Source organism: Phocoena phocoena, chromosome 14, assembly GCF_963924675.1.
Source record: "Phocoena phocoena chromosome 14, mPhoPho1.1, whole genome shotgun sequence".
Taxonomy (NCBI): Eukaryota; Metazoa; Chordata; class Mammalia; order Artiodactyla; family Phocoenidae; genus Phocoena; species Phocoena phocoena.
Genome location: NC_089232.1, coordinates 50,623,782 through 50,912,139, shown reverse-complemented (window position 1 = coordinate 50,912,139; position 288,358 = coordinate 50,623,782). Strand labels below are relative to the sequence as shown.

The 288,358-nt window shown below is 39.6% G+C and overlaps 2 protein-coding genes and 2 pseudogenes across 10 annotated transcripts; 1 reads left to right on the top strand and 3 right to left on the bottom strand.

Annotated features, from left to right (window-relative positions):
- LOC136133899 (archaemetzincin-2-like) overlaps positions 1-1,023 on the bottom strand; it is a 1,864-nt pseudogene extending 841 nt beyond the window's left edge.
- A 56,928-nt stretch (positions 1,024-57,951) lies between these two features.
- On the top strand, positions 57,952-75,740 carry MSH6 (mutS homolog 6). Of its 9 annotated transcripts, none has more exons than XM_065891251.1 (10): positions 57,952-58,211; positions 64,963-65,162; positions 67,612-67,781; positions 69,043-71,587; positions 72,790-73,055; positions 74,115-74,232; positions 74,529-74,618; positions 75,026-75,180; positions 75,260-75,459; positions 75,578-75,740. In XM_065891251.1, exons 1-10 carry the CDS (start codon positions 57,952-57,954, stop codon positions 75,657-75,659), a joined length of 4,086 nt encoding a protein of 1,361 aa, XP_065747323.1. In that variant the 3' UTR covers positions 75,660-75,740. The 9 variants fall into 9 exon arrangements, with proteins under 9 accessions (XP_065747323.1, XP_065747330.1, XP_065747329.1 ...); XM_065891258.1 differs by having other exon boundaries at positions 71,098-71,587; positions 75,578-75,659; XM_065891257.1 differs by having other exon boundaries at positions 69,043-70,021; positions 75,578-75,659.
- Positions 75,715-176,148, bottom strand: FBXO11 (F-box protein 11). Its single transcript, XM_065891259.1, has 23 exons — positions 175,911-176,148; positions 101,693-101,820; positions 101,468-101,552; positions 100,901-101,045; positions 98,635-98,764; positions 97,712-97,795; positions 97,493-97,625; positions 96,248-96,354; positions 96,050-96,161; positions 95,861-95,967; positions 95,644-95,781; positions 86,865-87,082; positions 85,331-85,416; positions 84,403-84,497; positions 83,348-83,470; positions 83,180-83,265; positions 82,464-82,540; positions 82,227-82,370; positions 79,102-79,212; positions 78,245-78,352; positions 77,812-77,920; positions 77,133-77,231; positions 75,715-77,044 (listed from the first exon to the last, which is right to left on the bottom strand). Exons 1-23 carry the CDS (start codon positions 176,146-176,148, stop codon positions 76,915-76,917), a joined length of 2,793 nt encoding a protein of 930 aa, XP_065747331.1. The 3' UTR covers positions 75,715-76,914.
- A 48,769-nt stretch (positions 176,149-224,917) lies between these two features.
- LOC136133580 (small ribosomal subunit protein uS15-like) lies at positions 224,918-225,357 on the bottom strand (annotated as a pseudogene).
- Positions 225,358-288,358: the final 63,001 nt, after the last annotated feature.

Sequence of the window (288,358 nt, the reverse complement as noted above, 5' to 3'; positions counted from 1 at the left end):
GAAGCAGCTAGGCCTGCGAGCCACAACTACTGAGCCCACGCACCACAACTACTGAAGCCCGTGTGCCTAGAGCCCATGCTTCACAACAAGAGAAGCCACCGCAATGAGAAACCCGCGTACCGCAATGAAGAGTAGCCCCCGCTGGCCACAACTAGAGAAAGCCCATGCACAGCAACAAAGACCCAGCACAGCCAAAAATAAAATAAAATAAATACATTTAAAAGAAAAAAAAGCAGCCTGTCCAAAGACAAAATTCCAGGAGTCTCTTGGGTAAAAATCAACCAATCGTTACCTCCACAGCACAGAAGGCATCTTCAGGTCCCTTCTCTTTTAAGAACTTCAGGATGTGTCCTGCATGACTTGTAGGTTTTGTGTGTTCTTATTGACTCTAAAGGAACACCTCATTTCAGAGATAGGAACTGGTTCTAGGAGCTTTACTGTCAAGCCGTAGAAAAATGCTTTACTGGGCTTCCCTGGTGGCACAGTGGTTGAAAGTCCACCTGCCGATGCAGGGGACACGGGTTTGTGCCCCGGTCCGGGGCGGCTGGGACCGTGAGCCATGGCCGCTGAGCCTGTGCGTCCGGAGCCTGTGCTCCTCAACGGGAGAGGCCACAACAGTGAGAGGCCCACGTACCGCAAAAAAAAAAAAAAAAGGAAAAAGAAAGAAAAATGTTTTACAGTAGCCCTTGAGCTATTTAATATATTCTTCACTGAAAACTCTGGTGTTTCCTAGAGATCCAATGCAGTGTAAATAAATGCTGCATTTCTCAGGAGATGGTATCTTTCTGTAAGGGTCATTGGAAAAACTCTTGAAAGTCTTGGGGAGCCTCAGGATGGGAAGTGATCCAATCTGATTTCAAATGCAAAGTAATGGGTCCAAAGAGATCACTGTCTGGCTAGAAGTCTTCTTGCATCAAATGCTGTTACACCAGCATCTAACTTCTACTACTGTGACACAAGTGCTGGGTTCTTTGAGATGAGAGCTGTTTTTAGTGTCTGTTCAGAGTGCTGTACTGTTTGCATCTTTAGGGAGGAAGGCTCACACTGAAGTTTTTACCTTTCAAGGACAGGCATGTCTGGGCCTGGTTGGAAAACAATTGTGTGGGGTGTCTTCACCTCTCACCCTCGGCATCAACCACAGCCTGTCTCCCGTGGCAGCCCCCGAGCCTGTGCACATAAACTCTTAGAACAGAGCCTAACATAGTTTGTTATTCTGAGGGGAAGGATGGTGCAGAAGGTAAGAGCATGGACTTTGGAGCCATGTTGCCTGGCCTTGAATCTCAGCTCTGTCACTGTGTGATCTTGGGTATATTACTTAACCTCTCTGGTCCTCAGTTTCTTCACCTATAAAGTAGAAAGTATACTTCATAGGGTGTTAAGTTATTTTTAAAAATGAATGTATGTAAAGCACTTCAAACGGGACCAGGAGTACAGGACACTTTGTGTAAGTTTTAGCCACTTGCGTTATCCTGGGCTCAGGGAAGGGAAAGTAAGCCAGCAGCAGTGACAGGTTGACAGATCTTCTCTGGCTGAAATCAGTGGTTAGGATGAAGCCCCCTGCTGTGAGTCAGGATCCCTAAATGTATTCCCACCCACTGTGCAGGATGACCTTGAGCCGTCCCTCTATCTCCCTGGTCTCGTTTCCCCTTCTGTAAAGTGTGACGGCTGGATGTGGAGGTCTCAGAGGTGCGCCCCTCGCATTCAACGAGTGGGACAGTAGCAGAGGCATGGACTAACATGACAAAGCAGACATCCAGGGTGATCTTTTGGAGCACCTGAAGGTGGACCAGTGAGCAGGAATACTGCTGACCTGGGGGCAGCCACCTATTCACACTGCAGGGGAAGGTTGGGTGCTCAGGTGAGGGACCTAATTTCTGCTTGGATTGGAAGAAATGAGAAACCCCATCCTCTCGCATCACCTGCCCACCCCAAACTCCTTGCCAGCATGCAGCAGTGTGGCACCGACCACTTCTTCTTGATCTAACACTCTAGTTTACTGCAGAAGTATAAAATATTCATGCTGAGAAAGGCCTGGGAAGCTTCAGGAAATGCTTCCCAAGGTTTATCTGCGCCAGGGGCTGGAATTCAGGGAGAAAATGAACTGCCTCTCCCTCCTGGGAGCAATGTTGGGAGGAGCAGGAAACGGCTCTCGAGAGGACATGATGCCTCGAGAGGGCAGTGGGTGGTGGTTCTCCAAAGGAGGGGCTTGGGGAAACCCGACAGAGGGTCACAGAGAGGGGCTGTGGCCCCTGGGAGAGGGGTCTTCTGAGCCCACATATCCATGCTGACCCCGAGGATCCAGGAGATGAGAGGGAGGTCTCGGCTGCCTCTGAAGGGATTAACCTGCCAGCTGAACGAGGAGGAGGCGAGGATTAAGGGTCGGGGGTCACCAGCTTTCTTTGCTGGTGACCCCTTTGGGGACGGGTCTTGGGCCAGGCCTTCCTAGGAGCAACCCTGTGGAATGGAATCTAGTTCATGACTTTTACAACATGCCAAGGACAGGGCCAGGTGCTGGATATAAAACGCAAACTAAAATGCAGCCCCTGCCCTTTCCTCCGTTGAAAACATGGACCCAGACTATTGAAATACAGATTAGCTCAGTGGTGAAAGACAACAAACCACACCAAACTAAAACATCCAGCTAGGGAGGAACATCCATATGGAGGAACACCAAGCAACTGTTGGAAAACGAGGCACTGCCTCATTTACTCATCTGCAGAGATGTACAAGGACCATGAAGTGGAAAAAGCATTGGACACAACAGTTTGTAGAGCAGAGTCCCATCATGTAAAACCAAAAAAATATGCATGTGGTGTGTGTGTGTGTGTGTGCGCGTACATGCACATACTTGCCTATGCATACATATTTCTTGGAAAAATACTCAAGAAAATTAAAATGTCTATCTCTGGGATGGCATTTGGCTGGTGAGGGAAGAGGAGTAGTATTACTTTTCACTTGTACCCTTTTTCATTGCTTGGATATTTTAATTATATACATATTATCTTAGTCTGAGCTGCTATAAGAGAACACCCTAGACTGGATGGCTTATAAACAACAGAAATTTATTTCTCACCATTCTGGAGGCTGGGAAGTCCAAGATGAAGGCACCAACAGATTTGGTGTCTGGTGAAAGCCTGCTTCCCGGTTCATAAATGACTGTCTTCTCGGTGTGCCTTCACATGGCAGAAGGGGGAAGTCAGCCCCCTGTGATCTCTTTTATTAAGGGCACTAATCCCATTCATGAAGGCTCCACCCTCATGACATAATTACCTCCTAAAGACCCCACCTCCTAATGCCATCACACTGGAGGTTAAGATTTCTACATGGGAATTTTGAGGGGACACATTCAGTCTATAACACATGTATTACTTTAATAATTTAAAAATAGTTTAAAAAGTTAAAGGAATGTAAATACAATCACAGAAATATACAGAGAGCACATTTTGGGGGTGCAGAAGTGGGATGTAGAGAAAGTACGAAGCTTTAGAAGAATTTTTCTATGAAATTGAAGGGGTTGGGTGAGAGCTTAAGGTGAAGAAGTTTTGTGGGGGTTTTCTATGATGTTGAAGAGGTCGGGCAGGCAATGAAGTTTTAAGAAGTCAGGGGAGGGGAGATGGAATAGGTAACCAACCCCATCAAGTAAAAGAATTCTTGAAGGCCCCTAAAGCCACAACTGAATGAGGGCAGCAGGTATTTGTAGAAGCATCAGTATGCTGGGTTACAGTTAGAGTCATAGGTGAGGACCTGGAATGCTAGGGCTTTTCCCTTTAATCCTTACAACAGCCCTTAGAGATAGGTAGCACTTTTTTTTTTTTTTTAACAGATGAGAAAACTGAGGCACAGATAAGTAATTTGCCGGTGGACGGTAAAACTGAGTACCCCACTCAAATATGACTTCAAAACACGTGCTTTTCCCAAAAAGCTCTACAGAAATGCATTGGAACCCTTCCTCTGACCATATATATGCACAAATCCCCAATAAACAGTGACCTAGCCTCTGCTTCACCACCAGCACTACGTGTTCAGGCAGAAGTTCTGATGCACAGAGAATTCTTCCTAATGTCTCTTCTGACACCTGTGCCGCTGTCCTTTCCTTTCTTGCCTTAGTTCTACCTTCTGAAGCAGCTGCCCTTCAGTATGAAACATACCCATTGTAACCTGCCTGTATCTTCTCCAGAAAAATATCTCTACTTCTTTAAAATTTTGATATGACATCATTTTCAAATGCTTCATCACCCTGGTCTCTCGTACACAGTGTTCAACACACAACAAAATATTATTAGACATTCAAAGAAGGAAAATGTGAACCATAATTCAGAGAAAAATCAGTCAATAGAAATAAACCTCTAGGTGACAGAGATGATGGAATTATTAAATGGACAAACCAAGGGTCCAATCAGGAGACAGAAAGCACAGTCATTTGAACAGAAAATGTTTCATGTAAAGAATTATTAACTATAACAGGAGAGTAACTATAAAGGAAAAAACGTTGGGTAGCACTCTAAAGAATACCCTAAGGCCGAGGGAGAAGGACCAAGGAAGAAACAACTTAGGAGGGAGATCTCTTCCCAAGATAGAGATCCAGGCCTAATTTCAACCCACTCAACAGTAGAAGAGTTCTCTGGGTTGCCCAGGTCAGAGCTGGTCTACAGTTGGTGGGAAAGTAGAAAACACTTGCTTCCAGGGTAGAAGTGGGCCAAAGTTTGATGGGTGGGGATGCAGAGGGAGTCAAGGCATCAGGAGCCAACTTAGCAGCAGGGCAGTGTGAGGCCTGGGTTGTATGGTGTCCATGTCAAGAGGGCAACCACCTGGGGTACAGGGCTGAGGCCAGTAGGTGGGTGCACAAGGGAGTTGGGGTGCTGGGAGCCAGTTGCTGGTAGGGTGGCCTCAGGCCTGGGATTCATGTTGTCCACATCAGGAAGACTATTGTGAAGAGTTACTTGGCTGGGGCCAGTCCTGCAAGCTTGCCGAGGAACTGTGTGCTTTGGACATGAGGTTGGCAGACATGCAACAAGAGCAAACAAACAAAAACAGAAGCACTGGAACCAGGAGAAAACTCCCTCCTCCTGCAAAGTCCCTCCAGCTTCCTCTACTGGAGGAACTGATTTTTGACAAAGGATCCAAAGAAATTCAATAAGGAAAGGAAACTTTTTCAACATATTGTACTGAAACAACTGGATAAATATATGGGGGAGAATAAATTTACCACCACACACAAAAATTAATTTGAGCTGGTTTATGGTCCTAAAAAGAAAAGGTTAAAATACAAAGCTTCAAGAAGAAAGTATAGGAGGACTTCCCTGGTGGAGCAGTGGTTAAGAATCCACCTGCCAATGCAGGGAACACAGCTTCGAGCCCTGGTCTGGGGAGATCCCACATGCCACGGAGCAACTAAGCCTGTGTGCCACAACTACTGAGCCCACATGCCACAACTACTGAAGCCCACGCCCTAGAGCCCATGCTCTGTGACAAGAGAAGCCACTGCAATGAGAAGCCTGCGCACTGCAGCGAAGAGTAACCCCCGCTCGCCCCAACTAGAGAAAGTCCGCGCGCAGCAACAAAGACCCAATGCAGCCAATAAATAAATAAATAAATAAACAAATAAAGTTATAAAAGAAAGAAGAAAGCACAGGAGAAACTCTTCATGATCTTGAGCTAGGCAAAGATTTTTTAGACTGGACTCAGAAAGCAATAACCATAAAGATTGATAAATTGGACTTCATCAAAATTTAAAACACCTGTTTATCAGAAGACACCATTAAGAAAATGAAAAGGCGGAACTTCCCTGGTGGTCCAGTGGTTAGTACTCTGAGCTCCCAATGCTGGGAGTGTGGGTTCAATTAATGGTCGAGGAATTAGGACTCCGCGTGCCACACAGCACAGCCAGAAAACAAAAAAAGAAAAGAAAATGAAAAGGCAAGCCATGGGCTAGGATATGTCTAGATCCTACTCTATGTTTGTAACTCATATTCCACAAAGGATTTGTATCCAGATTATATAAAAATGTACACATCAATTAAAAAACAATAAATAGTGAAAGAACTTGAACTAACACTTCACAAAGAGAGATATACAAATGGCCATAAGCACATGAAAAGCTATGTTGCGTCATTAATCATCAGAGAAATGCAAATTAAAACCAAATGATGTCTATCATTTCACCACTAGAATGACTAAAACTTAAAAGACTGACAGTAACACTTGTTAGCAAAGATGTAGAGCAACTGGAATTCTCATAACGGCTCATGGGAATGTAAAATGGTATAACCACTTTGGAAAACATCTTGGAAGTTTCTCATACAGTTAAACATATACCTACTCTATGATCCAACAATTCCACTCCTAGGGATTTACCCAAGATAAATGAAATTTATTTATTTGTTTATTTATTTATTTAGCTGTGCCAGGTCTTAGTTGCAGCACGTGGGATCTTCATTGCCGCATGTGGGATCTTCATTGTGACATGCAGGATCTTCAGTTGCAGCATGTGGGCTCTTAGTTGCAGCATACAGGATCTAGTTCCCTGACCAGGGATTGAACCCAGGCTCCCTGCTTTGGGAGCACGGAGTCTTAACTACTGAACCACCAGGGAAGTCCTTATTTATCCAGACTTGTGACCAAATGTTCATAGCTACTTTATTCCTATGAGCTAAAATCTGGAAACAACCAGCTGTCCTCCAACAGATAAACATTAAAAAAAAAAAAACTGTGGCATGTCCATAAAATGGAATATTATTTAACATTAAAAAGGAACAAAATGTTAATTCAAGCGACAACATGGATAAATCTCAGAAATATTATGTTGAGTAAAAGAAGTTAGAGACAAAAGAGGACATATTGCACGATTCCATTTCTATGAAAGTCTAAAAGAGGCAAAACTAAGCCAGATGATTGAAATCATATCAGTAATTACCTGGAGGGAGTGGTCATAGATTGACCACAAAGAGGCAGGGAATAACTTTCCAGGGTGATAAAGTTCTCTACCTTGATTGGGGTAGTGATGACATGGGACTATGCATTTATCAAAATTCAATGAGTTATATACTTTAAATGCCCATTTCATTTGTAAATTACACCAGAATAAATTTGATTTTATAAAGAGATTTATTGAGCATCTACTAGATGCCAGGTTTGTGAACTGTGAAGAAAGAGTGAACATAAAATAAGTTTTATAGAAAAAAAAAAGAATGAACAAAGGGGAAGTAGTTGAAGATATACAAGAAAAGGAATAACAGAGAGGGTCCTTAAGGAGAAAGAGGGAAACTTAGAGCCCAGCTGGCTGTGGTCAGCATGGTGGACACTGAGACACAAGAAGGAGGACAATGGAAGGAAGAACTGGTGAGAAACAAGTGGAAGGACTGTGAGGCCATGCCATTGTCCCAGCTGAGCCTGGGAATCTCAAATCTCTGATCTCCCCAAGGGTAGGATTTCTCCAGCATTGCTGGGTAACCTAGTGGAAGGGGCAGGGAGACGGTACAAATTTGGGGGTGTTTAAGAGCACGTGACATGGAAGGGGAAAATGATAAGAGTTGGAGGCATTAAGTAGTTGAAATGATACCCAGGGGCTAAGCTGGGAGGGGAAGGAAGTGAAGCCAGGAGGGGAGCAGTTGGAGAAAATTGAAGACTTGAGGGGCAGGTGGAACAGGTTAAGAGGGCTAGAGGCAGTAGGTCAGGGTCAGGCTGGGACTGGAGCTGACGATTTCTGGTCTGCTCCTTTCCTACAGAAAAAACACTTAGGATTTCTTTGGCACTCATCATTTCAGTGAATTCCGCACTTTTATTGAAAACCTATTGTATAGTAGTCCAAACTGTCATGAAAAGGAAGGTGTGTGTAGGTTGTCTCCACCTAGGAGAAGACACATTCTCCTGAGGCTGTGTTCCTACAGAGCTCTGTCTGCCCACCTCGGCAGCATACCGCACACTGTATTTTTAAATGGAGAGCGTAAATATCTATCCAACATTAAATTTCTCATACCCTTTAGCCAGCAATTTCACTTCTAAGAATTTATTCTTACTGGTGTGCCTGGACACGCAAAGCCTATTTGTTTTAATGCCATTTGTAACGCCATTTGCAACTGTAGGAGGAATAAGGTCACCAGGAGGCTGGTTAGATGAACAAGAGTACTTCCGTGTAATGAAATACCATTGCATCCATTACAAGAAAAAGAAAGTTCTTTCAGTATCAATATGAACTGGTTTCAAATATGTATTGTTTAAAGTGAAAATGAAAATAAGGTACTGAACAGTGCGTATGATGTTTTATCATGTGTGTAAAAATAAAAGCACACGTACATCTAGAAACTGGACACAAGTCACTCCTGGAACAATTCTGCAGCTTAAGGATGGGAGGAGGACTTACTTTTTACTGTACACCCTTTGTTCCTTTATGATTTTGTGGTATTTTACCTTTAGAATTTTGAGCATAAGAGAGAAAGAGAGATTGAGAAATGGAGAGAGAGAGAGAGGGAGAGAGAGGGGGGACAGGGAGAGAAATGAGAATATGAATGAATTACTTGTTAGTGTCTGGAGGACAGAGGGAAAGCTCAACATAAAAATGAAGCCCTAATGATGGACTTTTAGGACTTGACGGCCCAGGGCCCCTCAGTAGTCACTGTGCTGCCGACCTTTCAAGCACCGCCCCCAGCTCCAAACAACTGCACTTCAGAGGGCTGGCCTCCGGAAATGGGATCCACCGCTTACCTCTGTACAGACACCTCTCCATTACTAAGCTACCTGGCAACCTCACCTGCCCAGAGCACAGCTAAGAAACAGAACATTTTTTTAAATGTCTCTGAAGTGTCACCATAGATGTCACTAAAGCTCATACATTTTGTTGATCCTCACTTAGAGCCCATTTCCCTTTGTAGGGACCCACTCAGCCCCCCAGAGTTGGCTGAGGGGAAGGCAGAAACATCTGTATATATATATATATATATATATATATATATATCTCCTCAAAGAAGTGCAGGTCATTTGCCACTTCACGTGACTTGATGTCATGAGGGCATCTGGAGTTATCCCACAGCTCAGCCACTGGTGTCTGTAATCAAGGCCCTTGTTTTATCACAAAGAGATAAATTCTTGTTGGGGTTCTCCGATGGAGAAGACAGACAAGAGCAGTGCATGTCAGGAAGATTTCTATATAAACCTTTTAATACTCTCTGAGGGTTAAAGGGATAGACTCCATCACCTAGACATCTTGGCTTTTACAGAATGACTCATTCCCCCAAGGCTTCACTTCAGAGCAATGGGAGGGGGCAGGGGGAAGGTACGTTCAATGTTTAGAAGATTATAAAACCACAGAATTCAAATAGACAAAGGAAAAGCAACAGCAGCTTGCCTCCGTGGGGCTCTTGAATGAGCCCATTAGGGGAGGAGTCTGTCCTGCCCAAGAGGCAGAGGGGCTCAAAAACAGGATCCAAATTCTCGCTCTGCAAAAACCTCTAGATAAACACAGTCACTTAACTCTCTGAGCCTCTGTTTTATCTTCTGTACAATGGGAATAACAATCTCTAAGCTCCCAGTATTACCAAATCATTGTGATGATTTAATTCAACTCAACTCATTTCAACAAGCATCTGTTGAGAATCTACTACACGCTCCGGCTGGTGCTAGGTAAGCCCTGTAGGGAACAGAAAAATGAATAAAACATAGTCTTTAACTTCAAAGAGCTTGTGATCTGGCAGGTCCAAATTAACTAACATATGGTGTGAGATAACAGAAAATATATGCTGGTCTCTGTTCCCCATTTTTGACACAGAGCTCCTGAAACTCTTGTAATTTCCTGAGTGATAGCAGTGAACTGTGTTCTAATGAGGAGACCCTGCTGGGTGGACTCCTACATGGCTCCTGGATGGAAGGACCAAACCATTATTAGAAGCTTGGAATTTTCAGCCCTGCCTCCCATTCTCTTAAGGGAGAAGGGCTGAAAATGGAGTTATTGGTGGATCATTCAGATGTGATGAAACCTCCATAAAAATCCCAACTGTATGGTATTTGGATCACTTCCGGGTTGGTGAACCCATGCAGATTGGGGAAGAGAGAAGAACCTGGAGAGGGCATGGAAGCTCCACATCTTTTCCCTGTATCTTGCATTATTCATCTCTTCCATGTGTCTGTTCCTGAGTTATATTCTTTCATAATAAACCAGTAATCTAGTAAGTAAAATGCTTCTCTGAGTTCTGTAAGCCTCTCTAGCAAATTATTAAACCCAAGGAGAGGGTCGTGGAACCTCTGATTTATAGCCAGTCAGTCAGATGTACAGGTAACAACTGATGTCCGAAGTCCAAGGAGGTGGTCATTGGAACCTCCAATCTATAGCCAGTCGGTCAGTAACACTGGTGATAATCTGGGCATGCGGGTGGGGAGTGAGGGGGGGCAGTCTTGTGGGCCTGTGGGATCTGATGCCATCTCTAGGTAGATAGTGTCAGAATTGAAGTTGAATTGTAGGACATGCAGGTGGTGTCTCAAGAACTGCTTGTTGGTGTGGAAAGACACCCCTCTCCACACATCGAAAATTGGGTCCCGGAACATAATTTACATAGGAAAGTGCTTCAGAAAGGAAACCCTCGTTCACAAAAGACAAGTGTCAATACTTTTTCTGGAAGCTTGGAGTTTGTGGTGACACTCTTAGTAAAGGAGCAGCATAGCATAAAACCAAGTTTAGCAAACAGAGGCCTGGGGGCAGCACCCTGTCCAAGCTCCACCACCCAAGAATCCATCTTTCTTGTAAACCTTTCCAAGGAAGAGATGCAAGTCCACCCTCCAAACCAAGAGACCACTTGGTCCTGCTGATCTATCCTCTTAAAGCCTCCGGAATCAGCCCCCTGGCAAAACTGGTGTCCTGCTCACAAGTTGTTCCTATGGATAAGGTCTTAGTGGAACACAGCTATGCCCATTCACATTGTCTGTGGCTGCTTCACACTTTTAACAGCAGGACTGAGTAGTTGGTAAGAGACTGTATGGCGCAAAGAGCCAAAACCATTTTCTCTCTGGCCCTTTACAGTGTGGAAATAAACAAGAGTTAGCCGCTATCACCTGTGGTTGGCAGAGACATAAAGGCAGGATGGGAAAAGTTTATGGCGGAAAAGGTACAGGCTTCAGGTGTGTCCTGACTGGAGGCTGCTGGCCTGGGGAAGCTGAAGATGAGAGGCTAGCAGCCGGGGGACCTATGTGACTACTTAGAGGCCCATATTGGCTTCCTCTGCTTGGTCCTAAGTTGGAAGCAGGGACAAAAATTAGGGAAACTGTCAGTTATTAATCAAACCCTAGTTGTTTGGGGCCAGTTGTTGCCAGGGTTATTTTTTGGCTCCCTGAGCTGGTGGCTATGACAGATGATGGTCTGACGTCCTGCAAGGCTTAAAGATAGCAAGCTGGCTTCCAGGGCTGGTTACTGTAGATAATGGATTGGTTTCCTGGAGTGAATGCTGTAGATTATGTGTCTGGGTCCTGTTTTTATACAGGGTCTGTCCATTTGCCATTTGTATATTCAGTCTCTCAACAGAAGTTTGCTTATTCCAGTGGTGATCATTTTGTAATGTATAAAGATATCAAATAACTATGTTGTATACCTGAAACTAATATAAATTTGTAAGTCAATTATGCTTCAATAAAAATAAATATGTATTTATATATCTTAAAGTTTGCCTATTCTACTATTTAAGGTGAAGTGTTTTATTTTATTTTTTCATTTTAACATCTTTATTGGAGTATAATTGCTTTACAATAGTGTGTTAATTTCAGCTTCACAACAAAGTGAATCAGTTATACATAAACATATGTTCCCATATCTCTTCCTGCTTGCGTCTCCCTCCCTCCCACCCTCCCTATCCCACCCCTCCAGGCGGTCACAAAGCACCGAGCTGATCTCCCTGTGCTACGCGGCTGCTTCCCACTAGCTATCTACCTTACGTTTGGTAGTGTACATACGTCCATGCCTCTCTCTCGCTTTGTCACAGTTTACCCTTCCCCCTCCCCATATCCTCATTCTCTAGTAAGTCTGTGTCTTAATTCCTGTTTCACCCCTAGGTTTTTCATGACTTTTTTTTTTCTTAAATTCCATATATATGTGTTAGCATACGGTATTTGTCTCTCTCTTTCTGACTTACTTCACTCTGTATGACAGACTCTAGGTCTATCCACCTCATTACGAATAGCTCAATTTCGTTTCTTTTTATGGCTGAGTAATATTCCATTGTGTATATGTGCCACATCTTCTTTATCCATTCATCTGATGATGGACACTTAGGTTGTTTCCATCTCTGGGCTATTGTAAATAGAGCTGCAATGAACATTTTGGTACATGACTCTTTTTGAATTATGGTTTTCTCAGGGTATATGCCCAGTAGTGGGATTGCTGGGTCATATGGTAGTTCTATTTGTAGTTTTTTAAGGAACCTCCATACTGTTCTCCACAGTGGCTGTATCAATTTACATTCCCACCAACAGTGCAAGAGTGTTCCTTTTTCTCCACACCCTCTCCAGCATTTATTGTTTCTAGATTTTTTGATGATGGCCATTCTGACTGGTGTGAGATGATATCTCATTGAAGTTTTGATTTGCATTTCTCTAATGATTAGTGATGTTGAGCATTCTTCCATGTGTTTGTGGGCAGTCTGTATATCTTCTTTGGAGAAATGTCTATTTAGGTCTTCTGCCCATTTTTGGATTGGGTGGTTTGTTTTTTTGTTATTAAGCTGCATGAGCTGCTTATAAATTTTGGAGATTAATCCTTTGTCAGTTGCTTCATTTGCAAATATTTTCTCCCATTCTGAGGGTTGTCTTTTGGTCTTGTTTATGGTTTCCTTTGCTGCGAAAAAGCTTTTAAGTTTCATTAGGTTCCATTTGTTTATTTTTGTTTTTATTTCCATTTCTCTAGGAGGTGGGTCAAAAAGGACCTTGCTGTGATTTATGTCATAGAGTGCCCTGCCTATGTTTTCCTCTAAGAGTTTGATAGTGTCTGGTCTTACATTTAGGTCTTTAATCCATTTTGAGCTTATTTTTGTGTATGGTGTTAGGGAGTGATCTAATCTCATACTTTTACATGTAGCTGTCCAGTTTTCCCAGCACCACTTATTGAAGAGGCTGTCCTTTCTCCACTGTACATTCCTGCCTCCTTTATCAAAGATAAGGTGACCATATGTGCGTGGGTTTATCTCTGGGCTTTCTATCCTGTTCCATTGATCTATATTTCTGTTTTTGTGCCAGTACCATACTGTCTTGATTACTGTAGCTTTGTAGTATAGACTGAAGTCAGGAAGCCTGATTCCTCCAGCTCCGTTTTTCATTCTCAAGATTGCTTTGGCGATTCGGGGTCTTTTGTATTTCCATACAAATTGTGAAATTTTTTGTTCTATTTCTGTGAAAAACGCCAGTGGTAGTTTGATAGGGATTGCGTTGAATCTGTAGATTGCTTTGGGTAGTAGAGTCATTTTCACAATGTTGATTCTTCCAATCCAAGAACATGGTATATCTCTCCATCTATTTGTATCATTTTTAATTTCTTTCATCAGTGTCTTATAATTTTCTGCATACAGGTCTTTTGTCTCCTTAGGTAGGTTTATTCCTAGATATTTTATTCTTTTTGTTGCAATGGTAAATGGGAGTGTTTTCTTGATTTCACTCTCAGATTTTTCCTCTGTAGTGTATAGGAATGCTAGAGATTTCTGTGCATTAATTTTGTATCCTGCTACTTTACCAAATTCATTGATTAGCTCTAGTAGTTTTCTGGTAGCATCTTTAGGATTCTCTATGTATAGTATCATGTCATCTGCAAAGAGTGACAACTTTACTTCTTCTTTTCCGATTTGGATTCCTTTTCTTCTCTGATTGCTGTGGCTAAAACTTCCAAAATTATGTTGAATAAGAGTGGTGAGAGTGGGCAACCTTGTCTTGTTCCTGATCTTAGTGGAAATGCTTTCAGTTTTTCACCATTTAGGATGATGTTGGCTGTGGGTTTGTCATATATGGCCTTTATTATGTTGAGGAAAGTTCCCTCTATGCCTACTTTCTGCAGGGTTTTTATCATAAATGGGTGTTGAATTTTGTCAAAAGCTTTCTCTGCATCTATTGAGATGATCATATGGTTTTTCTCCTTCAATTTGTTAATATGGTGTATCACGTTGATTGATTTGCGTATATTGAAGAATCCTTGCATTCCTGGAATAAACCCCACTTGATCATGGTGTATGATGCTTTTAATGTGCTGTTGGATTCTGTGTGCTAGTATTTTGTTGAGGATTTTTGCATCTATGTTCATCAGTGATATTGGCCTGTAGTTTTCTTTCTTTGTGACATCCTTGTCTGGTTTTGGTATCAGGGTGATGGTGGCCTCGTAGAATGAGTGTGGGAGTGTTCCTCCCTCTGCTATATTTTGGAAGAGTTTGAGAAGGATAGGTGATAGCTCTTCTCTAAATGTTTGATAGAATTCGCCTGTGAAGCCATCTGGTCCTGGGCTTTTGCTTGTTGGAAGATTTTTAATCTCAATTTCAGTGCTTGTGATTGGTCTGTTCATATTTTCTATTTCTTCCTGATTCAGTCTTGGCAGGTTGTGCCTTTCTAAGAATTTGTCCATTTCTTCCAGGTTGTCCATTTTATTGGCATAGAGTTGCTTGTAGTAATCTCTCATGATCTTTTGTATTTCTGCAGTGTCAGTTGTTACTTCTCCTTTTTCATTTCTAATTCTATTGATTTCAGTCTTCTCCCTTTTTTTCTTGATGAGTCTGGCTAATGGTTTATCCATTTTGTTTATCCTTTCGAAGAACCAGCTTTTAGTTTTATTGATCTTTGCTATCATTTCCTTCATTTCTTTTTCATTTATTTCTGATCTGATTTTTATGATTTCTTTCCTTCTGCTAACTTTGGGGGTTTTTTGTTCTTCTTTCTCTAATTGCTTTAGGTACAAGTTTAGGTTGTTTATTCGACATGTTTCCTGTTTCTTAAGGTAGGATTGTATTGCTATAAACTTCCCTCTTAGAACTGCTTTTTCTGCATCCCATAGATTTTGAGTCGTCGTGTCTCCATTGTCATTTGCTTCTAGGTATTTTTTGATTTCCTCTTTGATTTCTTCAGTGATCACTTCGTTATTAAGTAGTGTATTGTTTAGCCTCCATGTGTTTGTATTTTTTACAGACTTTTCCTGTAATTGATATCTAGTCTCATAGCGTTGTAGTCGGAAAAGATACTTGATACAATTTCAGTTTTCTTAAATTTACCAAGGCTTGATTTGTGACCCAAGATATGATCTATCCTGGAGAATGTTCCATGAGCACTTGAGAAAAATGTGTATTCTGTTGTTTTTGGATGGAATGTCCTATAAATATCAATTAAGTCCATCTTGTTTAATGTATCATTTAAAGCTTGTGTTTCCTTATTTATTTTCATTTTGGATGATCTGCCCATTGGTGAAAGTGGGGTATTAAAGTTCCCTACTATGAATGTGTTACTGTCGATTTCCCCTTTTATGGCTGTTAGCATTTGCCTTATGTATTGAGGTGCTCCTATGTTGGGTGCATAAATATTTACAATTGTTATATCTTCTTCTTGGATCAATTCCTTGATCATTATGTAGTGTCCTTGTCTCTTGTAATAGTCTTTATTTTAAAGTCTATTTTGTCTGATATGAGAATTGCTACTCCAGCTTTCCTTTGATTTCCATTTCCATGGAATATCTCTTTCCATCCCCTCACTTTCAGTCTGTATGTGTCCCTAGGTCTGAAGTGGATCTCTTGTAGACAGCATATATATGGGTCTTGTTTTTGTATCCATTCAGCCAATCTGTGTCTTTTGGTGGGAGCATTTAATCCATTTACATTTAAGGTAATTATTGATATGTATGTTCCTATTCTCATTTTCTTAATTGTTTTGGGTTTGTTACTGTAGGTCTTTTCCTTCTCTTGTGTTTCTTGCCTAGAGAAGTTCCTTTAGCATTTGTTGTAAAGCTGGTTTGGTGGTGCTGAATTCTCTCAGCTTATCCTTGTCTGTAAAGGTCTTAATTTCTCCATCAAATCTGAATGAGATCCTTGCTGGGGAGAGTAATCTTGATTGTAGGTTTTTCTCCTTCATCACTTTAAATATGTCCTGCCAGTCCCTTCTGGCTTGCAGAGTTTCTGCTGAAAGATCAGCTGTTAACCTTATGGGGATTCCCTTGTTTGTTATTTGTTGTTTCTCCCTTGCTGCTTTTAATATGCTTTCTTTGTATTTAATTTTTGACAGTTTGATTAATATGTGTCTTGGCGTATTTCTCCTTGGATTTATCCTGTATGGGACTCTCTGTACTTCCTGGACTTGATTAACTATTTCCTTTCCCATATTAGGGAAGTTTTCAACTATAATCTCTTCAAATATTTTCTCAGTCCCTTTCTTTTTCTCTTCTTCTTCTGGAACCCCTATAATTCGAATGTTGGTGCATTTAATGTTGTCCCAGAGGTCTCTGAGACTGTCCTCAGTTCTTTTCATTCTGTTTTCTTTATTCTGCTCTGCATTAGTTATTTCCACTATTTTATCTTCCAGATCACTTATCCATTCTTCTGCCTCAGTTATTCTGCTATTGATCCCATCTAGAGTATTTTTCATTTCATTTATTGTGTTGTTCATCATTGTTTGTTTCATCTTTAGTTCTTCTAGGTCCTTGTTAAATGTTTCTTGCATTTTGTCTATTCTATTTCCAAGATTTTGGATCATCTTTACTATCATTATTCTGAATTCTTTTTCAGGTAGACTGCCTATTTCCTCTTCATTTGTTAGGTCTGGTGGGTTTTTATCTTGCTCCTTCATCTGCTGTGTGTTTTTCTGTCTTTTCATTTTGCTTATCCTACTGTGTTTGGGGTCTCCTTTTTGCAGGCTGAAGGTTCGTAGTTCCTGTTGTTTTTAGTGTCTGTCCCCAGTGGCTAAGGTTGGTTCAGTGGGTTGTGTAGGCTTCCTGGTGGAGGGTACTAGTGCCTGTGTTCTGGTGGATGAGGCTGGATCTTGTCTTTCTGGTGGGCAGGTCCATGTCTGGTGGTGTGTTTGGGGGTGTCTGTAGACTTATTATGATTTGGGGCAGCCTCTCTGCTAATGGGTGGGGTTGTGTTCCTGTCTTGCTAGTTGTTTGGCATAGGATGTCCAGCACTGTAGCTTGCTGGTCGTTGAGTGAAGCTGGGTGCTGGCGTTGAGATGGAGATCTCTGGGAGATTTTTGCCGTTTGATATTATGTGCAGCTGGGAGGCCTCTTGTGGACCAGTGTCCTGAAGTTGGCTCTCCCACCTCAGAGGCACAGCACTAACTCCTGGCTGCAGCACCAAGAGCCTTTCATCCACACGGCTCCTTAATTTGGGATGATTCGTTGTCTATTCATGTATTCCACAGATGCAGGGTACATCAAGTTGATTGTGGAGCTTTAATCCGCTGCTTCTGAGGCTGCTGGGAGAGATTTCCCTTTCTCTTCTTTGTTCTCACAGCTCCCAGGGGCTCAGCTTTGGATTTGGCCCCGCCTGTGCATGTAGTCGCCGGAGGGCGTCTGTTCTTTGCTCAGACAGGACGGGGTTAAAGGAGCCGCTGATTCGGAAGCTCTGGCTCACTCAGGCCGGGGAGGGGGGGGGGCGGAGTAGGGAGGGTCACGGAGTGCGGGGCGGGCCTGCAGAGGCCAGCGTGACGTTGCCAGCCTGAGGCGCGCCGTGCGTTCTCCCGGGGGAGTTGTCCCTGGATCCCACGACCCTGGCAGTGGCGGGGTGCACAGGCTCCCTGGAAGAGGGGTGTGGATAGTGACCTGTGCTCGCACACAGGCTTCTTGGTGGCGGCAGCAGCAGCCTTAGCGGCTCACGCCCGTCTCTGGAGCTTCTTTAAGCAGTGTTCTTAATCCCCTCTCCTCGCGCACCAGGAAACAAAGAGGGAAGAAAAAGTCTCTTGCCTCTTCGGCAGGTCCAGACTTTTCACCGGACTCCCTCCCGGCCAGCCGTGGCGCACTAGCCCCCTGCAGGCTGTGTTCACGCCACCAACCCCAGTCCTCTCCCGGCGCTCCGACTGAAGCCAGAGCCTCAGCTCCCAGCCCCGCCCGCCCCAGCGGGTGAGCAGACAAGCCTCTCGGGCTGGTGAGTGCCGGTCGGCACCGATCCTCTGTGCGGGCATCTCTCCGCTTTGCCCTCCACACCCCTGTTGCTGTGCTCTCCTCCGCGGCTCCGAAGCTCCCCGCCTCCGCCACCCGCAGTCTCCGCCGCGAAGGGGCTTCCTAGTGTGTGGACACTTTTCCTCCTTCACAGCTCCCTCCCGCTGGTGCTGGACCCGTCCCTATCCTTTTGTCTGTGTTTATTTTTTTCTTTTGCCCTAACCAGGTACTTGGGGGGTTTCTTGCCTTTTGGGAGGTCTGAGGTCTTCTGCCAGCGTTCAGTAGGTGTTCTGTAGGAGTTGTTACACGTGTAGATGTATTTCTGGTGTATCTGTGGGGAAGAAGGTGATCCCCGCGTCTTACTCTTCCGCCATCTTCCCGGAAGTCCCCTAAGGTGAAGTGTTTTAAATGAGTGGGTCCTAGATACTTGGGTAAGTTACTTTAGGTCTCTGTGCCTCAGTTTCCTCATCTATAAATTGGGGATCATGACAGTTCCTGCCTCATAGGGTTTTGGAAAAATTAAGTCCACATAAAATACATCCAGCAGAGTGCCGGATACACAATGCATCTCAATGAATATTATTCACTGTATTATAATCATCCCACGAAACTCCTTTAAGGCAAGGTCTGTGCCTTTTGTCCCAATAGTCCCAGCTTCTGTCAGAGGGTTTGACACATAGTAGTTATTCGATAGATATATGATAAGTAAATGAATGAATCATAAGAAACCAGGGATGGAGGGAATCTTGGCCGCCTGTCTCAGAGAGAGGATAATCTCTTTGATTACTTTATATTTAAAAAGGCCTAAGCTTGGGGACCCCCATTCCCACCCTGAAGCTAAGGGAAACCTGCCCTCTACCCACTCTACCCAGGGAGGCCCAGTGAGGGGGTAGTCTCTAACTCCCGATGATACTTTGACTTTACTAAATAATTCAGGTGTTTTCTGAATTACCAAAGGCTTTAAACTGCCTCTCTGTCTTTTGGGGAGCCTTCCCACTCCTGCAGTTGATACTGTGGAAGTGGTATCAGTATTTACAGTCTGACTCAGTAGTTTTCAAGGCTGCCCTGATCCTTCAATTTACTAAGAAACAACAGCCAAGCAAGGTATCTCTTCCCCCTACATCTCTAACCTTGACAGAGCCTGCCTTGCAAGGAAGTGGGGCCTTGGAATCCAGCAGCTGCTGCAGGGCCCTCTCCCAACCTCCAGTCCCTCTGCCTGGGAGGAGCACCCTGTCCGAGCTCCACCACCCAAGAATTCATCTTTCTTGTAAACGTTTCCAAGAAAGAGATGCAACTCCACCCTCTAAAACCAAGAGACCACTTGGTCCTGCTGATCTATCCTCCTAAAGCCTCTGGAATCAGTCCCCTCCCCACCAGCCCTTCTGTATTTGCCATGCTTCAGACTCTCATAACTCCTCCCTTGAGCTACAGCAATGTCCTTCTGACTCCAGTCTTCCTGCTCCATCCCAGCCCCTCATCTAGTGAGATGACCCATGTCACTTTTCAGTTTGCAGCCCTCCAAAGACTTCCCATCACCTACAGGTTAAAGTCAATACCCTTCAAATGGCATCCATGGCTCTTCCCTGTGCTCTCCTGGCCTGCCTTGTCTCCTACCACTTCTGCCTTGCGCTTAACTGCCTAGAGCTGCCGAGCTGTCCAAGGTGGTAGTCGCCAGCTTCATGCAGCTCTTTAAATTTTAATTAAAATGGAATCAAATGAAAAATTGAGCTTCTTAGTTGCACTAGCCACATTTCAAGCGTTTAATCACTGGAGGCTGAGAAATGGACAACATAGAGATAGAACATTTCCATCAACACAGAAAGTTTTACTGGATTCCTCTAGAAAAAGGATCTGTGTTCCTCTGCACACATCATGAGGTCTCACCCTGCCAGGTCTTTGCTCACGCCTCTGCCCAAACACCCACCCTCCCCCCTTTCCACCTGGGTGATTCTTCAAGACTCCATTCAGGGGTCATTTCCAAGAAGCCTTATTTGAAGCCCTAAGCTAGGGTGAGTGCTGGGCTTCCGAGTTCTTCACGTTAGCTAATGCTTATCTGACCACTTACCATTTGCTGACACATCTGTCTCCTCCACGAAACTGTGAGTTCCTCCAGGGCAAAAACCGTGTCTTCATGGGCCCAGTGTCCCCAGTGCCCGGCATGAAGCAGGTGTCCGTTACTTTTGGCTGAACTCGTATGAACGAAACTCTCAGCAGTGCGTGACCACAGGACAGGATTCAGCTGTGTGTCAGTGAAGACCCTCAGGTAGAAGGAAATTAGTCAAGAGGAAAGGGGACTTAATGGTTCAGTAATTGGGAAGTTTAGGGGCAGTTCTTACTCCCCACATGACCGGATCTAGGGGCTCAGAGCATGTTATCAGAGCCCTGGCCCCCTTCCCAGCTCTCAGCTCTATTGATTACCCTCTCTAGGCAAGATGACCACCTTGGTTCTAAATATTCCCAATTTTGTAATCTCCAGGAAGAAAGAAATTCTGTCTCCCAACATCTATCTAGTGGTCTCCAGTAAGATGCTCTTTGGCCTTGCTTGGGTCGTGTGTCTTCCCTGAATGAATCACAGTGGCCTGGAGTAGTTGCCTGACTATATCACCCTGACTCATGTGTTTGTCCTAGGGTAGGGGTGGGATGGGATACAAGGTCATCATGATTGACAGCTCCCCAGGCCACTTGGAAAAGGAGGAAGTCACCCAAAGGAGCCAGAAGAGCGGGGTTGAGAAATGCTGGGAGACAGGAGGGTCAGATGGCTGGGCCGCTCACTCTGGGAGCTGGACTCCCACTTGCTTTCTGCTTCCTTTTGCATTTCCCCATGTAGACCAGAGCCTTAGGGGAGTCCAGCCACGCTCAGGTTTCAAGCCACCTATTAGCAGCCAGCAAAGGGTCTTGAGTTTAGGTTTCTCTGGCCTGGAAATACATAGTGGATGGAGCTTCTAAGGGCACTGGCCATATTCTGGGAAGATCCCTTTGTAGAATTCACCAACTCTGGTCAGTGCCCCACAAGCTGCTGAAACCTTCCTTTTTTTCCCCCATGAAAAATATTAAGGGATAATTTACATACAGTAAAATTCAGCCTTTTTAGTGTATAGTATTGTGGGTTTTGACTACAGTCATCTATCACAATCAAGATATGGAATAGTTCCATCAGCCACAAAAAAGTCCCTGGGTCCACTTTGTAGTCAACCTTTCCCCCATCCCAGTCCCTGGCAATCATTGATCTGTTTTTCTGTCCCTATAGTTTTGCCTTTTCCCAAACGTCATATAAATGAAAGCATGTAGTATGTAGCCTTGAATCTGGCTTCTTTCACTTAGCATAAGGCAATTGATATTCATCCGTGCTGTTCTGTACATCAATAGTTCATTCCTTTTTATTGCTGAATTTCATTGTATGAATGCACCACATTTTATTTACCTACGCTCTACTTGAGGGCCATTTGGGTTGTTTCCAGTTTGGGGCAATTATGAATAAAGCTGCTATAAACAGATTTTCATTTCTCTTGGGTAAACACCTAGGAGTGGGTTTTCTGGGTTGAATGGTAAATGTTTAATTTTGTACAAAACTGCCAAATTGTATTCCAAAGAGACTGTATCATTTTGCATTCCTGCTAGCAATATATGAGCACTCCAGTTGCTTTGCATTTTCACCGGAACTTGAGTTGGTTGGGTTTTTAATTTTAGCCATTCTAATAGGTGTATTCTGTATCTCATTGTGGTTTAAGTATGCATTTCCCTGATCACTAATTAATTTGAACATTTTTGTATGTGCTTTTTTGCAATCTATATATCATCTTGGGGAAAGTGTCTGTTCAAATATTTCACCCATTTAGTTGAGTTGGCTATTTTTATTATTATTGAGTTTTGTGAGTTCTTTATATATTGTAGATTCAGGTCCTTTATGAGATATACGTTTTGCAAACATTCTCTCCCAGTTTGTGGCTTGTCTTTTCATTTTTTCAAGTGTCTTTTGAATAGCAGTTCTTAATTTTGAAGAAACGCCAGTTATTACTTTTTTCTTTTATAGGTTATGCTTTTAGCGTCATATCTAAGAAATCTCAGCCTAACCGAAAGCCATAATGTTTTCTCCTAGAAGTTTTACGATTTAAGTTTTACATGTATGTCTACGATCCATTTGGAGTTCATTTTTTATAAGGTATGGAGTATGGATTGAGGTTCTTTTTTTGCATATGAATATTTAATTATTCCAACACCATTCCTTGAAAAGCCCTTCTCCATTGACTTATCTCTGCATCTTTGCCAAAAATCAACTGACCAAATGTGTGAGGATCTATCTCTGGACTCTATTTTTTTCCACTGAAGTCTCTCCTTCCTTCTCCACCACACTGTCTTGACTACTGCAGCTTATGGTAAATCTGGAAATCAGGTAGTGTGAGTTCTCCAACACTGTTCTTTTTCAGAATTGTTTTGGCTAGTCTAGCGCTTTTGCCTGTCCATAAAATTTTAGAATCAGCTTGCTGGCTCCACGTTTCTCTGAGGGATCCATAGGCTCACAGGGGCTGCCTGGTCAGAATCTATGCCACTGTTCATGATTTATCATGAGATGGTTCTAGGACAGGATGATGGTTAGTGGGACCAGGCTGCTTGGACACAAATCCTAGCTCCAATTCTTACTAGAACTTGGGGAAGTTACTTGATATTCCTGTGGTTCAATCTCCTCTTCTGTAGAATGAAGAAAATGGCCATACTTTATTTTATGGGATTTTTGTGAGGATGGCAATAACAGGTGGAAAACAAAACAGTACCTGGCACTTAGTAAACCCCTGATAAGTGTTAGCTATTATTTATCTTATCTGTACTCCTCTCAGTCTTTCCCCTTCTCTCCACACTCCCGCTAACTTCCCACAGCTGCTGAAGTACTGATTTTTCTTTCAAAGACGTTTCTCAGGCTTTTAAACCACTTAATGGTCACCTTATCACATTGCCATGGCCCTCCGAGAAGTTCAATATATCAATATTTGCCGTTTCACCTTAGCTGTTCCTTCTCATTATGGCATTTATAGAAAATCTGCTTTGTGGACCACATGATTTGGCTGGTAGTGAAAGGCCAGGCTGAGCTCTGCCTACTGTGTCCCTAAGGCTGAAGGCCAAGCACAGTTATGACTCCCACACCTGCCAGCAAGCAAGGCCTGTGCCTCTCCTACTGAACTGGTCCATTCTTCCTCCATCAGCCTGGCATATCTCAGGGGCAGGGACTTGATCTCTCTGGTTCTAGCAGACTCTCCTCAACAGTGGAATCTAATTCCCCTGTAGGACCGGGAGCTGTGCAAGAGTAAATCCCCAGGGTCTCTGATCTACCAGGGATCCCCAGAAGTATGCTTACCTTTCCCAGTGGAAAGGCTGGGGGCTATATCTACTCCAGTGCTGAATAACTTTTTTCTACATATTTTAATAATTTTTACAGTTATAGTTCTAAAATGGATTGCTTTTCACTGTCTCTTTAAAGGAAGTCACTGAGTATCATTTAACTTTTCCTTGATAATTCAAAGCCATAATCACACACATCAATGGCTACACTGGAACTGTAGCCAAAGTTCGGCCTCTGTACGCCGGTACGGAATTGAATTTCAGAGACAGAGTTTTGGGTGAAGTGGAAAAGAATAGCTTTATTGCTTTGCCAGCCAAAGGGGTCACAGCAGGCTAATGCCCTCAAAACTCACCTGGAGGGGGTAGTGAGAAGTTTTATAGTAATGATTCAAACAGGAGGGTGTGATCAGCTCGTGGACATTCTTTTGATTGGTTGGTGGTGAGGTAATTGGGAGTCAGCATCATCAACCTTCTGGTTCAACTGTCTGGGGTCTAGTGCTTGTGAGAAGCGTGCAGTTAACTTCTTCCACCTGGTGGGGGTTTCAGTATCTGCAAAACAGCTCAAAGATACAGTTGTGTGTATCCCTTGAGGGGGAACCAGCACCCTGCCCCGAGGCTGCACTGTTGTTTCTCGACCGCTCCTCCCTTGTCTCTGCATCACCTCCCTTCCCTGATTAGCAAACTGTTCGAACCTGCCCTTTGGAACTCAGAAGGTCATAGAGGCTGAATGCAGCACATTTCCTACACACAAGAAAGGGGAGGGAGGGGACACAGAAAGGTTCTGTGGGCTTCCCCGGTGGCGCAGTGGTTAAGAATCCACCTGCCAATGCAGGGGATGTGGGTTCAAGCCCTGGTCCAGGAAGATCCCACAGGATGCAGAGCGACTAAGCCCGTGCGCCACAACTACTGAAGCCCGTGCTCCACAACAAAAGAAGCCACTGCAATGAGAAACCCGCGCACCGCAACGAAGAGTAGGCCCCTCTCACCATAACTAGAAAAAGCCCGTGCACAGCAACGAAGACCCAATGCAGCCAAAAGTGAAGGAAGGAAGGAAGGAAAGGCTTTTGTGCCCAGGAGCCCCACAGGGTCTGCTCAGTTTCAGGATGTCATGACTTAGGCCATTTGAGGCGCATAGGCTGTTTCCACCCTGTTCTAATGTCTCTCAGACCTTCCCACAGATTAAGTGCATGGGCTTCCACCTCGGATGGTGCTTGCCTGTTTCAGGGCCCATCCCTTTGGTTGTCTAAACTGAGAAATGAACCTGAACACTAGCAATGTTCCATTAGTAATGACAAAAACAATGAGAAAGAGAAAAGCGGGAGCTGGGAGCTAGCGGGGCACCTGGAGCTGGGCTGTAGTGTCCTGCTGTTGAATGTGACGGCCCCCACGTGGCATCCACACCCAACAAGACCACTGTGGGAGCCGAGTCAGAACGAGACAATGTTGGGGCCCAGGGCAGGCTGCCCCCAAATGTGCCTCAATGGCATAGTGATTATTTTGAATTAAAGTTACCTAAGAAACAGCTAATGCAACAGAGACACCCTGACCCTCCTCTCTGTCTCCCTGGAAGCAGGACATAAACCTTTCATGTGAAAGGTGCACTCCCTGCATCTGGAGGTAGGAGGACACCCTTATCGCCAGAAACGGGGATTATGAGAAGCCTTATGTAAACACCTTGTTACTTCTTCAGCTCACTACCCCAAGTCCAAATTCTGTTTAGTTCTTCACTAATGAAGCACCCAAAACTCAAGTTTCTTTGTCCTGTCAATTCCTCACAAATTTATTTTTTGTCTAAAAAGTATAAAAGCTGCCTTCTTCTGCCACTTCTTAGGTCTCATTTCTTTTTTTTTTTTTAATACATTTATTTATTTATTTAATTTATTTTTGGCTGCATTGGGTCTTCGTTGCTGTGAGCAGGCTTTCTCTAGTTGCGGCGAGCGGGCTTCTCATTGCAGTGGCTTCTCGTTGCGGAGCATGGGCTCTAGGCGCCCGGGCTTCAGTAGTTGTGGCACACAGGCTCAGTAGTTGTAGCTTGCAGGCTCTAGAGCACAGGCTCTGTAGTTGTGGCACACGGGCTTTGTTGCTCTGCAGCATGTGGGCTCTTCCCGGACTAGGACTCGAACCTGTGTCCTCTGCATTGGCAAGCAGATTCTTAACCACTGTGCCACCAGGGAAGCCCTTAGGTCTCATTTCTATGAGACCTCCATGCATGTGAATTAAAATTTGTTTCTTTTCCTCCTGTTAATCTGTCTTGCATCGGTTTTATTATTAGTCCAGAACTCAAGATGGGGAGAAGGGGGAAATTTCCCCCTCCCTGACAACATCGTGGACTACCACCCGTCATCATGCCTGAACACAGAACAAATGAGAACATTGTCCAAACCACAAAAGCGACCAAACATCCCCCTTATTTATTTGTGTAATAGGAGTGACGGCTGCTTTCCTACCAATTACAGCTTTAGCCTCACTTCATTCCCCTGTCTTCTAGAGAAGAAATATTAAGATTCCCAGCGATAGAATCACCTCCACTTTGTGATACTCCTCAATTCAGAGCAACGCCCTCCTTCTTTGAACTCTCCTCAAAATCACCTGTCACAAGCCCAAATCCTTAATAAGTCCTTAATTCAAAGAGGAGGCTCTCAGTTGAATTAAGGAAGGGCAGTAGGGCTGTTGGGAAGTTTTGTGTGTCCCTCAGATCCTAAACCTTTGTAGAAACCTGGTAATGCTTAAAATGTGGATGAAGAGTTATTCATGAATCTGTTATACATTTTGGACCAACACAAAAATCCAATTAGGAAAGTGATGCCCCCCTCTTGCCCACCCACCCCTGCCCCACTCCTGACTATCCTGAGAGGGACGTGCTCAGTTCTATTGAATTAAAGAGAAGAAAAAAATTTAACCGCTCAAAAAATTATTGGTAGAACGATGTTTGCCAACAGAGATTGCTTCAATAATGGAGCCCAAAATAGAGTGAACAAATAAAGCTGTCGAGACGTCTGTGGGTTTAGTTTCAGTGAGCGTTCCCCACTATTTAGAAGATATAAAAATGATCTTTGCAATGAGCAAGTAGCTTTTTATTTCCGTAGGGAAAGTATTTCTCATCTAAACCATTTCATTTCCTTTATGAAACGAGAAGCAAACGTCTCAGTCTTTTGGAAGGTGGTAGCATATTAAAATGCATCTGAGTAGTAACGTGAGGCTATTCGGTCCATCGCAGTTAAAAGTTTGAAATCTGGGCTAATGTTTTAAATGTGAGAAAAGAGAATACATAGTCCAGATAATGTGCTTCATTTCAGTCTTCTGCTCCCAGGCTTAAGGAAGAATTTAGGGCCCTACTTTAATCAGAAGGGAAGCTGGCGTTTCATCTCAAGTTGGAGACGGGAGCGAGTCAGGACCCACGGCAGGGGGCACTGCCCCCCTTCTCCTTCTCTTACGTTCTAAGGAACTCAGTGGATCAGGAAGAAGCCCCAGACCAGAAGCGAAGGGTAATTTTCCATTCTCCTGCAGACTGTATTCCTAGCCGCTGTGCCTCCAGAGTGCCCGGTATCTGCCTACGAGCAGGAGGAAATAATTGTTTTATCCAACATGACAGTGTTTTCTTTTTCATTCCTTATTGAGCCGTCATTAAGTTGTGGAATTCTCTGGGGAAATCACTTTAATCTCTTTGGGGGTGGCTTACAAGACCCTGAAGGTGATTCAAGTACATCCAGGCAATATTTCATGACTGAATCAGGGAATGAGCTGTTAGAAAAACTCATTTGGTATTTCACGCAGATGGCCCTCTCTCCAGAGGTGGCCCTCCGCTGAACGGCCTCCTGCCACAGGCTGTTCCCCTCTGGCTGCGTTCTCAACAGCTGCATTCCCCACTTTTGCTCTCCACTAGCTGACCCCTAGCCCCCCCTACTGTCTCAACTGCTGACTGCCTAAGGCTCTGAAAGACCACAGTGGGAGCAGGAGACCCCTTTCAGGAGGTTCTGCAATTAAAGACACAAGAAAAACCTTCAAGAATCAAAGTTACTGGGGCTTCCTTGGTGGCGCAGTGGTTAAGAACCTGCCCGCCAATGTAGGGGATGTGGGTTCGAGCCCTCGTCTGGGAAGATCCCACATGCTGCGGAGCAACTAAGCCCGTGCGCCACAACTACTGAGCCTGCGATCTAGAGCCCATGTGCCACAACTACTGAGCCCACGTGCCCCAACTACTGAAATCCGCGCACCTAGAGCCCGTGCTCCCAACAAGAGAAGCCACCACAATGAGAAGCCTGTGCACCACAACGAAGAGTAGCCCCCGCTCGCCACAACTAGAGAAAACCCACGTGCAGCAATGAAGACCCAACGCAGCCAAAAATAAAATAAAATAAAATACACAAGTTTATTTAAAAAAAGAAAAAAGAATCAAAGTTACAGTGTTGGGATCGTAGGGGGAAAAAATATCTTTTACTTTCTACCCTTCTTGGCTCTCTGCTGGAGCTCTTGTAACAAAAGACAGATTAACAGGAGAAAGGCATACACATTTATTTAATGTCAGTTTTACACGATGCGGGAGCCCTGGGGCCCTCATAAGGAAATGACCCAAAAAAGCAGAGAGCATTTTGTTGCTAGGTTTCATGAGGAGTGGGAAATCGTGGAAATATGTGACAGGGTATGAGCTAATGTGTTAAGCTGGGGGAAACTTAGCAAGGCCTGTTCAGATTCCTCCCAGTCATCCCCCCATCTCTGGATAAGGATGCTCCTTTCCTCCCAGTACAGGGAGGGCACCTCTCACATGAGGGTTTTATGACCTGCTTCAGGGGAAGGTCAGAGAGTCCTTCCCACAATTGCTCTTTCTCAAATTCCTTCAGCTTAAAATAGTCAATAGGCCAACGCGCCACATTTTGGAGTAGCTTGACCTGAACCCCGTCAGGATTACTGGCAGTGGGGCTGACATTCTGCAGCAGGGGACACTGCTCCAGACATTGGGGCAGTCTTTCTCTCTCTGTCTCTCTCTCTTTGGTTTCTTTTCTCTGCTTCCAATCCTGATGAGCTCACCGTTAACTTCCTGGATACACAAGGCTACCAAACACTTCTTTTAAACTTGCAGGTTTCCCACCCATCTCCACCTTCCAGAAATTTCTTCTACACAGAAGACATTTACTGAACAGAATTGTTAAAAACGCTAGGCTCCCTGCTACAGATTCTGCCAACAGCCAGACTTGACTGTCTTCAGGACTTTTCCTCCTCTCATCTGTGAAATGGGATAATCATGGACTAGCCTGTAGTCCTTTTAGGACCATTAATTGGAGGGGGTAATGGGAGCCAGGATATTTCCAGAAGGCGGAGAAAAACTCTTTATAATTTTTTTTCTTTGAGGTCCGAGAGTTTCACTGTATACTCCTGGAAATAATTATTATATACTCTGTTTTCTCAAAGCAATATAATGGCGTCTCTACCTCATTAACTTGACCCAATCAAGGCTCACAGATCATGAGAACTGAAAGGGACCTCAAGGACTGTTTAATTCAGGGGTTCTCAACTGTGGCTGCTCTTATAATCACTGAACTTTTTAAAAAGTACTGAGCCTGGGCCTCACCCCCAGCTCTATTATATCAGACTCCCCGGAGGCTGGGCCAGCACCACCTTCTCTTAAAACTCCCAAGGTGACTTCAGTGTCCAGCCAGAATCGAGCATCAGTGATTTGGTCCAACAGTCTGTACACAAGGAAAAGACAACGTGGGGAGGTGATGTGAGTCAAACCAAAGTCTCACAGGAATGGGATCATATGGCTTGTGGGTGCTACATGGAGGCAAAGGTCACCCAAGGACAAGGAGGATAGAGAATTGCAGGAGAGCCTTGTCACCATCAGCCATTCAGTCACCCAGTTTTGAACCTGCTGTGTGCCAAACTCTGGACCAAGTACTGGGGTAAAAGGGTATAAAAATGAATTACTCACAGTGCTCTCAAGGAGCAATCTATTTTCTGATGGATTTCCTCCAAAAACTGAAGGAAGGGGAGAGTGGGCATTGTGCTCAAAGATATTCATTGCACTATTATTTACAATAGTAAAAACAGGTGTCCAGTCATAGGAGAATTCTTAAGTAAACACTAGGTTATATCTACCTGGTGCAATATTTTGATGCCTTTAAGCTCAGTTTTCCAAGGAGACTTTAAGATCACAAGGAAGTGTCCTCATTATAAGTGGAAAAAATAAGATATAACCTCATATGTAGGCTATATGCCTATGATTATAGGTTATATGCATAAGTGAAAGGCTAAGAGGAAACGCACCAAAAGTTAACAGGTGCTGGTAACAGGGTGCTTCCTCTTTTTCACTTCTTCCTTCCTTTTCTCTATTTTTTCAATTATTATTATTTTTAAATTTATTTATTTTGGGCTGCGTTGGGTCTTCGTTGCTGCATGCGGGCTTTCTCTAGCTGCGGCAAGCGGGGGGGCTACTCTTCGTTGCGGTGCGCGGCTTCTCATTGCATTGGCTTTTCTTGTTGCGGAGCATGAGCTCTAGGCATGCGGGCTTTGGTAGTTGCGGCTCATGGGCTCTAGAGCACAGGCTCAGTAGTTGTGGCGCACGGGCTTAGTTGCTCCGCGGCATGTGGGATCTTCCCGGACCAGGGATCGAACCTGTGTCCCCTGCACTGGCAGGCAGATTCTTACCCACTGAGCCACCAGGGAAGCCCTATTTTTCAATTATTTTTAAATGAGCTGGACCAGGGAGTTGGAACTCACTGGGTGAATGGTAGGGGCCATTCCTTGCCTCTGTAATCTTCAGAGTGCCCTGCAGTTTGTATCTCATCCAAGCAGGGATCCTCATCTGTGGGCATGGGCTCAGAGAGACCTGCCAGGGATCTCCCAGTGGGCTAACTGGAAAGTCAGAGATAGAACCCAAGTCTCCTGCTTTGTAGTCTGGATCCTGGTGGAGCTGCACAATTTGAACACGTGGGCAGGCCTGAGGGGTAGAAGAGAGGCTGTGATGAAGGGAGTGCCCATTCTGAGGGGATGGGCCTGTTCCCGGAGTTTCCTGGGGCTCGCTCCCCATTCCCCTCACTCTCCCACACAGGAACGAAGGCCTGTGGGCAGCAGACCCTACAACCAGATCATGCAGGAAAGGCACCTGTGGGACACTGGCTCCTTGGAATGATCACCAAAACGATCCTTCAGACCAGTTGTTCTCATCATGGTGAGGCCAACCAGTCCTAGGAGCAGCAAAGGCTGGTTGAAGGTGGGTATTTTAATGCCGAGACTTGATTAGAATTGAGTGAGGGGACTTCCCTGGTGGCCCAGTGGTTAAGGATCCGCCTGCCAGTGCAGGGGACACGGGTTCGAGCCCTGGTCTGGGGAGATCCCACATGCCGCAGAGCAACTAAGCCCGTGCGCCGCAACTACTGAGCCTGCGCTCTAGAGCCCGCGAGCCACAACTACTGAAGCCCATGCGCCACAACTACTGAAGCCCACCCGCCTAGAGCCTGTGCTCCGCAACAATAGAAGCCACTGCAATGAGAAGCCCGTGCACCGCAATGAAGAGCAGCCCCCGCTCGCCACAACTAGAGAACGCCCGCGCGCAGCAACGAAAACCCAACACAGCCAAAAATAAATAAATTTAATAAATTAAAAAAAAAAGAATTGAGTGAGGATCGTACTATAATAGTTTAGGATTGACGGATGTATGACCAGGCCACCCAAGATGGCTGTTCTCTTGCTCTCTGCACATCCCTTGTTCGACCAGTGCCTGCTTCAACTACATCCTACTCACCTGACAGACCTTCCCTCTTAATCACAGAGCCTAATCAGTAAATGCCTATGTACTGGTCCCTGGCCCCAGATAGTGATTGCTCTAATCTTTAGCTCAGAACTCTCTCCACTATGATAGTGTATCAAAGGAGCCTTGAGGGGCAGGGCCCTCTGCTGGTTTCCCTGGCAACCGATGAGCTAACCTGATGTCATCAATTCCCCCTATAACTGGTAACCTCCCTCTCCCCCGGGAGCAGAGACTGCCACCATGTCCTGCCCGCCTACATGGTGGGGTGTGGCTCTAGGACCTTGCTTCGGACGTGTAAGCTCCCCCATCCATGAAAGCACTGAATCGGGGTCACTGACTCCAGGCTCCTTCTTCAGTCTCCAGGCTGCGCAAGTACAGAGCTCGCGGGCCTGCGGGGTACAGCCCAACAATGGACGCAGCAAGGCAAAGGTTTGGAGACAAAGATTTTTAAGACTCTTGGAGAGTATAAACTGTCTTTTGACGTTTTTGAACTGTTAAAGGATAAAATAAGGCCTAGTAACAATTTGAGAACTTATTTGAGCAAAATTGATTCCAGTTATGCAGCACCAAGCCAGAGTGGTTAGAAGCAAGCACTCCGCGGATGGGAGCTGGAGGTGAACTCTTGTTTCTTAATTTTTAACATCTTCATTGGAGTAGAATTGCTTTACAATGGTGTGTTAGTTTCTGCTTCACAACAAAATGAATCAGTTACACATATACATATGTTCCCATACCTCTTCCCTCTGGCGTCTCCCTCCCTCCCACCCTCCCTATCCCACCCCTCCAGGCGGTCACAAAGCACCGAGCTGATCTCCCTGTGCTATGCGGCTGCTTCCCACTAGCTATCTACCTTACGTTTGGTAGTGTATATACGTCCATGCCTCTCTCTCGCTTTGTCACAGCTTACCCTTCCCCCTCCCCATATCCTCAAGTCCATTCTCTAGTAGGTCTGTGTCTTTATTCCTGTCTTACCCCTAGGTTCTTCATGACATTTTTTTTTCTTAAATTCCATATATATGTGTTAGCCTACAGTATTTGTCTCTCTCTTTCTGACTTACTTCACTCTGTATGACAGACTCTAGGTCTATCCACCTCATTACAAATAGCTCAATTTCGTTTCTGTTTATGGCTAATATTCCACTGTACGTATGTGCCACATCTTCTTTATCCATTCATCCGATGACGGACACTTAGGTTGTTTCCATCTCTGGGCTATTGTAAATAGAGCTGCAATGAACATTTTGGTACATGACTCTTTCTGAATTATGGTTTTCTCAGGGTATATGCCCAGTAGTGGGATTGCTGGGTCATATGGTAGTTCTATTTGTAGTTTTTTAAGGAACCTCCATACTGTTCTCCATAGTGGCTAAACCAATTCACATTCCCACCAGCAGTGCAAGAGTGTTCCTCTTTCTCCACACCCTCTCCAGCATTTATTGCTTCTAGATTTTTTGATGATGGCCATTCTGACTGGTGTGAGATGATACCTCACTGTGGTTTTGATTTGCATTTCTCTAATATTAATGATGTTGAGCATTCTTTCATGTGCTTGTTGGCAGTCTGTATATCTTCTTTGGAGAAATGTCTATTTAGGTCTTCTGCCCATTTTTGGATTGGGTTGTTTGTTTTTTTGTTATTGAGCTGCATGAGCTACTTGTAAATTTTGGAGATTAATCCTTTGTCAGTTGCTTCATTTGCAAATATTTTCTCCCATTCTGAGGGTTGTCTTTTGGTCTTGTTTATGGTTTCTTTTGCTGTGCAAAAACTTTGAAGTTCCATTAGGTCCCATTTGTTTATTTTTGTTTTTATTTCCATTTCTCTAGGAGGTGGGTCAGAAAGGATCTTGCTGTGATTTATGTCATAGAGTGTCCTGCCTATGTTTTCCTCTAAGAGTTTGATAGTTTCTGGCCTTACATTTAGGTCTTTAATCCATTTTGAGCTTATTTTTGTGTATGGTGTTAGGGAGTGATCTGATCTCATACTTTTACATGTACCTGTCCAGGAGGTGAACTTTTACAGAGAAAAAAAAAAAGAAGCAAAGTAAGGAGTTTACTTATTGGCTTAAAGCCTAGTTAGCTGTGATTGGTTGTCCTTAGGTTTCGGTTTGTAACCGTGAGGCATTTGCAGGCTTAGATTTTGGTTTGCTTGTGTAGAACACCCCCAGCGTTAGAGCCGCTTCAGCCTAGTGTCTCCTTGTCTAATTAATTTAACAGTATTGAAGAACTGAACAGTTTGATGTTCATTTAAGTCAAAGATTCTCAACCTCGGCACTTTGGACATTTGGGGCTGAATCATTCTTTGTGGTTGTCCTGTGCGTTGCAGGATATTTAACAGTATCCCTGCCTCTACCCACTAGATGCCAGTAGCCTTCCCTACACAGTTGTGAAAAACAAAAATGTCTCCATGCATTGCCAAATGTATCCAGGGGGCATTTAAATGTAAACAAGTCTTTCAGGAAGTTCCTGGAATGAACAACAGAGTTATTTGTAACTTGTATATCGTTGGCAAGTTTCCTATAGTGGTGTTATAGGGTTGATAAAGACAGTGGAAGAGCTCATGGAGTTAATGTAGTAGACTATAAGGGGTGGGAGGGTAGATGGTCTCCATTCTCACCCTTCGCCTCCAGCCTCACCTCTCCTGCCTCTTGCAGTCTCCTGTTTATAGTCAACTTTTAGCTAGAAGATATGACATCTCTGAAGTAAAAAATCAGTAGCTTCTCAGGAATGAAAAGAAAACCTGCTAAGGTTTATTGGGCTCTTACCTGAACACGATAGACTTCATGTAACCCCTTGAAGTATCATTACCCATTTTATAGATAAGGAAATCGAGGCTCAGAAAAACAGAGAATTGCTCCTATCACTCAGTGAACGATGAGGTTGGAATCTGAATGCAAGGGTCTGTCTCCATGCTAGGATGCCAAATCTAGCAATACTATTGTGTGGGACATATTTTTACTCAAAAAGTATTCGTTGTTTATCTGAAATTCAAATTTAATTGCGCATCCTGTATTTTATCGGTAACTCTACTTCAATAACGCTTCTCTGACCCCACGGGACCAATGCAAGGGGTGTTGGGTGCTGACTACTAAACTGTCGCAGGGGGGACAGACCCAGGAACCCTGGCAGCACTGGCGAGAGAGGAGGTGGGGTGTAAAGCCCGGCCCACCGGTCTCTGCTTTGAGAGCCTAGTGAGGAGTGACCCCTGGTGGCCACGCGGCGCCCTGCAGACACAGGCAGTCCGGCCCCTGCGCGGAGTATAGGGCTTCAGGGGCAGACATCTGTTCTTAGTTCTGACCTCCCCCGAGAGCTGACATCCACCCAGGGACTGTGGGGAAGGAAGCCAGGCCCAGAGCCACCTAGGAGCTTTTTCAAACCATTCAGCTGGATTGGAAGTTCATTCCCACGCTGGGTCAATCGCTCTGTCGCCCCCAGGTGGCTGATCTGCAAAAAGCAGGTCCTTAAGCACCTGAAACTTCAAGGACCAAAGGAACTGGTACCGAACCAAAGTTGGGTCTGCTTCCCGACGCGCAGCAAAGCCAATCTCCTGACAGCGGGCTGCGGGGAAGAAAAGTGCGGCACTTATTGTAAAGCTATACGATAGTGCGGGACAGCTAGCGCTCAAAAAGCCTGAACTCCCCGAAGGGGTTCAGGAAAGCATTTTTAAAGGCCAGGTGAGGGAGGCGGGGCTCTCAGGGTGTGTGATCAGCTCCTGCACGATTCTCTGATTGGTTGATGGTGAGGTGACTGGGCAGTGTCGTAGGGGTTAATACTGTGTTATCAACCCTTAGGCTCCAGTAGGCCTGGGAACTATGTGCTCATGGTCATCAGGTTGTTACCTTCTTCCATTTGATGAGGGTTTTCACATTATAAAACAACTCAGGAAATGTGCATCAATTAGGCACTTCTGAGAGGAACTAAAGCAGAGAATAGGGGGGAGGGGTCTGTCCCGGGAAGGCCCCCTAGGGTCCTGCTCAGCTTCCGGACTGCTGAGATTTGTGTCCCCCTACCCACTGCTGCCCACAGGGCCTCCTGGGCCCTCTGCCCACGCCAACGTCTGGGGGGTCACATGCAAACTGAGGGCGGCACTGGAAGGGAGGTCATTATTTAAACTAACTTCAGGAGTCCATTTCTAGTGTGGAGTCCCACAAATTACCTTTGTGAAAATCTGCTCGTGAGTAGAAGCCTTTGTTGTTTAAAGGCTCCACATGGCCGCCTGGGGACTCTTTCCTTCCCCACATGTTTGCTGTGCTCTAACCTGTGCCAGGATATATCAAGTGCCCACGTGGGGCCCTGCTTTCTCCGGCTGTTGAGACAACAGGCCTGGACTCAGTCACATAGCTCAGAGAGTGCCACCTGCCCGAGGCCCTAAGGAAATCCCCCTGCTGCCCTTTCCCCTGAGAATCCTTGGGGAGGTGGAGGGGATGTCTCCCCAGGGCCCCTCCTCCGTATGGACCCAACTGACCTTTCACACTCTTTTTCTGTGTATTTGGCCCCTAGTGTTACCCAATGAATAGGGTGATTCGGTCCCGCTGCTCGCCACTTACAAAATCAATTACAAACTCACAAATGGTAGAAGAAAAGGTGCCTTTAATCAGAATGCCGGCAACCTGGGGAGACAGTGGACTCAGCGTCCCCTAAAAACCACCTCCAAAGATTCTGCTCGGCCGTGAAAGTTTTAAAAGGAAGCATAGAAGTCATCTCAGTCGATCGCTGAGCAGAGGGTCAGAGTCGGCGGCATCCACCACTGTGTGCAGGCTTGTCGACTCCTCGTGAGCACCCTCCGGATGTAATCTTGTTCATAGTTCGGTCACACAGTTTGTTCGGAAGATTACTGAACAAGAAGCTAGGGAAGAGATCTGGTCATCTGTTAATTACTTATTCTTCATTTCTACTTCTGTGATCGATGGAAAGAACTGACAAATTAGGCAAGGTATTGTGTGATTAAAAGATCTGAAAGACGTGGTTGCGCCAGAGATGAGTAGAGCATGGGGATGCCTGGGTTAAAAGTTAGTTACAATATAGCTTTGCTAAAGTGACAGGAAAAGGGGCTTCTTGCTGAGGGCGGTTTCCTGTAAAGAGTTGCTTACACTGAGGCCTCACTGAGTTTGGAAGAGGACTCAGAAGGGCACAGGTGAGATTGCAGCCCTAGTTGACAACTTGACTTCCGACGGGTGAGATCCTGCCCAGGGGACATAGCTATCCTGTACCCAGACTCCTCACAAAAGCCGTGAGATAATACATTGGTATTATTTTGACCTGCCAAGGGTGCGGTAATATTACGTAGCAACAGGAAACTAATATACGCAGTATCTACAGGCTTCATCCTAGCCCTGGGTGCCTCCATTCTGGAACATTCCCACTAACCCCCGGCTTCCTTCATAACCAGGAAGCACAGCTAACTGAACCCACAGAAAGGCCCCCACATGGGATGTGCTGAAAGGGAGGTCCCTTTGAAACTGTACTTCTCCTCGGATGGAACTTGAACCCAGCCACACCGCAGATAGGGACTTGAACCCACGGGATGGGATGTGAACCCATTGTCTTTTTTTTTTTAATCAATTTATTTATTATTTTATTTTTGGCTGCGTTAGGTCTTCGTTGCTGTGCGCAGGCTTTCTCTAGTTGCGGCGAGCGGGTGCTACTCTTCGCTGTGGTGCGCAGGCTTCTCATTGCAGTGGCTTCTCGTTGCGGAGCACGGGCTCTAGGCGCGTAGGCTTCAGTAGTTGTGGCTCGCGGGCTCTAGGGTGCAGGCTCAGTAGTTGTGGAGCCCAGGCTTAGTTGCTCTGTGGCATGTGGGCTCTTCCCGGACCAGGGCCCGAACCCGTGTCCCCTGCATTGGCAGGCGGATTCTTAACCACTGTGCCCCCAGGGAAGCCCCCATCGTCTTGTTAATTAAAATCACTCACCTGGTCTGAAGCCATAGAACTCATCTCAGAACTTAGTGAAGCTCGGGTTCTTTTGTCTTGATGCAGAAAGAACTCAGTGAGAGGCAAAGCGTCGGGCAAGAAGTGATTTATTAGCATAGGACGCTTGTGAGAGATACAGGTGGGCAGGCAAGGGAGTGCTGCCCTGAAAGCTAGGTAGGCCACATTTTTATAGTCAAAGGAAAAGTGGGGAGGGGAGAAGACCACCTTCTTCCTCATTCTTGAGTAGACTTCAAACTTCCATCATGGGCTTCCCTGGTGGTGGCAGACATCAAACTTCCATCATCAGTTCCTCCTCCACATCAGGAGGGAGAGGTTTTTTGTCCCTACGTGGTCAAACTGGGACTTTCATAGCGCCATGGAAATGGGCAAAAAGCAGTAACATATACTAACGTATGGTAAATCATTTCAGGTTTCAGTATAACTTCACCTTTCCCTACATTTTTATTTTTACTGGCACAGAGGAGCATGTCCTAGGAATCATTAACTTACAGACCTCACTGGGCAGGATGCAGGTCTCATTCCACCAACATTTTATTGTTTGGGGGCGTGTCTCATGCTTCTGCCGCACGGTTTTGTTGCTAAGCAAGCCTGCTTTCTTGAGTGATCGTTAACTTACAGGGGTCTCCCATACCTTTTTTACTATTATGATCCCCTAGTAGGATTACCTATTTAATCACCGACTTTGTTCCTTCACTCTGTCCCTATCACCTTAAGTCCAAAGAAATCTGCCATATCTCCTGCCCTGCTCTAGTGTCTAAAATTCACTAATACTCATCTAGCCAACAAATATTTGAGTGCTATATGTTACATTGTCACAATAATGCTGTATTACACAAAAACGTAGTGAGCTAAAATAATCATTGTTGCTCATGAGTCTATAGGTTGGCTTTTTGGTTTTTGTGGTCTCAGGTGGCTTGATTAAGATCTACAGTCAGCTGTGGGTCAGGTAGGTGGCTCTACCGATCTTAGCTGGCTCCGTGGCACATCTGAGGCTCAGCTGGCTATGAATGGCCTCAGCTAGGCTGACGCAGATCTTCTCTACTTCTTCTCACATCCCTTCAGCAGAATAGCAGGGAATATTCTCTTGGCAATGGCAGGACCCAAAAAAGAACAAGCCCAATTGTGCAGGAGGGCAAGTGGAACTGCACGTGTGCTTTTCAAGCCTCTGCCTACAGTCACGTTTGCTAACATCTCATTGGCCAAAGCCACACAGTGAGCCCAGAGACAAAGTGGGAGGGGCCTACAAAAAAAATACAGGAAGAAAGAAGGGCATTAATGCAATCAGCTTGCCACAAGGGCCAAATATAAACACGCATTGTTCTGGGTGTTCACTGTACAGTGGTGAACAAGCTTTTAGAGCTTGGGGTACAGTGGAGAAGAAAAGCAATAAATAAATAGAAAGTGTGATTTGTGCTTTGGATGAGAATAGTCAGTAGGACCTACTTTATATTACTGAAGATCTGAAGGGTGAGAAGGAGCCAGCGATGGAAAGACCAGCCAATGTAGAAGCTCCGAGATGGGTGGCTGAAGTATAGTGAGCAAGGAAAGTGATGGCATAGAATAAGATCGGAGAGAGTTCCCTGGTGGCACAGTGGTTAAGAATCCACCTGCCAATGCAGGGGACACGGGTTCGAGCCCTGGTCCGGGAAGATCCCACATGCTGTGGAGCAACTAAGCCCGTGCGCCACAACTACTGAGCCTGCACTCTGGAGCCTGCAAGCCACAACTAATGAGCCCGTGTGCCACAACTACTGAAGCCCTAGAGCTTAGAGCCTAGAGCCCATGCTCCGCAATAAGAGAAGCCATCACAATAAGAAGCCCGCGCACCACAACGAAGAGTAGCCCCTGCTCGCAGCAACTAGAAAAAGCCCGCGTGCGGCAATGAGGACCCAACACAGCCATAAATTAATTAATTAATTAATTAATTAATTTAAAAAAAGATTGGAGAAGTGACAGGACCAGGGATATGGAGTTTGGACTGTAATCTAAGGGTGATGGGAACTCACTGGAAAGTTCTAATGGGGGAAGGTGACATGATGTGATTTGTGCTTTTTTTTTTTTCTGGCCACACTGCGCAGCATGCGGAATCTTTTTTTTTTTTTTCACTATTTATTTGTTTGGCTGCGGCGGATCTCAGTTGTGGCATGCAGGATCTTTAGTTGCAGCATGTAAACTCTTACTTGAGGCATGTGGAATCTAGCTCCTTGACCGGGGATCGAACCTGGGCCCCCTGCATTGGGAGCGTGGAGTCTTAGCCACTGGGCCACCAGGGAAGTCCCAGCATGCGGAATCTTAGTTTCCCAACCAGGGATCGAACCCTCACCCGCTGCGGTGGAAGTGCAGAGTCTTAACCACTGGACCGCCAGGGAAGTCCTGACTTGTGTTTTTAAAAGGTCACTCTGGCTATTGCATGGAGAATGAACGCATGTTAGGGAGATAAGAGCAAAAGCAGGGAGACAAGTTAGCAGGAGGTGTAGGGGTTCAGAATGAACCCCGCCACCCCCAACATGTATCAGTTTTGCATGAGGATTATTTTGAGCTAAAGGCAATTGAGACCCTGCGGGTTCAAGAGAAAATACTGCCCCTCCCTTAACTACCTAGAAGCATTTAAATTTGGGATTTTTCCCAGAAAATGAGTTATTCCCAGAGATAAATTTTATCTAAGTGGCCCCATCTATATGGCAAGACAAACGTCTAATTACCAAACACTACTCTGTTTATCATCCTGTGAGTGACCCTTCTGTCCTTGGAAGCCCGTATCCCATTCCTTAGCTCAGGATGGAACACAGACCTCATTTTACGTTTCTTGTATGTGGGGTTCCCGTACATACACAATTAAGTCTGATTTTTTCCTTTTAATCTGTCTCATGTCAATTTAATTCTTAGACGAGCCAGAAGAACCTAGAAGGGTAGGGGAAAGTTTTCTTCGTTCTTGACAGAGGATACTAAGAGTAGTAGAGAGATGCGGGGGGACAGTTTGTGCTGTGTTTGGAGTAGAGCTGGCAGAAGTTGCTGAGGCTTTTGGATGTGGAGAGGAGGAGGTACCAGGGTTTCTTTTTTAAAAATTAATTAATTAATTTTTGGCTGCATTGGGTCTTTGTTGCTGCACGCGGGCTTTCTCTAGTTGTGGCGAGCGGGGGCTACTCTTTGTTGAGGTGTGCGGACTTCTCATTGCGGTAGCTTCTCTTGTTGCGGAGCATGGGCTCTAGGAGCTCAGGCTTCAGTAGTTGAGGCACGCGGGCTCAGTAGTTGTGGCTCGTGGGCTCTAGAGCGCAGGCTCAGTAGTTGTGGCACATCGGCTTAGTTGCTCCGTGGCATGTGGGATCTTCCTGGACCAGGGCTCGAGCCCGTGTCCCCTGCATTGGCAGGCGGATTCTTAACCACTGTGCTACCAGGGAAGCCCCTATCAGGGTTTCCGACTTGAGCAACTGAGTGAACAGAGAGGCGCCACTTGCTAAGATGGAGAAGAGGCAGAGAACAGGTTGGAAAGAGGGATCAGGAGTTCAGCTTTCAATATGTTAATTATGAGATGCCCGTGAGACAACCAGGCAGTTGGATATATAGGGCTAGATCTCCAGAAGGAAGTCTTTTGAGGTTGGGTCCTACAAAGGAGGAAACTGATTGGTTGGGCAGAATTTATGACTTAATGGATTGGTGGGTCCTAGACACAGGGGTGCTGAAAGAGACTTAATGAGCCAGCTGTTAGTCTTGATAAGTCATCTACTTTGTTTACAATCTTATCTTTCAGGAGCAGATATTTCCTGGAACAAGCAGCGAAATTATTTTTGCTCGGTCCTAGTATTGTTTAACACAGGGACAGGAAAATATGTTCATTTCAGTTCTAATCAGAAAATTGTCCTCAGGCAAGTGCCTTAAAATAAAAAAAAAATAAAATAAATAACTACTGGGACTTCCCTGGTGGCGCAGTGGTTAAGAATCCGCCTGCCAATGCAGGGGACACGGGTTTGAGCCCTGGTTTGGGAAGATCCCACATGCCACGGAGCAACTAAGCCCGTGCACCACAACTACTGAGCCTGTGCTCTAGAGCCCATGCGACACAACTACTGAGCCCACGTGCCACAACTACTGAAGCCCCCATGCCTAGAGCCCGTGCCCCACAACAAGAGAAGCCACCGCAATGAGAAGACCGCACGCCGCAATGAAGAGTAGCCCCCCGCTCGCCGCAGCTAGAGAAAGCCCGCGTGTAGCAACGAAGACCCAACACAGCCAAAAATAAAAATTAATTAATTAAAATAATAATAATAACTGCTATACAGTGCTTACTCTGCTGGCGAGTTCTGAGCACTTTATGGGTATTAATTCATTTAATTCTCACAACAACACAGTAAGAGTACTGTTATTTGCCCCACGTTATAGATGTGCCTATTTTAAACAAAGGTTTATTAACCTGTCTGCTGTCACATGGCTGATAAGTGGTAAATCTGGATCCCAGTGTCCAAACTCTTAATCCCTCCCTGGTTTGGCTGATTAACTTCAGTTTCTCCGTATAAATAGTGAGAGGTCAGCCTAGATAAGAGCTCGGTGGGGAGGGGTGGGGAGATGTTAAAAGAAGAATCATTCACGACACTTGTTAAAGATGATAAGGCAGGGACTTCCCTGGTGGTCCAGTGGGTAAGACTCCGTGCTCCCAATGCAGGCGGCCTGGGTTAGATCCCTGGTTGGGGCACTAGATTCCACATGCATGCTGCAACTAAGAAGTCAGCATGCCTCAACTGAAAGATCCCACATGCCACAATGGAAGATCCTGCGTGCCGCAACTAAGACCCAGTGCAGACAAAATAAATTAATTAAAAAAAGAAAAGAGGATAAGGCAGACTTCACTCAAGAGGGACCTTTACAGTGGGGTTTTGTAGTAGGGAAGAGAGATAGTGTTCAGCTCAGAGTATAATAAGGAAAAGTGACAATTTATAGCCAAGGAGCAAGACAGCAGGTCAGGTGATAGAAAAATACTAAGAGGTAGGGTAATTCTTTGCTAAACTGACCTAACAGCATTTTTACTGAAGGCAGGCCAGGGTGAAAAGATATCAAAGGTCAGACCAACAGTGAGGGATTTTCAGTAAACTGACTCAGCAGGAATCTTGCTAAAACTGGACAATGCAGAGATGAACGGGAAGCCCAAAAACCAGGGCCTAGTTGAGAAGAGAGTTCAGAGGAACCTGACTTCAGGGTTTGGTCAAGCAGAGAATCTTTGTCAGGAGGAAAAACTTGTCCTCTACCGTCTTACATTAAGTAAATGGGGCCTGAAAATTTAACTGCCTGAAGACTGAGTAGCAAGAGAAAAAGGGTGTATTTATGCATGCACCATGTATACGCATGGGAGTGTTCAAGGGAGTAAAAGGAGTGGTTAGGATTTGAGGCTTATATATTGTTGAAAAACAAAATTCAACTGAATAAATTGAAAGATCTTATTGGCTTTACTCAATGATTCATGAATCAGGTAGCACCCCATCGTGGGGACTCAGAGCACGCTGCCCTCAAATATGCCAAAGTGATTATTTTGAATTACAGTTACTTTAAAAATAGCCTGTACAAGAAGGACACTCTGACTTTCCCCTCTGTCTCCCTGAAAACAGGAAATAAATCTCCTATGTAGAAGGTACCCTCCCTGTACCAGGAGGTAGAGAGACAGCCTGATCACCAGAGATAGGGAATTTAGGGCCAAGAAGCCTGTGTATGTCTGTTAGCATAATTGATGCTATTTTGGGCCCATAAAACAAAGACAGTTGCTTTTAATTATCCAAATAACTGGTCTGCCACCTAAGAGATATCAAATTTTGATTTACCCAACTACATTTTCTTTTTTATATCAGTGAGAAGATTTCCAAATAAACTGGAAATCGAGCTGTATGTTCTAGAACTTTAGAGTTCAATTTATCATGCCTTCAAAATTTGTGCAAGGCATTCAACAAAAGTCTTCTTTCTGAGTGCACAAGTCAAACCTAGACCACCCTAGGGGCAGAAAAACCCCTCCATTATTGCTTTTATTGGCCCCTGAGTATTAGCCCCCAGTTTTTATTTCATATTGTGTAGAGGCTCAGGTAAACTTACTGGTTTCCTTTAATATTAATTTAATTAATATTGCCTTAGGGGCAGATTTATATGCCCTGTCTTATAATACCAGGCAGGGGAAGCATTCCCTAGTGAGACATAATGTCTGTCTCACAATATAATCAAGCAAAAGAGATGTAACCGTCTTACATAAAGCCCATTCAAATACACTAATTTTTTTTAATAAACTTTTATCTCAATTCTATCAACTATGATACCTTTAAATTTAGCTTCCATTAGGATCCCATCAACAAATCTTGGTCTTACAAAGAGTCCCAGAAACTTTCCTTTTATCCCCTGACCATTTTATCTGTTTTTGTATTAAAGGCTTTGGGGTCCCCAATGAGGGGTAGAACCAAGGGACTCGGGTCCTTTTCTCAATCTTTAACTTGATTAATTAACCTAACTGTAGCCCCAAGCACTTGCCTGTCAGGTATCTCACTGTAATTTTCTTTCAGCCTTTAACTTATTTTTCCAAACTGGGGTAAATAGAGCAGGCTCATTTGGGACCCTTTAATGCTGGGGGGAGAGTAGAGGGTCCCTTTGGCCCTACCAACCTTAGGTAGTTTTGTATCAAAATTTTTAAAAATCCTATCAACATCCATTTTATTTATCCCATTTTTCTTTTGAATTTTATTTTATTTTTTTTTACAGCAGGTTCTCATTAGTTATCCATTTTATACATATTAGTGTACATATGTCAATCCCAATCTCCCAGTTCGTCCCACCACCACCTCCACCCCTCCACCACTTTTCCCCCTTGGTGTCCATACGTTTGTTCTCTACATCTGTGTCTCTGTTTCTGCCCTGCAAACCGGGTTCTTCTGTACCATTTTTTTGTTTTTTAATTCTAGTTTTATTGTATTGTGAGGTGTTTGTTTGTTTTTGGCTGTGTTGGGTCTTTGTTGCTGCATGCGGGCTTTCTCTAGTTGCGGCGAGTGGGGGCTACTCTTCGTTGCGGTGTGTGGGCTTCTCATTGGAGTGGCTTCTCTTGTTGCGGAGCACAGGCTCTGGGCATGCGGGCTTCAGTAGTTGTGGCTCGTGAGTTCTAGAGCCCAGGCTCAGTTGTGGCACACGGGCTTAGTTGCTCCGCGGCATGTGGGATTTTCCCGGACCAAGGCTTGAACCCGTGTCCCCTGCATTGGAGGCGGATTCTTATCCACTGCACCACCAGGGAAGCCCCGCAAGTTTTAAATTAATGAGTGGGTTTCCCAATGGGACTGCTGCACCGCGTGCAGAATCTGTCTCCACCACTCCCGTAAGTTTCTGAGCTGCTTAAGAAAGCCATAACCAGCTAAGAGGAGTCTTGTCTCTTTTCTTCACAACAAAGCTCTCATGTGGTAGCTTCACTTTATCCTGACAAATTCTGTGAAGGTAGCTGAATTAAGGAAAGACATCAGGTCAGCCTCCTACCTAATCAGCCAGTCCAAGCCTCCTCAGTATCTTTCAGCTGAGCAAAATCATTCCAGTGTTTTACAGCTGGGGGTAACTGCAGTGTCTTTCAACTAAGCAAATAATAGGTAACTCTTCTATTTAAAAAAAATTTTTTAAACATTTTTAATTGAAGTATAGTTGATTTACAATCTTGTGTTAATTTCAGCTATACAGCAAAGTGATTCAGATTATATATGTATATATATTCTCTTTCATTATGGTTTCTCATAGGATACTAAATATAGTTCTCTGTGTTATACAGTAGGACCTTGTTGTTTATCCATTCCATATATAATATATAATAACTTACAACTGCTAACCCCAAACTCCCATTCCATCCCTCCCCCAATCCCCCCAACTCTGGCAACCACAAGTCTACCGTCTTTGTTTCTGAGTCTGTTTCTGTTCCGTAGGTAGGTTCATTTGTGTCATATTTTAGATTCCACATATAAGTGATATCATATGGTATTTGTCTTTCTCTTTCTGACTTACTTCATTTGGTATGATAATCTCTAGTTGCATCCATGTTGCTGCAAGTGGCATTATTCCATCCTTTTTATGACTGAGTAGTATTCCACTGTATATATGTACCACATCTTCTTTATCCATTCATCTGTTGATGGACATTTAGGTTGTTTCCATGTCTTGGTTATGGTGAATAGTGCTGCTATGAACACAGGGGTACATATATCTTTTCAGATTAGAGTTTTGTCTGGAGTGGGATTGCTGGATCATATGGTAATTCTATTTTTAGTTTTCTAGGGAACCTCCATACTGTTTTCCATAGTGGCTGCACCAACTTACATTCCCACCAACAGTGTAGGAGGGCTCCCTTTTCTCCACATCCTCTCCAGCCTTTGTTATTTGTAGACTTTTTAATGATGGCCATTCTGACTGGTGTGAGGTGATACCTCATTGTAGTTTTGATTTGCATTTCTCTAATAATTAGTGATGTTGAGCATCTTTTCATGTGCCTAATGGCCATTTGTATTTCTTCTTTGGAGTAATGTCTATTTAGGTCTTCTGCCCATTTTTCGATTGGGTTGTTTGATTTTTGTTGTTGAGTTGTATGAGCTGTTTGTATATTTTGGAAATGAAGCCTTTGTGGGTTGCCTCGTTTGCAAACACTTTCTCCCATTCTGTAGGTTGTCTTTTAGTTTTGTTTATGGTTTCCTTTGCTGTGCAAAAGCTTATAAGTTTGATTAGGTCCCATTTGTTTATTTTTGTTTTCATTTCTATCGCCTTGGGAGACTGACCTAAGAAAACATTGGTACAATGTATGTATAGGTACCTCTTCGTGAACCTAAGTTCAAGAATGACCTACTCCTCATAGTGAGGAGTTTAACAACCTCTGAATAAACTCAGGATCTTCAGCCAGGAGTGGGAGATCAGGTATCAGGGGAGATTCACCCAAATTAATCTGGACTCACTGAGGAGGTGAGCAGGCACAAGGGGTCCTGCTGGTACCAAGGCTCCAAAGTTGAGGCAAAGGAGAGAAGTCTGCTCTGGGTCCCTGAATTGTTGCCAACACTGTCAACTTGAAGAAAGCATACAACATTAAGGGCTCTGAGTTGAGTTTATTCAGCATCTTACTAAGGACTATAGCCCAGGAGAAAGCCTCTCAGATAGCTCTGAGAAACTGTTCTGAAGAGGTAAGGGTGGAGCCAGGACATATATAAACCTTTTTTTCTTTTTTGGGGGCTGGGAAAAAGTGTAGTCAAGCATAAAAAGATTACTGCTAATCACAAAGAACAGACATCTCAAGTTAATGGTTTTAGTGCTTTCCTATGTATGGGAAGATGCAAGAATCTGGGGTAACTGACATTTTCCCTTAGATATGTATATTAACTATCTAGGGGCTTGTATATCTAAAGCACAGAATGCTTCTTGTTTTCTCCATCCTGGATTCCCTCAGGCACATGGTTGGTGGGCAAGGCGGTGGCTAATGGCTTCATCCTTGTAGAACTGGAATGGCAGGAAACATCTTTTTCTTTACAGTATTAAGTCTTGGTTTGCTGACGTCAGGGAGGAAGAATTTTTCCTTCTAGGTTCTCTGGCTATCTAAGAACTCAACTGCCATGAGACAGATTAACAGGAGAAAATCAAACAAGTTTAATAACATGTATGCATGGGACAGACCCAGGAAAACTGAGTCACTTACAATGGCTGAAACCACCATCTTCAGCTAATGCCAAGAGGATGTTGGGGTAGTGGTTTGGGACTTCAAAGGGGAGGAAGGCAATTCACATGGAGATGGAAAGGCAAATGTTTGGTAAATAAACATTTGCTGGGCCCTGCAGAGAAAACAGGACACAGAGTGGACTCTAATCTCTAGGCCCTGCGGATTTTTCCCAACCAAACCTAAGCCCATATTCTTTGCAGATATCTCTGGTGGCAGCTCTATTCCAGGGACAGGCCCTCTATCTAAAAAATTTTTAGGCAGTTAGGGGGAAGGTCAAATTTTCTTCCTGAGTCTTTTGGACCTTGATTATTCTCAGCTTGAAATAATCCACATGCCAAAGAGACATTTGGGGGTGGTAAGTTTTGTCCCCTACACTGATGTGGGGCTTAGCACAAGTGACTCCATTTTTTTTTTTTTTTTTTTGGCCACACCTCATGGCTTGTGGGATCCTAGTTCCCCAACCAGGGAATGAACACGGACCTGCGGCAGTGAAAGCGATGAGTCCCAACCACTGAAGTGCCAGTGAATTCCTGTGACTCCATTTTGAGCTGGTTGTTTCTTTTTTAACAATATCTAACTTAGTAGATGAAGGGAAGAAAAGTATACCACCCTAAAATGTATCTCTCTGGCATATTGATTATTTTAGGCTGATTATTTATAAGAAACAGCAGACAGAGGAAAAGCTCCGAAAACTGAGTAGAAGTTATCCTTTTGTAAGGAACATTTACATTTATAAGGGAAATCTACATTTGTGATAGTGTCTCCCTCCCTCTACCAGGAAGAGGAGGATGACCAAACCTCTAGAAACTGTTAATAATGAAGAAGGCGTATACTTAAACCTGCATAACCTTACCCTTGTTTACTGTGCTTTACCTAATAACCTTCCATAATCGATCTCCCTGCCCGCCACCATCTTCTTTTGTATTTAGCCGAAGATGTATTTAAGGTGATGGCTTTGTCCATTTCAGAGACTTAGTTTTCCTGTTTTTTTCCCACGTATAAAGGAAGTATACATGTTATTAAACTTTTGTTTTTCTCTTCTTAATCTGTTTTATATCAATTTAGTTACTAGACCAGCCAAAGAACGTAGAAGAGTAGAAGGGAAACCCACCCCTACATAGGGAAAAGGGAGGGATAGGAAAGGCTCCTATGAGAAAACCAGATTTCTTTTGGAAAGACAAATGGGTTTTTAGGAGAGCAAAAGAGAGATAAGAAAGTCTGTGATAATGTTTGTTTATGTAGGTACCCCTGGTCTGTCTTCAGGGCCATAAAATTTCCCAGGAGAGGGGATTTATGGTACATTTCCTCTTGGCTTTTCTCCTGGGAGAAGACTCACCCCAAAGGGGGAATTTATGGTAGTCCATGTTTCTCAGAAGTTCCTGCTTTTAGTAGATGAGGGACACTCTGAGATGGCTTTTGTCTGCATCTATTGAATCTCAAATGTCTTCAGCTTAAAATAATCTTTAAACCACGTTTTGGGGTCTGGGTGGGTCCCAACAGGGCTTAGCCAGCTCAATCATTGTTTGGCTCACCATGCAATGGCAAATGACAACCTGAGATGTGTCACAGGACCAAATACATGCCACAGCTGTTGGGGCCAAGACCGTGTATCTCAGATTGGGACTTGAACCCAGGTGGCCGGGACTGAAACCCAGCCAAAACCCGCAGTCTTCCAACTGAGATCACACACCTGGTTTCAGGACTTAATGAAGCTCAGGTTCTTGATGTCTCATCGCAGAAAGAATTCAGTGAGAGACAAAGTGATAGGTAAGAAGTGGATTTATTTAGCGAGAAACACACTCCACAGACTGAGTGTAGGGCCATCTCAGAAGGTGAGAAAGGCACCAGGGTCTGGGGTTGTCAGTTTTTATAGTGGTGGGTAATTTCATAGGCTAATGAGAGGGAGGGGTGTTCCAGCTATTTCGAAAGAAGGGGCGGGGATCTCCAGGAATTGGGCCACTACCCACTTTTTGATCCTTACTCGCCTTAGAATTGTCCTGGAGCCTGTGGGTGTGTCAGTTAGCTTGCTGATGTGATACAATTAGTGTATACTGAGGCTCTAAGTTCTAGTGGAAGTCGACTTGTCCACCATTTTGGACCTATTTGGTTCTAATCCGTTTATGTCATGACCTCGGGCTATGTAATCCTTTCAAAGGTTGTGCCCTGCCCCCTTCCCTCCTGTTTCAGGGCCACAGCTCTCAAATCACAGCTTTATATCTGGGAACTTAAGAGGCCATTCTCTGAAACTAAAGCTACCTGATTAGGGGATGGTGTGTTCAGAGGAGGGACTTGGCTGGGCAGGTACTTCAACTGAGCTGGCAAAGGCTTTTTGTGTTACCGAACTCAGGTCCACCTGCTCACCACCTGAAAATCAGCACTCAAGAGGCAAGTATTGGTAGAAACTGAAAGTGTTGCTTTTGATCAGAAAGCTGACATTCTGGAGAAAAGGTGGACTTGCATCCCAAATCCAGCTCCAAAGATTCTGCTCAGCCCTGAAAGTTTTTAGAGGGAAAAGGGGAAGTAACCTCAGTTAATCAGGGAAATAGGGGCTCAGACTCATTTCCATCTTCCACTGCAAGCAGGCTTGTCGACTCCTAGTCATCTTTCTTTAGATGCTATCTCGTTTACACTGTTTGTGAGATTACTGAAGGGGAACTTAAGGAAGAGATCTGGTCATTGGTTAATTACTTATTCTTCATTTCTATTTCTTCGATCTATGGAAAGAACCAAGAGTTTAGGCAAGGTATTGTGTGATCAAAAGATTTGAAAGGTGTGCTTGGGCCAGAGGTGAGTAGAGCATGGGGAGGCCTGGTTTAAGGTTAGTTATAATACAGCTCTGCTAAAGTGACAGGACAAGAGAGGCCTCCTGCAGAGAGCTCTTTCTTGTAAAGAGCTCTCTCCTGCCAAGAGCTGCTTACAAATCCCCACTTGTCAGAACATCATTCCACTTCTATGGGATTAGGGGTGAAGATCCATCTTCCATAATTTCTTCATGCTGACGTAGGGTACTGTATTTTCAGGATGGAAGATGTCAACTTGGGACGGTAGCGTCTCTTTGCTGACAATTTCAGTTGCCCGCTTACATATACGGGCAGAGCAAGCTATAATTATTTTGATGTCCACCACAAAGCTATAGATTATTATGAGCAATAGTGTTAATTCCATTCTCTTAAGGCCAGTTCTTGGAATTGTGCGTGCCATAGATTCAGTACTGCTCAAGACGTAGCAGCTTATGTCATGGCTATCGTCTGGTCATCATGCAGTTAGCTTTTCCCTCTGGTGGCAGTTACAGTATTTGTAAAACAACTCAGGAATGTGCATCGGACACTGAAAGATGCTGTGACTTTAATGTCCTAATCATTAGCTGCTTGAGCCTGCTCCTTGGTGACTCAGGGAGGCCTGGGAGACTTCAGCTTCTCTACGAACAAGAGGCAGGGGACATGGAGGGGCTTTGTATGTGGCGGGGCAGGGGGCGCAGGGCTCCGCTCAGTTCCGTTTGTGTTGGGATTAGCGAAGGAAAAGTGAGCAAGAGCTTTGCAAGGGGCAGAGACAGCATGTGAAAAGGAAGGGACTTATATTTATAGGGTACAGATTACATTCTTGGTAACTGTCTTCATCTCATTCCATTCTCCCAATACCCCTGTGAGGTAGATATGAGTCCACCCCATTTATCCGATTGGGAGATCAAGGCTCCAGTGCAAATAATTTACCCAGGCTGCCACCATTTGTATGTGAGGTCTCTGGGATTGAAAGCAGGTCTGTATGGCTTCAGGGGAGAAGATGACGCCAGAACAGAGAAGGCAGAGGGTAGGAACGGCAGTCAGCTGGGAAGGGAGACTGGGGCCGGACTTGAGAGATCAGAAGCTGAAACCACATTCAGTGCAAAAGGGTTGCTCTAGTCATTAGAAAAGTATCTGGCAATTCTACCTAGGACGGCTCTGGGAATCAGAGAAATGCCTGGGCTAGTCCTCCCCCTTGGTGGTCTGAGATAACAGGGAAGCTTCCAAGAAAGAGGAATGGTGGGATGGGGGCGGGGAGAGTGCTCCAGGCTGTGTGCAAGGCCTCTGGCCTGTCTCCCCCTCTCTCCAGGTGGTCTAGGCCCCATCCTCCCCAAGCCAGTCACTCAGCCTCCACCGTACCTCAGGGCCGTAGGCAATGCAGACACCTTTGATTTCAGTCCCCTCGCTGCCCAAAAGGCAGGATGCAGCTATTGTCTCCTTCTACCTGGCCACCACCAAGTTCCCCTCCTCCTCATTTCCAAGACTGAGAAAGCAAAAATTAGCAATGAGAAGGAATGAGAAGTTAAAAATATGCCCTGCCATTCATCCGGCTGGGATAACAAAGATAAAGCCAGTTGCAAAGTTGAACAGGAAACACTGTTTCTCTCAAGGACAAGCTGCGGTGGCAAAAGGACTCCTGCTTTCTTACTCACTGAGAAGTCTTGTCCTCTAAAAATCAGAGACCATCAGAAACTTTGCTACTTGAAATTTTGGCAGCAGGAATGAAACACCCCATCCTTGCCTGCACGTCCGAATTCACTCTGACACAGAAAAGCAGCTTCTATTTACAACCCAGGGGCACCGCATTAGATAAGGGATTTTTTTGGACACACCACGCCACAACTGTCTTAACTTTGTAGTTTCCACCTTTTAGTCTAGGTTTGACTTTACACCCTGCTTTGCTTTGAGCCTATCCAAACATGGCTTCAGGTAAATTTCTCCTGAACTCCACCCTCCCCCAAAGCACATAATTGTAGGTTTTCTTTTGTTTCCTTTGTTTGGTCCCTCCTATGCTGTGGAGTCTCCTTCTGTGCAACTGGCCGAAAAAACCTGACTTTGTCAGACTCTAGGCTTGTCCCTGGTGATCGAGGGCTGATTGGGCTAGGACAGGACCTCACAAAACACTCCCTTCCTTTTCCAGATTTGACTTTATCTCCTGAGGCCTAAGACAAAGGCAAGGGCTGTTTGGTCAGCCTGATCCTGAGGTGGGCGGAGCGGGAACACAGAGCACTGCATTCTTCTGGAAAATGTTCAGAGCTTTCTTTATGTAACTGTGTCCCATTAATTGGTGTGCAGGCACTGGACTGAAGGCTTTACAAAGCCATTCCACTCAATCCTCACCACAACCCGATGAAGTAGGTCCTGTTATCATCATTCCCAATTTACAGGTGAAGAAACTGAAGCAAGGAGAGAAGTTAAGTAAATTGCCCAACAAAGTCATACAGTCAGTAGGCAGTTCAGCTGGGATTTGAACACAGGAAGTTTGAATGCAGAACCCTTAACCACTAGGCTGGAGGTTCATAAAACTAAACCCTGGTGCTTTTAATATCTCATTACCTTCTGAACCAAGCCTCCTAGGCCAAAAGAAATACTTAACAGTTCCATGTATTAAGTTTTATGCCCATACAACTTTTTTTCTTTATAAATTTATTTATTTTTGGCTGCATTGGGTCTTCGTTGCTGCGCGCAGCTTTCTCTAGTTGCGGCGAGCGGGGGCTGCTCTTCGTTGTGGTGTGCGGGTTCCTCAATGCAGTGTATGCCTATACAAATTAATAAGCATTTACGTCCTAATAATTTAGTAGCTGTTTGGGGAAAAAATACAGGTAAATTAAAAGAAAAAAAAAAAAAAATATATATATATATATATATATTTTTTTTTTGCGGTGCGCGAGCCTCTCACTGTTGTGGCCTCTCCCGTTGCGGAGCACAGGCTCCGGATGTGCAGGCTCAGCGGCCATGGCTCACGGGCGCAGCGGCTCCAGGACATGTGGGATCTTCCCGGACCGGGCACGAACCCATGTCCCCTGCATCCGCAGGCGGACTCTCAACCACTGTGCCACCGGGGAAGCCCCCTATTTCATTCTTAAATAACCTGTACATAGTATTGAAATGTGCGTGCTGGTTGCGCACTGTACAACTTCTCAAAGTTTAAAATCAGATTTGGATACCACCACACTCATTCTACACCGTACTCGCTTTTTACCACAGAAAACACCAAAAACTCGGTGTCACGAAGATATGTTGTTGTGGGGACCTACTCAGAATACCAGAGTTTGTATAAAGATTATTTTAAGCTGAAGACATTTGAGATTCACCAGATGCAGAAAGAAGACTTCTTGGAGTTTACTTTGACTAAAAGAAGCAACTTTTGAGAAATGAGTCTGCCATTAATCCTCTCTCCAGGGGGAATTCCCTGGTTGTACAGTGGTTAGGACTCTTTGCTTCCACTGCAGGGGGCATAGGTTTGATTCCTGGTCGATCCCACATGCTGTGGGGTGGGGTGGGGTGGGGTGGGGTGGGGCGGGGCGGGGCGGGGGTGGGACGGGAGAGAAAATCCTCTCTCCAGGGGAGTTTCATGGCCATGAAGATAGAAAAAGAACTGGTACCTGCATAATCTATTATCACAAACTTTCTTGTCTTCTATTCTAAAAACCCATTTGTCTTTCCTAAATAAACCGATTTGTCCTCACTATAGAAGTCTTTTCTTCCCCCACTCTTTCCCCCAGTAAGTTAGATATATAAGCTCCCAGTTCTAACCCACCCCTTTGAGTTACTCATCATGGAGCATGTCTGCATGTATTCGCATTGCATGCAAAAGTAAACTCTTTCTTTCGCTAATCTCTTTTGTCAATTTGCAGACACCCAAAACTGAACCTAAGAGGGTAGAGGAAATGCTGCTTTTTTTCTTCCCCAACGATATCATTAAAAGAAATGTAGCATGAGTTCGTGTTGAAACTGCGAACTAACTGCAGTTAGTAGTACAATGCCTGACAGGTGTTGTTGAATTTCCCTTGAAACTTAAAAATACCCCATGGTGCCCCTGTGAATTTGCTCTCGTTCCCTGGGGTGCCTTGGTGTCCAGTTTGGGAACCATGGTACTAGCCTAAATTCCTATCAAAGTCATCTAACATAATCTATGAGCCCACTGGGACTGGCATATTGTAACTGCTTGTGTTTTCAGCAGTGTCAGGGAGGAAGATATTTTCCTCTACCCTTCTAAATTCTGGCTGGTCTAAGAATTAAGTTGATGTGAGTAAGATTAACAGGAGATAATCCAATTAAAGTTAAGTAACATGTATACATGGAAGAGGCCCAGGAAAACTGAGTAACTCATCAAAATGGCAGAAATTCTCACCTTAAATACCGTGTTCAGCTAAAGACAAAAGAGGATGTTGGGGGTAGTGTTTTGGGACCTCAAAGGGGAGGAAGGCAATGCAAGTGGAGATGGAAAAGCAAATGTTTGGTAAATAAATGTTTGCTAGTCCATGCAGAGGGTGGGACAGAGTGGACTCTGATCTCTAGGCCCTGCTGAGTTTCCCCTACTACACCTAGCCTATATTCTTTGCAGACATCTATGGTAATAGCTCTATTCCAGGAATAGGCCCTTTATCTAAATTCTTTTAGGCAGTTAAGGGGGAGGTAACAAGGAAAATTTTCCAAGTCTTCTGTTTCTTAAAAGTAATCAGGCTAAATTAGTCCTCATGTCAAAGAGACACATTTTGGGGTGGAAATTTTGCTCCCCTACAGCAATCTCCATACATCTCTGGATGTATCGGTCTGGTCCACAGCTATATCTATTGTACCAACATCAGTGCCTGGCACAAAGTAAGAATGCAGTTGAAGGAGGTGTCACATAAGTGGGGAGCACAGGTGCAGAGCACACATGGTTAACTCTTGAGGGGTATTTCACCCTCCCCTATTCATGAGTCATCGCAGGGTGAATGTGTCCAGAATTTTGGATATAAATACCACGGATTCCTGCTCTTCTGGTTCTTTTCCCCCCTAGACTTTATGCTTCCTATTTCCACACTCTTGCTTCTGTAGAGAACAATATAGCTCAATTAGGTTGCCGTTTATTAAATACAGTTTATTCTCAATCTAGCAGTCTGTGTCAGAGCAGGTCATTCATCTACCCAAGACCTGCAGTGGCTCCCCAGCTCACTCAGGGTCAAAGCCAAAAGTCCCATAAGGCCTTGGATCATCTGCCCTTGCCTTTCTTCCCTGACCACACGTCCTACCGCTCCCCCACCCCACCCCAGTTCATCCTCCTCCAACCCATTCGGGCCACCTTGCTATTCCCAAACTCAAGGTGTTTGCTTTTCACTTAGAGGCTGTTGACCTCTGCCTGGAAGGCTCTGCTCTCAGACATGTGGAAATAGTTAAGACCACCCAAATGAGAACAAGCAAAGGCTGTTTACTCAGAGCTTGCTACAGCAAGGGAATCAGCCATCATTATTTGCATTTGGCAGTGAGTTGACAGGCATTGCTACAGGGGCTGTTGTTTGGCTCCCTGGACTGGCTGCTGCAGCTACAGTTGACTTCCTGAGCTCGTTGCTGCAGATTGAAGCCAAATCACAACTTCTGCAGCAACCAGTCCAGAAGACAAAGACCTCTGCAGCAACTGCCCCAGAACTGTCAGGACTTGGTTGATAGCTAGTCAGCTTCTCTCTCTTTTTTAAAAAAATTTTTGTCTGTGTTGGTCTTCGTTGCTGTGTGCGGGCTTTCGCTAGTTGTGGCGAGCGGGGGCTACTCTTTGTTGTGGTGCACAGGCTCTAGGCGTGCGGGCTTCAGTAGTTGTGGCATATGGACTCAGTAGTTGTGGCATATGGACTCAGTAGTTGTGGCACCCGGGCTTAGTTGCTCCGTGGCATGTGGGATCTTCCTGGACAAGGGCTCGAACCCGTGTCCCCTGCATTGGCAGGCAGATTCTTAACCACTGTGCCATCAGGGAAGTCCCCAACTTCTCTCTTTTTTTAATCCCCACTTCCAACTCAGGACCAATCAGAGGAAGCTAAGTATGCTTCTCGAAACCAATCACAGAGGATGCTCTACTTCTAGTTAGCCCACCTCCAGCTACCCCACGGCCAATCACAGCACACCTGATGCCTCTGCTTTTTCACTTTGAAGGTTTCCTACTCCTCTGTCTGCCTTTAAGTCTCTGCCAGACACAAGTGGTGGTAGCAAACTCTGAACAAGTATCTTGTTCTGTTTGTTCTGAGTTGGGTGTTCTTCACACACAGTATGTGCCTTTTGCATGGAGAAGGCTGGGTGACTACCTACCGAGGGATTGTGTGTTTGATGATTCTCAGATGTGTGACTTCTTACTCGTTTTACCTGTTTGTGGGAAGCATCTAACGGGCCTCCAAAATTTGGCCCAAAGTTATTATTGTTCTCATTAATGATGAGGAAACAAGTTGAGAGAAGTAAAATTGCTGTTACCTGCCTGGTGAGTTAGGTCAGAGGCCAGGTCTCGAGTTACCCCAAGCACTGGCTCTTAACCTCTGTCTTATAACTGGCTCATTCCCCCTGAGCCTACATTTCCTCTCTGTAAAACAAGAATAATAACATCATATTAAGTTGAATCAAATGAAACAGAATTTTTGTACTTTGAAAAAGTTTGGATACGGAATTCCCTGGTGGTCCAGCGGTTAGGACTCCACGCTCTTACTGTTGAGGGCCCTGGTTCAATCCCTGGTGGGGGAACTAAGATCCCACAAGCCGTGTGGCATGACCAAAAAAAAAAAAAAAAAAAAAGAGGTTGAATATTGGCAATTTTATACAGTTCAACCTAATATAATGTTGTGAGGATGAAATAAAACGATGTTAAACTGAAGGCAATATAACATTTCTATTAGTAACACAGGACTCCAGAAACACTTCCCAGGATTTAAATTCCTACTCCACCCTTTTCTGGCTGTTCGGTCATGGGCCATCTGATCCATCTGTGCCTCAGTTTCTTCAGCCATAAAAAGGAGATATAAGACAGGTCAACAATGCCTTACTTGCAATTCTGAAATCCGAAAAGCTTTGCAAAACAAGTTTTGTGCAAACTCATTTGGTAGCAAATTTTGACCTGAGCTGACCCAAGGCTATTTATAGTCTATATTTATCCCACTTGGTGTGAAAAAGCATATGTTCTGCTGAAGGAATACTACGTTTGATTTTAGGGTGTTGCCCCAGACTCTCTGAGGGTGTCATGTATTATACTCATGTAGGGAAGAGTATTATTTCAAATACTGCTTCTGAAACAAAGCTGATTTTATTACATGCCTGGCGCAGGAGAACGGTGTGGCAGAACACAGCCTCCTGAACAAAGCAAAGAGCTGATCTTTATATGTTCGCACCAAAGCACAGCTGTTGCTGATTGGGGCTGGTTTCTGGGATTCTGGATTCCATACTTACTTATTCACAGTTTGGGATTAGGGCCAAAGAACTGTCAGTCTTCCAACGTCTTTCTTCAATTTGGAGAATAGGAACTTTTTATTCACACCTTGTGACTTTTCTAAAATATAAAATATCCTGCATTCTGAGACACACCTGGCCCAAGAAGTTCAGATAAGGAACAGTGGACCTGAAGTATTGATACTTACCTCACAGGTTATTGCGAGGATTTAATGAGTTAATCTATGTGAAATGACTGGATTGCTTCCCGGCAGAGGAAAGCTGTGTGGCTGGCAATTTTTAAAAAAATCATAAACTCATACTGGGCCAAAAACTTAGCGTTCAGTTGTAAAGTATTTATCAAGTGCCTACTATGTGCAACGCTTTGAGAATACAAAGCGAACAGAAGACTTGATCTCCTGCTGATTTAAGTCTGGATCCTTTTTTTCTTTGCCGGTTCCTTGGGGTAAGCGTTCTAACAGAGCAGGATTGTTCATGCAGGCTCTGGAAGGCGTTTCTCCGCCAGGGCTTCTTTCTGTGGCCGTTCGGTTTACCCCTTGCACCGCGGCCACTCATGCTTACGCGGTGCACGCACTCGGCACACACCTGCCCCTGCGTGATCGCACCCCCGCGACCGCCAGATTCCCTTCTAAAGAGGAACGCCTTCCCGAGGGGGTCAGCCCCGCAGCGGCGCCCAGCTTCGCTCGGGCCGAGGTGTTCCAGTCCTAACCAGCCCCGGGCCATTCGTGCCGCGGGGGAGGAGGCTGGAGGCGCCACGGGCAGCTACCCCGCGCGGCGTGCTGGCCCCTCCCCTCCCCACGTCTCCTGGCGCCCGAGGGGGCGGGGCCGGACGCGCGCCGCCCCGGACTCCGCCCGCGAACGGCCTGCCGATTGGCCGATGGGGCCAGCGTTCCTCCGGCAGAGCGCGCCTCCCCCCCGATTTCCCGCCAGCAGGCCCCTCGCGGTACTTGCCGTGCCTCTAGTGGCTCGGTCCGACACAGCGGCTGGGCCTCGGCGACCGTGGCCATGTCGCGACAAAGCACGCTGTACAGCTTCTTCCCCAAGTCTCCAGCCCTGAATAATGCCAGCAAAGACCCGGTCAGGGCCTCAAGTGAAAGCGCCGCCGCCGCTGCCACCGGGGCCTCTCCCCCTTCCCCAGGCGGGGATGCGGCCTGGAGCGAGGCCGGGCCTGGGCCGGGGCCCCTGGCGGGCTCCACTTCGCGGGCCGAGGCGAGGAACCTCAACGGAGGGCTGCGGAAGTCGGCAGCCCCTGCGGTCCCCGCCAGGTAGCGGGGTGTCGGGGCGCAGCGAAGTCGCCTCAGGGGCCTGGGGGGTGCGCGGCCAGGCCCTGGGCTCGGAGGAGGTGGTGTAGTGGGGGGAGGCGCAGGGAGCCCAGGGAAGGGAGGCTGGCCTCGAGGTGGGGGCGCTGGGGTGCTCGGCCAGCGCCTGGGCTCGGAGGAGGTGGGGTTGCATATTTGGCTTCAAAGAGCGCAGGGAGCCTTGGGGGTGTTGCTTGTAAACAGGGTAGGAGGAAATCGGCTCTGTACGAAGGGTTGGAGGGGAAGGGAGGACGCACTTAGTTCGGGGGTAGAGGAGGACACGCGGTCCGTCAGGTGGGGGAGGAGGAGTGGAAGGTGCTCGGGGCAGGGAGGAGAAATGAGAGACGGGAGCGCTAAGGGTGCGGCGGGAAGAGAAAAGAGCTTGCCTGCTCGGCGTGGGGTGCGCCCCCAGGGCGAGGGAGGGGCTGGTGCCTACCCGGGGCGGGGGAGGGGTGGCGGGAAGGAGGAATGCCCGCCGGGGGGGATGCCCGCCCGCCACCTGCAGGTTGTGGGGCGCGGCGTACTGCGAGTGGGATTCCCGGAGGACGTTTCTCCTTCACAGCTGGGACGGTGAATTACCGGTCCAGTAGTCGTTGGAGGAATACGCTCGATGTTTGGCTGAGCGCCTCGGACTCGAAGCCTCTGGCGGGGTGGGTGGGCGGGCCCTCGGCCTGGGTATGGGGGTTGGGGGTGGACGACGAGATTAGAGCGCGAGGGGTGTGTCCAGTCGTAGACGGAGGGGCCTGATTGGTGATAGTAAGGATTGCAGGGGCGGGGGAGCAGCAAGTGCAGGGATCCAGTTGGCTCATCCTGTAGGTAGACAGCATATGCCCCCAAACAGATAAAAGTTTAGGAACAGTGTTGATTTTGACACCTGGAAGTATTGTGCCAGTTGAAAATAATGTTAGTTTAAGGAACAGTGCATCTTTTTTTTTTTTTTTTTTTTGGCCGCCCCCCTCCCCCAGGCTTTTGGGATCTCAGTCCCCGACCAGGGATTGAACCCCGGCCCCAGCAGTGACAGCCAGGAATCCTAACCACTAGACCACCAGGGAACTCCCTGATATAGTGCATCTTTTGCTGGCGATTTCAGGGCAGGTTGGGGCTGTGTAATTTTTCCGGAATTGAGAGTGAGCCTCCAAAGGCCTTGCTCTGACTCTGGGCGGGGACGTAGGGACACGATTATAGGGAAGCCTGCCCAGAGGTGTCTTCCTCGCCTTCTCGGCAGTTCAGCGCGGTTCCAGGGCTTGGCTGGCCTTTGTTGGAGCAGCGGGCGACATTTTGAAAAGCTCACATTTACTGTATCCCAGGTATTGTATTAGGCATAGTGTGTAATGGTAGCCATTTGAAAGGATGAAGAAATAGTGGTACAGAAAAATAAACGCATTCAGGATAAGAAACTTGAGTAGTTGATTTACAATGTCCTGCGTTTTAGGTGTTATACAGATTTTTCAAAGTCTGCGTGGAATTACAGTGTTACTCTCCTTTAAGCGACCCTCTCAAGCAGTTCATGTAGTTGTGTGAAGAGTAGCAGGATATGCCACCCCAGAATGTGCCTCTGGCATAGAGGTTATTTTGAACTGATAATTTTTGAGAAACTGGGGGACACGGGAGAAGCTCTGAGAGCTATAGAAGTTACTCTTCTGTAAGGGAAATTTACATTTAAAAAGGAAATCTCCATTTGTAAGGATGTCTCCCTCTCTGAACTAGGAAGAGAAGAGTGACTCTAAATCATCCGAAACTTATTAAATGGAGAAGGCACTGACTGAAATCTGCATAACAACCATACCCTTGTTTTTTGTTCTTTTCCTGGTAACCTCCCTTATCTGTCCCCGCCACCCCACCTTTCTTTTGTCTTTATAAAGCTGCAGATGATGTTTTAAGATGGTGACTCGGGCCATCTCTAGGAGTTAATCAGTTTTCCTTAGTATCTCCCACGTTTATGGGGAGGTATACATGTTAATAAACTTTTGTCTGTCTTTTTCTTGTTAATCTTTTTTTTTTTTTTTTTTTTTGCGGTATGCGGGCCTCTCACCGCCGCGGCCTCTCCCGTTGCGGAGCACAGGCTCCGGACGCGCAGGCTCAGCGGCCATGGCTCGCGGGCCCAGCTGCTCCGCGGCATGTGGGATCCTCCCGGACCCGGGCAGGAACCCGCGTCCCCTGCATCGGTAGGCGGACTCTTAACCAGTGCGCCACCAGGGAAGCCTCTTGTTAATCTTTTATTACAGGGGCTCTTAGCCAAGAACTCAGAAGGGTAAAGGGGAAAATATTTTTCCTTCCCTACATGTGCATCCTCTGTAACAGACTATTTTTCATGGTGAGAGATGCACACAATGTGTTAATAATGTTTACTGAAACATGAATTTGATTCTTCCTGCATCCATTCTAAACGGATGGAAGTATTTATTGTATGGTTGTGCTTTATGTGTTGTATAGCATATGCTCTTTGTTTTTTTGAGGTCCGAATTTAGGAGACTTGTAAAAGCATAACATTGTTTACACTTGACGACCTACTATGGGGACTACTTCCAAAGTATTCAGGAAAGATGGGCATTTGATACTAGGCTTCTAAAGAAACTCTCCATTCAGTATATATAGATTTGGCTTTCTTTTTTTTCTTAATTTTTGAATTTTACCTTATTTTTGTATACATAGATTTGGCTTTTATTCAACAAATGTTAACGTGTCTACTCTGGCAGGCACAGTATTGGGCATTGTAGATCCTGGATATAACAGTGAATGGGACAAGCAAAAAGGCAATTCTAGAGCAGGAGCAGAGTTGGTGAGCTCCGTGTGCTTTGGGGGGAGGATGGGGTATGTGTGGGTCCGGGTAGGCTTTCAGCTTTCTAGGCTGAGACTAGAGGACGAGAAGAAGTTAGCCAGGCTACTGTGGAGGTGAGGGAGTTTTAGAAGCTGGTGCAGGAAGAGGAAGGTCCTGCAAATTGAGAATGAAGAGGAGGCAGGAGCCTTAGGTATGCAGAGATCCAGTCACCAACAGGCTAATGGGCTACAAAGACATTTGGACTTTTTATGAGCGTCGTTGAACTCTTTAAAAGAAGTTGAGCATCTTTAAATGGTCATTTGTCATTTAGTTTTCTCTTGTGCTCCAGTGTTAAAGTGTTTTGCCTGTTTTTTTTTTTCCCCTTAGTTACTTTGTCAGTCAGGTGTGATGCAAAAGTATTTTTCCACTTTTGTTGATGAGAGAAATGAAGGAGTCCAGGTGACATCAGTTTCAATAAATGGCTACAGGATGTATGTTTATGCACTCTAGGCCTGCTTCTCAATACTTTATTTCTTCTGTAGTTTATTAAGACCATAATTGAAAGAGCTGTGAGCAAGGCTTCTGACAACTAAATCTGGGTTTTTTAAGCAAGTCTTAGCTAGTTTATTTTTCACAGTCTCATTTCAGTGATAATTATCTGTTGATTATGAGAAATGAGGGCAGTAAAAAATTTTAAGTGTATGCCTTGTACTCATTTATAGGAGTGGTATGTCAGACATTGACAAGTTTTTTTTTTCCCTAAGAGCCTTTAGTTAAAGGTAACTATCTGCCCTAGTTGTAGGTGCCTTTCCTGAGAATTTTCATACAATTAAATCTATAGTAATACATTTTCCAAATAATATCACACCTAATATAATATTGTAAGAAAAGTATTCAAGCTTTTAAAAAAGTATCATTGTGGACTCAGTTTCACAGACCTAATTTGATTTAATCGATATAATTAAAATTGGTATTTAAAAAGATGCTGAACTTATAATTTGGTCAGTGGGAGCCTCTTTTAAGCTGGCTTTTATGATTTTTTAAATTATTATTATTTTTTTTGTGGTACGCGGGCCTCTCACTGTTGTGGCCTCTCCCGTTGCGGAGCACAGGCTCCGGACGCGCAGGCTCAGCGGCCATGGCTCACGGTCCCAGCCGCTCCGCGGCATGTGGGATCTTCCCAGACCGGGACACGAACCCGTGTCCCCTGCATCGGCAGGCGGACTCTCAACCACTGTGCCACCAGGGAAGCCCTTTTATGACTTTTTAACATTGCCCTCAGAAGTTTTTAAAAATTTTTGGTTGTGTTGGGGCTTGTTGCTGTACGCGGGCTTTCTCTAGTTGCGGAGAGCAGGGGCTACTCTTTGTTGTGGTGCGCGGGCTTCTTATTGCGGTGGCTTCTCTTGTTGCAGAGCACGGGCTGTAGGCGGGTGGGCTTCAGTAGTTGTGGCGCACGGGCTCAGTAGTTGTGGCTCGCAGGCTCTAGAGCGCAGGCTCAGTAGTTGCGGCGCATGGGCTTAGGTGCTCCGTGGCATGTGGGATTCCTCCCGGACCAGGGCTCAAACCCGTGTCTCCGGCATCGGCAGGCGGATTCTTAACCACTGCGCCACCAGGGAAGTCCCTGCCCTCAGAACTTTTGAAAACATCTTTTCATTCTGATGAGGATGGTCAATGTCCCTGCTTCTTAAGCTGCTCTCCGAAGAACTCTGGTTTCTTTTAGTATTTTATGTAGACTTCCTTTCTAATAATATTTAGGAAACAGTTTCCGAGGCCAGTTTGGATGATAATTTATTTAGGAAATAGTTTTAGAGGCCAGTTTGGATAATTTATACGGTCACTGTAGACTTAATGCGTAAGTGATGGGTGCCATAGTTATGCAAGCTGAAAGAAAGCAAGCCAGGTATGTGGGCAGAGGTACAGGTGGGCAGGTATGATGGGAGCCTTTGTTATTAATTGCTCTGATTACTTCTCTTTTCTCATTAGCTGTTTGGGGGTAGGGGAATTCTGCTCTAATGGTCCACCTTAAGAGGTAGATACAGACACTGATAGTTTGATTTCTAAAGTTGGCTTGAGAGCATGTTTCATGTTTGTGAAACTTGTATTTACATACACAAGTTTTTGTTAAGACATACCCAGTCTATCTTTTATTGTTTATAGGAGCAAATTCTAGCAGTACATTGCTATCTACTGATTCTTTTTTAAAAAGTAGATAGCCAAAAATTTTGCCTACAAATTTGGGGCACAACTAGTAATCAACACCAAGGTAATGGGCTGAAGAGGGAGCAAAAATAATGTGATTTTTAAAGCAAAAGCTTAAAGATCTGTTCACTGTATATTTAGCTTAAGTCATTTCTTATTTTTAATTGTATGAAGGCTTTTACACTTGTTTTTCTGAGCTGTCACCTTTTCCTCTTACTTTTTTTTTGTTTTTTTTTTTCGGTATGCAGACCTCTCACTGCTGTGGCCTTTCCCGTTGCGGGGCACAGGCTCCGGACGCGCAGGCCCAGCGGCCATGGCTTACGGGCCCAGCCGCTCCGCGGCGTGTGGGATCTTCCCAGACCGGGGCACAAACCCACATCCCCTGCATCTGCAGGCGGACTCTCAACCACTGTGCCACCAGGGAAGTCCCAGCTTGTGGTTTTCTGATACCAGTGTGTGATAGACTTTGTGGTTAAGTGGCTACCTGCCTAAGTTAAGGGAAAGCCTGCTTGACAGTTCCGCATGGAGATAAGGGTCTTTGTCTCCTGTTAATTAATGGATATGTTAGGAAGGATGAAGCACTTAAGGTAAGAAGTCTGAATGGTGCAGACACAGCTCCCTGTTTGAAGATGAGCCTTGTGGTGTTTGACAGCAAAAATTATAAAGTTGTGCTGGTTGCTATAGATTTCTAAGTTGAAAGAAGAATGTGCCTTAAAGGCCCTTGATATAAGCACCAGCTGAAGCCATGCTCCTGTTCTGGTTTCTTTTCTAACTGTTCAGCATAGGGATCTCCATATTCACATTTTTTTGAAGAAAAAAATACTTTAATTTTATGATTGGGCCTGATTTTATAAGGTGGCCTCAATTGATGATTCAAAAATGTCTAAAATATTCTTTTTGTAATGTGCTTATTTTACATTTGTAGTTATTCAGCGAAAACCTGTAAGCGGGCTTAGAAAATCTTGGTATATAGTACTTGAGCAGGGTTTATCAGTTGTTGTCCCTCTCCATCACTGAGGGACTCTTGTAGTCTGTTACTGGACACTGCTACCCTTCTCCCTCTCCTTTCCCCTCCTCTCCTTTTCTCAGGAAACCTTTAGGGCTAAATCAGCTTTCGTGAAGATTGAATCTCCTGTTGATTCTGTAGGTATTATGTACTCAACTATTTTGGGTACATCAGGCACTTATCTCTTGACCTAAGTTTTTCCATAAAGCTAGATTTTTAGGGTGAGGGTGGGGGTAGTAGTGTGCTATAGGTAGCTTTTGGAGTATTTGGAATACATTGGAGCAAAGTCGATAATACTGAATATAAGCAGCAAATTTACCCAGTCGGTATTTTTGGTATTAATACTCTGGATCAGATCCTGTTCCTGTGTATACCATATGTGTAGTACAGGTGTTACTCATTATAATTTGGATCACAAGTACAATGAGTTTATGTCTTTTTCCTGCTATCAGTAGTCTCAGAATTCTGCCACAGTTTTTAAACCTTGAATAATTCTGAGAGTCTCTAACCTTAATACCATTATATTTGTGTTTGTCTTAATAAACATTGTGATATTTGTTTATGTTTTTAAAAATAACTTGAAAATGTTTTTTAAAAATCATTAATTCTAGAATTTCTGTTCCTGTATATTAATGCCAGAAAATTTCAAAGGATTCTTAAAGATACCTTCCTTAAAATTGCTTCTTTGTAGGTAATTGCCTTTAATGTAGCTTAACAAAATATTAACCAAATTATGTATTTTCTTTTGGCAACAGTTCTTGTGACTTCTCACCAGGTGATTTGGTTTGGGCCAAGATGGAGGGTTACCCTTGGTGGCCTTGCCTGGTTTACAACCACCCTTTTGATGGAACATTCATCCGTGAGAAAGGAAAGTCTGCCCGAGTTCATGTACAGTTTTTTGATGACAGCCCAACAAGGGGCTGGGTTAGCAGAAGGCTATTAAAGCCATATACAGGTAAAAGATTCACTCTGCAGATTGTGTGTGTTTGTGAGAGAGAGAGCACGCACGCACACATGAGTCTGAGTGTTAGCGTCTCCCATACAGTGGAATGAAGCATATTTTACTCGAATAAATTGCAGGAGTGGTGTGGTGAAAGCTTCTAGCATGGGAAAAGGATAAGATGCAGCTGGTCTTAAGCTGCATTTCCGTCCTTCTGAGTGACTTACAGCAATATCATATCATTAAAGGAAAAATGATTTCATGATTGGATCTCGTGATTTGGACCAAAATGCCATACTCAGACATGAAAAGAGTAAATTAAAGTGTTCCCATCTTTTTTTTTTTTTTTGGTGGTACGCGGGCCTCTCACTCTTGTGGCCTCTCCCGTTGTGGAGTACAGGCTCCGGATACGCAGGCTCAGCGGCCATGACTCACGGGCCCAGCCCCTCCGCGGCATGTGGGATCTTCCCGGACCGGGGCACGAACCCGCGTCCCCTGCATCGGCAGGCGGACTCTCAACCACTGCGCCACCAGGGAAGCCCAAAGTGTTCCCATCTTAAAGGTTCCAAAAGAAAATGCAGCCAAGATGCATAGAATATAGATCAGTGACATTCTTTAGGACAGATGGAGATGCATGCTACCTGGCCTTCAAAATCCTCACCTTATGAGCACATCTGCATTGAGGTTCACATCAGAAATCAGATTTCTGGAACCTTAACTTTCTCTTCCCAGGCCCGGCCTTATTTATCACAGACGTCAGCAGTCCTGCATTTATAGCTTCACTTGGGCTGGGTGCACCCTGTCAGTCTCCTGGATTGTACGGTGCATGTACAGTATGACTGCAGCATGCAGTGCCTGAACAGTCCAGCATGTACAGGTTTTTCTCCACTATCTTCAAGCTCTCCTGGCTAGGACATTGTTGAACTCAGTGTTTTGGAATCAGAACAATGTTCATTTTCCCAGAAACCTCTGGGAATCATGCCTTTTGGTCATAGTACTCTTCATCATCCTGCAGGGCAGGGACGGCACACTGAAGAAAGTTAAGTCCACACAGAAATCTGACATGCAGGATGGAAAGAAAATAAGGGAATTTGGTTCAGTATTCTCCACTAATTTGCTGTATAATCTTATTTTCTGATTCTGTTTGCATATATATATAATGAGAGAGAGAGAGTTGGACCAGATGATAAATGAGGTCTTTTTCCAGGACTAATTTTGAGATTCTAAACAAAGCTTTGGCAAAAAAGGACTTTAAAAAGAGATCAAAAAAGTTTACATTTATGTTGTAATTATTTTATAAAACAACCCATGTGCATACTGCTCTCTGCCCTTTAAATATCCATATCGTTGCAATACATGTATGTGAATAAATCAGCAAAAAGGCATGCATGAAAAAAAGTAGGCCTTCTTTGGGGGGCATGGTCTTAGAGCTGTAGTTTGCATCAGAGGTTTCGGGGAATGACGATGACACCAGATAGGTGGTGGGGGAGGTAAGTACAGCTGCAGCAGGTACTTTGGGAAAAGTTCAGAGCTACTCTTAATGATTTTGATTGTTGCAGTTTGTATGTAGTTTTGGTGCAGCTCTTTAGAGAATTGAGAAATTGCAGCTTTGTTTTAGTCAGCTTATGAACGTTGCTAATTCCATGGAAATTTAGGATGTCCCATCAGTTTTAGTATATAGAAAGAAGGGTGTAATATAACATTTGGATCTGTTAGACAAATTCAGGTTCATTTTCCAACTATAGGTATATTCAGGTAGAAGAAGAGAAAAAGACATTCCTAGTTATGCCTCTTGGAAAAGAACTAAAACAATTCTGTATCATTGGTCTTGTGGATAGAAATTTTGCTCAGTGGATGGAAATGTCATTTGATACTATAGCTCTTTGAAATGAAATGAATAAAGGAAAAGTTTTACTTTAAAGCAGAGCAAGACATTTTGATGCTACTGTTTTGAAAAAATTTAACATTACAAGTCTGAACTGTCCCAAAATGTAGGATTTTTTTTTTTAACATCTTATCTAACTGCCTTGGGAACAAACTTATTTTTAATATCATTGCTTCATTTAAGTGATAGTGTAGTTTTTGCCTTCCTTAAGTAATGTTTTTTTAAAAAGGGTCTCAAACCCCCTTTACATCTCATGCCTCACCTGAAGAGGAGGTGTGCCTAGGTGTTTCGGGTCACAGTCCCAGGTCATTATAGAAGAGAGACTAAGTGGTCCTGGATGACCAACAGTTAAGGCAGCTTAAATGAGGTAAAATAGGTAATTTCAGTTTCACTGGTGGTTTTCCCCTGAAAATTCCTTCCTTGTAGGCTTTAATCTATTTGTATCAATCAGAAATAATGGGAGATTAAAAATTTTACTTGATTGTTGTCACTCTTGTTCCTTAGGGCAAGTGTTATACATTGAGCCAAATATCCAGCCAACAGTTCCTATTTGTAAATAAATATATTGATGTTTTTTAGGTTCGAAGTCAAAGGAAGCCCAGAAAGGAGGTCATTTCTACAGTTCAAAGCCTGAAATACTCAGAGCAATGCAACGTGCAGATGAAGCCTTGAATAAAGACAAGATTAAGAGGCTTGAATTGGCAGTGTGTGATGAGCCCTCAGAACCAGAGGAGGAAGAAGAGACGGAGGTGGGACAGTGCTAACAGGCGGTTGTTACTTCTGTTAGGAGAGTGATGAAAAAGGGTCAGGGGCATATTAGAGTGGTATTTTCCATATATCTGTTTAGTACTCAAACATGCATATGTCTATACATTCCTGGACTGTAGGTCATGTTATATTATTTAGAATCTCAGCAGCCTAGCACCTCTCTTTACTTAAGTTCTCAAGCCTGCTAGAAAGACACATGCTGTAAAAGGCAGGACCATTTTGGTAACCAGTATAGAGAGCTAGGGACAGTAAGGACATGGTGATAAAATTGGTCCTGGTGTCTGGTAATAAGCTGCTGTATGAGGGTGTGGAAATTAATATCCAGTTTTATGCTCTAATACTTTTTGTTGTATTTTGGATTGGTAAGAATAGAGGTTGAGTAACCTTGAAATACAACCTTGGTTTCAAATATTAATGGTCACTATTTGAGTGAATTAAATCTTGTTAAGGAATTGAACAAATAATTGGTATATTTGAAACAAACATAGTCATCATTCTCTAATTTAGTAAATTAATGCCGTGTGCTTAAAAAGATTCATCTGTAAGTTTGATTTTGTTTTATTCTATTCTAGATAAGATAGGCAATAAGTAAGTTAGTATAATGAGTATTTTAAGAGAAATGAAAGAAGAGTTTCTAATCTTATTTTTGAGGTTGAAACCAGAGATCTTAACGTTACTCAGATGTTTAGACCTGGATGGTAACTACAGAAATCATTTAGCCTCATACTACTTTACGTATGAGGGAGGCCCATGATAATAAGTGAATGTGCCTTGCCCAAGAAGGTACAGCTGGTTTGTGGAAAGCAAGGACTAGAACTAGGTTGATTTACTGCTTTTTTATACTGAAGAATTTATAAAATGGTAAACTTCGTAACACGTCCAAATATAAGAGGAGAGGTGACCCTGGAAGAAAGATAACAGAAGAAGACTGAAAGTTTTTTCCACAGCTATGACTGTTAATGAGGACATCGTCTATGGGTATTTGTGCTGTGTGGTCATCCTAAGGACTTCATCAGTATTGAATAGGATAGAACTCTTATGACAGAATCACTTAATCCTGTATTGTGGTACTTGTTTTAATGTTAGGTGAAACTGAAATTGATATCCCTTGAGAAAGAAAACAGTATTTCTGGAGGTGGGTTCTTCTCTTGATAGATGAAGTTGCAGCATATTGAGAGATTCCACAGCAATATTGTCATTTTCCAAATTTTACTTTGTTTTAAAATACTCTTTGCCTTCCAGGCAGGTGCCACTTACGCATCAGATAAGAGTGAAGAAGAAAATGAAATTGAGAGTGAAGAGGAAGTGAGGCCAAAGGTGCAAGGATCTAGGCGAAGTAGCCGCCAGATAAAAAAGCGAAGGGTCATATCAGACTCTGAGAGTGACATTGGTGGCTCTGATGTGGAATTTAAGCCAGATGCTAAGGAGGAAGGAAGCAGTGATGAAATAAGCAGTGGAGTAGGGGATAGTGACAGTGAAGGCCTGGACAACCCTGTTAAAGTTGCTCCGAAGAGGAAGAGAATGATAACTGGTAATGGCTCCCTCAAAAGGAAAAGTTCAAGGAAGGAAATGCCCTCGGCCACCAAACGAGCAACTGGCATTTCATCAGAAACCAAGAATACTTTGAGTGCTTTCTCTGCCCCTCAAAATTCTGAATCCCAAGCCCACGTTAGTGGAGGATGTGATGACAGTAGTCGCCCTACCATCTGGTATCATGAAACTTTAGAGTGGCTTAAGGAGGAGAAGAGAAGAGATAAGCACAGGAGGCGACCTGATCACCCTGATTTTGATGCATCCACACTCTATGTGCCTGAGGATTTCCTTAATTCCTGTACTCCTGGGATGAGAAAGTGGTGGCAGATTAAGTCTCAGAACTTTGATCTTGTCATATTTTATAAGGTGGGGAAGTTTTATGAGCTCTACCACATGGATGCTCTTACTGGAGTCAGTGAACTAGGGCTGGTATTCATGAAAGGCAACTGGGCCCATTCTGGTTTCCCTGAAATTGCATTTGGCCGATATTCAGATTCCCTGGTCCAGAAGGGCTATAAAGTAGCACGGGTGGAACAGACCGAGACCCCGGAAATGATGGAGGCACGATGCCGAAAGATGGCACATATATCTAAGTATGATAGAGTGGTGAGGAGGGAGATCTGTAGGGTCATTACCAAGGGTACACAGACCTACAGTGTGCTGGAAGGTGACCCCTCGGAGAACTACAGTAAATACCTTCTTAGCCTCAAAGAAAAAGAAGATGATTCTTCTGGCCACGCTCGAGTGTACGGAGTATGTTTTGTTGATACCTCGCTAGGGAAGTTCTTCATAGGTCAGTTTTCAGATGATCGCCATTGTTCCAGGTTTAGGACGTTAGTGGCACACTATCCTCCAGTACAAGTCTTGTTTGAGAAAGGAAATCTCTCAGTGGAAACTAAGATGATTCTCAAGGGTTCATTGTCCTCTTCTCTTCAGGAAGGTCTGATACCAGGTTCCCAGTTTTGGGATGCAGCCAAAACTTTGAGAACTCTCCTTGAAGAAGGGTATTTTACAGACAAGTTAAATGAGGACAGTGGGGTGATGTTACCCCAGGTGCTTAAAGGTATGACCTCAGAGTCTGATTCTGTTGGGTTGACACCGGGAGAGAAGAGTGAATTGGCCCTCTCTGCTCTTGGTGGTTGTGTCTTCTACCTCAAAAAATGCCTTATTGATCAGGAGCTTTTATCAATGGCTAATTTTGAAGAATATATTCCCTTGGATTCTGACACGGTCCGTGCTACAGGACCTGGTGCTGTATTTGCTAAAGCCAGTCAACGAATGGTGCTAGATGCTGTGACATTAAACAACTTGGAGATTTTTCTGAATGGAACAAATGGTTCTACTGAAGGGACCCTGTTAGACAAGATTGATACTTGCTATACTCCCTTCGGTAAGCGGCTCCTAAAGCAATGGCTTTGTGCCCCACTCTGTAACCCTTATGTTATCAGTGATCGTCTAGATGCCATAGAAGACCTAATGGTTGTGCCTGACAAAATCTCTGAGGTTGTAGACCTTCTAAAGAAGCTTCCAGACCTTGAGAGGCTACTGAGTAAAATTCATAATGTTGGCTCACCCCTGAAGAGCCAGAACCACCCAGATAGCAGGGCTATAATGTATGAAGAAACCACATACAGCAAAAAAAAGATTATTGATTTTCTTTCTGCTCTGGAAGGATTCAAAGTACTATGTAAAATTATAGGGGTTATGGAGGAAGTCGTTGATGACTTTAAGTCTAAAATCCTTAAGCAGGTCCTTACTCTGCAGGCAAAAAATCCTGAAGGCCGCTTTCCTGATTTGACTTTAGAACTAAACCGATGGGATACAGCCTTTGACCATGAAAAGGCTCGAAAGACTGGACTGATTACTCCCAAGGCAGGATTTGACTCTGATTATGATCAAGCTCTTGCTGACATAAGAGAAAATGAACAGAGCCTCCTGGAATACTTGGAGAAACAGCGTAGTAGAATTGGCTGTAGGACCATAGTCTACTGGGGAATTGGTAGGAATCGCTACCAGTTGGAAATTCCCGAGAATTTCATCACCCGTAATTTGCCAGAAGAATATGAGTTGAAATCTACCAAGAAGGGCTGTAAACGATACTGGACCAAAACAATTGAGAAAAAGTTGGCTAATCTGATAAATGCTGAAGAACGGAGAGATGTATCATTAAAGGACTGCATGCGGCGACTGTTCTATAACTTTGATAAAAATTACAAGGACTGGCAGGCTGCTGTGGAGTGCATCGCAGTGTTGGGTAAGGTTTTCAAGAGGCTTGTTCCTAAAGCTTTGGTTAGTAACGTCCTGTGTTCCAATTGTATATTAAGATTGGAAAGTCCATTGGAAAGTCCTCATTGACTCGTATCCCTAAACTCAAGGGACACGTATATATTTTAATCAAATTTCAGTTGAATTTGTAGTATTCGATAAATGCTGTTTTTTAGGCTATTTTTTGTCACACTAATTTAAAGCTGTCCCTTGACCTATCACTCAGTTTTTGTTTTTATACACACACACACACACACACACACACACACCCTTGCATTCTTTTTTGTATTTCAGTGAATCTCTTTATGTGAACGTTTCAAAAGATTTTAATCCTCCCTTTTTCTTTTAGCCCAAGTTGTCACACTTTCTTTTCTACAGTTGATTTCTAAAAGCCCTGATTTACATATTTGTAATTTGGTAACCTTTTCAGCCTCATAAGTAATTTCCTTTTTCTTTAAATTTCATGGCCAAGTCTTTTGGAGCCTTTGCTTGTTTTACAGTTTTGGGTTTTTTTCTGTTGTAAAAATGCAGCAACCATAGTTTACCCAAATTTGTAACAAAACTATTTTAGTCTGAACACAACTGTCCAGAAAAAAATGGCATCCTGTTCTGTTTTTGAGTGTGTGTATCTATCATGGTTTTTGAGTGTGCCACATTTATTACTTAAGCCAATACAGTTTTAAACAATTTGGTAGGTAATGTAAAATCATCCCTCAGCTCAAGTGTTCAAAATTGGTCAATATATTTTCCTTTTAAGATTTTGCTTATTGTCAGAATATTCTGCTTCTAAGAAGTGTCAGCTCCATGGTTTTATCAAGGAGAGACCACAACAGCATCTCTCTGTTGTATCTTAGCTTTCCTTTGGCATACCTCTGGTTTAGATATTAGAGGACTTAAAATCTACTTTGAGGGGATATTTTCTTGGGCTTGAAATTGGAAGTTAATTCTCATTTCAGTACAAGTGCTATAAGACATGTAAAACATTCAGGCTGATGACTTATTTTTGTGCAGTTAAAACAATGTCACTAGAGTGCTTACTTTTAGAAAAAAAGCTGCCATGTCTAAAGGGCAAGTAGAGCATGCCCCCTTCACTAAAAAAACATTTCTGGAAGACTTATAGAAGTTGGGCCTTTGTGCTTATCAAGAAACCTCAAAAATGGTGAAGCTTCACTTTTGACCTCTCTTTAACAGATGTCTTACTGTGCCTGGCCAACTACAGTCGAGGGGGTGATGGTCCTATGTGTCGTCCAGTAATTCTGTTGCCAGAAGAAGATACTCCTCCCTTTCTAGACCTTAAAGGATCACGCCACCCCTGCATTACGAAGACTTTTTTTGGTGATAACTTTATTCCAAATGACATTCTAATAGGCTGTGAGGAAGAGGAAGAAAATGGCAAAGCTTACTGTGTGCTTGTTACTGGACCGAATATGGGGGGCAAGTCTACGCTCATGAGACAGGTAAACTTGAAGTTTTGTTACACCAAATTATTTGTAACACTTAAAGAGTGAATATGGTACATATTTAGGCCACCGCTTCCCAAGGAGCATATGATAGAATTCAGTCATTGACTTATTAGGAAGCAAAGGGAAACTCCTTGAGTCATGAAACTAAGAACTGTATTCTTATTGGTCAAATATTTGCCTGATGTTAAGGGAAGTATATCAAGAAGGTGAAGGGGGTTTCAGGCCATGAGTTTTTTTATGAACTCTGACTTTGATTGAATCCATTTCCTGTGAAGGCAGAGGTATTCATAATGAATGAAAATTATACACGTTTTATGTTTGTTCTTAAATTAGGTTCATTTCTAGGAACCCTTATACAAGAACCATTGCACTTGTTCATACAGGAAAGTGATTCATGACCTCTAGTTAACTGTTGGGAACTGCTTTTAGGGAAGACAATAAATATATTTTTCTGACCACCTGCCAGGGGTTAGCTAGCTACTGAGCTAAATATGATTTAGATTTTAAAGGGTTGTAGAAAAAAAACGTGTAGCAGACATTGGGCCCTTGACAGAAGATGTTTGCTGACCCCCTAACTCTACTGCACTGTATTATATTTCTGTACAAATTTGCTAACTAGAGAGGAGCAATAGTGTAGTAAGGTGGTTTTCAACCTCCTTTTCATTTTTAAATCAAAAATCATCTAGAGAGCACAACAAAAAAGTACCTGGGAGTTGGGGTGTGTTCATCCTCTGAAAGTGTTTGGTCTGGAATTGGTTCTGGGCATCAGTAGTTTTAGGTTGAGAATCACTAGTGTAGTTGGTTAGCATATAGGTGCTGAGGTTTCAAATAAAGCCAGTTAGACCCTAAGCCTCATGCCTTCCTTCCTAAGCCTCACTTTTCCTACTTAGGTTTGTGAAGAATTTTTTTAGAGTGCCTGACTACTCCTAGTTAATAAAGATTTATTAGGGCTTATTATCTCTGTCTTCTGTCTTCTGGATATACATAGATATCTCTCTCTGTTCTCTAACACCAGTCATAAAAGACCTTTTTGTCCCTTTTTCTCCTTCACAGGCCGGCCTACTGGTTGTAATGGCCCAGATGGGTTGCTATGTACCAGCTGAAGTGTGTAGGCTCACACCAATCGACAGAGTGTTTACTAGACTTGGTGCCTCAGACAGAATAATGTCAGGTGAGTTTTTTTCCCTACCTAAGGCTCTGTTATTTGACAGTTCATTTCTATATTTTAGGTGTTAAACACATCTACCTTTAAATAGGATGTTTTATTTATTTTTTTCTGGTGTTACGCAAGGCAGAATGCTTTCAGACATTTGAAAGCATTATGCAATTTTAAACATACTAGAAGTAATCTCTTAGTATCATGGTAGTTCATAATAGATTCAAAGGATATGAATCTAAAAGATGAATCTACTGTTAAAATAGGATTCTTAAAATGATCACCTATTTGTGATTTTTTTTTTTTTGTAGGCGAAAGTACATTTTTTGTTGAATTGAGTGAAACTGCCAGTATACTTAAACATGCAACAGCACATTCTCTGGTGCTTGTGGATGAATTAGGTAAGCTACTAAAATTTCCAAAACATTAGTACAAAGAATTATTTTTCTGGAAAATGGTCTGAAGGACACATCTCTTAAAGACTATGAATACACTCACATTCGTCCATAGACCCCACAGTTGGCCCTAAGGTGGCAATTTTACAGGGATAATGAGAATATTTATTGGATAATGAGGCTATTTAAAGAGAACTAAAAGGAAGTTTCTGAAGTGCAGTGGTACTCGAGTAGTAGTCCTGAACTCCAAGCAGGCCTGCTTAGCTAGAGAGGGCCTGTTTACAGAATGCTTTTGGATATACTGAACTGATCTTTAGTACATTTTTTTCCATTCCTTTGTGAGGTATGTCCTTCTTCGTACATAATATGGCAGATTGTGTAATACATAGTTGATGTATATTTTATTTTCATAGGAAGAGGTACTGCAACATTTGATGGGACAGCAATAGCAAATGCAGTTGTTAAAGAACTTGCTGAGAATATAAAGTGTCGTACATTGTTTTCTACCCACTACCATTCATTAGTTGAAGACTATTCTCAAAATGTTGCAGTGCGCCTAGGACACATGGTATGTACAAGTTGTTTATTCAAAAGTTATGTTTTTGAATGGGTACTTCCATTGCCAGCATGTAATTTTTCTTTTTTAGGCATGCATGGTAGAAAATGAATGTGAAGATCCCAGCCAGGAGACTATTACCTTCCTGTATAAATTCATTAAAGGAGCCTGTCCTAAAAGCTATGGCTTTAATGCAGCAAGGCTTGCTAATCTTCCAGAGGAGGTTATTCAAAAGGGACATAGAAAAGCAAGAGAATTTGAGAAGATGACTCAGTCACTGCGATTATTTCGGTAATTATAACTGGATATAATTTTACCATGTAGTTGATTAACAAAACAGTAAAAGGAATGGATGATGCACTGTGCAAAATGTTAAACTAAAACAACTTTTTTTTAAATTTATTTTAAGGGAAGTTTGTCTGGCTAGTGAAAGGTCGACTGTAGATGCTGAAGCTGTCCGTAAGTTGCTGACTTTGATTGAGGAATTATAGACTACATTGGAAGCTTTGAGTTCACTTTTGACAAAGGTGGTAAATTCAGACAACATTATGATCTAATAAACTTTATTTTTTAAAAATGACCATTTTTCCATTTTCTTTCTAGGAAATTAAACCCTTTTAATTCTTACCTACCTTCTACATAATGGTTATTGAATACTCCACAATATATTAAGTCTAGATGTTATGGTACATGCATACACTTTCAGGCTGTTTATACCCACTGTCACCAATACACATAAATGGGGTAGGGGGGGAGCTATGAAACTGTATAGGGCTGTATATATACTTGTCTCAGCTTAATGCGGGAAATTCTTTTAATTTCCAGCAATTTGTCTGTCTAAACTGTTCAAAAAAAAACTATGAACAGAGTTCAAATACAGGACTGTTTTGAAGAGACTTTCTAAAGTGTACTTTTAAAACATAGTAATTTTTACCTTTCACAAAACTGAGTTACAAGAATACTTTTGTTTTACAGTGCATCCCTTCCTAGGAAGTCTCATTAAAACACTCACTTTGTCTAGGGGTGATCTTGAATGCTGCACAGGGAAGGGAAGAAATATAGTCTTAACTTTTCTCAAAGGATACCAGAAACATTGCTGGATATAATTTAAGAGTAGTGTTTTCTCTTTCATAGAAAGAACGTACATACTGGGACATGAGTACAGTTACAGCAAGTCTAGGTGTGCTAACAAAACAGGGCACATTCAAGTACAATAAGATTTTGCTTGAAATTAAAAACAAACTACATGAGATTAAAGCATTAAAATCATATTTCTCAATCTGAATACATGTTAAAAAAAAATCAAAAGAAATGCAGAAGTGCTAGCTCACATTTTTACCATATTACAAAAGCACTTGGTACCCACGTCCATAAAGGCAGCAACAAAGCTGCTTGTCTGTTGAAGAGTACTACTGCAAATTGGACTGCATTCAATGCTAGTTGTAAAAACACCAGCTTTTTTCAGAAGTTGGTATCTGTACAAAATTGCAGCTTATTTTCTTCACTTCTGTCCCTTCAAAAGTCTTTACACAGTAATGCTAAAACACCCAGCTTTGAGATCCTGAGTCAATATATTGCCACTTTCTTTTTGGTAGCTTGAGCTTCATAGTGTCAACTGACCTTGTGTATCCATTTTTAATACAGTCTCTTCCTGTAGCATGGGCAAATATTTTAAATCTTCTTCCAAAAAAAAATGTTTTAAGTTATGATGTTAGAATGGCAGGACTTTTTCTTTAGGGAAGGAATTCAGTTGTGCTGCAATGTATTAGATTCTATAGGTGGAGCAGAGTCATATAGTGTATCTGTATCATGTGTAGGCTCACCAGCTAATGTACAAGGATTAGACAGTGTTCCAGCACCACAGTCACAGAAAAACCTAAAGCAAAATGAAAACCCAAAGATTAGGAAAGTGAGGGGAGGAAAATAATCGGGTAATACAGCAAGCAAGTGTGCTACATACATACCTATCATGTCTAATAAATTCTACATCATGTCCCTGATGGCACTTCTTAATGCAGTTCACACATATGGCATTTCGATCTGTGGTGTTACAAGTGTGACATCTAAAAAGCAAAAGCTTACATTATTTTCCTTGATCATGTTATTTATTCAAAATACTGCAATTTGTTTACCTATATTACCCTATGGCCTTTGGCTTATAAAAGAGGCCCCCAATTTTTGTGGCTCTTATCTAGGGACTTTAATGGAATAAGTGAATTTCCTATTTTGTGTCTTCTGAGGAAAACAATTAAGTTCCTATCAAGTCTTCACTGAATCAGTATGGGGGAGGGAAGTCAAAACCCACTCATGGTGGCTGGGATATAAGGAACACTTAATGACAGCTTTACCTTGAAACTCCTAGGAAAGCAGTATGTTTCACATTTTCAGTGGTATCAGTAGTTAACTGCAGTATTACATTTTCCCATATTTTACGGTCTCAAACAGGATCCTCAAAGTAGATTGATCACATAACTCAATGTGGACAATTAATAAAATTTTCAGTTATATTTTTCCAGTAGCAAAAACCCAATTTACTTTCTTAGCTCATACATTTAAGGGAAAGCTAAATATGTGAGTTCTTGTCAGTTTAGAAAAGTAAACCTTACTCTCCCATTTCAAGACTCAAATAATTTAGAAATATACCTGTAGAAATCATGCATGGGGTAGCTGGTGTAACTTGATATTTTATATAAACATTGGCCTCTACTAACAGCCTTTTCTATGGCGTCTTGATTGTTCATTATTTTGTTATCTGTAATAAAAAAAATAAATTCTAGAGTATAAAGGCTTAAGATAACAAATTACAGGATTATTTTAATAGTTTTTAAGAACTTTAAAAGAGGCTAACCAATGAAGTAAAAAAGTCGGCTAAGAATAGAAATGAGTTTTCCTTGTACAAGATACTCCAACTATTTAGGACAAGGTGAAACAAAACTCTTTCAAAATAGTTCTCTTGAATTGTTGGTTAACTACTATACAGTGACAGAAGGTATTAAGTTACTGAATAACAATGGCTTCTATCATCTTTTCATGGCATATTTAGTGCATTATAGGCAGAACACAGACTCCAACATACCTTTCATTGTCACATTAACACCAGATGCTAAAAATAAGCCTCCAAACCGGTTGTTAAAAATCTGATTGCCTTCTAGTGTTGCAGTTGCATGATTTGTAATTTCAATACCTGAAGCAAAATTTACAAACAGCAGATGCATCACTTTATATATAGTTTCTTAAAAGAAACCTGAAATATAGCAAATATAGTGAACTACTTCTTTTACATAAAAAGTATATTAACTGTTAACATCGAAAGAAATAAATGCAGATGTTTATTTGAATTGTTTATAGTAACATTCAATTCACTTTCCACTGTTGATAATCCTCTGTCCCTGCTAAAGGAATGATAGAGATGGTTTGTAATTTACTTTTCTTAATAATGACATTTTAAAATTTCTTTGCAAACTAAGAAGAAGATAGGGCCCAGAAATATGTGTAGGTAGGAGCTAGATGGTTATTTGGAGTTATTAAGAGAAATCCTCTTCAGTGGCAAAAAGTTGAAATATATGCATGATACTTGGACTTCACTTACCAAGATCTTTAAAAAAAACATTCTGTTTGGCCATTTGTGAGGCCAGAGGGCTTGCATTTATCTGAATTTATTTCTAATGGTAGTACTAGCCTGTTATTTACTCTATGCAATTGATGATTCATAACTACTACTGAACTACAAGAGCAATATTATAAAGTTGGCTTAGAGTGGAAGAATCCAAAACTTGGATTAGGTGCTCTTATATAAGCAATTGTTAACAGGCATTCAGCCAACTTCTGCAGCATACTTTTGCACACCATAGTTATTAAGCAAAAGAGATAATATACCAAGAATCAATTTTATGTACAGAAAACAAGCTACAGGTAACAAAGGAAAATACAAACCTGCAGCAAATCCATCAAATATTCTGTTTTTCCTCAAGACTGGATGACTATTAGTGCTGATGAGAACACCTGCTTGAGCATTCCTGAAAATATCATTTTCTTCAAGGAGACCTATAATAAAATATTTCCCCAGATTAAGGCTAATGTATATAGCAAATTCTACTAGCCTTTTTGGTGGTATTTAGGTTTTCTTTTAGTTTCTTATTAACTGGACTGTGAAATTCATAGGACTAATTTTTCAACTGAAAAGAAATTTTATTAGTAATTCATAGATATTTAAAGTAGAATTTAACCAAAAATTGCTAAAATTGGCTGGTAACCATTCTAACCAAGAAACTGAAGATCCATGGTTGCAAGGACCATTTCTAGCTTATGAATCAATCCCTAGTGCCCTGGCACAAAGCTGATTCTTACTGAACACTGCTGAATTAAAATTAATTCCTTTGAAATATTTTTAGAACCTTTGCACTCTCCACGTTTTAGTTCAAGCCCTGATTCTTTCTGGCCCCTATCAGCATTCCTCGATCCATTTCTTTCACTCCAACCTCTCTTCTGCTGTTGTGTTTCCCACCACTCTATCATATCCCTTATCTGTATAAACTATCAGAATAAAGTTTAAAATTAATTTGCTATTTACAAAAAACTCGGGGACTTCCCTGGTGGCACAGTGGTTAAGAATCTGCCTGCCAACGCAGGGGACACAGGTTCCATCCCTGGTCCAGGAAGATCCCACATGCCACAGAGCAACTAAGCCAGTGCGCCACAACTACAGAGCCTGTGCTCTAGAGCCTGTGCGCCACAACTACTGAGCCCGTGTGCTGCAACTACTGAAGCCCGCACGCCTAAAGCCGGCGCTCCACAACGAGAGAAGCCACTGTGATAAGAAGCCCATGCACCGCAACGAAGAGTAGCCCCCGCTCGCCGCAACCAGAGAAAGCCCACGCGCAGCAGTGGAAGACCCAACACAGCCTGCATGCATGCATGCATGCATAAATTTATAAAAAAGAGAAAAAAAAATATTCCCCCAACCTACTCCTCTGTCTCACTATGTTACCTACACTCTGAATATGCTATACATTTTTATCCCTAATGCCTTTGGTTTATATTATTTCCTCTTTCTGCAATGTCCTGTACTCTTTCTTCTTAACGACACTTCCTCTGGGAGGTTTTCAGTTTTCCTCCATCAAATTAATTATTAATTCTCTGCTGGCAGGATAATGATTAAGAGGGCTGAGGAATGAGACTTCATGCCTTCAAATACTGACTTCACCACTTCCAAACTCTGAATGGGAAAATTACTTACCTTCTCTTTGTCTCAATTTCCTTATCTGTAAAATGGGCATAATAGCACCTACCACATAGGGATGTTGAGGGTTAAATTAGTTAACACATGTAAAAGTACACAGTACTAAGTAAGTATTAGTTAATATTACTCCTATAAAATCTACTTATGTGTAGTGAATCATATTTAGTTGTGTTCTAGTGTTTCTCTGCTCCCTGAAGACATGAAATATGTTTTTATTTCTGTACATATTTGATCCATCTGTAGTAGTTCACAGTATTGACCTCTAAATTCCCTTTCCCCTAGAAAACACTATTCCAAGACCCTGCCTCTTTTTTTTTTTTTTTTAATATTTATTTACTTATTTATTTATTTGGCTGCACCAAGTCTTGGTTGCGGCAGGCAGGGTCCTTAGTTATGGCATGCGAACTCTTAGTTGCGGCATGCATGTGGGCTCTAGTTCCCTGAGCAGGGAGCGAACCCGGGCCCCCTGCGTTGGGAGCACAGAGTCTTAACCACTGCGCCACCAGGGAAGTCCCCCTGCCTCTAATCTTGCATATGTCCACTATAACCTCCTCAAATGCTATTGCTAAGATGTAGTCCAAACTGTACCCCATATATACAAAGCCTTTTCATTATACTGTATATATAAACAAAGCCTTTTACGATTTGGGCGCTGCCCCCTCTTCCGGCCTCGACTTTCAGTATCTCTTGCCTTACTAAACCACTTTGTTTCCTTTAGACTTTTGCTTACAATGTGCCACTCTATTAGACTATAAACTTTCTGGATGTAGTACTGTTTTATTCATCATTTTATTTTTAGCATCTGTATCACAGTGTTTGCTACAGTGATGTTCAATTAGTAAGTATGTACATAACAAATGAAAGAATGAAATAACTATACTTTTCTACATTTGGAATGGCCTTCAACCCCCAACCCCCCAACTTACTAGTAAATACTCATTTTTCAAGACACAGCTCAAGATTTTACTCCAGAACCCTTCCCAACACCTTACAAATAAAACCAACCATTCTGTACTGTGTTTCCTCATTATATCTTACAAAGAATCCTATTAGAGATAATGTCACTTACTGAATGGCTAGATTATAAACTCCTTGAGAGTCTATGTCATTAATGGAATCATCATTGTTTGGTGGTAGTAGTAAATTCTGTTGATTAAATCTTGGTATATTAGAGTAATGACTAGCTAACTTTCTATACACGATATGTATAATGCTGGGTTACTGATGTTTCAGGAATGGTGATAATTTGCATTTGACAGTCTCTCCCAGTCTCTCTTTATGAACAAATTATGCCTTTGCAAGGGGCAGGGACTGTGAACTTTTGCCTCAATGTAAAGTGATTTGACCTTTATGGATACCAAACTGAGCACATATTGGCTTAATTCCATTCTCCAACGAAGACAGTTGTGAACAGGTACAAAGCAATCCTTATTTACTACAGACATTTATATATATTCGCAGACCAATTAATTTTCCACACCTAGTTCTATAACTTGACTTTGAAGTTTATTATAATCATATCACTATTCTGAATAATAAAAGGTCCAGAGAGAGGGTGTAAACAAATTCTGCTACCTTAAAAAAGCCTCGCTAACAAGTGGCACACTCAAGGCGGCTTGAAGGAAAAGGAAAATTCTGTAAACATTTGTCTCCTTTAGCTCTAGGCACTAACCCCCTAAACCATCTTGAGACTTGATAAGGAAAAAGACTGTGATTCCCTCATTTATAACACATTAAATGGCAATGTCATTGATCATTAAAGATATGGAAGAATAATGGAAAACTGGGTTTTTTACTAATGCAAAATTAACAACAATACCTCGACCCCCATTAAATATACAGATGCCACCATCTCTTCCATCATGGATTTTATTTCTTCTTAGTGTAGGATTACTATCTGTCTTAATCCAGACTCCAGCCATTGCATTGTCAAATATTTCATTGTCTTCTATACAACCTAGACCTATAAATGCAAAAATTTAGGTTTTGTTATTTAGAAAGTATATTTCTAAAGACTAATAGCACCAAGAAAAAAACATTAAAAGATTAAACATACCAGAATTATAAACTAGAATTCCACCGTTTTGTCCTCCCCAGATTTTGTTGCGTCTAATTTTGGGGTTGCTTCCAGTCCTATGGATAGAATAGAAAATAATGCCATTTCAATTGCTTCTACTCCCACATACCATGTTAGATAACGGTAGGAAAACCCACATTAAACATAGTAAGAATTAGCTAAATAATTAAGCATCACCTTCAAGATGCTCTGAGAAGTCTGTCAGTAAAGAAACTGGTTTAATTTTGCTTAATTCTGTTTACCACAGAACACACTTAGCTATAGATTATGTTATTACTACAGAGTCTCCTAATATGTAAACTAAACTGAGGAGGTTAGATTAAGTAACTTTTATTATTATATGCTCCCCTCATATATAAAATAAAGGACTGAATTATATGATCAGGAGTACGACAGTTCCAAACCAAAAACTGTTAATATACAAGAAAGAGGGGTGTAAGAACTATTACTTTTGCGGAAATAGCATAAAAACAGAAGCTCCCATTTAATAAGCCAGGTACAGCATGTCAGGTGCCATTGGCTGCTGTCTCAGCCAGTCTAAGAAAAGTTATATTCTGACAATTTAAGCCATGCTCAATTGCTTAGCTTTAACTCTTACTGTTTTTCCTAGACACCTGACTACTATACTGGGGTATGCCATGCCTACCTCACATACAACTCCCTCCCCAAAGAAAGCCAAATATGAAAACATTTACCTTATCTGAACCCCTGAATACATATGATTATAGATATCATTGTCCTCTAGTACTCCATGTCCATTGTCATAAAAATAAACACCAACCTAAAATTTAAAAAATAATTTTTCAAATTAAAAAAAGTGTTTACAAAACAATATATTTCCCGAGAGTCTAACATAATCTTACCTGCTTGCCACTGTGTATCCTGTTTCTTCTCAGTACTGGAGTGCTGCCAGTTGTCACCCAGACCCCAGCCAGAGTATTACTGTAGACTTCATTCTCTTCTATTACGCCTTGTCCTTTCTCATGCTAAATAAAAGTTACATTGATTTACAATATGTATCTTGTGTAAACCAAGTAGTTTATAGTGTATTCCCTCTTTTAAGACGGTTGTGACCAAAAAAATCTCAATTTTTGTTTTTTAATCTGAATAAGGAGATAAATGGATAACATTCTTTCACATAGCCTCTACCTAAGTTTAAGCTCAGAGTTTTTACACTGTTCTTTATGTGGTTTTGTACTTTTAAATCTTATAGTAAGAGTAGTAGCATTCGATTTTGTTTAACAAAAAAACTTACTTTATTCTAAGATAATATAACAAACTGAAGATCCCTCACTAGGAAGTTAATAGTTATTTTAACTTATCATTGGTGAAATCACTTCAAAACAAGGTTCAAGTTACTAAAATTTTTTTTAGAAGATTTAAGACATGAGTATTTCTAGAACTGTGAATAAAAATTAGTCACACCTGGCATTACACAAGGACCTTTCTGAAACTCCCTTACGTTTTCTTACTTGAGTAACAGTTTCAGATACCATGATGACAGGAGACATAGGACTAACACATAGGTTTTTAAACTTTGCAAGATGCTTAAATTATGTTTCAATATAAATTCAAATGTTTGGCTTTTTCAGAGGATAAAAATATTCAAGTCTAGTATTATTAATACTCAGTGATATTATGATTTTACTTAATACTTCTGGAAAATTTCAGAGACTCTTATGGTAGTCACATTGGCAAAATCCCAGTGTAACAAATATAACTCAGACTGCCAAGCAGTTGTTGTTACAAGTTCAGCCCATATTGCCAATTATAATTAGAAGCTTTTAAGTCATTCACACACTGGCAGAGAGAAAAAGTTGAATATGGCCTACCTAAAGGCAGACATAATTCTGCCCTCACCCCCTTTTCTACCCTGATTTTGATGAATGAGATTCTAGAACTGTATTCATTAACTTACCACATAAATTCCACCATGCTGGCCATCATGAATTTTGTTATGTCGAACAATTGGACAACTGTTTGTCCTAATCTGAATTCCTGCTAATGCATTGCCTATTTAAAAATAAAAGTTACAATATCAACATATGGAGCCTAATGGAACACAGTAAGAGCACAATTCTGTGAAACATGTCATATTCAGAAAGATACTTATGATCCATGAGCATTCCAAGACAAAACTAAGGGAACCAGGAGTGTAAAGAAGATGCAGGACTGTAGGCAGTATAGGTAGTGGTTAAGACCAAAGACTCTAGAGCCAGGCTGTCAAGTAACTTTGAATAAGCTGCTTAACCTCTTGGTGCCTTTGTTCTCCTGATCAGTAAGTGGGGATATTTAATAGTGTCTACTTCACAGGGTTGGTGTAAATATTACATGACTGAATTCAGGAAAGGTGCTCAAAAAAGTGCCTGGCACTGAGTAAGCTTTATGTAAGTATTATCCAGTAAGTGTCAGCAAAAGAGGAAGCCCAGGAACATTTCGGTATCTAGCACATAGATACCTAATAATTGTTTCCTGAATTAATACCTCAGAAGTTTTAATGAGGAATAAGGGTTTTCCCTTTCTAATTAGTACCGAAGTGTATAAAACTGTCACAGAAATAATTTATTAACTGTTAAACAATGGAGTGAATATAAGAGAATTATAGATACCCTGTGAGACTAGGGTCTTAAGTTTTATTTTTATCCCTGTTATGTAGAATACTGCTTAGTACTTAGAAGGTACTCAGTAAATGTCTGTTAAGTGAATAAATGTCACAGAATAATCTTTATTGAGAATTTAAAGAAACTGGATCAGTTCTCCTACTCAGAACGTTTCCAAGTGGTCCTTTTGCTAATGTCAGGAACACAGGCCAAGCTCTAAAATTTTATAGAAAACGACATGCTTACCATAAATGTCATTTCCTTCAATAAGGCCTCGTCCATCACCAAAGATGTAAACTCCACCTTGATTTCCATTAAATATAGAATTGCCCCTATAATTATGTGGAAAAAAACCCAAAACACAAAAAAGCATCTATTCAGAAAACTTGCTTGTTTTATACAATAATCGTAAGGCCACTCATGTTTATGTGACCTTAGAAAATTATTTAACTTCTATGGGCCTCAGTTTCTTAATCTATGAAATGAGGGAGTAGGTGATTTCCCTTCCAGTTCTTTCTAAGACTTAAATCTTTGGAAAAGCCACCTAGTATTTGAGACGAAATAGCATTCTTAAAAATTCACCTCGGGCTTCCCTGATGGTGCAGTGGTTGAGAATCTGCCTGCCAATGCAGGGGACACAGGTTCGAGCCCTGGTCTGGGAAGATCCCACATGCCGCGGAGCAACTAGGCCTGTGAGCCACAACTACTGAGCCTGCACGTCTGGAGCCTGTGCTCCGCAACAAGAGAGGCCGCGATAGAGGCCCGCGCACCGCGATGAAGAATGGCCCCCGCTTGCTGCAACTAGAGAAAGCCCTCGCACAGAAACGAAGACCCAGCACAGCCAAAAATAAAAATAAATTTAAAAAAAGATTCCACATCTTCCCCCAACGTTGGCAAAGAAAAAAAAAAAAATCACCTCAAAAGAGCTAATCCAGGGAGTTCCCTGGTGGTCCAGTGGTTAGGACTCCGCGCTTCCACTGCAGGGGGTCTGGATCCAATCCCTGGTCAGGGAACTAGGATCCCACAAGCTGCGCGGTCAAAAAAAACAAAACAAAAACAACAACAAAAAAACCCAAAACCTATTAAGATTAAAAAAAAAAAAGCTAATCCATTTGAAAGAACTTTTCTTAGCTCATCTATAAACATTTGCTGAATAGTAATTAAGATGGCAATCACATAATCAACTTTTATAAAGCTAGTAGAAAAAAATGTGACAAAAATAATTCATGGTCTTTGATTAAATTATAATAGCTCTGTTCTACAGTCTTAGCCAATGCCTTCAAGACTGGATCTGTTTGTTTCCTTACTGTGGCCAGAGGAAGTGGTAGGAACTATTAAAGAAAGGTGACAGCTTGAAGTTTCGACTCTCTGTTATTCTTGGTCTAAGTATCTTTGAGATAATTAATTTCCTGGGATATTCTATCTGCTGACTCTCAGGGGGGAAAAAAAAAAGGTCATTCAGATTTCAAGGGAAGATCACAGCCCTATTTACTCATCTATAATGCAGTCTGATGAATTTAAAATAAAAATCACAGCATTTTCAATTTTTCATAAGAAGTATCTTACATGGCTTACATCATGAATAAAAAACAAACAGAACACCCCAAAATAAATGCAATAGCTATGCTCATTCAGATGCACAGACTTTTACTAGGAAAATCTATTTTAGAGTAGTCAGGTGTCTAGGAAAAACAGAGTTAAAGCTAAGTACCTTAACTTTTCTTATAGCATGAAACATAAAGTGAAAACATAATTTCCATCCATAATTATATATAAATACCTTATTGTTGGGTCACTATTTGAGGTAATCCATACACCTGCAAAGTTGTTTGCATAGATTTTATTTTCAATGAACTGTCCTCTTCCTTTTTCATGAACATATATTCCTCCAGTCTGCCCATGATGAATTTCACATCGAACCACTGTGGGGTTAGCATAAGCTTTTACTTCAAAGCCTGCTATCCTGTTTCTGTGTATGTTGCAACTTTCAAAGTAACCCTGGAAAATACAGAAATTAAACGTGTAGGTAAAGCTACTTTCCAAAAAGAAATGACATTAAAAAGTCTTTTTAATGTATACCTCAAAATTATCAGAAATGTTCAAGAGTTAAGAATGAAACAGACAGATATATACTAAATTTCAAATGATACATATTTTAAATGTTTTAGTAAAACAGAGAACTATAAATTCTCTAATTAATGTGAGTATATTCAAACACAGGAAAGAAAAATAGGGAAAGATTTATTCGATAAATGTACATAAATACCATTACCAGTAAGAATATATATCCTTCAACAAAAAGTTTATTTAAGTACTAAAGAAAATAAACTCTCATAGCCTTAAAAATGCCCCAAGAAATCAACTTCTAAAAAGTTGACCCAAGGACATAATCAGAGACTACAGAAAAAGACACACAAAATAATGTTCATCTTAGCCCAATAGGGAACTAGCTCAATAAAATGTTGTGAAGGCTTATGTTCATGTTACACGTACTATCATGTTAAATGAAAAGAACAGTATATACTTCAAGATAGACTACATTCAGTATGATGTCAATTGTATTTGAAGAAAAACAACTTGAAGGATGAAACAAGAATATGAGCGTGATTAAATGAGTAGCGGTATTATGGATGCTTACTGTATCCTTTATACTTCTCTAAACTTCTTAAATTTTCTATAACAGATAAATTTACTTATTTTCTAGTGAGGATAAACGTTACTGTAATACTGATATCCTAAATTCTAAGACTCAATCAGACTGAAGGTTAGAGGAAAAAATGAGATAGTTATAAGATGGCACTTCTAAAAGCCATTTCATCCTCCTTGTCTATCTCCCCTCAAAAAGTGAATGTGTTCTCTCTTTAAATTCCCTTTAGCAGTATTTTCTTATGCTACTTCCAGGTACTGCCTTATACTGTATTTGCCATACCCATTTTTACCTGATCATAAGCTCCTGAAGAGAAAGGACTACACTAACTTCTGGAGCATCTATATAAAACTTTACACATTGTAAGCACTCAAAAAGTAGGGCTTTTTGCCAAATTCAGTAGAGGTTAAAACAGGATGTAATTCTGAGTATTCTAATACACGACATAATTAACTCTTTAAGAAAATGGTCCTCTGAGAATAACATTTAGAAGTAGTTTTCAGGTTTCATTTTCCACAAATAAAGTACAAATCACTTATAACTCACCTGTTAACATATAGGTTATAATCTTATTCTTTTAAAAAAAATTGGGGGATTGCATCAAAAATGGCTTCTTAAAATATAAAAAAAGTTTTTTCTTCTTTGATTTTATACCACATAAAAATGGATGGACACCACGTGTATGTATATAGACTACTATGGCAAAACTGAGCATCAAAGAAAGAAAAACAAATTCTAAAAGAGGCTAGATTGAAAGAGCTTAATGTCAGACTGGAACAATTCAACATTTCTGGTATTTTCATCATTGAGAAGAGAGTGCAACTTGTCTCTCTCTGCCAGGAGTTGCATGACATGTCTGAATGGTAAACTTGGGAAAGAATAAACTGAGTATGCTCAATTCAGCTTCACCCTTTTCCTCATGGAAATGAGCTGACCTTAGGGAACATGCCTTCTGTTACTACCCCATGAATACTGCCTGTGAAATAAGCCTATTTCATTTTGGGATTCAGTTAAACACAGGCTTATTTGGTTCTCATTCTATGTTGTATCTTCTGATTTAACCTCTAAGAGTAATGAAGTTGATATTTCAGCCTCTTCATGCTACTTCATGGCTTTGATTTTTTTTTTTAAGAAATCCAGTTGGGATTTTTAAAAAAATTAATTTATTTTATTAATTTATTTTTGGCTGTGTTCGATCTTCACTGCTACACGCGGGCTTTCTCTATTTGCGGCGAGCAGGGGCTACTCTTCATTGCGGTGCACGGGCTTCTCACTGTCATGGCTTCTCTTGTTGCAGAGGACAGGCTCTAGGCTCACGGGCTTCAGCAGTTGCGGTACACAGGCTCAGCAGTTGTGGCTCGTGGGCTCTAGAGCACAAGCTCAGAAGTTGTGGCACACAGGCTTAGTTGCTCCACGGCGTGTGGGATCTTCCTGGCCCAGGGCTCGAACCCATGTCCCCTGCATTGGCAGGCCAATTCTTAACCACTGTGCCACAGGGAAGTCCCTTTGATTTCTTAATTTGTTCAGAATGCGGCAGGAAAAGGTATGCTATTTACTGGGCTTCCATGAAGACTGCAGTAACAGGTAGTGTCACGTCCTGGCTATACTAGTTCAACATATAGTACTGCAAGTATACTTTGCTACAGTATACCTACTAAAAAATTTTCAAATGCATGGATGCTCTTTCTGTTTTCTTTCTTTTTTTTCTTTTTTGGCCACACTGCACGGCTTGCAGGATCTTAGTTCCCTGACCAGGGACTGAACCCTCGCCCTCAGCAGTGAAAGCGCAGAGTCCTTACCACTGGACCACCAGGGAATGCCCTCTCTGTTTTCTTTAGGTTTCAATTTTGCACACCTAGGAGAGTCAAATAGATCCACAAGTTTACTAAGGCAAACAGCAGTCCCCCTCTCTTCATTTTCCCTTGTCCAGAGGCCCCCATTATAAAATCTGCTCTAATCTGAACTGGTTGCTATGGTCATAGTCACATGGTCATTTTACCATACTGTAATTTAGATTAGAGGTTAAAACTGTCCCCTAGTTCCATCAGAGATGGGAGTTTTAATCTGTAGTTTTTGTTTTAAGGTAATTTTCAAGAAAAGAAAGTAGCCAAATTTTCTCAGAAAGAAAAAAAATTTTTTCCTTCATGCTCTTAAAACCAGAAGCCTCTTACATTGCTACAATGGTGATTTTATTACATTCAGAAAGGGAACCACTGATTGACTTATAGTTTTATAATATCAGAAGAAAACCTATCTATTATGGATTAAAGGATTCAGTTAATGTAATTTTGCTTTAAAGCACATTTAATGAAGTGCACCTGTTTTGTTAAGAAATGCCTTTAGTGCAAAATGGTCTAATAATACAGGACTGTTAAGTAGAAAACAGAACTCTACTTTGCCTTTTAAGATGCAAACCACAAAAGCTCCAACACAAATATAGAACTCCAAAGGCACAGACATTCTACCGGACTACCCCATATTATAAAATGATTTATTTCCCTACCAGAAGATACCAGATTGCTAAGAGCTTCTTCTGTATTTTAAAATAAGAGGTTGTTAACTTTTCAGCACAAGCATTTCTAAATCTCTGCCATATACATTACAATAAGTCCTTGAAAATTATCATTCTCTCAAGTTACAAACTTAACACTGATATAAAAATAAAAGGTGAGATTAAGTATTTTTTCATTAAAATTTTTTGAAGTGAAATAATCTATTAAATATTAAAAATATCTATTAAATATAAATAGGGTGAAAGGCATTCAAGAGTTTCTCTTAAAACTCTCCAAATAAAACAAAAAAAAAAGAATGAAAAGTAAAGAGAAAAAGATATGCTACCTTCATTGAAATAAATGTCTACAACCCCAAACTATAATCAATCAAACACTTGCCAAATACTGTGATATCTGGATAAGGAAGAATAAGGTGCTGAGAGCAAATGTTACCATACACCTTTAAGCAAGGTGTTTCCCCAAGTAACTGTTCTTTTTTCTTTTTAAAATAAATTTATTTTATTTATTTATTTTTGGCTGTGTTGGATCTTCGTTGCTACACATGGGCTTTTCTCTAGCTGTGGAGAGCAGGGGCTACTCTTCGTTGCGGTGCACAAGCTCTAGGCGCACGCGCTTCAGTAGTTGTGGCTCGCGGGCTCTAGAGCGCAGGCTCAGTAGTTGTGGCACACGGGCTTAGTTGCTCTGCGGCATGTGGGATCTTCCTAGACCAGGACTCGAACCCGTGTCCCTTGCATTGGCAGGCAGATTCCTTTTTTTTTTTTTAACATCTTTATTGGAGTATAATTGCTTTACAATGGTGTGTTAGTTTCTGCCTTATAACAAAGTGAATCAGTTATACATATACATATGTCCCCATATCTCTTCCCTCTTACGTCTCCCTCCCTCCCTGGCAGGCAGATTCTTAACGACTGCGCCACGAGGGAAGCCCGCAAGTAACTGTTCTAATAAGCAAGCCTAGCCAATGATCTTTTACTAAAGTAGTGAGATCTAGTGTTCCGAACAGAACACAGGAGAGGAAGGAAATACTCCCATAGTAATATTTTCATAAAAATAATTTAGGCACACGAAGTAAATCTGAAGAAGAAACACACTAATGTGCAATTTCTGTCATCTAAAACTTGTATTTCCTATCTAAGGGGGACTATCCGAAGTAAAGTGAAATGAAAGGAGAGGAAAACCATATTTCTACAGAGTCTGTCAACTGTCAATCTATCATGAGTTAAACTCATAAACTTAGAATAAATGTCTCAAAAATTTCATAGCAATTTGGCACTGCTATGATATTTTAATTTTACTTTATGAAAATAACACTGTAATAGATTGAACATTAAACAAAAAACAAAGAATTGGGGAACTGTAAACACTGATAGAAAAATTACTTTTAGCAGTGAGACTGGCACTGTTATGTAAAAAAAAAGAAGGAATCCCATCTTTTAAAGAAAGACATATATGCTGAAATATTTACAGATGAGATGATGATGTCTGGGATTTGCTTCAAGATAATTCAGAGTAAAGAAGAAAATAAGCAATGTATGAGGAGGCACAGATGAAACAAAACTGACCATGAGCTGAAACTTTTTGAACGTGGAGGATGGATATACATGGGAATTCATTATACTGTTGTCTCTAATTTTATATATGCTAGAAGGAGTCCATAAAACAAAAATACATTAAAGAAATCAGAGATGAAAACCACATTGGAAACAAAACAGAAAAGAGACAAAACTATGTAGACATAGTAAGAGACACAGATTTGAGGAAATCACACAAAATTTAAAGGAAAAGAACAAAGCAATACAGAGCAATGTAAGTAATAGAGAAAATAGCCAAGTCTGTAAAGAAAGGAACATATGGACAGAAAAACAGTCAAAATTAAAACAACACAACATTAACAACAACATATGGATACTGAAGTAGAAAAGCAAATCCAGAAAGAAAAAAAACCCAGAATGATCTCAGACTTCTGTCACACTCAATTCTAGAAATATAAAAATGACTACACAATTCTGAGGGCAAGAAAGTATAATAAAAAACTGTATACTCAGCCAAGTTAAAAGGTAAACGGTAGGCATTCTCAAGTGGCAAGAATTCAAGCTACAATACCCATAAGCCTTTCTTTTAAAAATAAAATCAAAACAGCTAGATGACAAAATAGCCATACCAAGAATGAACCAAAATTTTAAAATTCAGGAATGGAAAAACTGTGATAAAAGGACTGAAGGTAAATAAATATAAATATAGACCAATAACTGTAGGAATGTAAATGTTATAAAGCTTTACAAAAGAAAAATAAGAATACAAATGATGGAGTAGAAATGGGTTGAAATATAAAGTATTTTCGTCAGTTTTCAAAGGGGGAGTTCATACTGTATTCAAAGTTTAAACATGCAGTTAACAATGACAAACTCTAGTCATACCCTTTAAAATTCTAGGTATGTCTTTTATACTGGGCATGTAATATTTTAACAAAAACATTAATTTCTTTAAAATAAAAAAAGTAAAAATTCTTTCATGATTCATTCTTGCCAATACAGGAGTTTAAATTCTAAGTAGGTCATAGACAAGGAAAAGGAAAGACAATTTCAGAGAACAAACAATAAATATAAATATATATAAAGATAGAGAACAGTACAGAAACTAGTTTAAATGTTTATTCTGATGTCCTCTGAAATTCTATAAAAAACAAAGTCAAACTTTAAAAGGTTAACCTTAGTGATGTCATCCTACCAATCATGGGCAGCTGACACAAAGAATACTTGGAATGAAAGAACATTCTACCAAAGGATTTTAAAGGATTGTATCACAATACTAAAACAGATGAGAGAGGCCCAAGATACACTTTTTTTCCATCCTTCCTTTATAAATCTATAATACCTTACAAATCTCTTCATCAATCCTTAATATCTATCTATCTATCTACAGGACTGGCTAAGATTTGCTTTTTAAAAAAGTTATAAAATTTATAAACCTAAATCTATAAAAAGTAAACTGTATTGGGGGGGTGAAGAGTAAATTACTATAATGAATTTTAGTAACTGACCATCAGCATTAGGTCTTTTAAAAATGTGGAAATTTACTCAGGTTAAAGTTATTTTGGTACCTCAAATCATTTGTGAATGAGACCAGAGGCATGCATAAATATGATACTTGAATTGTAGGTAACTCTGGGGCAAAGTCTAAAGGCAACACAGGCCAAGAAATATTAGCATAGTATAGTTCCATTACAAAAATACGAGCTCCATTTAGAATTCCACTTAATTATTATTATTATTTTTAATAAACTTATTTATTATTTTTGGCTGCGTTGGGTCTTCATTGATGTGCGCGGGCTTTCTCTAGTTGTGGTGAGCAGGGGCTACTCTTCTTTGCGGTGCGCGGGCTTCTCATCGCAGTGGCTTCTCTTGTTGCAGAGCATGGGCTCTAGGCGCGTGCGCTTCAGTAATTGTGGCGCACAGGCTCTAGAGTGCAGGCTCAGTAGTTGTGGCGCACAGGCTTAGTTGCTTTGCAGCATGTGGGATCTTCCCGACCAGGGCTCGAACCTGTGTCCCCTTCATTAGCAGGTGGATTCTTAACCACTGTGCCACCACGGAAGCCCCCACTTAAGAATTATTGCCAGAACTTCTCTGGTGGTCCAGTGGTTAAGACTCTGTGCTCCCAACACAGGGGGCACAGGTTCAATTCCTGGTTGGGGAAATAAGATCCTGCATGCCGCACAATGTGACCAAAAAATAAATTAATTAAAAATTAAAAAAAATTTTTAAAAAGAATTACTGCCAATGCGGGCGGCCCTCAAAGGGGCGGGGAGGCAAATTCTCAAGACTCCTATGTTTTGATAACCTCCATACCTTTGCCCAGACTCCCCAATTCCCAAACTCCCCTCTTCCCCACTCCTTGGAAAAAAGAGCTACAATTTGCAAAAAAAATGTCAATTTTTAAATTCTAACTGGAGAAGGGCAAGTGGTCATCTCCATTGTGCTTTCTTATCTACAGGCCCAAACTATAGCCTGAGTTTTAAGTGAACTGTTTTTCTCAGGTTACGGTTACCCCAGGAATATAATAAGCTGGACGGTCTGAAATTATTTACAACTAATCAGAACTTGATAAAAGGGTACTCCTCATGGTCTAGCTCAGTTTTTAAAAAAAGAGCTCTGCATTAGGGTTTTTTTTTTTTTTTTTTTTTTTTTATGCGTTACGCGGGCCTCTCACTGTTGTGGCCCCTCCCGTTGCGGAGGACAGGCTCCGGACGCGCAGGCTCAGCGGCCATGGCTCACGGGCCCAGCCGCTCCGCGGCATGTGGGACCCTCCCAGACCGGGGCACGAACCCGTGTCCCCTGCATCGGCAGGCGGACTCTCAACCACTGCGCCACCAGGGAAGCCCCCTGCATTAGGGTTTTAAACGCAAAAAATGGAAATACAAAATTTCCTTTGCTGACAATTTGTATATGTCAATTCAACGTTCCAAAGTTGCGTGATTAATATCATATAATAGCAATAAAACTTCACCATACCCTTGTTTGTCACCACGTCAAACCTCCTCTCCTAGCTCTGACTTCTTAATAAAAAATGTTGCCAATGCTATACTAGGACTTGAAAATTACTTCAACAAAAATTAGACATTAGGGAATTCCCTGGCGGTCCAGTGGTTAGGACACTATGCTCTCACTGCCGAGGGCTCGGGTTCAGTCCTTAGTGGGGTAACTGAGATCCCACAAGCTGTGCAGAGCGGCAAAAAAATAAAAATTATACATTAAATGAAAAGAATACCTGAATAGGCACCCAAGAACATTACTTTTGGCCTAAGAGAGCTCAAAAAAAGTCGTCTCTACAAAATTGTGTAAAATGACATAGTAGTAACTAAAACACAATATTATCCATATAAAGATGCCTAACTGCATAAGAATTTTAGAACTGATGTATTATCATCACTGTATTTCTTATTAAAGTTCTACCAGTTAAAAAAAAATTTAAGAGGAATGAAATGAAGTCAAACTAATGATGAAACTATTGTCTCTCCAAGTGTAGTCTACAACCTGCATTAAACTCACTTATGGTGCTTATTAAAAAACGCATATCCTGGGCCCCGTCCTTAAAAATTCTGATTTATTGTATCTGGGTGATTTTTATGCACAGTTACATTTGAGAACTACTGGATTAGACCTTACTCCCCTCAAAGACCACATCAATTCCCTAAGGACTCCATCTTCCGTACATGTATATAATGTTAGATTCAAGAATTTATAGAATTCATACTGCATACTGACTTTAGAATATAATGCTGAAATCCTCTTTTAAGCCTACACTTTTCAATTCAGCATTTTGGTGATGATAAAATGCTGACACCTATTTGAAATTTTAACTGACGTGACGTCAATTTTTCTATTAAGAATAAGTGTTCTTACCATGCCATGATCAAATGTGAACACACCAACGTCACGTCCATGATGAATATGATTCCGTCTAATAATTGGGTTTCCATGATTTTTAACCCAAATCCCAGCTAAAGCATTATTGGAAATTTCATTATCTTCGTATATTCCCTACAACAATTAACCAGAAATAAACATTAGTAGAGCTAAAAAAAGAAAAAAGAAAAAAACTCACAAAGTTAAAAAATACCTGTGCATGATCTGTTATATAAAGTCCAACATTTTCACAGTCACTGATGTTACAGTGCTTGATAGTGGGACATGCTCCTTGACCACTAACACATACTGCAGAGCCAACTGTAAGACAAATAATTTATTTAAAAACCTACTGGGCAACACAGTGACTCATTTTATAATAAGACGTAACGGGAACACTAACCTGTACATGTACTTCGGATGATACAGTGATCAATAATAGGGCTACAATTTACTGTAATCTCTAAGCAGTGGTGTGCATTGTGGTGTTGAGCAGATTTGTCATCAGGGTTAAACTGAAAAGTAGAAATTTTGTTTGAAATAAACAACCACTGCCTTAATGATTTCCACATACATACTTAAAAATTTTTAAATGCCTTACCCTTATTGTCATATATCCAACATAAGCATCCTCGGAACCTTCCATAAAAACGAAGGTTGAATCTCTAGTGTTTTCAATTATAACTTTGTCTGCTACTTTTCCAGGTGCTACGAAGAAAATATTTTAAAGCATATTACCTTTATCAGACAGATAGAATGGACATTTAAAAATTACTTTTTTAATCAGTAAAAATACTCTGCCTTAAAACTAATAATTCAGTACTGCCCTTTTTACGGCTTTTAAATTGGGTACATTTTTTGGAGAGGGAACTTTTAAAGAACATTAGTATTGAGTAGATAGGACTAATATTCATTTTATCAGATAGATAACTATGTTTCATTGGCCTTCATACAGGCAGTCATACTTAACATGGACATTATCTGAGTACCATTATACACAAATCCATGTATAGCAATACTTCTATTAAGATTCAACTACAAATAGTATTTAATATCAAATGCAATGGCATATTAAAAAGTGGGTTTCTTGTGGAAACCAAATCACAACCAGCAGCACCAGAAAACAAGGCTCAGGGAGAAGAAAGAAAGGGATGATGAGCAGGGAGAGAAAGAGAGAAACTTCTTTATTTAAACTTATTTCCAATACTGGCCTTGATTTGGAAAGTAATGGAAATCAGTAGGCAAAATTTTTCTAGACTTTCTCCTACTTTTCTTTGAGGTGGAAATGGGGGAGGGAAGAAAGAGCAGTAAATGCAAATTTCATTAACTAGTAACAATTAACTAGCTATCTTAAAATGGTCTCGTACTACAGTATCCTTAAGAAAATCAGATATACCATAAATCTTCAAATAACTGATCAGTGCTCAACAACTACTACATTTATTCTTAGAAACCTGACCATAAAAACAGCTTTGAAACAGTACAGAAAGTATTTTAAAAGAACATTTGTTTCATTACAAATACAGCAATAAAAACATTATCCTCTGTATTTTCAAATAAAAGATAAAATTAACCAATATTTTTCTCTCCTTAATGATCAACTAAAGCAGCTGGACAAAGTACTGACATCAAGAAATATACACATCCCCCCAAAAAGAAATAGGTACGTTTATAATTTCTGAACTCTAAAGCTTTCATTTCCATCATATAAAATATACGTATTTCCTATTTTTTTCTACAATTAAGATATTATCATGGTTCATCTGGATTTTAAGTAACTAGCATTTTTAAAACCCATCATGTAAATAAAATATTAAAATTCTAATGACAATGCATTTACACGTACCTGCACCAATCATAGTGATTGGAGATTCAATATATATCCATTCATCAGTATATATTCCAGAATGAACAAAGATAAGTCCATCAAAATGAGCTTCTTGTACTCCACCAAGAGCATCTTCAATTGTATCGTAATACTAAAAAAAAAAAAAAAAAAAAAAAAGTCAGTATAGAACTGTAAGATCATCATTTTAAATATTAGAAAAAGACAAATCAAACATACCAACATATTTTCTCTTCCTTTGTATCTTGCAGGGTTACTGTAGAAATGTTCAGCAAATCCTGGCTTTACATGCGCACCTTTATACTAAAACATCAAAAAAAACAAAAACAAAAAAACAAATACTGACTACTAACATAAACACTACAGTCTAAATTAATTTAGTACTATATGAATTTTTCATTAATTATCAATAACAATTATCAGTCCAACAAATTTTCTGTTGCATACTGCAATGTAAAATCTAGAACAGTTTATGACTCAGTAATATCCAGTAAATAGGACATGGTTTTTCAACCTCGGCACTACTGATATTTTGGAACAGATAATTCTTTGTTGTGAGGGCTATCCTGTGTAGGATGTTTAATAGCATCCCTGGACTCTAACCACCATGTATCAGTAGCAGTCTCTTCTCCAGCTGTGACAACCAAAAATGTCTCCAGACAATGCCAAACATCCCCTGTGGAGCAAAATCACCCTTAGCTGGGAACCATTCGTAAAGGACCATGTGAAAATTAAGCTAAATGTGAAACTTTAACTACTCAACGGTAATAATTTAAATATAAGTTCAAACAGATCCAGAGAAAGTATAACTGCTCTCAGGCTACTGATACTTACTGCTACTGTTTAAATGATTAATAAATATGTCAGTAGTGAAAAGAATTGTTGACTTTTTTGTTGGTTGATAAATGTCCACTGACTTGAAACCTATTTTTTTTTTTTTTTGGCGGTGCCATGAGTCTTCTGGGATCTTAGTTCCCTGACCAGGGACTGAACCAAGGCCCTCAGCAGTGAAAGTGTGGAGTCCTAACCAGTGGACTGCCACGGAATTCCCTTGAAACCTATTCTTGAGTTTAAATTTTTAAAAAGGAACTTTTATTTAAAATATATAATATAAATCAGTGTTTTCCATTTATACTTCATACCAACTGCTGGAAACTCTCTTTCCAAGGATTTGGATGTTCATATTCTTCTGGATTAATCTGGTAGAATTTGCCAGGTTCAGGATGCATCATAGGGCGGGTATATTCAAATACTTCCATGTATAATCGTTTCCTGAAGGGGGAAAGTAATGAAGATTTCTTCATAAAATGTCCTTTAAACAACTATAAAAATTATTTGAGGCCTCAAAAACTTCTAGGAATATGAAAAAGCAGAATTTTAAATGTAAAAATAAAATTTTTGTCTAAAACAATGTAACTGCATATAAAACATAGTCCACCCAAAAGAATAAGTGTCAATTCTTTAAAATCTGACTGTTTAGTCAGGGGAAAATAAAAGCCACCCTTACTGTAAAAGCCACATACAGTTTCAATTTTTTTTTTCTTTTTTCTTGCAGTACGCGGGCCTCTCACTGTTGTGGCCTCTCCTGTTGTGGAGCACAGGCTCCGGACGCGCAGGCTCAGCGGCCATGGCTCACGGGCCCAGCTGCTCCGCAGCATGTGCGATCCTCCCGGACCGGGGCACAAACCCGTGTCCCCTGCATTAGCAGGCGGACTCTCAACCACTGCGCCACCAGGGAAGCCCCAGTTTCAATTTAAAAGGATTATTTTAAATAATGATGAAAAATAATGATGATGCTTCATTTATGTCCTATCAAGAACCATCAAATCTTAGAAATGGAGTGATAATACCTATTATAACTTCTTGTACAAAGCAAAATGTTTCTTCTTCTGCTCTTCGTTCTTTTTCCTTTCTAACACAAACATAATTTTTTCTTAAATTTAAGGTGTACCTTATTTTTAGCATCATAGAATACATATAAGCTGTTGTAAAATACAGAAAAGTATAGAGATAACCTAAACAGTTTACTGTATTTCCTTACAGTCTTTTCCACTTATAACAGTTGTGACTGTAACACATAAAATTTTGTATTCTGCTTTTTACTTTTTATAACATAGCATATTCCTATGTTATTAAAAACTGTAAAAATCACTGTTAATGACTATATCACAACCCTCTAAGTAGACATTACATTGTTTACTTTTAGTCCCATCCCTTATTGCTAGACTTTTCCATTATTTCTAATTTCCCCCCACTGTTAACTATGAAAAATTTGTAAATAGGGTAAACAAATTTTCAGAAGTGGAATTGCTGGGTCAAAGGGCATGCATTTTTTTTTTTTTTGGCTGCATTGGGTCTTTGTTGCTGTGTGCGAGCTTTCTCTAGTTGCAGTGAGTGGGGGCTGCTCTTTGTTGCGGTGCACGGGTTTCTCATTGCAGTGGCTTCTCTTGCTGCAGAGCACCAGCTCTAGGTGCGTGGGCTTCAGTAGTTGTGGCTCGTGGCTCTAGAGCACAGGCTCAGTAGTGTGGCACACGGGCTTGGCTGCTCCGCGGCATGTGGGATCTTGCTGGACCAGGGATCGAACCTGTGTCCTCTGAATTGGCAGGCGGATTCTTAACCACTGCGCCACTAGGGAAGTACCAGGGTATGCCTATTTTATGGTTCAAAAATACAAATGTCCAAACTATTTTCCAAAAGTGATATACAAAATCTACAGTCTTACCTAACTATCAGATTTAATTAATTAGCTGTTTTAAATCAGACTTCATATTCTTTCTAAAAAGCAATGGAATGAAAAACATTTCCCATAATCACTGTTGCTTTTAACTGACAAGTAGCAGAAAAAGTACTTCTTTTATTGTTTTAAAAACACTGCTGGGCTTCCCTGGTGGCGCAGTGGTTAAGAATCCGCCTGCCAATGCAGGGGACACGGGTTTGAGCCCTGGTCTGGGGAGATCCCACATGCTGCGGAGCAACTAAGCCCGTGTGCCACAACTACTGGGCCTGCGCTCTAGAGCCCGCGAGCCACAACTACTGAAGCCTGTGCACCTAGAGCCCGTGTTCCGCAACAAGAGAAGCCACCTCAATGAGAAGCCTGCACATCACAACAAAGAGCAGCCCCCGCTCGCTGCAACTAGAGAAAGCCTGCACGCAGCAACGAAGACCCAACGCAGCCAAAATAAATAAATAAATTTATAAAAAATATATTAAAAAAAAACAAAACAAAAAACACTGCCTGGACTGACAGCCAACATTTGTGATAAACAGTTAACTTGGAATTTATAAGCATTCTAATTTTCTTCTATTTAATTGTAACCATCAACTCATACTCCAAATTTCCTACCATCTACAGCATTTTGGGCAACAAGTAATATATCTCAAGATAATAAGAAATAAATTTTCACTTACCACAAAATTGGATCATTAGCAAGCTCACTGAAGCGTTTACACACACAAGCTGCTCTACAAAGATCCTGTTCCAGCAAGTAAGAGAAGATTTTTAGAACCACTTCATCTGGCAGTTTCTCCTGAAGATACTGTTCAGCAGGTGCTGCTATAAAGAGATTAACAAACAGAATATAAACAATCTATCATGCTAGCAAAGACTTTCTCATTATTTAAAGAGCACAATTTCCATTTTGTCTAATGAACAGCTTTTATTTTTTGACAATCATTTTATAAGCATTTGCTTTCATAGACGACACACATTTATTTCCTTTTATCTTGACAGTATTCTTTCTTTTAGCTAGCTAGTATGCACCATTTCAAAAACTGGCTACACTAAATATACAAAAAGGATTTTTATACAATTACAATCAGAGATGGAGACGGTGACGGTTCTCATGTTTATTCTGTAATAATCACTTTCTCAATCTCAAATGTACAAATAAACTACATTTAAGTTGATATTAATTTTTTGGTATCAAAAAATAAAAATTATTTGACCCTATTTCTTAGCTTTCCCATAGGAAATACCTGATAGATCTTGAGATTTTCCAGAGACTCTGGCACGTTTTGCACGATGACCAAAGAAGTTTTCTGTGGTTGAAGTTGAAGCACCCTTTAAAAACAAAATGAAAACTAAGCAAATATTTTTACCATAATCATTACTTCTAAAAAATGACTGACGGTCCCCTTTCTGTTTGTTTCCTAACAATTCCTTCATTACACACACAAAAAAAGCAGTCACACTGAATTTACCTCCATACTGCTCTTTGTAGGACACGCTGTTCTTTTTGGCAAAAGAGTTTTCCTACGAAGTTGGTATGGACTATTTTGTGCACCAGGACCCGATTCTTCTGCAACCATATCTGCAGGTACATCATCATCTGTTATAAACAAAAACAATATGAAAAATGATACCCATTTTTAAGAAAAAGCTCCATGAATTCAGTAACTTTTTAAAAACTTTATACATTTTTTTGGGGGGAGATACAGTTTTTATACAAAATTCCAGGCAACTGGATAACCATCTGAGAAGTGCTGGATTTCTACTTTGTTTCTTACTTCAAAATAAATTCCACAATAGACCATATGCTTAAATACAATATAAATAAATAAAAATCACTAGAAGAAAACAAAATTATTTTTTTATAATGTTAAAGTGGAGAAGCTCTTTCAAGGTATGACACAAAATTGGAAGGCATTTAAAAAAAAGGTGAGGAGGATGTTCACTTGATGAGTGAGTACAAGTGAGTACTGCATGGTTAGAGTCCAAGTGGGGTGAGAAAGGTGTCAAAAGAGAGGGATAGTTCAGTATAGGGTATCAGATACCAAGTAGGATAAAAAGGGCATCCATGCAGAGAGTGGTCTGGCATACAGTGTTGGAGCTCAAGAGGGGTTAAGAAGGAGGTCCATGTGGGGGAAGGTGGCCTGGAATGGAGAGTCAGAGCCAGAGAAGGGAGAGAAGGGCATTGCACAGGAGAGGGGATGGTGGAATCGGAAGCTTGGTAACAAACAACAGAGGGACTGATCAAATGGAAGCCAGGCTTCTGAAAGAGAAGAGAGTTAAAATATTAAAGAAGAGAAAGCTAGAGTAAATCTTACAGTGTTAGACTGGAATTATCAATGTGAACTCATTGTTTTTAAAAGATAGATATAGAAATAGGTATAGTTACAGATGTTTGAAAATGTGTGGATTATACACGCGTATATTCCCTAGCTCTGTTCACTGACAAAGCCTGGAAGGCAATGCCACTCCAACAGCAATGAGCATGACTAGCATTTGGATCTTTGCTTCTGAATACTTCTCTATAAAAGGAGTAAGGGCTCCTTGGAGAATGGCTGATTCTAGGCTGAGGGAAATACAGAATGAGCCTGGAGTATCTTGTGGCAGAAACAAGAAAGTGCTCAGTAATGAGGACATGTCAAAAGAACACTGAAGTCAGCCTGAATGGCCACCCACTAGCAAAATTATGCTGAAGTACCAAAACTCATGATAGTAAAGGGATTATAACCCACTGAATGGACAGCAACCTATAAATTCATCCTACGGTAAATGAATAAATGGAAAGTTTGATAAGGAGATGTTTAAAGTACCTCCCCCACAAAATACTGATAAATAGAAAGGGAAAAACCATTACAGTAGAGATGCCAATCAGATGCTGTCTTAATTAAGGGATCAAAGTGAACATCATCATTCATAGGACAAACTGAAACCGTGTGTCACCTGATAGCATACAAGATCACAGAATCACTTCTATGATATTCCTGACAAAGATGCATAACCTAAATCAAATTATGAGGAAACATTAGAACAAATTCTTGTTCTAATTTGTTTTGAATAATCTTCAAACTGTCAGTTATGAAAGTCAAGGAAAGCCTGAGGAACTGTTCCAGATTGAAGGATACTGAAAAGAAATGTCAACTCAACGCAACATGTGGCTCTGAACTGGATCCTTTTGCTAAAAAGGTTATTAAGACAATAGTGAAATAATTCATTCAATTAGTGAAACTTGAATGGGGGTCTAAAGACAGTAACGTCTCAATGTTAACTCTCTGATTTTAATAGGTGTAGTATGGTCATTTAAGGGAATATCTTTGTTTGTAGGAAATACACACTAAAGTATTAGGAGGTGACAGGACAAAGGCTGGGAACTTATTCTTGAAGGGTTCAGGGAGAAAAAAAACCCACACACTTCTTTGTACTGTACTTCTCAACTCTTTCTTAAGTTTGGATTGTTCAAAATGAACTAATAAATTTGAGTAGTATTTTAACATTTAAAAATTCTGCTTGGGGCTTCCCTGGTGGCGCAGTGGTTGAGAATCTGCCTGCTGATGCAGGGGACACGGGTTCAAGCCCTGGTCTGGGAAGATCCCACATGCCGCGGAGCAACTAGGCCCGTGAGCCACAACTACTGAGCCTGCGCATCTGGAGCCTGTGCTCCTCAACAAGAGAGGCCGCGACAGTGAGAGGCCCGCGCACCGCGATGAAGAGTGGCCCCCACTCGCCGCAATTGGAGAAAGCCCTCGCACAGAAACGAAGACCCAACACAGCCAAAAATAAATAAATAAATTAAAAAAAAAAAAAAATTCTGCTTGGAAAATGAAAACCATAAACATAGTCAAAAGAAGCAACACAATTAGGAAAAAATATTTGCAACACATGTCACGAAAGGGTAATTTCCTTATTATATATGAGTGCTACAAATCAATATGGAAAAGGCTAACCATTCAATAGAAAATTGGACCAAGGACACGAACAGACAATTCATAATTTAGGAAATACAAATGAAATACTAATAAAAACTATAATGAGATTTTTTTTATCAAAGCAGATTATCAAAGATCAAAAAGTCTGATCACAGGACTTCCCTGGTGGCGCAGTGGTTAAGAATCTGCCTGCCAATGCAGGGGACATGGGTTCGAGCCCTGGTCCGGAAAGATCCCACATGCCTTGGAGCAACTAAGCCCGTGCGCCACAACTACTGAGCCTGCGTGCCACAACTACTGAAGCCCGCGCACCTAGAGCCCATGCTCCCACAACAAGAGAAGCCACTGCAATGAGAAGCCCACACACCATAACAAAGAGCAGCCCCCGCTCGCCGCAACTAGAGAGAGCCCGCATGTAGCAACAAAGACCCAATGCAGCCAAAAATAAACAAATTTATATACATAAAAAAGTTTGATCACATACTAGTATTATATATCAAAGGATAGTATGAGGCAAAAAAACAGTTCTTAATTGCTTTAAGGAGAGCAATTTGACAATAGCTATTATTACTTAACAATTCCATTTCTAGGAATTGATTCTGCAGCTATATTCACACACATGGGCAAAGTAGTAAGTACCAGGATATTCACCGCAGTACTGTTTATAATACTGCTGGGTAACAATCAAAATGTTCATCAGTAAGTGTTCGTTAAAAAAACTATGGTACAGCTTTACTATCGATGTGGCCATTACAAAATATAAAGCAGTTCTATACAGAACAGATAAGGAACTATTTCCAATATACAGGAAGTATAAAACCCAAAATATACAGAACAATGTGTTTAGTATATGTGTGTGTTTCAAGGCAATACATATACATATGCTTATACATGCATATATTTACTAAAATATAAACTCCATGATGGAAGAGAACCAACTTAAAGAAGCTCCCACTAGCCAAAGATGGGACAATTTGAGCATCAGTAAGGATAACTGAAAAGAACCAAAACCAATATATTTAAATCTGTGAGTTTATGACACTTAAAAAAAAGGGGGGAAAAGGTTACTTTGAAAGATGCTAGTGAAAAGCAACTCATCATTTTGAAAACTGCTATACAACAGGAAATAACAAAACATTTACTCTTCCTCTCTTATATAAACGAAACTACCAGGTAACTATTAGATGAGGGGAAGCTTCTTTACAGAAACATTCCAGCAATAAATGAAGAACAAATAGTAAAATTAGAAAAAATTAAAATCTGCAATCTCTAAAGAGTCAATGGATTTAACCACTGAGTATCAATAGTTCTAATATCACAAAAAGAAAAACCACCAGATATTATATATCTCCTGATGAAAGAACACACCACCACCTACAAAATTTTGCCAAGACCATCAAATCTCAAATTGATCAAACCTGTTAAAAATTCTAGAAGATTAAACTATACCAGTTTCTTCGACAAATTATGTGGGAAAAAATGGGGGAAAAATAAGCAACACTAAAGCATACTGTTTAAAAATGTACACTACAGTATTAAAATTACAAAGAAAAAAGCCAGAAAATGATTATCATAAAAATGCTTTTTGTGGGGAAGGAATGGGGCACATAAAAGGCTTCTGCAGTGGCTGGTAAAGTTCTACTTCTTGATCTATTGGTATTACAATACCAACCTTAACAATAATTCAATAAACTATATATTTATGTGAGCTTCTCTATCTGGCTATATTTTCTGATAATAAAGGTGTTTTTAAAAGATGGGGGGTTTTAACAGTGTATTTAAAAACAGAGGTTTTGTCCCAACCGCAGACCTTGGACAGATAAACTTTTAAAAATCAATCAATAAATCAATTTTTTGGCCATACCCTGCATCATGCCGGATCTTAGTTCCCAACCAGGGATAGAACCCACGCCCCCTGCAGTGGAAGCTTGGAGTCTTAACCACTGGACTGCCAGGGAAGTCCTAGGCAGATAAACATTTTTACACCTAAATACTCTCACTAGTAAAGATGGTAATGCTATCTTATAATTCACTGGGATGCTGAAAGTGTTTAAATAGAATAACATGTGCAAAACACTCAGCAGTATGCCTGGCTCACACTGTGTTCAATAAATGTTTTAACTATTATTATTCCATTTAAACATTATTCAAATGAAACCTGGAAAACCTAGTAAGTTTTTTATGTACTATGCTGTAGTCAGAAAATATAGCCGGTGTTACATGCTTGGGTATTTGTGAGTCATCCCACTGTAGTTTAATATGTGGTTAATTTCTACGTTTCATGTGTGATTGAAAGGAACATCTACATTCTATTTTTTGAGAGTAGAGTTTAAACACATCTAAAATATCAAGTTTGTTAACTGTACTGATCAAATATTCTATGCCTTTACTTTTGTTGGAGGGTGGTGGTAGCAGTGGTCTGATTTATCTGTCAGTTTCTGAAGGAAATGTGCTAAAATTTCCCACTACCTGTAAGTAGTCCATTTTTAGTATGTAAAATTTTGCTTTATATACTTTGACATAATATTACTTGGACATAAAGGTTCAAGATTATTATTTCTTCCTAGTGAATTATTCCTTTCCATCATTATGCAATGGCTCTCTTTATCCTTAATAATACTTTTGCCTTTAAAATCTGTTTTTGCCTGATAATATTTTTCTAAGAGCTTTTTGTTTTGTTTTGTATCAGCCTAGCATTTTGCCAATCTTGTATTTTCAACTTTTAAATTTTGGGTCATTATACTTTAGATTTAGTTCTTCTTAACCATTTATTGCTATATTTCTTTCCTTTTCAGCCAAGCAAGAATATCTAATATGCTATTTAATCCATCTAAAGCCAAATTCCAAGATTATATTTTTAATTTCTGAATGTGATTTTCTTTTTCGAGTCTGTTTCTTTTTCATATTGGCCTGTTACTTCATCATGCTTCATTTCCTTTTTTTTATCCTTTTAATCATTTCATACACACTTATTTTATATTCTCATTCAGATTGTTCTATCATTGGTCACTTTAAAAAAATCTATGTACAATTAGGAAAGCTCTTTCAGGTTCTAGGCTGCATGACTGGGTCTCAGAGCTAGCTCTATTTTGAAAAGGCCCTATCTCCATTCTCCACTAAAATTCCACCCCAGACTTCTTAGGACATATATCCAGGACCAAAAGGGGCCTGTACTATTTTATACAGCAGCACCAGTTCCCACTTAAGGTTTTGATTTGATTTCTTTCATACCTGGCACCTGGGAATTTCCTTCTCTTCTTTTCTTCCTCAGAGTTTAGCTATGCATTTACAGTTTTGCGTTACATTTCTGTATGTTTGCAGTGTGTATGCACGTGCGGGTGATACTTCTATCATCTTGGTTTATCATGCAGCTAGTAGTCAGTTTCTACAACACTCAAAAGAACATGCTCAAACTTTTCACCCTATACAGCCCTCTCTCTAATCCCACTCCTGTTTAAAACCTATACATCTTACTATTACAGATACCCACCCAGACACCACCATCTTTCCTTTTCACCATCTTTTCCTTTTCACCATCAACACAGCAAATAGTAAGGACTGAAAAGTAAGGAATGCAGAGGTAATAACAGGAAAGAGAAGGTGCTTGTTAATTCAGGTGCAAGCTGAAGTTCACACCAAATAAATACATGAAGCTACATGATTTGAATCATGTAATGCCACAGTAACCTCAACTTCTTATTCAGAACACTGTCTTGTTCTAAAGCACTCAAAGCTCAGTTCTAAAGTAACTGTATTAAACTCTTGTGCTGAGATAAAGAATCTGTGCTAAATTCTATACAGCTCTCATAATAAATTACCACTGACTGTTCTGAAAATTACATACAGTACCAGAAGGTTATTTTTACAAAGGGGTCATACTGAAAAGATCATTTGGCTACTATTTTAAATAAGAAGCAAAAGGAGAAAGCTTAGAAGAAACAAAAACCCAAAACACACACACAAAAAACAATCTCAAAAAAAAAAAAAAAAAAAAAAAAAAAAAAACAATCTCTAGGCACCAGTGTTCTCTTCATCTTTTTTTTTTTTTTTTTTTTGCGGTACGTGGGCCTCTCACTGTTGTGGCCTCTCCCGTTGCGGAGCACAGGATCCGGACGCGCAGGCTCAGCGGCCATGGCTCACGGGCCTAGCCACTCTGTGGCATGTGGGATCTTCCCAGACCGGGGCACAAACCCGTGTCCCCTGCATCGGCAGGCGGACTCTCAACCACTGCGCCACCAGGGAAGCCCTCTCTTCACCTTTTGAACTCCTATAGTACTGTATATACACCATATATTCTTTACCTTACTACAGATGCCTTATCTGTTTTTTACTTTTTTGGCATACACCGTTATTTTCCTAACAAAATTTAAGCTCTGAGGGCAAGGTCCCCATTTTATATTTTTCCTCCATGTTCAGCTTAGTGCCCAATAACGGCTGAATAGATGTTGACTCTTATCCATCAAGAACTCTTTAATTTTACTCAATTCAAGGAGTTTTCCCCAGAAACCACCACTAGTGGTAGACTAAGATGACCTTACATACTACTTTACAGAAAATAAAAAGCCAGACAGGAACTGCTCACTTCTTCCTACCTCCAACTCTGCAAACTCATTTACATGCATATCCATTATTTTTTGTTCCCTCCTGAAATTATGATAGATTTGGCACATATGAAGCAAACAAAAAAATGTTAAATAAATTATACAATAACTAAAGTAAAGATCTATGATAGCTGCCAAACTGTGTCCAATCGGGAACCAAGAAATCATGAAGGACTGGTTATGGTATTGTTCTAACAACAAAGTCTAAAAACAAGACCTCAAAATAATATTTTGTTAAAAATTTTTAAACTTTATAGCCTTTACTTTTACATCTAACATTGGAATACCAGTATTCAAATGTCAAACTGTAATCTAAGACTAATAAAAAATAACTCTCAATACCAAAAATGTTCAATTTCAACCATAACTTACAGAAAATGTAGTTTTCAATTAGAAAAACAATTAGAAAAAAAGTTCTTGACCAGAGATGCCCAATAGAAACAGCATGTGATCCAATTTTCTAGTAGCTATATTAAAAAAAAAAATCAGTGAAATTAATTTTAATATAAATTTAACCCACTTATCTAAAATTTATTATCTCAACATGTAATCAATATAAAATTATGAGATATTTTACATTCTCTTTTTTCATACTAAAGCTCTGTATTTTTAATACTTACAGTATGCCTCAAATTCAGATAAGCCATACTTCAAGTGCTCAATAGCCCCATGTGGCTAGTGGGTACCCTAATTGGATAGTACACACACATACATACACAGTTTTATTAAATTCTTATCAGTTCTCTTAAAGGATAAATAGTATCATGCAGTTTAAAGGGATGTTATACCCACATATATACATAATGTCAAAATTTATTTTATAATTTTTAGATTTTACTACAAATCCTATATAAATATACTAGAGTCTTCACTATCAATAGGAACCACAGGGATAAAGGCTTCTGGAGAATAAGCATGCTTATTTAACTAAAAAATAATCTTTGAAATCTTTGATATTAAATAGTACTGAAAATTTATATTAAGATGCACTTCAACAAAAGATGAGACTTAAGTCTATACACCTTAAGCAGAATACCTTAATTTTTACATAGCTTTTTAACTATCTCAAAGACGTACAAAAAATTATACTATTGATTGGCTGGGGTTTAAAGTCTATACACTTCAGGTTTAAAGACTAACCTAAAGATAAAGGGTAGTTTATGGAATTTAATGTCTAGAAGGTTTTCCCCCCACAAATCTATATGAGTTCCACATTACTTACCCATAGCCACAGATCAGATTGGAAACTTAGGCAAATCTGTGCTAGTAACTGTGTGTTTAGAAACAGCTCCCAGTCTCACAGTGTAAAGAACCACACTTGACAACTGTTTCTAACACAGTTGGGAACTACCACAGCTTTTTTCCAACTACTAAAAAAATCCATGAATAAACTGAAATCAAGACAAAAATTTATCTTAAATGCATTTTAATTTAAATATTTTACTTAAAACTTAAATATTTTACTTTAAAAACTTAAATATTTTAAGGGAGGGAGCCCAGAAGTAAAGCTATTATAAAAAACTGCTTTTTAAAAGTCTGACTTGAGATAATCAGATATTTATAATTGTATTTTATATACTGTTACAAACTCTAAAAAATTTAACTATTCAGGATACTGCTCTATACTTCCATTAACATATTCAGTTATTATTTATACACATACATACACACACACGCACATAATCCTACTGAATTTTCACCACAACATGAACTATAGGGGTTATCTAAGACTGGTCAGAGAAAATATATTTGACCACTGAATAATAGTCTTTAGAAGCCACATCTTTGATATTATAAAGAATTACTGAAAACTCAAACAAGGCTTCATTTCAACAGAAAAAATTTAGACCACTCTTCATTCCAAGCTGACATAAAGGATGTTCAACAAATATCTGCTGGTGGCACAGTGGTTAAGAATCTGGCTGCCAATGCAGGGAACACGGGTTCAATCCCTGATCTGGGAAGATCCACATGCCACAGAGCAACTAAGCAACTGAGCCCACATGCCGCAACTACTGAAGCCCATGCTCTGCAACAGAGCAGCCCCTGTTCTCCACAAGTAGAGAAAGCCTGCATGCAACGAAGACCCAACACAGCCAAAAAAAAAAAAAAAAAAGAATAAATGAATGAATGTGCCGTGCACTACGTGAGGTACTGGTAAAACAGAGCAACCAAACAGAATATTGTACTTACCCTCCAAGAGCTTAGACGAGACATAAATAACTAAGCAGGCAATAATAATACAGTATGTCATACGCTGTAAAAAGGATAAGCAGAAGGTACTATGGGAACACACAAGAATATCTAATCCAATCTTTGTTAGGGTATGATGCTGGGATATTGGTGAAGGTTTCTTGAAGAAGGTCCAAGGTGAGATGATAACTACTGGGAGTTAGTTAAGCAGAAGGAATAGTGAAGACCTGAAGGTGCTCACCTCCAGAAGTCTCAAAGAACTGCACGTTGGTCCATACAGCTGTATCACATAGCAGGGTCCAGATCACGAAGGGTGCTACTAACACTTTGAAGAATTTAGATTTTATCTTGAAGGCCAAGGATAGCCACTAAAGGGCTTTAAATATAGAACAATGACATGTTCTGATTTGTGTTTTAGGGAGATTACCGGAACAATGTATAGATAGATAATTGGATGGCATTGGTGGCAAGAGGCCAATTAGGAAACTATGAAGTAATACAATGGAGAGATGAACATAGCTTGAACTATGGTAATAAAAATGAAAGAACTGAATAGATCTGTGATATATTCACAAGGTAAATTTGTAAAACTTGGTGAATGAATGGATATGGGTGGGGTGGAGGAGAGGATGGTGCCAAGAATAATATTGATGTGGGCAATCCAATGGATGGTGGTGCCATGTACTAATAAGGAAGGAACCTTTGTAGGTAAGACAGGGATGTGGAGGGGAAAAAAAAGGTTTGGATTTTTCTTTTTAATGAGAAAGTTTTGTTTTGTTTTGTTTTGCTGCGTTGGGTCTTTGTTGCTGCGCGCAGGCTTTCTCTAGTTGTGGCGAGCACGGGCTATTCTTCGTTCCTGTGTGTGGGTTTCTCTTTGCAGCAGCTTCTCTTGTTGCAGAGCAGGGGCTCTAGGTGTGTGGGCTTCAGTAGTTGCAGCACGTGGGCTCAGCAGTTGTGGCTCACGGGCTCTAGAGCGCAGGCTCAGTAGTTGTGGTGCATGGGCTTAGTTGCTCTGCGGCATGCGGGATCTTCCCGGACCAGGGCTTGAACCCGTGTCCCCTGCATTGGCAGGCAGATTCTTAACCACTGTGCCACCACGGAAGTCCCCAGGTTTGGACTTTGAGTTTTGAGGAAGCTGTGGGACATTCACGTGGAGACTCTCAACAAAACTAAATATATTGATCTCAGGCTCCAGTGAGTGATTTGGGTTGGAGATAAAAAATTAGAGAATTTTGCCACTCTGAAAATATACTCTGGTAGAAGTGAGACTCAGAAAGTGTAGATTAGCTGTCGTTACTTATATATGGTACAATACTGGTGTTTCATGGCAGATGTGTCATCCAACTCTTGAGAATTAGCCATATGATGTAAGTGGATAGTTAGCAATGTCAAAATTATCATTACTGTATATATAAAAATGTATCTGTGGGTCCTGAATTGACAAGAATTCATACTCTAGCTTGATAAAAAATAAAAGAATATCAACTGACAACTACTAATTCAAGGATTAATATCCTTTGGGAGTAGCTCAGCTTTATTTTCATTCTTTCCTGTTACATATCACATTTTGTTCTCCTAAGACATTTTCTCCCACTGCTTTCAGGGAAAGGAGTATTGAATAGCCTCCCCCGCAAATGGAACATTTTAAAACTCTTTCTTCTATTCTCGTGTCTTACCTCCAGTTTTGCATTTTCAGTATTTCCTAAAGTGACAAAATTCATAAAACACAATCATTCTTTTCTATTTTATCAAACAAGAAAAACTATTTTAAAGTAACTTTCATAAATTTTAAGTATTTTTAAAGTTCAATGGAAAATTGAAAATCTGCCATTGAGGGACTTGATCTAGTAGGGAAGCTAGACATGTAAACAAATAACTGAAGCAACGTAATTCAAAAGTATCATTACATCCAAAGTAGAAGCTGATATGACAAGAATATCTAGTGCATCATTAATTCAAGATCAGAATGACCATGGTCCCAAATCAATAATTAAGACAAACCTAATTAAGGCTAACATAAGATTTATATGTCATTAATTAAAAGCTATTAATTTTCATCTGTTTGCTAGTCACTATGAATATAAAAATCTGCCATTGAGGGACTTGATCTAGTAGGGAAGCTAGACATGTAAACAAATAACTGAAGCAATATAATAAGTGCCATACTAAAAGCACTCGAAGTGTTAGTAAAGTATAAAATAGGACACACAAATCACCATATGCATGCACATAGCTTAAAAGGAAACAATTTAGCCTGTCCCTAGTTTTATTTTCACATGAAATTTAGACAATTTTAGAAATGCCTTGTATTAGTTTAGTTTTATAGAAAAGTAGTAGTGAAAGCCAGGAGAGTAAAGTATGAAGGTCAAAATGAGAATAAGGCTATTATATTCTTACAAGCATTAAATGCTTAACCTTTGTTGTAAATTCACACAACTACTTAAATGAAAGAAGGAAAATGGACCGAGAGACTAAGCATCATCAGTTCTCTTTCTTTCACAGTTCCATAGTTAGACACCACAATTCTGAGACTGCATGATTTCTAGCAGTATTTTACAGATCAAAAGATCAGATGACAGGGAAGATATTATTAGTGGTCATCTGAGGCCCACAAGGTTCAGTGAAATGCTGAAGGTTAGAAAGCTAGTAAGTGGTAGCAAAATAATTTTTAGCTCAGTGGACTCCAAGTACAATGTTTTTACTTGTTTTCACAAAATGTAACTTGGATGTCTCAAAAAAGCTTATTATATAATCAATACAGATGATGATGATAATGATAGTAAATGGAATAATAATAGTACTATTACAAACTAGCGTACCCAACACTGAAAACTTCCATGTGCAGGCACTATTATTTCAAGTTTTCTATATGAATTAACTCACTGAATCCTTATATCAACTCTTTGAGGAACATATTATTATTCCTATTTTACAGATGAAAAATCTAGGCACAGAGAGGTTAAACATCTTGCCCAAGGCCACAAAATATTAAGAAGCAGAGGCAGAATGTGAACTCAGCCTAGCTCCAGAGCCCCATACTCTTTACCACTGTGCTATCTAAACACACATTAGTCATGAGAAATACTATTGGATATACTTATCACTAGGAGTGCATTAGCATATAAAAGAATACCATAAATGGAACATATACTTTTGGAAATGTTAAAGAATTTTAAAAAATGAAATCATAATTTTTCATGTCTTAGTTTATTCGAAGTGTTAATGAGTTAAGACTTTATATAAAAATACCACAACATATACATCAGACCCTTTATTTTCATAATGAGTATCTCCTTAGATCTTTTTGTATTGTAAATATCAATAACATTTTGATATTTTATTTTACATATTAGACGGCATAGCACAATGTTTACGAATACAGGCTCTGGAAAGACTGTTTAGCTCTTTGTTAGAATACTGGCTTAGTGGTTGTGCAATCTTGGACAAGTTTCTTAACCTGTTTGATTTTCAGTGCATCTATAAAATGGAGATAATGGTGCGTACCTCATAAAATTTTTGTGAAGATTAATACTTAACACAGTCCCTGGCAGAGAGAACATTCCAATGTTAGCTATTATAATAATTGAGATGGGATGCTGAAAGTTAGCAAGATGCACTCCAAATATATTTCAGGGCTCCCCTGGTGGCGCAGTGGTTGAGAATCCGCCTGCCGATGCAGGGGACACGGGTTCGTGCCCCGGTCCGGGAAGATCCCACATGCCGCGGAGGGGCTGGGCCCATGAGACATGGCCGCTGAGGTTGTGCGTCTGGAGCCTGTGCTCCGCAACAGGAGAGGCTACAGCAGTGAGAAGCCCGCGTACCGCAAAAAAAAAAAAAAAAAAAAAAAAAAAAAATATATATATATATATATATTTCAAATTCTAGCTAGAGGCCTTTATTATATTATCCAACTCAATCTTCAAAAAAACCTTTAAAATGTAGAAATAATGATTCTTATCACAAAATATTTCTCACGATGAGTGATTAGAATAGTTCTTGACTAGCTGAAAACACAAGGTGAAATCCACAAATGCCAAGGCTGACCACTGATAAAAATGAATACTGATCATTTCATTTTAGGAGGCTATAATATTATTCCAATGATTCTGCCACAAATTTAAAGTGTCACAATTTTTCCCCTAATTATAAAAATGTTCACAATTGCCAAGATATGGAAGCAACCTAAGTGTCTGACAGATAAATGGATAAAGAAGATATTGTACACACACACACACACACACACACACACACACACACACACACACACACACAAATGGAATACTACTCAGCCATAAAAAAGAATGAAATCTTGCCATTTGTAACAACATGGATGGACTTTGAGGGTATTATGCTAAGTGAAATGAGACAGAGGAAGAAAAATACTGTATGATATCACTTATATGTGGAATCTAAAAAATAAAACAAACTAGTGAATATAATAAAAAAGAAACAGACTTAGATACAGAGAAGTAATGGTTACCAGTGGGGAGAGGGAAGGGGGGAGGGGCAAGATAAGGGTGAGGGTTTAAGAGGTATAAACTACTATGTATAAAATAAGCTACAAGGATATACAGTACAACACAGGGAATATAGCCAATATTTTATAATAACTATAAATGGAATATAACCTTTAAAAATTGTGAATCACTATGTTGTACACCTGAAACTTATGTAACATTGTACATCAACTATATCCTAATTTTTAAAAAGTTCACTTAGAAAATGTGAACAATAAAGAAAAACACAAAAGGAAAAAGTTACTAAAATCTCATCACCCAGAGTTTATTACCATTAATATTTCAGAATATTCAAGTTATTTTTCTCTATACAAATTACATAACTGAAACACTGTATGCACTGTTTATATTTTGCTTTTTTATTTTCATTATATCATGAGCATATATCATGAACATATAGTTCATGATACAGGTCACAAAATTTCTTTCTGAAACATGTTTTCCAACGGCTACGGAATAAAAATGTTCCATAACTTACGTAATCAGCCCCTTGTTAAATTTATTTAACCAGTCCCCTCTTATTTAAAGTTTCCTTTTTTTTTCTTGGTCATATTTGTGAACTGCTTTAATCATGACAACAATTTACCCTTTCAGGACTGATGATTTTTGACAAAGCTTTATGTCATTCAGAGTCAAACAAGATGACTTACCAAGCTAGGAAGTAATAATAGCTATTAGTTAAATAATAAATAAATAGACTTTTATTAAAGTACCTATTATGAAGCAGGCACGTCATCAACAAACATTATTTCATCATTACTACTATCCTATAAGATTGATACTACTATTCCCATTTTAGAAATGTGGAAACTGAGGTTTAGAGAGAATAACTTTCTAGCAGTCAAAAAGTCAGTGTTAGGGCTGGGATTTGATTCAGGAACCCAGTCTTAACTTCTGTTCCATACTACCTTCCTAACAACAACAACAAAATCAATAATACAACCAACAATACCAGCCCAACAACAACAAAGTGCAGCTAACATTTTATCAACATGCCAGGCACTGTGATCACTGTTTTACATACATTATTCTCTATATTCCTATAAAAGAGACCTACTGATTATGAGTCCAACTTGTCTATTTTGTTCTCAGAATATGTTTGTATACCCAGTTGACCCTGGAACACATAGAGTTAGGGGCACTGATCCTCCTTGCAAGGTTGAAAATCTACCTGTAACTTACAGTCGGCCCTCCACATTGGCAGTTCCTGATCTGTGGATTCAACCAACCACAAATCATGTAGTACTGTAGTATTTACTATTAAAAAAAAACCACGTATAAATGTACACATGCAGTTAAAACCTGTTTAAGGGTCAACTGTATGTTTTTATCTTCATGCCTTTATTCACGTGGTCTTCTTGCTTACAATATCCATCTCTTTTGTTTCTACTTACGTAAGGTTATAGTTCAGTGTTCTATCAAGTCCCTCATTCTCTATAAAGCCTTTCCAACTTTCCCATCTCAGACTGCTTTCTGATTGCAACTCATAAAAAGTCAAGTATAGAGTATTAGAAAGAAAACTCTACCTAGTTGTATGAGTTTGGACAAGCCAATTAACCTCTCTTTATATACCTCAATTCTTTGCCTGCAAAATGAAAAGGGATGGACTAGACCAGCAGTCCTCAAACTTCAGCATCAGAATCATGTGGTGGTCTTGTTAAAACACCTTGTTGAGCTGTACCCCCAGTGTTTCTGAATCAGACAGAGGGGAGGGGGATTTAGAATTTACATTGCTAACAAGTTCCCAGGGATGCTACTGCTGGGAAGGGGATGACACTTTGAGAACTACTGGGACCAAACAAAGAAAAGTCCTTGAATGCCAAGGTAAAGGGTTCGGTCTTTATTCTGTTAAGAAAACATGGTAAATTTTAAATGTGTTGTAGCATTTATAAAAACTTTTGTTAAGAGGTGGCTAAAGCAGCAATAGGGCACAATAAAGACTCCTTCAATAATGGAAACAAATCAGAAAGCCCCAGATTAGGGTGGTGGTGGTAAGAATAGGAAAAAAGAAAACCCAAAAAAGCCTCAAAACATATGGCTCAGTCACTCTTCCCTGCTAACGTTTTTGCCATTATCCACTGGAAAGCTACATGTATACATACTACTATTATCTATAAAACACAACATGAAATCAGGAATCACTTTCTGGCATAGCAAAGTCACTATAATGTAATTGTTAGGGATCTAATGTTCAAGTTACTTTCTAAATATATTTCAATTCCAAATTTTAAAAAATAAAAACCTAGGGGAAAATGACAGTATAGGTAGACTCATTTTATCTCCAAGACTCCTTAACATTATGAGTAGGGAAATAAAAAGATATAAACCCTTACAACAAAGAGAACAGGATAAAGCCATCAATACACGAGATTTCAATGGATTTCTAGAAGACACAAAAATAAAGGAATGTTGACTAGTGAAGCAAAGTAGAGGAAGCTACTGCCTAGTAAAGCATGTCAGAGGCTACAAGGAGGGAACTGTCAAGTTCTCTCAAAACCTCAGAGAAGCTTTGAACTCTGAAAATTCAAGTACAAAACAAAGGACAACAGTGATATGTGGATCTGAAAAACAATGGCATTCACTGCAGATCAGTAAAAGTCAAAGTCTCGTAATACTACCAAATAAGAGTGAAGGTAGAATAAAGAAATTTCCAGACATGCAGAGACTTACAAAGTTTTTCTCCTGTACAGGAACTTACTTGAGGACATATTTCAACTGAAGCAGGGAGTAAACCCAGGAAGGGGAAGACTTGGGATGCAGTAATTAATGAGGTCATCACAGAAAAGCAGCAAAGGGAAGATAGTCTAAGGTAAAGGGTGTGAAGGAGGCCCAAAGAAACTTATAGATTGGACCAGGGCTCAAAACAGCTATAGGAATGAAATTTCCTGGAAAAGGGGGAAATTAATAGGTTAGATAGTAGGGAGCTTAGAAAAAATTGAGGACGTGATAAAGGCAATAGGTGAAATATAAAAAAGAATCCATCAGAACAGTTAGGCATGATTTCTTTTGGTGGCCCAAGAATATATCAGGTAGTAGAGAAAGAAACAGAATCTAGCATATGCTTGGCTCGATAGAGAAAATATCCCCGTAAGTATAATAAGATGAACACTTATTATTTTTCAACTTCTAGAATCAACCTACATACAAATCAATAATATTCCATTCACAATATGATAAATGTTATCAACCTTGATAATGAAAATGTAGAGCCATTAATATTCTCATCTTACAAAGGAGAGAGTCTACAGATACTGTCCATAGTTAAGGAAAAATAAAATTAAACTTTAAGTATGTTGTTTAAAGTTATATTGGGATGAGGTGGGTGGAGGGAATGCTGTAAGTAAACCATCATAGCAGAAAATCAACAAGCAATGTTTAAATTTGATAGAGACAAAGCAGGATAAGCTTTGAGCAGCCAAAATAAACCTCATGTTATTTATGCACAGAAATTCATCCAATTACTCAAAGTTCACTGCTCAGGATCCATCTATTTTTACTCTACACACAATTCTCTTAATTAAGCCATCAGATTTCCAAGTCTTCATACCTAATTGTGCAGGCAGAACTGTTATTTAAAGACTACAAAATCAGTATATAAATTGTCCCAGTCAACAATGAACATGCCACTTGTTTGGAGAGAAAAGACATACAAAGCAATTAATGAGCAAAACAGTGTGTGTGTGTGTGTGTGTGTGTGTGTGTGTGTGTGTCGCTGTACCAGAGCACCACCATATCACACGAGACAATTAGAGACTATGAATATAAAATAAGATGTTATCTCTGGGGAATTCCCTGGCAGTTCAGTGGTTAGGACTCTGCTTCCACTGCCAGGGGTCCAGGGTACAAGCCCTGGTTGGGGAACGAAGATCCCGCAAGCCGCGCAGCGGGGGGTAAAAAAAATGTTACCTCTGTAGAGCAAATAATTTATATAAAAGAAAAGCAATAAAAATAAAAATAAATGTAGTTCAAAATCATAGGGGAAGATTTCACAGAATGAACAGAGGTTAGGCTTGAGGATAAGATACAGGCAGGCAATGAAACATAAAAAACAAGGTGTTCAGAAAGGAAAAAGGATACTAAAAACACAAGCAAAGATAGGAGTCCAGTGAACCTGTGTTACTCAGGAGCTTTCATGGCAAGACAGGGAGCTGAGAGAAGGAAATCTTGAGGAATGCAGAGGCATTGAATAAAAATGCAAGTGGCAGAGGTAAGAGGATGGAAATGTTTTTAAGACAAGACTACTTCTTACCACCAAAATTACGAGCTGGAAATATAGGAATCATAAGGCAGCTCCAGCAGATTTAAAAAAACCACTCCATTATTTTTGTGCTTTATATGGATAAATATAGAAAAAAACATATTCGAATCCACCTACAAGTTTTACTGAAGTAGGTGAAATATCACACTAATGAACAGCAGATGGCGCCAAAATATTATTTTTTCCACAACTGCTTTCCCTGGGTCACATAAACGATTAACTGAAATTAAAAACTCTTCATACCAGAACTGAAGAGTTACCAAAAAAAATGACAAATTATCCAGGTTTTCATGTGGTATACTAACAGATTGATAATAACAATATCTTGGAGTGTGAATACATACAGAAAAACAAGGTTGCACCAAACGCAAAAAACTTTATCAGTTGTAAACACTTGCTTTTACTTAAAATTTAACTATACTTCTTACAAAGGAGTTACTTACTAGTCCAGAAAAAGTACTGATATCTACAAAACCAAAGGGATTCAGAGCAACATTTTCATAATAAACCTTTAATTAATGGCACTAACGGAACTGATCAGCAATATGGGTAATTTAAAGCTACCCTTCACAGAAATGTATTTCCTTTCTGATTCTAAGATGTGTAAGGGGAAACATTACCACAATAAAATATACCCACCGATCTCAAGATCACCCGGAGTTCAAGGTATTAAAATGTAGACAAAAAAAATAAATGGGTGGGGGGGACTCCCCTGGTGGCATAGTGATGAAGAATCCACCTGCCAATGCAGGGAACATGGGTTTGATCCCTGGTCCAGGAAGATCCCACATGCCTCGGAGCAGCTAAGCCTGTGTGCCACAACTACTGAGTCTGCGCTCTAGAGCCCGCGAGCCACAACTACTGAGCCCATGTGCCACAACTACTGAAGCCCCCGCGCCTAGAGCCCGTGCTCTGCAACAAGAGAAGCCACTGCAATGAGAAGACCGCGCACTGCAATGAAAAGTAGCCCCCCCTTGCTGCAACTAGAGAAAGCCTACACGCAGCAACGAAGACCCGATGCAACCAAAAAATAAATATAAATAAATAAATGGGGGATTTGGGGGAACAATTGTGTCAACATCAGTGGTTCACTTTTATGATGCATGGGCTATGTTAAGATAAAACTAGTTTGCCCTGATTGGGGTGGGGGGAGAGGGAGGAAAACTTGGCAAAACTTTAATAGGTGCTGGATGACTTACACAGAGAAAAACAGTACATTTTCACAAGCTATATGAATATAGCTTTCAACCCTTATCCTTAACAATTCTTTTACCCTGGAGCCTTAACCAAGGCTAACCAAAACTTTAGGCTCTTCAGCAGAAATCAAGAAGATAAGTTAAACCAAACTGTCCTTTTGTTCCACTGGAAAAAGGAAAAGTATCTTTTTTCCTCCCCCCGCCTTTTTTTTTTCTTTGCGGTACGCGGGCCACCCTCTGTTGTGGCCTCTCCCGTTGCAGAGCACAGGCTCTGGACGCGCAGGCTCGGCGGCCATGGCTCACAGGCCCAGACGCTCTGGCGCGCGGCCTGTGGTATCCCGGATCGGGGCACGAACCCGTGTCCCCTGCATCGGCAGGCGGACTCTCAACCACTGCGCCACCAGGGAAGCCCTCCCTATTATTTTTTGAACTGGGAAGTACAGCAGTGCTCAAACTTAGCTGTGCACTGAGTCATCCGCAAACCTTGTAAAAACATACATGTTTTTACTTCTTATGAAGTGGACATTGTAACTGACTTTATAATATCCACTCCACCACATATGAACATGGCTATTTATGGTAATTCCATACTCCTCAAGGGTGAGCAGGCCTGAGCTAATATGGCCTAGTGAGACATAAGAAGCAGCTTGCTTTTTTTTTTTTAATTAATTAATTTTTGGCTGTGCTGGGTCTTGGTTGCTGCTCATGGGCTTTCTCTAGTAGCGGCGAGCAGGGGCTACTCTTTGTTGCGGTGCGTGGGTTTCTCACTGCGGTGGCTGCTCTTGTTGCGGAGCACGGGCTCTAGGTGCAGGGGCTTCAGTAGTTGTGGCTCGCGGGCTCTACAGTGCAGGCTCAGTAGTTGTGGCGCACGGGCTTAGTTGCTCCGTGGCATGTGGGATCTTCCCGGACCAGAGATCGAACCCATGTCCCCTGCATCGGCAGGCGGATTCTTAACCACTGCACCACCAGGGAAGTCCCGCAGCTTGCTGTTTTGACTTCTGGGTAAGAGAGGTCCTTCTCTCTTTTCTCCTAGTAGATACTAAGAAGGATAAATGTTGCATTATTATTGTAGGCAGCCATCCTACGTCCTTGAGGGGAACTAACTTGAGACAAAACATCTTGTCATGTAGGATAAGTTTTCTTGTAAGTTTTCATGTAAGCCAGTTTGAGTCAGATTTAAGTTACTCACATCTAAAAGCATCTTGAATTTTGAATAAGCTCCACTGTTCATGATAAACAACCAGGGTTGAAAGTCACTGGACTAGAAAAGTAATAATCTGAAATTCAAAAGGAATTTAACAAACCAGACTGATTTGAAGAACTGGGAAGAAAAGGGGAAAATGAGAATCAAAACCCAATATATGGGGCAACTTCTTCATAGTAAAAATGTATGTGCAAATCTCAAAATATGCACATATGTATGATTTTTTCTTTGGATCATCCTTTAACAGTGATTATCATAGCACCAAGCATACCAATGCTGTTCAATAACTGTAACAAATATAAAATATTTAGTTCAACATTTACATTAGCTTTACAAAGTTATCCCCTTTGCCTTCAAACATGTTTCAGTATAGAAAATAAAACCAAAACACCACTGTTAAATTAGCTCAATATGAAACTTGAGCAATATGAAACATTTAAAATGTCTCAAGTTTAAAATGCTGTAGATCTGTTGACACCATAGGAAAGCCAATGAGCTAATTATTAAATGATAATTTTATTCACACATTTTTGTCAAGAACAATCACTACATAGTTGATTTTATAGACAGTATTCTGCTCTAGGGCTAATAGAGAACAAAATTAAAGAAAATATACTTTAATTTCCACAAATGTTCTTAAATAGCTCATTTGCATGGCTCTGAAATAATCCAGTTACAGAAAACTTAAGTGAAGCCTATAATCAAATCTTATGGGTATTAGTTTAATAAAATTGTTCAAAACTAAGGGTCTATTAACAGCTCCTACTTTATGAAGTACCTAAGTAAAAGTTATAACTTTATTTCCAAAGTTTCACACAATTTTCTTTATACCTAGTATTTTGGGATTGTGGTACAAAAATGTTCAAAGGTATTGGCTGACTTTGAAGAAATACAGCATCTTCTACGAGAACATAAAGATAAACCTAAAGCTGGATTTATGATTTTGCTTGCTGTTTTGAACAAATGGTAACCAATTTATACACTAGCATATTTGTTGGAATTTTTCATTTATTTAAATTTAGAAGTTGGTAATTTGGTCGTGTTTACAAAGGCATGTGACTGTGCTGATCTTCAGTTTATAAGACCACTACCACAACTAAGATGGCTAAACAAAATCCTCTTAAATAAATGTTCCTATTCACTAAGTTTAAAAAAATTTCTTACGTACTAGTACTACCTCGTGAGAAACGACATAAAGATAGTGAGACGGAGATAGAAAGTACCTTTGAACTCCTCATAATTAAAGACAGTGACAGCATATATATTAAATAAGTACCTGGATTTTAATAAATCATTTATGTAATATATAAGCAATAGGGTCTTCTGTCAAGATGAATAAAAGTTCTTATAAAAGGTTAGATGAATCACTCATATTCACTAGGGAAATGACATGCATATCAATTAGGTGTTTTGACCCACAAGTAGTGAAAGTGAAAAGTAAAAGAGGCAAAGCCTCAAAATTTAATTCTACTTTTTAGATCCCCCAATGAATCTACATATATTATTAATCATACCCTATTTGCTACATGAGACAAAAATGCTCTTTTCTCACTTATTTTGTCAACATTTTAAAGTAAAATATTAAGCTAACACTTTCAGACTTTTCTTCTTTATGTACAAACAAAACACTGGGTACTGTTTATTTTAACCTATTCAGAGTACAATTTTTCTAACCTGTAAATGAACACAAGAATTAACACAGTTTTCTATTGTATAAATTAATAAACCACAGTGTGCGGTACATAATAAATGTTCAGTAAATACCTATGAGTAAACAATGAGACAAAACTGATTACAATTGTGACAGAAATTTCTGTTACTCCAAATCTGTTCACCTCTTCTGTGACAGACCCTAGATTTTTAGCTGAGCAGATGACCATCTAGAATACAGCCCACATTTCTCAGCCACCCTTACTGTTGAGCTGACCATCTGACTAGGTTTTGGCCAATGGGATATAAGCATAAGTAGCTTGTAGGACTTCTGGGATAGATTCTAAAGGAAAGAAAGAGGGCCCTTCTTTACCCTTTCTGCTTCCTGCTAGGCAGACTGTTGGAACATGAGCAGATATTTTGAACTATAAAGTAATATGTTTATGGATAATGGAATAATAAAATAGGAGCCTAATGTCATGGTGGAGCCTTCATACCGACCTTAGATGCTTATCTAGACTTTTACCACATAAGAGAAGAACAAACTTCTATCTTTTTAAACAACTATTGCTTTGGGCTTCCTGTCATTCTGACAAATCTAATTTTAATTAATAACCACACAAAGTAAAAACATTCTCTACATTTGTACAAGAATTTTAAATACATTTAAGACATAGGTGGAAACAACATGGTCTATTAGAGTCAAAAGAACTTGTTCAAATCCCAGCTCTGCAATTTAGCAATACGATCTTGGGCAGATTACTTCGCTCCACTAAGCCTGTCTCCACAACTGTAAAATGACAGAAAAATATCTACTTCTTAGAATTATTGTGAGGATTAAATATAATGAAGAAGGGGGAAAATGAGGAAGCAAGAGGAAAACAAATGTCAGCAAAGAGAGCTAAGAAAAATATAAGCTGGGAAAGGGAACTCAAAAGGGTATTTTAAAACCTAAAAATAATGTACCAAGTGGGTTATTCAAACATGTTCTTTATTCCATCTTTTATAACATACATCTATAAAATAAGGGTGTTGTATTACATTATATCTAAGGGTTCTTCCAGCTCTAAAATTATATCACAAAATTATGTGTTATGTCACAAATATCTGTAATTATCTAGCAAGGTTGTTTAAAAACTTTCAGCTCCATGCTACTCTTTTTTTTTTTTTTTTTTGCGGTATGCGGGCCTCTCACTGTGTGGCCTCTCCCGTTGTGGAGCACAGGCTCCGGACGCGCAGGCTCAGCGGCCATGGCTCACAGGCCTAGCATGTGGGATCTTCCTGGACCGGGGCACAAACACGTGTCCCCTGCATCAGCAGGCAGACTCTCAACCACTGCGCCACCAGGGAAGCCCCTCCATGCTACTGTTGAGATAACACACACACACACACAAACACACACCCATTGATGGCAAGCAGGATTCTCTATGATAAACCTTGATCATCTTCTGATTATTTTTATGTACATAACACTGTGCTGACTCTGCAAAATGTTCCATGATCTCTGACATGTCTCTTGTGTGTACTCTGAGTTGCAATTTCTAAGAATTCAAGCCTTTGATGACACAACTTACAAAAAAAAATCACCCTAGAGACTAAAAACAATCTTCTAATAGTTGCAGCTTACAGATTTTGTTTAACATAGCTGCCTTTAATTAACTGCTTTAACTGATTAATTACATCATTCTTTCTTCACTTTATTGGTACAGTGTTGTATCAGACAGGCTTGCTTAAAAGCTGCAGAAATGAACTCCAAAAATCTCTAGCTTAAAACAACAAAGATTTATTTCTCACTCACTTTACATGTCTATCACTGGTTGGTGAAGAACTCTGCTCTGTATAATTGTTCTCCTCTAGACTTATGGAGCACCCACTCCCTGAAACATTGCTAGTAGCAGGAGCAGCAGCAGAAGGAAAGAGCTCTGGAAGGTCTCATACTGGCAATTAAATGATTGGCCTGGAAGTGACACACTCATTTCCATTCACAACTCTTTGGCTAGAACTGTTCACACGGCCCAACGACAGAGGGGTCAGAAAGTGCCAGATGGCGCAGAGCCAAAAATATTTAGTAAGGAGTATAAATGACTACCCCAAATGCCCAGGCTAATGACACAGAAAGAGGTTAAACAAATGTTTTCTAGTGATACAGATTTGAAAAATTATTAATTTTAATAGTCATATAATCACTTAACAAAACTAAAACCTTAATGAACCCCAGAGAATTCACCAACATTCTTCCTATAGAAACTACCAGACTCCAGGGGAATCAACATCTAATGCTTTGAGTAAGTCAATAAAGAATGGAGGTACATTACGCATCTATACATCTGTACCTATATAGGCAGTTATAGATATATACAAACACATATTCTCCTGAAGACAGTACAGTTCAGGGAAAGAGAGACGTCAATGCTTGCCCGAATTCAAGGCTTTTAAAAAGGCCATTCAATTTATCCCAATTAGTGTTAGTTTCCCATGCCACTTAGAAAAATCAAAAATTTTAAAAAGACTGCCCATATGAGTCAATAAGTTACCAACGGTTATATATTTAATTTTTTATATACAGCAGGTTCTTATTAGTTATCCATTTTACACATATTAGTGTATATATGTCAATCCCAATCTCCCAATTCATCACACCACTACCCGCCCCCCGCCACTTTACCCCCTGGGTGTCCATACGTTTGTTCTCTACATCTGTGTCTCCATTTCTGCCCTGCAAACTGGTTCATCTGTGCCATTTTTCTAGGCTCCACATATATACGTTAACACACAATATTTGTTTTTCTCTTTCTGACTTACTTCACACCGTATGACAGTCTCTAGATCCATCAACATCTCTACAAATGACCCAATTTCGTTCCTTTTTAAGGCTGAGTAGTATTCCATTGTATATATGTACCACATCTTCTTTACCCATTTGTCTGTCGATGGGCATTTAGGTTGCTTCCATAACCTGGCTATTATAAATAGTGCTGCAATGAACATTGGCGTGCATGTGTCTTTCTGAATTATGGTTTTCTCTGGGAATATGCCCAGTAGTGGGACTGCTGGGCCGTATGGTAATTCTATTTTTTAGTTTTTTAAGGAACCTCATACTGTTCTCCATAGTGGCTGTATCAATTTACGTTCCCACCAACAGTGCAAGAGGGTTCCCTTTTCTCCACACCCTCTCCAGCATTCCTTGTTTGTAGATTTTCTGATGATGCCCATTCTAACTGGTGTGAGGTGATACTTCCTTCTACTTTTGATTTGCATTTCTCTAATAATTAGTGATGTTGAGCAGCTTTCCATGTACCTCGTGGCCATCTGTATGTCTTCTTTGGAGAAATGTCTATTTAGGTCTTCTGCCCGTTTGTTTTTTTAATATTGAGCTGCATGAGTTGTTTTGGAGATTAATCCTTTGTCCATTGATTCGTTTGCAAATATCTTCTCCCATTCTGAGGGATGTCTTTTCGTCTTATTGTTTCCTTTGCTGTGCAAAAGCTTTTAAGTTTCATTAGGTCCCATTTGTTTAGTTTTGTTTTTACTTCCATTACTCTAAGAGGTGAATCAAAAGAGATCTTGCTGTGATTTATGTCAAAGAGTGTTCTTCCTATGTTTTCCTCTAAGAGTTTTATAGTGTCCAGTCTTACATTTAGGTCTCTAATCCATTTTGAGTTTATTTTTGTGTATGGTGTTAGGGAGTGTTCTAATTTCATTCTTTTACATGCTGGGTCCAGTTTTCCCAGCACCACTTATTGAAGAGAATGTTTTTTCTCCATTGCTTCCTTTACCTCCTTCTCCTTGCCTCCTTTGTCATAGATTAGTTGACCATAGGTGTGTGGGTTTATCTCTGGGCTTTCTAACCTGTCACATTGATCTATATTTCTGGTTTTGTGCCAGTACCATATTGTCTTGATTACTGTAGCTTTGTAGTATAGTCTGAAGTCAGGGAGTCTGATTCCTCCAGCTCCGTTTCTTTACCTCAAGACTGCTTTGGCTATTCGGGGTCTTTTGTGTCTCCATACAAATTTTAAGATTTTTGTTCTAGTTCTGTAAAAAAATGCCATTGGTAATTTGATAGGGATTGCACTGAATCTGTAGATTGCTTTGGGTAGTATAGTCATTTTCACAATATTGATTCTTCCGATCCAAGAACATGGTATATCTCTCCATCTGTTGGTATCATCTTTAATTTCTTTCATCAGTGTCTTATAGTTTTCTGCATACAGGTCTTTTGTCTCCTTAGGTAGGTTCATTCCTAGGTATCTTATTCTTTTTGTTGCAATGGTATGTGGGAGTGTTTCCGTAATTTCTCTTTCAGATTTTTCATCATTAGTGTATAGGAATGCAAGAGATTTCTGTGCATTAATTTTGTATCCTGCAACTTTACCAAATTCATTGATTAGCTCTAGTAGTTTTCTGATGGCATCTTTAGGATTCTCGATGTATAGTATCATGTCATCTGCAAACAGTGACAGTTTTACTTCTTCTTTTCCAATCTGGATTCCTTTTATTTCTTTTTCTTCTCTGATTGCCGTGGCTAGGAATTCCAAAACTATGTTGAATAACATTGGCGAGAGAACATCCTTGTCTTGTTCCTGATCTTAGAGGAAATGCTTTCAGTTTTTCACCACTGAGAATGATGTTTGCTGTGGGTTTGTCATATATGGCCTTTATTACGTTGAGGTAGTTTCCCTCTATGCCCACTTTCTGGAGAGTTTTTATCATAAATGGGTGTTGAATTTTGTCAAAAGCTTTTTCTGTATCTATTGAGATGATCATATGGTTTTTCTTCTTCAATTTGTTATTATGGTGTATCACATTGATTGATCTGTGTATATTGAAGAATCCTTGCATCCCTGGGATAAATCCCACTTGATCATGGTATATGATCCTTTTAATGTGTTGTTGGATTCTGATTGCTAGTATTTTGTTGAGGATTTCTGCATCTATATTCATCAGTGATACTGGTCTGTAATGTTCTTTTTTTGTAGTATCTTTTGTCTGGTTTTGGTATCAGGGTGATGGTGGCCTCATAGATTGAGTTTGGGAGTATTCCTTCCTCTGCAATTTATTGCAAGAGTTTGAGGAGGATAGGTGTTAGCTCTTCTCTAAATGTTTGATACAATTCACCTGTGAAACCATCTGGTCCTGGAGTTCTGTTTGCTGGAAGATTTTTCATCAGAGTTTCAATTTCATTACTTTTGATTGGTCTGTTCATATTTTCTATTCTTCCTGGTTCAGTCTTGGAAAGTTATATCTTTCTAAGAATTTGTCCATTTCTTCCAGGTTGTCAATTTTATTGGCATAGAGTTGCTTGTAGTTGTCTCTTAGGATGCTCTGTATTTCTGCGGTGTCTGTTGTAACTTCTTTTTCATTTCTAATTTTATTGAGTACTCTCCCTCTTTTTCTTGGTGAGTCTGGCTAATGGTTTATCAATTTTGTTTATCTTCTCAGAGAACTAGCTTTTAGTTTTACTGATCTTTGCTATTGTTTTCTTTGTTTCAATTTCATTTATTTCTGCTCTGATCTTTATGATTTCTTTCCTTCTACTAATTTTGGGTTTTGTTTGTTCTTCTTTATCTAGTTCCTTTAGGTTTAAGGTTAGATTGTTTCTTTGAGATTTTTCTTGTTTCTTGAGGTAGCCTTGTATTGCTATAAACTTCCCTCTTAGAACGGTTTTTGCTGCATTCCATAGGTTTTGGATCATGTTGTTTTCATTGTAATTTGTGTCTAGGTATTTTCTGATGTTCTCTTTGATTTCTTCAGTGATCTCTTGGTTATTCAGTAATGTATTGTTTACCCTCCATGTGTTTGCATTTTTTAGGTTTTTTTCCCTGTAATTGATTTCTAATCTCATAGCATTGTGACCAGAAAAGATGCGTGATATGATTTCAGTTTTCTTAAATTTACTGAGGCTTGATTTGTGACTCAAGATGTGATCTATTCTGGAGAATGTTCCATGTGCACTTGAGAAGAAAGTGTAATCTGCTGTTGTTGTACAGGATATCCTATAAATAACAAGTCTATCTCGTCACTGTGTCATTTACAGCTTGTGTGTCCATATTAATTTACTGTTTGGATGATCTGTCCATTGGTGTAAGTGAGGTGTTAAAGTCCCCCACTATTATTGTGTTACTGTCGATTTCCTCTTTTATAGCTGTTAGCAGTTGCCTTATGTATTGAGGTGCTCCTATGTTGGGTGCATATGTATTTATAATTGTTATATCTTCTTCTTGGATCGATCCCTTGATCGTTATGTAGTGTCCTTCCTTGTCTCTTGTAACATTCTTTATTTTAAAGTCTATTTTATCTGATATGAGTGTTGCTACTCCAGCTTTCTTTTGATTTCCATTTGCATGGAATATCTTTTTCCATCCCCTCACTTTCAGTCTGTTTGTGTCCGTAGGTCTGAAGTGGATCTCTTGTAGACAGCATATATATGGGTCTTGTTTTTGTATCCATTCAGCGAGCCTGTGTCTTTTGGTTGGAGCATTTAATCCATTCACGTTTAAGGTAATTATCGATATACATGTTCCTATTATCATTTTCTTAATTGTTATGGGTTTGTTTTTGTAGGTCCTTTTCTTCTCTTGTGTTTCCCACTTAGAGAAGTTCCTTTAGCATCTGGTGTAGAGCTGGTATGGTGGTGCTGAATTCTCTTCGCTTTTGCTTGTCTGTAAAGCTTTTGATTTCTCTGTCGAATCTGAACGAGATCCTTGCTGGGTAGAGTAGTCTTAGGGATAGGTTCTTCCCTTTCATCACTTTAGATATATTGTGTCACTCCCTTCTGGCTTGTAGAGTCTCTGCTGAGAAATCAGCTGTTAACCTTCTGGGCGTTCCCTTGTATGTTATTTGATGTCTTTCCCTTGTTGCTTTCAGTAATTTTTCTTTGTCTTTAATTTTTGTCAATTTGATTACTATGTGTCTCGGTGTGTTTCTCCTTGGGTTTATCCTGTATGGGACTCTCTGCGCTTCGTGGACTTGGGAGGCTATTTCCTTTCCCATGTTAGGGAAGTTTTCTACTATAATCTCTTCAAATATTTTCTTGGGTCCTTTTTCTCTCTCTTCTCTTTCTGGGACCCCTGTAATGCGAATATAGTTGCATTTAATGTTGTCCCATAGGTCTCTTAGGCTGTCTTCATTTCTTTTCATTCTTTTTTTCTTTATTGTTCCGAGGCAGTGAATCCCACCATTCTGTCTTCCAGGTCCCTTATCCGTTCTTCTGTCTCAGTTATTCTGCTATTGATTTCTTCTAGTGTATTTTTCATTTCAGTTATTGTATTGTTCATCTCTGTTTGTTTCTTCTTTAATTACTCTAGGTGTTTGTTCTTTAATTCTTCTAGGTCTTTGTGAAACATTTCTTGCATCTTCTCGATCTTTGCCTTCCAAGGTCCTGGATCATCTTCACTACCATCATTCTGAATTCTTTTTCTGGAAATTTGCCTATCTCCACTTCATTTAGCTGTTTTTCTGGGGTTTTATCTTGTTCCTTCATCTGGTACATAGCCCTCTGCCTTTTCATCTTATCTTTCTCTGTATGTGGTTTTTGTTCCACAGACTGCAGGACTGTAGTTCTTCTTGCTTCTGCTGTCTGCCCTCTGCAAGGGTTATATATTTAAATGCCTTTAAAGGTTGGAAGTAAAGAAGGGAATGAAACGAAACACTAAGAAATGGTGGGGCATACAGAGAACTGTGGAGAGTTTATGGCTCATGCAATCCTTACCGAGTGTTAAAACCCTGGCCAACTGTTGCCATACTGGAATTCAAGCCAGTGATATCAGGTGATCTGAAACGTTGAAGGAACCAGAGAATCAAGATTATGTGGAATTTCACATTTAAAATGTTGGAAACCAACTGAATTTATTTTTTAGGAACACTGTTTAGAACAAATAAGACATTCCATTGACCAGATAAGTCTGCTGGCTGCAAATCTGAAACCTCTAGGGTAGGGTGAAGTGAAAAATTTTTTGTGCACACATCTTTCTGGAAGCTGCCCAATTCCTGAGTGTTGTCTTAGGCATCTTAAAAAAAAACACCACCACCCTTATTTTATGGGGGTGAGGAAAGAATCTTCAGGTAAACTAGGAGTCTGACAGAACAGGCCTAAAACACATTTTACAATTCTGCTTTTTAAGTTATTTAAAATATATAAATATAAAAATTACCTTAGGAAGCACTTTTAGCAGAATTTCCTAGTTAAATCAGTATTTTAATGAAGTCAAGGCAGGAGAGTTTAGTCCTTTTTTAGGGATTAAACAAAGGGATCCAAAAGGCATATCCAAGATCTCCCAAAATCCAATTAAATAGTTCAGATTTTTCTGAAATAACTGTTGTCCTTCATATACAGTGTTATCCATAAACAAGATGAAAAGACAACCCTCAGAATGGGAGAAAATATTTGCAAATGAAGCAACTGACAAAGGATTAATCTCCAAAATATACAAGCATCTCATGCAGTTCAATATCAAAAAAACAAAGAACCCAATCCCAAAATGGGCAGAAAACCTAAATAGACACTTCTCTGGAGAAGATATACAGATTGCCAACAAACACATGAAGGAATGCTCAACATCACTAATCAAAAGAGAAATGCAAATTAAAGCTACAATGAGGTATCACCTCACACTGGTCAGAATGGCCATCACCAAAAGATCTACAAACAATAAATGCTGGAGAGGGTGTGGAGAAAGGGAACCCTCTTGCACTGTTGGTGGGCATGTAAATTGATACAGCCACTATGGAGAACAATATGGAGGTTCCTCAAAAAACTAAAAATAGAACTACTATATAATCCAGCAATCCCACTACTGGGCATATACCCTGAGAAAACCATAATTCAGAAAGAGTCACGCACCACAAATGTTCACTGCAGCTCTATTTACAATAGCCAGGACATAGAAGCAACCTAAGTGTCCACTGATAGATGAATGGATAAAGAAGATGTGGCACATATATACAATGGAATATTACTCAGCCATAAAAAGAAACAAAATTGAGTTATTTGTAGTGAGGTGGATGGACCTAGAGACTGTCATACAGAGTGAAGTAAGTCAAAAAGAGAAAAACAAATACCGTATGCTAACACATATATATGGAATCTAAAAAAAAAAAAACATAAAATGTTTCTGAAGAATCTAGGGGAAGGACAGGAATAAAGACACAGACACAGAGAATGGACTTGGGGACACGGGGAGGGGGAAGGGTAAGCTGGGACAAACAAGAGAGTGGCATGGACATATATACACTACCAAATGTAAAATAGATAGCTAGTGGGAAGCAGCAGCATAGCACAGGAAGATCAGCTTGGTGCTTTGTGTCCACCTAAAAGGGTGGGATAGGGAGGGTGGGAGGGAGACTCAAGAGGGAGGGGATATGGGGATATATGTATATGTACAGCTGATTCACTTTGTTATAAAGCAGAAACTAACACACCATTGTAAAGCAATTATACTCCAATAAAGATGTTTTTTAAAACAACCCCAAAAACAAAGTGCTATACTATGGAACCCTAATATGCCTTACAGTTGTTTTGGGAGTATATAAAAAATTTTAATAAAGCTACAGATATTCACCTAATGACTTATAGGGATGCATCTGTGAGATTATCTGGGACTAAAAATAGGTCTTTTTGTGAAATTAATTTATATGGCTTTTGCTTTATTTAGCACTGTGTTCAAATTAAACTTAACTCCCAGGTGTATGCTTATGACAACTTTAAAACTACGCTGAAAACACTGTGCTACAGTATTTAATTAATAAACTAGGGAAACAGCTTCTTTTCCCCTTTAATCCTTCCATGAGAAATAAGTAAAATTGTTCTATGCAGAAAAGAAATTACATATATGGGCAGTCTTTGAATGCCAAGTTTTTAACTAAGAAACACAGCTCCCATGTCTTTATATCATTCCCTAGACAGGAATTTCAAACTCTGAAACTTCAACTGATAAAGACAGAGTTACCTGCTTTATCTGCTGGCCAATAAGTCATTTTCAGCAGTTGTCACAATATCTTCTGTACAGGAGTATTTACTTATCTGATTATTTTATTTTTACTATTTTTTTTGATTATTTTAGAGTAGAGGTCTTCAAATTGTGCTGAGGGAAATGTATTAAAGCAGAACAGAGATGAAAAGAAAGAGACTGAGGGTTTATATTTAATGTGTGGATGAATATTATTAAAAATTATCACTCTCTGCCCCCTCTACCTGATATCTTGTTTCTTCATAGCATTTACCATATCATCTAATATCATTTGTCTTACACTAGACTTTAAGTTCCACTGAAACAGGACTCTTGGTTTGTACATTGCTACAAACCATTGACAATGCGCCTAGTTTCTGGCAGATGCTCAATATCTGCTCAATGAATATATTAAATATTTTTTCTCCTTTAATTTGTTAGAAGTGACTGGTTACACTAAGAGGTTTTCTGTAAATAAACAAAGTTTGCATTTCTGGGATTAACCCCACTTGACTGTGATGTATTCTTTTGTTAATGTAAATTGAGTTTAACTTGCTAATGTCTTAAGATTTTTGCATCCCTGCTCATAAGATTAAGTTACATCTTTCCTTGTACTGTCATAAGTTGCTTTAGGTATCGAATAGTTTTATATTATTTAACTAATGTACATAGTACAGATAGATGCTCATGAAATGATCACCCTAATAAGTTTAGTGAACACCCATCATCTCATGTAGGTACAAAAATAAAATTAAAAAAATGTTTTCCTTGTGATGAAAACTCTCAGGATTTACTCTCTTAACAACTTACATATATAAGGTACAGCAATATTCATCAAATTAATCATGTTATACATTGCATCCCTAATACTTATTTGCCTTGTAACTGGAAGTTTGTACCTTCTGACCACATTCATACAATTCCCCATTCCCCCAATCCCTGCCTCTTATAACCATAAATCTCATCTCTTTTTCTTGAAGTTTGCTTGTTTTAAGTATCACTAACCTACAACACTATGTTAGCTTCTGGTACACAGCATAGTGATTTGATATTTCTGTACATAACAAAATGATCACAACGATTACTCTAGTTACCATCTGTCACCATAGAAAGATATTATTATTGACTAAGGATCCTTAAAATTCTTATCCTATCTGTGATTATATTCCTGTCTTAATATTGCTTATTTGTACCTTTTTCCCTTAATTCCTCTTGTTAGAAATTTGTTTATTGGTCCATATACTGATCTCATTATTTGTCTTTTCATTAATTTCTACTTTATATTCAGTCTTTAAAAAATCAGTATTTTTAAGCTAATGAACATCCATTCACCACATTAGCTGCAACCTACAAGTTCTGATGTGTTTCTGTGTCAAAGAGTTTCAAATATTTTGTAATTTCATATGTGATATTCTCTTATCTCATAAGCTATCTATATTGTTTTCAAATGTAATTTTTAAAACTCACTGCTGCTGTTCAAAAGTTGTTTAAATATAATTTTTAAACTCATTATTCTTGTTAATTTCTCAATTAAACTGAGGTCCAAGAATATGCCCTATAACACTGACTTCATGAAATCTGATGAAATTTCCATTGTGACTTACACAAATTTTACTTTTGTAACTTGAAATTTGTGTACTGAAAAATAATTCATATGCTCTACTAGTGTGTCTATGTTTATCTATGTATACAGGGTTCTGTAACTTTTAAATCAAGCTTGTCAATTGTATTGTTTAATCTTCTATATCCTAAGTTTGTGAGGTATGGTTATAACTGTAGACTTATCCATTTTTCTGTACTTTTAGGCTTTATATTTTTCTTCATACATTTCAAGGGTATTACTTTATTCTACTCCGTATCTGACTGACAGTGTGCCTAAGTAATGAATTCTAAGGTAGAAATCATTTTTCCTCATAAATGTGAAGATATGATGCTCAGATGTCTTTCAGGTTTGTTTTTGAGAAGTTCAGTGATATTCTGACTGAAGATCAGTGGTATGTGAGTCTCTCCTCCCCTCTCCAGAAGCTTTTAGGTTTTTCTCTTTATCTTTGGTTGTCCTGTAATTTCATCATGATATTCTACAATGTGGGCCTTTTATCACTCACTGTCATGAATGCTTGATGAACCCTTCCAACTTGCAAATTCATGTTCTTTATTTTCGAGAAAATTCCTTGAAATATTTGTTTGAATTACCTCCTCTCAATTTTATGTTTCTGAAACTTCTAGTATTTGAGAGTTGAGCCTCCCAGACTGATAATTCTCTTCTTTTCTTACCCATCTTCCATATTATTGACCTTTTGATTCTAGTTTCTGGGAGACTTCAACTTTAACAATTTTATTTGTATATCTTAAGTTCTATTTGTATTTATTTTACCCTCATTTTCCATTTTCATTCCCCTCCTTATACTAACGCAACTATTCTAAAACGTTTAATATGACTATTGCCAAACACGGATTACATGGTGTGATAAGAGACCATTTTTTCCTCTTTTTAATTTTTTATTTAAAATTTCTGAATTGAAGTATAGTTGACTTACAATGCTGTGTTAATTTCTGGTGTATAGAAAAGTGATTCAGTTATACATACATATATACATACATACGTACACGTTCTTTTCCATTATGGTTTATTACAGGATATTGAATATAGTTCCCTGTGCTATACAGTAGGACCTTGTTGTTTACCTACTTTATATATAGTAGTTTGTATCTGTTAATCCCAAACTCCTAATTTATCCACCCCCATCGCCTTTCCCCTTTGGGAAACCATAAATTTGTTTTTTATGTCTGTGAGTCTGTTTCAGTTTTGTCAATATTAAGTTCATTTGTGTCATAGATTTCACATATAAGTGATAACATATAGTATTTGTCCTTCTCTGACTTACTTCACTTAGTATGATAACCTCTAGGTGTATCCATGTTGTTGCAAATGACATTATTTCATTCCTTTTTTATGGCTGAGTAGTATTCCACTGTGTATATATGCCACATCTTCTTTACCCATTCATCCGTTGATGGACATGCAGGTTGTTTCCAAGTCTTGGTTACTGTAAACAGTGCTTCTATGAACACTGGGGCACATATATCTTTTAGAATTGGACTGTTCTCCAGATACAGGTCCAGGAGTAGGATTGCTGGATCATATGGTAACTCTATTTTTAGTTTTTTAAGGAACCTCCATACTGTTTTCCATCGTGGCTGCACCAATTTACATTCCCACCAATAGTGCAGGAGGGTTCCCTTTTCTCCACACCCTCTCCAGCTTTTGTTATTTGTAGACTTTTTAATGATGGCCATTTTCACTGGTGTGAGATAATACCTCATTGTAGTTTTGATTTGCATTTCTCTAATAATTAGCGATGTTGAGCATCTTTTCACGTGCCTGTTGGCCATCTGTACATCTTCTTTGGAGAAATGTCTGTTTAGGTCTTCTGCCCACTTTTTGATTGGGTTGTTTGTTTTTTTGTTATTGAATTGTATGAGCTGTTTGTATATTTTGGAAATTAAGCCCTTGCTGGCTGCAATGTTTGCAAGCATTTTCTCCCAGTCTGTAGGATGTCTTTTCATTTCGTTTATGGTTTCCTCTGCTCTGCAAAAGCTTCTAAGTTTGATTAGGTCCCGTTTGTTTATTTTTGCTTTTATTTTTATTGTCTTGGGAGACTGACCTAAGAAAACATTGGTACAATTTATGTTGGAGAATGTTTTGCCTATGATCTCTTCTAGGAGTTTTATGGTGTCATGTCTTTTTTTAAAATAAATTAATTAATTTATGGCTGCATTGGGTCTTCACTGCTGCACACAGGCATTTCTCTAGTTGTGGCGAGCATGGGCTACTCTTCGTCGCGGTGCTCAGGCTTCTCATTGCAGTGGCTTCTCTTGTTGTGGAGTACAGGCTCTAGGCATGTGGGCTTCAGTAGCTGTGGCACGCGGGCTCAGTAGTTATGGCTTGCGGGCTCTAGAGTGCAGGCTCAGTAGTTGTGGCGCACAGGCTTAGTTGCTCCGCGGCATGCGGGATCCTCCCGGACCAGGGATCAAACCCGTGTTCCCTGCACTGGCAGATGGATTCTTAACCACTGTGCCACCTGGGAAGTCCCTATGGTGTCATGTCTTATATTTAAGTCTTTAAGCCATTTTGAGTTTATTTTCATGTATGATGTGAGGGAGTGTTCTAACTTCACTGACTTACATGCAGCTGTCCAGCTTTCCCTACACCACTTGCTGAAGGTGACAAGGGATCCTGACCACTTTTCTCTTTCACAAGATATCACACTGGCCCATTACAATGGTGATATTACACTGATTGCACCTGGTGAGTAAGAAGTAGCATCTACTCTAGACTTACTGATAAGACATTTACGTACCAGGAAGTGGGATCTAATCCAACAAAAATTCAGGGAACTTTTTCAGTGAAATCTCTATAGGTCCAGTGATGTGGGGCATGTTGAGATATGCCCAAGGTGAAAGATAAGTTGTTGCATCTGGCCCATCCCACAATTAAAAAAAAAGAAAAACAAAAAAGCCCAATGCCTAGTAACACAACACCTTTGGATTCTGGCAGTAACATATTCCTCATTTGGGTGTGTTACTCTGGTCCATTTACTAAGTGACCCCCAAACCTGCTAATTTTGAGTGGGGTACAGAAAATAGATGGCTCTGCAATAGATCCAAGATGCCGTGTAAGCTGCTCTGATGCAAACCGTATGAACCAGCAGATGCAATGGTGCTTGAAATGCCAGTGGCAGACAAGGATGCTGTTTGGAACTTTTGGCAGGCCCCTATATAAGAACTGCAGCACAGGCCCTTAGGCATTTGGAGTGAAGCCCCACCATCCTCTGCACCTAAGTATTCTCCTTTAAGAAACAGCTCTTGGCCCACTACTGGGCCTCAGTAGAGACTAAATGCTTAACCATGGGCCATCAGGTTACCATGCGACCTGAGGAGCTGCTCATCATGAACTGGGCATTATCTGACCCACAAAGCCATAAAGTTGGGCATGCATGGCAGCACTCCATCATCAAATGGAAGCTGTACATAGGAGATGGTGCCAAACAGGTCCTGAAGGCATAAGTAAGCATCCAATATATGGTGCAATTTCTTCTGTAACCAGGACTCAACAGATCTAGGAATCACGGGGTGGAAATGGAAGCAGCGTCACTATTACCCCCAGTGACCCACTAGGAAAATTTTTGCTTCCTGTCCCCATGACCTTATTATGCTCCTTACTGACCTAGAGGTCTTAGTTCCAAAGGAAGGAATGCTTCCCCAGGGAGACATAACAATGATTCCACTGAACTGGAAGTTAAAACTGCCACCTAGACATTTTGTACTCTTCACACTTCTGAACCAACAAGCCAAGAAGGGAGTGACTATGCTGCTGAAATGATTAGACCAAGGAGAAACTGGACTGCTACTCCACAATGGAGGTAAAGAAGAATATGTCTGGAATACTAGAGATCCCCAGGAGCATCACTTAGTATTACTATGCCCTGTCATTAAAATCAATAGAAAACAACAATAACCCAATTCAGGCAGGATTACAAATAGCCCAGACCCTTCAGGAATGCAGGTTTTGGGTTACCACACCAGGTAAAGAACGACGACCAGCTGAGTTTCTTGCTGAGGGCAAATGTAATACCAGCTGAGTTTCTTGCTGAAGGCAAATGTAATACGAAATGGGTAATGCACTTTTTTTTTTTTGCAGTTTTGTTTTTTTTTTTTTTGCAGTTTTTTTTTTTTTTTTTTTTTTGCGGTACGCGGGCCTCTCACTGTTATGGCCTCTCCCATTGTAGAGCACAGGCTCTGGACGCGCAGGCTCAGCGGCCATGGCTCACGGGCCCAGCCGCTCCGCAGCATGTGGGATCTTCCCCGACCGGGGCACGAACCCGTGTCCCCTGCATTGGCAGGCAGACTCTCAACCACTGTGCCACCAGGGAAGCCCAAAAGTAGTGCACTTTTGACCATGTGACCAGTTACAGAAATGAGGACTCTTAACTGTCCTGAGTATTTCTTCCTTATTTTGTTATGAATATGTTTGTGTGTGTATAAAGTAAACACCTTTGTTTTTCTTCCCTCTCTTATCCCTTCATCATTCAACAAAAAATATACTGACTTTATGTTACAGTATATAAAGTATACATACAAATAACATCACAGTATTTAAATTATGAGAAATCAGGGAGAAGAGTAAACGTCATCCAAAGAATTTGTATACTCTTCTGGGGAAAGGATTAGTGTGTTTTTCGTTGCACGCAGGATAGTTGTATCATGTCAGGTAGTAGTATGACCTCGTAATTGTCTTTATTTGGAGACTCAGTATGGTTTAAGGAGATGTCTACAGGTATCAGTTTGACAAGAGGGGAACTTGCGATGGTTAATTCTAAGTATTAACTTGGAGGGTGTTTTGGACAAGATCAACATTAAATCAGCTAACTGTGTAAGCAGAATGCCCTCCACAATGTTGGTGGGACTCTTCCAATCAATTGAACGTTTGATTAGAACAAAAAGAACAGCCTCACCAAGCAAGAGGGAATTCTCCAGCATACTATCTTTGGACTTCATCTACACCATCTGGTCCCCTGAGTCTGGCTGCTGGCCTTCATACTGAAACTGTACTGTCAGCTCTCCTTGATCTCCACCCTGCCAGACGACACTGCAGACTTTGACTTCCCAGACTCCATAATCATGTAGGCCAAGCCTCTAAAATCTCTGAATCTCTCTTCCAGTGTGTGTGTGTGTGTGTGTGTGTGTGTGTGTGTGTGTGTGTGTGTGTGTGTGTGTGTGTGTGTATCTCCACTGGTTTTCTCTGCAGAACCCTCATGAATACACACAGATTTTTCATTTACATAAATGTTTTTGTTACTACCTCCTCGTTCTGTTTCTTACATTTTCCACTGCTTATTTTTTTTAATTTAATTTATTTATTTTTGGCTGTGTTGGGTCTTCGTTGCTGCACATGGGCTTTTTCTAGTTGTGGCAAGTGGGGGATACTCTTCATTATGGTGCACGGGCTTCAGCAGTTGTGGCTCATGGGCTCTAGGGCGCAGGCTCAGTAGTTGTGGCACAAGGGCTTAGTTGCTCCATAGCATGCAGGATCTTCCTGGACCAGGGATAGAACCCATGTCCCCTGCATTGGCAGGCATATTCTTAACCACTGCACCACCAGGGAAGTCCCTGTACTTTTTTTTAAAGAAAAAACTGTTTTTTTCCTCCTTTAAACTTACTTACCTATCTATCTATTTTGCTGCGTTGGGTCTCAGTTGAGGCACATGAGATCTTTGTTGCGGCATGGGGGATCTTTAATTGATCCATGCAGGATCTTTAGTTGTGGCATGCAGGATTTTTAGTTGCGGCATACAAACTCTTAGTTGCAGTATGTGGAATCTAGTTCCCTGACCAGGGATGGAACCAGGGCCCGCTCCACTGGGAGTGCAGTGTTTTAGCCACTGGAGCAGCAGGGAAGTTCCTCCAACTATGTATTATGTGCATGTGTACAACTAATCAATTGCTTCTGATTGCTGTATAAAATGTGTGTATGGGTTGACCTGTGTCCCTTAAAGATATGCTAAAGTTCAAACCTCTGGTACCTGTAAATGTGACCTGATTTGGAAAGAGAGTCTTTGTAGATGTAATCAAGTCAAGATGAGGTCAACAGGGTGGGCCCAACTCCAATATGACCGATGTCCTTATAAGAAGAGGAAAACACCATGTAAAAACATATAGGGAGATACTCAAAAACTCAAAATGGATCAAAGACCTAAATGTAAGGCCAGACACTACAAAACTCTTAGAGGAAAACACAGGAAGAACACTCTTTGACATAAATCACATCTTTTTGGATCCATCTCCTATAGTAATGAAAATAAAAACAAAAATAAACAAATGGGATCTATTAAACTTAAAAGCTTCTGCACAGCAAAGGAAACCATAAACAAAAGGAAAAGACAACCCACAGAATGGGAGAAAATATTTGCAAACGAAGCAACTGAGAAGGGATTAATTCTCTAAAATATACAAACAGCTCATGAAACTCTATGTCAAAAAAATAACCCCATCAAAAAGTGGGCAGAAGATATAAATAGACATGGTCTAAAAGCACATGAAAAGATGCTCAACATCACTAATTATCAGAGAAATGCAAAGCAAAACTACCATGAGGTATCACCTCACACTGGTCAGAACGGCTATCATCAAAAAGTCTACAAACAATAAATGCTGGAGAGGGTGTGGAGAAAAGGGAACCCTCCTACACTGTTTGTGAGAATGTAAATTGGTATAACCACTATGGAGAACAGTATGGAAGTTCCTTAAAAAACTAAAAATAGAACTACCATATGGTCCAGCAATCCCACTCCTGGGCAAATATCCAGAGAAAACCATAACCCGAAAAGATACATGCACCCCCAATGTTCACTGCAGCACTATTTATGATAGCCAAGACATGGAAGCAACCTAAGTGTCCAACGACAGAGAAATGGATAAAGATGTGGTACACACAATGGAATATTACTCAGACATAAAAAATAATGAAATAATGCCATTTGCAGCAACATGGATAGACCTAGAGATTATCATACTAAGTGAAGTAAGTCAGAGAAAGACAAATATCATATGATATTACTCTCATGTGGATTCTAACTTTAAAAAGATACAAATGAACTTATTTACAAAACAGAAACAGACTTAGTCACTTTCAAACAGATCAAACAGATATTGAAAACAAACTTAAGGTTACCAAAGGGAAACATGGGGGTGGAGTGAGAGATAAATCAGAAGCTTGGGACGAACACACACACAGACACACACACACACACACAGACACATACACACACTACTATATGTAAGACAGATAACCAACAAGGACCTACTGTATAGCACAAGGAATTCTACTCAATATTTTGTGATAACCTATATTAGAAAAGAATCTAAAAAGAAAGAATATGCGTATAACTGAATCACTTTGCTATACACCTGGAACTAACACAACATTGTAAATTAACTATACTCCAATACCCACACAAAAACTGACATACAGGGAGAATGCCATGTGACAATGGAGGCAAAGATTGGAGTGACATACCTGTAAGACAAAGGGTGCCAAGGATAAACAGCCACCACCATAATCTAGCAATGGGTAAGGAGGATTCTACCCAGAGTCATGGAGAGAGCATAATCCTGCTCACATCTTGATTTGGGAATTCTAACCTCCAGAACTGTAAGAAAATTAATTTATTTTAAGCCACCTGGTTTGTAGTACTTGGTACTTGGTTATGGCAGTCCTAGGAAACGAATACAATGTGCATTCACAAATTTCATCTATCTACATTCAGATGGTAAATGGGATACCTAGATTGCCTCCAACTTCCTGCTGCTACAAATAATACTGCAACGAACATCCGTGTACATATCCCCTACGAAACTCTTACAAAAGTCTACACTCCTATTAACACACTTGGCATTATCCAGTGTAGTAATTTTAGAAAGTCCACAAATGTCTCCCTTCATAAGTGGAGTCTTATTGCTCTCCCCCTAAGTATTGGCTGGACTTAGTGACTTGCCTCTAATGAATAGAAAAGTGATAGTATGCAATTTGGGAGAAGAGATCATAAAAGGTATAGTGGCTTCCTGTCTGCTCCCTCTTAGATCACTTGCTCTGGGGGAAGCCAGATGCCATATATCTTAGCTCAGGCTTATATAACAAAATACTATAAACTGAGTGGCTTATCAACAAAAGAAATTTATTTCTTACAGTTCTGTAGGCTGAAAGTCCAAGATCATAATGTCAGCATAGTTGTGTTCCAGTGAGGACCTTCTTCTGGGTTGCAGATGGCTGACTTCTCTTTGTATTCTTACATGGTGGAAAAATGAGTGAGCAAACTCTCTGGCCTCTTCTTCTAATCCCAATCATGAGGGCTCCACTCTTGTAAGCTAATCATCTCCCAAAGGCCCCACGGCCAAATACCATCACATTGGGGATTAGATTTCAACATATAAGCTTCCAACATATAAACTGCGGGACGGGGGGCAGGAACACAACATTCAGTCCATAACACCATGTCATTAGGAGCAAGCAGTCTTACGTATCCACTCAAGCAGCCCTGTGGATAGGCCCATGCAGTAGAGAACTAAGACCTTCTGCCAACAACCAGCAAGAAACTGAGTCTTTCTGCCAACAGCTGTGTGAATGAACCATCCTGGAAGCAAATATTCCAGCCCCAGTCAAGCCTTCAAATGACTGTGCCCTGGGCTGACAGCTTGACTGCAACCTCATGAGAGATGCTGAGCTAGAACCATCCAGCTACAATGCTACCAGATTCCTGATCCTTGGCATCTGTGAGATAATGTATATTGTTTTAAGATGCTAAATTTGGGGGATAAACTGTTATGAGGAAATAGATAACTAATGCATTCAGTTTTCTAGTTTTGTCCAAATTAATAGGTATAAAGTGACAGTTCATTTGTTTTAATTTACACTTTCTGACAAGTAACTTTGAGCACCTCTTTATAGTCTTACTAGCTTTGGGGTTCCTCCTATAAATTGCCTCTTTAGAAACTGTATGTATTTTTATATTAGGGTGGTTGTCTTTTTCCTTTTGATTTTTAGGAGTTCCTTGCATTTTCTAGATGTTAGATCCCTTATTAGTTTTACATTTTACAAATATCTTCTCTCATCCTATCATGATGTCCCTTCAATACACAGAACTCTTTAATCCTGATGTAAACAAATTCATTCCACCTTTTGACTTATAAACTGGGGGGCGGGGGGTGGGAATGTGCTTTTAAGTTTTGTATACAAAGTCCTTCCCCATTCCTATGTTACAAACAAAACCTGTCATCATTTCCTTCTATTACTTTAGAGTTATATCTTTCACATTTCATATCTGCTCATATTTTAAATTTAGAGCTCATTTTTGCTCTATGATGTTCCTTATTTATAACCTCTAGTTCTGGTTTCACAAAAAGAATAGCTTCTTTTAGCCTTCTGAAGCTATAACTGTCTTTCAAGTTTTCTTCCTCCCAGTACCACTGCTGCTTCTTCCAAGTCACTTGTTTCCATCTTTCTGCTTTGGCTTCCATCTTTCATGTTACAGGTTCTCCTCAACTGTCTGGTAAATCTCCAGCTGTCCATTCATATATTAGAGCTAAGGCATTAAATGCTGTTTAGAAATTCTGTGTGGGGTTATGACTGGTGAGTTTAGTGTAGAGCAGTTGTTCTCAGAGTGTGGTCTAGGAATTCTTGGGAGTCATCAAACAATGACTTTCAAGGAGTCTTAAGGTCAAAACTATCTTCATTATTAATACTGAGACATTATATGCCTTTTCCACTCTTATTTTCTCACAAGTACACAGTGTTTTGCAGAGGCTACATACATGACATGGAATATCACATCTGGTCAAATGCAGAAGCCGATATTAAAATCCAGCTGATTTTTTATTAAGCTGGACATCAGACTTGCAAAAAAGTGAAACAATGCTACACTATGATTTTTGTTTTGGAAAATAGTTATTTTTCATATACGTATATGATGTTAACATATAATGGGTTTATCATTTTTTAAAGGAATATCTAAAAATTTTGTTTTAATTTATAATATAGTAAATAGCTATAAACCACATTTTAAAAAGTTCTTAGGGAGCCCTCAAACCAAAATATTTGAGAACCACTGCTTCAGAGTAATAAAGTAGGAACATAAGTTTCAGTGTCAGTACTGGTCAAGTCTATAATTTTAGACAGGATAGTTTTCCAAGAGAGTACCCTTCTAATCTCTTCCCTGAAGGGCATAAATCTACAAATCAAGGAGTCAAAGAGCGTTACAGCACTGAGATTTTCAACTTTGCATACGCAGACTTACCACTTAATCACCATTTTAGGTTTGATGGCTTCACTTTCACCTGTATCTGGTACATTTTCTCCCATTAACAGCTTTTTGCCTTGATGATAAAGAGGCAAATATCTAATTGTACAGGATGCAAGAAGGGAGGTGAAGTCTAACTGCACTTTTTAAGACCTTAAAACCAGCACTGAGTACTCTGGGTTTCAGCCTTGTCCTACACTCAGCCTTCACAGATACCATTGCTGCTAATTCCTGAGTCTTTGGGAAAGGGTGGGTGTTGGCATGATTTGGCTTGTCTCTTATAGCTTCCATTCCTGCAGACTTACTTTCAACTTCAGTGGGTATGCTAGGTTGGTTACACACCCATTCATTTATTTTTCAGTTTCCAAAATGTTAATTTCTTTTGTCTCTTTTCCCCTTTTCTGTTTTTGAAGGTTTATGTCTTTTAAAAATTATTTTGCTGTAACATCACAGTGTTCTGAGAGGAAACAAAGATAATCCATGGGTTCAATTCACCACATTTCCACCCCTTTACCTGTAATCTACGTTCCTTGGCTTTGAATCTATCTCTTGTATGTAGCAGTTTACTTGATTGGTTTTTAAACACATATTAACACTTAAACACATACATTCCATCCATTAACTGTAATTAACTATATTTCTATTTTTTCTGGTTATCATATTTATTCTTTTTCTTTACTGCGCACCTTCCCCTTTCCTGCCTTTTCTCACACTTTAACCTTCAGTATACCATTTCAACCTGGGTACAATGGACTCCTTTAAAAAAATTTTTTTAAGGCCATTTCACAACTAATTTACAGGAGAATTAATGGATAATGAAAAGTAACTTTATTAGAAATTTTAATAAGAATTTAAACATCACAAGACTCTTTGTTCTAAGTAATTTTTTACACACAAACATAAGAGATGAAAGAACACTACCACAGGACCTTTTTTTTTAGCAAAAGGGAATGGTTCATGTTTGTGCTGCAAAATATTCCTATTGAGTGACTAACTGGAAGAGAATACCCTATTTCGTTTTTTCCTTAGACATATACCGTGCATTCATCAGAAATATATATTGTGTGTCGGGTTCCCTGGTGGCCTCGTGCTTAGGATTATGGGCTTTCACGGCCGTGGCCCAGGTTCAATCCCTGGTCAGGGAACTGAGATCCTGCAAGCTGCATGGCGTGGCCAAAAAAAAAAAAGAACTATATTGTGTTTTCATCTATTCTTGAGTTTGAAATAATTTGAAATATATTTTCATATAGGATATGATCATCTCAAGTCTCATAATCTGAGATTTCACGTACATGATCAATTTCACTAACACATATGATCAACTTCACTATTGTAGTAGAGTTCAGAGAAGTGATATCCAACAGAACTTTCTGCAATGATGAAAACGTTTTATATCTCTGCAGTCCAATATGGTAGCCATAGTGAAATGAGGCTAACAGTTACATTCTCTCTACATAACCAGTTCATGATTGGTGTGACTGAGAAACTAAATTTTAAATTCTATTAATTTTAGTATAAATATGGTAGCCATGTGGCAAGTGGCTACCATATTGGACAACTCAGGTCTGGAGTGCTATTTCTCTTTCTGCACTGATCTTTTTTTGGGGGGAGGGGGGTGGGGGAAACATGCTTGTGCGATCTTAGTTCCCAGACCAGGGATTGAACCTGGGCCCTTAGCATTGAGAGCACGGAGTCCTAACCACTGGACTGCCAGGAAATTCCCTGCACTTATCTTTTGATCTGTATGTCTCCCATCTTCTTTTATACCTTTCTGAAGGAGGATGCAATTCTTGAGCAATGTAATTTAAAAAACCCTGAAAAGTGACTATTTCACTATTGCATCTTCTATTCAGGACATTCCACCATCCTTGCTTTATTATTGTTTTAGTCTATTTTAGCACAGTAGGAAATAATTAATGGTAATGATGAAATCCTAGAATTAAGTAGCAAAATATTTCAAGATACAGGAACAGTAAGATAACCTGACATCCCATAATGTACCTTAGATTTATACAAAGGGTCTGATGTACCCATATGGTAACTGCAAGACAGAATGATATTTTAAAAAACAAGTAAAACTTCTCTGTTCTTTGGAAGATCTTGAAGAAAGAATAAAAGTCATAAAATACCAACCCTGATAAGTAGTTAGAACTGCTCAAAAAAGAAAATAAAAAACTAAAATTAGGCCACCTAATCCTGATGGTATACTTATTTTAGTTCCACTGGCCTGGAAGCCATGGATTTTATTTCTTTTCTTTTCATGGGTACTCCTAAGTTAAAAAAGAAATAAAAGCAGCAGCAGCAGCAGCAAACATGTATTAAGTGCTTATATGTACTAAGTAGTGTTCTAATGGCTTTATATGTATTTCACTTAACCCTCCCTGCAACATTATGAGGAAGTTTAACTGTCATTTTCACTTACAGATGAGAAAATTCAGGCACAGGAACGTGAAGTAACCTTAATATCATACAGCCAGTGAAGGATAAGCTAGAATTTCATCCGGGTAGTCTGGCTGCAGAGCCACAAAAATAGCTATTCACTTTTGTAAGATGCCCTAAAGTTTGTCGGTATCTCTGTACTCACTTCTTGTGAACAAGATAAGAATAGTAGCATTCTTGACTCAATGTAATCCCCTTTCTTCCAACTTTCTTGTTATTGTCTAGTATTTTGGTCCTACTTTTTAAAATATTATAAATATTTACAATCAATACTCAACTTGATTAACATAGTTTACCAATTCTTTGCTCACAACATATTCTTTTATTCAATTCCTCCCTCTAGTGTACTATTCTTCCTGCTCAACTACATCCTTCAGTTCTTGCATCAAGTTTTTATAAGTGATGAACTCTTAGGGGTCTCATTCTTGCTGATACTTTAGATGGGTACAGAAGTCAAGATTAACAGTTATATTCCCTGTACATTTTGAGGAAAAAGTATCCCAAAAGTATCATTTTCTTCTGGAAATTATTGTTCTGATAAATATACCATTAATATGACTGATATTTTGGTACAGGTACTCTGGCTTTTTTCATCATTTTAAAGAACTCCTTATTTTTTATGTTCTGCAATTTCACTATTGAGCATTTAGAAGTAAATTTTTTAGAGTATTTATCCTGCTAAGCCATTGTTAACTAATGTACAATTTCAATATGGAAACTTAGGTTTTACTTCAATTCTAAAAACTGTCTCATTAAATATTGTTTCTCTACTACTTTATCTAATCTCTCCTAAAATTTCTTTTGGACAGATGTTTAAATATTTCTATCAATCCTCTTAATTTTTTTTTTTGCGGTACGCGGGCCTCTCACTGTTGTGGCCTCTCCCGTTGCGGAGCACAGGCTCTGGATGCGCAGGCTCAGCGGCCATGGCTCACGGGCCCAGCTGCTCCGCGGCACGTGGGATCCTCCCGGACCAGGGCACGAACCCGCGTCCCCTGCATTGGCAGGCGGACTCAACCACTGCACCACCAGGGAAGCCCAATCCTCTTAATTTAAAAAAATTTTTCATTTTGCTACCTTCTGGGTGAATTCTTACGTTCCAAGATTATGTGATTATGTTCCAAAGCACTAATTATTTTATTGATTGTATTCAGTATAATACATCTTATCTACTGAGTTTAGTTAAATGATTTCTATAGCGTTCTCTTTTTATATCTATTTGTTAATTGGTATGTATTTAATTTTGGTTTTCTTTTATGGGTATTACTCATTCCTTTATCTCCCTGATGACCTTAAATATATTTAGTTATTTTAAGACTGTTCTTCACAGACTAAGGATTTACTTGAAAGACAATATCAACTATTTCCCTACTCCAGCACAAAAGGAAACATACTATAAACACTGTACTATGATTTTCTTTTTTCCCACTAAGCAAACAAATCTTGAAGATAATTCTTTAACAGTATACAAAGAGTATTTTCTTTTCTTTTTAGTAAAGATGTTGACCTGTTTTGTTTTTTTTAGGGTTAGCTTTTCTTGTGTGTTTTTGAATTTTTGTTTGCAGGTTTATCACAAGTCAAAGTTGCACGTGTGAGTAGTAGTGGTGGGGGGGTGTGGGATATGTTTATGTGCTTACCTCACCTTAACAGCTTTTCATTTGCCGCCACCTCTCACTCAAGCCTCCCACTCCAGAATGAGGTTTGTAACTGCTACAGATGGCTCTTCCTGGAGATGCAGTCACTACATCATGGGCAGGCTAGCTCAGACCTTATCTAGGAGGTTTCATTGTTCCCTTCTACCACTGTGGATGTGCAATTTACATAAGCCCTATCCCTCAGCAGTGTTCACACAGCCCTTTTCAACTCCTTCTTGACTCAGCCCCCTAGTTCCTTGAGTAGTGAACAAACAAGTACTGTACCTCCCTTATCCAATCTGTCCACCAGTATAGTTTTGGTCTCTATCCTGAAAAAAATGAACTTTCAGAGCATCAGCCTGCTTCTAAATCAGATTCAGGAAGACCCACATATTTAGTCCCTACTTAACACATTTTTTAAATTCTTTTAAGTCCAAAGAGGTTAATTTTTATTTTGTTATTAAGCACCAATGTATTTTCATTCTGAGAGGCAGTGCCTAACTGAATTCCACAGGGGGTATCTCAATTGTATCCTCAATAGCCATGTATGAGAAAGCACCATGAGTATATTATCCAACTTTTAGGTTTTTGCCTAATAGGTGAACAATATCATTTTCCTTTGATTTGGATTTCTCTTACTTTGAGGTTAACAACTTCTCATATGCTTACAAGCTATTTGCATTTAATTTTCTGTCAATTATCTATTCACATCTTTGTCCACTTTTTATGAGGTTGCAGGAGCTTTTAAAATTGAGTTTGCAGGCTTCCCTGGTGGTCCAGTGGTTAAGAATCCGCCTGCCAATGCAGGGGACACGGGTTTGAGCCCTTGTCCAGGAAGATCCCACATGCCGCGGAGCAACTAAGCCCGTGCGCCACAACTACTGAAGCCCGTGTGCCTACAGCCTGTTCTCAGCAACAAGGGAAGCCACCGCAATGAGAAGCCCGCACACCGCAATGAAGAGTAGCCCCCGCTCGACACAACTAGAGAAAGCCCACGCAGCAACTAAGACCCAACACAGCCAAAAATAAATAAATAAATTTAAAAAAATTGAGTTTGCAGGGTTTATATATAAGGAAGACCACCCTTTGTGATATGAATTGCAGATAAGTTTTGCTAGTTATTAATCTGTATTCTGATTGTCGTATTATGATGTTTTTTGGCATTCAGTGTTTTTAAAATTGTGGTAAAGAAGACACACAACTTAAAACTTAACATCTTAATCATTTTTTAAGTGTACAGTATAATTGTGTTAACTATATGGATCTTGTTGTGCAACAGATCTTTAGAACTTTTTCATCTTGCAATACTGAAACTCTATAACCACTGAACAACTCCTCCTTTCCCGCTCCCCTTAGCCCCCATTCTGGCAACCACCATTCTGAGTTTGACTTGTTTAAGATACCTCATATAAGTAGACTTATGCAGTATTTGTGACTGGTTTATTTCATCTAGCATAATCTCCTCAAGGTTTATCCATGTTGTAGCATATGACAGGATTTCCTTTTTTTTTTTTTTTTAAGGCTTAACAGTATTTCATTGTATGTATATATCACATTTTTCTTTATCCATTCAGAGACTGTTTTAATGCAGTAAAAATTATCCATTATTTTATGAATTCTGGATTCAATTTAAAGTCTTCCCCACACCAAAATTATAAAAAGACTTCTTTAATCTTTTCTTCTATTACTTTCATGGCTTTATTTTTCATTGATCCATTTGGTATATGTGTGAAATACAGATCCAAGTTCTTTCATATGACTATCCAGCTGTCCCCAGTTAACTGAACAGTTTATCTTTCCCACAGATTTGAGATGTCACCTTTATGATATTCTTACCTGGACTTCCTATTCTGTTCCACTGATCCATGTGTGTTTGTTGGCTGGTACTGTGCCTGTTTTGTGTATTTTACCTTTATATCTTGATTTCTGGAAAGGCGAGTTCTCCCTCAGTTCTCTTTATTTTTTCAGCTCTCCTGGCTATTCTTGCTTATTTTTCCTTGCTAACTTTGGAATCAGCACGTCTAGTTTAAAAAATTAATTTATAAATTACCTCAGTGGGAATTGTTACTATATTATTCTTCCTATCCAGAAAACATGTCTTTTTATTTGTTCAAGGTTTGTGTCTTTCAATTAAATATTTCCTACTACTGACATGTTTCCACTTTTCCTCATATTTTCTATAATTTCTGCTTAACCTAGGTTGCTATTTTAGTTGATATACAGATATTTACAACTATTAAACTTTCACTGCACTGTTTAAGAATTCATACTCTTTACTTATTGCTTTTTTTTTTTTTTGCGGTACGCGGGCCTCTCACTGTTGCGGCCTCTCCCGTTGCAGAGCACAGGGTCCGACGCGCAGGCCCAGCGGCCATGGCTCACAGGCCCAGCCGCTCCGCGGCATGTGGGATCCTCCCGGACGGGGAACGAACCCGCGTCCCCTGCATTGGCAGGCGGACTCTCAACCGTTGCGCCACCAGGGAAGCCCCTACTTATTGCTTTTTAGTATGAACTCCACCTTGTATATTAAGATCATGACGCCCCTAAATTCCTTTCACTTTGCCATCTTTTATTTTTTAAATTAATTTTTATCGGAGTATAGTTGCTTTACAATGTTGTGTTAGTTTCTACTGTACAGCAAAATGAATCAGCCATACATATATGTATATCCCCTCCCTTTTGGACTTCCTTCCCATTCAGGTCACGACAGTACATTAAGTAGAATTTCCTGTGCTATACAGCATGTTCTCATTAGTTATCCATTTTATACTCAATAGTGTATCTGTGTCAATCCCAATCTCCCAATTCCTCCCACACCCCATCCCCCTTGGTATCCATACATTTCTTCTCTACGTCTGTGTCTCTATTTCTGCTTTACAAATAGGATCATCTATACCATTTTTCTAGATTTCACATACATGCGTTAATACACAATATTTGTTTTTCTCTTTCTGACTTACTTCACTCTGTATGATAGTCTCTAGGTCCATCCACACCCCTACAAATGACCCAATTTCATTCCTTTTTATGGCCAAGTAATATGCCATTGTATATATGTACCACATCTTCTTTACCCATTGCTCTGTTGATGGACATTTATGTTGCGCTTCCACATCCTGTCTATTGTAAATAGTACTGCTATGAACACTGGGGTGCATGTAACTTTTTTTTTTTTAAATAAAGGGAATTTAAAAAAATTAACTAATGAATTTTATTTTTGGCTGCACTGGGTCTTTGTTACTGCACAGGCTTTCTCTAGTTGCAGCGAGCGGGGGCTACTCTTTGTTGCAGTGCTTGGGCTTCTCACTGTGGTGGCTTCTCTTGTTGTGGAGCACGGGCTCTAGGTGTGTGGGCTTCAGTAGTTGTGGTACATGGGCTCAGTAGTTGAAGTTTGTGGGCTTTACAGCACAGGCTCAGTAGTTGTGGCACATGGGCTTAGTTGCCCTGCGGCATGTGAGATCTTCCTGGACCAGGGCTCAAACCCATGTCCCCTGCATTGGCAGGCGGATTCTTAACCACTGCGCCACCAGGGAAGTCCCTGCATGTATCTTTTTTTCTTTTAATTTTGTTTATTTATTTATTTTTGGCTGTGTTGGGTCTTCGTTTCTGTGTGAGGGCTTTCTCTAGTTGCGGCAAGTGGGGGCCACTCTTCATGGCGGTGCGCAGGCCTCTCACTATCGTGGCCTCTCTTGTTGTGGAGCACAGGCTCCAGACGCGCAAGGCTCAGTAGTTGTGGCTCACTGGCCTAGTTGCTCCGCGGCATGTGGGATCTTCCCAGACCAGGGCTCGAACCCGTGTCCCCTGCACTGGCAGGCAGATTCTCAACCACTGCGCCACCAGGGAAGTCCCTGCATGTATCTTTTTGAAATATGGCTTTCTCTGGATATATGCCCAGTAGTGGGATTGCTGGGTCATACAGTAGTTCTAGTTTTAGTCTTTTAAGGAACCTCCATCTTTTAAAATGTTAACCTTCACAATCATTTTCTTGTTAAGTATATACTTTGTATAAGCTACAGAATTCGTTTTGCCTCAAATCCAATCGGAAAATCTTCTTTTTAAGGTGAGTTAAGCCTATTTATATTTTTTTTATATAAAAGATATGCTTGGTCTTAGTACTGCCATGTTTTGTTACATGTGTGGCTGTATATGAATATCCTTTCAACAGATGATGTTTTCTTTTTGATAGGTTTGTAGTTCTTTCAATATTTAGTAAGGTTTTATTTTTGTTCTAAGGGTTAACTTTCATATTATGACTTAGAATTCCACTAGATTTTTATATTTTTAAGGTAATACCTATTAGTCCCTTAATAAGAACAATGTTAAACATGTTTCCTCTTCCTCTCCTTACCTAATTCAATCAATAGTATTATCTTTAGCATTTCCTTTGAAGTGTTAAACATGTTTATACTTCTACTTGATTTATGATCTTTAAATACTGTTTTGACTACCAGTAATTACAATGAGGTAATCTATAAACTTCCTTCTCTCAAATTGTATTAGTTTTTATCATTTCTACATCATCAAGGTATACAACATTATGATTTGTCATCATAATCTCCACATTTGTTTTAGGCTTTAGGGTTATTTTATATATATATATATATATATATATATATATATATATATATTTTTTTTTTTTTTTTTTTTCCCAATGGTTACAACCAATCCTTTCCTCAGATGTCTCTCGGCTGGCTGAAGTTTATACTTTAACAGTTTCCTCAAGAAGGGCTCATGTATATACAGTATTCCCTGAGTTCTGTTTATACCTTTCACACTTGATGAATGGCATAACTGGATATGTAATCTTTGGCTCTCACTCTGCTTCCTTATCTTGTAAACGTTGCTCTACCATTTTCTGGTATTGAATGTTGTACAGAAATCTGAGGCCAGCCTAACATCAAACCCTTGTAAAGAACTTTGTAGGGGGGATGAGGAGGGTAGTTGGCTGTCCAAAGGAATCTTTATCTTTATGACCATTCTGGTCAGTTTTCCCTGGCACAGGTGCCCTTTCAATAGGTACATTTCAGTTCAGCTAGGTTTTAACTGTACGTATAAAAATTTGTTCTATTGCACTGTTTTGGTTTTCTTATATATGAGTTTTAATTTTAAGGGTGCTGGATCTATTGTCTTTTCTGTCATTTTCTGAAAATTTATCTCACATTTAATCACCTCCTGCTGCCTTCCTTGTCTTTTTTCCCCTGAGTTCCTGCATTTCTTGTGTTCTTTTTTTTGTAGAAGAATTTTTAAACATTTTTCCAACTCTAGAAAAGTATGGTTAAATGGTGGGCCACAATTTTCATGTGCTCTGTAGCAATATTTTTCTAATCAGGGTCCTTTGTTCTTTGGAAGTTCTACTGCCATGTCAGCCTCTTTTGTATTTGTCATCAAAAAATAAATTGGATTTTTCCTTAACCAGCTGTTTACATAGCTTCCAGGAATAAGGATGGGGAGAGGGGGTGTGAAGGACCGACGTCACAGTCCAAAGACTCTCTCCTCCTTTGATGCTAGAGAGAATAGGAAGAAAAGTTGGTCCTGTACATACTGCTCTGTGTAAATGTAGCTCTACCTTTTCTTCTTTTCTGAATCAAACCAGGTATTTCTGTCACCAACCCTGTCATCACAAACAAGAGATTTAGCTTTTGAACTTCAAGGTGAACCCTTAACTTCAATAAATATATTTAAGCTCGCACCTTCTGCTCCTTCTCAAGATACTTTTGATAGCCTTTAAACATAATTTGGAGTCTACATTTTATATCTTTCAGTTCACTGAAAATGAAAGTCGAAGTATTTTTCTTATTTTCTCCTTCTTATTCTTTTTTTTTTTGCAGTACGCCAGCCTCTCACTGTTGTGGCCTCTCCCGTTGTGGAGCACAGGCTCCGGACGCGCAGGCTCCGCGGCATGTGGAATCTTCCCGGACCGGGGCACGAACCCACGTCCCCTGAACCTGCAGGTGGACTCTCAACCACTGCGCCATCAGGGAAGCCCTCTCCTTCTTATTCTTAATTTTTATGACTTCTAGAGGGGAAAGATGTAGAATTATGCAGCTATAATCATGCCAGAAGTCTGACTATTAATTATGTGTGCATGTTTAATCTATCACTGTTGTCTTTGGAAAGGTGGGGAATCTCAATGCTAGAACTCATAGGGCCGATCCTGATGATTTCTCCTTACAGTGTAACTTATAATAGAAAAAAATTAGAAGGAACCTGCCTAACAGTAGAGGAATGACCAAATAAATTCAAGTATACATAAAATACAGCATGCAGCCATTAAAGAATATATACATACATGCATACATATTTATAGTGGGAAAATAATGATATGTTGAATAATAAGGGAAAATACAAAATTATATACAGTATTATTCCAATGAAAATATATAATGCTACATGTATTTCTATGTATTATATTTATAGCAAATGAAATGTGTAAGTTTTTTCTCTAGTCTGTTTCATTGTTGCTAATTTTCAATTTCTCATTATGCTTGTCTGAATTTTCAAAGTTTTCTTGGGAAATGCATAATTGATTAGTCATTACTCCCTGCTTTCTAAAAGCAGGTAACTGCAGTTCAAGTGATCATTTTCATGTAACAAATATTTCCTAGAAATATGTGTTTTTAAAAAGTGATACATGGGAGGGGCTTCCCTGGTGGCACAGTAGTTAAGAATCCGCCTGCCGATTCAGGGGACACGGGTTCGAGCCCGGTCTGGGAAGATCCCACATGCTGTGGAGCAACTAAACCTGTGCGCTACAACTACTGAGCCTGCGCTCTAGAGCCTGCGAGCCACAACTACTGAAGCCTGCACACCTAGAGCCCGTGCTCTGCAACAAGAGAAGCCACCGCAGTGAGAAGCCTGCTCTCTGCAATTGGAGAAAGCCTGCTTGCAGCAAGGAAGACCCAATACAGCCAAAAATAAAATAAGTAAATTTATATATTAAAAAAAAGTGATACATGGGAGATAATGATTACTGATAATAGCATAATATAGTAATTCAAACTTTATTCAGGCTGTTTAATCAGAAAGTCATGGATTCTACTTGGAATAAAGTGATCAATAACTGATGGCTATTAATATTATAACTACTAAATAGTAATTATAATGATTATTATTATAAAAATTCCTTATGTTGCTTTCCCATGGATATCAAGATAGCTAATTGCTACTTAAGTGCTTTCAAAAACATTTTCTTCTTGTTATGCTTAATATATAAATTCTACATAATTTCTATTGTGTATTACAAGTCCTTTCACTGATATTAGATATCTAGTAATAAGGAAAATACATTCTGGTGAGTTTTCAGAAACTCTGTTGCCAAACAGTATTATAAACAAAACATTCAGGGCATGGAACGAGATAAAATGAGCTTACCACATAAAATATTATCAAATCTTTACCAATAATCCTTCACACATTAAGCATAAATGGCCCTACCAACAACTGTAAATGACAGTAAGCACCTGACATTGGGATATAAGTAACTACCAAGAAGGCATGGGGGTAAAAAGGAAGTGATCAAATACGTAAGTCAAACAACCACTGAGTTCAAAATTTTCTAACAGTGTGTGTGTATGTGTATGTATACATACAGATTAGCAAAGTGTATGGTTCATTCAAGAACAGTATGTAGATGAGTCTGTCAAGAGAAGATCATAGAAAAATAGGCAGCCAAAGTGTTAAAGACTGAATTCTGGGCTATAGGATTTAGATTAACCCACAGGTGGTAGAGTAAAGCCTTGAAGACAGTAGAGTGACTGCCTCCACTTTAATTTCCTTATTGGAAAAGAAACACCAACATAAAGTAAACTGAGAGATGAACAGAGTATGAGGACAGAGTAAAAAGCCTCTGTCCCGGTAACTCTTCCAAGCCCTTTGTCCAGCCCATTTCCTCTTACTAAGAATGTTATTTTGTCCCTTTCCTCTGTGACATACTTGTTCTTCATGATCTAGTTAAAGTATCCACTTTCTCTGAGAAGTCTTTCCAAACCATTTTAACCCTCAGACTAGTTTCCTTAACGGTGGGATTACTTTTTTTAAACAAATTTGGTACCAGGAACTAGCAAAGTGTTGCAGGTCTATTATATTTCAACAAACAAACAAACTCATAGAAAAAGAGATCAGATTTGTGGTTATTAGAGGTGGGGGGGTGTCGGGAAGGGGGAACTGGATGAAGGTGGTCAAAAGATACAAACTTATAGGTACCAGGGATGTAACATTCAACATGATAAATATAATTAACACTGCTGTATGTTATATATCAAAGTTAACAAAGTAAATCCTAAGGGTTCTCATCACAAGGAAAAACCTTTTTTCTATTTCTTTAATTTTGTAACTGTATGAGATGACAGATGTTCACTAAACTTACCGTGGTAATCATTCCATGGTGTATATAAGTCAAATCATTATGCTATACACCTTAAATGTATATAGTGCTGCATGTCAATTATATCTCAATAAAACTGGAAGAAAAAATGCAAATATTCTTTTGACTCAGTAACTCACTTTTATGAAACTACTGAAATTGTGACATAAACATATAAAGACATTTGTACAACACTGAAATCCTATAATAGCAAAAAAAGTACCTAAATGTTAATCAATAGAGGTACATTTAATATAAATTGTGGTACATTCACATAATGGACTATTCAACTAAAAAAGAATGAGGTAACTTTTTATATTGTTATTAAAAAAAATAAAAGCTCAAGATATATTTAAGTAAAAAGAAAAATTTACAAATTAACACATACAGTGTGGTTTCTTTTTAATGAAAAAAGTATGTGGGGCTCCCCTGGTGGCACAGTGGTTGAGAATCTGCCTGCCAGTGCAGGGGTTCCGGGTTCGAGCCCTGGTCCGGGAAGATCCCACATGCCGTGGAGCAAGTAAGCCTGTGCGCCACAACTACTGAGCCTGTGCTCTAGAGCTCGTGAACCACAACTACTGAGCCCACGTGCCACAACTACTGAAGCCCGCGCCTAGAGCCCATGCTCCGCAACAAGAGAAACCAGTGCAATGAGAAGCCCGCGTAACGCAACAAAGAGTAGCCCCCGATTGCCGCAGAGAAAACCTGCACACAGTAACAAAGACCCAATGCAGCCAAATAACTCTATTTTTTAAAAAAAGTATGTGTATTTATATATACATGCATTAAACAAACTCAAAAGTAAACACAATTAACAGTTACCTCTGGTGAGTAGGATAGAGGAAAAGAACTGACTTCTTTAAGTTTCATATACTTCTGTATTCATTAATTCATTTAGCAACCATTTAAAAATTTCTAGAGTGCCAGGCACTCATGATTTATACCACTCACTTGGCACACATTAAATGTCTTTTGAGAGAATATTTCATATTTCCGTTTATCCACTGAGCCATAAACATCTTGAAGGCAAGCTCTTACTTTCCCACAGCAACAACCATAACCATGAATGTTTAGAGATGCACACATACATGTAAAAATATTTTTAAAAAGGAATGAACAGGTTATCAAATTCATGACTGGTTATTTCTGAGAAGGGTCAGAGTGCAGAGGGGAATGGGACGGCAGATAGTTTTTAAAAGAGGATTCAGCTTAATAAGTTCTATTTTATCTCTAAATTTTTTTCATAAAGACTCATATATATTAATTGTTTGTATGTTGGATAGGTGTAAATTTTTTTCTTCCAGTCTTTCGTTTGCCTTAACTTTGTTTTTTCACCTTTCTTGCATAGATCTTTCAATTTATTTTACACAGTCAATTTCCTGATGTTTCTTTAATGACTTTTGGATTTTTTTTGGCCTTGCTTAGGAAAAAAGTACTTTCTTCTCAGATTTTTAAAAAACACTGAGCTCTTACTAGGAGAACATTATCCTAAGTGAAATAAGCCTGTTACAGAAGAACAAATACTATATGATTCCACTTATATGAAGTACCTAAAATAGTCAAACTCACAGAAGCAGAGAGTAGAATCGTGGCTGCCAAGGGCTGGGGGAAGGGGAAATGAAGAGTTGCTATTCAATGCGTATAGAATTTCAGTTATGAAAGATAAATAAGCTCTTGAGATCTGATGTACAACATCTTGCCTATAGTTAACAATACTGTATCGTATGCTTAAAAATTTGTTAGAAGAGTAGATCTCACGCTACATGTTTTTACTACAAAAAAATTTTTTTAATCAAAAATTTTCAGCTCCATAATCATTTGGAATGTATTTCTTGTTATTGTACAAAGTAGGAAATTAACTGAATGTTTTTCCAAATGAATAATCAATGGTCTCAATACTATTTAGTGAATAGTAAATCACTTCCTTATTGACTGAAATACCACCAGTATCATAAATGGACACTTGAATTTGTAGTGAAAAAAAAAAAAAAAGCTTTACCTCTTCAAAAGCATTAACCAGTTTTTACACATCTGAAATCAGTTACACTGGGAATCAACATATTAATCTATTGTCAAATATGGTTTACCTTACACTGAATAATATCAATATTTATTCCAACCAGTCACAGCCAAAACAAAACAACAACAAAAAAATTAAGTCAACCAATAAAAAACAAACTAAAATCTTACTTGCATATTCTTTTTAAGTTACTAAGAGAAGTATTCTAAAAAAAATTAATTTTGTTTAGTTCAACTAAGGAATTACAGAGAAGTTTATCAGATCAACAGGTTTAACAAATCACTAGACTGAAAAATGAACAAAATGATAATGAAACTCCAGAAAGAGAACAGATAACACCGGGACTTCCCTGGTGGTGCAGCAGTTAAGAATCCACCTGCCAATGCAGTGGACTCAGGTTCGAGCCCTGGTATTGGAAGGTCCCACATGCCGCAGAGCAACTAAGCCCGTGCGCCACAACTACTGAGCCCGTGTGCCACAACTACTGAGCCCATGTGCCACAACTGCTGAAGCCTGCACCCTAGAGCCTGTGCTCCACAAGAAAAGCCACCACAATGAGAAGCCTGCCCACCACAAAAAAAGAGTAGCCCCTGCTCACCACAACTAGAGAAAGCCCACACGCAGCATCAAAGACCCAACGCAGCCAAAACATATATAAATAATAAATCTATATTAAAAAAAACAGATAACACCATCATCATTGATTGGGAGTAAGGAAACCTGTGTTCTAATTCTAACCTGAGCAAGTGAATAAACCTCAAGAATTGGCACTATGGTTCTATTTCCAACATTCTATAATTTCTAATTTATTATCTCTAAGATAATTTAAATATCTAATAATAATAGCTACCACCAAAGAAAAGTACATAGTCTTTAGTGAGATGTTATTTCCACCAGTATAGATCATCAATCTAATTTAAATTCATTTTCTCTAGCCATCTTCTGAAAATATAGAAAAATAACTGAGCAACATATTTCTTTTAAGACTTATTTTCAACCATGTGAAAGTAATTCTTTTTTTTTTTAACTGAAGTATAGTTGATTTACAATGTTGTGCTAGTTTCTGGTGTACAGCAAAGTGATTCAGTTATACATATATATTTTTTCATATTCTTTTCTATTATGGTTTATAACAGGATATTGAATATAGTTCCCTGTGCTCTACAGTAGGACCTTGTTGTTTGTGTATTTTATATATAGTAGTTTGTATCTGCTAAACCTAAACTCCTTATTTATCCCTCCCCACCGTCTTTCCCCCTTGGTACCCATAAAGTTGTTTTCTATGTCTGTGAGTCTGTTTCTGTTTTGTAAATAAGCTCATTTGTGTCATACTTCAGATTCCACATATAAGTGATAACATAGGATATTTATCTTTCTCTCTTACTTCACTTAGTATGATAATCTCTAGGTCCATCCATGTTGCTGCAAATGACATTATTTCATTCTTTTTTGTCTGAATAGTATTCCATTGTGTATACATGCCACATCTTCTTTATTTGTTCATCTGCTGATGGGCATTTAGGTGGCTTCCAAGACTTAGCTATTGAGAATAGTGCTGCTATGAACATTGGGGTGCATGTATCTTTTCCAATTAGAGTTTTCTCTGGATATATGCCCATAAGTGGGATTACTGAATCATATGGCAACTCTATTTTTAGTTTTTTAAGGAACTTCCGTACTGTTTTCCATAGTGGCTGCACCAATTTACATTCCCACCAACAGTGTAGGAGGGTTCCCTTTTCTCCACATCCTCTCCAGCTTTTGTTATTTGTAGACTTTTAAATGATGGCCATTCTGACCGGTGTGAGGTGGTACTTCATTGTAGTTCTGATTTGTATTTCTCTAATAATTAGTGATGTTGAGCACCTTTTCAAGTGCCTGTTGGCCATCTGTATGTCTTCTTTGGAGAGATGCCTATTTAGGTCTTCTCCCCATTTTCTGACTGGCTTGTTTTTTTTTTTTTTGTTATTGAGTTTTATGAGCTGTGTATTTCGGAAATTAAGCCCTGTGGATCATTTGCAAATATTTTCTCCCAGTCTGTAGGCTGTCTTTTCGTTTTATGGTTTCTTTGGCTGTGCAAAAGCTTCTAAGTTTGATTAGGTCCCATTTATTTATTTTTGCTTTTATTTCTATCACCTTGGGAGACTGACCTAAGAAAACACTGGTACAATTTATGTCAGAGAATGTTTGCCTATGTCCTCTTCTAGGAGTTTTATGGCATCATGCCTTATATTTAAGTCTTTAAGCCATTTTGAGTTTATTTTTGTATATGATATGAGGGAGTGTTCTAACTTCACTGATTTACATGCAGCTGTCCAGTTTTTCCAACATCACTTTCTGAACAGACTGTCTTTTCTCCATTGTATATTCTTACCCCCTTTGTTGAAGATTGACTGTAGGTATGTGGGTTTATTTCTGGGCTCTCTATTCTGTTCCACTGATCCATATGCCCGTTTTTGTGCCAATACCACTCTGTTTTGATTACTGTAGCTTTGCAGTATCGTCTGATGTCTGGGAGAGTTATGCCTCCAGCTTTGTTCTTTTTCCTCAGGATTGCGTTGGCAATTCTGGGTCCCTTTACAGTTCCCTATAAATTTTAGGATTTGTTCTAGTTCTGTGAAAAAGGTCATGGGTAATTTGATAAGGATCACATTAAATCTGTAGACTGCTTTGGGAAGTAGGGCCATTTTAACAAAATTGATTCTTCCAATTGGAGAGTATGAGATATCTTTCCATTTCTTTGAATCATTTTCAATTCCTTTATCAATGTTACATAGTTCTCAGCATAGTTTTTCACCTCCTTGATCAGGTTTATTCCTAATTTTTTTTTGATGCAATTTTAAAAGTGACTGTTTTTTTACTTTCCCTGAAAGTTCTTAATTTGCCCTTTAGCTTATTACTCTTTAGAATAACACTTAAGTTTTTCTAATAGACATATCTTTTTTTCAACCATTCCAACATCACTACGATACAACTTCCTGTGTTTACATGCACACACACACTTTAGGATGATTCATTCAACTACAGACCAAATCACTTTCTGCTATAGCTACTTCTGGCTCAACATTTCTAAGCTACTGCTCATTTTTTGGTTATTTCTACAAAGATTAAAGCACATTTGTTTGTTCATTTTTTCTTAACAGACTATTCAAAGTAATTTGATTTCTATTTTTGGTTTTTCAAGTACTCAACCTCATCACATTTAAAACAATTATCAATGAAGTTAATATGCTTGGTCATTTAAATCAGTGATTATGTGAACAAATTTGAGTCCAGGAAAGGAAGGTGAAGGGAAAAAGAAACAACCATTTAGTAAATATCTATTTGCAAATGTCTAGCACTATTTTTACAAGTTGTAGCTTCCATATAATACAACTTAAAGTTCCCCCAACTGTCACAACATCAGTATGACTGCTTCATAAAAGAATAAAGTGTTTTATTTAAACCTGGCTCTGTTGTTCCTGTTCCCTCTTCAGCTACCAAGTCACTACTTCAGAAAAACACTTTAAATATATCTGTAATCAGGTCTTCATAAAACTATGTTGATCACTATCTAGAATCTACATTTAATGACTGATTTGCCCTAAACCACATTAATAGCCCCTACTTAAAAATAAATAAATAAATAAATAAAGCCAAACAGTTCACCTCATTCAATGAAAGTTTTAGTGTATTTTGTAAGAGGTAAATGCTTGTTTTCTCCTGGTTTGGGTTTATAGAGATAATCAGAAGACTAGTCAGGTGAGTGTGAGATAAGTTAATCCCCAATCTAATTACTAAAGTTAACTTCAAAGGCCCGTATTTTTTGAACGACATTGTCAGGTTCTTATTTATTCCCAAACACATTAGATTCCACAGTCCAAAACTTCTTAGAATATAGTATCTTAGAAGGGGAGGAATGTGGCTTTTTAAAAAACTGATAACGATGAAACAATTTCCCTTAGCAATCCCTGTTTGAACTTAATAAACTGATAGCCATTAATTTCTTCAGAGCTAACACCAGTTTTATGAAAAAAAATAGTCCCCCTGTATAAAATTATCAAATAGACATGAATCCACACCACCAGGGTACAGAGGAAGTAGCCATCTGTTGTGAACAATAATAAATCTTTTTTCCCCTAACTATCCAGTTCATTTGCACACTTAATTTCCATCTTCCATCATTCAGCCAGGCATGTAATTAAAATATTATTTGTATGTATTTACTACCATAATCTACAGTCAGAAACTTATCCTGGGAAGACAGTATCACTGGCTCAAAGTTCCAAATATCAAATTTTGTTTTTAATTCTGAATTCCTGATCATCAGTTATCCTCATTTCCTATATATGATATTAGCCAATTACTATCCTAAAGTTATAATAAATACAAAACCCCAAAATGTCCATAAATTAGTAAGTACTTAAAACACACTTATAGCATTGAAAAATGTAGAGTTTTAAGCTTTTATTCATATTTAAAATGACCCACGTGGGGACTATGTCATCAAACCAAGCAGAATGAGTTCACATCACAATCAGAACTATTAAATTCTTTAAAATAAATACAAACCTCCCTCCTTCCAGATTCCATATACAGTCTTCGAAAAACGAAGAATTATAGAAAGAATTAAAAAAATCATCTCACCTCCACCATCCTAAGACACTACTGTTAACATTTTACCAAAAAATTTTAGACACTTCACAATATCAAGAGTGCCTATTCCCAGTTTCACTGTGTGTATGTGTGTGTTATCAAAGTATGTCTATGATTGGTATGTAAACTTTACAGACCCTGGACAAGTTCACTACATCCAGATCTCCCAGCTCAGTTTTTCAGTTTTAAAGACTTCAGCTAAGAGGTTCTCAAACCAAGTAATTCAGAAATAGAGAACAGGTTCCCCATGAGATGTGGCAACAGAGATACTAAGACAGAATCAGAAAAATCTATGAAGGCACCCTGAGAGTTACGACTACTAGGTATGTGGGATTACAGATGCTATGAAGAACCCGAAAGTGTTGTTTTATTTCTGCAGTTGAGCTTAAATTCTAGCAACATAATCTAACTTTAACCTACTCTCAGTTTCTGCATATACGGGCGAAACAATGAATGTAATGAAGAAGGGCAAATACTATGAAAACAAGATGAATGACCCCAACTCTGGGTAATTTCCTTCACTAGGCACGTGTTTCTTTCTCAGTTACGTAGAAACACTATAACTTGGCTTAATGTTTGAGCTGCAACAACTTTCTAAGTGTGGCACAAAGGTAATTCAACGAATGATTAAAGGGTAAAACATAAACCGAAGAGTAGGGAGTCATAACAAAACTTCATCTTAATAGCATTTACTGAAAACTCTCTAAGAGAGTATGGTCTCGGCAAACAGTTTAAAGATAAGGTTATAAATGAAACTCCAGATACATACACCTACACACACACACACACATATTCATTCTTAAAAAATATGTACCAGAAGACAATGAAAATAATACCAACATGCTTATTTCAAGTCATCTTGATCTCAGATGTTATTTATATTCAGTCTCTAGCTCAACTTTAAGTTCCATCAAGGCAAGAAATATATCTGTATAGCAATACCCAAATTCAGACCTCACTTATTTATACTGGTAACTCAAATGATACAGAAAGAGTTTCAGACCACCTCAAAAGTCAGCTTATTTAAAATCTCCTAATTTAGAAATGAGATTAAGAAACAACTGCAGAAAAAAGAATAAGCCACTTTGAAAAAGCTCAGGCTCCTTATCCCTCCCAAACTTAACAAGCAACATTTACTGACTATGGCTATGGTTAAAAATAATGATTAAAAAAAAAGTAAAGGAAGGTGACAGTCTTCTCCACACTGCTTGTTGTAGACAAGAAAGAACAACTGTTAGTACTAACACTGGACTGTTAAGTGCTGAAAGAGCAGACATGAAATAATGAAATCTTACTCCTTTGGTATCTGAGGCTACTGTATCATCAGTTTCAAGCAAGTAGTTCTTTAAGAACAGCGCCCATCTGTCAATCTCAGGGAATACTTGTATCATAGGGTATACAAGCTTATAAATCACTAGCACTTCAGCACAATCTTTCACTTCAGGAAGAACTTATCGATGATGCTGGCAAAGGCACTTTTACACCTTCCCATATGAAAGGAACGAAGAGATGTAGACAAGGACTAAAAAAACAACTCTGAGAGCAAAATGTGCCCCAATTTTTCTGTGAAAGTTTTATAATTTATAAATAAGCTGAATGTAAGATAACAAAGGATAATCAATATATGCAGAAAAACAAGAAATAAAATGAAACTGACCAAACAATAGCAAAATATTTTCACAGGAGTTAAAAGGATAAGTTTAAAAAAGTAGTAAGAAACAGGGTTCCAAACAAAAAAGGACAAACAAAATTATGGCAGTAGCAAAAAGAAACAACAGTTTTTGGACTTAAGACTCAGAATTACATATTAAGGTCCACAGTAGTTTTAAAAATCCCTGAATATAAAAAAAAAAAAAAAAAAAAAAATCCCTGAATATAAAAAAGATTTCCCCTCTCCTCAAAATAACCCAACCTATGATCTCTGGGGAAAATTAAAGCATATTAAGTTGATGGGTAAACTGCCTAATACCAGACTGTTAAAGGATATATAAGTGGAATCATCAAAAAATTTAAGAAAAACACTAAAATTTGAAATAAAATAGTTTCAACAACATAATTATAAGAGGCCATATTCATATCTGTCTTAAAGCTGTTTTATCTTCCATTTCTTGTGAAGTAAATGGAAGTTTTGCCCTTGGAAAAGATAAAGATGGCATATGTTGAGGTATAAAACTTAAAGGGAATGTGTATATGTGCTCATGAAGATAAATATAAAATGCTCATAGCAGCACTATTCCTGACAGCCAAATACAGAAACAACTCTATATCCATCAGTTATAGAATGGATAAATTGTAGTTTATTCATACAATGTAATCTTATTCAGCAACAAGAATGAACTATTGCTACAAGCAACAACATGGACGAAACTGACATACAAATATTAAGCAAAATAAGTCAAACAATCAGGAATACATACTAGATGATTATATTTATTTTTTTTGTATTTTATTTTTTTATTATTATTATTATTTTTTTGCAGTACACGGGCCTCTCACTGTTGTGGCCTCTCCCGTTGTGGAGCACAGGCTCCGGACACGCAGGCCCAGCGGCCATGGCTCACAGGCCCAGCCGCTCCGTGGCATGTGGGATCTTCCCAGACCAGGGCACGAACCTGTGTTCCCTGCATCAGCAGGCGGACTCTCAACCACTGTGCCACCAGGGAAGCCCTTATTATTATTTTTTTAAACATCTTCATTGGAGTATAACTGCTTTACAGTGGTGTGTTAGTTTCTGCTTTATAACAAAATGAATCAGCTATACATATACATATATTAGATGATTATATTTAAAGTTCAAAAACAGGTAAAACTAACTCAAGCAGTTAGAAAGACAGGGTTGGGGGTAGTGACTGGGAAGGCACTGGTGGGGGTGGGAGATACTTCTGGGATGCTGGTAGTTTATTTCTTGATCTAGGTATTACTGATTACACAGATATGTTCACTTTGTGAAAAGTCATCAAGCTGTACATCAGTGATTTGTGTGCACTTGTATACTTTCACCAAAACCTTAAGTTGGAAAAAACCAATAGGGTCTTCCCTGGTGGTCCAGTGGTAAAGAATCCGCCATACAATGCAGGGGATGTGGGTTCGATCCCTGGTCAGGGAACTAAGAGCCCACGTGCCCTGGGGCAACTAAGCCTGCGCACCACAACTACTGAGCTCACACGCCTCAACTAGAGAGCCTGCATGCCGAAAACTACAGAGCCCGTGCACCCTGAAGCCCAGGCGCAACAACTAGAGAGAGAAAACCCACATGCCACAACTAGAGAGAGAAGCCCGCGTTCTGCAACTAAAGGTCCCATGCGCCTCAAAGAAGATCCCCCATGCCGCAACTAAGACCCAATGTAGCCAAAAATAAATAAATAAATCTTAAAATAAACTAATAAAAGTTATTTCTACAATTTAAATAACTATATGTAGTTATATATATAGTACATACACATATAGATATATAAAGTTACATATAGACAGTTTCTAATCAAATGACCATTGTTAATGTAAATGACCCATACATACTGTCACTTGTACCTGCTCAAATTCTTTCTCTTTTCTCCAAACCATCAACTCAAAATTACTCTTTTGGGGGGAAGAAAAAGTGAAACTATAGACAAAATTTTAGGTTCAGAAGTAGTCGATTAGGAAAAATAAATATGTAAGGTAAGTGATTCTTGCAAAAATCTTCCACTCTCCCCCTCCTCTGATGTGCTCATTTTGCCTCTGAGGGAGCACTCCTACCCAAAAAGTCTTTCTCCAAATTGCTTATTTCTCCTACTTTTACTGAGCTTAAAATATGAAAATTTGACCAAATAATCAGTTTCTTAAAATGCAAATATATTTCAAAGGATTACAAAGATATCAGTCATTCGCACACAACTGTGAATTAGCTGTGTCTACGTTTTTAAATTGAGGCATAGTTGATGTACAGTATTATATAAGTTTCAGGTGTACAACATAGTGATTCAAAGTTCTGTGTCTACTTTTAACAAATAACTGTAAATAAGAAATTTCTTCTATATAAAGAAGGAAAATGAGCAATTCCACAATTTCTTTTATAATACAATTGGTTTGCCAAAAATACTCGATTTCAAAATATAGTGTCTTCACCCATCTCCATTTATTTTAAACAAGTCTTGTTTGATCTTCTCTGACATGATACAAACTTGAGTGACTCCTACTTACCATTGTTGAATTCTACTCACTTCTAATTTTCCTTAAAGCCTGTTATTTTTTTCTTTTTTCAAAAAAGTAGATCAATTACTAATGACATATATATACACACCAACCCTCAAAACTATAACAGGTGACTATGCCTTCCCTTTTCCCCACTCCCTTTCTCCTAAGTGTTAGAAGTCTCATAAAGCCATGTGTTCTTACGCATACATATGTATGTATGTATACACATATATACACACATTATATATATATTTATATACTATGGATGCAAGATACAAAATCAATACTTGAGTGCAAAAAGAATTCTCATATCTAAACCCAAGTAGAGTCAGCAAACCAGTAAAGGCTAAACTCATGCAAGTCAGTTATCAACACATGGTACTAAAGAAACCAATGCCAAAGGGTGAATCCACATAGTAGCCAGTTAATTCCACACAAACTTGCAGCAATCAAAGATTCTGACACAACCCAACTCAACCATATGAGTGCTGAGTGTACACTACGGGAAAACTGTGAAACTAAGATTATCACTGTTACCAGAAAAATAATTTTAAAGCACAGTTTCTTACTCCATTTCTATCAGTAGAAATATTTCTAAGCTTTGAGAAAAGAGAAAAGTAGGCTCTCTTCACAAAAAAGATGAATGGCACCTCATCTCTAATGATAGGTGAAAGTACACATTAATGTTTTTTGGATTTTTTGGGGGTTTTTTTGGCCACACCACGCAGTATGCGGAACTTCCCGGACCAGGGATCGAACCCGTGCCCCCTGCCCTGGAAGCACAGAGTCTTAACCACTGGACCACCAGGGAAGTCCCATTAATGCTTTTTAAGGTTTAGCCACCAGTTGAGAGAATGTTTTCTCCTTTTTTGAACACAGTCATACAATTTTCCATCTGTTAGAAGGGCAGAACACTTGACAACTAGATTTTTAAAAATTGGGAGAATAAACAACTAACTTAAATGATTTGCATTTGCTTTTAACTATGCTATCTTATTTGGGGTGTTTTAAAATAAAAAAATACACAGCGCATTCATTTTCAAAGTAAAGTAAATATTTTCAATATTTGCCTTCAATTACAATAAATTATGTAAAGGAAGTCACTTAGTTTCATTTTTCTATTTTCTAAGGATTAAGTTTAAGCACATTTTTTGTGTTAACCAAACTTATATAAAAACCCAAAGCTATGCATGTAAAGACACCAAGCTACGGTAAGAAAAGGATATTTAGTCTACAAACCTGTCAAAATTCCTACTGAAGTCTAATTTAACTCACATTTTTTTCCTTCCTGAAATAGTCCAGTCTATAACTATGAACTAAAAAATGACTTAACACCCTTTATTCATAATTTATGAGTAATTCAAGGGAAATCTACCCTTCTCTGCACAATGAGTGCTTAGTGATCTCATCAACAAACTGGAAAAACATGTGAGCCAATCAGTGCAATCTCATCTGGAGACAAATCTACATGAGGTAAAATTATGATCAGAAAGCTACTCAGAAGACATGAAACCAAATGATTTAACAATCATTGGCATCAGACTACTGTATCTGCCTCCGACAGAAAAGATGGGATAAGACAGGGGACTGATGTGCTGCAAGGGCTAGGTTATTCCTTTCTGTAAAAGTGATGGAGATATTCTGCCAAATGTATTTCAGTATCTTCCCCTGTTTATGGAAAGACCAGGTGATATAAATCAATTTCGAAATTCTTCTCTGCTACTTACCAAGCGTATTCACTGCTACGTTAACAGCCATCGTAGAGAATTGCTAAGAGGGACAGTATATAAGAAAAGTGTCTGGCACAGACTCTAGTACATAAGAAGAAACAGAGTCACTGTTTATTATTATTCCAAATACCCATTTCTTCCATTTCTTATTCTTTTTTCAAAGAATATTTCAATTCATTAGATATAAGATTAGTGATTTATAACTGCAAATCAGTTTCTCTGAGATTATACCACATCACCCAGACTGCATTTTGGGATATGACGGAAACTCTTTAGCGACTCATACACATTTTATCTCTTAGGTTTAGTTTTATAAATGGCTGCTTCAATTCCTTACTATTATTTTTAATATTTAAAAGAGCTGCCATTTATTGAGCATCTACCATATGCTAGGTACTTTACTATCTCTTATCTTTACAATTACTGCTAAGACAAGTGTTACCGTCCCTATTTTAAAGATAATAAAGCAAGGCTCAGAGAGGTTACATTGTTTGCCCCATGTCAAATAGCTCACTACTGGTATAGCTAGGATTAGAACCCACATCTAGCTAGCTCTAACTCTGAGCTATAGCCATCATACTACCCCCAACTGTCTCATCCCTTATATTTTGCTTCTTTATAATTTTATTTTCAGAGGGTAACAACTGCAATTTGAGGGTACCTTGCTTACAACCTCACATATTCAACAGAGTTCTCTGGAAGACAAGAATGTAATTTAAATGACTGATAAATTTGAGAAATGGAAGGTCTAAAACAGAGTACCCTTCAGAGACCAATGGGACAAAACAGATACAAAATAAGGGTAACTTGTTAGGAATAAAAGAGGGAACAATAAGAGACCTCAAGTTGAAATAACTCATTACTATAGACTGTTTATTTTCAAAATTAAAACAAATAGAAAAAAAAAACTGAGAAAATACTCACTAGCCTTGAATTCTGCCAAACTTAAGTTCAAGGGTCCTCACTAACTGGGTCTTTGTTGCCTTACCTGGTAGGTCTCCAAGCTGGTTGGCCTTTCCTCGGGTTTGCCAGCATTTCCAGTAATGAAAGAGACAAACACTATAGGGACAACCCTTAGGCCTTATCAGCAGAACTCTAACAACAGTATTGTCACTATCCCATTTCTATTCCTCAAATAATTTCTAAGTGTTGAGAAACAGGCCACACACACACATGCACACACGCATACAGACACAGTTGAGTGGCATCTCTCTTCTAAGGCCATGTAAATATTTTGAAGGTTTAGCCACAAGATGGGAAAGCAGTGACCCACAGTACATAATTCCTAAAAGAGGAAAAATCAGGTTCCTTGTCCAGAACTCTTCTATCTATAAAGGTTGCAGAAGTTCCTTATTCTGTATGCAGTAGGAAGAACCCGAAGGTAAAATAATGGGCTAAAACCCCACAGAAAAGTATAATTAGCACGCATGAATAGAACACTAAGGACACTGTTGCATATAATAAATATGTAGCTACATCAGAAATATTTTATGTAATACTATACATACTGAACTACTTGAAAAGTTCACTTAAAAAAAAAAAAAGACTATAATTCCAGGATAACAGGTGAGATTTTAATCCCACAAATATGGGATTAAAGAGACTGATTACATTTTTACTCTATATAATTATTTCAGACTAGAAGTTAATAGCAAAATCCATTAATATACTGTATTCATTGCATTTCTTGAACTATAAATGATCACAGTTAAAATTTCAGTACTTCAATCTTATGAATTTCCCAATAACTAGAAAATTACACTTATTTTCCAAAACTTCCATATCAAGATTTTCAGAAGTCAAATTCCATCTTTTATTAAAACATAATAAATGAGAAATTAATAGCAGACATAATAATCAATCAATAGACTGATGCCAGGTCGGAGAATTTGGTAGCTGAAGGCAGGTTTAGGAAAGGGACTTTTTAATTTTAAATCACGTGCATTTAATACCTATTCAAAGTAATCAATTTTAACAACTAGAAACTGAAAATGCTCAGAATACATAGCACTTCTGTAGACTTGTAAGCTTTCCTCATACATAGTTCTAAAAAAAGACTACCAAATAGATTTCAAGATAAATTCAGCAGAACAAGTTACAAAAACTAAATCCTTTTAGGATTTTAAAAGAAAACGAATATGTAAAATCCAACCCCACACTACTTTCAGTTTCACTGAATCTGCAATATATTATCAAAGGGTCCCTATGTGGAACACAAATTATTTTCTACCAGCTTAAAGTGGTATGTGAAATCCTAAACTCAGGATTTTAAATTAACAGCCTAAAAATGCTCATGATTTGTATTCCTTCTTTAGACAGTGGACCATTTCAGGTAAAATGAATGAAGAAAGCATTCCATGAAACACGGAGGCTGATTATTTCTCAATGTGGGGTGTAAGAAAATCTCCCCCAAGAAAGGCTTTGAAAAGTCCTCATAAGAGTTCACTCCATAAGGCTGTTTCTTTCTTCTTTAAACATTGGCCATTACAAACATTCAAATACAAAGGAGGTGTCAAGGAAGTTTTTAGACTAATTAACATGAGGGCAAAGAAGCAACTAAAAACCAGTTCTGACAGAATTTTTGCTTGAAAAAATACACTATCCTATAACTTTTATTACTATAAAAGCCTTAAGTCCACCCTTTACATGAAATAAGTGATTCTTTTATATAGATTGAATTAACTTAAGATGCCTTGAAACAGTCTCACTTCAATTCCCTACTTGGAAAGCTGTCTTGATGCACTATTATGTAACTCTATCTAAGACTCTAATGCAAGAGTTACATATCCATTAAAAGTTAGTAAAAAGTAAAACATGCACACGCACAACATTAGCTGTAGTTCCTTCATTACCTTGTCAAAATTATGAAACCCAGCATATTTTCAAACAAACAAAAAACCTTTCCTATTTAAACCAGAAATAGTGACACTTTGCATACTCCATAAAACTGTTAAAATGAAAAGCATTCTTCTTGGCTACTAGCTTCTGATCATTATGAGAACTGTACATTTAAAATATAATCAAAATGCCAATTTTCAAAGAATGACATATGTTTTACATAAAACTACCAAAATCTTTTTTATTTTAGTCTTTTAATTCATCTTAATGTTTCATTCATTTTGAGGCCATTTATTTGCCCTCCAAAAGACCCACAGCATTTTCCCTGAAGGCTAATCAGCAAGTTCTTTCCCCCTCTGTGCCAACATAGAATCTCCAGAACAGTTCCTACCAGCAGCAGCAAAGTAACAACCCTACAGTGAATATGATTTACCATTTGGTTGGGCACATACTGAAATTCTGATTCATGAACATCTTAGTCAGTTTATGGATATCAATGAAAAGAAAAATGACACTCCGGCATGTGACTGCCAACTACCAAGTCACTTTACTTCAAAAGGAAATAGACTTTAGAAGCTAATAATTTCAAACAAATGAAGAAAAGTGACCAAGATATAAGGACCTCAACTAAGTCTGAAAATACACACAAATCGTGAAAAGGAGATTCAGAATTAACATTTAAAACTACACAATGAGACTAAGTTTGGCTGAAAGGATCTGATCCACTGTTAACGTAAATTAACAAATCAGTACATCTTGGAAAAGCTTACTTCTAGCAACAGAATCCGTATTATGATTTCAATCCAGTGTCACTGTTTTCTCAAAAAATAGTCAACTCTATTACATATAGTACCAATTCTGGAAGAAGACTTGAATATTATTTGAATGGAACACAGGAGAACCCTGATATGCAAATGTAAAAGGAAATGTTGAAACTACAAATATTTTTAATTTACAAAAAAATTATAAATGTATCCAAGAATCATTAAAACACATTACCAATAATGCTGCACAAGACCTCTAACTGGCTTGAAACATCACATTCTTTCAAGCAACATATAGAAAACTGCTTTCACAAGGACTATCTGTAGCAGTGACTAGTGAAAACCCTTTAAACTATTTTTCAGATTAACATCTCCCTCTTTCATTTGTTAAGTATTTTGATCAAGAACAATAAAACAATTTTTAAGGAAAGAATGTATAATTTTAAAAAAGCATTTAATCTTAATTCCCTTAATCAAAGGAGGTGTGACAACCAACGCACATAAAATTAACCTTAATCCGCCAACGAAAACACGCAAAATGTCTCCTAACAATTCTCCTCCTCCTTAAAACAACCGTATACATAAATATGGTACTGACCTCCACCCCCACTGAGAGCAGCTAATAAAGAGAATAGTTGCATTTGGAGACCAAGGTGCAACACCCCACCTCCTGAACCTCCCCAAATAACCACATCTTCAAAGTAGAACTGAACATTATTTTTGCTAAAGCAAGAATCCAACCCTCCGGAGCCTCAGCCCTTAGACAATGGTGGTTACCAGACAGAGCTGCACAGTTGAGTCCAAATGACACATTTCACTGGGCCTTGGACACAACACACACACACACACACACACACACACACACACACACACACAGATATGCACACACACTCTCTCTCCCGAGGGGCCAGTTCTAAGGAAGGGGCGTTCAAATCCCACTGGGAGATGGAGGAGTAGCACAGTGGCCTGGGGGTACGCCGGGGCGGGGGGACAGGCGAGAGGGGTGTAGATAGAGCGGAAGGGTAACTGCACTGCACACGAGGGAGGGGGCTGGAAATGGCCGATGGATTCTACATTTACTTAAAGGTCTTGCTTTAACGGGTCCTTCCCCGGGGTTCTGTAACTAAAGCCAAACTGCGCAGCAAACATCGTGGGGTTGGGAGAAGAGAAGCTGCTCCCCCTACCCCGTGACTTAGGGAGGGGGGCGGGGGAAACAAGTTCCCCGGCCAACACCACCGACCACTCCGACTCCCCCTCTCCCCTCCTCCACAGGAAGGGGGAGGCTAACAGAGAAAAGGGGGAAAAACAAGTTCCCCAGCCAGCCCCAACCACCCGATCACTCCCAGCCGCTCCCCCCACCTCCTATTAGAAATGGGAGACCAAACCGTGGAAGACTGCCGAGAAGGGGGAAATCCCACCCTTCGCTCTTCCCCCACCCACCAACAGACTCCTGCGGGGTCCGTGAGCGAGCCGAGAAGCCAGAAGGATGGGTGGGGGGAGAGGGTGCCAAGCCCCCGAAACCAAACAAAGCGCGGCCTGAGCTAGAGCCCGGGCGAGTCGGGAAGCCGCGGCTTTTCCTGCCGGCCGGGGCCCAAGCCGGGCTGACACTGCGGCACCGGGGGACCCGCCTCCGCTCAACCTCCGTCTCCCACCCCTGGGCGCACAGGCCGCCCCCGCCCCGGCTTCCCTTCCCGCGGGTCCCGGTCAGCCGGGCGTCCGACCCGGCGGGCGGCGGGGAGGGAGCGCGGCCTTACCCCGCTCGCCGGCGTTGTTCCGCTCCTGGGGCAGCGGCGGAGGCGGCGGTGGCGGCGGCGGAGGCTGCTGCTGCTGCTGCTGCTGCGGCGGCGGCGGAGGCTGCTGCTGCGGTGGCTGCTGCTGGGGCGGCTGCGGCGGCGGCTGCTGCGGGGGTTGCTGCTGCTGCTGCTGTTGCTGCACCGGGCGCGGCCGCGACACTCGCCTGGGTCTCCGGTTGGCGGCTCGGACGGAGTTCATTTGCCGGGCTGAGGTGGCGGCGTCGGCGGAGGGACACACACACGCACACGCACCGCGAGCTCCGGGGCAGGAGAAGGGGGTGGGGAGAGGGGGGAGGAAGGAAAAGGGGTGAGAGGAAGGGGAGATGGTAAGGGCGGAGGAGCGAGCGAGACCCCGAGTCAAGAGAAAGGCCCGACGGAGACAGAGACCGAGCGAGGCCCGGCGGGCGGGCCTGACGCACGGGGAAGGCCGAGGCCGCCGGGCGGGGCGGCGGCGAGGGACGGAGACAGAAAGACGGGCAGAGCGAGAGAAAGAAAGAAAGGGCGTCCGCCCGCCTGGGGATCCCGAGGCGAAGCGCGGCGTCGGCGGCTGAGGAGACAGACCCCGGTCCCGCCGACTCCCGAGCGGCGTCTCCGGCGGCGGGGGGAGTGGGCGGGCGGGTGAGGAAGGGAGAAGGAGGAGAAGAGAGGGAGAGAAGGGAGGGAGGGAGCAGGGGGCGCCCGGCTCTTTTTTTTTTTTTCCTCTTCCTCCCCCCCACACCCCCTGAAAGAGATTTCTGAGAGGAATTTTTTCTCTCTTTCTTCGGCCTCTTCTCTCTCCTCCCCCCCTTCTCTCCTCGGCGAAGGGGAAATGAGTGTGAAGGGAGGAGATAGGGGGAAAAAGAGGCGTCGTCGTAACTCCTCCTTAAAGGAGCCTTTCCTTCTCCTCCTCAGCCCCGTCGCCGCTGCTTCTGCTGCTGCTCCGTGGCAGGAGGAGCCATTGACACCGCCGGAGCCGCCACTCGCCCTGTCGGTCCCTCCCCGCCGCGGGGCTGGCTAGGGGCGCGGGGGAGGGCCGCGGGGCGTCGGGGGAGGGGCGAATGGGCGGGGAAGTCGAGGGGCGGGGATTCCGGCAAAGCAGCCAATGGAAGGCGCTCATACAACCTTCGGGCCAATGGGGCCTCTGCTCTTATCGCCAAGTCCCTTCCTTCAACGCCCTGTTTCCTCTCTCGGGTTTCCTCCCTCCCCAGCCAAGGAGGGGGGAAGGAGGAGAGGGGGAGTGTGGTGGGGCGGGTGATAATGGGGAGGTATCAGGGCATATAATAGAGCGGGGGTTGGGTGAAGAGAGCGCTAGTGCGTAGCGACGATTCTGGGAGAGGAGGGGCTCGGAGGAAAGGGCGGGGGCTGCTGATGTAATGGGGAGAAGTGATTAATCCTTCGGTTCGCCGTTTCAACCTCGGCCCCCCCCCCCCGCCCCCCGCTCGATTTTTTAAAGCGGAAAAAAGTAGAGCGAGGTAGCCAATCTTTGTAACTTGGGTTTTTTGTGGTAGGTAGGTCCAAAGTCTGAGCTGTAGGGAGCGCTAGAGATTCTGTGCCCTTTAGTCAAGCTGAGGGTATTTGCAAACCTTGGAGATCCACTTTACCGAGCTTGGAGCTTGGTAACCGAAGTTTGGAGTCGGTTCCTAATCGTAGTCTAAGAGGAGTCACCTAAATCTTGAAAACGTTTTGGTCAATAGGCAATAGACCTTTGGTCAATTTACTTTGGAGACGTGGTCTATATAATGTTTGGGGAAATAATATGTGAGAAAAGGAGAGAAGTAAATGTGTTGAGGTTGTGTTTAGTTTTTTTGTTTTTTGTTTTTTTTAAGATCTCACAAACTCAGAAAAAGAAGAAACCCCAAGGGGAATTACCTTTTGTATCTGTATCTGGTCCCCTCAGCATAATCTCTCCCCAAGGAAAACGCGTTTTTATTCCCTAGCTGCTGTTGTGATGACTGAAAAAGTATCCTTTCTTAATTCTCTCCGCTCTCTTTTGTATATCACTTTATGGAAATGATAAAACCGGCAGTTTAATGATTCTCTGATTTTCGACCTTTGGGTGATTTCTTTCTCGTTTGAGTTTGATCAGTTGCTGTCTTAGGTTTGAGATGGATGGCTAAGTGGTTACAAAGTACAATAAGGGAAGTAAGGGTGAGGGGGGAAAGTGTGTATTTTGGGAGTGGGGAGAGGGGCAGGGAGAGCCAGTATTATTGTGTAGGGTATTTGAGTTCCAGGTTTGATATGTGCCTCTAGGCAAAATACTTTACCTTTCTAGGTATCAGGGTCCCCTCACCTTTTAATAAGAATTTACTTTGGATTAAACAATCCTGTTTTCAATTTTTTTTAATTCTGTAATTTTGAGATGAGCTCTCTTTGGTCCTGAAAATGGAGAAACTTAGACCTAAGTTTCCTTCTCAAGAAAAAATTTGAGGAGGGAGACTTAGAAAACAACTGAAGAACTGCAGATTTTTATGGTTGTTAGCAAGGTGCAAATGGGTAAAATTTTAGATTTGTTTCAAATAACTGTAGGGGAAGAAAGGAAAATTACATGCTATCATACATATAAGTGGATCCATAATTCTGATTTTTTTTTTAAATTTACTTTTTTTTTCAGAAAGAATTTAGTAGTTCCTTATGTATATCCATTACTATGTAAGGTGCTATGGGAGATAGCAAAAAGTAAAATAAAATGCAAAATTTGGGGCTTGTTTGTATTTTGGTATGGCAGAGTTGATTTAGTTAATTCAGGTGTACAAAGAAAACATAGCTTATTTTCTGTAATTTTTATCCGTCTTGAGTCCCCACATTATCTGTTTTCTTTTATAGGTAGATGCTGAATCTTACAGATTTTATTTCCCCACCTCCCACCCATTCCAAGATATATATGGGAGTTGAGGGATGCTGTATAAGGTATACATAGATGGAGTGTCTTTCACATCTTCGGCATCCTAGATTTCTAAGTTTATTACGACAGTTCTCAGGCATGTGGCAGTAGGATGCCTTATTTTAACAAAACCAGTATATTATGATAATTTTCTGATAGGTGGAAGTGAAGTGTCAGGATAAAGGGAGTGCCTTTTTCTAATTCACACAGTAACTAGTGGGCTTGTAGAAGCCTGAGCTATGGGAAAGCTGACATGACCTCAGGGAAAGACCCTGTGCCATGCATGCCAGTCTTTGTGTTTTCCTTTGGTATGGAGTGTCTGGTATACTCTGAAAGCAGAACTGTTAGCCTCAGAGATAAAACTGCTCATTTTGTCCTGTTGAGAAGTTGTGCTGCTTTCTTTACTGAAGTCCACACCGAACCATTTGCCTTATACACTGCAACCTCTATACTGACCCCAGGCCTCTGCAGGTCCATTGATCCTCATGATAGTATTCCATATTCTCACTGAGACATATGGGAACTTCTGGATTCCCAGAATATCCCACGTAGGCCTTGATGAGCCAGGAGCTTTGCTTCAGGCTTATCTGTTGGGCCACCTCCCTCCACCAATGTTGCATTATTCTCCCTATGTCATTTTGAACATCCCATAAGCTGAAAGCAGAGTTCCTGGAAGACTCAGCCTCTCACAGGCATGCCCAGAGAAGCAAACCACTATCCCCATTTTTCTTGAATTACCCTATGTCTATAATATGTGAATACTTCAACTATATACCTCCAATTCTAGTTTTCATGCTGAGAAGGGACAGGAAGTAAGCACACCGGATCTGATTACCTTTTTCTGTCCTTTTTTCCATCATTTTTTAGGGCTGCAAGAGATGGATTTTTCTAACCCAACATTGTAAATCAACTATATTTCAATAAAAACGTTTTAAAAAAGAGGTGGATTTTTATTCTTCTTGTATGACAAGAGCTTTCCTTATGTACCATATCCTCTTCATTCTTGTGATGGCATCTGCTCTGCTCCCTTTTTCAGAGCCGTGATAGCTGATGGAGTGCAACAGAGAAGGTAGTTTAACAATAGTGGAGTATCTATTGGGAGATATTAAATATCCTATCCCCATATCACTGGTTCCTACATATTTTTAGTTTATCTTACAGGATTAAATGTTAGAGACTTCTTTGTGAAGAAGTGTTCAAAGCCATCTTAAAATTGTGGAACTTGGGAGTTGTTAGAACGGGCCTTGGAGATCATTTAATTCTCATTTTTGTATTTGATAGATTGGGAAACAAATTCAAAGAAATGAGGTGACAGAACCAAATCCCAAAACTACTTGGTGGCAAAGTTAATATCTGCACTAGACTTAGTGCCCTTTCCATTCACAGATATTATACACTCTTAATTCTTCCCGTGAAAACCTAAAATATTTCGGATGGTTTTAGCCATTGCCAGGTCCACCTGTGTTAGCAGATAATCCTGTCAGTTAGCTGCCACAGAAGTTATGTGTGAGAGAGAAAAAGGGGATTTTTATTTGGGGTAGGAGTCTTCCAGAATGATTTCAATATACACTTAGCATAATTTCAGAGGACTAAACTCCCTCAGGGTTTGCTCTCTCTTCAAGAATATTTGTGTTTGTTTTTTCTCAACTAATTACTGGTGCTTAACAGGTTAGTGTACTTAAAATTATTTGTTTATAAAACCTATCACAATAGGAGTGTGGAAAAAATAAGCCCTTTCATCATTTTAATACCTGGCAGGTGATATTTACTGTGATTTTTAAATGATAATTTTTACCATTTCAAAGATTCAGCTTCCCCTTTCTCTGTCATTCCGTCATCTAGTCCTAAGCCATCAGCACTCAGTTACATAAGACACCTGAAAACTGCTCACTCCTTTTATGTCATTTAGGAAATTAGTCTGATCTGAATACCGTTTTCCTGGAGGAATAACCAGCTGTTTAAAATATCCTTGTTAGAGTATGAATGACTTATCTCACTAAGCTGCAAAAATTCATTCTTTAGTACATGCTCAGATAATATTTTATCAGGAAGTGAAAATTAACTTGGAACTAAGGATTTAAATGTAATGTATATGTGGGAAAACCTGGTAAGCATGCAATCAAATGATCCTCATAATGGAGGTTATCTTTAAAAAAAATTATAGAATCTAAGTTTAATACCTTTCCCTATGGAATAATAGAGACATAGCCCTATTAAAAGAAATTAATTATGTTCAGGATTTAGGATGGGCTGTGATAGACTGTTGTAAATCTTTATTTTTGCCTTTTAAAAGGAGAACCCAATTTCGAAGCATTGAGAGATGACTAGGCCAAACAATAAAAGGGTGTTGTATTATGAAAGGACTGGTAAGTGACTGAAGGGTGGGCAGATATGAGTGAAAGACCGTGACGGGGCTCTGCCACTTACTGGCTGTCTGATCTTGGGCAAATTACTTAACCTCTCTGTGCTTCAGTTTCTACATCTGTAAAATGGGTGTGATAATAGTCCTCATTTCATGGAATTGTGAGGATTATAAGATGCTTAGAACAGTGCTTGGTGTGTGGTAGGAGCTCAGTAAACTATTAGTTGTTATTGTCATTGCTGTTGGTATTGATGTTATTTCAGGCCCTACTTGATGATTTTCAAGATTACACAGACATTATATGTAGGGAAGTAAGTATGGCTCTTGTTATAAGAAAGTATGTCTAGAAAATGAATGATATTAGAAAAATATTTTAAAGGTACAGGGAAGATAACACCAAAAAGAAAGAGGCAGAGCAACAATAGGTAGAGATCAGGCATGGGTGGAAACTGATGGGAGAAGACCTATGCAGGATTGTCTCCACTCAAGCAATATTTGAACTGAGGATCTTGTGGCAGATGCAGAATATTCTGACATTTTTTCACTACGGGAGCCTCTCAAGAGAGAGTCTATGGAGTATGTCAGGAAACAAATGCATGGGCCTAGAAAGAGAAAGAAAGGAAGGAAGGGAGGGAGGGAGGGAGGAGGGAAGGAAGCGAAGATAAAAGAATGCAGCTGGAGGTTTATCTGTGTTATTGAAAGAACTGGGCCCATTTAAGTAGTATGTTAAAATTTAAAAACTCAGGCCTCAGGACTTCCCTAGTGGTGCAGTGGTTAAGAATCCATCTTCCAATGCAGGGGACACGGGTTTGATCCCTGGAGCCTACACGCCACAACTAGAGAGAAGCCTGCATGAGGCAATGAAAGATCCCGCGTGCTGCAATGAAGATCCCGCGTGCCGCAACTAAGACCCAACGCAGCCAAATAAACAGATAAATATTAAAAAAAAAAAGAACAAACCCAGCAACTCAGGCCTCCATGAAAGGAGTAGGAATTATAGAAAGAAATGGAACAGAAGTGGAAAAAGAAATGGCAGAAAGTAATACATGAAGTGGCACAAGTCACTCAAGGACTAGAGAATTTGAAAGGTAAAGGAAGAGGGCTTTAGAGGAGCACATGTCAGAGGATATATTAGACCCTCTATGATCCTGAGATTATGGCCTATGCAGGCATCAATAGAAGCTTCGGATTCGGGAATTTGTTGAATGATAATCCAGCTAAGATACATTTCAGGAAAGAGGATCTTGGAAGCAAGGTTAATACACCTAAGGGGTTCTAGAACAGGATACAGTGGCAGCAGCTGTGTCATAAAGTTTAAAAAGACTTGGGGTCCTACTGGAGATGGACAAATACCCTGAGAAGATCAGATAAGCATGGACTGCAGGGATGCCTATTACCAAATGTGCCATGCTGCATTCACTATGGAAAAGGAAGCAGTGTCACTCAACAGAGACCAGGCTCAATTTAACACTGGGCTTCCAGGCCAGAAACACCAGATTCAAAAGGGAAATGGAAACAGAAGTGTTCAAAACATGGGAAGGATATCAAGAGAAAGAAAGAAGATTTGGGTGTGATCTAGTAGACACTGAAGATGCTACCACTGTAAACCTCCCCATGTCTCTGTACCCAGTTGGGCCCTTATGCCCATTCTTGAGTTAATCTCTGGCAAGCATGAGGGGATTACTCTTAGGCCAATAAGAATTGCCCCTGAAGCTTTAGATGTGGTCAGCTGGACAGAGGAGATGTGGGTCCCTTTTTGGGAGAAGGAGGAAGATGTTATGTAGAAAGTCAACCCTGTCCTTATTAAAAGCAGCTATGTCCTATGTCACGGTTAACCTCTTGATGGGAAATTTATCCCATCTGAATTTAAATTCACATATAGTAGTTGGAAAACTGACGTGTTCTAATAGGCATCTTGGCATGGCGAAAACCAAAATGATGTTCTCCATTTTTTGTTCCCTGTGTGTTACTCCCCTTCTCCCAGATAACACTAAGTCTGCTGCAATCTCTAACAAGCAACAGCAACGAGGGTCCATACACTGGGTTCTAGGAATATCATTTTGTTTGCAAAATGCTGTTACTGCAGGAGTCACATTTGCGTTTACATTTATGGGACACAAGATATTCGGGTGGATTACTTCAATTTTGATGGTACTGAAGGTGCTACACCCATGGTAATGGCAGAAGGCTCAGAGCGCAGTGGCTGCTGAGGGAGTCCAAACCCCAAGGCATTTGAGGGAGAATCTTCTGACAGAGACTGAAAAGATCAGGAAACTAGGGAGAAGAGTAATTGCACTTTACTGTCTTTGGAGTTTAATTTACACTAGGAAGAAGAATTCATTTTGGGCTTGACTTTCTGTGGTAATTTAATAATAGGGAGGGCTTAACATTATTCCATTTTCAACCATACTTTGTTGTTTTATTTGGACGTTTAAAAGTATCTTCTCTGTTGAGCAGTTTTGGACAATATTATTAGGCATAATTTCAGATGGGAAATAAACTAGGGAGTGAATTTTTTTTTGATAGGTAAGAAGTGGATTTATTTAGAGAGAAACACACTCTACAGAGAGTGTGGGCCATCTCAGAAGGTGAGAAAGGCTGGGAGTGAATATTTAGCCTAGGGTATAGGACAGCCCTGAAGCTAAATTGATTAATGACCTGTTATGACCCATTACAGAAACTCTTTGGAGAACTAACTTAGCTGTGCATCTCATTGGTCCCAGGAAGTTACAGTGAGGAGCAGTGGTAGTAAATGAAGGAGCTGCTAATCTCTCCTAGTTGGACAATCCTGGCTGAACTGAGGTTTGATTATTAAGGCCCTTTGTTAAGGAGAGAATAAATAATGGGTTATGCGGGGTGTTGTGTAGCATCTCTCATTGCATTTCTGCCAGAGCTCATGAAGGAGGAAACTTCCATCTAAGCTTCTGCCTCTATCTACCCTCTTATTAGATGTTCCATATGGAAGAAGTGACTAGTCTGGTCAGAGACTCTGGGGACATTTCCCTAGAGGGAGGGATCGTGACACTGAAAGACACTTTCCTTTCGTATGGATCCTAATGCCTGCTATTTCATTTCCTACTCCAGGAGCAGCAGGCTGTTTTGCATATACTTTCTCCATGTAGTAAGCAAATCAAGAGGCGGGGTGGGGGTAAAGGAGTGAGGGTGGACTACTCTGCTAAGGAGGCTTAAACTTCCTCCTTTTCCCTCTTGATTCCTAAGTTCATGGGTCTGGCAGTCCAATCTCATCCTGGCACCTGGTCGGGTAGGTGGACTTAAGCTCAGCTATTAATACCTAAGAACCTGAGTCTTATTCTTATCCTTACTCTTACTCTTCTGGCACACTTGAGGAAGTCACAGGACTTAGATTTGGGATTGGAAAAGCAAGAGGCCTCACTTAGATGCCTTGGCCTCCACCCAGCCTTGACTCAAGCTTCACTTTAAGTTGTATACTTCCTGCTTACTAATAAAATGGTTCTGGGGTTCTCATTGGGACATAGTACAGGTATGCATACTCCCTCAGGTAAGCCAGCCAGAGGAAGAGGTGGGGGTAGGATTTGAGTTTGGTATTCTACTCCAAATTTCTAACACAATTTTGGGGGACAGATGGTTATTTTCTACATTTTAAAGCCATGGACGTGTCTTACAAGAGGTTGTCTAGCTCAGAAATTCCCAAAAGAAAAATGAAGAAAGAATAAGAACTTCAGAAAAGTTAGAACTGTTTTTGTGATATATAAACTAGAAAAAACAAAAACAAAAGAACTTGTAATATTCAGTATATTTTGAGTAAGACTTTGTGGCTATACTTTACCTGTATGCTTGATGAGTAGTAATATTGCTATTCAAGTTCCAGGTGATGTAAAATGAAAGACAATTCCAAATAAGTGGAAATATTGTTATATTCAATGCATGTAATAAATTCTTTATATTAACCATAACGAGCTATACATTTTATATTAATAGAAAATGAATTTTTTTTCTGCCCTCAGCTATTTAAAGAATATTAGCTTGAGGGGGTGCCAGCTTGCTCCTTTTCCGAGGTCTCCCACATGACTTGAGCCAGTCCTTTCTCAGTCTTTCCCTCTATCATGTGTCTAGTGTTGCTTAGTTTGTGCCACCTACAGCCCAGCTCTCAAACTCCATGGCTCTTTCTGAAAAAGATAAGCTATTGTAAGGAATGATGAGGGTGGAGAGGTGGACAAGGGTAAAAACTGCAAAGATAAGTAGACCCACTACATACCTATGAGAACGGCCAAAATGCAGAACACTGTCAGCACCAAATGCTGGTGAGGATGTGGAGCAAAAGGAATTCTTATTCATTGCTGGTGGGAACGCAAAATGGTACAGCTTCTTTGAAAGACAGTTTCCCAGTTTTTTACAAAACTAACTATACTCTTACCATATATATGATCCAGCAATCACACTCCTTGGTATTTACCCAAGGGAATTGAAAACTTATGTCCACACAAAAACCTGCACACAGATGTTTATAGCAGCTTTACCCATAATTGAAAAAACTTGGAAGCAATCAAGATATCCTTCAGTAGGTGAATGCATAAATATGTGGTATATCCAGGTAATGGAATATTATTCAGCACTAAAAAGAAATGATCTATCAAGCTGTGAAAAGACATAGAAGAACTTTAAATGTACATTAGTAAGTGAAAGAAGCCAATATGGGGACTTCCCTGGTGGTCCAGTGGTTAAGACTCTGTGCTTCCAATGCAGGGGGCATGGGTTCAATCCCTCGTCAGAGAACTAAGATCCCACATGCTGCATGGTGCAGCCAAAAAGAAAAAAAAAAGCCAATATGAAAAGACTACACACTGTGTGATTCCAACTTTATGACATTCTGAAAAAGTTAAAACTATGGAGATGGCAAGAAGATTAATGGTTGCCAGGAGTTAGGGTGGAGGGAGGGATGAATGGGCAGAGCACATATGACTTTTAGGGCAGTGGAACTACTCTGTATGATACTATGATACTATGATGGTGGATTCATGTCATTATATATTTGTCCAAACACATAGAATGTGCAATACCAAGAGTGAACCCTAATGTAAACTATGGACTTTGGGTGATAATGATGTGTCAATGTAGGTTCATCACTTGTAATAAATGTATCACTCTGATGGGGAATGTTAATAATGGGGGAGGCTATGCACGTGTGGTGACAGGGGGTAATGGGAACTATCTATACTTTTTGTTCAATATTGCTGTGAATCCAAAACTGCTCTAAAGAAGTAAAGTACTAGAAAAAAATGCAAAAAGCAAACTTTTCTTCTAAAAGAGAAAAAAAAATTCAGTTTTCTGTTTTACTTTCCAAAAAAGCTATATTGCCAAACAGATTATCCACACATATGATGGACATTCACTCTCCAAATGCTGCTCTAGAGAGAAAAGGGTGATAAGCCTCATACATGTGTCAACAATGTCAAATGACATTGGCTCTATGGGGCTCCTGCCACTGTCATTTCTATTTAGTGAATAATTAAGGTCAGCACTTAGATTTATTTATAAAACAACTGTTGAGAAAATGTTAGTGTTTTTGTTTACTACACAGCTGGAGAAGGGGCGTTGGTGTGGAGGTCAAGGTTTGGGGATATGAACACATTGGGGAGTCTTACCCAATCCATTCTCATGACTTCCCCTCCCCCATCTCAAGACAGCCTCTGACACTAGAAATTTACACTTACGGAAATTGAAAATTAGTGAACTGATCTTTCTGTATAAGTAAAACCCTCCAAGCTACTACTTACCTAGGATCACAAATGAAAGGAGTCAGACTTTTGAAAACAAACAGATCAACAGATTAAACACCCTCTAGAGTTCTAATAGTCCTAGTTAAAAACCCTTAGTTAAAAAGTAAACAATTAAGAGATACTCATCAAAGGTGGATAGCTTTTAGCATAGAAGCTTGTAATTTGGGGGTGTGGGGGGCTGGGGAACACTACTTGCAATACATCTTGTCCTAACAAGAAGGTAATAGAGCTCTCCAGTCATTTCAGAACTCATTTAAAGGGCCAGGCTTGTGACACAGATCATCTTTATTATGTGACTTATTTTAACGAATGCTTAACATAAAATTGAGGGTATTTCTGTTTTAAAATATAGTTCGTTATATTCATTAAAGGTCAGAATCCTTTTGGGAAGTAGGCAGGGCAACGATTGCTCACCTACAAACCAGGTTAGGGTGAACAAATACAACCAGATATTCTTGAAGTCTCCACTGATGAGCCCCTTTTCAAACGCTACTTCTTGAACCTAAATGTTTTCCCCTATTCCCTTTGACTCCAACCTCTAGTGTCGTACCTTTGATGACTTGGATTCTGATCTCTTTTTGTTCCTTACCTTGTTTCCTGTTTGCTGGATCTGCTTCTCCCAAGGTCCTAATCTCTATGTTGTGGACCCTGGGCCGGAAATTTGACCAAGATTTCCTGTTTCCTTGCTTGATAATTTATTTTGGCACTGTAATGAAGTAGAAAAAAACATGAACTTTGCAGTCCAGCAGACGTGGGTTTAAATCCTGACTATACCAGTAACTGGTGGTCTGCTTTGGGTACTGCACCTCTCTGAGGATCAGTTTCCTTTTTGGTAAAATGAGGATATCAATGCCCACCTTAAACTATGGTTGTGGTTGGAAGTAGATAGTGGAGATGGTTGCACAACATTATGTCACTGAATTGCGCAGCTAAAAATGGTTAAAATGTGATATTTCATGTTATGTATATTTTACCACAATTTTTAAAAAAGAAAAAAACATGGTTGTGAGTATTAGTCTCTGTGGAACCTCCATTACAATGCCTGGCACATAGTGGGCTCTCAACCAGTAACAGCTGTACAGCATAGGATATTTTACATTGCAAGTAACAAAAAAGCACAACTCAAACTGTTTTAAACAGTAAAGGAATGTACTGATTCATGAAATTGAAAGTCCAGAGGTAAGGCAGGCTTTTGGGTTAGTTTGTCATTCAGGACCATTTCTCTAGGTCTTCAGTCACTACAGGCTCAGCTGTATCACTAAGGGCTCAGATTCTTTCCATCTTTCCATCTTTCTCTGTCTTCCATAGTGACAGCTTTATCCTAAAGCCAGCAACTCTCATGATCACAAGATGGCTGGAAACAGACCCCCAACGTACATGTTCCCGCATCCACATCTAGAGAGAATGATTTCCATCAGTCCAGCAAGTATCCTGATATTCACTTGTTTAAATCTGAAAGATGTGTGTGGGAAGATAGAATGTGGTGGTTGGCTTGAACTAACCAGGGAGTAGGTCAGCTTCTCTGGAAGCACCTGGGCTGCATGGGGAGGGGTGGATTCCTCAAATGAAGATCAAGGTACTGTGGAGGAAAAAAAGCAGGGGTAAGACACTGAGCAGGCAACCAACAAAAGTCCACTTTCGTAGCTATTATTATTATTATTGGCTTTCTTGGCTCATAGCCCTTGGCTCTTGGCTATTTCTTTAAAAATCATTACAAAAACAAAAACTGAGAGAGCTCTTATTTTGAGTAAGTGTATTCTTTCTAGCAAAGGAAAATCAATACATATAAAACTAAGTTTAATTTAACTGGGTGTTAGGCATCTGGAACACTAGCAAACAAGCAGCAAAATGCACTGAATGAAAGGGTTTAAAAAAAAAAAAGGGTTTAACAGGAATGAACGTCAGGGAAGGAAAGCAGGAGGGAGCTAAAAAGATGGTGACTTGCCAAAGCGTCAAACCCAGAAGGGCGAGGTTAATTATTGGAGCCAGGTTAGAAGCCATGACCTGGGTCAGGACAAAGGGGATCAATTAACAAGGGGAGGGGGCATTACCCAAAGCAGAGTTGACAGAAGAAAAATCTGATGGAAACTTGATTTTGACTGCTCTGCCTACACCTTTGCGGCTTCTACCTGCCCATCTATGAGATTCTTCTTTCTCTTTTTGATCCAGTCCCCATCTAATGACTTGCCAATTTCTGCCAATTTTATTTCTGTGCCTTCTGCCAAGAAGGTTCTTCCGTATTCCTTTGCTGCACTTCATCTGGCTAATTCCTGCTCTTTGGTCAAGACTTTACATTCTAGTACACCACTGCTGTCCTACCTCCCACCCCCAAGACACACACCACAGGTTGATTTAAATAATCCTGTTTGGTATCCAACAATACCCATAATCAATACCAAGTAGCCTACTGATTTGTTTCCTTGTCTGGTCTCAATCCCTAATTGCTGTCCTCCCATCACATGAAAGCTTCTGAAGAGCAGGAACTTTACCTTAGTTACCTTTGGTTCCATGACACCCAGAACAGTGCCTGACACATAGTAGGAGCTCAATGAATGAAGGGGGCAATTCCTTTGTTTACCATCTGACATCCTCCTACCCAGGGCTTAAGAAATAGAACAACACATAAAAACCAAAATGTTCTCTACCTAGAAAGGAGGTGGGAATGAGGAAGACAGACGTTAAAGATGTTTTGTAGCAGTCTGTCCCTCTTAGATTTTGGAAGTGCTGAAGACAGATTCAAAACTGCCAAGAAGGTCCAGAATGCCTCTCTTCCTTTTCTAGTCTCCATTTTCAAACACTGTTCCTATTCCCAAACTGTTAAAGAATATTTATTTTCGCTATTTAGTCACAGAGCATTCATGATTCTTATGTTGGTTTTTCCAGTTAGAGAATCAGGATGCGATTATTACATGAAAGTGACCATTATAATAGTTCAGACTTACAAACACTAGTTATTGGCATTTACAGAGTGAAGCAATCCACCTGGACTAAATACCAGGTGCTCAGTAAATGTACTGTAATACCTCATTCCTGGTTACAAAGAGCTCATATGACCTTTATGTAGGGAATTTGTTTTCTGTTTATTTTTTCATTCTGAAACAGAGATTCATCTATTATAGGAAAGGAGCCAATTACTGGGTAAATGCAATAACACCTAATGACTATACCCGCTGGTATTTAGTCTCAAAACATTTTGCATTTCTTAGCACATAGAATTAACAATATTTTAATATTCCACTAAAATGAGATTAAATATAATTTTAAATGTTCTAGGAGATAGAATACTCAGTACTGTTTCTCAAGAAGGCTAACTGAAAGGCCCTGCATTGCCTGGTGGTTATGTTTTGATAATAAGCTAAGGGAAGGAAGTTATAGAAGTGAGGGCTCACCTTAATCACTTTCTGTAGTTTTCTGTTTTTTTATGATTATTTGGAAGCAGAGCCAGCCGTAAATTTCCTGATATAATGTGTCTTTAAGGCCAACCCCTGCCTGACCCTTGATGACTGCTCTCAAGCCCCTTTCTCCCCACTCTTGGTGTCCTTCCTGTTAGGTCCTCATCCTCTCATGCTATGCCTTTATGACCGGAGCTGGGGCCACCATGCTGTTTCTACATAATGACCCACATGTACACCTTTCTCTGGCTCCTGTCACCCCCCACAGCCTCCCATGAGAATTGTAATAACTTTCTTAATTCTAAAGTGCTCTTTCAGAAAATCCTAGTTAAGTGTTTTCTCAGTTCCAAGACATACTCCTCACCAACCCCCCCCACACACACATTTCAATGTTTCTGAAATTTGAATTAATTTTACAGTCTTTTTTCTTTTTCTCCTAAAAAAGTGCTTACTACATTTTTGGTCAATCCTAAATCAAAAGTGTCTTAGAATTGGAGAGATGTAGTATGAATGTTCCTTACTGGAAAGAAGTTTTTTCAAGAGCCTGAAAATATTGCTACATGTGGAGATTTGAGCTATCACACAGTTAATTCAAACAGACGAAGGGCTTTGGGGTAGGAATATATGAATAGTTTAGACAAAACAAACTAATTGTTAGTTGGTTATATGGACTAACTCTCGACCAGATAGTTATCCCCTCACCTTTTTATATTTTCTAGTTTGGGGATTGGATGTAAAGGAAATAGGAAGCTAAATGTCTCCATCATATAAAAGATAGAGGATCTTAAACTTTCTTTCTACATAAGTTGTCCTAAAGCCTAATATTTGTATTGAACAAATAACTAGGATTATAAACAGAACTCTATATAGAATAAACTTGATATGGATGACCAATTATCTCCAACCACCCCTAAGGTTTTCCCTGAAAAGATTGTAACTTGATCTCATCTATTCTTGCTAAAGAGATGATGGCTGTTTTGGTCACTGGTCTGTGGAGAGGGGAAGAGTGTCAATACAATCATGAATGCACATGGTTCCTGATTTGGGTAAAATGTTCTGAGATATTTGAGCTCCATTTGTGATGTCCAGCATAATTATACAATGTTTTTCTAAAATATATGGGGAAAGACAATTACAAGTTGAATCAAAGCAGTATTCCAGTTATCCCCATCTAAACACTTAGTTGTTAAAATTAAGAATAAAATGGAAATTTTGAGAACATTCTTGTCCCTAACATTTCTAGTACCCAAGAGTACAAGTAGAGGGCTACATACAATAGGTCTAAATCATTAAAAATTATAAATCAAGCTAAAAATAAATTAAATAATTTAATAAATGTGTTCTATCCACTTTCCTTAACAAAATTTTTTTTTAATGTATAAAGCAATGTTTTTTATATGACTGAAAGTTAAACAGCAAAAATGACTGGACTTAATATTGTGTATTTGCATGTTCTATTGATGGACTGGTGACGTTTGGATGAGGTATGAGATAAAGATGTACATAAGTATAAATTATCATACACTTATTCTATATATTTTATTTTTTTCAGGAAAATCATTAATTATAATGTTATAATATATTTAATTTGTATTCTGTTGACACTAATAGCAAAATAGACAACTTCTCTTGAATCAATGTATTTAGTTTTTTGTTTAAATTTTTATCATGGAAAAACCCAAATGTTTACAAATGCAAATATAAAGAATTCCATGTACCTATCATCCAGCTTCAACAAGTATTAACTCTTGGTCACTGTTGGTCTATCTACACTCCCCAACTCTATCCAATTATATTGAAGCAAATCCTAGACATATCACTTTATTCATGAATGCATCAATATGTATCTTTAGAAAAGAAGACATCTTGGGCTTGCCTGGTGGCGCAGTGGTTGGGAGTCCGCCTGCCGATGCAGGGCACACGGGTTCGTGCCCCGGTCCGGGAGGGTCCCACATGCCGCGGAGCGGCTGGGCCTGTGAGCCATGGCTGCTGGGCCTGCGCATCCGGAGCTCCGCAACGGGAGAAGCCACAGCAGTGAAAGGCCCGCGTACCGCAAAAAAGAAAAGAGGACATCTTAACAATTAACCTTAATACTATTTTCATGTGAAAAATAGTTCCTTAATAGTAGATGTTTTTAAAATTTGGTTCAGTAGAATTGGAGAAATTTTATTCTGCTGAGGCAGTAGAACTGAAGTTGTCAATAAAATTTCTAAATCAATATTTATATTTGGAAATGAACCATGAATTTTACATATTACGTTCAAACATTTCAATGCGGTTGCAATGATAATCATTATTACAGAAGATAATAGAAAATTTTAACATATAAATCCTATCACATGATTTTTTTCACCAGCCTTTAAGCAATATCTATATCCATAAAGTGCTAAGTTCCTCTTCCAAATTTTTAAATGTTGGGATATAATTAAAAAAACAAAAAGAAAAATATGTGGTTCAATTTGTTCAAATCTCTCTTCATAGGAGACTATACCTCACTTAGAATGTTTAGGAAGTAGTATATATATGCGTGTATATACACACACATATAAATTTATATATATTTATATATTTATACATGTGATTATTATATAGATATGTATTTGAATTTGAATGTCTTCATAATCATGCAAACATTTTTATTTCCGTGTTGCAATTTTCTTTTATTTTACTGGATTATCACTTTTGTTGTGTCACATTTAGTATCTTTCTATTTAGGAAAATCATTTTCCCTAAAAAGTTTTTAAGTATTTTAAATTATTCAAAAAGTGAAGTAGGCAAACTTAGATCTGTTTGTATCTTTTGTAAATGTTTGCTAACATCATTAATAGCAAGCAACAGTCAATACCAAATAACTGTGGTTAGCACAAAATAAAAAATATTTTCCACCATAGACCATAATTCCTTATTTATCTGAGAGGATCTTCTGTTGTTTCACTTAGCTATCCTAGTACAGCTCACTCTCTTGTCTAAATTAAATCTAACTGCTCTAACAGTATTTAAATGGCATCTCCATTTTTAACTCAGAGCGGCTGTGAGGTCAAATTTGATGTGTTTAATCAGGATGATCCATTTTGGCTCAGATCCAGAAAATATTGTATATAATCTCTGAATCACTCCAAAGAATGTTGTTGCTATTGTCAGAGATGAGGCCATATCTTCTAGGAACATGTTGATAGAGATTTAATAAACTTGTATGCGTTTGTGTTTATGATATGCAGGGCCCTCTGAAGCAACGGCTCCTCTTGCTTGAGTCTAATATTGGCATTGCAGACTAATAATAAATGTATGTATTAATACGTTATAATATGAATGTGCTAGATTTTTTGAAGTGCTTTCACATTTATGATGTCTTTTGACCTGCACAATAACCTGTGGACTAGATAGAGCAATTAGAGATGAGAAACAGAAGTCTAGAGAGGTTAAGTGATTTACCTAAAATTACACATCTAATTAGTGGTAGAGCTAAGAGTAGCACCTAGGTCTCCATGCACAGGTCTTTCTGTTGCACTATGTTATACCATGTTGCCTCCTTAATGTTTCTAAAACAAAGAGACCTGGCAGTTGGACAAGTTACATTGCAACACTTTTCATTCCTTAAAACCCTTTGGATTTTAGAAGAGAAAACAAATATAGGACGATAAATGAAAAAAAGCCATGTGCTCTTTCATATCTGATAAGTCCATGTGGGATCAATATATATTTATTGACCAATGTTTCAGAAACTAGAGATTTCTCTCCTTCCAGGCAAAGGTTCACTTGAGTAATACAGACTAAATCTTTGGAAGGGTGAGGATCATATTCCTTAACCTACACATAAGGTACTAAGGACAGCTCTGAGAACATAAACTTTGGGAACATCTTCTAAGAGCCAGGGATTTTTGGAATGCTACTACTTAATGCAATATACAGCACCTAGAGGTACAAAACATTAGTACAAAAGTGAATGTAATCCTCTTTTAATCATGCAAGCCAGATTTCCTACTGATTTTCCTGTACAGTTTGCTCAGGACTGCCTTGGTGCCTCTGCCCTCTGCTCATATAGACCCAAGACTTCAAGTGCTTGATGAAATACTTTTTAAAAAAAAAAAAATTTATTTATTTATTTAATTTTGGCTGCTTTGGGTCTTCATTGCTGTGTGTGGGCTTTCTCTAGTTGTGGCAGGCGGGGGCTATTCTTTGTGGTGGTGCCTGGGCTTCTCATTTTGGTGACTTCTCTTGTTGCGGAGCATGGGCTCTAGGCATGTAGGCTTCAGTAGTTGCAGCATGTGGGCTCAGTAGTTGTGGCTCGCAGACACTAGAGCACAGACTCAGTAGTTGTGGCGCACTGGCTTAGTTGTTCCGTAGCATGTGGGATCTTCCCAGACCAGGGCTCAAACCTGTGTTCCCTGCATTGGCAGGCAAATTCTTAACCACTGTGCCACCAGAGAAGTCCTTGAAATCCTTTTTTTCTCTCCAATTCTTAGCACTTTTGAATTTAGGATGCATCTTACGGTCAACAGCATCTTTGATGAAACAGAACATAGCGAGCTGTTAATGATGGTTACCTCTGGTGAGTTCTGTATTGCTTGCACTCTCTACAATAAGAATGTATAATTTTTATAATGAAAACAAATTTAAAAAAATTTTAGACCCCAAATCCTATGTGGTTTATACACCCTATCTCTAATACTTGAAGAATACCAAGGATGTAATAACAGTAATTAACATTTCTAAGGTTTTATATTCATAATGGATTTTGTAAGCCCTTACATGTGAGCAGTAGGCTTGATACTTCTGAGATATTCCTCACAGCAGTCAACTGTGAATTATCCACGATGGAAATACTCCTTAGAGCTCCCTGGTACTCACCATATTGTATTGTTTTTTGTTTTTTTTTATGGTACGCGGGCCTCTCACTGTTGTGGCCTCTCCCGTTGCGGAGCACAGGCTCCGGACGTGCAGGCTCAGCGGCCATGGCTCACGGGCCCAGCCGCTCCGCGGCATGTGGGATCCTCCCGGACCGGGGCACGAACCCACGTCCCCTACATCGGCAGGCAGACTCTCAACCACTGCGCCACCAGGGAAGCCCACCACATTGTATTGTAATTGTCTGTTTCTTGGTCATTTTTTCCACCCGGGTGAGAGCTCCTTGAGGGCAAGAACAGTGTCCATTCATTTTTGTGTCTCCAGCGCCTAACACAGAGCCGAGACTATCAAGTTAGTAAAACAAATGATTGAATGAAAGACCTGTACTTACTCAATATTTTTTTTGAATGTTATTTCCACCTACACAATTTAACAGTTTACCTCTGGAGATGGTAATGATTCTCTGCTAGGATATGGCTTGTTCTTTTTTCCTTTGTGGCTGGTGAATGCAAGGCACAAGCAGGAAGTGTTGTTTTTTAAAAGTGTCTCTGTATTCTCTCCTCAGGCATATACAGCTTTAGCTTTCTGTTATCAAATTTGTTAATCTACCTAATTCTTGTGTAAGCAGGTAAAGAAAGTTACTTTCCAACTTGATACTAAATTAAATATCTTACTGAGACAGGTTGTGAGTAGGGGAAGTTTAAAATATTTTTTCTTATTACTTAAATCAGAAGAAAAAAATTTACCAATGAAAATTTCTCATCTGGTTTCTAAATTATGGTATCATGTTTATATGGAGGAAGTCTATTTGGGAGAATGTTCTCAGTTCCTAAAGCTCAGTAATGAAGGACTGAGCTTTTTTTTTTTTTTTAATAAAATTTGGTACATGAATAAAAATAAAAATATTTGGCAACTCATGCAGTGGGAGAAAACATGCAAATCATATCTTTGACAAGGGATTTACTTCCAGAATATATAAAGAATACATACAGCTCAATACTATCAAAAACTCAGACAACCCAATTAAAAAATGGGCAAAGAACTTGAATAGACATTTTTCTAAAGAGGATAAAACAGATGGCCAATAGGTACATAAAAAATGCTCAGTATCACTAATAGCAGGAAAATACGAATCAAAACCACAACGAGATACCACTTTACAACCATTAGAATGGTTCTTATATACGTATAGTATATAAGAAAATAACAAGTGTTGGTGAGGATGTAAGAGAAATTAGAACGTTTTTGCACTGTTGGTAGGAATGTAAAATGGCGCAGCCTCTGTGGAAAAAAGTATGGAAATCCCTTAAAAAATTAAACATGGAATTACCATATGATCCAAGAATTCCACTACTTGGTGTATACACGGAAGAATTGAAAGGGGGGGACTTGAACAGATTTTTGTACACCAGTGTTCATAGCAGCATTATTTACAATAGCCAAAACGGGGAAACAACCCAAATGTCCACTAACAGATGAATGGATAAACAAAATATGGTTTATATATACAATGAAATATTATTCAGTCTTAAAAAGGAAGGAGATTCCAATACATGCTACAACATGGATGAACCTTGAAAATGTCATGCTAAGTAAGATAAGCCAGACACAAAAGGACAAATATTGTGTGACTCACTTGTATCACTATTTAGAGTAGACAAATTCATAGAGACAGAAAATAGACTGGTGGTTGCCAGTGGTGGAGAAGAGGGAGGTATGGGGAGTTATTGTTTAATGGGTAGAGTTTAAATTTTGAGAAGATGAAAAAATTCTGGAGAAGGATTATGTTGATGGCTGCACAACATTGTAAATGTACGTAATGCCACGGAACTGTACACCTAAATTGGTTAAAATGGTAAATTATTATATATTTTTATGCATAATATATATTTATACATATAAAAACACACACACAAACTTGACATTTACTTAGCATTTTTTAAAAAGCACTTTCACTTGCAGTAACCTCACGACAACCTTGAGAGATAGGCAGGGCAGTTATTATTCTCATTTTACAGATAAGGAAATAAACCTTATTTGGTTTAAGTAAATAGCTAAGGGACACAAAACTCATAGGTGTCAGAGTCAGAATTAGGACCCGGAACCCCAGTCCCTTGCTCTTTCTTCTATACCAAACTGCCTTTCACAGAAGTGTTCTTGAACCCTGATAATTGACACTGACATTGAATTCGCTGGCAAAGGCCCAACTTTCACTTGGAATGCACATATAAAGCCTGATTCCAAAGAACAGTCTTGAAAGGGCTTTCTGGAGAATGTGGGCAAAACAACAGGCACAGAAATCATTAACAACATGTACCTTTCCCCCATCACAACAATAATATTGTGAAGGGAAAGACAGAAATATGAGAACTGAAGCAACAGTCAGGAAATGCTCAATTGTTAATTTATTATCACAGCTCTGGTTCCTTTCTAAACAATTCTTTTTTTTTTTTTTTTTGCGGTACGCGAGCCTCTCACTGTTGTGGCCTCTCCCGTTGCGGAGCACATGCCCCGGACGCGCAGGCTCAGCAGCCATAGCTCACGGGCCCAGCCGCTCCACGTCATGTGGGATCTTCCCGGACTGGGGCACGAACCCGTGTCCCCTACATCGGCAGGCGGACTCTCAACCACTGCGCCACCAGGGAAGCCCCCTAAACAATTCTTAAGGGGCAATGCCTTGTTAGACTGGGATTTTTATTTTGTCAAATATTCTTTAAAGTTCATTTGTAGGCTGTAAGATAATGCTTGAGAATGTTTTTAGTGTGGTTAAAAGGAGTTTTATAGTTGCCACGTAATATAATTTGACCTGTATCTGATAGCCTCTTTGAAAAATAGTGATGATTAAAAAAATACAGACGTGAAGAATAACAGACTTTTATTATACAACTGTGTGTTTGCATTGTTAATTCAGTCCCATTCAATCTTTCCAGTAAATTAATTACTGCTAAGAATCAGAAGGGACCGAAAAAGCAAAAACTGCAGAGGAGTCACAGCCAGCTGTTCTTTAAAAATGGAATGCTGACTTTTATTTTTAAGTATTCAACAAACAGTCCTGAAGCACATCCTCAAGAATCTTAATCATAGGGACTTTCCTGGTGGTGCAATGGTTAAGAAGCCACCTGCCAATGCAGGGGACAAGGGTTCAAGCCCTGGTCTGGGTAGATCCCACATGCCGCGGAGCAACTAAGCCCATGAGCCACAACTACCAAGCCTGCACTTTAGAGCCTGTGAGCCACAACTACTGAGCCCGTGTGCCACAAGTACTGAAGCCCAGGCACCTAGAGCCCGTGCTCCGCAAGAAGAGAAGCCACCACAATGAGAAGCTCGTGCAACGCAATGAAGAGTAGCCCCCGCTCGCTGCAACTAGAGAAAGCCTGCGCACAGCAATGAAGACCCAACTGCAGCCAAAAATTAAATTAATTAAAATAAATAAATTAAAACAAAACAAAACAATGTGAATGTTCTTAATGCCACTGAACTGTACACTTAAAAATTATTTAAAGAAAAAAAGAATCTTAATCATATATTGTTGGTGGACTATGAAGTTTTGTTTTGTGTACTGGAGAAGAAAAATGTCTCATAATATTAATATATTCTAGTGTTTTCAGGTTGTTTTTATGGCAGGATGAGAGCTGAAATTTTGTGGTGGCAAAAAAGTTTGGAAATTTAAAATATAATAATAATTATAGAAAGACACCCCCCAAAAAATTCAAAATTTTAATAGTGATTTCCATGGAATATAGGGGTGATTCTCCACTCCCATGTGACCATACTACTCCTTTTCAGTATTTTCCATATTGTCTACTATGAACATGTCTTATATCTATAGTGGAGTAAAATAAAATTTATTTTAAAATAATGGTAATCTTGCAGGCCAGGTCACTGGGCAGTTGTCTTTTTGATTAAAATTAACTGAAAAGAATCAAAAGTTAAACAAAGGGAAAAATATAATATTTTTCCCTTTCAAAGGGAAAAATATAATATTAGAAGAGAAGAGTGAGGCCCAATAGAGTTAAGGGCTTGGGTTTCAGTTCACCCAACTGGCCGGGAACAGAACAACAAGTAAACCTGAACTGCCCTGCTAGTAGGGAGGTGGTTTAGTGGAGAGGATCGGTAGTTCTACACAGCCTACATTCTGCCTGGTGATTCTGATATACTGGTACACCATATTTATCTATGGTTTGATAAGCTTGCTTGTAATTAAAGAAACTCCAATATCACAGAAATACAGTTCATTGACTCTGAAGCATCTTTTGGATTAATGATTTAAGGTCTTAATTCATGGACTGCAAATGAATCATGGCTGCAACCACAATGAGTTCCCACACGCATTTTGTAAAATTAAAGTATCATTACATCTTATCACCCATGTGTGTGTGTTCACAGTACCTATCACCAAGGATGTCTTACTGGTACATTTGGGACCCCTCCACTCATCTCCAATCGCATTTCAGTTATGGTCTCATTTAGCCTCTTCCTTCTCTTGGTTTAGTTATTGCTAAATCCTGTGACTGTAGGTCTTAGTTTTGATTGTAACTCTCACTTCCTTAAAGTTGACTGCTAGTTCCCTTTACATGACACATCAGATCAATAACGATATCTACCATTTATTGAGTTCATACCATGTACCAGTCACTTTATACCTAATATTTCTCATCCATGACGTAAATTCTGACTACTTCTGCAATTTCATTGTCAACTGTTCCCTGATTGCACCCTATATTGTAACTCAGAAGTCGATAAACTATAGTCCGAGGACTAAATCTGGCCTGCTACCTGTTTTTGTATGGCCTGTGAGCTAAGAATGTTTTTTTACGTATTTAAATGGGTGAAAAGAATCAAAAGATGAGTAATACTTTGTGACGCATGAAAATTCTGTTAAATTCAACTTCTAGTGTCCACAAATAAATTTTCATTTGAACCCAGCCACTCTCATTCATTTAGGTGTTGTCTATGGCTGCTTTTGTGCTATGATGGCAGAGTTGAGTAGCTGTGACAGAGACCATATGACCCACAAAATATTTATCTAAATATATGTCTAAATGTTTAAAATATTTATCTGGCTCTTTACAGAAAAGTTTGTCAACTCCTGTCTAACTTAACCAAACTACTTTCTGTCCTTACCTTCTTGTCCTCATGTATGTTTTTCCCTCCATCTGGAATGTTTTCTTTTATTTCTTTATTCCTCTTTAGTCCCTTTTATATCCTCATTCTCTCTGGGTGATTTTATCCAAACCCATGGTGTTAAATTTGATCTATATGTTGACAGTGCCCAAATTTATGTCTCCATACCCAACCTCTGTCCTGAACTCCAGACCCAAATATACAACTCTTTGATATCTCTAGTTAGATAGCATAAACGTCTCAAACAAAACATGTTCAAAGTTGAATTCTAGATCTATTCTGCTAAACCAACTCCTTCTAGTCTGCTCCATTTCAGTTGATGGCAACTCCATCTTTGGAGTTGGTCAGGCCAAAAACTTGGGTGCTTTTCTGATTTCTTTGTTTGTCTCGCATTTCACATCCAATGTATCAACAAATCATGTTGGCTTTACCTTCAAAATATATCCAGAATTTGACTATTTCTCGCCTCCCCACTTGTCACCATGCTGGTCCAAACTACCATCTTTCATCTGGACTACTGCAATGACCTCCAATTGATCTTGTCTGCTCTTGCCCCTGTGATCATTGTCATGCAGTGTCACCTTCTCAGTTCCTTGTTCAGAACTTTCCAATCACTTCCTGTTCAAAGTTGGCCCTCTTTCTCACCGGTTGTCTCTCAAATCTCATTTCCCACTGCTCTTCCTCTCACTCACTCTACTCTAGAGACACTGGCCTCGCTCTTCCTCAAATGATCCAGAGACTTGGCTACTTCAGGGCATTTGTGCTTACTGTTCCCTCTGCCTTATCAACCCATGGTATCCCCAGGGCTTGTTCTTACACTTTTTTTAGATAGGAAGAGTTGCCTTCTCAGTGAGACCTTCCATGGCGCTCTCATCTACAATTTCAAATTTGCATTTGTGGTTTAATTTTTCTTCCTTAGCACTTTTCACTAGTTAGATAAAGGAGTCATGTATTTACTTGTCTTCATTATTGTCTACACAAGAATGTAAGTTCATGAGGGTAGGGATTTTCATCTGTTTTGTTCAGTACTGTATTCCCAGTACCTAGAACAATGCCTGACACATAGAGAGTGCAGTAAGTATCTGTAGCATGAGTGCATGAATGAAAACTTCCAGCTCAAGGGCCGCTTTCATGAAATCTTACCTGCAGCACCCATCTTGAATGCTCTAGGTCCTCCTTCCCATTGGCCAGTGAGGATCTATGATTTACTTACTTACAGTGTAGAACAATTGTTTGACACATCTGTTTCCCCTACTAAACTGAGCTTGATTCATTTTTGTATCCCAGGACCTAGCACAGCTCCTGGCACATAACAAATACTCATTAATGTTTCCTAACTGAAAGGATAATTGTTCAACATTTAAAAATATTCCTTACTTTTCAAGAAGATACTTCTCAGAGATCTGTTTAAATAGTGAATGGTACTTAAATTGGAATTTGATTTAAAAAAACAACAACAAAGAATTAGTCAGGATCATGCTTGCTTTAGATTCTAAAACCACTGGAGGCAGGCGAAGCTGGGGGTTTCTTGAGGATCCAGAACCATATACCACATAACACAGGGCATGACACCAGAGGCCTCCTGGTCAGGAATCAAGGTGCAGTGCCTTGCCTGGTGAAGTCCTGGCTACACAGCCTACTTAGGCTATTAGTTAAGACTATTGGTGGGCTTCCCTGATGGTGCAGTGTTTAAGAATCTGCCTGCCAATGCAGGGGACATGGGTTCGAGCCCTGGTCCGGGAAGATCCCACATGCCGCGGAGCAACAAAACCTGTGTGCTACAACTACTGAGCCTGTGCTCTAGAGCCCACAAGCCACAACTACTGAGCCTGCATGCTGCAACTACTGAAGCCCACATGCCTAGAGCCTGTGCTCTGCAACAAGAGAAGTCACCTCAATGAGAAGCCTGCGTACCACAATGAAGAGTAGCCCCCGCTCGCCACAACTAAAGAAAGCCACAGCAACGAAGATCCAACGCAGCCAAAAATAAATAAAATAAAATAAATTTAGAAAAAGAAAATGCATGGTATTAAAAGAAAAAGAGACTATTGGTGTGTGGAGAAAATCCTTACTCTTATTTGTTTGTTTTCAGTCAAGACCTGTAAGACCTGCTAATTGGTGAAGTGGAAAGGATTAATGATCTTTAATCACTGTTAGAATAAAAAATGCCCTTATCACTTTCCTGTCTCTAAATAACTTTTTCCATCTGTGTCCAGGAAACACTCACAAGTCAGCTAAGTAAAAATCTTTCAGTTGTTCTTTAAAAACAGGTATTTACCAGGAGATCATTGACTCCAGTCTGGCTCCTGCAGTCAGAGAACATCCATGGGGGTGGGGTGGGGGGCGGGGAGGGGGGAACGCCACCGCAGTAATGGGTTTGGAGGCAGGTAGTGGGAGGAGAGAAGCCAGCAAAGAAAGCCTTATCTCAGGCACTTTGGTATTCTAGTCCGTGGTCACTAGTAAAATTAGATTTGGATTAAACATTGTATTTTATCATTTTGCATTCTCTTCCTAGAGGTTAAGTGTACATTTCTTTATTTGAGTCTCATACATGCATGTAAAGTAGTGAAGGCATTATCTCCCATTTAGGGTTTAAAGGTGGAGAAAATGAGGGCAAGAAGTAAAGTGACTTGCCTAGTCAGTGACTGATCAGGACAGGATCTCAGATAGTCGTTCAATGCTCTTCCTACTGGCCCTTTCTTCTAAACTATCTCTTGCTTCAAGAGTTTTTTTTTTTAATTGCATGCCTGTAGGGACAGAACTAGAAGTGTTTTAGGTTGGCAGTGACATGGAGTGTCTGCTTTGTGCTCAGCACTGAGGTAGATACAAAGAAATAAAAAACAACATTCTGTCCTCAAGCTATTTATAGCCACCTGGGGGAAAGAAAATGTAATAAACAACAAAAAACCCTAATATTGTAAAGTGAAAAACATCAGGTTACAAAAGCATGTATGCTAAACATACTTATAGACTTTTATTCATTTTCAATCATTCCATTTTGCCTAACATATTTATAAGATCTAGAGTGGGAACACTGCTCTACTCAGAGGCATGTGGCTTCTTTACTTAACAAATCTAATCTCACACACTCCCACCCTTCCAATTAAAGTTATCTCAGCCTCCTCCAGATTAAATAGTCTCTTGTGGTTTAACAGTCTATTTTGATGTAAAATGCTTTCTATCAGGTAAATATTCATTAATTCAAAGTTCAATTCCCTAACAAGCCTGGTTGTTTCTCTCCTACCCTCCGCCTGGCCAAGATGGCATCTATGCATGGGGATACTCACCCATCCTTATGGCATTGGATGGGGTTTGGTTTCCACTGCAGGACAGCTGGTCTGGTCGTTGTACACTAGCTGCTCCTCAACTAATGTCCTGCTAATTTTTGGATTCCCCCTGGGGGAGGTCCCTTCCGCATCACAGTGGAGCCAAGATCATTTGAGTTTGCCATTCTGCAGCTAGTCACTGTTGTTCTGCTATTGCTTACCCCCTGACCAATACTAGTGTGGGATATCCCTGAGCTGCAATCTCCTCCTAGGTTTTTTTGCTGGGGGCAGGGCAAAGTCTCCTTTGCCTTTCACTTACCACTTAATCTGTCCAACATGCTTTCCCCTCCAGGGATTCAGTCCAGAATGTAGCAGTCAGAATACACCTGTTTCACTGCCTACTTCCCCTTCCCCTAGTTTCTTTTTTCCTCTGTAATCCTCTGAGCTAAAGTTCCCCTCCCACTTCCCTCCCCCTGCCCCCATAGGTACACTTCCCTCATTCTGAGATTTCTCTATTCCTGGCTTTTAGTAAAACTCTATGATTTAGTTGATTGGCTCTGTCTCTTCTTGTGTTAATGAGAAATAAAATCATTTAAAAAATATTTTTCTCTGTTGTCAAAGTTCAGCTTTCAAAACTCTTAATGTTGGGGCTTCCCTGGTGGTGCAGTGGTTAAGAATCCACCTGCCGATGCAGGGGACACGGGTTCCAGCCCTGGTCTGGGAAGATCCCACATGCCGCAGAGCAGCTAAGCCCATGCACCACAACTACTGAGCCTGCGCTCTAGAACCCGCGAGCCAAAACTACTGAGCCCGCGAGCCACAGCTACTGAAGCCCACGTGCCACAACTACTGAAGCCCGCGTACCTACAGCCCGTGCTCGACAACAAGAGAAGGCACCGCAGTGAGAAGCCTGCGCACCGCAACAAAGAGTAGCCTCCTCTTGCCGCAACTAGAGAAAGCCCGCATGCAGCAAAGAAGACCCAATACAGCCATAAATACATAAATAAATTTATTAATAAAAAAAAGAAAAAGTAGCCCAAGTATATGTTAATGATTGCAAACAGATTTGACTCTATGTTTTACTGGGAATAATAAACTTTCTCAGGTGGACATTAACAACATGGGATAAAGAAAGTGTGTATATGTGTGTGTGTGTGTGTGTGTGTGTGTGTGTGTGTGTGTGTGTATTCCCTTGAGCTTTCTCATTTTACCATATTTGTTAGAACTCCTGAGTACTGGTCATGCCTTCAAGTTGGAATGAAGGCCAAGACTGAGAACCCAATCCTGAAGTTTCCTATAATTGTAAAGGATCAAAACAAGGGATACTCTAAGTCAGTAGACTTTAATCTTTTGGGGCTCACAGATTTAGTCCTTTGAATCTCTGGTAAAAGGTAGACCTTTTTTTTTCTTTTTTTTTTTTTAATTTTCTTTTATTTATTTTTTATACAGCAGGTTATTAGTTATCTATTTTATACATATTAGTGTATATATGTCAATCCCAATCTCCCAATTCATCCCACCACCACCTCCACCCACCCCCCACCACTTTCCCCCCTTGGTGTCCATACGTTTGTTTCTCTACAACTGTGTCTCTATTTCTGCCCTGCAAACCGGTTCATCTGTACCATTTTTCTAGGCTCCACATATATGCGTGGATATACGATATTTGTTTTTCTCTTTCTGACTTACTTCTGACTTACTTCACTCTGTATGACAGTCTCTAGATCCATCCAAGTCTCAACAAATGACCCAATTTTGTTCCTTTTATGGCTGAGTAATATTCCATCGTATATATGTACCACATCTTCTTTATCCATTCGTCTGTCGATGGGCATTTAGGTTGCTTCCATGTCCCAGCTATTGTAAATAGTGCTGCAGTGAACATTTGGGTGCCTGTGTCTTTTTTTTTTTTGCGGTACGCGGGCCTCTCACTGTTGTGGCCTCTCACGTTGCGGAGCACAGGCTCCGGACACGCAGGCTCATTGGCCGTGGCTCACGGGCCTAGCTGCTCCGCGGCATGTGGGATCTTTCCAGACCGGGGCATGAACCTGTGTCCCCTGCATCGGCAGGCGGACTCTCAACCACTGCGCCACCAGGGAAGCCCGCCTGTGTCTTTTTGAATTATGTTTTTCTCTGGGTATATGCCCAGTAGTGGGATTGCTGGGTCGTATGGTAATTCTATTTTTAGTTTTTTAAGGAACCTCCATACTGTTCTCCATAGAGGCTGTATCAATTTACATTCACACCAACAGTGCAAGAGGGTTCCCTTTTCTCCACACCCTCTCCAGCATTTGTTGTTTGTAGATTTTCTGATGATGCCCATTCTAACTGGTGTGAGGGGATACCTCATTGTAGTTTTGATTTGCATTTCTCTAACAATTAGTGATGTTGAGCAGCTTTTCATGTGCTTCTTGGCCATCTGTATGTCTTCTTTGGAGAAATGGGGTAGACCCTTTTCTGACAACTGTTACTTATAATTTCTAAAGGTGTGTGAGTCCCTTGAACCATCCAAGGTATTCAGTGTCTTGGTCAGCTCAGGATACTATCACAAAATACCTCAGACTGGGTGGCTTAAACAACAAATATTTATTTCTCATTGTTCTGGAGGCTGGAAAGTCCAAGGTCAAGGTGCGGCAGATTTGGTGTCTGATAAAGGCCTTCTTCCTATTTTGCAGGTGGCCACCATCTTTCTATGTCTGCATATTGGGAGGAGAAAGCTCTCTTGTGTCTCTTCTTATAAGGTCACTAATCCAATCATGAGGGCTCCACTACCATGACCTAATCTAATTCTAACTACTGTACCTCCCAAAGTCTCCATCTCCAAATACCATCCCACTAGGGATTAAAGCTGCAACATATGAATTTTGGAAGGACACAAACATTTAGTCCATACCACAGAGATAGTCCCCAGATTGAGAATATCTGCTCTAGGAAAATCCCCCTCTTTATTACCCACTAGGGTTTCAGCCCCAGGTCCAAATCTTTTTTATTTTTATTTATTGTATTTATTTATTTTTGGTTGCATTGGGTATTCGTTGCTGTGCATGAACTTTCTCTAGTTGCATTGAGCAGGGGCTACTCTTCGTTGCAGTGCGCGGGCTTCTTATTGCAGTTGCTTCTCTTGCTGCGGAGCATGGGCTCTAGGTGCGCAGGCTTCAGTATTTGTGGCACATGGGCTCAGTAGTTGTGGCTCGCAGACTCTAGAGTGCAGGCTCAGTAGTTGTAGTGTACAGGCTTAGTTGCTCCGTGGCACGTGGGATCTTCCTGGACCAGGGATCGAACCCATGTCCGCTGCATTGGCAGGCAGATTCTTAACACTGCACCACCAGGGAAGTCGCCCAGGTCCCAATCTTATCTCCTGTTCTGATGAACTGGGTGGGACAGAATCACTGTTGAAGACTCTTGGCCCTATAGAGAAGTCTGTATGTCTCCTGAATCCTATTCCAGAAGCAGGAAGCACCCCTAGGTGCCTGTTTGATATACAGCATGCAGATGAGGTAAAGAGGAAGAAGTGAGTGAATAACACAGAGGATAAGAATTTTGACATCACCTCCTTCTATGGTCCCCACATTATGTTTTACATGTATCCTTGATTTCATCCCTGTTCCTCATCAGAGCTTCTGTCCCTTGGGAATGGAAGTAAGGTGGGAAAAAGCATTAGCTCCTTAGCATGGGTTGGAGAAAGGCTCTTGATAATTGGCGGATGCCTCCAACCAGATTCATCAATAAATTGAGGGCAGATTCAGGGTCAGCAAGAAGGAAGTGACTCTGGAGGACAGGAGGAAACATCTGGAAGACGTGGATTTGAGCTTGAGCAGCAGATATTTCTCAATGGACAGCTCAAGTCTTTGAATTCTTTTTGTTTGAGAGTTTGGCATAGCTCAAATTAGTTAACTTTTAAAGCATTATGTAAGTTAAGCATTTGTTTGGTGTTGTTGAGAGAAGAGATGAGGGAATTTTCTCAAATAAAAAAAGAGGAAGTGCTCTGTTTTCTTAGTGGCTGTTTTGGTTTGTCCTATTTATATTTAGTCCCCTTTTGCCTTATTTTGGCTTGGCTCCTAGGAGTGGCTGGGTGAGTTTATTATCCCGTCTCTTTGGTAATCAAGTTGAAGGATTCTCTTTTCATTCTAGCTCGGAGAAGAATATGCTGGTCCATATCATCTGCAGGAGACTCAGACTGGGACCAAATTACCAACTGACCTGTCCTGACTATTAAGTCATGGGTGAAGCATGAGCAAGACATATCAGGGTTGAAAACTGCTAATGGGCTTTGATGTCAAAAGGTGCTATTTTCAACTACCAGACATTATTTTTAATATAAATAAATATGATATGATGGTGCCTATCAATATAAAATCTGTCTTTAACTCACCCCAAGAGGAGTTGTCAAGGAAAATGGTTATCTACGTTTTGCTAAGTTTAAAGATTTTTCTTCAGTCCTCATATTATTTGACCTATCAGTAGTGCCTGGCACAGTTTATCATTACCATCTTCTTCTTTTTAAAAAAAATCAATTAATTAGTTAATTTTTGGCTGCGTTGGATCTTCGTTGCTGTGCGCGGGCTTTCTCTAGTTGCGGTGAGAGGGGTCTACTCTTCGTTGCGGTGTGTGGGCTTCTCATTGCGGTGGCTTTTCTTGTTGCGGAGCACGAGCTCTATAGGCGTGTAGGCTTCAGTAGTTGTGGCATGTGCGCTCAGTAGTTGTGGCTTGTGGGCTCTAGAGCGCAGCCTCAGTAGTTGTGGTGCACGGGCTTAGTTGCTCCATGGCACGTGGGATCTTCCTAGACTAGGGCTAGAACCCGTGTCTCCTGCATTGGCAGGCGGATTCTTAACCACTGCGCAACCAGGGAAGTTCCTCATTACCATCTTCTTGAAATACTTTTTGTACTTGACTTTGAGGACATATCCACTTGCCTGGTTTCCTCCTATTTCATAGGTTGTTCCTTTTCTATTTCCTTTATGGTTTCTTCTTATTTTCCCAAGTCTAAACACTTGGTATACTTGTTAAAAATGTGGTATCCAGCCCTTTCCCCAAGAAATTCTCATTCCACTGATCTGGGTTGGAGTCTAGGTATTTTTTTTTAAAGATGGTTAATATGATGAATTTTATGTTACATGCATTTTACCACAATTAAAACAATTTAAAAAAAAGGCTCCTTGGGTGATTTTTTTTTAACATCTTTATTGGAGTATAATTGCTTTACAATGTTGTGTTAGTTTCTGCTGTATAACAAAGTGAATCAGCTATACATATACATATATCCCTATATCCCCTCCCTTTTGCATCTCCCTCCCACCCTCCCTATCCCACCCCTCTAGGTGGTCATAAAGCACCGAGCTGATCTCCCTGCGCTATGTGGCTGCTTCCCACTAGCTATCCTTGGGTGATTCTTATTAGCAGCCTGGACAGAAATTTCTGACTTATCTGTTGACAATACTCAAATTTATATCTCTAGCCTGTACCTCTCCCATGAATGCTAGAATTGTCTATCCCACTTACAGCTTGACATCTCTCCTTGGATGTCAAATAGGCTTCTCAAATTTAACTGGACCAAAAGCAAATTTGTGATTCCCGCATCCTATACCTGCTCCTCCCACAGTCCTCCTCCCAATCCTTGGAGTCATCATTGACTCTTCTCTTCCCCTCACATTCCCCACCCAAACATCAGCAAATCTTGTTGGCTATGTCTTCAAAACATATTCAGAATCTGACAATCTTTTACCACCTCCGTTACTACTAATCTGGTCTAAGCCACCATCATCTCCCACCTAGATTACTTCAGTAGCCTCCTAACTGGTCTCTCTGCCTCTGTCTTTGCCCTTAAGCAGTCTTTGTAAAACTTAAAACAGATGTTATTCCTTTATATCATACCCTCTGATTGACTTCTCATTCAGAACAAAACTCAGTCCTTAAAATATCTCACCAAGCCTACACAATCTGCCCGTCAACTTTTATCTGTCTCACTCCTTACCATGTTCTGCCTTCTCTCTGTGCTGTACTACCCTGGCCACCCTGCCTTGACTAGCATGCTCCAATCTCAGGACCTTTGCTCTTCCTGCAGCCCCTGAGTCTTCAAGTGGTTAGCTTGTCCAAGGTCACACAGCTAGTAAGTGGCTGAGCTGGGATTCCAACCCACCTCTGGCTCTAAATCTAATGCTCTTACTATTGTACCATGTGGCCTTTCTACTGCCAACAGTATTCATTCAGCCATTCAATAAGTGTTTTTCTAGGTGCTGAGGATAGAATAGCGAACACAACAAAGCACCTAACTTTGTGGCACTTACATTCTAACTGGGGGAGATAAAAAATAAATACATTCAACATACAGTATGTAAGATGGTGTTAAATGCAGTGGAGAAAAATAAAGCAAGGCAAGAGACATAGGAAATGCTGGGCAGGTATTGCTATTTCATTAATCTATTGGTGGTCAGGAAGGCTTCACAATAAAGCAACAATTGTGCAGAGACCTGAAGGGAGAAGGAAGTGTGGGAATAAGCCATAGGGATAGAAAAAGGGAAAGTTTCAAGTTACAGGGAAGCCAAAGGAATTCACATTTCCTTTTAAGTTATTTTCAATGTAACAATTAACGTACTGAAATATTTCTAAAGAACTATGCTCACCTGTGTTTTGAATATTTTTGGAAACGGTATGAATGGATTGCCCTTGCCAGACATGCTGTGACTAAGAAATTGGAACAAGATTGCAACTTTCAGTTTCACTGAAAGTCCCTCTGGCCTCTAGAAGCATATATCAAGTGTGGCTTCTGGAGTCAGATCACATGTAAGAAAACCCTAGCTCTACTATGTGTACTGTTTGTATAATCTAGGACAATTTACTACCCTATTCTAAGCCCCAGTTCCCAAATCTCTAAAGTAAGGGTGATCATAGCAGGTGGGTTTTCATCTACTATACACCAATGCTCTGTCTGTTCTGATTGGTTGGCCATATCAGTTGTTAATTATTTTCAATATCATCCTTAGATAAAATTATTTACCTTATGAGAGTCATTGTGATAAGGAAATTAGGTAAGCACTCATCCTTATTATATTTATCATTATTATTATAGCCTAAATCAAGGGTCAGCAAAATATGACCTGTAGGCCAAACCTAGGCCTTCCATCTTTATGATCTTTGTAAATAAAAGTTTTACTGGGACATGGCCATACCCACTTATTTATGTATTGTCTATGGCTGTTTTCACACTACAAAGGCAGAGTTTATTAGTGGAGATGGACTGGTCCTTTCCAGAACAAGTTTGGTGACTCCTGGCCTAAATGGGGATGGAATCCTACTTTACCTTTATCAAAACTTGGTTTAAACAGCTCTGCTTTGTACCAAGATATTAACATTTACAACCAGTTCTTTATAGTCAAGAAAGGAGTTGTGCTTTGCCAAACTTATCAGGACAAGTTGCTAGGGATCTACTTGGAAGTGAAGCAACTTCCCTCCCAATCCCGAGATGAGGGTGTTGAGGATAGGGGTCCCCAGTGAGTTCTGAGATCAAATTCCCAGAAATAGAAAGTTACATATGGCCCCATGATGTTCAGGTATGCAATGTTATGTACTAGTCCATCCACTTTCTCTTTTCTTTTTTCCCTCTAGTCTCTTATCCTGGTGTCAGCCTTTTCCTTGCAATACTGGATCAAGGCAGGGGACAGAGCTGTGTTTCCAGGGAAGGCAGTGGGAGAAGACATTTTCTTTGTTAACTTGAGTGGGGCTCAGTGACAGATTTACTCTTCAAAGCATCTTGATTCTTCAAAAAGTTATTTGAAACTTAGTTTTGTCTTTAGAACCAGTAAGTGCTTCAGGAATTTTAGTCTTTTTAGAAAGAGTTAATTGATTTCATTTCATCCCCATTTCTTTAAAAAGTGGACATAGTTCTGAGTCCTTGAATAAATCAGACTTGGTCACAAAGGAAGTCAGGCAGGGGTCAGAATAGAGATTAAAAACCAAAAATACTAGAGGTTTACATACTCTTTTCTGTTCTTCTTTAGTTTGAGTTGATTCTTGTGGGGACTGTGTCTCTGGGAAAGCTGAGGCTGTAACAGTTCTTGGTAATGGTCGCATTTGACTTCATAAACACACAGCAGAATAAGAGGGAATGGAGCAATAGATGTGTTTAATTGATTAATGCTGAGTGAATACCTACTACGCACAAAGCATTGTGTTCATCTAGGTATTTTATATGGGCTCAAAGAGTTTCTGAACCTACATGCAAAACTGTATTGACTCTGTGTCCATAATTCAACTTTTAAAAAATCAAGACTTTAGTGTTTTGAAAAGAGAATCTTGAAACATTTCTTAGTTCATTCATATTTATTTGGTTTCAGGAGAAGAACAGATGTATTTTCCTCTTATTTAGGATATAATTAACTAAACACCTTTAACCTAGTTTATAAATACTCTTGTAATCTGGGTTTTCTAGGAAAGATCCGATTAGAAATCAGTTGTTTCTCACAGAAGATCAATTGTTTCATAGAAGTTGAGAGTGAGTCAGATGTATGAAAACTTCTATCATATCGGTAGAAGTGATATGACTTTTGCCTTTGCCTAGATCCAAAGACAAACTAGGTCCAAACACTTGAAAAGCTGACTGGCTGAGCAGCTGGGTCAGGGTGAGGTCTTAACACAATCTCTGAAAGCCTTTGGCTCCCTCTGTAGAGCCAGAGCAAGATGACTTCTCAGTCTTGAGGGACCCTGAGTGTGTGACTCCTCCCAGGAGATGCCTCCTTGTCTCCCATTTTCCTAGTCTTTCCCTTTCCAAAACATGGTTTTCAATCCTTACCCCAACTTTATCCTTACCGAGAAAAAGTTCACTTATCTTGTTAGAAAAAGAAAGGAAGGGCTTCCCTGGTGGTGCAGTGGTTGAGAGTCTGCCTGCCGATGCAGGGGACACGGGTTCGTGCCCCGGTCCGGGAAGATTCCCACATGCCGTGGAGTGGCTGGGCCCGTGAGCCATGGCCGCTGAGCCTGCGCGTCCGGAGCCTGTGCTCCGCAACGGGAGAGGCAACAACAGTGAGAGGTCCGCGTACCGCAAATAAACAAATAAATAAATAAAAAAGAAAAGAAGCATAAAACAAAGGTGTGTTTTTGAAGGGGTGTACGCTAGGCTGCATTGTGCCTGTTTTCTGGTTGCGTGAAAGTTCTTTCTGTACCTTTTCCCCGCCCCTTCCATCTCCCTCCTCAGCCCACCTCAGTTGAGACTGGCTCCCGCCAGAGCGTTTAACTTCTTCCTGTCAAAGCTAGCTCTGGAGAGAAGGTAAAGTCATTCGTGCTGAGGTAATAATTAGTATCAACCTTTACGAGTAATCGCATTTTATCCCAGGAAAATCTCATTAAAAGGTGAAACTACAGTATGAACTTTGAGGCTTTAGACAGTAGATGGGGAACTCACCCAAGGGCAGTAGAGCTCCCTCTGTACAGTGAAAACAACAGTCTATAGAGGCTGCAGTTTATTGCAGTTAATCTCAAATATGAGATTGTAGGTGAATACAGGATTATAATTTAATATCATTTTAAGAAGAAGGAAAAAACTGTCACCATCTAAACTGGTTTATTCTAGCTTTTTCGAAAGCTAGAGATTTAAAGTCAAACAGGAGAGCCAAAGAAGATAATCATCTTTTAGTGTTTCAGAAGATTTTAATCCCTTTTGGCTTTCCTCCAAGGATATCTGAACAGAACATTAAGTAGCTGAAAAGCAAAAGTTTTCAATGTTTCATAACTGCAATCAGTCCTATGCATTAATTTTGAGGAAGGACAAATTATAAAAAATTAATCATAGTAAGGCAAACAGCTCTATGGCTCTGCGGGTTTTTCATTTTCTTTTCTCCTTCTTCTTCTCCTTCTCCTTCTCCTTCTTCTTCTTCTTCCCCTTCTATTTCTTCTTCTTCTATTTCTTCTTCTTCTTCCTCTTCTCCTTCTTCTTCTTCTCCTCCCCCTCCCCCTCCCCCCCCTCCTCCTCCTTCTCCTCCTTCTTCTTCTTTTTGTGGGAGGAGATGAGAGATTTTGTTTTAGTTAATGTTTTTGTTTTTGTTTTTAAAATGATGAAACAGAAAATGCTTCACTGGCCCACAGCAAACTTTCCCATAAAACTCTCTTTGGGGCTTCCCTGGTGGCACAGTGGTTGAGAATCTGCCTGCCAATGCAGGGGACACGGGTTTGAGCCCTGGTCTGGGAAGATCCCGCATGCCGCGGAGCGGCTGGGCCCGTGAGCCACAACGACTAAGCCTGCACATCTGGAGCCTGTGCTCCGCAACAAGAGAGGCCACAATAGTGAGAGGCCTGCGCACCGTGATGAAGAGTGGCCCCCGCTTGCTACAACTAGAGAAAGCCCTTGCACAGAAACGAAGACCCAACACAGCCCAAAGTACGTGAAAAACAACAACAACAACAACAAAAAAACTCTCTTTGGCCACAGACTAAGTACAACACACATAGTGCCAAGAGGGGTTTCACGGCTTCCCCTTTTTTCCCCTGCAGACAAAAAAATGGCACAGGATCAAAATAAATCTAGAATGAAAACCATATTTCCCCCTCATTAGTTGAGCTTCTACTCTCTCTTAATAATCACTACAATCGTTTGGTTTTGTCAAAAACAAATCAAATAACCAAACTACCTTCTTTCTCTTTGTGCTTCCAGAAGAGACAGTAAACACAGGGAATTCTGTGAGCTGATCTGCCATTGCTGTTTTGGTCAGGCATATTTACAAACCTCACTGATTTGGCCAGTAGCTCCCAGGCAGCCTCCTGTCAGCCACAGGGTTGAGACCGTCCTTCTGAAGGCAAGGATAGTGCCCTGTCCAGCAGGCTCTTGATTATGAGTGCTGATCACTTCTGGAGCAGGGTGATCCTGGCTAGCTGTCAGCTTCAGCTCCAGCCCTTGGAACCCAGACCCATCAGCTCCTCATAACACTAACATAGCAATCCTCTCTGCCGATTGGGTCAGTAACCTGCCCAGAGAAATCAGATGAAATAGGGGCAACAGTTTTTTTCTACCAAGGGTAACTGACCCATGCAGATGCAATTCAGGGAAGTAAGCCAATGCTTTCTTGGAGTTCTCATTTTCTAATTTTAAGCAGTACTGACTCCCCTCTTTCCCTCCTTGAACCTCATCTTCCTACTCTAGAAAGTAAAGAGGACAACTGATTATTTTAAGCAGAAGATATTTGTTTCTGTGTAGTCACACATGCTCCATATTTTGGATATAAATGTTACATTTAAATTTCATGGGGATTGGGGAAAAATTTTGTAAGTGTAAAAATAGTTGGGGGGTGAAAACCACAAAATATCAATAGACTTTAGTTTGTAAGAATTTAATACTACACTATGGCAAGAGAAACTATAAATAAAATCTAAAGTCAAATGACAAATGGGAAGATATTTATATTACATATAACAGGCAAGGATGAACATACTTTATAAGTAAGAAATTTTTACATAGCAATAAGAAAAAATTCCCTAGTATCCCATTATAAAAGTGGGCAAACAAGGCAATCTCGAAAACAAGCTGAAGAACTTAAACTGCCAGATATTCTAGTAATTAAGACATTATTATATTGGTTCAAGAATACACAAACCAATCAACCACTGGAACAGAATGGAGAAAGAGAACCACATATGCATGGTCACCTGATTTATAACAAAGGCAATAAATAATGTAAGACAGAGGGTAAAAGATGGTTTTTCAATTAAATGGTGCTAAGTGAATTGACAATTTGGATGGAATAAAATGTATCTGAACCCTTACCTCACACCATACACATTAAACAACCCCAGATGGATTCCAAATCTAAATATGAAGGAGAAAAAAAAAAACCTTTCAGAACATCTTCATGGTCTTGGAATGGGTAAAGATTATTTAAACAGTCACGAAAAGCACTAACCATTAAAGAAAAAATTGATAAATTAACCATATTAAAATTAAAAACTTCTGTTCATGCAAAGATACCATTGAGAAAGTAAAAAGAGAACCCATAGAGTAGGAAAAGATATTTGCATGCATGTATCCAACTTACTGGATAGAAAAAAAAAAAGAGCAAAAATTTGAACAGATACTTCACAAAAGAGTATATCTAAATGGCTAATAAACATATGAAAAGGCACTCAATATTAGTCATCAGGAAAACTCAAATTAAAACCACAATGAGATAGTGTTACATACCCACCAGAATGAGGTATCACTTCACACTGGTCAGAATGGCCATCATCAAAAATTCTACAAACAATAAATGCTGGAGAGGGTGTGGAGAAAAGGGAACCCTCTTGCACTGTTGGTGGGAATGTAAATTGCTACAGCCACTATGGAGAACAGTATGGAGGTTCCTTAAAAAACTACAAATAGAACTACCATATGATCCAGCAATCCCACCACTGGGCATATACCCTGAGAAAACCATAATTCAAGAAGAGTCATGTACCACAATGATCACTGCAGCTCTATTTACAATAGCCAGGACGTGGAAGCAACCTAAGTGTCCATTGACAGATGAATGGATAAAGAAGATGTGGCACATATATACAATGGAATATTAGCCATAAAAAGAAACGAAACTGAGTTATTTGTAGTGAGATGGATGGACCTAGAGTCTGTCATACAGAGTGAAGTAAGTAAGAAAGAGAAAAACAAATACTGTATGCTAACACATATATATGGAATCTAAACAAACAAAAAAAGGTTCTGATGAACCTAGGGGCAGGACAGGAATAAAGACACAGATGTAGAGAATGGACTTGAGGATACGGGGAGGGGGAAGCATAAGCTGGGACGAAGTGAGAGAGTAGCATTGACATATATACACTACCAAATGTAAAATAGATAGCTAATGGGAAGCAGCACAGGGAGATCAGCTCGGTGCTTTGTGACCACCTAGAGGTGTAGGATAGGGAGGGTGGGAGTGAGATGCAAGAGGGAGGGGATATATGTATACATATAGCTGATTTTCTTTGTTATACAGAAGAAGCTAACACAACATTGTAAAGCAATTATACTCCAATAAAGATGTCAAAAAAAAAAAAACCCACCAACAATACTAAACATTGGTAAGGATGTGAAGCAACTGTAACTCTTGCACCTTGCTGATGGGATGTAAATTGGTTATGACCACTTCAGAAACAATTTTGACATTATCTATTAAAGTTAAATATGTGTATACTCAGCAATTCTACTTCTAGGTAACTAACCATAGAAAAGTGGACTTGTATTCTCCAAAAGACACGTCAGAGCAGCACTATTCATAATAATGCCGAATAGGAAAATGCCCAAATGCTCATCAATGGATAAATAAATTGTGGTACAGTCACACAATGAACTCTAACAGCAATAAGAAGAAACAATCTGCGACTGTATGCAACAATATGAATGAATCTCACAAACATGTATTGCGGAAAAGAAATCAGACTCAAAAGAGAACACAACTTGTGATTTCATTTATATAAACTACGAAAACAGGTGAAAATAATCTTTCTGTTGTTGTGCTAGTGACGGTGTAAATCACGCACTTTGAAAGGTGTTTTGGCAAAATGGCAGAATAGATCAAGAGTCAAAAAGTTTCATGCCCTTTGACTGGCTAAACTCGACCCTAAGGAAAGAATTATAGACGCCCATGTAGATTTACATTAAAAGATATTCATGCTAGAGTTCTTGTAATAATAAAAAGTTGGAAAGTGATAAATATCTATAATAGAGATGTAATGAAATAACTTTGGTATATCTGTATTCATGAACTATTACACAGGCACTAAATATCATGTTTTTGAATAATATTTAATGATATTCAATAGTCATGATTTAATGTAAGGTAAAAACTGTAGAACAGAAAACTATTTATACAATGCAGTCCCAATTTTATTGTATATGTATACTCACAAACATATATATACATACATATGCAAAAGAAGGTAAGAAACATACCACAAGGTCAATAAAGGTCATTGTTGTAAAGTGGAATTAGAGTGTTTACATTTTCTTCTTTTAAGATTTTTCTGTGTTAGTCCCTATGGCTAATATGGTTCTGTCATAGCCTGCAACCGATTGCCAAATAGGACTCAATATCTCTTTTTTTCCCCAGGAGAATTCCATTAAGACCAAGTGTTGATTTGAATTCAATATTTTATAAGAAGACAGAGGAGAGTTTTACACTGTACAGTTCACAACCCTTCCTATATTTCCTTCAGGTGTGCCTTGTGATGGCTAATTTTATGTGTCAACTTGACTGGGCCATGGGATGTCCAGATATCCAGTTAACATTATTTCTAGGTGTGTCTGTGAAGGTGTTTCCGTAAGAGATTAGCATTTGAATCCCTAGACTGAATAAAGCAGATTCCCTTTCCAATTATGTAATCTGTTGAGGGTCTGAATAGAACAAAAAGGTGAAGGAAGGGAGAATTTGCTCTCTCTGCCTGACTACTTGAGCTGGACATAGGTAGTCTCCTGCCCTGGCACTGGAACTTACTCCATTGGCTCTCTGGTTCAGGCCTTTGAACTGTACTAAAAGGTATACCATCAGTTCTCCTGGTTCTCAGGCCTTTTGACTTGGACTTGAATTACATCACCAGCTTTCCTGGGTCTCCAGCTTACAGATGGCAAATAGGACTTCTCAGCCTCCATAACTGTGTGAGGCAATTCCTCCTAATAAGTCTATTTTTATATCTCCCATTGGTTCTGATTTTCTGGAGAACCCTGACTAATATATGCTTCATCTCTCGTTTCTCTCCAGCTACAAGCCAAACAAGGTTTCCTTTTTGTTGTCCTTTCCTGGGTAGCACTTAGACAAGCTGGTACCTAGATAGGCCGATTTCTGGCTTCCTCAATTCCAGATCTTCCCCATCTCAGGCCTCAGAATCTCTCTCCTTTTTTATACAGAAAAAATTGCTTCTCCAAATATGCATACATCCACCACCAACTCAGCAAAACAAACAAAAGTTCTTGTCAATTTTCAAATTTTCTACAGTAAGTTCATATTACTTTCAGAATCAAAAAATTTTGAATTACTCATGGCAACTCATAGCAAATTTCCCAATAGAGGGAAATTTTTCTCTAGGCAGCAACAGTGTTAATGAAAATATGTAATGTGTAAGACCAAGTCTGACTGCTTAAAATTAACCTTAAGGCCAGAAATTCCTCAACTTAAAAACATATGCACATCAGGTACACATTTATCTGATCATTTGAATTATATGTGTAGCAGTTCCCCTTGGTGAGGGCAGAGATTGAAGAATTATTTGTATTAGCATTAGCTTTTTGTAACATTGATCAATAACTAGATGAAACAGTTAATTCTGGACTCAGAGAAAATAGTGGCATGAGCAAACAAAACAATTAGGTGGTTTGAAACTCATTTCTGCTTAGTTTTTTATTAGCAGCACAATTTTCTTCCTAAATTTAGTCACACTGAACAATGCAGGATGCAGTTGTACCCCATTCATTCACCCACCCACCCAGGAAACTGGTATGCCCTTCTTTTATTTATTTATTTATTTATTTTTGCGGTACGCGGGCCTCTCACTGTTGTGGTCTCTCCTGTAGCGGAGCACAGGCTCCGGACGTGCAGGCTCAGCGGCCATGGCTCACGGGGCCAGCCGCTCCGCGGTACGTGGGATCTTTCCGGACCGGGGCACGAACCCACGTCACCTACATCGGCAGGTGGACTCTCAACCACTGCGCCACCATGGAAGCCCGTATGCCCTTCTTATATGCCATGCACTATTGTAGGAGGTCGGGTGCAGAAGTTAAAAAGGTGTACAAGGTCTTTCTTTTATGGAGCGTATGGGGAAGAGAGAGTATAACACAGGGGAAATATATATATATATATATATATATATATATAGAGAGAGAGAGAGAGAGAGAGAGAGAGAGAGAGAGATTGTCATATATATTTCTATATTCTCTAAATCTTGCTCTCATGGGACTTGCCATCCACTGTAGCAATAGGTTTCAGAGCTTCAGGAGAAGGATGGAAACCTGCTTTAAAAAATCATTACTCAGCTCTTTTTCCAGTAAAAAAAAAAAAATTGTGGTGAAAACCTGGTGTCATGAAAAGATGAAAGATTTTCTAAATTACTTTACACATCAATGACTAACCTGAAGGACTCAGACCGTACTATTTCTTTCTTTCTTTTATTATTATTATTTATTTTATATATTTATTTTTGGCTGCATTGGGTCTTTGTTGCTGCGCCCGGGCTTTCTCTACTTGTGGCAAGTGGGGGCTACTCTTCGTTGTGGTGCCTGGGCTTCTCATTGCGGTGGCTTCTCCTGCTGTGGAACACGGGCTCTAGGCATGCAGGCTCCAGTAGTTATGGCATGAGGGCTCAGTAATTGTGGCTCACAGGTTCTACAGCGCAGGCTCAGCAGATCTGGCGCACAGGCTTAGTTACTCCGCTGCATGTGGAATCTTCCCGGGCCAGGGATTGAATCCGTGTCCCCTGTAGTGGCAGGCAGATTCTTAACCACTGCGCCACCAGGGAAGTCCAGACTATACTATTTCTTCCATAATGTGAAGTATACTTCTACCCAAAACTTGCTGCCCTAGGCGAAGAAGCCCAGGGACCATCAGTGCCACCATGTTGGGAGGTAAAGGAGAGGGCTAGGGCTAGGAGCTTCAGCGGACTGGGGAAGAATGGGGGATAGAATAAAGAGAAATTCAGAGGTGGGGAACATTAGCACCAAGAACACATAGTTGTGGTGATGGGGATCCAGTTATGGTCACCAGCATATCAACCTCAATAGTCAGACAGGACTAGCTTTTCTTCAGTTGCCTCCAGTTCAGAAAACTGTCTGATTGAATCACTTTACAACCAAGGCCAGTAAGAAGCCAGAAGACATCATACGGGTCCCAGTGCCTCCACTGCCATGTGGTCATGTAAGTGATACTCCTCCTCTGTAAGCCAGTTCACCATCTCAGAAGAGAACAGAGGGAGAAAAAAAATATGAAATATTGGACATTTTATCCCCTAAAGAGTGAACACTTACCAAAAGAACCCTGGCTAGGAGAGATTTCGCCCTAACAATTTTTCCCCTTCTTGATCTGACCCTGGAAAAGTGGGCCTGGTTGTGTCCATTGTGCTCTTGATGTCCCCTCTATCACCTTTCCCATGATATGCCCTCTACTCCCAAATTTCCTCTCTTTTCCATCTGACCTCCATTCTTAAGCAAAATTCTCATTTTCTTTTTGCCCTGATGTCAATTAACAGTCAAAAGGAAAAATAGCCAACAAGTTAATCCAAAAGTTTATGAATTCTACTAACATAAAAATTATACATATACCTAAAGGCTGGATCATAGTCAAAACTTAATTGGAGTAAAACTAAAAAATCATAAGTGGAAAGAAGTAACAGAAATTAAAAATTATTAAGAATCCCATGATAGGGCTTCCCTGGTGGTGCAGTGGTTAAGAATCCGCCTGCCAATGGAGGGGACATGGGTTCGAGCCCTGGTCCGGGAAGATCCCACATGCTGCGGAGCAACTAAGCCTGTGTGCCACAACTACTTAGCCTGCACTCTAGAGCCCACGAGCCACAACTACTGAGCCTGCATGCCACAACTACAGAAGCCCGCATGCCTAGAGCCTGTGCTCTGCAACAAGGGAAGCCAACGCAATGGGAAGCCCGTGAACCACAACGAAGAGTAGCCCCTGCTCGCCACAACTAGAGAAAGCCGGCGTGTAGCAACGAAGACCCAACGCAGCCAAATTAATTAATTAATTACAAAAAAGAAGAAGAATCCCATGATGGAAGTGTTCTAAATCTGGATTGTGGTGATGGTTGTACAACTGAATTAACTAAAACTCATCTAATTTTGTGCTCTCCAATATGGTTGTCACTAGGCACATGTGGTTATTTAAGTTTATTAAAATTGTATTATTCAGAGGAATAGAATTGAGTGTCCAGAAATAAATCCATAAACCTATGGTCAATTAAATGGTTCCAAGACCTTTCAATAAGGAAAGAATAATCTCTTCAATAAATCACTCTGGGGCAACTGAATAGCCACATGCAAAAGAGTGAAGTTGGATCCCTACCTTACACCATATATGAATATTAACTCAAAATAAACCAAAGACCTAAATGTAAGGGCTAAAACTATAAAACTCTTAGAAGAAAATATATGAGTAAATCTTTATAACCTTTGCTTTGGCAATAGAGTTTGAGATATGACATCAAAAGTACAAGTAACAAAAGAAAAAATAGATAAATTTGGCATAAAAATTAAAAATGTTTGTGAACAAAAGGACACCATCAAAAGTGAAAAAACAACAAACATAATGGGAGAAAATATTTGCAAATCATATATTTGATAAGGAATATCCGGAACACATATAGAATTCTTGCAACTGAATAACAAAAAGACAAACAACACAATTCCAAAACGGGCAAAGAACCAAATAGACATTTCTCCAAAGATGACATACAACTGGCCAATAAGCACATGAAAGGTGCTCAGCATAATTAGTCACCAGAGAAATGCACATCAGAACCACAATGAGATGCTACTTCACACGCACTAGGATAGCTATAATTTAAAAAAAGAAAAGAAAAGAAAAGAACAAGTGTTGATGAGGATTCAGAGAAACTGGAATCATTGTACATTGCTCCTGGGAATGTAAAGTAATAGAGCTGCTGAGGGAAACATACTGGCAGTTTCTTAAAAAAGTTAAACAGAATTATCACATGTCCAAACAATTCCACTCCTAGATATATACCCAAAAGAACTGAAAACAGATATTCAAACAAAAGTTGGTATGAATTTTCATACCAGCACTATTTACAATAACCAAAAGGTGGAAACAACCCAAATGTCCATCAACGGACGAATGGATAAACGAACTGTGGTACATCTATAAAAAAGAATGGAATACTGGCACACGCTGCAACATGGATGAACCTTGAAAACATTATGCTAAGTGAAAGAAGTCAGATACAAAGAGTCACATATTGTATGACTCCATTTATATGAAATATCCAGAATAGGCAAATCTAAAGAGACAGAAAGCAGATTACAGGTTGCTAAAGGGTGGGGGAAGGGGATAGGAGGAGTTACTGCTTGATGGATGTGGAGTTTTCTTTTGGGGTGATGAAATATTTTGGAACTAGATAGAGATGGTTATGTAACACTGTGAAAATAATAAATGCCAGTGAATTGTACACTTTAAAATGGTTAAAATGGCAAATTTTATATAGCATGAATTTTACCTCAATAAAAAATATTTTAAAATATATTTTCTAGGTTACACTAGCCACATTTTGGGTGGCTAGCGCTGCTGATTAGACTTTGCTTATCACAGAACATTTCTACCATGTACAAATTCTATTGGAAGTACTGATATAACTGTAAACTTACAATGGGTAAGTTTATGGTATATAAATTGTCCTTCAGTAAACAGACAGGACCATTTAAAAAAGAAACATTCCCAAGGCAAATATAATTTTAAACCATTTTAAAAAATTGAAGTATAGTTAATTTACAATGTTGTATTAGTTTTAGGTGTACAGCAAAGTGATTCAGTTATATATATAATTGAATATATTCAGATTCTTTTCCATTATAAGTTATTGCAAAATATTGAATATAGTTCCCTGTGCCTTGCAGTAGGTCCTTGTTGTTTATCTATATTATATGTAGTAGTGTGTATACGTTAATCCCAAACTCCTAATTTATCTCTACCTTGCCCCCGCCAACCCCCCACAACCATATGGTTATGGTTTTGTAACCGTAAGTTTGTTTCCTATGTCTGTGAGTCTGTTTCTGTTTTGTAAATTAGTTCATTTATATCATTTTTTTAGATTCCACTTGTAAGTGATATTGTATGATTGTCTTTGTCTGACTTACTTCACTTAATATGATAATCTCTAGGTCCCTCCATGTTGCTACAAATGGCAAGATTTCATTCTTTTTTATGGCTGAGTAATATTCCAGTGTGTGTGTGTTTATCTATCTATATATATATTTTTAATTAATTTATTTTTGGCTGTGTTGGATCTTCATTGCTGCACGCGGGCTTTCCTCTATTTGTGGCGAGTGGGGGCCTCTCTTGTTGCCAGTGCACGGGCTTCTCATTGTGGTGGCTTCTCTTGTTGTGGAGCGTGTGCTCTAGGCACACAGGTTTCAGTAGTTGTGGGACGAGGGCTCAGTAGTTGTGGCTTGTGGGCTCTGGAGCGCAGGTTCAGTAGTTGTGACACATAGACTTAGTTGGTCTGTGGCATGTGGGATCTTTCCAAACCAGGGCTCGAACCCGTGTCCCCTGCATTGGCAGGTGGATTCTTAACCACTGTGCCATCAGGGAAGTCCAATATTTTTTTATTTTATTTATTTGGTTACTCCAGGTCTTGGTTGTGGCAGGCGTGCTCTGTAGTAGTGGCATTTGTGCTCCTTAGTTGTGGCTCACAGGCTCTTTAGTTGTGGCAGGCGGCTCCTTAGTTGTGACATGCAAACTTTTAGTTGCGGGATGCATGTGGGATCTAGTTCCTTGAGCAGGGATTGAACCTGGGACCCCTGCATTGAGAGCGTGGAGTTTTAACCACTGCGCCACCAAGGAAGTCCATATGTATGTGTGTGTGTGTGTGTGTGTGTGTGTGTGTGTGTGTGTGTATACTACATCTTCTTTATCCATTTATCTGTTGATGAACACTTAGGTTGCTTCCATGTCTTGGCCATTGTAAATAGTGCTGCTATGACTATTGGGGTACGTGTATCTTTTGAGTTAGCATGTTCTCCAGATATAGGCCTAGGAGTGCAGGATCATATAGTAACTCTATTTTTAGTTTTTTAAAGAACCTCCATACTGTTTTCCAGAGTGGTTGCACCAATTTACATTCCCACCAACAGTGTAGAAAGGCTCCCTTTCCTCCACACCCTCTCCAGCATTTATTATTTGTAGACTTTTCAATGATGGCAATTCTAACTGGTGTGAAGTAATACCTCATTGTAGTTTTTTATTTTATTTTATTTTAATTTTGTTTTTTGCGGTACGCGGGTCTCTTGCTGTTGTGGCCTCTCCCGTTGTGGAGCACAGGCTCCGGACGCGCAGGCTCAGTGGCCATGGCTCACGGGCCCAGCCGCTCTGTGGCATGTGGGATCCTCCTGGACCGGGGCACAAACCCATGTCCCCTGCATCGGTAGGCGGACTCTCAACCACTGTGCCACCAGGGAAGCCCCATCAGTCTCTGTCTTTTAATTGGTGTATTTAGATCACTCATATTTAAAATGATTATTGATATAATTGGATTAATATCTACCATATTTGCAACTGTTTTCTAGTCATTGCACTTGTCCCTTGTTTCTTGTCTTCCCCTCTTTTTCTGCCTTCTCTGTTGTTTTTTTTTCTAGTTAAACAATGATTTTATTGCTTGAGTACATGGACAAATTTATGCAACCAGGGCAGAGGCTGTGGATAACTAGTATCTCCAAATTGGGGGGTGGGGCGTGAGGGGAGGACTGGTTTGGTTTTACAGTATTGAGCCAACCTGTGAATGCAGCTATTAATCAGAATCAGAAGGAATTTAGCATCTTTACCCTTTCTGTTTCTCTGAAGATGCTTCCGAACAGCAACAACTTTCTTAATTAAATGCTAGAGGTACTCAGGACGATCAGGAGAAAGTCCTTTGGACTTAAGAATTCTCAAGATTTTATTGCCTGTCGTAAAACAACACCATGTGAGACTCTCAGGATCACCCTGAGGCAGGCCCTTCTTGGCCAGTTTGTAGATCTGCTCCTTCCTGTTGTCAGAAGTTAACTTCAACCAGGTGGGATTGCTGCGGTGGTAGGCCAGAGCTGACTGGGACAGGCCCTTCCCAGGGGCCTGCATGCAACCACGAGGGCAGCCAAAAAGAGAGCAAGGGTGGGAGGCAGGAAGCCACCCTGCACACAGGAAGTGACCTCATACAGTCCTGCTTCCTCCCATCCTGCCTTCTCTGTTTTTAATTGAGCATTTTATATTATTCCATTTTCTCTTAGCACATTAATTATACTTCTTTAAAATTTTTAAAAACGCTTGCCCTAGGGTTTGCAATACACATTTACAACCAATTTAAGTCTACTTTATTTTTTAAATTTTTAAAAAGGATTTTATTTATTTATTTGGCTGCGTTGGGTCTTGGCTGCTGTGTGCGGGCTTTCTCTAGTTGCGGCAAGAGGGGGCTACTCTTCATTGCGGTGCACGGGCTTCTCATTGCAGTGGCTTCTCTTATTGTGGAGCACAGGTTCTAGGCGTGCGGACTTCAGTAGTTGTGGCTTGCGGGCTCTAGAGAGTAGGCTCAGTAGTTCAGGTGCATGGGCTTAGTTGCTCCACAGCATGTGGGATCTTCCCAGACCGAGGCTCAAACCCGTGTTCCCTGCACTGGCAGGTGGATTCTTAACCACTGCGCCACCGGGGAAGTCCTTAAGTCTATTTTAAAATAACATTGTACTGCTTCATAGGTAGGACAGGTACCTTATAACAGAGTATTCCCAATTATTCCCTCTTGTCCCTTATAATATTGCTGTCATTCATTTCACTTATTCATAAGCTATAATCAACCAATACATTATTGCTATTGTTATTTTTGAACAATATCTATTACATCAATATCTATTAGATCTAATAGATCTATTAGATCTAATAGCAGTTATCTATTAGATCAATTAAGAATAACAAAAATATAAGATTTTATTTTACTTTCATTGGTTTCTTCTCTAATATTATTCTTTCTTCAAATGTAGATCTGAGTTCCTGATCTATATATTCTATAGTTCTGTATATATGATCTATATATTCTTCTCTCTGAAGAGCTTCTTTTAACACTCCTTGCAAGGGCAGGATGACTGGTGATAAATTCCCTTGCTTTTCTTTGTCTGAAAAAGTCTTTATTTCTCCTTCAGTTTTTAAAAACATTAATTATTATTTTTTTTTTTTCTGTACACGGGCCTCTCACTGTTGTGGCCTCTCCCGTTGCAGAGCACAGGCTCCAGACGCGCAGGCTCAGTGGCCATGGCTCACGGGCCCAGCCACTCCGTGGCATGTGGGATTTTCCCGGAACGGGGCACGAACCTGTGTCCCCTGCATCGGCAGGCAGACTCTCAACCACTGCGCCACCAGGGAAGCCCCCTATTAATTAATTTTTTAATTTTTATTTTATTATTTTTTTATTGGGGTATAGTTGTTTTACAATGTTGTGTTAGTTTCTACTTCTTCACTTTTGAAAGATAATTTCACTGGATACAGTATTCTAGTTTGGTGGCTTTTGTTTTTGGTTCAACACTTTAAATATTTCACTCTATTCTCTTCTCGCTTACATGGTTTTTAAGGAGAAGTCTGATGTAATTCTTATCTTTGTTTCCTATAATTAAGGTGATTTTTTCCTCTGGCTTCCTTCAGGATTTTTTCTTCTAAAGGCAAGTATCAGATTTGTCTAAACAAAACTAAAAAAATTTTATGATCAAGAAAGACAAAGCAAAGTGAATGCCACAATGATAAAGACAAAGAACAGGGGTCTGGCAGAATGGAAGGCCACAGGGTAGGGAAGGTGCCAGGAAGCTTCTGGGACACTGGGCATTGCTGTGTTGGGGCTGGGTGGGACCACAAAGCGCTATGGCCTAGCCTGCTCTGGTGATCATGACATTTGATGATGTGGCCTCATATTTTTTGGAGCAAGAGTGGGAGATCCTGGAGATGTAGCAGAAGGAAATATATCAGCAAGTAATGAAGATCCATTACGAGACTCTTGATTCTCTGGGTTATGTTTTTCCCAACCCAGATTTGATCACTTGGTTGGAATATGGGAGAATGTTATTAATCAGAGACCAGGGGGGAGAAAGAAAGACAAAGGAAAAACTGGAAAAATACTTTCAATGGTGGACAAAGGGTTAATAGTCTTAATATATAAAGAGCTCTTGCTAATAAATAAGATAAAGCTAAATGTTGTGAAAGAAAAATAAGCATAGAACAGGAAAAGGAAACTCATAAAAAGAAGAAATTAAAATGGCAAATAAACATAAGTAACAAAAAAATCTTTGGTAACTGAAAATGAAATTAATTCAAAAAGGAGACATATTTTTAACCTTTCAGGATTAGCAAAGATTTGAAAATGTTTGTTGCATATGGAGAAAGGGTACTGTCATAATTGATTGATGGCATGTATATTGTTACATTTCTGGCTTGTAATTTAGCAAATTCCTCCAAAACATCAACTTCTTTTGATTCAGCAATTTTACTTCCAAGAATTTTTCCTCAGGAAATAATTGAACAAATATACAAAGATGTATGTATAAAGCTGTTTATCATGGTAGTGTTTATAATAGTAAAAAATTGGCAACAGCCTGACTGTTCAAAAAGTGTTTTTTAAAGTTGATTTTAAAAATAAAAGAATGAGAAATCAGAGACAAGAGGGAAAAAAAATAGTTTGAAATAAGCAAACAATCCTTATAATAAAGACTTGTCTTCCCAAGTAGCAGCTCCCTTCACAGATAAAGAATTGAAGGGGCAGAGTACAATGTGACATCCTGTACATATGACACCCTTACCTCTCTGAAGACCCAGAAGTTTGCACTCCTGACAAAATGGGGCCTAGCTCCTTGGTTCCACAAACACACATTACCCTCTCCCTTTCTTTACATAACATTACCTATTGTCCCCTTTGATGACTGGAAATGTAGCTTCTCCATTCAATAACATCTAGTTGAGACAGTGGGAGAATGTCTCCAGGTGCATCAGTCTGACTCTGGGAAAACTGGTAACAGCAGAATGTTGCTTGTCTGGGGAAGGGAGTTGGGCAAGGGAAATCAGAGAGTAGAGTAGGTACTCAATAAATCCTTGGATGCAGCCAAGGCAGCCAGGATTAGACCTCAGCATGCCGAGTTCTGTCCTGGCCCCCTTTAGTGGAACTGACTACCTACAGAAACAGGGAATAGAAATTCAGGGCAAAGCCTATCTACCTGGAGTTTTCTCATATCACTTCTCATTTTGTACTGACTCCATTACTCATGGCTGTCACATTCCCAAATCCTCTGACCTTCATTTATCTGCAGACTTTGGCTCCTAGGCCTCACATCAGGTGCCTGTGGCTATGAAGAACCTTTTCAGGTAAGCCACTCCAGCCTGGCTGGACCACTTGGCCTCCTGGCTTTCCCTCCCCAGCATTAACCAGGGAAACTACAATGTGCCACTCCCATGCTTCTCCCCAGTGTTTGTGGGCCCACATACCCCATCTCAACCTCTCCTCCGCCTCAGGATAGAGGGATCAGAAACAAAGGGATACATTTACTAGGTCAAAGAATGTTAGACTTAGAAGGGATAGTGTTCATCATTTAGCAAAATCAACCTTATTTAAAGTGAAATGACTTGCTTACAGTCACACAGCTAATTCCAATGTAATATGGTACCTGGGTGTCAGGGTGGTCCTTTTAATTTTAATTTATTAAAAAATTTAAAGCAATTCCTAAGATTCCATAGGAAAGATGACATTCTATTTGATCTATAAGTACACCCAGGTATGATTCACCCTAAATGGAAATGGACCACAGGACTAGTTCAGGTCTTTGTTCCTCTTATAAGGAGGATGGAAATGTCCCATTTCTTTTTCAAAGCTGTTACATGCTTTTTTGACCCTCCTTTTGGGGAGAATGAAGCAAGTGTAGTGGGGTCCCAGCCTGGAAGCTGATGTCCAGGGTGGCCAGGAGCAGAGAGAGGCAGAATGACAGTACAAAAACATTTCTGAGAGGACGCTCAGGGTCCAGCCAGCAAAAGCTCCATCTCTTTGTGAAAGGGAAGCAGAACCCAAAGGGCAAGGGCCAAGTAGACATAGGAGCAGACTGTGGTTATTGGGGTTGGGAGTTGTGGAGAAGAGGGCTGTGACAGATGTAAAAGGGGATTTGAGGTGAGAAGAGCTAGGGTATAGCTGGATGAATGGGTGAATATGGCTGGAGTACAAACTCCTTCATGGATGCTGACGGAAGGTGTTGGGGGAGCTGACCTAATTAAAAGATACAAATGGGGAGATGTAGAAAACCACCTAGTTGTGAACCTCCCACCTGCAGTCAGAGAACACAGCAAGACCTGATGACCCAACTGAATGTCTCACAGAGCCCAATATTGTAGACAGTTATATAAAGACTTCAAACAGTGAAAACATTCTCCAGACTTCTTCCCGGTACTGTCCTAGCCACAATGTCCTAGAGCGCTGTAGGCACAACTTCCCCCATAATCCCTAAAGCATTGAACATCTCACCATTCTTTCTGACTCAATCATGGAAAATCCGTCCCATTATTTTTCCTGAAACCAGATTCCCTAAATGTCTGTACGACCAGTGTTAAGTTACCCTACTCAGACCCCTGGAGTCAGCTTTGCCTTTCTCTTTTTCATTCATTCATTCAGTTAATATTATTTAGCCCTTACTACATCAGGTACACTGTGCAAGGTTCTGGGATACATAGTAGTCAGTAAAACAGGCTGATATTTGCCTCATGGGATGTACAGTACAGTCAAGCACTCACCAAACTGTATTGATTCCACCTTCATAATGATGGTCATGTTGATTCTTTTCTTTCTACCACCATTCCAGTTCAGTGCTGCAGCACCCTGTACCAGAACTTTTCCGGAAACCTTCTGTCTTTCTCCCTGTTTACATTATTTCCTGCACTCTAATCTATCCTATATTCCACCCATTCCTAAATATGATAGACCATCAGAAACACATGAGGTTTATAAGTGTAGATTCCTGGACCTTAGCCCAAACCTACTGAATAAGAAAGGTGGTAGGTCCCAGAATCTCTCTATTTTTTAAAGCTAACTCTATGATTTTGATGCACAGCCAGGTTTGGGAAACATATCACTACCAAACACAATTCCACTTGGTCAGAATTCTTCAGGAAATCCTCATTGTCTGCAGAATAAACTAAAATATTAGCCTGGCATTCAACATTATCTATCTATTCCAGTTTTCTTTTACTAAAATTCTCATCTACCTTTAATTATGTGACCTTGAGAAAATCACTGAAATAGGCAAGTACAAAATCAAGGGCACAGTCTTTATTTGTTATCCTGTGCTACAAAAACTTTTCTGCACTAATTTTTTAAAAAATTGAAGTAATAATGTATTTACTTCCCTTTCCAAATGCCATTTTGGTGGCGAGTTTTGTACCCCCATCCTTTGCTCCTTTTCTCTCCTGTTTCCCCTTCATTCTGCGAGGTGGTTCTCTTCCTGATCTTTTTCTCATTTAAATAGTCATGCTCACATTTGCTAAAGCAAACTAGTTGATTCTTATGTTGTTAATCACAAAGTATTTACATGTATTTACAATGAACAAACACATGTTCCTTGAAAAAAAATTTTAATAACAAGGAAGAAAAATACAATAAAAAGTGAAAGTGCCCTCTCTCCTTCCACTCTGAGCTTCTCCGCAGAGGTAACCTCTATTAATAGTTCAGTGATGCAAAGCTCTCAAACATTTCTTATATTCCCATTTTCTGTAGGGATTTTGTACCTCCTCTCTGCCTTGGTCCTACCCTCCCAAACTCATCTGTCTCTGTGTTGGCTCAGATCAGGTTTTCTCCCTGGCTTTGGCATTCATCCATGTCTTGCAACCCACCTGAGGACATCCAGGACAATTACTCCTCTCCCTTTACCTTCTTTCTGACTACAAGAAAGAGGCTGACTAGTCACGCACTATTATTTTCCCAACTTCCTCTCAAAAAGTATTTTAATTGCTGTTAAAACTGTTCCTTCTGCTATCACCTATTTTAGGGTCCCCTGTTGTTTTGGGGAACATGCCTTTCTGCAGTGCACTTTACCAACAGGCAGAGAAGGTAGCTGACTGCTGAGATGATTTTCTGAGTCCTAGAAAGATTCTCCATCACTCTTGTTCCCAAATATTTCCTCTGCCAGAGGCCAAGCTTTGAAATCCTTCCAAAAAATTTTTTTTATAACAGCCTTACTGGGATACAATTCCCATAGCATATCTTTAAATTGTACAGTTCAATGGTTTTTAGTATATTCACAAACTTGTGCAACTATGACTACAATACATTTTAGAACACCTTTGTCATCCCAAAAAGAAACCCCATACCCATTAGCAGCCACACTTCATTTTCTCTCAAACCTCTCCACCCTAGAAAACCACTGATCAACTTTCTCTCTTTATAGACTTGTGTATTCTGGATATGTGTTTTTTTGGAGACTGGCTTCTTTCAGTTACCATAATGTTTTCAAGGCTTATCCATGCTGTAGCATGTATTAGTACTTCGTTCATTTTTATTGTTGAATAATATTCTCTTGTATGAACAAATCACTTTGTATTTATCCACTCATCAGTTGATGGACATTTGGGTTTTTTCCACTTTTTGGCTACTATGAATAATGCTGCTATGACCATTCACGTACAAGTTTTTATATGGACATATGTTTTCATTTCTCGTGGATATGTACTTAGGAGTGGAATTGCCCGGTCATATGGTAACACTATGTTTAACATTTTAAGGAACTGTACCACAGTCCCACCAGTAGTGTTTAAGAGTTCCAATTTCTCCACATTTTTACCAACACTTGTTATTTTCCTTTTTTTTTTTTTTTTTTTTGTGGTACACAGGCCTCTCACTGTTGTGGCCTCTCCCATTGAGGAGCACAGGCTCTGGACGTGCAGGCTCAGCGGCCATGGCTCACGGGCCCAGCCACTCCACGGCATGTGGGATCTTCCTGGACTGGGGCACGAACCCGTGTCCCCTGCATTGGCAGGCAGACTCTCAACCACTGTGCCACCAGGGAAGCCCTATTTTCCATTTTTTAAGTAGTCATCCCAGTGGGTAGGAAGTGGTATCTCATTGTGATTTTGGTTTCTCTAATGACTAATGATGTTAAATATCTTTTTATGTGCTATTGGCCATTTTTACATATTGTTTGGAGAAATGTCTATTCAGATCCTTTACCCATTTTTAATTAGGTTTTCTTTTTTATTATTGAGTTGCAGGATTTCTTTTTGTTTGTTTTGTTTTTCTTTAAGAGTATGTATCTAGATACAACTTACTTATCAGATATCTGATTTGCAAAATTTTCTTACATCCTGTCAGTTGTCTTTTTACTTCCTTGATGATGTCCTTTATTAAGGCACACAGGTTTTAAATTTTGATGATGTCCCATTGATCTCTTTTTTTCTCTTGCTGTTTTTGCTTTTGGTGTCATATGAAAGAAATCAATGACAAATACAAGGTAATGAAGATTTACATCTATTTTAGAGGGCCAAGAAATAAACCCATACACCTATGGTCAATTAATCCTTAACAAAAGTGGCAAGAATATACAATGGAGAAAAGACAGTCTCTTCAGCAAGTGGTGTTGAGAAAGCTGGACAGACTCACATAAACTAGTGAAGTTAGAACACTCCCTTATACCATACACAAAAGTAAACTCAAAATCGTTTAAAGACCTAAATATAAGATATGACACCATAGGGCTTCCCTGGTGGCGCAGTGGTTGAGAGTCCCCCTGCCGATGCAGGGGACACGGGTTCGTGCCCCGGTCTGGGAAGATCCCACATGCCGCGGAGCAGCTGGGCCCATGAGCCATGGCCGCTGAGCCTGCACGTCCGGAGCCTGTGCTCCGCGACAGGAGAGGCCACAAAAGTGAGAGGCCCGCGTAACGCAAAAAAAAAAAAAAAAAAAAGATATGACACCATAAAACTCCTAGAAGAGAACATAGGCAAAACATTCTCTAACATAAATTGTAGCAATGTTTTCTTAGATCAGTCTCCCAAGGCAAAAGAAATAAAAGCAAAAATAAACAAATGGGACCTAATCAAACTTAAAAGTTTTTGCACAGCAAAGGAAACTATCAAGAAAACAAAAAGACAACCTACAGAATGGGAGAAAATATTAATGTGAAAGACAAGGGGTTAATTTCCAAAATATACAAACAGCTCATACAACTCAGTATCAAAAAACCAAACAACCCAATCAGAAAATGGGCAGAAGACCTAAACAGACACTTCTCCAAAGAAGACATACAGCTGGACAATAGGAACACGAAAAGATGCTCAACGTCACTAATTATTAGAGAAATACAAATCAAAACCACAAGGAGGTATCACCTCACACTGGTCAGAATGGTTATCATCAAAATGTCTACAAATAATAAATGCTGGAGAGGGTGTGGAGAAAAGGGAACCATTCTACACTGTTGGTGGGAACATAAATTGGTACAGCCACCATGGAAGTTTATGGAGGTTCATTTTAAAAAAAAAATAGAGCTACCACATGATGCAGCAATGCCACTTCTAGGCATATATCTGAAAAAGACAAAAATTCTAATTTGAAAAGATACATGTACCCCAATATTCATAGCAGCACTATTTACAATAGCTAAGAAATGGAAACAACCTAAGGGTCCATCAACAGAGGAATGGATAAAGAAGATGTGTCATATATATATATAATAGAATATTACTCAGGCATAAAAAAGGGTAAAATGTTGCCATTTGCAGCAACATGGATGGACTTAGAGAATATCATACTAAGTGAAGTAAGTCAGACAGAGAAAGACAAATATTATATATACCACTTATAAAGACAAATATTATATATGGAATCTAAAAAATGATACAAATGACGTTATCTACAAAACAGAAATACACTTGCAGACATAGAAAACAAACTTATGGTTACCAAAGGGGAAAGGGAGGTGGGGAGGGATAAATTAGGAGTATGGGATTAACAGGTACACACTACTATATATAAAATTGGTAAGCAGCAAAGATTTACTGTAATACAGGGAACAATATTCAATATCTTGTAATAACCTGTAATCGAAAATAATCTGAAAAAATATATAACTGAATCACTTTGCTGTACATGTGAAACTAACATAATATTGTAAATCAACTATACTTCAATTAAAAAATGATTTACATCTATTTTTTCTTCTAAGAGTTTTAGACTCTTAGTTCTTACCTTTAGGTCTTTGATCCACTTTGGGTTAATTTTTATATATGGTGTGAGGTAGGGTTCCACCTTCATTTTTTTGCATGTGGCTATTCAGTTGTCTCAGCATCATTTGTTGAAGAGATTATTTTTCTCCATTGAATTGTCTTGGTACCCTTCCAACAAGTTATAAAGGCAGAACACCATAAAATTCTATATTTTCAGAATTGGAAAGGATATTAGGAATCTGTACTGGTCAGCCTTCTTAGTTGTAGACCATAGAATGCATTTTAGCTATTTTAATTGGGAAGGCATTTATTAAATCTTTGCTGGAAGGAAAAGAGGCAGGAGCTCAAGGTCAGAGGTTCTCAAACTTGGTTGCACATTTAATCACCTGGGAGCTAATGCCCATATTATACCCTCTACCATATATCAGACTGCCTGGAGTAGAACCCAGGCATCAATTAAAAAAAAATCTCCTCATGTGATTCCAATGCATGGTCAAGATTGAGAATCAGTATTCTAGACTGAGCTCCTAGAAATAACATCTAGAACCACATTGCTGAATTTGCCTGGTGAGGGAGCTGCTGCCATTACAGACCTCAGAACAACACAGCTTCTTCCATAATCTGCAAGCTGCGGCACCACTGACAATCTCAGGTAGTCACCTGTACTAGTACTAGCAAAAATGGCCTCTCAGTGCCCAGGCTGTTTCTTTAGGTAGCTCTTTCTGAATCAAAGTCTCACACAAGTGCATTTGAATGTTAGAACCTGTCACACGGTCACATCTAGCAGCAAAGAAATCTAGGAAAATTGTTTATTTAGACTTTTCAGTGTGAAGATGGGATTCATAATGTGTAGAACTATTCAAATATGACGTGAATGTTAAAAAAAAGTTTTGGAGTGACCAAGAAAGACAAATGTCTACTACAGGGTCAATTGATTGGTTACAAATTTGGACATGAGTCAGAGACACCTGGCGGAACTTTGCAATAATAAAGATTCTCAGGCCACAACCCTGGAGAAGCTGATTCAATAGGCTTGTGTGGTTTCTGGATTCTGCCAGGTTTGGGACTTTTGAGAGTCCAACCTCCCTCTTCGAATGTTTGCTTGCCAATCAGAAGCATTTCACTTCCAATTTGAGATAAGGCTTAATCTGCGCATGTCTCCAGAGAAGCAACAGAGTGACGCAGACTCACAATAAAGTGTCAAAGACCAAATAGAGCCTTTGGCTAGGATCTTAATCATAGGAATGGTGTGAGGAAAGGGTTCTAGACTGGTGAGTATGAGGGATATGGTATTTCTTGATTCTGCAGGATGACCATTATCCGCCCTTGGGAGAACTGTATAGTTTGAAAAGTCATTTTCAATATTTGAAGGCAAATAAAAACAATCCCTTATTATTTTCATAATGAAAACAACTGCAAGTAAAGCTAGGTAAAATTTCCCAGGCTGGTGGGGTTATGTAGAAGGTAATAATTTCTCAGTGGGAGTATGTGTATGGGATTTTTATATTTATCTGAATAAGGCATGTGTTCAAAAAAGTTGGGTAACACTACCCTAAACCATCTGGCCCTTCCTTTTTGGGGAAGAGGTGTGAGTGAATTCAAAGCAAAGTGGGAGGAGAGCCCTCTGATGGCCATGCACTCCAACAGCTGCCCCTTGCACCCAGCAAATGAAGTGCTTCTTCTAAAAGATTATAATTTTAAACTACTCTCTAGAGTCTTCAATGTACATCTTTAAAAAAATACTAGAGCCACCCAGCTCTAGTAGCCCAGGTGACCATCATATCTTATTTAATGTGCTGTATATTCACCATGTCCTGGGTCAGGGCCACTACAAATCACACCTTCCTAGAAAGCACATTGCTTTTTATCAACAGCTTGATTTACAACCAGCAAAAATCCATAGCCTGCTGTGCCCTTCTAAAAAGCCTGCCTTTCACACCTTGTCTTCTTCAGAGGGAATAAAACACCCTCATTTCTTCTATCAGTGCATTGGCTAGAAACACTACCTGGACCGTTTATTTGAGAGAGGCTTGTGTGTAGGGGAAAAGGCCCTGAAGATAGAGAGCTGATCTCACGGTACAGCTGAGACCAATAGGTAGCAGCCTATTCTCTGCAGTGAAAACGGGAATAGGGATTTGTACGCATTCATAAAGGCAGCTTAGGCTGGCAGACAGCATATTCTGAACCTTACTCCTTCTTCTAACCTCTCCCCATGTGTTTTCATGACCTCATGGCTGTTATGTCATGAGGGTGGGGGTACAGGGAGGGAAGATTGGCCAGAAGAATAAATCAGTTACATATTAAATTTTCTGGAAAAAAGAATCCCTAGCAATTTGATAGGTCCTTGACAACACCTATTAAACGGAATCTTTTAAGAAAAACGGAGTTACCTATGGTGTGTTGTTTCCTCTGTGTTTGGCTAGCTGTGAGTCTGGCAGCTAGCAGAAAATCATAGTTGAAAGGAATCCAAATCAAACTAGATCTCCTCTATCACTCATGGCTGCTTCAGTAAAGCTCACATTATACCCAAAAATCAAGTGTTCACTGCAGAATCAGGGTGCAGGACGGCTTTTCTTTATACAGTCTAAACAGGAGCTGTGATGAATTAACTTTTAGTTGCTTGGGATTAAATAGGGAGTCTGGATGAATACTTCCTGGAGCTGGAAGCATGGTGTTGAAGTGGAAAGCAGTTTACTATAGCAGTAGGACAAAGAAAAGGAGAAGCTGTGGCAGCCTGCACACTCCCGACTGTTGCTCTGAGAGCTAGGAGGTTCAGGTGACTTGTGATAGATTCCCGTTCCCTCAGAAGCGGAGGAAAGAAGCTGACACCTCTGGATAAACTTACAACAGCATTATAGCACGTCTCAGGTATAGAAACGCAAACACAGCATTATAGGAGACCCTGTAAAATGTCAGGAAGTATTGATTGGCAAAGACTGAAATGAATGCTAACACTCACATTGGGTAGGATGTAGTGACACAGACATATTCATATAATGCTAGTGGGAATATAAATTGCTACAGTCTTTCTGGAGGGCATTTAAGCAGTTTTGTAAAAACTTTAAATGTGCATTTCCTTTGACCCAGAAATTTCATTCTAGGATTTTCTTGAACAACTAAACAAAGATGTATATACAAGGATGTTCCTCCCAGTGTTTTTATAATAGGAAACTACCTAAGTAGAGAATTGTTAAGTACACCATAATGCATCCACACAGAAGCACACTATGTAACCATTACAAATAATGCCTGAAAAGACATCCAGAAAAATGTTAAGAGGGTTCTCTGCTTGGTAAAATTTCAGATTTTTTTTTTAAATGAAAGGAAAGGAAACAAATTCAAGAACTACCTGCCCTTCAATAATTGCAAAATAAAGCTGTTTCCTTCTTCAATATTAGGACCCCACCTATGAGGTACCTATGATTATGGATAAAGAAAGATATTTGCTGCATTTTTCCTATTTAAAAGAGAAGACTTGTGTAATTAGCTCTCAACCCATGAAGTTTAGAGGACAACAGAGAGGTTTTTTTTATATAAATTTATTTATTTTTGGCTGCGTTGGGTCTTCGTTGCTGTGCGCAGGCTTTCTCTAGTTGTGGCGAGCGGGGGCTATTCTTCGTTGCAGTGCGTGGGCTTCTTATTGCGGTGGCTTCTTGTCGCATCTCGGCCTCTAGGCACGCGAGCTTCAGTAGTTGGGGCACGCGGGCTCAGTAGTTGTGGCTCGCGGGCTCTAGAGCGCAGGCTCAGCAGTTGTGGCGCATGGGCTTAGTTGCTCTGTGGCATGTGGGATCTTCCCGAACCTGGGCTCAAACCCGTGTCCCCTGCATTGGCAGGTGGATTCCTAACCACTGTGCCACCAGGGAACTCCCAATAGAGAGTTTTGTTAAGGGAAAACTTTCTAGAGATTTTGTGTTTATTCATAGAATAAATGTTCATTCAACGAATGAATGAATGAAGTGAATGCTTTGTAGAGATAAAAGAGACAAGAGAAACCATCCAAATTCTCATTCTGCAAATGGGGTGCTTGAAGTCGGCAACTAGAGACTTACATAGCTAGAGGTAGATGTACACACCTGGCAATTGGTAGTGCACCAGTGCACCTAAAAATGCCAAGGTCCATTGTGACTTCACAAGATCAAGAGAGATCTGTGATTTCTCAGGTCCCTTCCACCTCTGGGTCGCCAAGTTCTGTAAGGGCTACTTGGATGTGATGACTAACTATTGGCAAGATGCTGTTTAAGGCTGTGGTTTAACACGGAGCTACTGATAACCATAGTACTTTATGCATGGGTGGTGCCAATAAATTCTTGGCCACTGGTAATCAGGATGAGGATGTTGTTTCTTCTGCCCTGGGAAGGGACACACTGAGTGTCCTTTACCCCATGTCCAGGCCCCCTGTGACTGTAGTCACTGAAAGTACAGTCAGGGTGAGGTTGTAGTTTGTAGCTTAGAAAGCACAGTTTTCTCTCTCCTGCTAAGGGACCTAGCCCTGGCAAAGTTGTGGGATATGTGGTTTTAGACTCCATTAGTGTTTTTTTCAGTGTTCCTCTTCTCCACCTGTTGCTTTTCCTACATCCTTCTCTTCCTATGTTTGCCAAAAACCTCCCAGGCACCTATCCTATGTCCATCTCAAAGGACCATAAATGGCATTAAATAAATCTATGGTTTCTATACCACATTAAAAAGTGTTTCATTATAGAGCATCTCAAATATACACAAAACTAGCAATAATGCCTATGTCCCCATTACTTGGTCTCATCAATTGTCAAAATTTTGCCAGCCTTATTTCAACTATTCCCTCTCTCAACATTTTTTCGGGGGAGTATTTTAAAGTACACCCCAGACATCATATTATTTCCCCTTTAGAATGAATCTCTAGCTGAGAAGGAATTTCTAAAAACACAATCACTATGCTATTAGTTCACAAACGAATTAATAATAATTCCTTAATGTCATCTAATACAAATTCGTGTTCAAGGTTCGCCAATTGTCTCAAAAATGTATTTTTATAGTCAATTTGATTGACTCAGGATCGAAACAAGGTCTGTACATTGCATTTGGTTGGTATATTTCCCAAGTGTTTTAAAAATCTATCTATCTATCTATCTATCTATCTATCTTTGAGGTGAAACTCACCTAACATAAAATTAATCATTTTTTTCTAACAGGGTCTTGGGGTCATGAGACCAAGGACATGTAAGTTTATTTTATTTTTTTAATTTTTGGCTGTGAAGCATGTGGTATCTTAGTTCCCCCACCAGGGATCGAACCCGCGCCCTCTGCATTGGCAGTGTGGTGTCTTAACCACTGGACCACCAGGGAAGTCCCTAAAAATCAATCATTTTAAAACAAACAAATCAGTGGTATTTAGTGCAGCCACAATTTTTTGTAACCACCATCTCTATCTAGTTCTAAAACATTTTCATCATCCCAAAAGGAAACCCAGAACCCCCTGAAGCAGTTGCTCTCTTTTTCCGCCTCCTATCAGCACCTGGCAGCCATCAATCTGCATTCTATTGCTATGAATCTCCTTGTCCTGAATATTCCATAAGATGGAATCATACAACATGTGACCCTTTGTGTCTGACTTTTTTCCCCCTGAGCATAATGTTTTCCAGGTTCATCCATGTTATGGCATGTGTAAGTACTTCATTCCTTTTTACGGTCGAATAATATTTCATTGTGTGAATATACCACAATTTGTTTATCCATTCATTTGTTGATGGGCATTTGGGCTGTTTTCATCTTTGGCTATTTTGAACAATGCTGCTGTGAAAATGCTTGTGCATGTATTTGTTTGAGTATCAGTTTTCAATTCTTTTGAATATATACCCAGAAGTGTAATTGCTGGGTCGTATAACAAATTTATGCTTAACTTTTTGAGGGACTGCCAAACTGGTTTCACAGGGACTGCACCATTTTACATTCTCACCAGCAATGTATGAGAGTACCAATTTCTCCACATCTTGCCAACACTTTCTATTTTTTACCTTTTTTATTATAGCCTTCCTAGTGGGTGTGAAGTGGTATCTCATCATGGGTTTGATTTGCTTTTCCCTAATGACTAGTGACTTTGAGCTTCACTTCATGTGCTTCTAGGCCATTTGTACATCTTACTTGGAAAAATGTCTATTCAAGTCTTTTGTCCATTTTTAAATTGGTTTGTCTTTTTGTTATTATTGTAAATTTTTTAAAATCTAGTATTTTCCCTGCCCCCGACCTCCTTTCCATGCTATGTATTTGTTGAACAAACCAGGTCATTTGTCCTGTAGAATTTCCCTCATTCTGTATTTGGCTGACTATCTTCACATGGTGTAATTTAACTGTTTCTCTATCCCCTTATTTCCCGTAAACAGATACTTTGGAACTAGAGGCTTGATTAGATTCATTTTGTTGTGGTTGTTGTTGTTTTGTGGAGATACTTCATATGTGGTCTTATGTCCTTCCTACTGCATTACATGGAGGAGCACATAATGCCTCATTGTCCAGTTTTTAGTTATCCAAACTGTATATTGAGGAACTCTAAGGTTCTGCAGTGTTACTTATGGGGCCTTACACATGTTTAATTCAAATTTCATTAAAAATATACAATTGACTATTTTTTTTCTGGGTTTCTTCAGATTGAAGAGGAAGCCAAGTAGGTAAGCCCCAGTCCTCCACACAGCTTCAGCCAGAGTCACTTTAGTTTTATATATTGGAGTTCTAGGTAAGATTTAATTAGAAAAACACATTAATTTTTAAAAATATGGAATAAAATGAACATGGTAATAAAATGAATCCCTTCTAAAATGTTAGCTGATTGTGTGACCCTTTCCAGAGGTATTTATGTCATAACTGGGGATTTTGGAAGCCAGAAAAGCCTTAAGACTCAATGGAAAAATAAAAAGTTCTTTAATGCAAGTAATGGGTGCATCTGGAGGGAGACAGAGCAGAGTCTTCCTGGTGACCCTTGAATTATACATCATTATAATTATACATTACTGTTGTAATGTCCCCAAATCTAAGGGTGCCTCCCATTCATCTATGTTTTTTGCCTCATTAAATGAAAATGGATTTGAATAGAACCTCACATTAAAAAAAAATTTATTTATTTATTTATTTATATTTATTTTTGGCAATGTTGGGTCTTTGTTGCTGCGTGCGGGCTTTCTCTAGTTGCGGCGAGAGGGGCTACTCTTTACTGTGGTGTGCGGGCTTCTCATTGTGGTGGCTTCTCTCATTGCGGGGCACAGGCTCTAGGTGTGGGACTTCAGTAGTTGTGGTTCGCGGGCTTTAGAGTGCAGGCTCAGTAGTTGTGGCGCACGGGCTTAGCTGCTCCGCGGCATGTGGGATCTTCACGGACCAGGGCTCGAACCTGTGTCCCCTGCATTGGCAGGCGGGTTCTTAACCACTGCGCCACCAAAGAAATCCCTAGAAACTCACCTTTTAAAGTCGAGCTTAAAGCTTTATGAAAGGACTATGGTTCAAAATGGAAGGTGTGTGAGGTGGGAATGGCTGAGAATCTGGCAATTGCCCCTGGTGTGGTATATAGATGTCCTTTGGGTGTCTTTTGCCGAAAAGATCTCTAACTCTGGTCACAAGAAAAAAATCCTCCATTTTTCTGACACAGAACATACACATTCTCTGCGATACCTTAAATCAATACCTGATCATCCACCAGATGCTTTTCCTAGCATTCCATTAAAATCGAGCTCCTCTCTATAACTGGATGTTGAACACATCAAGATGATGGATAGCCCTTATCCCTTATCCCCAGGATTTTGGAGGCAAAGTCTTCAGTCTTCTTGTGGTTAAAAGGAGATTTATGAAACTTTGCCTCAATTCTAGTTTAATCCCCAAGTGTCTTGCTTTTTAATCATCAAAGAATTGTAAAGTCTGCCCTTCACAGAACTAGGAACAGCAGGACGGACACACAGCTGGATCCCATTGCAGGCAGATGGGGAGAGCACTGAGACCACATATTTCCTCTGAGATGAGAAGACTCCAGTTCCGATTATCCTGTTCCTCTGCTCTGTACTATTGTTTCTGGAATAGAAGATCTTGCCAGTAGAACAAATGCTTTAGCTAGAGTCTACTTATGTTATCATTACTATCATCATTATCATCATCATCATCATGCCTATATTCCAACATAATGTTGGAAAAGAGGGGCAATAACTTCCCCTCTTTACCTTCTGAAGCTGATTTTAAAAGGGCTACAGAAACAAGGGAAGAAAAGCAGCCAATCCAAGGCTTGGATCAGCTGCTGTCCCTGCAAACTCCAAATTTACTGTAGAAACTCAGTGACTTTTCTGATTGCCCTGACAGAATTCTCATGAATTGTCCATGAAGATTTGGATTAAATTTTACCAGCTTTTATCCAAACTGATAAAAAGAATATATATAATAACAGTGACATCTTAGACACAAATGTCAATGTTTATCAACTCTGAAGCCCTTTCCCCAACTAATAGGTTTCAGGGTGATGATTGCAAGCCAAGGACAGAAGTACTGTTGGAAGGAAGGTTGAACTCAATCACACACAGAAAATGAAGCTGCACAAGAGGCCTTCTAGAGGGCCTCCTCCCTGTTCATCAGGCCACATCCTTTTTGGTATAGAAACCATACCTGTATGTATGGGTTTAGATATAAAATGTTCATTATGGTGAACAACTGGAGAGAACCTAAATGCTCAACAGTGGGAAGACAGGGAAGTATAACTGCAGTTTGAAACAATATAAAAGATGCTGCATAAAATTGATTGATGTGGGAAGATGCTCATGATAAATTAGTTGAAAAATAAGATGGGAAATTTTACATATTTATAATTTTTCTTTTTAGTTTTGGATATTTTTAGTCTTGAAGGAATTATGTGTGCTTTATTTGGGAGGAGAAGGGAGGTTCTATTCTAAGTCTTTTTGTATATTTGCATGGATTGGCTTAGCGGATTAGCTCCCTGTGGAAGGCACAGACATCTTGGACCAATGGGAATAGACAGAGAGTGAAAATGTTTCAACTTGGGAAGAAGAGAGGAAGGACAAGCCTAGATGACCTTGGAGTGGCCTGAGTACTGCCTGAGAAAAGGGGTAGGTGGCAGATGGACCAGTGAATAGAATAAATGAAGGCTTGATTTGATGTACCAGACTCCAAGCTTTGAGCTATTCACAGTTTGGTTACATACCACCAACATGAATGTGAGTGGAATAATGTCAGGGCCCAGCCCTGACATAAGGTGGGATAGGAGTGATGTTGTAATGTTTCTGGTTTTGTTGTTATTATTTTAGCCTTTTAATCTTCTTTCTTTACCTGCATGGTTCTGAGTGAGGAGACTTGACAGTCCTCTGCATATCCCAGGAGTGAGATTTTAAACATCAGTTTGACAGAAAAAAATGGGTTCATGTAGACAGAGGATGATGATGGGGACACCAAACATATGTATCTTCTTTTCAAGCGGCAGCTCACCGCCCTAAATGCACTGCCCCAGGTAGAAACACAGGTTAAGATTCAGAGGCTAACCTCAAAGATAGGGTGCTTTTTTTCTACAGGTTAAAAAGCAACTTGCGGTGTTACTGCAAATATATCTGAAAGGTGTTGGCAACTTCAAAGGAATTCATTAGGAGATTTCCCCACTAAAGCTCCTGGAAGTTTACTAAATGCATAAAGGTGCTTTTATAAAAGTAGGACCAGGAGGCATTTTAGTACAGACCTCTGATTAGGTAACTGGAGGAGAGTTGTGTTAAAGGTCAGGAATGGAGAGCAGTTTCTTGTGATGTATCTACTGGGGCAAAGTTCCTAACCCTTTTCATCTGTTTCTTCTTCTTTAAAATGGTAATAATAATACCCAAGCTTACAGAGGCATTGAGAGGATTAAATAATATTGTTTGTGTACAATATTATTGTTCAATATTATTGAACAATATTATTGTTCCAATATTATTGGAATTAAATAATGTTAATTCTTTTATAGGTAAAACAAAATGCTCAAAATTAACATCTGAATCAAAATCTGCAATATTTGCTTTGGAAGGATTCTAGGTTCTTCCCAAGTGAATCATACCTAAAAGACAAGCCATGGGAGAGGAAGGTAAACTCAACCCACTCCTTGAGGTTCAGAAAGAACATAATGGTGGGATGTTGAAGGAAGGAGGTTGTTGGAAGGTCAGAATTTGAGTAAGAATTGAAAGAAATAGTCTCTTATCCCCCTAGTGTTCAAATGATCTTACTCGGTCTTAAGAAGTGAAACATATAGGGCCTGGTAAAATTTTGAAGCTTTCTGAAAAGTTGCTCAAAAAAGGTAAGAGAAAAGGGAACAGTCATTTTTGGACAGATGAAGTGATGTATACACACTCACTATTGAATCCTGGACAGAAGATCCACCACGATTACAATCTAGCTTCCAGTCCAGAGGCCAGTTCAGCCAAATATTTTGTTCATGCTTTTTAAAACTCAGTGGCAAGTACATAAAAATGTCTACAACTCAGATGAGGTTGTTAAATTCTTTCTTAAGAACAGACAGAAAGGAGAAGTGATTTACTGGAGCATGTTGCTGGGTTTGTTTTTATTTTTGTTTTTGCTCTTCTAATCCCCAAGCCCATAGCAGCCTGTCTAGTTGAATCTTGATTTGTTTTGTCTCATATGAATGTGAACATCCATCCTCCCAGCAGAAATGGTAAATAGCTGTACACGTCTATGTCATGAAGTGGTCATAAATAACAATCATTTATAGGGCTGGTGGGAGGGCAAACTTTGGGCTTAGAGAACTGCCTGCAGCTACACTGTTCTATGAAGTTTTCTGTAACTAAAGGAGCAAAAATATTGTTCTTTGTTACTGTTGTTTAAAATTATTATTTTAAAATAATACATACATACACATAGAAAAAAAAAGAAATTGATATGTTAAAGAATGGTATTAAAGGAAAAAGCTCTATGTCTGCCACAGTGGTAACCACTTAAATGTGATCAGTTTTAGGCTACACAAATCATGCACAAACATGTTCTTGTAAAAATTTTAAACCACACAGATAAAGCTGGAGTCCTTCTTGACTATCACCCCAATTACATTGCCCTCCTCAGAAGTCACCACCATTGTTAACAGTGGTGGGTTTCCTCTCAGATCTTTATAATCTTTATTGGTATGCTTATTTTGAACAAATGGTATACTGCATTTATTACCCAACCACTTGTTATTTTGACTTAATAATATATCTTGACATTCTTCCATGTCCGTGCATATATGTCTATTTCACTTCTTTAAACTGTAGTGTAATATCACTCTGCCATAATTTATTTATGCACAGTGGACACTTAGATATTTCACTATTGCAACACAGGGCTGCCCTGAGCTTCATTGTCCCTACTACCTGGTACATGTATGGAAGTGTTTCACTAGAATACATGGGAAGTATCCATTTTTAGCCATTTCCATTTTAAGTTCTTCTGTTTTTCACCATGATAATTCAAAATTATATGCTAATCACTTATTTTTTGATTTACCAAGTTTAGATTTTATCAATTGACTCCTTACTATGAAAGAAAGATGGAGAATTTAGCTCACTTTTATAATCTTTCACTTCCTTTCTACTCCCAAGTTTTGTTAGTTATATTTTTATCATCGGCTCTTCTATTGATTACTTTTACAACTTTATATAACACGCTTCAATGTCTAGTTCTTTTTAAAATAACTTTAGACTATATCTTTCGATTCTCTATCGGGAACATACTAGCACTTCTTCTTCATCCTCCTCTCCTCTCCTCCCAACTTCTGTCAGCTACAGTATTACTTTTATCTTGTCCAGGTTTATAGTCTTTACATTCTATTCTGCAAATGTACAATCCTCCATGGTTTCTGTGTCAACTGATCCTAAAAACTGGAGACCTTTTGACAGTGTCTTAATATTATGACTCTTTAAATAATATTCTTGATATACCCAAATGTCGTTGAACCATTGGAGAAGGAGCAGAACTGTTCAAAGAAAACTGCTCGGGGGAGAGGGGGAAGATGGCGAAGAGTAAGACGCAGAGATCACCTTCCTCCCCACAGATACATCAGAAATACATCTACATGTGGAACAACTCCTACAGAACACCTACTGAACGCTGGCAGAAGACCTCAGACCTCCCCAAAGGCAAGAAACTCCCCACGTACCTGGGTAGGGCAAAAGAACAAAGAATAAACAGAGACAAAAGAATAGGGATGGGACCTGCACCAGTGGGAGGGAGTCGTGAAGGAGACATGGTTTCCACACACTAGGAAGCCCCTTCGCTGGCGGAGACTGCGGGTGGCGGAGGGGGAAGCTTCGGAGCCGCGGAGGAGAACGCAGCAACAGGGGTGCGGAGGGCAAAGCGGAAAGATTCCCGCACTATGGATCGGTGCCAACCAGCACTCACCAGCCCAAGAGGCTTGTCTGCTCACCCGACGGCGTGGGCGGGGCTGGGAGCTGAGGTTCGGGCTTCGGTCAGAGCGCAGGGAGAGGACTGGGGTTGGCGCCGTGAACACATCCTGAAGGGGGTTAGTGCGCCACGGCTGGCCGGAAGGGAGTCCGGGAAAAAGTCTGTACCTGCCGAAGAGGCAAGAGACTTTTTCTTCCCTCTTTGTTTCCTGGTGCGCGAGGAGAGGGGATTAAGAGCACTGCTTAAAGGAGCTCCAGAGACGGGCGCGAGCTGCGGCTAAAGAGCGCGGATCCCCGAGACTGGCATGAGACACTGAGGCTGCTGCCGCCGCCGCCACCAAGAAGTCTGTGTGCGAGCACAGGTCACTCTCCACACCTCCCTTCCAGAGAGCCTGTGCAGCCCGCCACTGCCAGGGTCCCGGGATCCAGGGACAACTTCGCCGGGAGAACACACTGCGCCTCAGGCTGGTGCAACATCATGTTGGCCTCTGCCGCCGCAGGCTCGCCCTGCACTCCGTACCCCTCCCTTCCCCCGGCCTGAGTGAGCCAGAGCCCCCGAATCAGCTGCTCCTTTAACTCCTTCCTGTCTGAGAGAAGAACAGACGCCCTCTGGCGATCTACACGCAGAGGCGAGGCCAAATCCAAAGCTGAACCCCGGGAGCTGTGAGAACAAAGAAGAGAAAGGGAAATCTCTCCCAGCAGCGTCAGGAGCAGTGGATTAAATCTCCACAATCAACTTGATGTACCCTGCATCTGTGGAATACCTGAATAGACAACGAATCATCCCAAATTGAGGAGGTGGACTTTGAGAGCAAGATTTATTCTTTTTTCCCCTTTTCCATTTTTTGTGAGTGTGTATGTGTATGCTTCTGTGTGACATTTTGTCTGTATAGCTTTGCTTTTACCATTTGTCCTAGGGTTCTATCTGTCCATTTTTTTTGTTGTTGTTTTTACACTAAAAAATTTTTTTTCTTAATAATTATTTTTTAATTTTAATAACTTTATTTTATTTTACCTTACTTTTATTTTCTTTTATCCCCTTCCTTCCTCCCTTCCTTCCTTCCTTTCTTTCTTTCTTTTTCTCCCTGTTATTCTGAGCCGTGTGGACGAAAGGCTCTTAGTGCTGCAGCCAGGAGTCAGTGCTGTGCCTCTGAGGTGGGAGAGCCAACATCAGAACATTGGTCCACAAGAGACCTCCCAGCTCCATGTAATATCAAACGGCGAGAATCTCCCAGAGATCTCCATCTCAACACCAACACCCAGCTTCACTCAATGACCAGCAAGCTACAGTGCTGGACACCCTATGCCAAACAACTAGCAAGACAGGAACACAACCCCACCCATTAGCAGAGAGGCTGCCTAAAATCATAATAAGTCCACAGACACCCAAAAACACACCACCAGACGTGGACCTGCCCACCAGAAAGACAAGATCCAGCCTCATCCACCAGAACGCAGGCACTAGTCCCCTCCACCAGGAAGCCTACACAACCCACTGAACCAACTTTAGCCACTGGGGACAGACACCAAAAACAATGGGAACTACGAACCTGCAGCCTGCAAAAAGGAGACCCCAAACACAGTAAGATAAGCAAAATGAGAAGACAGAAAAACACACAGCAGATGAAGGAGCAAGATAAAAACCCACCAGACCTAACAAATGAAGAGGAAATAGGCAGTCTATCTGAAAAATAATTCAGAATAATGAAAGTAAAGATGATCCAAAATCTTGGAAATAGAATAGACAAAATGCAAGAAACATTTAACAAGGACCTAGAAGAACTAAAGATGAAACAAGCAATGATGAACAACACAATAAATGAAATTAAAAATACTCTAGAAGGGATCAATAGCACAATAACTGAGGCAGAACAACGGATAAGTGACCTGGAAGATAAAATAGTGGAAATAACTACTGCAGAGCAGAATAAAGAAAAAAGAATGAAAAGAACTGAGGACGGTCTCAGAGACCTCTGGGACAACATTAAACGCACCAACATTCGAAGTACAGGGGTTCCAGAAGAAGAAGAGAAAAAGAAAGGGACTGAGAAAATATTTGAAGAGATTATAGTTGAAAACTTCCCTAATATGGGAAAGGAGATACTTAATAAAGCCCAGGAAGCACAGAGAGTCCCATACAGGATAAATCCAAGGAGAAACATGCCAAAACACATATTAATCATACTGTCAAAAATTAAATACAAAGAAAACATATTAAAAGCAGCAAGGGAAAAACAACAAATAACACACAAGGGAATCCCCATAAGGTTACCAGCTGATCTTTCAGCAGAAACTCTGCAAGCCAGAAGGGACTGGCAGGACATAGTTAAAGTGATGAAGGAGAAAAACCTACAACCAAGATTACTCTACAGCAAGGATCTCATTCAGATTTGATGGAGAAATTAAAACCTTTACAGACAAGCAAAAGCTGAGAGAGTTCAGCACCACCAAACCAGACCTACAACAAAGGCTAAAGGATCTTCTCTAGGCAAGAAACACAAGAGAAGGAAAAGACCTACAATAACAAACCCAAAACAATCAAGAAAATGGGAATAGGAACATACATATCAATAATTACCTTAAATGTAAATGGATTAAATGCTCCCACTAAAAGACACAGACTGGCTGATGGATACAAAAACAAGACCCATATATATGCTGTCTACAAGAGACCCACTTCAGACCTAGAAACACATACAGACTGAAAGTGAGGGGATGGAAAAAGATATTCCATGGAAATGGAAACCAAAAGAAAGCTGGAGTAGCAATTCTCATATCAGACAAATAAAATAAAGACTATTACAAGAGACAAAGAAGGACACTACATAATGATCAAGGGATCAATCCAAGAAGCAGATATAACAATTGTAAATATTTATGCACCCAACATACGAGCACCTCAATACATAAGGCAAATGCTAACAGCCATAAAAGGGGAAATCGACAGTAACACAATCATAGTAGGGGACTTTAACATCCCACTTTCACCAATGGACAGATCATCCAAAATGACAATAAATAAGGAAACACAAGCTTTAAATGATACATTAAACAAGATGGACTTAATTGATATTTATAGGACATTCCATCCAAAAACAACAGAATACACATTTTTCTCAAGTGCTCATGGAACATTCTGCAGGATAGATCATATCTTGGGTCACAAATCAAGCTTTGGTAAATTTAAGAAAATTGAAATTGTATCAAGTATCTTTTCCAACCACAACACTATGAGACTAGATATCAAATACAGGAAAATATCCGTAAAAAATACAAACACATGGAGGCTAAACAACACACTACTTAATAACGAAGTGATCACTGAAGAAATAAAAAAATACCTAGAAACAAATGACAATGGAGACACGACAACCCAAAACCTATGGGATGCAGCAAAAGCAGTTCTAAGAGGGAAGTTTATAGCAATACAATCCTACCTTAAGAAACAGGAAACATCTCGAATAAACAACCTAACCTTGCACCTAAAGCAATTAGAGAAAGAAGAACAAAAAAACCCCAAAGTTAGCAGAAGGAAAGAAATCATAAAGATCAGATCAGAAATAAATGAAAAAGAAATGAAGGAAACGATAGCAAAGATCAACAAAACTAAAAGCTGGTTCTTAGAGAAGATAAAAAAGATTGATAAACCATTAGCCAGACTCATCAAGAAAAAAAGGGAGAATACTCAAATCAATAGAATTAGAAATGAAAAAGGAGAAGTAACAACTGACACTGCAGAAATACAAAAGATCATGAGAGATGACTACAAGCAACTCTATGCCAATAAAATGGACAATCTGGAAGAAATGGACAAATTCTTAGAAATGCAGAACCTGCCAAGACTGAATCAGGAAGAAATAGAAAATATGAACAGACCAATCACAAGCACTGAAATTGAAACTGTGATTAAAAATCTTCCAACAAACAAAAGCCCAGGACCAGATGGCTTCACAGGCGAATTCTATCAAACATTTAGAGAAGAGCTAACACCTACCCTTCTCAAACTCTTCCAAAATATAGCAGAAGGAGGAACACTCCCAAACTCATTCTATGAGGCCACCATCACCCTGATACCAAAACCAGACAAAGATGTCACAAAGAAAGAAAACTACAGGCCAATATCACTGATGAACATACATGCAAAAATCCTCTACAAAATACTAGCAAACAGAATCCAACAGCACATTAAAAGGATCATACACCATGATCAAGTGGGGTTTATTCCAGGAATGCAAGGATTCTTCAATATACGCAAGTCAATCAATGTGATACACCATATTAACAAATTGAAGGCGAAAAACCATATGGTCATCTCAATAGATGCAGAGAAAGCTTATGACAAAATTCAACACCCATTTATGATAAAAAACCCTCCAGAAAGTAGGCATAGAGGGAACTTTCCTCAGCATAATAAAGGACATATATGACAAACCCACAGCCAACATCGTCCTCAATGGTGAAAAACTGAAAGCATTTCCACTAAGATCAGGAACAAGACAAGGTTGCCCAGTCTCACCACTCTTATTCAACATAATTTTGGAAGTTTTAGCCACAGCAATCAGAGAAGAAAAGGAAATACAAGGAATCCAAATCGGATGAGAATAGGTAAAGCTGTCACTGTTGGCAGATGACATGATACTATACATAGAGAATCCTAAAGGTGCTACCAGAAGACTACTAGAGCTAATGAATGAATTCAGTAAAGTAGCAGGATACAAAATTAATGCACAGAAATCTCTGGCATTCCTATACACTAATGATGAAAAATCTGAAAGTGAAATTAAGAAAACACTCCCATTTACCACTGCAACAAAAAGAATAAAATATCTAGGAATAAACCTAACTAAGGAGACAAAAGACCTGTATGCAGAAAATTATAAGACACTGATGAAAGAAATTAAAGATGATACAAATAGATGGAGAAATATACCATGTTCTTGGATTGGAAGAATCAACATTGTGAAAATGACTCTACTACCCAAAGCAATCAACAGATTCAATGCAATTCCTATCAAACTACCGCTGGCATTTTTCACAGAACTAGAACAAAAAATTTCACAATTTGTATGGAAACACAAAAGACCCCGAATAGCCAAATCAATCTTGAGAATGAAAAACAGAGCTGGAGGAATCAGGCTCCCTGACTTCAGACTATACTACAAAGCTACAGTAATCAAGACACTATGGTACTGGCACAAAAACAGAAAGATCAATGTGCCAGTATGGTACTGGCACAAAAATAGAAAGATCAACTGGATAGAAAGCCCAGAGATAAACCCACGCACATATGGTCACCTTATCTTTGATAAAGGAGGCAGGGATGTACAGTGGAGAAAGGACAGCCTCTTCAATAAGTGGTGCTGGGAAAACTGGACAGCTACATGTAAAAGTATAAGATTAGATCACTCCCTAACACCATACACAAAAATAAGCTCAAAATGGATTAAATACCTAAATGTAAGTCCAGAAACTATCAAACTCTTAGAGGAAAACATAGGTAGGACACTCTATGACATAAATCACAGCAAGATCCTTTTTGACCCACTTCCTAGAGAAATGGAAATAAAAACAAAAATAAACAAATGGGACCTAATGAAGCTGCAAAGCTTTTGCACAGCAAAGGAAACCATAAACAAGACCAAAAGACAACCCTCAGAATGGGAGAAAATATTTGCAAATGAAGCAACTGACAAAGGAGTAATCTCCAAAATTTACAAGCAGCTCAATAACAAAAAAACAAACAACCCAATCCAAAAATGGGCAGAAGACCTAAATAGACATTTCTCCAAAGAAGATATACAGATTGCCAACAAACACATGAAAGAATGCTCAACATCATTAATATTAGAGAAATGCAAATCAAAACCACAGTGAGGTATCATCTCACACCAGTCAGAATGGCCATCATCAAAAAATCTAGAAACAATAAATGCTGGAGAGGGTGTGGAGAAAAGGGAACACTCTTGCACTGCTGGTGGGAATGTGAATTGGTACAGCCACTATGGAGAACAGTATGGAGGTTCCTTAAAAAACTACAAATAGAACAACCATATGACCCAGCAATCCCACTAGTGGGCATATACCCTGAGAAAACCATAATTCAAAAAGAGTCATGTACCAAAATGTTCATTGCAGCTCTATTTACAATAGCCAGGAGATTGAAACAACCTAAGTGTCCATCATCAGATGAATGGATAAGGAAGATGTGGCACATATATACAATGGAATATTACTCAGCCATAAAAAGAAACGAAATTGAGCTATTTGTAATGAGGTGGATGGACCTAGAGTCTGTCATACACAGTGAAGTAAGTCAGAAAGAGAAAGACAAATACCGTATGATAACACATATATATGGAATTTAAGAAAAAATAATGTCATGAAGAACCTAGGGGTAAGACAGGAATAAAGACACAGACCTACTAGAGAATGGACTTGAGGATATGGGGAGGGGGAAGGGTAAGCTGTGACAAAGTGAGAGAATGGCATGGACATATATACACTACAAAACCTAAAATAGATAGCTAGTGGGAAGCAGCCACATAGCACAGGGACATCAGTTCAGTGGTTTGTGACTGCCTGGAGGGGTGGGATAGGGAGGGTGGGAGAGAGGGAGATGCAAGAGGGAAGAGATATGGGAACATATGTATATGTATAACTGATTCACTTTGTTATAAAGCAGAAACTAACACACCATTGTAAAGCAATTATACTCCAATAAAGATGTAAAAAAGAAAAGAAAACTGCTCATGCGTCAAGGTGAAGTTTTTTTTTTTTTACTTAAAAAAAATTAATCTTATTAATTAATCTTATTAATTAATCTTATTAATCTTATTAATTAATCTTATTTTTGGCTCTGTTGGGTCTTCGTTGCTGCACGCGGGCTTCCTCTAGTTGCGGCGAACGGGGGCTACTCTTCGTTGTGTTGCACGGGCTTCTCATTGCAGTAGCTTCTCTTGTTGTGGAGCACGGTCTGTAGGCGTGCAGGCTTCAGTAGTTGTAGCACGTGGGCCCAGTAGTTGTGGCTCATGGTCTCTAGAGCGCAGGCTCAGTAGTTGTGGCGCACGGGCTTAGTTGCTCGTTGGCATATGGGATCGTCCCGAATCAGGGCTTGAACCCATGTCCCCTGACTTGGCAGGCGGATTCTTAACCACTGCCCCACCAGGGAAGTCCCTCAAGGTCAAGTTTATTACATTTTCTTACCCTCCATCATATGCTGGAAATCATGTTTAGTTTGCTTTGTAGATGGAGCATAACTTTCTAAGAAAGTTCTTCTACTTCTGACATTTCTAATTTTCCTTTCTTCCTTCCTTTTTCTCCTCCATTATTTCTTATCCATCTCTGCCTTCATCCTTTATGTACATTTGGGGCTCTATTTTACCTGTAAATAAGGTCTTATCCACTTTTCATTTTCCAGAAAGTCATCCAATTCTCTGGTCCCTCTCTCCTATTCTCTTCTGTAGATCTTTACTCTTGTTTTAGTGAGAGTTTGGAGGAAGGGAATTGAAATATATCAGTTCAGACATCTATCTCAAACCAGACAAAGCAGGAATTGTTTAAAAATTTCCTTCAAACTCCACTCTTTCTTTGAAGGCATTTTCAACATATGGATGCCAGTTTCAACAAACTAGGCAACTCTTAGTTTTCTAATTAGCCAGAGATAGGTGAGAGTAGTTTATTACCCAAATCATAAACCAAACCCTAACATTTGTCAGAAATGGTGTTCATCACTGACTCTGTTAAAAGCTTGACCTCTGCATCGTGTCTGTCAGTCTTGGCTAAGAAGGGGAGGGACTGAAGACTCAGTGTCCTTGGCAGTGCTACAGGGCTAGGCTTTTTAATGGCTCATCCTTTTTCAGTGCTGTCCCAGAGAATTGGCACTGCCAGTAGCCCAGGGAAAAGCAGGATAACAAAGCGGGTAAAAATTTGGGATCCAGGGATTCTGACACTTTATAGCTATGTGATTCTTTTAGTACTTCATTTCTTAAGCTTCAACTTCCTTATCTACAAGGCAGGGGTGATAATAGAGACCCCCTCATAGGATTGTTATTGGAGTTAAACGAGGTAATACATATAAAGCACTTGGTGCCAACGCACAGTAAGCATCCAATAAATGTTAGCTATTTTTATAATGAACCTTGCATTCTGTATATATACTGTCCTCTGTGGGAAATTTCAGAGGAAAGAGGGAATGTGGTTCCCACATTTGTGGAGTTCCTGGACTAAGGAAAGGCCAATATTTTCACTCTGTAGTGCTTCATATATGGCAAGAGTTTAATGGATATCTTTTGGATAAACAACTGAATAACCTTTGGTCCTGATGGAAGACATGGCTCCTCCTCTCAGGGAATACTCAGATAAAGAGAAATAAGATACATATTATATAAACAAGTACTGAGTATCCACTCACACGGTAATTCATTCAACCAATATTTGATACTCATTGGCTATATGAAGAAATTATATTAAGACATTTAACAAGACACAGCTCCTTCTTCAAGAGGTTTAAAGCTTAGTAGATAAGATTTGTACACAGAGCTAAATACATTAGAGTGAGGGTATTACTGACCAACTGGGACAAGGCAATTTTCAAGTTGCCTCATTCCCATGTCCAAGTCCTCTCTCCCCTCCCTGGTTACCATCCATCTCTCATGTGTCTGTGGCAATGTTTATTTCCAAGGTAATAATAAAAAAAATCATGTGGACTGTGTCTGAAAAAAAAAAAATGGAGATAGGTACATAGCTCCCTAACTGCCCGAATAAACCCATAGATTTAATCTCCCTGAAGTCAAATGAGCTTTCCAGAGCAACACATTGTTCCCACCGACTTTCTAACCCTAGCCATTCACGGACTTCTCTCTGTGATCGAAACCCTTCACCACATTAGTCATCTTATAAGTACATACCTACAGGGAAGTTGGAAAAATCTTTTACTTGCAAATTCCATATTACCTCACACTCAGTGTGTTATATTTCTGGAGGCAGAGAATGAAGTGGAGGAAAAAATATTGAAACTAGACAAACATGAGGTCAAATCTCATCTTCTTAGATGAGTGACTCTTGGACAAGTTAATTTAAGCTCTCTGAGTCTCAATATCCTCTTATAAAATGAAAATAATAGTGCCGTGTCAAAGACTGTTAGTTTTTTCTCCCAAATCCAGCCTATCCTTTACCATAGTGATAGAATTTTTAGCTTGTCATGAGGTTGCCTAGATAGAACAAGTCTTCTGCGGCCATGTGAATAAATTCTGGTTAAAGGGATGCTGGTGGAAACAATGTGTAGGTAAGTGTTTAACTAGCTCTACACCAAGCCCCCCACACACACTCACTCACAAAGTGTTACATATAAGCACATACGTTTATTATTAATTTTAATAATATTAAAGACATAATTTGCAAATAATAATAGAGCATTCAGTACTGTATCATAAGCTCTTTATAGCCAATTGAATATTACAGGGTGCTTTGGTTGATTGTTGCTGAACTCTTATATCTGTATGCAACCTATGATTGCAGTTCAACCATGATTTGACAAATGGAGTTCCATTCCAATTCACTCTTTTCCCAATAAATTTATTGTCATTAAACCTGAAATGTGATCTACTATTAAACTATTTTTATCCTTATATAAGCTATACTCATTAAATTGAAATATCTTTCAATTGTAGCATTACATATTTCAGAACCTCATCATCTGTCAATGAAGTAAGTGACTATTGTGCTGAATTGCATAATAGTTTTCAAATACTGGAAGAATATTTCCTTAATGTTCTGTGCTATTCATAATGTGATGGCCACAGACACACCACACTTTTAGTTTATTCTGCATTTTTTGCATTTTTCTTAATTACTTTCTTAAGTTTAGACAAGTAACAAAATAATAAATCAAACTCTGACTTGTAGCATCTCCATGATGTAAATATTCTCATCATGGCTGAGTTCAAACTCCAGCATGAGGTCACTGAACACAGAGTTGGGAAGAAATATGCAGTGTTTTCACTATGTAAATGTGATAGATAAAATTTCATATGTTATGGTTATTTGGAATTCTTTGAATTGTCTCTTTATATTTTCTTACCACTCTTACCATTGGGTTTTCTCTCTCTCTCTTTCTTACTTGTAAGATCTCTTTGTATGTTATCTGTCATATCTATCATCTCTCACTAGAACGTAAGTTCCATGAATACAGGAATATCGTATACACAAATAACAAAATAATAAATCAAACCCTGGCTTGTAGCATTTGCTAAATGTTTTATTCTGCACAGCATCTGGTAGTACCTATTGCATAAAAGGTGTTCAAATGAATGTTTATTAAGTGAATGAATGTGTTGCAAATATTTCCCCAGACTACAATTTTTCTTTTTATTTTATTTATGCTTATTATTTTCTGCCTTTTCATTTACTGAGTCTGAGTTTTCTGTCCTATTTAAGAATGCCTCTCTCATCCCAAGGTTGATTATTCTCCTAAGTTTTTCTAAAAGTTTTATTTTTTTGGTTACATTTAAATCTGGAATCCATCTGGAATTTATTTTTGTATATGACATGCATTTCTTCCAGATGGCCAGCCTACTGTGCCTCTTCTGTAAATAAATTATTTTTCTTTACTAAACTGAAATTCTACCTTTGTGGTACATTAAGTTCCTATGTATTCTGGACTCAATTTCCGATATTCTAATTTGTTTCATTATGCATATTTCTGGACATTTATCATACTCTTTGATACAATGACTTTATAGTAATTATAATAACAGAGCACAGTTGTAGTATTCACTATATACTGTTCTAAGCAATTTAGATTTAATCCTCACAAAACCCCTTTCAGGTAGGTACTGTTAACATCCTTATTTCAAACATGCTCTGCGTCTCATCACCAGTAAGTAGCAGAGCCTGGGTTTGAAACCAGGAAGTATAGCTCCAGAGCCCATGTTCTTAAACATTAGGTCAAACTGCCCATTACTGCAACTTTTCTTTTTAAAAATAAACTTTTTAGCTATTTTCGGTACTTATTCTTCTATAGTCTTCTTTAAAATAACTTTATTCAGTTCCCAAACAAAATCAAAACCCCCTTTTGGGATTCTAATTAGAATTGCATTAACTTTATATAATAATTCTGGAACGTATATGTTTTTATGACTTGTCTTCCCATTTAGGAACATGATAAATTTCTCTGTTCAGGTCTTATTTCATGTATCCTTCATTAAGATTTTATAGTTTCCCTTAAATAGGTTCTGTACCTTGTAAAATTTATCCCAAGTATTTTATAAGTTTTGTCATTGTTGTGAATGAAATGTTTTCTCCCACTGTTGAAAGTAAAGAGACAAACCTTTTGATTTTTAAAAAATTTTATTTTATTTATTTTTTTATATAGCAGGTTCTTACTAGTTATCTATTTTATATATATTAGTGTATGTATGTCAATCCCAATCTCCCAATTCATCCCACCCCCACACCCACCACCCCACCGCTTTCCCCCTGTGGTGCCCATACGTTTGTTCTCTACATCTGTGTCTCTATTTCTGCCCTACAAACCAGTTCATCTGTACCATTTTTCTAGGTTCCACATATATGCGTTAATATACAATATTTGTTTTTCTCTTTCTGACTTACTTCATTTGTAGAGGTCCATTCATGTCTCTACAAATGACCCAGTTTCATTCCTTTTTATGGCTGAGTAATATTCCATTGTATATATGTACCACATCTTCTTTATCCATTCATCTGGGCATTTAGGTTGCTTCCATAACCTGGCTATTGTAAATAGTGCTGCAATGAATATTGGAGTGCATGTGTCTTTTTGAATTATGGTTTTCTCTGGGTATACGCCCAGTAGTGGGATTGCTGGGTCATATGGCAACTCTAATTTTAGTTTTTTAAGGAACCTCCATACTGTTTTCCATAGTGGCTGTATCAATTTACATTCCCACCAACAGTGTAAGAGGGTTCCCTTTTCTCCACACCCTCTCCAGCATTTGTTGTTTGTAGATTTTCTGATGATGCCCATTCTAACTGGTGTGAGGTGATACCTCATTGTAGTATTGATTTGTATTTCACTAATAATTAGTAATGTTGAGCAGTTTTTCATGTGCTTCTTGGCCATCTGTATGTCTTCTGTGGAGAAATGTCTATTTAGGTCTTCTGCCCATTTTTTGATTGGGTTGTTTGCTTTTTTAATACTGAGCTGCATGAGCTGTTTATATATTTTGGAGATTAATCCTTTGTCCATCAATTCATTTGCAAAAATTTTCTCCCATTTTGAGGGTTGCCTTTTCATCTTGTTTGTAGTTTCCTTTGCTTTGCAAAAGCTTTTAAGTTTCATTAGGTCTCATTTGTTTATTTTTGCTTTTATTTCCATTACTCTAGGAGGTGGATCAAAAAAGAGCTTACTGTGATTTATGTCAAAGAGTGTTCTTCCTATGTTTTCCTCTAAGAGTTTCATAGCGTCCGGTCTTACATTTAGGTCTCTAATCCATTTTGAGTTTATTTTTGTGTATGGTGTTAGGGAGTGTTCTAATTTCATTTTACATGTAGCTGTCCAGTTTTCCCAGCACCACTTACTAAAGAGACTGTCTTTTCTCCTTGATGCCTTTGTCATAGATTAGTTGGCCATAGGTGCGTGGGTTTATCTCTGGGCTTCCTATCTTTTTCCATTGATCTATATTTCTGGTTTTGTGCCAGTACCATACTGTCTTGATTACTGTAGCTTTGTAGTATAGTCTGAAGTCAGGGAGTCTGATTCCTCTAGCTCCGTTTTTTTCCCTCAAGATAGCTTTAGCTATTCAGAGTCTTTTGTGTTTCCATACAAATTTTAAGATTTTTTGTTCTAGTTCTGTAAAAACTGCCATGGGTGATTTGATAGGGATTGCATTGAATCTGTAGATTGCTTTGGGTATTATAGTCATTTTCACAATATTGATTCTTCCAATCCAAGAACATGGTATATCTCTCCATCTGTGTGTGTCATCTTTGATTTCTTTCATCAGTGTCTTATAGTTTTCTGAGTACAGGTCTTTTACCTCCTTAGGTAGGTTTATTCCTAGGTATTTTATTCTTTTTGTTGCAATGGTAAATGGGAGTGTTTCCTTAATTTCTCTTTCTGATCTTTCATTGTTAGTGTATAGGAATGCAAGAGATTTCTGTGCACTAATTTTGTATCCTGTAGCTTTACCAAATTCATTGATTAACTCTAGTAGTTTTCTTGTAGCATCTTTAGGATTCTTGACATATAGTATCATGTCATCTGCTAACAGTGACAGTTTTACTTCTTTTTTCAATTTGTATTCCTCTTTTTCTTTTTCTTCTCTGACTGCCATGGCTAGGACTTCCAAAACTATGTTGAATAAGGGTGAGAGTGGACAACCTTGTCTTGTTCCTGATGTTAGAGGAAATGCTTTCAGTTTTTCACCATTGAGAATGATGTTTGCTGTGTGTTTGTCATATATGGCCTTTATTAGTTTCAGGTAGTTTCCCTCTATGCCCACTTTCTGGAGAGTTTTTATCATAAATGCATGTTGAATTTTGTCAAAAGTTTTTCTGCATCTATTGAGATGATCATATGGTTTTTATTCTTCAATTTGTTAATATGGTGTATCACATTGATTGATTTGTGTATATTGAAGAATCCTTGCATCCCTGGGATAAATCCCACTTGATCATGGTATATGATCCTTTTAATGTATTGTTGGATTCTGATTGCTAGTATTTTGTTGAGGATTTTTGCATCTATATTCATCAGTGATATTGGTCTGTAATGTTCTTTTTTTGTAGTATCTTTGTCTGGTTTTGGTATCAGGGTGATGGTGGCCTCATAGAGTGAGTTTGGGAGTGTTCCTTCCTCTGCAATTTTTTTTTTTTTTTTGGTGGCACGTGGGCTTCTCACTGTTGTGGCATCTCCCATTGCGGAGCACAGGCTCCGGAGGTGCAGGCCCAGCGGCCGTGGCTCATGGGCCCAGCTGCTCCACAGGATATGGGATCTTCCCAGACCGGGGCACGAACCTGTGTCCCCTGCATCGGCAGGCGGACTCTCAACCACTGTGCCACCAGGGAAGCCCTCCTCTGCAATTATTTGCAAGAGTTTGAGGAGGATAGGTGTTAGCTCTTCTCTAAATGTTTGATAGAATTCACCTGTGAAGCCATCTGGTCCTGGAGTTCTGTTTGTTGGAAGATTTTTCATCACAGTTTCAATTTCATTACTTTTGATTGGTCTGTTCATATTTTCTCTTTCTTCCTGGTTCAGTCTTGGAAGGTTATAACTTTCTAAGAATTTGTCCATTTCTTCCAGGTTGTGCATTTTACTGGCATAGAGTTGTTCATAGTAGTCTCTTAGGATGCTTTGTATTTCTGCAGTGTCTGTTGTAACTTCTCCTTTTTCATTTCTAATTTTATTGATTTGAGTCCTCTTGCTCTTTTTCTTGATGAGTCTGGCTAATGGTTTATCAATTTTATTTATCTTCTCAGAGAACCAGCTTTTAGTTTTATTGATCTTTGCTTTGTTTTCTTTGTTTCTATTTCATTTATTTCTGCTCTGATCTTTATGATTTCTCTCCTTCTATTAACTTTGTGTTTTGTTTGTTCTTTATCTAGTTCCTTTAGGTGTAAGGTTAGATTGTTCATTTGAGATATTTCTTCTTTCTTGAGGTAGGCTTGTATTGCTATAAACTTCCCTCTTAGAACTGATTTTCTGCATCCCATAGGTTTTGGATCATCGTGTTTTCATTGTAATTTGTCTGTAGGTATTTTTTGATTTCCTCTTTGATTTCTTCAGTGATCTCCTGGTTATTTATTAGTATATTGTTTAGCCTCCATGTGTTTGTGCTTTTTACTTTTTTTTCCCTTTTAATTGATTTCTAATCTCATACATTGTGGTCAGAAAAGGTGCTTGATATGATTTCAGCTTTCTTAAATTTACCAAGGCTTGATTTGTGACCCAAGATGTGATCTATCCCGGAGAATGTTCCCTGTGCACTTGAGAAGAAAGTGTAATCTGCTGTTTTGGGATGAAATGTCCTATAAATATCAATTAAATCAATCTTGTCTGTTGTGTCATTTAAAGCTTGTGTTTCCTTATTAATTTTCTGCCTGGATGATATGTCCATTGGTGTAAGTGAGGTGTTAAAGTCCCCCACTATTATTGTGTTACTGTCGATTTCCTCCTTTATGGCTGTTAGCAGTGGCCTTATGTATTGAGGTGTTCCTATGTTGGGTGCATATATATTTATAATTGTTATGTCTTCTTCTTGGATTGATCCCTTGATCATTATGTAGTGTCCTTCCTTGTCTCTTGTAACATTCTTTTTTTTTTGGGTTCCCGGGCCTCTCACTGCTGTGGCCTCTCGCGTTGCGGAGCACAGGCTCCGGACGCACAGGCTCAGCGGCCATGGCTCACGGGCCCAGCCGCTCTGCGGCATGTGGGATCTTCCCGGACCGGGGCACGAACCCGTGTCCCTTGCATCGGCGGGCAGACTCTCAACCACTGCGCCACCAGGGAAGCCCTAACATTCTTTATTTTAAAATCTATTATATCTGATATGAGTATTGCTACTCCAGCTTTCTTTTGGTTTCCATTTGCATGGAATATCTTTTTCCATCTCCTCACTTTCAGTCTGTATGTGTCCCTAGGTCTGAAGTGGGTCTCTTATAGACAGCATATATATGGGTCTTGTTTTTGTATCCATTCAGCAAGCCTGTGTCTTTTGGTTGGAGCATTTAATCCATTCACATTTAAGGTAATTATCTATAAGGATGTTCCTATTACAATTTCCTTAATTGTTATGGGTTTGTTTTCGTAGGTCCTTTTCTTCTCTTGTGTTTCCCACTTAGAGAAGTTCCTTTAGCATTTGGTGTAGAGCTGGTTTTGGTGGTGCTGAATTCTCTTCACTTTTGCTTGTCTGTAAAGCTTTTGATTTCTCCATCGAATCTCAATGAGATTCTCACTGGGTAGAGTAATCTTTGTTGTAGGTTCTTCCCTTTCATCACTTTAAATGTATCGTGCCATTCCCTTCTGGCTTGTAGAGTTTTTGCTGAGAAATCAGCTGTTAACCTTACGGGAGTTCCTTTGTATGTTATTTGGCATTTTTCCCTTGTTGCTTTCAATAATTTTTCTTTGTCTTTAATTTTTGTCAGTTTGATTACTATGTGTCTCAGTGTGTCTCTCCTTGGTTTATCTCGCCTGGGACTCTTTGCACTTCCTGGACTTGGGTGGCTATTTCCTTTCCCATGTTAAGGAAGTTTTTGACTATAATCTCTTCAAATATTTTCTCAGGTCCTTTCTCTCTCTCTTTTCCTTCTGGGACCCCTGTAATGCGAATGTTGTTGCATTTAATGTTGTCCCAGAGGTCTCTTAGGCTGTCTTCATTTCTTTTCATTCTTTTTTCTTTATTCTGTTCCACGTCAGTGAATTCCACCATTCTGTCTTCCAGGTCACTTATCCGTCATTCTGCCTCAGATATTCTGCTATTGAATCTTTCTAGTGTACTTTTCATTTCAGTTATTGTTCAAGCAGAATATTGTTCAACTCTGCTTATTTGTTCTTTAGTTCCTCTAGGTGTTTTTTCTTTAATTCTCCTAGGTCTTTGTGAAACATTTCTTGCATCTTCTCGATCTTTGCCTCCATTCTGTTTCTGAGGTCCTGAATCATCTTCAGTATCATTATTCTGAATTGTTTTTCTAGAAGGTTGCCTATCTCCACTTCATTTAGTTGTTTTTCTGGGGTTTTATCATGTTCCTTCATCTGGTACAAAGTCCTCTGCCTTTTCATTTTGTCTATCTTTCTGTGAATGTGGTTTTCCTTCCACAGGCTGCAGAATTGTAGTTCTTCTTGCTTCTGCTGTCTGCTCTCTTATGGATGAGGCTATCTAAGAGGTTTGTGCAAGCTTCCTGATGGGAGGGCCTGGTTGTGGGTAGAGCTGGGTGTTGGCTCTGGTGTGCAGAGCTCAGTAAAACTTTAATCTGCTTGTCTGCTGATGGGTGGGGCTGGGTTCCCTCCCTGTTGCTTGTTTAGCCTGAGGCGACCTAGCACTGGAGCTTACCTGGCTCTTTGGTGGGGCTAATGGCAGACTCTGGGAGGGCTCACACCAAGGAGTACTTCTCAGAACTTCTGCTTCCAGTGTCCTTGTCCCCATGGTGAGCCACAGCCAACCCCTGACTCTGCAGGCGACCCTCCAACACTAGCAGGTAGGTCTGGTTCAGTCTCCTATGGGGTCACTGCTCCTCCCCCAGGTCCCGATGCACACACTACTTTGTGTGTGCCTTCCAAGAGTGGAGTCTCTGTTTCCCCCAGTCCTGTCGAAGTCCTGCAATCAAATCCCGCTAGCTATCAAAGTCTGATTCTCTAGGAATTCCTCCTCCCATTGCCAGACCCACAGGTTGGGAAGCCTGATGTGGGGCTGAGAACCTTCACTCCAGTGGGTGGACTTCTGTGGTATAAGTGTTCTCCAGTTTGTGAGTCACCCACCTAGCAGTTATGGGATTTCATTTTATTGTGATTGCACCCCTTCTACTCTCTCATCTCGGCTTCTCCTTGGTCTTTGGATGTGGGGTATCTTTTTTGGTGAGTTCCAGTGTCTTCCTCTTGATGACTGTTCAGCAGTTATTTGTGATTTTGGTGCTGTCACAAGAGGGAGAGAGCGCATGTCCTTCTACTCTGCCATCTTGAACCAATCTGCCTATTGAGTTTTTGATGAGTGTGTGTGTGTGCGTGTGTGTATATATGCATATATGTATATTTCAGTCACTGGATCAAATTCTTTCATTAATTCTAGGGGTTTTTTTGATCATGAGTTTTCTAGGAACACAATTATATCACTTGCGATCTGAGATAATATTGCTCTTTCATACGATAGTCAGCCCTGTGTATCCACAGGTTCCACATTTGTGGATTCAACCAACTTCAGATCAAAAATATTCAGGAAAAGATATTCCAGAAAGTTCCAAAAAGCAAAACTTGAATTTGCCACACACTGGCAACTATTTAGATAGCATTTGCATTGTATTTACAACTATTTACATAGCATTTAGAATGTATTAGATATTATAAGTAATTGAGAGACGAGTTAAAGTATACGGGAAGAGGGAGGATGTGCGTTGGTTATATGAAAATACTACACCATTTTATATAAAGGACTTGAGCATCCTTGGATTTTGGTATCCGAAGGGGGTCCTGGAGCCAATCTCCTGAGGCTACCCAGGGATGATTTTATTCCTTCCTTAGTATTACAGGATAGTCTAGGCTTTTCTTGTACGTTTCTTACTGCAGACCTGGAATCATCCATTTCTCTAAGAAACACAGGTTTCTTTTAGTGAGAAATGGTATTTCAAGACCACATTTTTGAGTACTAAATTAGTACATTGCTGTTGGGTTGGTTATTGTTTCTAGGCCTTTTCAGTGGACAACACTGAGTAGTATATATGTCTAAATCTATATTTGTATTTTCTAAGGTAAAATACCTTATGAGTTTACAGTGATATTTTCAATTCAAATTCAGGCCTACAGGTTTTTATTTAGCTTCTTCTATATTACAATTGTATCTCCTTTCTTCCATACTATGAATCTTCGTTCTCAAGGGAACAGGGGATGATAGAAGTAGGACATCTTTTGACTCCTCATTTGTTTTATCATATGTATCACACACACCATAGTCTCAGTTAAACAATACTATGTACTGAGAATAACTATAATTTTTTTTGCATTATGGTCTCCCTATTCTCCCTCATCTTTTTTTTATCATTGTGCTATATCTATATTGCCTAAGAGTGTAAGCATTATACACTAGACTCTCTTCCTTTTAACCTTCATTTAGCCTTAGTTCTATTAAAATTATATATTCTATATATTTTTTGATTATTTATTTATTTATTTGTTTGTTTATTTATTTTGGCTGCACCAGGTCTTAGTTGCAGCACACAGGATCTTTGTTGTGGCATTCATAATCTTTAGTTGTGGCATGTGGACTTCTTAGTTGAAGCAGGTATGCAAGATCTAGCTCCCTGACCAGGGATTTAATCTGGGTCCCTGCATTGGGAGTGCAGAGTCTTACCCACTGGACCACCAGGGAAGTCCCTTTAATGTTCACTAATAGTCCTTATGTCAATGTCTTTCTAGTTCTTTCAATTGTTTGAAGTTCATTCTCTAGTAGATTCCTTAGGAAGGGCTCACGGGTACAATATTCCCTGAATTATTGCATATTGATAATCATATATCTGTTATACTTGAAAGTCAATTTTTTAGAATATAAAATCCTTGGCCTATATTTTGTCTTTTTCAGTATCTTAAATATCTTACTTCCCTTTCTTCTGTTATATGGTGGTGGTTTTGAAAAGTTTGATGCTAATTTAATTTTCTTAACCTTACATATCACTTACTGTTTTGGCTTAGATGACCAGAGTGTGTTTCTTTCTTCCTGTTTATACAATTCTAGAAGAAGTTTTCGTTTTGTTTGTTTTGAGTTGATATTCTCAGAAACAGATATGTTCCATAGTTTCAAATCTTTTTTTTTTTTTTCATTTCAGGAAAGTTTTCTTCAATTAGTTTTTAAATATTTCTTCTGTTTTCTTGCTATGGTTTTCTTCCCTAGAATCTATATTGTCTATATGTTGGATCTTCATTGTCTGTCTTTAATATATGTCACATTCTCTCAAATCCTTTTTATCTCTCCATTTATCTTTTATTTTAAAAAAATTTAAAAATATTTTCCTCTTCTTCACCTTCTGTTCCTCTCAAGTCATAATCTACTGTGTTTATTGGTTTGTTGGCTCTAGGTTAGTCTTCAATTTTGAAGTTATTTTTTCTTTCTCTTTTTTCTTCTTTTGTTTTGCCATGTCACACGGCGTTTGGGATATTAGTTCCCAGACCAGGGATCGAACCCATGCCCCCTGCAGTGGAAGAGTGGAGTCCTTAACCACTGGACTGCCAGTGAATTTTCTTTTCTTTCTTTTCTGAGCTCTGTCACCTCATTTCTGATTTTTTCTAAGTTTGATTTATATTATTTTTTTAGATATTATATTATTTTCTTGATGTTCCTTAGCTCATTTTTCAAATAGTTTTGACAGTTTTGATATGCTCTGTGAGCATATCTGATTGCTTTCATTGTCTATAAAATGGACTTCAATGTGTGGTTCAAGACCCTTTTAGACACACTGAAAGGTAAAAGCTATTTCTATTTTCATGATATTATGAAGATGTTATTTCTCTCTTTCACTGTGTTGACATTAGCACTGATAGTTCAAAGCAAGGATAGGTAAAATTGCTAGCATTTTATCATGAATCAAAGCAGTGGCACCAAAATGTACTAGTAGTCATTTTAAATACATTTTTAAAAAGCCAGTTTCACTTAAGAATGTTCTTGATGAAACAGGAAAAGTATTAATTTTATTAAATCTTGTCCCTTGAGTACACATTTTTTTTTAATGTTCTGTGTGTGTCAAAATGGGAAGTACACAGAAAACACTAGCTGCACACTAAAGTGTGATGGTTGTTTCCAGAAAAAGTATTATAATTGTTTGAATTGCTAACTGAACTAATAAATTTCTTTTTAAAATTGGAATACCATCTTTACTTGAAAGAATGACTCACAGGTAAACTGTAATTATTCAGAATTGGGTGTCTTGTAGACATATTTTGAATATGAACGAAATAAAGCTGGAACGTCAAGGAAAATAACCAACAGTATTTGTTGCCAATGATAAAATTTGAGTTTTCAAGTGAAAACTTTTATTTTGGAAAACTTATATTTGCCACTGGCTTTACAGTTTCCTAATGCTTAAATACTTTTCAGGTGAGATTGGTGGTGAGATTTACAAGTATGACTTTTTGCTATTGTTTAGTGAGTGTGTCAACCTTTGGAGGATCCACATAATTCAATGAACTGATGGTAATCAAATGATCAATGTATTGTTACAAAGTTACATGTGGGTAAAAGAGTCATTCAAAAATCAATCATGCCAAAGAAATCTTGAGAAAAAAGAACAAAGCTGGAGGTAACACAACAACTTCATCTTATACTACAAAGCTACAGTAATCAAAAGAGCATGGTACTGGCACAAAAACAGACACATAAATTAATAGAGCAGAATACAGAGTCCAGAAATAAACCCACCCATTTATGATCAATTAATCTAAAACAAAGGAGGCAAGAATATACAGTAGAGAAAAGACAGCTTCTTCAATAACTGGTGTAGGAAAACTGGATAGCTATATGTAAAAGAATAAAATAGAATTTTTTTCACACCATATACAAAAAACACCCCTCAAAATTTAGGATTAAAGACCCGAATTTAAGATCTGAAAACACAGAACTCCTAGAAGAGAACATAGGCAGAACACTCTTTGACACAGCAATATTTTTTTGTCTCTGTGTCCTAAGGAAAAAGAAACAAAAGCAAAAATAAACAAATGGGACCTAATTAAACTTAAAAGCTTTTGCACAGCAAAGGAAACCACTGACAAAATGAAGAGACAACCTACTGAATGGGAGAAAATATTTGTAAATAATATGACCAATAAGGGGTTAATATCCAAAATATATATACAGCTCATACAACTCAATATAGAAAAAACAAACAACCTGATTAAAAAAATAGGCAGAAGACCTGAATAGAGATTTCTCCCAAGAAGATATACAGAGGCCCAACAGGCACATGAAAAAATGCTCAACATCACTAATCAGAGAAATGTAAATCAAAACCACAATTAGATATCGCCTCACATCTGTCAAAATGACTATCATCAAAAAGTCTGCAAATAACAAATGCTGGCAAGGATGTGGAGAAAAGGGAACCTTCCTACACTGTTGGTGGGAATGTAAATTGGTGCAGCCACTATGGAAAACAGTATGAAATTTCCTCAAAAAACTAAAAATAGAACTACCATATGATTCATCAATCCACTCCTGGGTATGTATCCAAAGAAAATGAAAACATTTAATTTGAAAAGATTCATAAACTCCAATGTTCATAGCAGCATTATTTATAATAGCAAAGATATGGAAGTGATCTAAGTGTCCATCAACAGATGAATGGATAAAGAAGATGTGGCATACACACACACACACACACACACACACACACACACACACACAATGGAATACTACTCAACCATAAAAAAGAATGAAATAATGCCATTTGCAACAACATGGATGGACCTATAGGGTGTTATGCTTACTGAAATAAGTCAAACAGAGAAATACAAATATTCTATATTATCACTTGTATGTGTGACCTAAAAAATAAAACAAATGAATGTATGTAATAAAGCAGAAACAAAACAGACTCACAGATATAGAGAACAAACTAGTGGTTACCAGTGGGGAGGGGCAAGATAGGGGTATGAGATTAAGAGATATAAACTATTATGTATAAAATAAATAAGCAACAAGGATATATTGTACAGTGTAGGGAAATATCACCATTATTTTGTAATAACTTTTAATGGAGTATAATCTATAAAAATATTGAATCAAAAAAAAAATATTGAATCACTATGTTGTACACCTGAAACCAACCAATATAATATTGTAAATCAACCCTACTTTAATAAAAAATTAAAAAACAAAGATAAATCAATAGATTTAATAGAACAGAATTTGAAAAGTTAACTGACAAGGTTTCATATTCCGTGTTGCAACTAACCTTCCAGCAATTATCACTTGTGAAGGTTTGGTGTAATATCAAAGAAGAATATCCACAATTATCTGAAAAAAGTTATTAATATACTTCTTTCTTTTCCAACTACATATCTGTTTAAGACCAGGGTTTTTTTTTTTCATATATTTCAACTAAAATAGCACATCACATCAGATGGAATGTGGAAGCAGATATGAGAATCTGGCTGTCTTTTGTGAAGCCCAGCAGTAAAGAGATCTGTACATATGTAAAACAATGCTATTCTTCTCATTAAATTAATTTTTTTTTTGTTTGGAAAAATGTAGTGATTTTTCATAAATATGTTATTAATGTTAACATATAATGGGTGCATTATTATTTTTAAATGAATTAATAAATATTTAAAATATTGCTTAGTTTTAATTTTGAATAGGATAAATATCAAATGATATAACCCACATAAGCAAAAGCTTTTGGGGAGTCCTCACCATTTTTTAAGAGTATAGAGGGATGCTGAGAACAAATGTTTGAGAAGCAATGGACCAAGGAGTTGTTATTCTGCATCTTATTCTTTTTTATCATATAATAACTTGGTGTGGGATTTGACATCAACCTTTTGTATTGTTCATTTTTAAAAGTGAAACCAGTTTTCCTGAACTTTTGGAAGGAGGCATGGTTCTGGGTAACTTCACAGAGTTCTCTCTTGTGTTTCATGTGGCTTTAAAAAATGTGGTAGCTTGTTCTCTGAGATTTCCTGGCTCTGTAGCCTTACCTGCACTTGTTCTGGACCTTCTTTTTCCTTTCTCCTCTGTTGACCCCATCTTGGTCAATTTTGATTCTAGTTTCAGCAGTTTTTCCTCAGTGTGAGGATTGTCCTGGAAGGAGCCCTAATATGTTCATAGGGGTCAGATTGTTCCAGCTTCTAAAGTTCCTTCCATGAGCCCATGGCACTCTCCTGCTTTTTGATTAGGCAAAACTCCTCTTAGTTTGACCTGCTCCTCTTTAACTGTCCTTCTATACTTTCCAGTAAATATCTGTTGGCCGTTTTGAGGTCATCTGTTTTCATATCTATCAGATGCTCCATTGCTTCCCTCTGCTTTCTCCTATGCAAGGTCTATAATATCGTGCAGGTTATATGCTTCTTAATGGTTTGTCCTCACCTGCTTGTATTTTGGGACTTGTGTGGATACCCTGTCAACAAGTTTCATTGTATTGATACTATGTTTTATCCATGCGTGGGTTTCTAATTTTGCTATCTATTGCACTGTTTTTAAGTTGGGGTTCAGAGAGATTAAAGAATTACACTGCAACCACTATCAACACATAGGAGAAATATTTTCTCTCTTTTATTTACCTCCACACAATTATTAGTTGCTATTTCCAATCCCTTTGGAGCTGGAGTGTGCCCAAAGGATGGAGAGAAAAGATGAGTTGAAAGTTCAGTTTTGACAGATACTGTTATAAGCTGGCTTCACATTCCCTAGGCCTGTTTTATTTCGTTTTTCCTCTCATGGTCACTTGTGTAATTTTTTAAGTTTTCCAGCTGAGTCCTTCTGACAGCAAATCTAGTGATATGGACAATGAAGTCTATGCAGCCTCTGTATCCTTTGTCTCTAGTTTTCTGTTACACTCTCTCTGTTTGTTTCTGGTAACCCTCTCAAACTGTGCTCTTGGCAATAATCAAAAAAGCTGATTCTCTCTCCCTCAAGGCTTATGTCTGGTCCAGGAGAAGAGATTCTCACCCTCTGTCCCATCAAACACTGGAGGGCAGCTCAATCTCAATAGAGCTGCCTATGTTATGCCACTGGAGCAGCTAATCACTTGCCCATGAGATTTCTTAGATGGGACTAAGACCCCAGACAGTTGTGCCCTTCTCCCTCATTCCCAACCCCTCCCAACAATAGCAGGGAACACAAGTCAAGCTCTTTGGGTCATCTGAGTGAAATCTCTAGGACTAGATTTGGGATTAGGAGGTAACATTCCTCTCTTCTTTGGTGGAGAAGGAGGGTAGGAATCACAGTTCAGCTATTTCCAAAAAGCCTCCTGACAAATTTCTCTCTTTAGTTTTCCAAATTTTGTGCCCTCAAAGTGGGTGAAAGCTTAAAAAGTTAATAATTTATTGCTTTTTGCCTTGTAAATTCTGCACATACTTTAGTGCTTCTTTTGAAATACAGAATGTAGAGTCTGATCATCTTGCAAGCTTGAGGTGAAACTTCAATCTTAACGTAGTGTTACATTTTAATAGGAAAACATTCATTTCCTCTATATTCTCAAGTTATAGCTATAGAGTTCAATTTAATATTTGCTTACAATATTTTCCTATAATATCTCCTTTCTTATTCCCAATCTTGTGGTTCTCTTTTCTATATTTTTCCCTTCATTAGGTTTGACAGAGATTTACCCATTTTATTGGTTCTTTTCAAATATTAAACTTTGAGGGTTTATTTATATTTCTGTAACTTTTTTTACATTTCAATAATCTCAGTCTTTTCTTTATTAATTATGTTTTATTATTTTCTTTTGGTTTCCTTGTTGTTCTTCTACTACTTTCTTAAACGTAAATTCATTTATTTTTGGTACTCAGGCTATATATTTTCCTCAGAGTACAGTTTTAGCTGTGACTCATTGGTTTTCTTATAAAGTAATCTCTTTTTTAAATTTTCTATATAATTTGTAATTTCAGATTTAATTTTCTCTTTGATCAGTAAAATTTCATATAAAAATTAATGGAATATGAAATAAAAGCAATGGAGATAAGCAAAGACAACAAGAAGTGAATTTGAGCCCCCAAATTTCAGATCATACACAAAGCAATAATTCACTAAATGGAAGAGGTAAATTTTGAAGACAAGTAATGAACACACTTTTGGATTATTTGACAATCCAACTAATGAAAATGATAAAATCATACAAACATACTGGAAAAGGATTTATATTACTTTGTGATTTGGCAGAAAATACTGGACAAAAAATAATTATATAAATTCATGGAAGCATTGATGACAAACTGGTTAATGATTATCATCAATTCAAAGAGGATTTAAGGTTAATCACTGAACAAGAAAAATTGAAATGACCTGAAATCTCTATAGAGATTCGACAACAATCCTACAAAGTTATGTGACACCACCACTATCACATTTAATACTGAAGGAAATTTTCTAAACCATCATTAATAAAAACAAATTTTGATCAACCATGCTAGGGGAATAACTGAATTATCTTTCTATTTTCTTTATGGAAAATAATATTATAAAATTATTGTCATATGAAGAGGAAATCAAAGAATATACAGCCAAAATATTATAGAGGAGTGTCAGGCAGTTAATAAACATACTATTATGTTATTTTTCTATATTTTCTAACATTTGCAGAATGTATTCGCTTTTAAACATTTCTCCTTTTATTCTAAATATTTATGTTATATTTATTTTATAATTTTATATATATATATATATATATATATATATAGTTAATGCCCTTTCCCCTCCCCTCCCTAAATTTATATGCTTTAGGCCTCGCAAAACTTGTTTGCCCAGAATTAGACTAATTTTAGTTGTTCTGCTTCTCATTCAGCTACATTCTACTTATGCCAGATTACTTCTTAAGGGCGGTAGTGATTGTGCTGTCCACGTACTATGTGGGACGGGTTTTCCAAGGGATCTAAGACTGAAGGTAACACCAATTTCCAGGTTTCTTAGTGTGCTCCCAAGCATTATATAGAAAAGATGAAATGCAAAATGGTTTCAGGGACACTTGGCAGCCATTTGGAATGCTGAAATCAAACTGAATCACTACCTTGCTCCTTGCATGCAGTATGTTCCAGAACTTGGATTTGGATAGTTCAATCAAAGATTGAAACATGAAAAATGAAGTCATAAAATACATAGGAGAATTCCTATACAATATCAAAAAATTGATATCAATATCAATTTTTAAGTTTGATACAAATCCCGGAGGCTATAGAAGAAAGAATTGCTACGTTTTAATGAATAAAAATGAAAAAAAATTCTGCTTGCAAAGAAATAATAAAGTCAAAAGACAAGCGACAAATTGAGAAAAAAGCTGTTTATAACACATATCCCACAGAGTTTATTTCCTTAATATAAAAAGAGTTCCTACACATTAATAAGAAAAAGGATCAATAGCCTAATAGAAAAATAGGCAAAGGGTATTAACAGATAATTTATAGAAAAAGAAATACAGACGACTTGTGAACATATGAAAAGTTGTTCAATCACCTTTAAAATAAGAGAAACACAAATTAAAACGGACAATCAGATTGGCAAAGATCCAAAAGTTTTTTAACACCTTGTGTAGGTGAAGATATTAGGAAGCAGGAAATTGATGGTGCAAGTGTAAATTGGTACAACTTCTAGAAAGGGCAGATTAAATTAGACACAGCAACTTCATTTCTAGAAGTTAATCATATAGATATGTCAAATTTGTAAATTGTTACAAGTAGAAAGACATTCACTGTAGTATTTTTTCTAATAGCAAAATGTTGGAAGCAACCTGTCTATCAAAATGGACTGGTTAAGTACTGTGCAGCCGTAAAAACAAGAAAGCAGCTCTATGCAGATATGAAACCATCTTAAAGACACATCATTAAAAATGTAATGTTCAGGGCTTCCCTGGTGGCGCAGTGGTTGGGAGTCCACCTGCCAATGCAGGGGATGCGGGTTCGTGTCCGGGTCCGGGAAGATCCCACATGCCGCAGAGTGGCTGGGTCCATGCCTGCGAGCCATGGTCACTGAGCCTGCGCGTCCGGAGCCTGTGCTCCGCAATGGGAGAGGCCACAACAGTGAGAGGCGCGCGTACCGAAAAAAAAAAAAAAAAAAAAAAAAAAGTAATGTTCAAGGCTTCTCTGGTGGCACAGTGGTTAAGATTCCACCTGCCAATGCAGGGGACACAGGTTCGGGCCCTGGTCCAGGAAGATCCCACATGCTGCAGAGCAACTAAGCCCGTGCACCACAACTACTGAGCCTGCACTCTAGAGCCCGTGTGCCACAACTACTGAAGCCCGTGCACCTAGAGCTTGTGCTCCTCAACAAGAGAAGTCACTGCAGTGAGAAACCTGTGCACCGCAATGAAGAGTAGCCTCCGCTCGCCACAACTAGAGAAAGCCTGCTCACAGCAACAAAGACTCAATACAGCCAAAAATAAATAAATTAAATAAATAAATTTATTTTAAAAAATGTAATTTGCAGGGTGGGATACTGATATTTAAATGGATATATTCAATGCTTATGTTTTCATGGAATATGTCTTAAAGATAGTGGTTGGTTGGGTTGCCTCTAAGTAGAGAAGTAGGATGTGCATGGGTAGGTGGGTGGAAGACTTACTTTCATTACAAATCCTTTTGCCCTTTTTGAATGTTCTTCCATCTACATATCTTATCTATTAAAATGCTGCAATTATTTATTAAAAATAAGAGCTGTCCTATAACTAGGCTAGTGAATATCTGAGCATTGGTAGTTCTTTCCCGAAAAGGACATTATTGGGTACATGGAGAAAAAGCAAGGTAGTCCAAGGCTTAAATATAAGGTTATCCTCTGGGAATAAGATTATCACTCTAACAGTGATCTATGAATGGTTGCCGAAAAGTTTCTGAACTATCCAAATCCAAGTCAGGGTCTAACCTCAGGAGAACCCAAAAATCTAAAGTCGAAGCCTATTTAGCTGTATTGCAGTTATCTGTTCAAAGGAAGACTGACCGGATAGATGGGACCTGGTCAGCATGAGGTCTAGAAAAGGGAGGCCAAAGAGTAGAATTTGACAATATTCATCTAGTGCTTACTAAGGGAAAAGATGTTCTCTGGAGTGTATGGTTGTATCTTTTAGTTTTCCTATAAAACTAGTAACTGTCATTTAAATGATCTTTGAGTAGTGGCTAAGAACATGGCCTTTGAAGATAAACAGACCTGGGCTCAAATATGGTTCTTTTTTATCATCTGGGTGATTTTAGGAAAATGCCAATTCTCTGAGCCTCAGTTCATGTACAGGTAAAATGGAGATAATAATTGTTACCTGAATGCTGCTGTGGATTAAAGAAAATAACAGAAAAAGTCCAGTACAGTGGCCAGTATGTAGTTGGTGCTCACTGAATAGTAACTATTATTTTAATTTACCTGCCTTTATAATCTCTAAAACTTAAGGTCCTGAAGATCGATTAACAATTGAAACAAATAAAGTGGAGTCAAATGTATAGGATATTGTCGTTAACAAGATAAACATAGCCTTCTAGGCAGGGTCTCTCAGAAGCTTAGAGAGGCTCCAGGACATTTCTCTCTCCCTTTTGTTCGTTTATTTATTTATTTTTTGAGGCTCTTGGTATATATAAAATAAATGAAAAATTCCAAAACTGGGTTTCAAAAATTGTTTTAAGTGCTGTTTATGTTAAATGTAGTGAAATGTATTATTCACATAATAATAATATTTGAAACATTAATGTACAGTGCACCACAGGCAGGACATGTGGTAGATGAAAGTTTTACGATGAACGTCTTCCTCTTCTGGTCACTGTGCATCTCTGGGACTGGATGGATGACCTCCTTTGATGAGAACATCAAACATCTGTAGTTGGAGCTCTTCATGAATGTGAGAACCAGCCAAATGGCTGTCCTGAATCCCCAGCCCCAGTGAAAGGCCCTGTTCTAAGGAGTAGGCAGAATAGGCAGGCAAACCCCTCTAATGGGCTGCAAAAGACAGACACATTTCTCTCTTCCAGTTGCTCAGCGTTTCTAACTTGCCAATGACAAAAGCCAGCGTTTGTGTCTTGTGTCTTCATCTCAGCTGGCGTGACAGTCTTTAACACTAATCTGGGCAGGCTGCCATATTTGGAGACCTGGATAATACCCTTGTAACGCAGGGAAAACTCACTTCACTCACATTTCCCTGTATCATGGGGAGCCGCTTCAGGCCAGTTTAAATCAAGAAATGATACAGTTAAAAGACTTTTTAAGAATCAGGAAATAGCTCCTAAGTGGGGTCTTCAGTTGGATACCAAAGAGAAATGGCCCATTTTCTCCCTGGTTGAGTGAGCTTTTGCTGCTGACCTATAAATTCTACACTATTTCAAAGTTACTGGCTGGGAAATTAATGGAAACTGAGCTGGAAATTTTTTCCTTCTTACTCTTATGTGTGATGCCTTATTTAAAATAATTCAGACTCAAAGTGAATTTCTAGCAAATGGTGCTCTGGCTGCTATTGAATTTACTGATGATGAATCCATGATCCCCGCTTTTTATGTATGATATCGCTGATGTGGTGATTTTTTTTTTTTTAAAGCTCCACGGTGAGACTTTCTTAAAATTCACCTCTTCCATTTGCTCCATAGTGCTATCAGGGATTTCAGGCTAAGATACTATTCAGCAAGTTAATTTACCATGTTGAGATTTTACAACAAAGTTTTGCAAAACCATTAAGTAAACCATACTCATTTCTTATATATTGGGATTTTTTGATGTGCTAAGATTTTATATAAATTTTTGTTTATCTTGATGAAAGTCAGATAAATAAATGCTCCTATTGTGCCTAATAACTCAACTCCTTGCTTTCACAAGGCCAGAGCAAGGCTGAAAGGAAATTCATCTCAAAGCTATTAAGAAAAGCCAGATAGAAAGGAAGCGTAAAAATAAAATGAACTATGCTGAAAGGGCCAGACCCTCTTCCAGACTGCTCTATATCATCTCAGCTACCCAGATGCAACAAAGATTTAGAGTTCTAAACAGAACTCAAAAATAGAAAGAAATGATGTGGGATGGTCTGAGAAAGGGATCAATCTATCCTGTGTTCACAGGAGACACAGGGAGAAAAAGAAATTATTTGGCAAAAAAGTCTCAACAGATTAAACCAGAAATAACATGTCCCACCCCCAAACTGCCACCATGGTCCCCATTTGAATACACCTCAAAAGCAGCCCTTGTTTCCACTGCTCAGTTTCCTGCCCAGGCTTGCAAGGGGACAAAACAAAGGAAGTGAAGAAACCACCTGGGTGCCTCCTCCCTGGTTCTCAGGGGATTGGTTGGTTCTAACTTTTAAGTTGTCACTGAAGCCCCTGGTGGCCAGACTATGAAAAAATTCTGACCAGTGATTTGGACCTTGAGGGTTTCCTCTAATAACCCACCTTCAGTGACTTTTAAAGTTCCTACAACTGCACAGCTCAGAGCTTGATGTCAGTCTGCTTCCTGTATCATTTTTTAGATGCCTGCATGCCTTACCTTTCCAACCAGTAGGAAGACCTTGTGAACTCCTGAAAAACCTAGGTTTTTATTCCTACATACCTAATGCAATTTCCTTCACTGCAATGTTTTTCTCATTTTAGTGGGTCCAAATCCTGTCCATCCCTCAAAGACCAGCTAAAGCTATTTCCAATTTGAGAAACTTTCTGTAGCAGCCTTAGTCATTCTTTGTGGCCACCTTCTTCCTATGTTTGGAGAATCACCCTTATAAGGCACTGTCCACTGTCCACTACAACCCTGACAATGCCAGGTGCACACTTTCCCAGCCTCCTTTGTAGATGAGGTGCGGCCATGTGACCTAGGCTCTCCCAGTGAAATGCCCCCAACCCAAACTAGCCATGAGAAGAGCAGGGACCATTCAGAATACATTCTGGTGGCCACTGGGGGCTGCAGCAGTGGCAGATACTGGCTTCCAGAGACAGTAATGTCTGTGCTCCTTGTAGCTGAATTCTGTGTTGGTCATGTCCTCTGGGCAAGCAACATAGTCTGTCCCCACTAGCAATGGTCGTGATGTATTTGCCATTACAGTTACCTGAATAATTTGGAGCATTTTTTTTCCTGCCTCCACAACCTCTAAACCTAGTTCTGCAGTCTCCCAGAGATTCTGTAAGCTACCCACTAATTTCTTTTTTTTTTTTTTTTAGCCACTTTACGTGGCTTGCAGGATCTCAGTTCCCCGACCAGGGATTGAACCTGGGCCACGGCAGTGAAAGCCCAGAATCCTAACCACTAGGCCACTAGGAAACTCCTCCAACTAGTTTTTGTTTTTGTTTTACAGTTTTATTGAGATATAATTCACATACCATACAATTCACCCATTTAAAATGTACAATTAAATGTTTTAAAGTAAATTCACAGGACTGTGCAATGATCACCACAATCTAATTTTAGAACATTTTTCTCCTCTAAAAAAACCCTCATATCCATTATCAGTCACTTTCCATTCCTCCCCCTACTTTGAGATGTAGGCAACTACTAATCTATTTTATATGTTTATAGATTTCCCTATTCTGGGCATTTCATATAAATGGAATCATACAACATGTGATTTTGAGGACTGGCTTTTTTCACTTGGTATTACATTTTCAAGATTCATCCATGTTGTAATGGATGAATCCACGTATAGGTAGTTCATTCCTTTTTATTGTTGAATAATACTCCATTGTATGTATATCCCACGTTTTATTTATTCACTCGTCTGTTGATGGATATTTGAATTGTTTCTACTTTTTGGCTATTATAAATAATGCTTTTATGAACATTCATGTGCAAGTTTTTGTGTAGATGTTATATCTTCATTTCTCTTGGGTAGATTCCTAGGAGTGGAATTGCTGGTATGGTAACTATGGTAACTACGATTAACCTTTTGAGGAACTGCTAAACTGTTTTCTAGAGTGGCTGCACCATTTTGCAATGTGTGAAAGTTCCAATTTCTCCACATCTTTGCCAAATAATCTTTGTTATTATCTGTCATTTTGATCATATCCATTCCGGTGAGTATAAAATGATATGTCACTGCGTTTTTGCCCACTAGATGTTAACTAAATTCTTTTGCTTAAATCTAGTTTCTTGCAAGTAGAATCCTGACTGATCCATTCCTTATTCAGCCTACGCTGGCCTGTCCTATCTCTGAGCTGTACTACACAGTTGAGCATTTGTCCATTTTCTGGATACAAGATCCTTTTCTCCTCTCCTAGGTTGTAATCTACTGGAGGTCAGAAAGCCCATCATCTACTTCTGTGTCTCTCCTGTAGTGACTAGCCTGAAGCTCAGCACTTATGAAGCTTTAAGCAAATACTTGTTATTTGGAAGATTGTTGATTGGTTCATTACAAGTTCCTTGCTTACCATACAATTCCAGAAACGTGTCTTTCATTCTCTCATCAAGGAGACTCAGTTAAGGAGACGTGTAGCAGGTGCTGGGGACATGGATTTTGGAGATTGGTCAGATTTGTGTTCTAATTCTATTTTTGCTGAATACTAGCTGTGGGACCCAAGGGCCAGTTAATTAACCTCTCTGAGCTTTGGCTTTCCTATTTACAAAGAGAGATAATAACAGATATCAGATAAGCGTTATGAGGGTTAAGCTACATCCTGTATGTAAAACAATAGAACAGTGGTGCATGGAAATTGTTCAATAAATATTAGTTTCGTCTGTACCCACGCATTACCTTCCAAATCCCTCCCCCAGTAATCTGGCTTAGAGATGCATCTAGTTATGTTTGCTGTTTTATAATTTTACCAGGAAGATGGAGCAAGCCTGCTGCTTACATGTCTTAAGTCATGTTCTTACAAATGAGTATTATGTTGCTAGGCTAAGGCAATGGAAATCAGGAAAGAAGAGAAAGATGTTGCCCAAACTCCATTTTGAGAGTAGAGAGCTGTTGATTTTAGAGAGGTCAATTATGAAGTTGCCACTGAGAAGGCAGGAACAGGATGCAAGAGATGCCTGGGCTCTGCTGTTTACATGTCCTGTTTCCCCAAAGGACTCTTTTTTTGGGTTATGACCACATAGGCATAGAATCTTTTTGAAGTGAAGTTGATGTTTATTTCAGATGACCTATTTCTAGGGGCATTCTCGGCTCTGACTGGAAGAAGCCATGTGTACACCACAGGCTGAAGGATTAATCATGGGGGAGGCTGGCATGAATGTTGGTGTGTTATGGGAAGATCGTTGTCTGTGGCAGCTGTCTTTATCCTTAGTACATTCAAAGAAAGCTTCCATCCTGGAGGGCTTAAAATAAAGCACCTAACTGAGTGAAACACTTTGTAACATGGTTGTGAGGGGTTGCGCTGACATCTGTATGATAAACTAACAGGAGGTGAATCTGTTTTTTGCATGAACCTTACCTGGAGAATATAACTTGGCATTTATTCAGCTAGTTATTCAGAATATAACTTGCCATTTATTAATTTTTGAATCTTTTACTAGGTGATTTAAATTACTTTAGCAGAGGTCAAAGTCTTGCTACAGATTCCCTAGTGAGAGCTCAGATGCCAAATAAATCTGGAAGGGTTAAAAAGACTGATATTTTCTATAAATGTGTAAATTGTTGAGTGCATGGCCTTTGTGAGAGTGAGTTTTAGTAGTGATCAGAGGGAGGTGATCACAAGGGAACCAGATTCCTAAACAAGACACATTATAGAGGAGAAAATGACATGTATAAAGGGGAGGCTATAGACACAGAAATTAACTTCTTGGTTTTCCCAAAGTGAACCTTATCTGGCTTCATTCAGTCATTCAACAAACACTTAGTGAGCATTTACTATAGATTAGGTTCTGTGCTGGGAACTTGGATGATAAGGCAGGGCCTTTATTGGAAGATCCTTTATGCTGTATATAGTTCTGAGCCTAATATACCTCCTTCAGCTTGGATCTTGGAGCTGAGAAGCCTGAATTCTAACCTAGTTCAGCTTAGTTGCAGCCAAATGATAGACTCGTGAGCATGAGAATAGGGAATGTTATTGTAAGCATCTGATTTGGGGGATAGTTTGTTACATGGTATCATTGTGACAATAGCTAACTAATATATCATGATAAGTTTGGGCTGTCTTCTAAGAGCATTAGGGAGCCACTGAAGAATTTTAATCAAGGGAGAGGTTGATAACCTTTGGATTTTAGAATGATCTCTCTGGCTACAGCAGATTCAAAGATGGTCATTACTCCTTTAGCTTGGGCAGCAGAATGAGACAATTGGAGCAGTAGTCAAGCCTTAAGCAGCTGCTGGTCTAAAGATAATGAGAGCCAACTAGAGCATATCTGAACCAACCTATAGCTTCCAGCCTAAAGAATGGATTAAAGGTAGCAAGACTAGACTCAGGGAGACCAACAAGAAGACTGTTGCAATCATGTAGGCTTGAACTTGGGAAGTGACAGTAAAGGAGAGAGAGTGAGCTAAGTGGTAGAATTGATTGGTCTTGGTGACTGTTTGATAGCACATGAGAACTTCAGGAGACTAACGTTAAGGGTGATTTGGTTGGTCAACAGGGTAGATGAGACTATCCTTCACTCAGAAGAAAATACAGTTTTTCAGGGGAAGATGGCAGCAGAGGCAGATGGGCAGGTTCATTTAAAATATACTGAATTTGTGTGTTCAAGTTATGTCCAAGATACAAATAGAACTCCAAGAATGGGTGGTGTAAGAAGCCTTCAATTAATGAAAAACAAAAACAAACAAAACCCTTAAACCAGCCTTTCCACTGAAAATGGAAGTAAAGAAAAGTTTCAAAAAAGATGAGTACAATGAGATGTTGAAAATTTTATTTTCCAGAATCCCAAAGAGCTGGAGACTGGGCAGACTGGCCAGAGTCACCTCAAGAAAGAAGCATTAGGAAGTGAGTTACATTTCACTGGCCCATGGTGTTGAAGGTCATAGGTCAAGAGCAGGGGCTTTGGATGGCTCTGAGATAGGAAATTGGGTATAAGATCACTGTACTGGTAAAAAGCAGTATGTGATACCTCCCCATAACTCCTTAGGCCTTCAGTGAAGTTATGAAATTCACAAAACCACAACTATAATAGGATTTCCTGTGGAAAACAGTGAAGGGGCCAAGGTGAGCATCCTGGCTGTCAAAGACTCCTTAGAGACAAAACACAGAGTGCAAAAGGAATAGATAAGGCAAAAGCAATTAAGTGTTGCATTTGCATAATCCTTAAGGATGGTCCCTAGGCTCATACAGGTAGAGAAATTGAGGGTTTAGCATTTAGGTCAAGTTACTTAAGTCTCTGATGGCCAAAGGGACACCCAAAGTCACATCTTAATTACATAAGTTTCTTGGGGAGGGGATTTGGGTGGGGTTGAACAGAGCAATTTTGTTGAGGTTGTTATCATCTTATGACACACACACATATTTGTATATATATACGCATGTGTGTGTATATATGTGTATGTATGTATATATATATATTTCTTTTTTTTCCAGCTAAGTGGGAGGCAAAGTCATTTACTATGAGTTCTGGGGGTGGTGGAAGGGCTGGGGGTTTGAGGAGATTGGTGATGGTGAAATCTACAGGGCTGTGTGATTAATTATCCTCAGAGGAGCTCCGTATTTAAGGTGCAGGGGCCCTGGAGGCAGAAGGTTGGCTTACTGAATTTGGAGTTTCACCAGGTGGGTTTAACAGAGAATAAACAAGAATGGGGATTGTGCAAATCAGAAAAAGAGGGATTCGATCGATGGATCACTTATGGACCTTCTCCATGTTGGGGGAGAGTGCAAGGGAAATTCTAGATTTATAAATATATAAATTAGGACAGGGTCTTTATTTCAAGTCAAGTTTATCTGACCAAGAGCTCTTTTTTTTTTTTCTTAAGTCCCTACTGGATATTTAATTTCACAACCTACAAACTCATATCAAACTTTAAATGTGAAGTCAGACAATAAGTCAGTAAAATCTCATTTTTCTCTAATTTTTGTAACTATGTGATTTGTGCAAAGTGAGGCACACCTGTGCCGAGACTTTACAGAAAGCTTATAAAGACATTATGTCAGGGACTTTCCTGGTGGCGCAGTGGTTAAGAATCCGCCTGCCAATGCAGGGGACACGGGTTCAATCCCTGGTCTGGGAAGACCCCACATGCCGCAGAGCAACTAAGTCCGTGCGCCACAACTACAGAGCTGGAGCTCTAGAGCCTGTGAGCCACAACTACTGAGCCCATGTGCCACAACTACTGAAGCCCATGCACCTAGAGCTTGTCCTCCATAAGAGAAGCCACCACAATGAGAAGTCCATGCACTGCAAGGAAGAGTAGCCCCCGCTCACCACAGCTAGAGAAAGCCCGCGCATGACAACGAAGACCCAATGCAGCCAAAAAAATTAAATAAATAAATTAATTAAAAAAATACATTATGTCACATAATTTAAAAAAAAAATAATAACAACAACCTTCTCATCTACCAGCAAAGCAGAGAGCAGCAAGTATTATCATCTCCATATTGCTGGTGGGAAACTGAAGCATGGTGAGACTGCACAACTTCTTCAAGGGTTCTTCGTATTCCAGAGCATCCCGGTTTCTGAATATGTGGTATATCATATAAACTTCCAAACAGGAGCAGTGAATAAATAAGCTATCATTTATTAATATATATGGAGCCCTTGTGTCATGCTCAGCCTATGGTGAATGCTATAAATTATTAAAATGAAGATGTGTAATCTACACTCCTGGACTTAAAACTCCTATAATCTGGTTAGAGAGATCAAAACTCAACATACTAAAAGTTTGCAAAGAATATTAGAGATAAATAACAACTTGAGACAATGACAGGAAAAATACTGAGGCCTGTGTGAGGTGACCAGTGAATGAAATAGACAGTAAATTGGAGGGAAGAGAAAAGGAGAAGTTAGAATGGGCTGGAGTTGACAGAGAATACTTCATGTAGGGGTGGGTATTTAACTGGACCTTGAGGAATGGGTAGTGGTTGGAGAGCCATCATTATCATCTTGCTTATATAAGAGCAGTTGTATAAATATGAACCCTCACGAATCTCCTTTTGAAAGGGCACTTTCCGACAGAAATCTGAAAAGAATTCCTTTTTTTAAAAAATATAAATTTATTTATTTATTTTTGTCTGGGCTGGGCCTTCGTTGCTGGGTGCAGCCTTTCTCTAGTTGCAGCGAGTGGGGACTACTCTTCGTTGGCATGTGCGGGCTGCTCATTGCAGTGGCTTCTCTTGTTGTGGAGCACAGGCTCTAGGCGTGGGCTTCAAATTGTGGCGCACGGGCTTAGTTGCTCCGTGGCATGTGGGATCTTCCCAGACCAGGGCTCGAACCAGTGTCCTCTACAATGGCAGGTAGATTCTTAATCACTGCACCACCAGGGAAGTCCTAAAAAGGATTCCTTTTCAGTAAGTGGCAAGAGGAGGAGGAGAGGGGAAAAAATAAACTGAAGACTAACTTTATTAAAATCCCATTTCCCCCACCTCCCTGGGAACAGGCTCTGCTAGATTAGATTGAGTTTCCTTAGGATTCTTACTACCTCATACCTCACATGTGCCTAAAATCTCTGCACTTGAGACATTCATGGGTGAACCCTCCATCTGCCTTTGTTTTTGATGCTCTATTATGCTTTGTTCCTCCATGAAGAAAAAGTAAGAGAACGCTTTTCCAAAGCTTAGTGGTTTTCCAGAATGTTCACTTCAGTTTTCTGAAGCATTCTCCTTGGACTGGCAAACACTGTGGCCTGGATAGAATCACAGCAGGGCAAGGTGCTGCTACTCCTCACTTCTCAGTTAGAAAGCTGGTGGTCAAGGGTTCTGAGAATACAGAACCCTCCATCTGAAGACTGGATGGTCAATTGATGGGGATAAAAAGGTCATTGAATAGTGACTATCACTAGAATCCTGTGAACTCTTACTGGGTACTTTCCAGGCAGCAGACTCACATTGGAACAACTCTTCAAGAATGTGTCCTTATAGCACAGGGAATTATATTCAGTATCATGTAATAACCTATAATGGAAAAGAACCTGAAAAAGAATCTATCCATATCTATCTATCTATCTATCTATCTATCTATCTATCTATCTATCTATATCTGAATCACTTTGTAGTATACCTGAAACTAGTAACAATATTGTAAATCCACTATACTTCAATAAAAATTTTAAATAGATAAATAAATAAATAGAATGGGTCCTTAACATCTGTGACCTGAATCTAGCAAGCTCTGAACTTGTCCATTCCCTTATAGGTTTCCCTCAAATACACACCCACACCTTTATTCCTTTGCACAAAAACCCCATTCTCTTATTTTCTCCTACAATGAAGTTAGGGGAACCATAAAGAAGAGCTTATTTGTTCATTAAATGCAAGCATTCAGCAATCTAAAGCTCTATACTTAGAAACACAGTTGACTTTTGGTCAAGAAGAGGACCAAGAAAACATGGGAAATCCTCTTTCCACTCCTAACACATAAAATTTCTAGATATGAAAAACATTTTTTTTGAGTCCATAGCTGAACTTGTAAGAAATAGAAATTTCCAGGTGTCAGAAATTAAGGGAGAATCCACAGAGGTCAGTGCTACTTATGTTTTATGAGCAATCCCAGCACCTTAGAGTATGGATTTTAACAGGTGGAAAGGGTGGCGGTCCAGTCTTTAGGTCTCCTGTGCATTGCGTAAGTTGTAGCTGGGCTCCTCACAGAGAGTGGGCCTGGCTCCCTTTTTAATTTTTTTATAAATTTATTTATTTTTATTTTTGGCTGCATTGGGTCTTTGTTGTTGTGCGTGGGCTTTCTGTAGTTGCAGCGAGTGAGGGCTACTCTTCGATATGGTGCACGGGCTTCTCATTGTGGTGGCTTCTCTTGTTGTGGAGCATGGGCTCTGGACACGTGGCTTCAGTAGTTGTGGCTCATGGGCTTAGTTGCTCCACGGCACGTGGGATCTTTCGGGACCAGGGATTGAACCTGTGTCCTCTGCATTGGCAGGCAGATTCTTAACCACTGAGCCACCAGGGAAGTCCCGAGGCTCCCACTTTTGACCATGAATGTCAAAAGAGTCAGCTAAGAGAAATAAAGATCCTTATCCTGTGCTGCCTATGGAGGCTCAAATTCTCACAATAACCTCATCATAGAGAAGCCCTGTGCCAAGAATTTAAATTAAATATTTATGTGAAATCAGTGAATCCCATAGAACCCCCAGCAGATGCAGCCATGGAAAAGCTTGATGGGGTCTTATCCACAATCCAGGACACAATGCAAAAGAGACTTTAAGTATGCTTTCAAATGTTCAAAAAAAGAGAGGAAGGAATAGAATTTGTAAGGTAAGAACAGGACATATTTTTTTAAAAAAGAAGGATTTGAAAGAAAACCATGTAGTATAGTAGCTTGTATTTTCCAAAATCATTGCCCATAGATGCCTCAACAATATTTCCCATCCCACATGCTTTTCTCTTACAATGTGTCTTTTATACTCCTTCCATCGAGAGATGGGGTCTATGTCCCTTTCCTTGAGGGACATGATTGTGACTCACTTGTAACTAATAGAATGTGGTATAGGTGGTGCTGTGTGACTTCTTGAGGCTACATCAGAAATGTGAGGCAGTTTTTGCTGTGTTGACAGGATCATTTGTGCTTAGTCCTGAGCTGCCATGTAAGGAGTTCAACTGCCCAGGAATTGTCAGGCCTATACAAAATGACTATATGCAGAGGTCCTGAGACAACATAAAGAAAGAGAGCTATCTGGCTATCCATAACTTCTCCAGCCCTCTGCTCTTCTAGCTCTAACCACTGTCTGAATGCAATTTCCTAAGAGACCCTAAGCCAGAACCTCTAACTGATCCCTATCTGAATTCCTAATCCACAAAATCATGAGCAAAATAAAAGGTTGTTTTAAGATGCTAAGTTTTGAGATAATTTGTTATGTAGCAATAAATAATTGGAACATACAGATATTCTAGGAGTCGAAATATCGAGAAAACATTGAGAAAACCAGATTAAATAGCAGTTTAGATTAGCTGAAGATAAACTTACAGAATTAGAAGATAAATGTAAAGAAATCATACAGAATGCATGACACAGAGAGGAAAAACAGAAAAATCAAAAGGGAAATTAGAAGACATGGAGGTTGAAATAAGAGGTTGTACCATATATCTAGTAGGGATTGCAGAGACAGAAAATAGAAAAAAGAGAGGTGCAAATATGTGAAGTGATAATGGTTGAAAAATTTCCAGAATTGAAGATAGACATGAGTCCTCAGGTAGAGAGAGACAGAGAGACAGAGAGAGAGAAGGATTATCTTTAAAAAGCTGGCTTACATGGTAAGTCTAAAATCTGCAGAATAGGCTGGCAGGCTGGAGACCCAGGGGAGTTGCAGTTTGATCCATCTACTGGCAGAATTCCTTCTTGCTCAGGGGAGGTCAGTCTTTGTTCCATTAAGACCTTCAACTTATTTGGGTAAGGCTCACTTACATTATGGAAATTAATCTGCTTAACTCAAAGTCCTTCAATTTAAATGTCAATCTCATCCACAAACACCTTCACAGGAATATCCAGAATAACGTTCAGCCAAAAATCTGGACACTATGGTCCAGCCAAGTTGACACATAAAATTAACAATCACACTATCCTTTTATGTGCAATTCATTTGTGTCTTGGAATCTAAACTGTTTCTTTTAGACTACATATTGTTGCTTTTTCTCTGAGTCTGACACTCTCTGCTTTTGGACTGGAGCATTTAGTCTATTCACATTTAACATACTATTTGACATGGTTGGATTTACATATCTGCCTTCAATATAGCTCATGGCTTTTTTGTTCCTGTGTACCTTTATTGTATTTTTTGTGTCAAACAAACATTTTGGTATACCACTTTCATTTCTCTTTTGATTTTTTTAACACTATTTTTAAAGCTTTTTGTTGTTGCTGTTGTTGTTGCTCTAGGGATTATAGTGTACATCTTAATCATCACAATCTACTTCAGGTTAATACTAACTTAATTCCAGGAAATTATATCAACTTTCCTCCAATATAACTCCATTTCCATCTCCTTCCTATATCATTGTCATATATATTTTTTCTGCATCCTTTGCACTATTTATAGAACAAAATAAAGGACACATACTAATTATTTGTGTATTCCTCATTGTCATATATTTTAATGTATGTGTTATAAACCCAATAATATAGAGTTATAATTACTATTTTATACAATCATGTTTTAAAACAAATTAAGAGAAGAAAAGAGAAAATATATTCATGAGCTATATTTTATATATT

Bases quoted from the DNA above. Each gene is read 5' to 3' on its own strand.
- MSH6 (XM_065891250.1), top strand. From the start codon at position 57,952: ATGTCGCGACAAAGCACGCTGTACAGCTTCTTCCCCAAGTCTCCAGCC. The intron at 75,181-75,259 runs GTATGTACAAGT...TTTCTTTTTTAG, and splicing joins CAGTGCGCCTAGGACACATG to GCATGCATGGTAGAAAATGA. The intron at 75,460-75,577 runs GTAATTATAACT...ATTTATTTTAAG, and splicing joins CAGTCACTGCGATTATTTCG to GGAAGTTTGTCTGGCTAGTG.
- FBXO11 (XM_065891259.1), bottom strand. From the start codon at position 176,148: ATGAACTCCGTCCGAGCCGCCAACCGGAGACCCAGGCGAGTGTCGCGG. The intron at 83,266-83,347 runs GTAAGATTATGT...TTTAAATTTTAG, and splicing joins GGATACACAGTGGCAAGCAG to GTTGGTGTTTATTTTTATGA. The intron at 82,371-82,463 runs GTATGTTTAATC...TTGCATTTATAG, and splicing joins AATTCTAGTTTATAATTCTG to GTCTAGGTTGTATAGAAGAC.